General features: G+C 46.5%; 1 protein-coding gene across 8 annotated transcripts; it reads left to right on the forward strand.

Annotated features, from left to right (window-relative positions):
- Window positions 1–90,372: 90,372 nt before the first annotated feature.
- LOC147122761 (tryptophan 2,3-dioxygenase-like) lies at window positions 90,373–240,797 on the forward strand. 8 transcript variants are annotated; one of them, XR_015081564.1, is made up of 13 exons: window positions 90,385–90,493; window positions 111,675–111,774; window positions 125,733–125,823; window positions 125,957–126,027; window positions 128,918–129,045; window positions 141,054–141,297; window positions 162,639–162,746; window positions 163,177–163,288; window positions 211,855–211,912; window positions 212,957–213,036; window positions 213,129–213,219; window positions 233,746–233,983; window positions 240,172–240,797. XR_015081564.1 is itself a non-coding variant. In XM_086010339.1 (12 exons), the coding sequence occupies exons 1-12, from the start codon at window positions 90,459–90,461 to the stop codon at window positions 233,852–233,854; spliced, it is 1,227 nt and encodes a 408-aa protein (XP_085866465.1). In that variant the 5' UTR covers window positions 90,385–90,458; the 3' UTR covers window positions 233,855–235,297. The 8 variants fall into 8 exon arrangements, 6 of the variants coding, with proteins under 6 accessions (XP_085866511.1, XP_085866500.1, XP_085866465.1 ...); XR_015081565.1 differs by having other exon boundaries at window positions 240,175–240,797; XM_086010339.1 differs by lacking the exon at window positions 240,172–240,797 and having other exon boundaries at window positions 233,746–235,297.
- Window positions 240,798–257,699: the final 16,902 nt, after the last annotated feature.

The raw sequence follows: 257,699 nt of genomic DNA on the forward strand, positions 1-257,699 counted from the left end.
CCTTATGCAATAAAATTTCATTTCGTTTTCATCAAACTTGGTCTACAAGAGTTTTCTTTACATTGTAGTTCCTGCCCCAAAGTCCAGAGTATGGAATCTAAGGGACGAATGGGTCGAACCAATGAAGGTTTTACTGTGCAAGAGAGAGAGGCCTCTGGAGAGAGAAACCTCTGCGATCTAAAACCCCTTAGAGAAAATGGCGACCACGACAGGACTCTGGCAGCAGGATTGCAATGTAGTAGATCCATGTTTGAATGGTCAAAATGCAATGGATGAGAGGATAGTGGATTAAGTCTTTGGCAAGGTAAATCTCACTAAACAGTGGATTTCCGATCTCTTGCTGGATGGGCGTCCAGTGGACGCAGACATCAGGTGGACAGAGAGCAAAGAGCATGAGAAGTCAGTGGAGAAGGCAGTGTGGCTGATGTGTTACAAGAAGCAGGTCCAGATCTTGGACCGGGTCGTTGCAGCACAGGCAGCCAAGATCACAACCCAGGCAGCAGAGATAGAGGAAAAGGCCATGGGAGGGGAAAAACTCATCACAGCGCTTCACGCGCTGAATCAGGAATGCCAAGTGGTAGCTAGTCAACATCAGGCTAGGATAGAGTACCTGGAGTGCCAGGTTACTGAGGCAAAGATTAATGAAACAAGGATACGGGAGAGAAACGCCCGCCTCGCACAACAGCTAAGAACGCAGGAGGAGAGAGTAGTGGAGGTTAAGGCAGCTTACAAGCTAGCCCTCGAGCACGGGTGTGAGAGCACAGACCACGGCCCCTGCCAAAAGACCATAGAGGACCTAAGAACGGCCCTGGTTAAGGTGAAAGGCATGGTGTGTCTCGTCAGCCCGAAAGCTAGTCACATGGACTTTTTAAAGGAATCAAAACAGCCGATTCCAGCTGAGGTAATTGTGGTACCAGCCACCGAGCCCTCAGCACCGCCGAGCTATAGTGAGACTTGGCCGGAAAAGGAAGGGGTAGTGAAAGAGGAGGTAGCCAAGGTGGAGTGTGAGGAAGAACCACTGGTAGCAAAGCCGAGAGCGGCACCAATGTGTCCCGCTCGGCACCAGAGGTTCGGTCCCAACGCTGCCGATGGCGGTATCGGACCCCACCAGAACCAGCTCGTGGTGCCCTACGTTGGCCCGCAATTAAGGTCCATGGTGAGCCACCTCACACGACTCACCGTAAAAGGAGATCCCTCGATTCATTTCAGGGAGATAGAGGAAACAGCAGCCATCAATGACTGTGATGATCAGGAACAGGTGAAACTGTTGCTTTTCTCCCTGGATTGCACAATACTTCAGTGCCTCTCAGAGGATAGTAAGGGGGGACGCAAAGGGTATACGGATCTCAGGGAGGAAGTTTTAGAAGTAATGGGAGTGGACGACAGTAGTCCATTCGACCGTGTGGAAGGGACCGTGCAGTTATCTGGAGAACCCCCATGGGTTTTTGCAGAAAGGCTGTGGCCAGTGTATCGATGCAGCTGTCTGGGTATGCTTGAATGGGCTGCAATGAGCGACGAACAGCGGGTTCATTGGCTCCATTGCTTGGTTACCAACAGCTTGCCAGAGATACGGGCCCTAGCCAGATCTTGGTTTGATCCCCAAGGTCCCGGTGTCACGGAGGAGACGGTGCTCCATCAGCTCAATGTTGCGTACAAGAATTGTAGAGGTCAGGAAACACCTCCCCAGAAGGGAAAGGTGCGTGAGGCAAAACCCGCAGCCCCAAGCAAGCAGGAGTGGCGTCAGGAGGGGAATCGCCCTGTCCAAGCCAAGCTCAATTGCTACGGGTGTGGGAAGGATGGACATTGGCGCAAGGACTGTAGAAATCCGTGGAAGGATAATAAAGGGAGATTTCCCGCAGCCCAAGCCCAAGCCCAGACCGCGAAATTACTGATCATACCTTTTACATTCATATCCAAGTCATTAATATAGACCACAAACAGCAAGGGACCCAGCACCGATCCCTGTGGTACCCCACTGGCCACAGGCTTCCAGTCACAAAAACAACCTTCGACCATCACCCTCTGCCTTCTGCCACTAAGCCAGCTTTTTATCCAACGTGCCAAGGCACCCTGGATTCCATGGGCTCTTACCTTCTTGACCAGTCTCCTGTGCGGGACTTTATCGAAGGCCTTACTGAAATCCATGTAAACCACATCCACTGCGTTGCCCTCATCCACACACCTAGTCACCCCCTCAAAAAATTCAATCAAATTAGTCAGACATGATCTTCCCTTGACAAAGCCATGTTGACTATCCCTGATTAATCCTTGCCTCTCCAAGTGGAGACTGATTTTGTCCCTCAGAATTTTTTCCAATAATTTTCCCACCACTGATGTTAGGCTCACTGGCCTGTAGTTCCCCGGTTTTTCCCTACTCCCCTTCTTGAATAATGGAACTACAATGGAATTTAACCCGGAAAAGTGCGAGGTGATGCGCTTTGGGGGGACTAACAAGGCAAGGGAATACACAATGAATGGTAAGACCCTAGGCAAGATGGAGGGTCAGAGGGATCTGGGTGTGCAAGTACACAGATCCCTGAAGGCGGCGGAACAGGTGGATAAGGTGGTAAAAAAGGCATATGGGATACTTGCCTTCATTAGCCGAGGCATAGAATATAAGAGCAAGGAGGTTATGATGGAGCTGTATAAAACACTGGTTAGGCCACAGCTGGAATACTGTGTGCAGTTCTGGTCGCCACACTACAGGAAGGATGTGAACGCTTTGGAGAGGGTGCAGAGGAGATTCACCAGGATGCTACCAGGGCTGGAACGCTTCAGCTATGAAGAGAGACTGGGCAGATTGGGTTTGTTTTCCTTGGAGCAGAGGAGGCTGAGGGGAGACATGATTGAGGTGTACAAAATTATGAGTGGCATAGATAGGATTGATACTAAGGAGCTTTTTCCCTTAGTAGAAGGGTCAATAACTAGGGGGCATAGATTCAAGGTAAAGGGCGGGAGGTTTAGAGGGGATTTGAGAAAGAACTTTTTCACCCAGAGGGTGGTTGGAGTCTGGAACTCACTGCCCGAAAGGGTTGTGGAGGCTGGAACCCTCACAACATTCAAGAAGCATTTGGATGAGCACTTGAAATGCCATAGCATACAAGGCTACGGACCAAATGCTGGAATATGGGATTAGATTAGACAGGGCGTGATGGCCGGCGCGGACACGATGGGCCGAAGGGCCTCTATCCGTGCTGTATAACTCTATGACTCTATGACTATGACTCTATGACTCTATGACCGCCGCCCCAGCACCAGCCAAAACCCAAGCTGTGGCTCCTGCCCCAGCATAAGGAGCTGGTGCAGTTATGGATCCCGCTGCGATTGAATTAATCATAGGGACCATGCGGTCTCTGATGATTTCGCAGGGGAAGATAGCCGTCACCACTGGTCTTGTCGTTCCCGAAACCGCGACCGCTGTGCACAAATGACTAGAGCCAACACAGCCTGTCGACCTGTGTCCCCCAGAAAAACACGCACAGGAAGAGACCTCCTGTAAAATAGAGGAATACCTGCAGTGCCAGGTTGGGGAGGCTAAGTTAGTTGAGCAGGCTTTAAGGGAGGAGAACGCTAGGTTAACAGCGAGGGCTGGCAGTTTAGAGGGTCAGCTAAGGGCTTGTAAATGGTTTCACATCAATCAGTGCAAACTGTTTAAACTGTGTGCAAGAGCATCAGCAACCGAAGCCAGGTCTGAGGATAAAGATCCTCAGCCTGAGGCGTGCGATGAGTCACAGACCACACAAGCTGGCGTTGTAGCCTGCTTGGAAGGAGAAGCTGTCCCGCCCACCTGGGGGGAGGCTTCCCCTATGGCCTGGGACTCGGGCGAGGAGGGGCCCGAACAACAAGGTCCCGCCCTCGACTCGAGCGTGGGGGAGGTAGAAATTGGGGGTGGAGATCCTCCACCTGTAGGGACAGGTGAGGAGGAGTCGTCTGCCACAGACCCAAATCCCAAAGGGGCGGAGCCTGAGGGGAGGGAGCCGAAGCCCACAGTCATGGAAGAGCCACGGGCTGTGAGAGCTAAAGTCCCACCCGAAGGTCCACTCGCCAAGGGAGCCTGCCCGAATCCCAAAGGGGTGGAGCCTGAGGGGAGGGAGCCGAAGCCCACAGTCACGGAAGAGGCATGGGCTGTGAGAGCTAAGTTCCCACCCGAAGGTTCACTCGCTAAGGGAGCCACGCCCAAAGTACCTTTTCGCAAGTCGACTCAAACGCCTCAGCCAGTAAAACCCTGGCCCGAGTCCACCGCTCCCAGTAAACACCGACCTGAGAAATCCTTGACAAAACGCAGTCCCCGATTAATAGCAAAAGGCTGCGGGGAACCCAAGCCACAGGTCACTGCAGCCCCGTCACAGGGAGCGGCGAGCTACAGTCCAATCAGGGATTAGGCAAGCCACCCGGGGACGGGCGGCGCTGTACATAAGTTAAGTTTAAGTTTAAGGTGTGTAAATATTAAAATGATTAGAGTTTAAGTAGTTTTAAATCTGCCCAGTATGTGTATAGTTTTGGGTCGAGGTCGAAAGACCCGGTCGTGCCTTCACCTAAGCCAGAATCTCTTGGGAGCCTGGCTATATTGTGTGATTTGTTGCAGGAACCAGGAGAAAGATGAGAGGGATCCTCGTCGCGTTCATGACGATCGGGTGGAGCTGGGCCTATCGGGGCCGCACTAAGGACTCCACCATTTACGGGTGCTCTGGCAACAGAGGCCCCATCGCGACTGATGGAACCGGCCCACGGGACGCTGAAGAGACTGCCACGTACTTCCATGAAGGAAGATGGCCAGACTGGCTGGGGTCGAACTCTACTGAATACTCCAGCCAGATGGGTTTTGCGTACAGAGAGACATCGCTGATGTGCCCCAGGGTGCGGATCATTGCACCCAGAATAAGCGTCACCGTAGGAAGGAGGATTTGCCTGGAGTGCAATGGACAGGTACCTTTGGATCGTTGGTGGTGGCTGCGCAAGTTGAGCAGCACCATGAAGAACTCCACTGTGGAGTGGGAGAGACTGGGTAACAACACCCATCGGACGATTACGGGAACTCATGGGGGGTTGAGTGTCTGTTGGGACAAATGGTGGGAACCAGATGAGGGGATCTACATCTGTATGTGGGGTTCAGAACGCGCTTGCCCCACAGGCGTCTCCATCTTTTTCCAAAGGCAGTGGCAGGATGCTGGACAAGGAATGAGGTGCGACGTCAGCACACGGGCGTGCGGAGTCCCATACTCTCAGGTCCCAGTAAACGCCACTGAGCTCATCACCCGACCCCGCAAGACCCTGCCCACAATTCCAGTAGCTAAAGCCCTCAAGGAAGGGTGCCCCACCACGACAAAGGGACCCGGGAACGGATTGGTATTGGTACCCACAGGTCAGGTACTGTACCAAGGGGTGCACTATGTGGTGGCTTCGGTGATTTTAAACCTCACCAAGCTACGATTGCCAGAGTGGTGCCCCAGGGAAACGGAGCAATTATACCAGGTCCTGTTATCAAACATGTTTAAACAGTTTTACGAATTTGACTTTGCTGATGTCGACAGAGCCGAATTGTACACCACACCACATGAGGTCTTGGACAGAAAAGGGAGACAAAGAAGGGGTGCAGTAAATGATATTTTCACAGCTCTTAATACAGGAACTTCCGTCATCAACACACTGGATGACGTGGAGCTGCAAACCCAGATCAATGGTTTGAAAACACAGTTGAGAAAGATACTGACTGATGAGAATAAGGTAGTGGGTTCTGAGTTACATGAGGACCAGGGCATGACACTACACTTAAAAGAAATAATAGCTGAGCTGGAGAAACGCGCCAGCATGGTAAATGCTCTCATCAGGGAGGATCGGAATGCGTCCAATCAGGCGGCGCAGAACGAAGCTTGTGTGCTATATGGGCCGTGGTTACCGGGCGAGGGCCGCAGTAATCTGGAGGATTTATAAAATGGTTTAGTCCCCTCCTGGATCAGCAACAAGCACCTCGCAGCCCTCCACCCTTTTGAGAAAACATTGAGTCTGTGCCAGCTCAGACTAGCTTCAGAGGCCTACCCAGTCTGTGGAAGTACAGTTCCTCACTTAGACACAAAATGGCTTCCTAGGCATAGAATAAAAACTCAAATGGCCGACAGCATGATTCACTAATCAGTTTCAAGGGGATGAGACAATTTAGGAATGCTACATACGTACTCCTTATCTGTGACAAGCTTAACAAGGAGCCTAGTTTACCAAACAAATAGCCAAGGACAGGATAAGGTAAACATCGGCCCACAGGCTCAGTTGGTACAGTGGGAGAACAGAAGGATCCCATAATAAAGGATTAATTAATCATATCTCAAGGTATTTCTGTTCATTATTCTAACAAAGCCTGGAATACGTTGTTCCAATAATTCACAAGGTCTGTGCCTTTGTAATCAGGTATGATTCAATACTATGTCATGTGGCATAGAAAGCCTGTTTTGTTTCTGTACTGTATAAATATGTTACAAATTCTGTATTACTTTTAAGAGGTCTGATGTAGCCTTTGACTACACCACCCTTCCCTTGCAAGCAAATAAAGCCTGTCTTTGACGATACTTTGTGTTTAAGAGTCTTACTCGGGAGTCGAGACTTCGACAGTATTACCTGGAGGTTCCACCGAGATCGCTTGCTGCCTTTCGGTAAGTCACGGACAAGGACATCGTGAATCTCTAATGACAGATCCTGACTGGCCACAGTGATGTTTTATCACATAAAAGGATTTCTCATTAAATATTGAATTGGTGTGGTCTGTTTCTTCCGAGGGGAGGACTGCGATCAAGTTAAGACTCGTGTTTCAGACTTTAGTTGAATCCTGTAACTTTTGCTTCTTTTATTGTTGACCACTGAAAAGGGGAGAATACTGACAACTCAAGTCTTTAAAAAAAAAAGTATCGAGCAAAGAAGGCAAGAGGAAAGTCGACAGGGCTGAGTCCCAGACAGATAAGGTACCAAGTTAAAACTGCAGTATCAAGGGTGGGTCCCTTGAGCCGGGGTGAGAGACCCACGGCAGAAAGTATCATTTGAGGATTGTCACTGTGTTTTAATGACCTGTATTACCAGGCTCGGGACTATTCTCCGTTGAGATGCCTTCTACGAGGGTTCAAGCCCCTCGCATTAAAGCATAAGGATTTTATATGAATATAGAGGTTAAGAATTATCGCAACCATTGTTTTACATTTTGTTTGTTGATTGTTGACAACGTTAAGACAGAAGACTCTCACATAAAGTATAAGTTAAATGTTAAGGACTCAGCTTGTAGTGGCGTACAACGCAAACTGAGAATTGACTATTTGTTTAGTTTAGAGTATATGATAAATGTCTGAATATTTGGTCTGTTTGCCTGTTTGGGCGGCTGCATTACTTGTCATTTCTTTGACTGTTGTTATTACTTGTTATTTTTCATCACTTGTGGTCCTTTGGACAGTCAGTAATAGTCGTAAGGGGGTAAGGGGTGAAACTGGTGATCTAGAAGAAGAGAGCCTAGTTTAAAAAAAAAACATACAAACTAAGACGGGAGCTGCACAGAGCAAGATCCCAGAAAAAAAAGGAACTCCCGCTTCTTATGTCTTTACCTACTATGGTCAGATATCCATAAATGATTTACCTAAGTGGGCTAGATGGACCAAGAAAGACAGACACCCTTTCCCCGTGGATGGTACATTTAATCTAGATAGAATCACATGTCTAGAAAACTGCCTAGCAGGCAGAGACCCACGTAGAAGGGGTGCAAAATCAGTAAATTGGTCTGCCTTCTCAGATTGGAAAAGGGAAGCAGAAAAACGTAAGGAACGCAGCATATTCACAGAATCACAGAATCACAGAAACCCCACAGTGCAGATAGAGGCCATTTCGGCCCATCGAGCCTGCACCGACACATATCCCACCCGATCCCCGTAACCCCTACATCAACACATATCCCACCCTATCCCCGTAACCCCACGTATTTAATCCCCCTAACACTAAGGGTCAATTTATCATAGCCAATCAACCTAACCCGCACATCTTTGGACTGTGGGAGGAAACCGGAGCACCCGGAGGAAACCCACGCAAACACGGGGAGAATGTGCAAACTCCACACAGACAGTCACCCGAGGCCAGATTCGAACCCGGGTCCCTGGCGCTGTGAGGCAACAGTGCTAACCACTATGCCACCGTGCTGCCCTTAGCTAGTAAAATTGAGAACAAAAATAAGAAAAGAGATCTAATGAATAAATTGATTAAACAAGAAAAGGTTATGCTAATGCCTTTAAGACAAAACCCGAAGCCTACCGCTCCTCCCTGTGAATATCCTCCCATGCCCACGACTCATTCCAGTGATGACGAGGATCAGGGATGGTTCAGAAGGCCAGCCCCGCCTCCTGAATACGAAGTGCAACAACAAGGCGCAGCGGGTGGTGACTCACCCGACCCCAGTGCTGTAAGTCAGGAGAATATAATCAACACTAGATAAGATAATTGAGACAACTCAGAAAAGGGATGAAGACGTTGAGGATTATATAGAAAGAATGGAAGCAGTTATGGGACAGCATTCAGGTATGACAAAAGAAAATGACCAAATCCCTTTAATTAACGCCCTTGTAAACGGCCTCAGAACAGAACTTAAGGAACCATTTACTTTATTTTGCCTTGACTGGAGACATAAAACCATTCCTGAATTGACACAAATCTTGAAAGGAATACAGGAAAGGAATAAAGATCAAAAGAGTAAAGTTTCCTTGTTAATGGAGCAAGCAGCTTCTCCAGCCCCGACCGCCCAGAATACTATTTACTACCAGGGTCAAAACAGGGGACGAGGTAGAGGGTATAACAGAGGCGGATTTAAAGGAAATAGTAGAGGAGGGACTGGCAGAGGCCAGTGGAACGGAAGAGGCGCAAACTCTCCGTGTTTTAACTGTGGTCAGATCGGACACTGGCAGTCCAATTGCCCGTTCCCCAAACAGCAAAATCAAGGCTGGGGAAGTGCCCCAGTAAATACAAATACCCAAGCCCAGGTTCACACTCGTCCACAAGCAGGCTTTACAACAGGGGATCCTTGGGGAGGTCAGATTATGGAAGGACAATTCGGACCCCCAGGACAAAATTATTCAGTATGACACGGAGAAACGGCCCCGAACAATACCCACACTCTCCAATTACCACTAGTATCGCTAAATTCTAGAGATGAGCCATATCTATCCATAAATATGCAAGGCAAGAAAGTCCCTTTTCTCGTCGACACAGGAGCCACAACCTCACTATTGACAAAACAATACACTACAGGAATTCCATGCACTGACAAGGATGTTACCTGCATAGGACTTTCTGGTGTCTCACAGACTCTGACATGGTCACAACCGTTACAAATACGAGCAGATAATTTTTCTGGCTAACATGCTTTTTTATCAGACGACGCCACCATGAACCTTTTAGGGAGAGACTTGTTGTGCAAAATGCAGGCAACAATAATTTGTTCAGAAAAGGGACTGCAGATACACGTTCCGACCGATAGATGTACTATGTGCCTTTTACAAGAATGCTCCCCTCCCATTGTCTACCAGTGGACAAATGAAAACCAAGAAATAAGCCATAAACTAATGATAATTGTAGGAGCACTACACTGTGCCTCAAGAACAGTCTCAGAGTACCAGAAGGATTTGAAATTAGACAGCTGGCACATGAATCTGCATTGCACTGCCTTTTATGAAGGCACGGGAAAAGACACGACTATAAAAGATGTGGGTGGGATGTGTGTCGGTGCAGGCTCGATGGGCCGAAATGGCCTCTATCTGCACTGTAGATTCTGTGATTCTGTGAAAAGACAGTTACTCAATTGGATCCCGTTGCATGCGGCCTGCCTGGATGCCTGCCAATTCTAGCTGCTGCCTATTACGCTGTACAACAGGCTCAAGGCATCACGCTTAATCACCGAACCGTTTTGTTTGTACCACATTCAGTGGAAGTACTGTTATCAAAATACGCCACTCAGCATCTAACATCAGCCCGTAGCAGCAAATATGAGGTTGAACTGTTATCCAACTCCAATCTCCTAATTCAAAGATGTTCAGTTTTGAATCCAGCCACGCTGCTACCAACAGAAGAGAACGGAATCCCACACTGCTGTGAGACGGTTACCCAGTTAGCTACCAAGGCCCGAACAGATCTGTCTGAAACTCCTATTCCTAATAGTGACTTGGTATTCTACGTAGATGGATCGGCCCTTAGGGATGACAAGGGATCACCTAGGGCTGGGTATGCCGTTTCAGATGATCATTCAGTTATGGAAGCGCTCTCACTACCTCAGTCATTTTCAGCGCAACAAGCAGAACTTTTCGCTCTTACCAGAGCTTGTATATTGGCTACTGATCAAACTGTTAACATTTATACCGACTCCAGGTATGATTTTGGAGTTGCTCACGATTATGGACAGATCTGGAAATTAAGGGGGTTTCTAACTTCCTCAGGATCAACTATTGAGAATGCTGAGCAAATCAATAATCTTTTAAAGGCTCTAGTGTGCCCCACTAAGATTTCAGTTATTAAATGTTAGGCTCATACAGACAGTCAGGATCAGATATCCTTGGGTAACGAGCGATCAGATAGAGCTGCTAAATCAGCCGCTCTGTCAGATACAGGGCCACAGGTCTCAGCCTTTGTTTTGCGTCAACAAAAATCAGATAATGACCCACCTTCTATTTATGATGTTTTAGCCTTTCAGTCACAGGCTAACCCGGACGAAGTGTTAGCTTGGGCAAGGGATTCTTGCTTTAAAACGCCTGAAGGGGTATGAGTTCACCATGACGGCCGCATGGTGGCGCCTAAATCTCTACTCCCATGGATTGCCCGATGCGTTCATGTGTTCACGCATGCGGGCAAAGGGGGGATGGCAGACTATATTAATCAAACATGGTATGCACCAGGTATTTCGGCAATTGCAAAACAAATCAGTGAAAGGTGCACCACATGCCAGGAAATGAATCCAGGTAAAACAGAGAAAGTACAGCCTGCCTCCCACCCGAATCCATCAGGCCCTTTTGTAAATTTGCAAATGGATTTTATTGAATTACCTCCATGTTTAGGATTTAAGTATGTGTTAGTAATTATAGATATGTTTTCAATATGGGTCGAAGCTTTCCCATGTAAAAAGAATGATGCTGTAACAGTAGCAAAGTGCTTGTTAAAAGAAATCATACCAAGGTTTGGAATACCTATGCAGCTTTCAAGCGACAGAGGATCGCACTTCACTGGAGCAATTATAAAAGAACTATGTAAAGCTTTGCAGATTAACCAGCATTTTCACTGCAGTTATCATCCACAATCCGCAGGACTGGTGGAAAGACATAATGGAGTGCTGAAGAATAAACTTTCTAAACTTTGCAATGAAACTGGACTTAAATGGGTCGAACTATTACCCTTAGCATTGATGATAATGCGAGCAGCAACTAACAGGACAAATGGACTGTCTCCACATGAGATTGTTATGGGACGACCCCTAAGACTGCCATTTTCGGCACCATTTACGGTGAAACAAATGGACATTCATAAAATGGACGAGGCTATGCTAAACTATTGCATCGCATTAACTAAATGTATCTCCAGCTTTCACCAACAGGTAAAGGAAGCTCAAACGAGTCCAGCAGAGGGAAAGTGCCACGACTTGGAACCTGGAGATGACGTCTACGTGAAGGTTTTAAAAAGGAAGAACGGTCTGCAACCACGCTTCGAAGGACCATATCAAGTGCTCCTGACTACAAACACAGCCGTAAAAGTCAAGGAAAGATCTTCCTGGATTCACGCATCCCACTGCAAGAAGGCACCGAATAGAGACAATTGAATTTTGAAAGACTCTAACAATGAAGACGTTACTTATATTTTGTATACTAATCGGACTACTGAGTCTAATATGCCAAGGAGATGGGGAAAGATCCCAAAAGAAACGAGAATTACACGTGAATACTTGTTTGTACATGTCTTACGAATATGCTAGATGCAGTAAGTCAGTATGAAAACCCAAAGAACCAAGGCTGGGCTGACTGGATATTGGGAGGATGGCTGGGATCAGTAGGACAAATATTATTGCATGGACTGGTAGTAGTAATAGCCCTGATTGTATGCATTGCTCTGTTTGTCACAACGATTAAGTGTTGTTGCAATAGGTTAGGCAAGGCAGTCTTGCCTGCAATGAATATGATGATACAGAGAGAAGTAAAGTCAGTAGAGGAGAAGAATGGTCCCCTAGATGAGGAACTGAGACGATTGAATAAAATACAATTATAAGGATTAGAAGACTTAGACAAAATATATACATATATATTCCACATGCTCTCCTCTTTCTGTAAAACATATTTTTCTACTCAAATGAGAAATGCAGGCTAATATAAGCTGCAGGGAAATTAGAACACTGCAGGCTAACATAAGCTGCAGAACTATACAAAGACATAAACCTGAAATCAAATCAAACATAATTAAACCCTACAAGAACACACGCCCAAACACTAAGAATAGACCGAGAAGAAAGACGATCTTAGACAAGGTCAACCATCAATACAGGTAAATCCCGGGGATGGTTCAAAACGGCAAAGAAGTCGGTATCCTTGGCTAAAATCTAAATTTGGTATGAAGACCAATAGGAAGAGGTTAATTTCAGTTATGTTGTCCTAGTAAGGACAAAAGGGAAGAATATGGAAGTACAGTTTCTCACTTAGACACAAAATGGCTTCCTAGGCATAGAATAAAAACTCAAATGGCCGACAGCATGATTCACTAATCAGTTTCAAGGGGATGAGACAATTTAGGAATGCTACATACGTACTCCTTATCTGTGGCAAGCTTAACAAGGAGCCTCGTTTACCAAACAAATAGCCAAGGACAGGATAAGGTAAACATCGGCCCACAGGCTCAGTTGGTGCAGTGGGAGAACAGAAGGATCCCATAATAAAGGATTAATCATATCTCAAGATATTTCTGTTCGTTATTCTAACGAAGCCTGGAATACGTTGTTCCAATAATTCACAAGGTCTGTGCCTTTGTAATCAGGTATGATTCAATACTATGTCATGTGGCATAGAAAGCCTGTTTTGTTTCTGTACTGTATAAATATGTTACAAATTCTGTATTACTTTTAAGAGGTCTGATGTAGCCTTTGACTACACCACCCTTCCCTTGCAAGCAAATAAAGCCTGTCTTTGACGATACTTTGTGTTTAAGAGTCTTACTCGGGAGTCGCGACTTCGACAAGTCCCAGTGGACTGTGGACGGTCTAATCACACCATTATGGGTATAGTGGTAAGAATGCCGGTGATGGGAAAGACAGCAAAACCCGCCCCGGTATACAGGGTGGAGAACATTGGAGTCATTCAGGGGGGTGCGCACATTCACTACACAGGGGTCCCACCTTACATCATTCGATGGGAGCATGCAATGATGGGTACCGACCTCTCGGGGTGCCGGAGCCGGGGAGCACACATCATCCTGTTTCCCCAGCACTTGAATGCCCATTTAAAACCACAGTGCTGGTTCAGAACTGCTGGCGCGAAGCCTATAAATTGCACAATGGAGGCAATGGCACAAGGCCATGTGCCCCTGCAGGTGGCATATATAGGAGGTGGGACATACTGTGTCACCACTGCAGCGCCCCACTACCAGCATGGGCAGCACAGTTGGTGTCCGGTTAGTGACAGCAGATTCTGTTTCAAGCCCAGGGCAGAAGGTCAAGTGGCCCAAGAGCGAATTGTCCCCATTCCTGAACCTTCCACTGTTCACATAACTGTGAAAGAGAATTTCACCAATCGCTAGCGATTCGTTACACATTCTTGATATATCATTCCCCCTCTCCCTGAACACCTCACCAAGATATTAAAAGCTGTTGTTGTTTCACAGAAACACTTCTACACACTGGAGCAGAAGACTTTAGAGATGGGGCAGACATATTGGACTTAGTGACCCCACCGTGGTGGGACCTGTTCACTAATATGGAAGTCCCTTCCTGGATTAGGGTAGCCTCCCACATTCTTGTAGTGTGCCAGGTTATCATTGTAGTTTATTTACTGTTTGTACACTGTAAAAGGGTCAAACATTCGCAAAAGTATGAGAATAGAGGGGAATGGAGGGAGCATTATGTGCGGGTAGAAGAAGAGACACCCATTTAAATTTTGCTGCTTTGTATAAAAATAAAACTTTCCCTCCCTCCTCTGTATTATTTTGATATGTATTCACGTGCATTGTGATTTTCGTGTGTATTTTATTTTATGATTGAAGTCTTATTAGATGTGATGTTATTATTAGAAGGTAATGTGTATGCACTAGATGACGTAGGGGTATAAGGACCCCCTCCATGCCTGGAAGTAAGTTGTTAGATTTTTAACTCCAAGGTGTTGCCATCTGTAGATGCTCAATGTACACTAGATTTTTCTGAAATGGGAAATGCATATGTCGTGGGGTCATAGATAGGTAAATACTGGGGATGGTTAGATTGTGGAAAGTCAGAAAATTTGCTCACCCAGAATTATGATACTTCAAGCAAGTTACAGTATCATCAGGGGGGAGTATAGGATTCACAAAATTGGACTTTGGATTAATAAGGGTCAAATGGCAGAAGAGGTCATGATTTTAAAGGCTGTTTTAAAAGAAGCCCAGAAAAAGGGGCATACAAAATGGCCACCATACCACGTGTCCGGCTTATTGGGACATTTTAAAATGGTTCCTGCGAAACCTCAGACAGCTTTGTGGATTCAACCCACAGTAAGTTCTGGAAGCCGTTTTCTGAGAGAACGAAACCAGTCCCACACATATACATATGGATTAGATGCAGATCCAGTCAAGATCGGCCTGGAGACAGAGGCCATCTAAATGTTGACCCAGACAAAAGGGGACAATTTCATATTCATGAGAACAGCACCAAGGACTAGATAACGAGATCAGCAGGACATTAAAAACAATGAAGGTCATTCCAGACCAGAGATGGGCCTTTACCGGCCATCTAAAACATTTTAAAATATAATAACTACCCCGCTGTGCTCCCAGCCCGCCAAAAGTTAAACAAAGACTAACCTGATTTTGGGTGGAAAGTGGAGGCTCCTGAAGAAAAAGTATAATTGGAGGAGTTGGAGTTGGATGCGGACACACACGACCGAGTGGCAGTGGAACAAGAGGAGTTGGTTTGGGAGAAGATCAATGAACTCCTCTCCACCATCGGAGGAGGAAGAGGAATTAAGCCAACATCAAGAAGGTCGTTCGAAGCCGGCGTCCCGCCCCGGGGAAAAACATCGGGAGATCATCGACCATCCCCGGGCCATTGCCGAAACGAGAGGCCATCGAGCCAACTTGGGAGAAGAGACAAAAAAAAAAACCCCGAGAGAAGAAACCTTCCAGCCACTCCGGCTCGGGAAGAGATGAAAATTAAACTGAAAAAACCTATATGAAGACCAGTCCAAGGCTCCTCTGACCAGGGCCAAGCCGACGATCCTCGACCCCGCCGACATCCAGGCCCGCCGGTGTCCAGCCACCCCGACCCCCACCTCAGGAGAGAGGTGTGGCGCAGCTCACAGGGGTTCCACGATCCACGAGGAGACGGGGCGCCTGAAGGGATCAAAACACAGACTGGTTCAAAACCTTGCACTTGGATTGGTGAGCATGTTTCTGGCCCTTCACAATCAGATCTAGATAGGTTTAAGGGGTGGATTTAAGGGTACAATTAATATGAGTTGTTGTCCCTCGATGTTCCGTGTGTTTCCTTATTTCATGATGATCTTTGTAGAGTATAGGATGCCTGTATTCGCCTTAGTTAGTATTGTGTCGTTATGATTTGTTTGTGTTTTTCCCTCCCATGTACTCTCTTATCTGCTTGCATTTGATTTAATTTTCCTTATGCAATAACATTTCATTCCGTTTTCATCAAACTTGGTCTACAAGAGTTTTCTCTACATTGTAGTTCCTGCCCCAAAGTCCAGAGTATAGAATCTAAGGGGCGAGTGGGTCGAATCACTCAAGGTTTTACTGTGCAAGAGAGAGAGGCCTCTAGAGAGAGAAACCTCTGCGATCTAAAACCCCTTACAAAATGATACTGGGTGGCCTGCTGGTGGCGCTGTCCAGGGAGAGTATAAATACTCAGGAATGGGCTCAGCTTGCTCAGGACATTCTTTAACAGGAACTAGTGAAGGACACAACTAGATCTCCATGTTGAAAACCAGTTGATTAAAGCATTGTTTAATACTTAGACCAAGTGCCTAGTAGTTTTCTCATGTCAAGGAGCTTAGGAAATGATATACTCACAGGAATAAACACAGGGACATCATTCATTAATGCCCTAGATATACAAGGAGTCCAAAGTAGTGTGGAATGGCTACAAGGGGAAATATAACAGATTTCTGAGAAGGAAACAGTTTTGGTTCAACAAGGATCAGAGTTAGGAGGACACACGATAAGAAAATTACTCGAGGGAATCAAGATTATAGAGGACCAAGCTAGCGTTATCAACAAACTAAACCATAGAAATGAGGAACAGGCAAAAGACGGGGTAGAGAGGGGCTTATGTCATGCCTATGGCCAATGGATCACCGGACAGTTAAAATATAATCTGGCACAGATACATCAAGACGAGTTACCAGACTGGATTAACAGCACGCAGCTCCATGGCATGAGCCAGAATCCAGGCCCTCTGAGTGTTTGCACCCTGAAAGGGATGACCAGAGTATATCCGGTGATACAAAAATGTAAAGCAGAAGTGACAGCAATGATAGGCATGGTACTCCTGATACCAGTGGTGGGACTAGACACAACTCCATACCCAAAGATAGGCATAGTGAGGGGTGAGACATACATCCAATACTATCTAATTGATACCTATGCCATCAGAAAGAATGGTGCTATGAGAGGAGTCTCCCTAAATGGATGCCACGGGAAAGGCACGCTTACTATATGCCCCCATCCGGTATGAGAAGGCCCTAAGGATGAGTGCGGCTATAATAAGACAGAGGGGTGTGTGTTGGAATTATCACATGTTGATCACCATCACACCCGCTCGGGATATTGAGGCGAAGGGGAGTATTGTATAGCCACCACAGAGACTGAGTGCCAATATAGTAAATTTGTATGTGCAATCACAATGCCTAACTTCTGCTTGACGCCAACGATCCCTGTGACAATTGGACACACCAGATTGGTGTATGTACATTCAAGGGAGGAGATAAAACTAAATGTGCCAGATAGTCTAAAGGACGAGTTGGTTAATTATGAAGATCCGATGGCGGCCCCAAAACCCTGCCTGCAAGAGGATCTGCAAGAAATGAAAGAGGATTTAAGTAAGATGGTGAAACAATACATAGCGATGCAAAGGAATCTTGGGGAATTAGAAAGGGACATAGAGGTAGAGCTACAAGAAGTCCCATGGTATGAGAAGCTATGGGATATGGGAATGAATGTCAACATAAACCCATGGATCCGCATCATTTCTTATATATTAGTGATAGTACAGTTAGTCATGGCTAAAGGATGGGGATAGCAGCATGCTTGTAAAAGGAAATGGACCAAACAAAGAGCGAAAGCGATTCAGAAAGAGCTGGAAAATACAAGTTTGCTCTAGACATGATGGGTAAGTAGGGCCTCCCAAACCAGCGCCTGATCACTGCATGGGGCAGGAGGCACAGCGATGCTTATACATGTGGTTTAACTTGGGCAGGGGCCAAGTACCAAAAGGGGGGATTGAAGTGTGGAAAGAGTTAAACTGACATCGCTGGCAGTTTCACTGAAGGTGTAAGGGAGACAGGGACTAACATGAAAGACCACATCCATAAAGATGCGGTCAAAGATAGCTGACCTTTGGAGAGATATAAAACAATTAAATGGAGACAGGATGTCCAGCATTTCAACTGCCCGTAAGAACTTTATTACCTAGGTCACATTCCAAGGTATCTTTTATTTAGCATTCAGCAGTTTGAGTGATTGATTGAGGAGGCAGCTTATACATGTTTATATTGGCCCAGAAATTCGGGTCGGGGGCTTCCCGCGGGTGTAAGCCCCCGACCTACACTTACCTTGCACACCGGCAGTTGAGCTCTGGGCTCCCGTGGAATTCCTCTCCGGGGCCTGGCCCAGGTGCCGGCGCGCTGTGCTTGCGTGTCCCAGGGGCGTAGTTAGTGCGAGGCGTCCCCTGGGATCACGTGAGCCATGGGCAGCCAATCGGAGCAGGGAATGCTCCATTCATAAGTCTGACAGGAAGACCTGTCAGACTTATGAATACTACCGGCCCCAGAATAGCATTAAACCTTCAAATAAATGTTTTAAAAAATCACACTTGTTAAATAAACTATAAATTACATTAAATAACTATTTTAAACACTAATTTAAATTTTTGAAACAAATAATTTTATATTATAATGGGCCTAAAAATAAACTTACCTTGCTTTAAAGTATTTAAAACTAATAAACCTGTGAAAAAAATGTTTTAATTTTAATTAATTGACCACTTACCTTGCAAAAAGCAGGCCTTACGCCTGCTTTTTAAATATGTAACTTCTGGAGACTTAACCTCACGTGAAAACCTGTAAAAAAAAACTAAGTTCAAAGCGCACGCGCAGACTCCCCTGCGCGCGCCTTCGAACTCTGAACATCTTCGTTCAGAGGAATGGAAGTGCCGGCTTTCCCGCGCATGCGTAGTGCATGCAGGAAACCGTCACTTCCAATCGGCCTACGGGTGAGTACCCCATGCGTACTCACCCGGGGCGGGCCGAATTTCTGGGCCATTAAGATTCGTAACCAATCCGTGAAGGTGCATGCAGGCCAAGATCCAATCAGGTGGCAGGAATGAATTTAACATGAGGTGGTCATGCTTATTGTAATGCATAAAAATGTAGTGTTTTCTGTAACAATTTGGAAAAGTCTGGCTAAGACAAAGCAGGCTGTTTCCCCACCGGTGCAATAAAGACAACTTGACTATCGATCTAAAACCTTGTGTCGAGTGTTGGTTTAAAATACTCCACAACACCATGTTACTTTACTACCCTTTGTGTGAAGAAGTGCTTCCTGACATTACTCCTAAATGGCCCAGCTCTATTTTTAAGGTTAGGCTCCATTGTTTTAGACTCCGCCACCAGAGGAAATAGCTTCTCTCTATCTAACCTACCAAATCATGTAATCATCTTAAACTCCTCAATTGGATCACTCCTTAATCCTCTATACTCAAGGGAATACAAGCCTAGTCTATGCAACCTGTCCTCATAATTTAGCTTTTTTAGCCCCAGTATCATTCTGGTGAATCTGCGTTGCACCCTGTCCAAGGCCAATATGTCCTTCCTGAGGTGCGGTGCCCAAAATTGAACACAATACTCTAAATAGGATATAGCCAGAACTTTATATAATTGTAACATAACTTTGTATTCAGCCCCCTTGAGATAGAGGCCACATTCCATTAGCCTTTTTAATTATTTTTTATACTTGTCCAATGCTTCTGTGATTTCTGTACTTGGACCCCTAAATCTCTCTGCACATCCACAGTTCCTAACTTCTCGCCGTTTAGAAAATACTCTGATCTATTTTTCTTGGGTCCAAAATGGATGACATCACACTTCCCCACGTTGAATTTCATCCCTACTCTCTGTCTCCTACATCATAACCAATTTCCTATCCATGTCAATTGATCACCTCCAATTCCACGTGTTTTCATTTTTGTTAACAATCTTTTATGTGGAACCTTGTCGAATGCTTTCTGGAAGACCATTAGGCATCATTTGCTGACTGAAAGAAGTGTTAGCATCATTGGCCAAATCCTAACTGAGATTGTTAATCATGAGTCAGCGATATGTGTGTGATATCACCGTATGCCAAAACCTAGACTATTTTCTGCTCAGCCAGAGCAGTTGCACTGAGATAGTGGGGATGGCCTGAAACCTGAAAGTGATACTGACTGGTTATAACGATGAGTGGTAATTTTATAGCACATTTTAATGCCATGACAAAGTTTCCAAACAAATCTAGCAATGTGAAAAAATATGTTAACCATCAAACAATAATGCTGAAAATACCAATATGATGTCGGATGAATTTTCTCAGACCTCCTCCCTCTCAGCTACCATAACTACCATGGAAGTTTGACAGAAACCCTGTTTAAATGTGTGAACACAGTTTCTACAGAGGTTACAGTGGTGCAGCAGCAGAAGCTTTAAGGACTTTCATCCCCACGGTGTTATATTAAGCACCTTAAAACAGTTTACTACGTTAAAGGTGCTATATAAATGCAAGTTGTTGTTGTTGCTATATGATTGAATCTGAAACTATATGTATCAAATTCAAAATATTGCAGATGTTGGAAACCTGAAATAAAAACAAAAAAATGTTGGAAACACTCAACATGTCAGGCAGCTTCTGTGGAGAGAGAAATGGAGTTAACGTTTCAGGTCGATGACCTTTCATCAGAGTTATATATCAAGTTATATATATCAACATGTCTGTGGTGAATTGTCTTCAGTGCTCTTGGTTATTGTTCCTTTATTAAGTCAACAAAGACTTGCAATTCCTTGTTGCTCTCCTGTCCTTCAAATGTTTACTTTTATTTTACTTTCCCCAACCACATCTTCAGTAAATCATCACTCAGTCCAAAGACCCACTTTGCAATATATTTCCTGCACTTGTACTGGTGGAGTCCTGCATGGATGTGCCAAATTCTCTGTGTACAGTTAGAGTTCCTCTGCACTGAATACTATTAATTCAGCGAGAAATAGAAGTCCCAGTGGCCCCTCCCTTCATTCTATCTGACCATTCTTTTCTTTAATCTTTGCCACAGGAATGGCATTTAATTTAGGAGACACATTCAAAACACGGCCTTCGCCATCTTTGCCGCCAACTCTACTGCAGGAATGCTGGACACAGAGGCTGCATGTTAGGCCCTTGAGTCCAGCCTTCAGAGCTTGGCGGAAGGAACACTGGAGCCAAACCGGATGAGGGGCCTGTGCATGTGCTCTCAGAGCATGTTCCAACATTAAAATTCGAAATTTAAATCTTTCACATTTTGTTTGCACAAGCATTAAGCTGGCTGCCTCTTTCCCCTGTGTACGGCCCCGGTGCCTGCTGCAGCATGTTCTGGTCAGACTGTCAGTAAACCTGTGTCTCATATGGCAATGACCCTGGGGTTGGAAATATGGCTGACGTCAGTGGAGGAGTCAGTAATGCCCACCTGCCTCGCTTCTGCCAGTGCACTAACCCAGGCCTCTTCCTCCAGATCTGATATAGAGTAAAACACTTTTTGATTTGATTGTTCAGTTGCAGAATGCTGCACAAATTCTTCATCAATGATTTTAACAATGGCTTAGCAAGCAAAAAATGCCTTTTTTCAGAAATGGTTGCTAATCTGTTTCAGTTCACTTGTCGAGGGATATAAAATCTCACATCAACATTAAACGGGCGCAGAGTCAATGGGCCAAATGGCCTCCTTCTGTGCTGTACTGTTCTATGATTCTATGAGAAACACCAATATTTTATCTGTTAGTGCTGTCAACCAATATTGCAGCAATCTTTTTCTTACACCTACTTTTTTGTTAAAATTATGAAACAAAAGAAAACATGACCATTGGCATTTTATTATTTTTATCTTGTATTTATGACTAATTTGCAAGTCTTTTCAATGAAGGTGAATAATATTTTACAGAAGTCACGTTACATGATCAAGTTCACTAAAGAACACTCCAAAGGGCAGAAAAATTGAAAATCCATGTTTGCACAATGACAGTCTTTTGCAACTGAAGGTCATCTAGATTGGTTGCAGTATTGAACAAATATTTACATGCAAAGCTCGGAACAGTACAATTAAGAAGTTATGGTGTCACATAGAAAATACAAAAATCTCCATTTCTAAAGCACTTCTCACATAAAATAAAACATCCCAGAGCAGTTTTCACTGTGGTGAAGTAGGATACTGAGCAGGGGAAAAAAAGGAAATATTTAAGGGGCATAGGCTCAAGGTACAGTCAAAGAGGAGCAATGTTCAGGAGCAATGTTCCCTCTTAATTTAAGGGGTTGCGCAGCTCATTCACAGATGCATGAAGCTTCACATTGAAAAAACTGGTCCCAGGATGCATGGAATTGACAGGCACGGCCGCGCACTTAATAGGGAACGTTGTTTTGGAGTTTCTTGAAGGAAGTGAATGAGGTAGGAAGGCAGAGTGATTTTGGCAGTTACAGAGTCTTCTTCTTCTTATCGTGTCCACGGACAGTCTATACATAGCCCAGCCAGAACTGGACACATTTTTGCGCCTTGTTGTTGGATTCGGCAAGATCTGCAACAGTGCAGGGTTCCTCTAACGATGGGCATTGCAGGAGATGTTGCATAGTCTGTGCCTCAGTTCCACATTCACAAGTTGTCGGGCTGGTTGAATATCCCCATTTGCTTAGTGACACCTTTGAGCAACCTACACTGGTCCTAAGTCTGTTAAGGCACTTCCAGTACCTTCACTTACCAACCAAGTGGTAGCCATTTTCTACCCCACTTCCATTCAGAAATCAGTAGAGGGAAGATGGAACCGACATCTTGTCTAAGCTGCTTTGCATTGTGCTCCTTACTCACGTCCAATGCTCTCCTGCTTTCCAGTGTTTAACAACTGGAAGATGTGGGAAAGCAATGGAGATGAGTAAGGTGCACAGTACAGAACTGCTCTAGAAAAGTGTTAATTCTAACTAAAGCTTTTTCTGAGCTGCTTTGTATTGTCCTCTTTATTTATCTCCATTGCTCTCCTATTTCTTGCAGTTGCTGAGGACATTAAAAATACTGATATAAAAGCAAAATACTGCGAATGCTGGAAATCTGAAATAAAAGCAGAAAATGCTGGAAATACTCAGCAGGTCAGGCAGCATCTGTGGAGAGAGAAACAGAGTTAACGTTTCAGGTCGATGACCCTTCGTCAGAACTGGAAAAAGCTGGCGATGGAACAGATTTTTAAGCACGTGTAGGGGCAGGGAAAGGGGGGAAGGGAGGAAAGAACAAAAGGGAAGGTCTGTAATAGGATGGAACAAGGAGAGATTAAGCGACAAAGGGGATGATGGTGCAAGGCAAAAGGAGATGGTAATGGGACAGGTTAAGAAACAAAAGATGAGCCATTGCGTGGGAAACTCGGAAGTAAGTTCAGCGTGTCTGTCAGTCGCATTTTAATGCAGCCACCGCATTATTATTTTATTCTGGTTTGGTGGCAGCGGACGCGATGAGGACCCGCATGATGCATTCTCAACTGGAGTACTTAAAGGGCCAATACAAAGATAGAATGTGGCTGATTTGGAAGCAAGAGAAGACGAACTGTGAGAATGGATTCAGGATGTTCAAAGGTTGCACCCCACTTGATGTGCTGCTAGGGGCTGTGAGGAGCTGGAGAGAGATACTCTTCCCTTGCAATGGGAGGAAGAAACCTGCTGCTGCCACTAAGAAGGCGTGGCTGGAGGAGGCTGAGGATGTCAGCAACAGAAGCATATGCCATGCTCCTGGATTCAGTGCAGGAAGCGCTTTAATGACTTAACCAGGTCAGCAAAGGTGAGTGCAGTTGCACATTCACCTACAACCCGCTGTGTGCATCAACCCCCCTCACTCTGCCTTGTCAAGTCTACTCCATCACATCACTCCTCAAACTCACTTATATTGCAAGCACATCCATACTTCTTCTATATTCACTTCCTCACATCCCCATCTATCCATCTACCACTGTCATGCACCCTCATCCTTATTCAATTTCATGCCTCTTCCTGATAGTCACCACCACCAAGTACACGCCATCCCTCAGGTGAACACATGTCATTACAGTCTCTCATAGGTCTGCTCTTTTCCCCATTGCAGGAGAAAAGAGTACAGAACATGGGGGAGAGGGAGAGAACCAGTGGTGGGCCTCCACAGCTCACACAGTTGACAACTGCAGAGGGTGAAGCTCTGGAAATCAATGGTAGCTCGGCATTCTTGACCATCGGAGACGGGGAGATAGGGACCTCCCAGCTACCTGGTGACAGAATGAAATATAATGCACACACATGTCATACAACAATCAGTCATGTTGACTTGATTTCAGCAAGGAGTGAAGTATGATCAATGTCATAATGAAAAGTTGCATCATCCTTACTTTGCCTTTTGTCTCCGACAAGGCAGTCACACAAGCAGCAGAAGTCCATGCACCAGAGGAGATGATTCGTTCTGAGGGTGCACTGTCACAGGACTCATGCTTACCATGTACCAACTCATATACTCGCACTTCCGTGGGACTAGTTAGACAGATAGTTAGATTGTCAGCTGGTGACTCACACTTCACAAGCGAGCAAGTGCAGACACTGGTGGCAGGGACAGCTGTGGAGAGTCTGATTTGGAGGGCGCAGCCCTCTCCAAGCTCTGATCAGCTGCACATAGATGGAAAGGATAATGGTTGACGAGCAGTAGAGAATGTGTCATGTGCTGATAGGCCTCCCACACACACTGTCCATGATTGCGGAGAGAGTCATAGAATCATAGAAAGTTACAGTATGGAAGGAGGCCTTTTCGGCCCATCATGTCCATGCCGGCCAACAAAGAGCTATCCAGCTGTAGGGGTCGCAAAATCCCCTCCATCCCCAAAGATCGGGAAATATTAATCCACATCGTGGACGAAGACCTATGTGATTTAAATTGTCTCTGGGTTGGACAATGTTTTAAAACATACCCAGAACCGTAAAAGGCTGCGTTAAAAAGCTCGTAAGCTATGCAGCACTTGGACACTGGAATCAAAGAACTTTGTGAAAATCACACACTTTAAGATTGTACATTTTATTAAAAGATGTACTCTTGAGTTTTGGACTATTAAAAATGGCTGAACAGACCTCATGGAAACAGAATTTAAAAGGACAGACAGGCTGTTAGCATATGAAACAGACAGGCTGTTAGCATATGAAAAAGCTCAGCGCTGCCCTGTAGTGGGTTTGAATGGAGCCTGAGCTGTCAGTCACCCTGTGGTATTGGGTGGGTCCAGTAACCTACAAGCTGTTTGTTTACACTGGGGAGTAGCCCGTTTGAATCAGCCAATCATCGGACAGCAAGCACACTGGGTTGTTTACACACATCCACTCACTGAAATTGACTCTAAGATCAAGTGCTTGAAACTGCCAGCATGAACAAAGGGACTTTGTTTGCTAAGCACTCAAGACTGTCAATCAATTGCGGTTCCAGATGACCACAGGACAATGCTTTGTTTACAAAGCAATTGAATGCTATTAGCATTTGTTTGTATATCAAGTGGACACATCCAAACTGAGGAGGAACCATTTAAATGAATGGGAGAACACATTCAAACCACTGCAGCTTTATTCAAAAGCCATCACAGAAATTGGACACATTTAAACTGCAACTTTATCCAAACCCATCCCAGACAAGTGGACAGTTTGGATCTCTTTTGTTTTAGCCCAGAAACATCAGATCTGGGCGGGCCCCCAAAAAAGGGGTATAAAAGGTAGCTTCCCAGAAGCATCTCTCTCTCCTCTTTTACTTCTTGGACTGCAGGTGAGCAAGGCTTCTGACCCACGAGCAAGACAATCTAGTGAGAAGTAAAGGGGTGGTAATTTAAGAGAAATGTTGCTAAGATTGTAAGATTAACATTGTAGCCACTTATCCCTCATTTTTGCCATCTGCCTTCCCCTGTTAAGCAATTTTACCATGATTACTTTGATCGTGTGGTGTAGTTTCTTTAGTCTTAATAAAATTTGACTTTCTTGCATCCAGACCGTTTGTCCGTTTTTAATATATCATTAATTATAAATTCCTCCAGTCAGAACTGGAAGGAGGGTTTAGCGATTCGAAACCACTGATTGGAATTGGTCACAGTGCAGTGGCAAGGCTGCCTGACCAGGTAAATTACCGTAAACCAGGTAAAGGATGCCCCCATATACAGCGTGATCCCACTTCCCAGCTCTTGGTCCGTAGCCCTGCAGGTTATAGCATCCCAAGTGCACATCCAAGTACTTTTTAAATGTGGTTAGGGTTCCTGCCTCTACCACCCTTTCAGGCAGTGAGTTCCAGACCCCCACAACCCTCTGGGTGAAGAAATTTCCCCTCAAATCCCCTCTAAACCTTCCACCAATTACTTTAAATCTATGCCCCCTGGTTTTTGACACCTCTGCTAAGGGAAATAGGTCCTTTCTATCCACTTTATCTATGCCCCTCATAATTTTATACACCTCAATAAGGTCTCCCCTCAGCCTCCTCTGTTCCAAGGAAAACAGACCGAACTGATTTAGTCTTTCCTCATAGCTAAGACTCTCTACTCCTGGCAACATCCTTGTAAATCTCCTCTGTACCCTCTCTAGTGCAATCACATCTTTTCTGTAGTGTGGTGACCAGAACTGCACGCAGTACTCTAGCTGAGGCCTAACTAGTGTTTTATACAGTTGAAGCATAACCCCCCTGCTCTTGTATTCTATGCCACGGCTAATAAAGGCACGCATTCTGTATGCCTTCTTAATCACCTTATCTACCTGGCCTGCTACCTTCAGGGATCTGTGGACATGCACTCCAAGGTCCCTTTGTTCCTTTACACTACTCAGTGTCCTACCATTTAACGTGTATTCCCTTTCCTTGTTAGCCCTTCCCAAATGCATTACCTCACACTTCTCCGGATTGAATTCCATTTGCCACTGTTCTGCCCACCTGACCAATTTATTGATATCTTCCTGCAGTCTACAGCTTCCTTCTTCAGTATCAGCCACACAGCCGATTTTAGGAACATCAATGGAGAGGTTGGTTGGTTGCAGGACTGCTTTGTGTCAGTGGCATTGGAGAGGGGGGAGAGAAAGAATGGAGGAGTCCACGTCAAGCATGAGTGGGATGATGCCGCAGGGCATTGTGACAATGTCTTCTTGCATGGATAGAATGGACAACTTTGTGGAATGTTAAACACGGTGATCAAATGAGTCCATGCATGCCTTGACCACGGCTGTGCAGACTCAAGATGCCAACATGTCTGCCACCTTAAATCGGATTACAGGTACCTTAGCCTTGAACTTAGAGGGCCACACTGATCTGCACAATGCTGCTCTCCAGCAGAGTGGTAGGAGTGAATTGCGGCTGGGCCATCAAAGGGATGATGGCAAAAGGGGACATGGAAGTGGAGACTCCACTCAAAGTGCTTTCACTTCCCACCCTTTCACACCCCTCAGTCAGTACCCAACAAGGTGCCTCATGTCCCAATGGCTGAGTCTGCCCCTGCACAGATGCAGGTGGAGCAGTCTTTGCAGGACCCTCACAGGCTCCAAAACCCAGAGGTTGTCCACCAAGAGCATCTCAGCAGTCAGAGCAGGGATCTGAGCAGCCTGCCTCTACCTCTGCTGAAGCCACAGGGGTAGGAAGAGTAAAGCTTTTTAGTTGCACAAGAGTATGTACATGGGTGCATGAGAAAATGCTATGTTGTGAAGTTTCCATTCTTTAGTAGAATCACATAAATTTTATTAGTTTGCACCACTTTCCCATCTTGCCCATTCTTGGTTGCTGGGTGGCAAGTCGCTTTTTAGCTTGCTTGGTGGTGAATGGGAAGACATGAATTGACGGGGACCAATGACGGGATGTTCAAGAGGTGGTTGGTTGTTTGCAGGGCTGCTTTGTGTCAGTGGCATTGGAGAGGGGGGAGAGAAAGAGTGGTTCAATGGTGCAACCTAAATGAACTGTGCATTAATAGGGGCATTCCTGCCATCCTGGCAGCAGGTGATGCATTGCCCTCATCACCTTCCTCCTCCTCATCTTCCTCGTCTTTATCCTCCTCTCGGAATCGTCCGAAGCAGATCTGAGCTCTGCATCTTGTTCCTCCTGCAGGTCCAAACCTCGCTGCTGCGCAATGTTGTGCACAGCACAGCACATCATGACTATTCTGGACACCCCGGCTGGCGCGTACTGAAGGACACCTCCAGATCTGTTGAGGCACCTGAAGTGCATCTGTGGAAGCCAGCCAGAGATGCAAACCTGACCGCCCGCTCATTCTGACTGGTGTCATCGCAGGCGAAGTTGACATAATTGCCGACCCTGGCAAACAAGCCATCAGTCACCTGTCTTATGCATTTGTGTGCCGCCAACTAGAAGATCCTGAATATGTTTTCGGCAGAGCCCTGGAAGGATCCAGAGGCAAAAAAGTTCAAGGCGCTAGTCACTTTGATAGCCACTGGTAACGTGTGGCCACCAGTTACAGCAAGGGGCATTGTGACAAATGGTTGTCAACCTGAAATATTAACTCTGTTTCTCTCTCCACAGATGCTGCCTGACATGCTGAGTATTTCCAGCATTTTCTGCTTTTATTCCAGCAGGGAGCAGGTCTTCATCTAGTAGGCTACAGATGTCTGCCACCGCCTAACGTGACAACCTCAACCCCCGGAAGCACTGCGTTTCTGACATGTCTAGGAAACTCAGCCTCTACTTGTGAACCCTGAGTTGCAGGTAGTGCCTCTGCTGCTCTCTCTGCTGCTCCCCTCTCTGATGTCCAGCTACAGGTCTTTCAACAGTAGGCTGCTGCTGTTGCTGGTGTTGGTGCTGGTCATAATGCTCCTCGTCCGAGGTCCAATCTAAAGCAGCCAAGGGGCCACGCATCCTGATGTGATTCAGAAAACCTCCAAAGTGTAGAAAGTACTGTGAACAAACCCTTTCCCACAAGCAGGTAAGAAAACAGCTATAATCAGGCCTATGTAACTTGAGTTTTCCCTATGTCCATTCATGAGTGTATTTTGGCTGCTGCTCCGGACCCGAGCCCTTCACTTCTGTTTCTACTTCTTTCTCCATTTTTTTTACTTCTATTCTCTTTACTCCTCCAAGACCCCTCGCTCCTGTCGTCATACCTCCTTTCATTTTGCCCCTCTTGGGTACTCTGCCCTCATAAATCTCTACCCCAACCCTTCAGTCACCTTGACTTTCCTACTCTCCTCCTGCTGTCTCAGGCTTGATTCCCTCTTAGATAAGCCTAAGCTTCCCTCTGTGCCTCTCTTGGCATCCCACAAAGGACCTACTGAGGCATTAGTCACTGCCTCCTTATGAGCGACAGCCCCAACTGCCCCATTCGCCTCTCTCATCGACATTCCAGCCAATCTCCTCCCCGTCCAACTCACCCCTCCCACTGCTGCATCTGTGGACTTTGCCAGCAGATTAGTTATCACTGCCCCTCTCCGTATCTCCCTTCAGAGTGTCCGTTCACTTGTGAACAAGGCCCGTGCCAGCCATGAGCATATTGTGGATGATTGCATCGACATCATGGCCTTGATGGAAATCTGGCTGAGGGGTGATGACACCTTGTCCCTAAATGAAGCCTCCCAACCTGGTTATAAGTTTGACCACTTGCCCCGCCCAGAGTGTGGTGGTGGGGGTGTGGCTCTTATCACCAAATCACAGATTGGTCTGTCCCCTACTCCTCTGGCACCTTCTACTCCTTTGAGCATCTCACCTTTTTCCACCCATCTCACCTCGTATTTAAAATTCTCTTTCTATACCGCCCACCAATTTTTTTTAAAATTCGCTTATGGGTGTCGCTGGCAAGGCCAGCATTTATTGCACGTCCCTAGTTGTCCTTGAGAAGGTGGTAATGAGCTGCCTTCTTGAACTGCTGCAGTCCGTGTGGTGAAAGTTCTACCACAGTGCTGTTAGGTAGGGAGTTCCAGGATTTTGACCCAGCGACGATGAAGGATCAGCGATATACTTCTAAATCAGGATGGTGTGTGACTTGGAGGGGAACTTGGAGGTGGTGGTGATCCCATGCGCCTGCTGCCCTTGTCCTTCTAGGTGGAAAAGGTCACGGGTTTGGGAGGTGCTGCCGAAGAAGCCTTGATGAGTTGCTGCAGTGCATCTTGTAGATGGTACACACTGCAGCCACGGTACGCTGGTGGTGGAGGGAGTGATGTGGTGGTGGTGGTGGTGGATGTGGTGCCAATCAAACTGGCTGCTTTGTCCTGGATGGTATCAAGCTTCTTGAATGTTGTTGCAGCTGCACTCGTCCAGGCAAGTGGAGAGGATTCCATCACACTTCTTACTTGTGCCTTGTAGATGGTGGAAAGGCTTTGGGGAGTCAGGAGGTGAGACACTCGCATCAGAATACCCAGCCTCTGGCCTGCTCTATTTGCCACAGTATTTATGTGGCTGGTCCAGTTAAGTTTCTGGTCAATGGTGACCCCCAGGATGTTGGTGGTGGGTATTCGGCAATGGTAATGCTGTTGAATGTCAAGGGGAGGTGGTTAGACTCTCATTTGTTGGAGATAGTCATTGCCTGGCACTTCTGTGGCACGAATGTTACCTGCCACTTATCAGCCCAAGCCTGAACGTCATCCAGGTCTTGTTGCATGCGGGCATGGACTGCTTCATTATCTGAAGAGTTGTGAATGGCGCTGAATACTGTGCTGTCATCAGCGAACATTCCCATTTCTGACCTTATGTTGGAGGGAAGGTCATTGATGAAGCAGCTGAAGATGGTTGGGCCTAGGACACTGCCCTGAGGAGCTCCTGCAGTGATGTCCTGGGGCTGTGATGATTGACCTTCAATCACCACAACCATCTTCCTTTGTGCTAGGTATGGCTCCAGCCAGTGGAGTGTTTTCCCCCTGATTCCCATTGACTTCAATTTTACTAGGTCTCTTTGATGCCACACTCGGTCAAATGCTGCATTGATGTCAAGGGCAGTCACTCCCACCTCACCTCTGGAATTCAGCTCCTTTGTCCATGTTAGGACCAAGGCTGTAATGAGGTCTGGAGTCGAGTGGTCTTGACGGAACCCAAACTGGGCATCAGTGAGCAGATTATTGGTGAGTAAGTGCCACTTGATAGCACTGTTGATGACACCTTCCATCACTTTGCTGATGGTTGAGAGTAGACTGAAGGGGCGGTAATTGGTCGGGTTGGATTTGTCCTGCTTTTTGTGGACAGGTTATACCTGGGCAGTTTTCCACATTGTCGGATAAATGCCAGTGTTGTAGCTGCACTGGAACAGCTTGGCTAGAGGCGCGGCTAGTTCTGAAGCACAAGTCTTCAGCATGATAGCCGGGATGTTGTCGGGACCCATAGCCTTTGCTGTATCCAGTGCGCTCAGCCGTTTCTTGATATCACATGGAGTGAATCAAATTGGCTGAAGACTGGCTTCTGTGATGGTGGGGACCTTAGGAGTAGGCCAATATGGATCGTCCACTTGGCACTTCTAGCTGAAGATGGTTGCAAACGCTTCAGCCTTGTCGTTTGCACTCACGTGTTGGGCTCCACCATCATTGAGGATGGGGATTTTCACGGAGCCTCCTCCTCCTGTTAGTTGTTTAATGGTCCAGCACCATTCACGACTGGATGTGGCAGGACTGCAGAGCTTTGATCTGATCCGTTGATTGTGGGATCGCTTAGCCCTGTCTATAGCAGGTTGCTTCTGCTTTTTAGCAGTCATATAGTCCTGTGTTGCAGATTCCCCAGGTTGGCACCTCATTTATAGGTACGCCTGGTGCTGCTCCCTGCATGCTCTTCTACAGTTCTTATTGAACCAGGTTTGGTCCCCTGGCTTGATGGTAATGGTAGAGTGAGGGATATGCCAGGCCATGAGGTTACAGATTGTGGTGGAATATAATTCTGCTGCTGCTGATGGCCCACAGCGCCTCATGGATGCCCAGTTTTGTGCTGCTAGATCTGTTCTGAATCTATCCCATTTAGCACGGTGGTAGTGCCACACAACAGGATGGGAGGGTGTCCTCAGTGTGAAGACTGGATTTTGTCTCCACAATGACTGTGCGGTGGTCACTGCTACCAATGCTATCATGGACAGATGCATCTGCGACAGGTAGATTGGTAAGGATGAGGTCAAGTCAGTTTTTCCCTCATGTTGGTTCTCTCACCACCTGTCGCAGGCCTAGACTGGCAGTTATGTGCTTCAGGACTCGACCAGCTCGGTCAGTAGTGGTGCTACCGAGCCACTCTTGGTGATGGACATCGAAGTCCCCCACCCAGAGTACATTCTGTGCCCTTGCTACTCTCAGTGCTTCTTCCAAGTGGCATTCAACATGGAGGAGTACTGATTCATCAGCTGAGGGAGGGCCGTAGGTGGTAATCAGCAGGAGGTTTTCTTGCCCATGCTTGACCTGAAGCCATGAGATTTCATGGGGTCCGGAGTCAATGTTGAGGACTCCCAGGGCCACTCCTTCCCAACTGTATACCACAGTGCCACCACCCCTGGTGGGTCTGTCCTGCCAGTGGGACAGGACATACCCAGGGATGGTGATGGAGGAGTTTGGGACATTGATTGAAAGGTACGATTCTGTGAGTATGACTATGTCAGGTTGTTGCTTGACTAGTCTGTGGGACAGCTCTCCCAATTTTGGCACAAATCCTCAGATGTTGGTGAGGAGGACTTTGCAGGGTTGACTGGGCTGGGTGTGCCATTGCCATGTCCGTAGCTCATGCCGAGGTCAATGCCGGGTGGTCCGTCCGGTTTAATTCTTATTATTGTGTTTCGTAGCGGACATAGAGTCATAGAGTCATAGAGTTATACAGCACGGATAGAGGCCCTTCGGTCCATCGTGTCCATGCCGGCCATCAAGCCCTGTCTAATCTAATCCCATATTCCAGCATTTGGTCCGTAGCCTTGTATGCTATGGCATTTCAAGTGCTCATCCAAATGCTTCTTAAATGTTGTGAGGGTTCCTGCCTCCACAACCCTTTCAGGCAGTGAGTTCCAGACTCCAACCAGAAAAAGTTCTTTCTCAAATCCCCTCTAAACCTCCCGCCCTTTACCTTGAATCTATGCCCCCTAGTTATTGACCCTTCTACTAAGGGAAAAAGCTCCTCAGTATCCATCCTACCTATGCCCCTCATAATTTTGTACACCTCAATCATGTCCCCCCTCAGCCTCCTCTGCTCCAAGGAAAACAAACCCAATCTGCCCAGTCTCTCTTCATAGCTGAAGCGCTCCAGCCCTGGTAACATCCTGGTGAATCTCCTCTGCACCCTCTCCAAAGCGTTCACATCCTTCCTGTAGTGTGGCGACCAGAACTGCACACAGTATTCCAGCTGTGGCCTAACCAGTGTTTTATACAGCTCCATCATAGCCTCCTTGCTCTTATATTCTATGCCTCGGCTAATGAAGGCAAGTATCCCATATGCCTTTTTTACCACCTTATCCACCTGTTCCGCCGCCTTCAGGGATCTGTGTACTTGCACACCCAGATCCCTCTGACCCTCCGTCTTGCCTAGGGTCTTACCATTCATTGTGTATTCCCTTGCCTTGTTAGTCCCCCCAAAGTGCATCACCTCGCACTTTTCCGGGTTAAATTCCATTTGCCACTGTTCCGCCCATCTGACCAACCCATCTATATCGTCCTGCAGACTGAGGCTACCCTCCTCGCTATTTACCACCCTACCAATTTTTGTATCATCCGCGAACTTACTGGTCATACCTTTTACATTTATATCCAAGTCATTAATGTAGACCACAAACAGCAAGGGACCCAGCACCGATCCCTGTGGTACCCCACTGGCCACAGGCTTCCAGTCACAAAAACAACCTTCGACCATCACCCTCTGCCTTCTGCCACTAAGCCAGTTTTGTATCCAATGTGCCAAGGCACCCTGGATTCCATGGGCTCTTACCTTCTTGACCAGTCTCCTGTGCGGGACTTTATCGAAGGCCTTACTGAAATCCATGTATACCACATCCTCTGCGTTACCCGCATCCACACACCTAGTCACCCCCTCAAAAAATTACAGTTACAACTGAGTGACTTGCTAGGCCATTTCAGAGGGCAGTTGAGAGTCAACCACATTTTTGTGGGTCTGGAGTCCCATATAGGCCAGACCAGGTAAGGACGGCAGATTTCCTTCCCTAAAGGACATTAGTGAACAAGATGGGTTTTTACAACAGTCCGATAGTTTAATGGTCACCATTACTGATACTAGCTTTTTATTGCAGATTTATTTAATTAGCTGAATTTAAATTGCCCAGCTGCTGTGATGGGATTTAAACTCATGTCTCGGGATCATTAGTCCAGACCTCTGGATTACTAGCCCAGTGACATTTGTAGGGGTCGCAAAATCCCATCAGCCCCCGAAGATTGGGAAATATTAATCCACATCGTGGACGAAGACTTGTGTGATTTAAATTATCTCTGGGTTGGACAATGTTTTAAAACATACCCAGAACCGCAAAAGGCTGCGTTAAAAAGCTCGTAAGCTAGGCGGCACTTGGACACTGGAATCAAAGAACTTTGTGAAAATCGCACACTTTAAGATTGTACTTATGCGTGCTCCTACATAGTGGTTCCCCTGTGGCTTCAGCAGATGTGGAGGCCCCTTGCTGACTTTCCTGCTGCTCCTGTCTCGACACCTTTGGCGGGCGTCCTTGGGGTGGTGAGCCTATGAGGGCTCACCAGCAGTCTGCTGCTCCTGCGGCTGTGCAGAGGTTGAGACGCCTATCTCACTTGGGTGTGGACTCCGGCGGGGCTCTGACTGAGCGCTCTGCAGTGGCATGGAAGTGTGAGCGCGTGGAGAGGAGCCCCATTTCCTTGAGGTGTGCCAACAGCCTCCCTCTCATGGATCAGGTCCCCCTCAGTGCCTTCAAGTGGCTGGAGAGTACCTTGCTGCACATCAGGGGGGCCATGGGGACCCATATCTGCACTGGAAGTCCAACTCAGAAGGACTTCCATGAAGGTCTGGTTTCTGTGTTCAATAGATGCCCATCACTCCGCAAGGGATGTCATTCTATTTTGAACACTCACCATGTTTTCCATACCCTGGCGACTAAGCTCCTCCATGGCCGTAGCCCTCCTCTCCTCGACCGTAGCCCTCCTCTCCTCGGCCGTAGCCCTCCTCTCCTCTGCCGTAGCCATCCTCTCCTCTACGGTAGCCAGCCTTACCACGGAGGTAGCCATCCTTTCCGTGGTGATGCGTTCATGCGCCAATGACTCCACTAAGGCTCTGCTCATGGTCGCTATGGACTCCTCCATTCAGGCCACACTCGCAGCGACCCTGGAAACAAAACCTGCCAGAGACTCCTGCATTTGTGTATAGAGATCCATCACCTCTTCTCTTGCGGATGAACCCAGAGGCAGAGGGTCGACATGCAGCTGAGCTGAGCTGGCAGAGTCCTGCACCCTCCAACGAGGACACTCCAATGCTGTCCCTGTCTCCACAATCTGCTGATGCTCACTTGTGAGCTGTGAAACACCAGGTAACAACACTACTCTATGTCCCGAAGGTCCCCCCGAGGTGTGAGTGTCTGCGCTGGTGTTGGGTGCGCTTACTTCTGCTGAAGCTGCGCCCTCAGACGTTGGAGCTTCCTCTGAGGAGTATGGCTGCTCAGCTTCTTCCTCCTCCACAGTGGGGACGGGGGCTCTGGATGGTCCTGTGGGGGAGTAAAGGAAAGAGTTAGAGATGTAATGCCAAGGTTACATGCACATTGGATTTTGCAGATGTTCATAAGTCCAAATGATGTAGCTTCAGAATCATAACAGCGACTCATGCTATGTCAATGAGAGAGATGGAAAACTATTCTGTCACCAGCTTGCGGGACTGCTCCTGTCTCTCCTTCCCCAACTTCCGCAGCCACATCAGCCCCGACAATTTCCAGCACTCCTTCCTCCCAGGGGGTCAGGTGGGCTAATGAGGGCGGCCCTCCTCCTGTCCTGGCTCGCTCTCTCCTGTTGTGCGCTCTCTTTTCCTGCAATGAGGGAGACAAGTGGAGTTTGAGTGAGAATGAAGGAGTGAGTGTAGAGATTGCATAGCATAGATACTTAGAGGGAGGTAAAGATGGTGTGAGGCTGCAAGACCAAGGGCCCTCCCTGTGTGTTGTCAGTTGTGTTCAAAGCATCAGAGTGAGAGGGAGTGTGAGGGCTGCATGGTGGAATAGTTATGCGAATGTGAGCATAGAGAGAGGGTGCATGGATGTGACTGTGAAGTGGGATGTGGAGGAAGAGAATGCTAAAGCTGAGTGCTGGTGGGGAAAGTCAATGGGGATCAGTTTGAGGGTGATGGAAACTTCATACTTACTTTTCCTCTACGGTGAAGGTAATGGAATCATTTCCGACACTGTATCCAGGTTCTTCTGATGACTCCCAGCGATTTGACATCTGCTGACACCTGCATCCATGCAGCCTTGGCCTCAGTGGGAGGCCTCTTCCTCCCTGACCTAGGGAAGAGAACCCCCCTTGTAGGGGGTTGCGGGTGTGGCGCATGCGCCCAGTCAGTTATGCCCCTGACTGTTGGTGAGCGGTTCGAATCGCTCCCACGCCCCGGGTTCTAGACACCGGACTTAGGCACAGTCGGCGATACAGATAGACTCGAGTCGACAGGTGGTTTGGATGTAAGAAAACCAAGATTTTATTAAAACAGAAATTAAAACAGTCTTATGAGAAAATTACCAGTATAAAATACAGGCCAATACAAAATACTTATATACTTATACAGGGAATGGGGAACACACGGCACATCGAGGGAAAAACAATTACTTTAGCAATCCCCTTAATCCTTATCCCACCCCTACACCTAACTAGATTAAGCAATGAGGGGCCAGAATTCATGCTCACCAATCCAAAGCAAAGCCAACTGTTAACGAGAAGCAGGTTTTGAGGTTTGGTTTTCTGTCCTCTTAGGTACCCCGTCGCCACGTGGTCTTCAGGGGCGCGGTGCTGAAGCTGCTGCTGCGACACACCTTCTTGTCCTCCACTGCTGTCGTCGACTCGTCGCGATGGGTTCTCCTCTTCTTCTCCCTCGGGCGGTCGCCGGCGGTAACGTTACGTCAATGAGATGATTAGCAGTTTTTTTTACTGCTTAGATTTTACTACCCATCCTTCGAACGCCAACATATTCATCATGGCGTGGGCACCTGCATTTATTCGTAATGTTCAACGAGAGGCTTGTCCCCAAGCACCAACTTAGTTGCAGGGTTCGCCCAACCAACTTCGTCTCACTGTCCTCAGATACTTTCTTCCCCGAGCGACAGCTTATAACTCGATGCTCGGGTTTTTAATTAATACGTCTTCACACACACAGACACACACAGAAACCCCACAGTGCAGATAGAGGCCATTTCGGACCATCGAGCCTGCACCGACACATGTCCCACCCGATCCCCGTAACCCCACGTATTTAATCCCCCTAACACTAAGGGTCAATTTATCATAGCCAATCAACCTAACCCGCACATCTTTGGACTGTGGGAGGAAACCGGAGCACCCGGAGGAAACCCACGCAAACACGGGGAGAATGTGCAAACTCCACACAGACAGTTACCCGAGGCCGGATTCGAACCCGGGTCCCTGGCGCTGTGAGGCAACAGTGCTAACCACTATGCCACCGTGCTGCCCTTCTCTGCTCTTTGTCGGGTCTGCCTTACTCTTCGTCTCGATTTGTCTCATCTCGTTCGGTTACTATCCAAGCCCTGGGCTGCCCACTCAGTTTCGTCTCGCCCCTCTTTGCGGCGTGGGTGTCCTGGATGACTGGGGGCTCGGGTCTCGTTCCCCTCCCCTGCAATTGGTATGGTGTCCTTAGTTGTTGAAACTCTGCTACGGGGAGCGAGGAGAGAACCCGCCACGAGGCCAGGGCACGAGTGCGAGCGGCGCCAGCCCCAAGCCCGAAAAGAGTCGAGAGACCAGAGCCAAGAGCCAAGAGAGCAGAGCGAGATTGCTACCCAGGGCCTGCAGTTATACTCCTCTCGATAGCCCCTTATCTGCGCGCCAAATCAGGTTAGTTCATTGTTTTAATTTAGACGGGCTGTTTTAAATGATTATAGTAATCTAAGTTAACTGGATTTAGATGGCCGTTTATCGCACCTAATGGCCTGATGTCCGGACTGTATTGTTATTAATGCATTCTAATCGGCCTGGCCAGCCTTGATGGCTTCCATAAGCTGTTTCTGATTATTTATACAACAACTTGATGGCCTCAGTATAGGCCTAACTGGTTTTGATCTGTCTACGATCTGGCTTAATGCATATTCAATGTTTGCTGTCTGTTTTCCAAAACACAAAGTCCTATTTTACAGAAACTGCATTTTTGGTTTCGATTTCCCCAAAAGCTGCTTGTGCTGCCACAGAGTCCAAGCTTTTAAAAATCTTGCAGGCTTTTGGACACGAGGTACGGATGCCATCTTTGGGTACCCTTTTTAAAAATGTCCATGCAGGGTCCCCCTTATTAATAACCTTGGGGGAATGTGGGAATTTTGCGAATCTTACACCCTGTGGGCCCTAACCCCATCCAATAATGCCTGCAGTGAAGCCTCGTCGAATTTGGAGGCAGCTCAGGGTCTGGCACTGGCCAAAGCTGCTGTAGGCTCCTCTGCCATCCTGTATGGTTCATTTGGATGCCTGCAGAGGAAGCAATGCTTGCTGTGGACCTTAAAAGCACGACGAATGATGACATCATACTGTGCGACTTTCTGACTGGAAATAGTCAATTAGCAAGGGTTCCCACACGCTGGAAATGAATTGGCCAATTCAGGGAAAATTGCATCAATCTGGCAGACCCATTTAGATTCGTGTGGGAACCCCGACATTCGGGGAGCCCGACAATTCCCCACAACTGCAGGAAAATTGCACCCTAAGGGATTGCACCAGGGTGATTAGTTAATAGTATAATTGTAAATATGAATCTTGTGATTATTGAAAAATGTAATAATTGTGTTTGGAATCTTTTGTGCTGTGTCTCATTTCAGCTTTGTGCCCAGGAGAGCGATGTGATATTCCGTGACACTGGGATGGTATGATGGGGATGTGGTGTGCCATGGTGACCTTGACTGCCACTGGAAGAACAGTGTTCTCCCTGCTCTCAGGCTGCAGGTCTGGTTGCAGGAGATGGCAGAGTTCTGTGACCACATACTTGCTGATGTGTAGCCTCCTAAGACACTGCTCCTGGCTTAATTGAAGGTAGGAGATATGCTGTTAGAAGAACCTAGGTGGGTAAGGTCTCCTGTGGAGAGCCCTCATGCTCCTCCTCCTCCTGCCTTTGCGTGCAGGTTCCCGCCTTCCTCGCTGCCTCCGCTCCCTCTGCTGTAGATCCGGGAGGGCGAGGTAGACTGCCAGTACAGCCCCTATTCTGCCCTTGCAGCGCGTTTCTATGCAGAGCTAGACAGGTAGCTAACAACTTGATATCTTCCCATAAAAATCACAAGGCTTGACTTTTCTTGTAAACTTTACTGAAAGATTCTTATTGTGAAATTGAAATACAATACAGAAATGGAACCACACATTAGTATACAAGCAGATAACTGATATGCATACACAAATTTAGGTACGCCTGAGCAACACAGTACATTTGGCATGTAACTTACCAAAACACGTGGAAACACAGCTTACTGTGAATATACATTTAGCAAACTGAAAGGCATTCTCTTTAAATTAGCCCTGTACATAGTGCATCAAAATACAGCTACAAGTTAACCAGCTAGACAGAGAGCGAGCACTTCATGGCTAGCTGTGTAAGTTTGCTTACAGAGAAAAGTTACAAACTAAACATTTTCTGCAAAATATAGTGTACACTAATCATCTATAACATTCTCAAGTACTTACAGACAAATAGTGTCCAAGGCTGGAGCGTGACAAGAATATAACTTCCCAGACCATGTGTGGCTGCAGGTCTGTGATATACAGTAGTTTACTTTACTGCACTTTACTGCACTTTACTGCACTTTACTGTGCTGTACTGCACTTGCTAGGTACCAAATATCCACTAGGTGGCGGCACACAATGGAAATCGACCCAAATTACTCAAATCCCTGAATTAACTGGAAAACTAACATAAATTCCTAAAGAAAGGCAGCACACTCCCCGCTTGGTACAATTTCATTGTACCACTACAGATACAAAATAAACCTAAAGAAAACGACCTTTGGCTGCAAACATACTCCGAATCCTTTCTCTAGGTTTCTTCAGAAAGGAGGACTATGATCTCTGAGACTGGCCTCAGAAACACTTTGACAGTACCCTCCTTGACAATCTTCACCTCCACCTTGCGGACCCTCTTGTCCCTGCTCGGCAGAGTTTTGACAACCAGTCCCACTGGCCATTCATTTCTGTGTGCTTGGCTGTCTTTCAGCAAGACAACATCTGCCACTTTGACATTTGTAAGAAGTCACACGACACCAGGTTATAGTCCAACAGCTTTATTTGAAATCACAAGCTTTCGGAGCGCTGCTCCTTCTTCAGGTGAAGTGGAGAAATGCATAAAGACACAGCTTATATAGTCAGAGAATCATGTCAGATGTTTACAGGTAACCTTTCCAACTGCCATTTATCACACCTCGGCAGAGAGATAATCACAGCAGTCAAAGGTGTGAATGGTGTCCAAACAGGTCAGTCAGGGAAACATTACATCAAAGAACAATGAGGTGGGGTCACAAGGGGTCAAATATTGCAGATGCTGGGGTCTGTATGAAAAACAAAAAAACAGACAAAAAACATTTTTTTTGGCTGGAAATCACAGCAGGTCCGGCCGCATCTGTGTAGAGAGAACAAGCCAATGTCGACTCGAGTCTGGATGACCCTGCATCAGGTGGGGTTACATGTAGCGTGACATGAACCCAAGATCTCGGTTAAGGCCGTCCTCATGGGTGCGGAACTTGGCTATCAGTTTCTGCTCGACGATTTTGCGTTGTCGTGTGTCTCGAAGGCCACCTTGGAGAATGCTTACCCGAAGATCGGAGGCTGAATGTCCTTGACTGCTGAAGTGTTCCCCGACTGGGAGGGAACACTCCTGCCTGGTGATTGTTGCGCGGTGTCCGTTCATCCGTTGTCGCAGTGTCTGCATGGTCTCGCCGATGTACCATGCTCCGGGGCATCCTTTCCTGCAACGTATGAGGTAGACAACGTTGGCCGAGTCACATGAGTATGTACCATGTACCTGGTGGGTGGTGTCCTCACGTGTGATGATGGTATCTGTGTTGATGATCTGGCATGTCTTGCAGAGGTTGCTATGGCAGGGTTGTGTCGTGTCGTGGTCGCGAGACCATGCAGACACTGCGACAACGGATGAACGGACACCGCGCAACAATCACCAGGCAGGAGTGTTCCCTCCCAGTCAGGGAACACTTCAGCAGTCAAGGACATTCAGCCTCCGATCTTCGGGTAAGCATTCTCCAAGGTGGCCTTCGAGACACACGACAACGCAAAATCGTCGAGCAGAAACTGATAGCCAAGTTCCGCACCCATGAGGACGGCCTTAACCGAGATCTTGGGTTCATGTCACGCTACATGTAACCCCACCTGATGCAGGGTCATCCAGACTCGAGTCGACATTGGCTTGTTCTCTCTTCACAGATGCGGCCGGACCTGCTGTGATTTCCAGCCAAAAAAAATGTTTTTTGTCTGTTTTTTTGTTTTTCATACAGACCCCAGCATCTGCAATATTTGACCCCTTGTGACCCCACCTCATTGTTCTTTGATGTAATGTTTCCCTGACTGACCTGTTTGGACACCATTCACACCTTTGACTGCTGTGATTATCTCTCTGCCGAGGTGTGATAAATGGCAGTTGGAAAGGTTACCTGTAAACATCTGACATGATTCTCTGACTATATAAGCTGTGTCTTTATGCATTTCTCCACTTCACCTGAAGAAGGAGCAGCGCTCCGAAAGCTTGTGATTTCAAATAAAGCTGTTGGACTATAACCTGGTGTCATGTGACTTCTTACATTTGTCCACCCCAGTCCAACTCCGGCATCTCCACACTTTGACATTTGGCTTGTCTTCTGTCCATTTCCTACGGCTCTGTAGGGTGGACAAATACTCTTCTCTCCATCTCTTCCAAAAAGTGTCTGCAAGACACTGGACTTGCTTCCACTGCTTCCCGTGCAGCTCAGCCATGTCAAAGTTTCCAGAAGGGGCTGAAATAGCATTCATCTTTTGAGTCAGGAGCATCGCTGGGGTGAGGACTGCAGGCATGTCTGGGTCGGTGGACACCGGCACCAGGGGTCTTGCATTCATGATTGCCATGACTTCAGCCATGAGAATGCTCAAGACGTTGTGTGTGAGATGAGTGGGTCCCGTCCGAAGCAGCATAGCATCCAGAATATGCCTGGCAACACCTGTGAGCCTCTCCCATGAACCACCCATGTGGGATGAATGCGGGGGGTTAAACACCCACGTGCATCCTTTCTTTTGGAGGTAGCTTCTTACCGCTGTATCATCCGTGTGGATGTCCAACTCCTTACAGGCACCCACGAAGTTAGTCCCTTTGTCGGAGCGGAGAAGTTTGGCTGGACCACGGATTGAGAAAAGCCTCCTCAGGGCACTGATGGTTAGGAAAGCTTTGTCATCCATGGGTAGTGTTGGTTTGTCATCATCCTTGGACCTTTCAAACACTGAGCATCCTAGGCTGTCTATGCTCACAGTGAGGCCTGCCTCTTCCTCACAGGCAGAGGAGGTTGACCTATGATGCTGCGTCATGCCATCGTAGTCTTCCTTTACCTGGATCCTGTTTGGGCATGGGCTGAGAAAGGATGTGCAACCGTTGTGCAACAAGTTTGCTTTATATACGTTGACATCCGTTGGTTTGTGGACTGTTCCCAGGCAAACTCCACCCACGAGGACCCATCCCAGGTCAAGCCGCTGTGCATAAGGAGCATTGTGGGGCCCGTTGATTTGCTCACGCACCTTGTGCTCCCTTAAGATGTCTCTTCCCAAAAGCAGGAGGATTGGAGCGTCCAGGTCCACAGCTGGAATCTTGTTTGCAACTGGCTGTAGGTGGGGCTGATGGCGTGCGACCTCTGGGGAGGGAATTTCCGTCCTATCATCTGGCATCATGTCACACTCAATTAAGGTGGGGAGGGGAAGCTGTAGTTTCCCATCCATGGACTCAATCATGAAGTTGCCAACTCTCCTACCCGTAGTCTCTGTTGTCCCTGAACAGGTTTTCAGCGTGTACGGAGCTGCGCTGGCCTTGACTTCAAAGAGATTGAAGAATTCTGTCTTTGCTAGAGACTTGTTACTTTGCTCATCAAGCACTGCGTACATCTTGATTGCCTTCTCCTTTCTCCCTGCAGGATATGCTTTAACCAAGCAGATTTTGGAGCATGAGCGTGGGCTGCTTGCATTTCCACAAACCTCTGTACACTTGGAGGTGGCTGAAGAAGATGCGCTTTCGCTTTGCTCCCCGCTATCCTCTTTGTCAACCGCAGCACTCTCGGTGGTCGAAGGAGGAGGACCTGGATGCAGGGCTGCGATGTGTTTTTCACTGTTGCACTCGAAGCACTTGATTGTCGCCTTGCAGTCTTTTGCCATGTGCATAGTCGACCCACAACACCTGAAGCAGATGCGATTCTCTTTCAGGTATGATTTGCGCTCATCAATAGGCTTGCCTCTAAAGCTTTGACACTTTTTGAGTGGGTGGGGCTTCTTGTGTATTGGACACTGACGATCTGGGTCATCCACTTTATTCCCAGCAGAACTGGATTGGTTGACTGAGGGTTCGGCTGGAACGTCTGTTTTGTGCACGCTCACAGAGGCTTTGTTGCTGTACCTTGTGGGTTTCTCTGTTCTCGAAGGAGCGTGACTGCTGGAGGTGGAGAAAGCGAAACTTGGATCATTCCTCACCTTTGCCTGTTGTTGGACGAACCTGGAGAAGAGAGAGAAGGGAGGAAATGCTACTCCATAGTCCTCCTTGTACTTGGATCCCTTATCTATCCATTTCTCTTGAAGGTTGTAGGGGAGCTTTTCCACTATTGGGTTTACCCCACGAGCTGTATCCAAATACGAGAGGCCTGTCAAGTAACCTTCTCCCTTAGCACGCTCCAGTTCGAGGAGAATGTCACCCAGTTCTCGAAGCTCGACATTATCTTTGTTGGTTAGCTTCAGAAAGTCCTCAATCTTCTTAAGCAGTGCGTGTTCAATGACTTCTGGTGTCCCATAACAATCTTTGAGACGTTGCCAAACCAGGTTGAGGCCTGCTGTGGGATTGCGGACGTGCGCTGAGCGAATTCTCCTCGCCTGTTCTGACGACTCAGCTCCGAGCCACTTTGTCATCAAATCTAGTTCTTCTCTGGCTGACAGATTCAAGTCCTTGGTGGTACTCAGGAAGGATGCTTTCCATGACCAATAATTTTCAGGACAGTCATCAAATTCTAGAAGACCTGAACTTAACAATTCTCAGCGGATGAGGTACCTAGCGAGGTCTTGTGCACCTTGTGGCTCGGGTGAGGACTGCTTGGCTGGATTGGCCGAGTGCTGTGGAGGTCTCTGCAGGTAAGTCTTACTTATTTCTTCGCTTTTAAGCTCAGTGTCTCCGAAAACAGGCTGTTTGTTACTGTGGTGAGTAGCTGGTTCTGCGTCGAGATACCTGGATGTTTCCTTGAAGAACAATTTGGAGTGTTGTTGGACATACTCACTTGTACGTTGCACTGGACTGAGGGGCTGTTCTGGAACATATGGTTCATGGCTGTGCTCCCCGCCTTCATTCTCCTCACCTTCTTCATAAGCTGCAGCTTCAGCTTCAGCGGCAGCGGCAGCTCTCTGGCTTTGGAGAATGTGGAGACTGGCGTCGAGGTCAGCTCTCTGCTTCATCACACTAGCTTCTTTTTCAGTGAAGGACAATTTAGCCTGGGCAGCTTTTGCCTTGGCATGTGCTTTGGCGGCTGCAGAAGCTGTCGATGATGACGGTCTGCTGGACTGCCGAGATGATCTAGAGGATGCTTTAGAGGACTGTGACTTGGCATCATTTGCTCGAAGAGGCTCATGCTTCTCGGTTGGCTGGTCGACGTCCTCTATGGTATATTGTCTTCCTGAGCGTAGACTCATGGTAGCTGAGTGGTATCTTCTTGTGCTTGAGCCTGCTGTGCTGTTGTCTTTTCACTATTCTGCCCTTGCAGCGCATTCCTATGCAGAGCTAGACAGGTAGCTAACAACTTGATATCTTCCCATAAAAATCTCAAGGCTTGACTTTTCTTGTAAACTTTACTGAAAGATTCGTATTGTGAAATTGAAATACAATACAGAAATGGAAGCACACATTAGTATACAAGCACATGACTGATATGCATACACAAATTTAGGTACGCCTGAGCAACACAGTACATTTGGTATGTAACTTACCAAAACACGTGGAAACACAGCTTACTGTGAATATACATTTAGCAAACTGAAAGGCATTCTCTTTAAATTAGCTCTGTACATAGTGCATCAAAATACAGCTACAAGTTAACCAGCTAGACAGAGAGCGAGCACTTCACGGCTAGCTGTGTAAGTTTGCTTACAGAGAAAAGTTACAAACTAAACATTTTCTGCAAAATATAGTGTACATTAATCATCTATAACATTCTCAAGTACTTACAGACAAATAGTGTCCAAGGCTGGAGTGTGACAAGAATATAACTTCCCAGACCATGTGTGGCTGCAGGTCTGTGATATACAGTAGTTTACTTTACTGTACTTTACTGTGCTTTACTGCACTTTACTGCGCTTTACTGCACTTTACTGTGCTTTACCGCACTTGCTAGGTACCAAATATCCACTAGGTGGTGGCACACAATGGAAATCGACCCAAATTACTCAAACCCCTGAATTAACTGGAAAACTAACATAAATTCCTAAAGAAAGGCAGCACAGCCCCCATGACTGTAAGCAAGTGTTGTGAGCAGAAGACTTTAAAAAATAATGAGGGACTTCTGCACTTGAAGCAACAGTCCCTGTTACCAAAAGCCATGACATAACTAAAAAGAGCTGCTTCAGTTGCAGGAAGTAGCAAACAGCCACTGAAAATGAACCATGTCAGGTGCAACTGATTGGTGATGGTGCCTTTAAATATCACTGCTGCAGCCTGCTTCCTGCTGGTAGACGCCAGCTCTCCCTGTCGTTGTTCTGCGCTGACGGTATGTACAATGATTAAATGCAATGTTGGAGATCAAGCTTCAAGTGAGTGTTACACACTCACTGACATCACAATCTCTTTCATTTAAATCTCCCTGGCACTAGTTTTTACCGGCAGCGTTGCCAGCAGCTCCAAAATAGCCTGTGCTGATGAATCTGCCACCAGCTGGCGGGTAAAGGCTTCAATGTCTCCCCACATGTTTCTGCAAATATCCAAACAATATATGGAATTCAAATAAAGTACTGGTTGGCTATAAAAATAGACACTGGACACAGAAGTGATAAATATAACTTTCTAAACAAGCATTCACAGAGGTAAAAAAATATTGGGCCACACCTTGCTCTGAAAATAATGGTATGTTAACGACTAAACTTAGAAAGGCACAGCTTAATCAAGGGTAGTCAGCATGGATTTGTAAAGGGAAGGTCATGTTTGACTAATTTGATTGAATTTTTTGAGGAGGTAACGAGGAGGGTCGATGAGGATAGCGTGTTTGATGCAGTCTACTTGGATTTTAGCAAGGCATTTGACAAGGTCCCACATGGCAGACTGGTCAGAAAAATAAAAGCCCATGGGATCCAAGGGAAAGTGACAAGTTGGAACCAAAATTGGCTCAGTGGCAGGAAGCAAAACGTAATGATCGATGGTTGTTTTTTTGACTGGAAGGCTGTTTCCAGTGGGGTTCTGCAGGGCTCAGTACTAGGGCCCTTGCTTTAGACTTCAACCTAGTGGGTATGATTAAGAAGTTTGCAGACGATCCAAAAATTGGTATGTGGTTGATAGTGAGGAAGAACGCAAGAAGAAATCAATGGATTGGTCAGGTGGGCAGAAAAGTGACAAATGGAATTCAATCCAGAGAAGTGTGAGGCAATGCATTTGAAGAGGGCTAACAAGGCAAGGGAATACACAATAAATGGTAGGATACAGAGAAGTGTAGAGGAACAGAGGGATCTTGGAGTGAACTGTACAAAACACTAGTTAGACCACAGCTGGAGTACTGCATACAGTTCTGGTTGCCACATTACAGGAAAAATGGTATAGAGGAGATTTACGAGGATGTTGCCAGGACTGGAGAATTTTACCTATGAGGAAAGATTCGATGGGCTGGGGTTGTTTTCTTTGGAACAGAGGAAGCTGAGGGGAGACAAGATTGAGGTGTATAAAATTATGAGGGGCTTAGATGGAGTGGATAGGAAGGATGTATTTCCCTTAGCAGAGAGGTCGATAACTAGGGGGCATAGATTTAAAGTAATTGGTAGAAGGATTAGAGGCGAGTTGAGGAGAACTTTTTTTTACCCAGAGGGTGGTGGGGGACTGGAACACACTGCCTGAAAGGGTGGTAGAGGCAGAAATGTTCACAAATTTAAAAAGTACTTGAATATGCACTTGAAGTGCCGTAACCTACAAGGCTATGGACCAAGAGCTGGAAAGTGGGATTAAGCTGGATAGTTCTTTTTTGGCCGGCACAGACACAATGGACCAAATGGCTTCCTTCTGTGCCCTAAATTTCTATGACTCACCCTGTTATTAATGCAAAAATTGGCCAGCAAGCTCAGGAGGTTAAGAGATACACCATGATTTGTGAATCTCCAGAACTTGCTCGTTAATTTACGCTGCTGCACTGTTTTCTTCACACAAACGGCATCTCACCTTTAGCCTCCCCATTATTTATAAGAACTTGCTGGATTTGCACATTAATTGTCCAAATTTTTTCAAGCTGAAGGGTGCAGGAAAAAATTGAACTGCGTACACCACAAGATGCCCCCACTTCAGCAAGGTTTGGCCCAAAATTTTCGCACACAAAATATTCACATAATGTGTGCTTGACTTCACTGTGATCAATTTTTTACATGTTACAAGAACAAACTGCATTGAGGTATCGGCCCAATAATTCGGGTCTCCACGGGTGAGTACGCATGGGGTACTCACCTGTAGGCTCGATGGAAGTGCCGGTTTCCTGCATGCATTGCGCATGCATGGGAAACCGGCACTTCCGTTCCTCTGAATGAAGAGGTTCAGAGGTCGAACACGTGCGCGGGGGAGGCTGCGCGTGCGCATCAAACTTAGTTTTTTTTTACAGATTTCTCGGGGAACGTAAGCCTGCAGAATTTAGAAATGTAAAAAACAGGCATAAGGCCTGCTTTTACGAGGTAAGTGGTGAATTAATAAAAATTAAAACATTTTTTCCACAGGTTTATTATTTTTAAATACTTTAAAGCAAGGTAAGTTCATTTTTAGCCCCGTTAGAATATAAAATTATTTTTTTCAAAAATTTAAATTATTGTTTAAAATAGTTTTCATGTAATTTATAGTTTATTTAAAAAATGTGATTTAAAAAAAAAATTATTTGAAGGTTTAGTGCTATTTTGGGGCCATAGTATTTATAAGTCTTGACAGCACTTCCTGTCAGACTTATGAATGGAGCATTCCCTGCTCCGATTGGCTGCCCATGGCCCACGTGATCCCAGGGGACGCATCAAACTAACTGCGCCCCTGGGATACGCAAGCACTGCGTGCTGGCAGCTGGACCAGGCCCCGGATCGGAATTCCACGGGAGCCCACAGCACAACGGCCGGCGTGCAAGATAAGTGCAGATCGGGGGCTTGCACCTGCGAGAAACCCCTGACCCGAATTTCTGTTACCTTTAACTACTAAACATCCCAAGGTGCTAAACAGAGGAGAAATGGACACTGAGCCGTAGTAGAAGAGTGAAGAGAGTAGAAGAGTGAGGAGAGATGACGGAACGCATAGTCAAAGTGATAGGTTTTAAGGAAGCGTCTAAATCTGGAGAGAGCAGTAGCCAGGTTGAGAATGGAGGGAGCTCCAGAGAACTAGGTTGAAGGCAGCACTACTGATAGTGGAGCAGAGATTGGCAGATGCACAGAAGGTCAGTGTTAAAGATTGAAGGATATGGGCTGAAAGAGTGAGATTTGTAATTGAGGACAGTCCAAAGATGTGCGGGTTAGGATGATTGACTATGATAAATTGACCCTTAGTGTTAGGGGGATTAAATACGTGGGGTTACGGGGATAGGGTGGGATATGTGTTGGTGTAGGGGTTACGGGGATCGGGTGGGATATGTGTCGGTGCAGGCTCGATGGGCCGAAATGGCCTCTATCTGCACTGTGGGGTTTCTGTGATTCTGTGATTCTGTGAAATATGCAAGTGAAGAGTTTTAGACAAGTTGGAATTTAGTGAGCAAGTTAAATGGGAAAACTGCTTGCTGGATCTAACCTAGTTATCTAATAATATGCATTAATACAAGATGATTGGATGTGACGAGACACAATCTACATACGTACAGAATATTCTCTGGCACGGAGCACCCTTTTATCTCGTTGGTCTTTGAAACCCTATTTTCATGAGTGTTCCCAAATTTCACACTGCTTCATGCAACAGATAAATAGTTTATTCCAGTTTTCTCCTTGTGTGAGAATGGGGTATGGAAGGGCTAGAACCTGGTCTCTCAAGCTATTGTGGCCCTCGAAATTGAACTACAGAACTCAGAAAAGGCTCCATGAAAAGTGCTCCTATTGACTGGTAGGGCACTTGTTTGTCTGGAACCCAGATACTATGTGCATTTTCACTGGGTAAAAGTTGTTGGCATCTATATCTGTAAATAAGCATGTAAAGGACAAACAAATAACAATATAGATAAATGTGAGGTGGTGCATTTTGGTAGGAGGAATAAGGAAGCCACATAGTCCTCGGATAATAAGAATCTAAATGGGATAGAGGTGCAAAGGGATCTAGGGGTACAGATCCCAAAATCATTAAATGTTGCAACGCAGGTTAGCAAAGCATTGGGTTTCATCCCAAAACAAGCGCTCTACTCGGAGCTCCGACACGGCAAGAGAGCCCCAGGTGGGCAGAGGAAACGCTTCAAGGACACCCTCAAAGCCTCCTTGAAAAAGTGTAACATCCCCACCAACACCTGGCCCAAGACCACACAAAGTGGAGGAGAAGCATCCGGGAAGGTGCCGAACACCTCAAGTCTCTTCGCCGGGAGCAAGTGGAAGCCAAGCGCAGGCAGCGCAAGGAGCGCACGTCAACCCAAGCACCTCACCCACCTGCCCCTTCAACCACTGTCTGCCCCACATGTGACAGAGATTGTAGGTCCCGCATTGGACTCATCAGTCACCTGAGAACTCATTTTTAATGTGGAAGCAAGTCATCCTCGGTTCCGAGGGACTGCCTAAGAGAGAGAGAGAGAAAGAGGGTTTCACTTATAGAGGAATTGAATTCAAAAGCAGAGAAGTTATGTTAAACTTTGTTAGGCTACACTAGAAGTACTCTGCACAGTTCTGGTCTCCATATTACAAAAAGGATATAGAAGTACCAATGAAAGTACAAAAAAAAGTTACAAAAATGATACCAGAACTGAGCAGGTATAACTATCAGGAAAGACTGAATAAGCTGGGGCTTTTTTCTCTAGAAAAGAGAAGCTTGATAGATGTCTTTAAATGTATGAAGGGGTTTGATAAGGTTGACGTAGAGAAGATATTTTCATTTGTGAGGGAATCCAAAGCTAGGGGCCATAAATATAAAATAGTCATTTATAAATCCACTAAGGAATTCAGGAGAAACTTCTTTACTCAGAGTGGTGAGAATGTGGAACTCGCTACCACACAGAGTAACTGAGGCAAATAGTATAGATACATTTGAGGGGAAGCTAGATAAGTACGAGAGAGAAAGGAATAGAAAGATATGTTGATAGGGTGAGATGAAGTAAGGTGGGAGGAGTCTCATGTAGAGCATAACGCCAGCACAGACCTGTTGGCCGAAAGATCTGTTTCTGTGCTGTAAAATTCTATGTAATATATCAGTGATGTCTTCATTGTGATCTAAAATTGTAATGGTCTCCAGCATCGACTCAGTGGTGGACACATCCAAGAAGTCATGATATTCAGTTTATGCAACTATACTTGGAGTCTGTATGGGTTTTTGATGTACCTGTAGTAACACTGGGGCTGAATCTGGTGGTTACGCCATGATCGTGGCCACTGCACCTCCAGTGCCAGAGTTTGAAGAGTCAGTGGGAGGGCATCTAACTGGCATTGAACAGGCAGGTGCAAGCGCCACTCTCCACTCATTTCCGGTATCCCCCTGCCCATGGTGGCAGGAAACTCCAGGGCCGCCAACACTTAAAAAAAAAAATTGTAGCTTTCTTCATGGGTCCAGGATGCTGGGCTCCACCAGTGAGGTACACATCCACCTATGTGGAGGCCGCTATGCCTCACCATTGTATTCCACTGATTAGCTAGGTCCCGACTGAGCCATCATCCCAGCTTCAGAGGTTCCGCCTCTTACAAGGCAATGAGAAAAGTCCCAGAAAGGACGGAGACCAGGTGCAACTAGTTCTCCATTTTCCGGGGATGGGAAACTTACCGGTCTGTTATCATTGCAGGTGACTGGTAGAATCCCTGAAGAATTTCAGCTGCAATATTTCAGAAGACAAAGAACAACTTACGTTACTACTTTGGCACAACAAATTGGGAATAATACAGGGCATTAAGATAAGGGCTTGTTGCATACATATAATAAATCATGATTTAATGAATTTTATAGTAATATACATTGTATTCATAATTACAAATGACTTGGAAATCCCTCTATGACTTTTCAGATTTTGTAACAGCCTTAGAGGAGGAGATAGTGCCTGTGACAAAAACAGAATTTTTTATTGTATTTATTTTATATGATTTTAGGTAATTACTGTAGATCTAAAACAAACACTTTCAACCAGCTGTGTAATAAAAACAAATATTGCTGGACATACTCTGCAGGTCAGGCAACATCTGTGGAGAGAAACAGAGTTAACGTTTCAGGTTGATGTCCTTTCTTCAGAACTGGAAAAAGTTAGAGATGTAACAGTTTTTAAGCAAGTGCAGGGGCAGGGAAAGGGGGAGGGGAGGAAAGAACAAAAGGGAATGTCTGTGATAGGATGGAAGACAAGATAGATTAAATGACAAAAGGGATGATGGCGCAAGGTGAAAGGAGTTGGTAATGGGACAAGTGTGTCTTTGTATTTGCATTAGATTTTCATTTTTCAGTAACCCCAAATTAGTATGTTAGCCAGTACATGTGGCTAGCTTTATTGGAATTTCAATGGTGAACTTATTCAGTGTGAACATCTTTCCTAAATTGATTTTTGTTACTAGTTCAATCAATGCCAAAATGCAACTCCATTACATGGGACCATTAGTATTGTTAATTTGGGAACTTACCTTACTGATAGTAGTTTGAAAATATAATTTCCCCTGGTGTTAGCAGACTAGCTAAAGAAGTGTGAACACCACCAAAAGGTGACACATCTCTTGGGCTATTAACATATTATTGACTGAATCTATGTGGATCTTGTTTATTAAAGATAATCTTCAAAGAGACTGCTTCTACATCTACATTCTTATAGTCTGTGGACTTTCTCGTGGTCTTCAGCTTTCTCTTTACCACATCTGTAATACATACAAGGAGCGATAGTGGGTCATAAAAAATAGTTCTTATGGCCCCAAAAATATCTTTTCACTGCGGTGGCACTGATAGGGCAGGATATCTGCCTGTGGGTGAATTGCACCACTGAACCCACCAGAATTTGGGGGCCAGCTCATTTAAATATTGAATGGTAGATCAGGACTGCAACTCCCATGTAACTCGGGAATGAATCATTGGGCGGTGGGAGGGGATGGGGCAAAAAATACCTGCTGCTGCAGGCATTAAAAGCATTAAGGTATTAGCAGCTTCCTGGAAGTGCAGCAGATAAGTGGTGTGTTTTCTCCTTCAACTTTTCTCAGATTGTTCAGCCAAAGTGATTTTTTTTAACCTAGGTATTCCTTTGTGATTTCTCAAGACTTCATCATGATTTCAGTGTCACACACTGGTGGTTCACAGGGAAAAGGCTTCAGATAAGTGGTGGCCATTGAGGCAAGCACAGAATTTCTCAGATGCTGGCCTACAGATCCCTCTAGATGAAACCTTCCAGAGGACAGATCACCTGCTGGGCTCACAGGGAAGGAGGTCACTGAAGGCAGTCACCAGAGCCGTGCGGAGGGATGTGTTAGTGATGCAGCGTGTCATCTCCCTCACCCCAAGAGCAGTGGAACCATGCTGCAAAAATGTTAATGACAAGATGAGGGCAAGCAAGGTAAGAAACCTGTGACTTTCTTTTTATCACTTTGGTACAAAGGGTCCCTCGCCACTAATCATCCTCACATATTAAATGGGATGGCAAGTCATCAGTCACAGTGCACCGTAGTTCAATGGCTCTCTAACTCTTCCACCCGAAACCTGTGTTGGAAACTCCCTTGTTTTTGTATTAACTAGTAGCTTTTCTAGTAGGACCTTAAACCTTATCATATTATGGTCACTACTCCAAGGTGTTCATATACATTTAACTGATCTATTTCATTACTCATAACTAGATCTAGCATTGCCTCTCTCCTTGTAGCCATATAAACATACTGTTTGTAGAAGGAGTCCTGCACATTTCTTACATGCTGCCCCTTACAACACAATCCTCCCATATTTCAGGGTCCTTCTAGCACTTGTCTTTCTGGTTAAATCAACTGTCTGCTGCCACCTGAGAGAATCCCATTAGGTGTCTATTTTCACCAACTGATGTTAGTATTTTCCAGGAGAAACTGGCACACAATGCATGAGAAAGGCGGGTGGTGAGACTACCGACATTAAGAAGTTGATAGATATTGAGGAATATTAAGCAGCATTGGCAGTCAGCGATGGGAAAGCTGCCACCTGCCATTGAGTGGGTGCCAATTGGTATCTATTCATGCTGGAGCAATTTCAAAGGACTAGGCTGCCATAGAACTCCAGAGCTGTCTATATCTCGCCACCCTCTCTAGATGCTGCATAACAACTTGCCTAATATCCGCTTCTTCCACAGGTCCCACAGAGCAATGGGGACTGAGGATGATGACCAGGAAAATGATGATGATGATGAAGAGGAGATGGAAGGAAGTCCTTACAAGGATGATGATGGTGATGACCCAATGTACCACTGGCTTCCTAGAATGGGTAAGAGACGAGTAGGTGCAATATTAGGGAGGGAATACATGCTATAGAGAGAACTGATGTACACATAGGAAGCGGTTCAGAAAGAGTCAATTTGGTTAGAGCTTAGAGATAAAAAAAGATTGTTACAGAAATGGGGTTGTACTACATATCAACAACTTGCAATTATAGAGCGTCTTCAACATAGTAAAACATCCCAAGGCGCTTCACAGGAGCATTATCAAACAAAATTTGACACCGAACCACATAAGGAAATATTAGGGAAGATGACCAAATGCTTGGTCAAAGAGGGAGGTTTTATGGAGCATCATAACAGAGGAAGGAGAGGTGGAGAGGTGGAGAGGGTTAGGAAGGGAATTCCAGTGCTTAGGGCCTAGGCAGCTGAAGGCATGGCTGGCAATGATGGAGTGATTTAAATCGGGGATGTGCAAGAGACCAGAATTGGAGGAGTGCAGGTATCTCGGAGGGCTGTAGGGCTGGAGGAGGTTAGAGATAGGAAGGGGCGAGGCCATGGAGGGATATGAAAACAAGGATGAGAATTTAAAAATTGAGACATTGCTCAACTGTGAACCAATGTAGGTCAACAAGCACAGGGGCAATGGGTGAACAAGAGGTGTGAGTTAACATACAAGCAGCTTTGGATTTTTGGATGAGCAGAAGTTTATGTAGGGTGGAAGATGGGAGGCCAGACTGGAGAGTATTGGAATTATCAAGTCTAGAGGTAAGGAAGGCCTGGATGAGGGTTTCAGCAGCAGATAAGCTGAGGCAGGGTCAAAGTTGGGCAATGTTATGGAGGTGGAAGTGGGCAGTCTTGCTGATGGAGTGACTATGTGGTCAGAAGTTGATCTCAGGGTCAAACACAACACCAAGGTTGCAAACGGTCTGGCTCAGCTTCAGAGAGTTGCCAGGGAAACAGATGGAAACGGTGGTCAGGGAACGGAGTTTGTGGTGGGAACCAAAGGCAGTGGCTTCAGTCTTACCAATATTTAGTTGGAGGAAATTTCTTCTCATCCAATGCTAGGTGTCGGACAAGCGGTGTGACAAATCAAAGGCAGTGGAGGGGTCAAGAAAGGGGGTGGTGAGATAGAGCTGAGTGTCATCAGCATACATGTGGAACCTAATGTTGTGTTTTTGGATGATGTCGCCGAGGGGCAGCATGTAGATGAGAAATAGGAGGGGCCAAGGATACATACTTGAGGAACTCCGGAGGTAAAGAAAGGGATAAGGAAAGTAAGGAGGGAGTATGAGGAGAGAATCTATAAAATATATTAGAAAATATATCATTAAAAAGAGAATTGTTAACTATGAGGTGGGTCCCCAGAGAGGAGAAGATAGTGGGGGGAAAATTCAGTTGTTTGTGCCTCCCCTTAGCGCCTTAAGAGGGCGCTAATGGGGCGCAAAGTAATTAGTGCCCAGGCGCGGTGATGTTTGCGCCGCTCGCGAAATTAACTAGACAATTTGCGGCGGCGGTAAACACTATCACCACAGTCTCCTGCGCCGGCAGATTGAGACGTCAGTCGAGTGTGCAACGCCCTGTTAGCACCCCGGACCAGAAATTGAGTGGCGCCCCCTGCCTTACCGCCTGCCACTAGCAACGACAGGTTGAGGGGAGCGTTATACTGTCAGAAAGGGACCAGGGGAGCGCTATTTAAAGGCGACCGCTTCCTGCCTTTTTTTGTTGGTGACATAAGAACATAAGAAGTAGGAGCAGGAGTAGGCCATACGGCCCCTCGGGCCTGCTCCGTCATTCAATAGGATCATGACTGATCTGAACCTAGACTCACGTCCACTTCCCTGACCGCTCCCCGTAACCCCTAATTCCCTTATCAGCTAGGAAACTGTCTATCTCCGTTTTAAATTTATTTAATGTCGCAGCTTCCACAGCTTTCTGAGGTAGCAAATTCCATAGATTTACTACCCTCTGAGTGAAGAAGTTTCTCCTCATCTCAGTTTTGAAACGGCAGCCCCTTATTCTAAGATTATAACCCCTAGTTCTAGTCTCACCCATCAGTGGAAACATCCTCCCCGCATCCACCCGATCAAGCTCCCTCACAATCTTATATGTTTCGATAAGATCGCCTCTCATTCTTCTGAATTCCAATGAGTAGAGGCCCAAACTACTCAACCTTTCCTCATAAGTCAACCCCCTCATCTCTGGAATCAACCGAGTGAACCTTCTCCGAACTGCCTCGAGAGCAAGTATAACTTTTCTTAAATGTGGAAACCAAAACTGTACGCAATATTCCAGGTGTGGCCTCACCAGTACCCTGTATAACTGAAGCAAGACTTCCCTGCTTTTATACTCCATCCCCCTTGCAATAAAAGCCAAGATTCCATTGGCCTTCCTGATCACCTGCTGTACCTGCATACTAACCTTCTGTGTTTCATGCACCAGGACCCCCAGATCCCTTTGTATTGTAGCATTTTGCAGTTTCTCGCCATTTAGATAATAACTTGCTCTTTGATTTTTTCTGCCAAATTGCATAACCTCACACTTTCCAACATTATACTCCATCTGCCAAACTTCTGCCCACTCACCTAGCCTGTCTATGTCCTTTTGCAGGTTTTTTATGTCCTCCTCACTCACTGCTTTCCCTCCCATCTTTGTATCGTCGGCAAACTTAGATACGTTGCACTTGGTCCCCTCGTCCAAATCTTTAATATAGATTGTAAAGAGTTGGGGTCCCAGCACTGACCCCTGCGGAACACCACTAGTCACTGATTGCCAACCCGAGAATGAACCATTTATCCCAACTCTCTATTTTCTGTTAGATAGCCAATCTTCCACCCATGCTAGTATATTACCCCCAATCCCGTGATTTTTTTTCTTGTGCAGTAATCTTTTGTGTGGCACCTTGTCAAATGCCTTTTGGAAGTCCAAATACACCACATCCACTGGTTCCCCTTTATCCACCCTGTTTGTTACATCCTCAAAGAATTCGAGCAAATTTGTCAAACATGACTTCCCCTTCATAAAACCATACTGACTCTGTCCGATTAAATTATACTTATCCAAATGTCCTGTTACTGCTTCCTTAATAATGGACTCTTAACATTTTACCAACTACAGATGTTAGGCTAACTGGTTTATAGTTTCCAGTCTTTTGTCTACCTCCCTTTTTAAATAAGGGCGTTACATTAGCAGTTTTCCAATCTGCTGGGACCTTTCCTGAATCCAGGGAGTTTTGGAGAATTACCACCGCTACTTCTCTCAAGACCCTAGGATGTAAGCCATCAGGTCCAGGGGATTTATCCGCCTTATGTCCCATTATCTTACCGAGTACCATCTCTTTAGTGATTTTAATCGTGTTTAGATCCTCCCCCCTATAGCCCCCTGTTTGTCTAGTGTTGGGATATTTTTAGTGTCCTCTACTGTAAAGACTGATACAAAATATTTGTTCAGCGTTTCTGCCAACTCCATGTTCCCCACCACTAATTTCCCGGTCTCGTCCTCTAAGGGACCAACATTCACTTGAGCCACCCTTTTTCTTTTTATATAACTGTAGAAACTTTTGCTATATCTTTTTATATTTTTTGCTAGTTTACCTTCATAATCTATCTTCCCTTTCTTAATTAATCTTTTAGTTATTCTTTGCTGGCTTTTAAATGCTTCCCAAACTTCTATCCTCCCACTGGATTTGGCTACTTTATATGCCCTTGTTTTCAGTCGGATACTATCCTTTATTACTTTACTTAGCCACGGATGGCTGTCTTTTCTTTTACGTCCCTTTTTCCTCAGTGGAATATATTTTTCTTGAAAGTTGCAAAATATCTCCTTGAATGTACACCACTGCTCATGTACCGTCTTACACCTTAATCTATTTCCCCAGTCCACTTTAGTCAACTCTGCTCTCATACCTTCATAGTCTCCTTTATTTAAGCTTAGTATGCTGGTTTGAGATCCAACTCTCTCACCCGCCAACTGAATTTGGAATTCAACCATGTTATGGTCACTCATTCCAAGGGGATCCTTTACTAGGACATTTTTTATTAATCCTGTCTCATTACACAGGACCAGATCTAAGATTGCCTGCCCCCTGATTGGTTCAGTAACATACTGCTCAAGGAACCTATCCCTAATGCACTCTATGAACTCTTCCTCAAGGCTGCCCTGCCCAATTTGATTTGTCCAGTCAATATGAAAGTTAAAATCTCCCATGATTATAGCTGTTCCCTTATTACAAGCCCCAACTATTTCCTGATTTATACTCCGACCAATAGAGTTGCAACTGTTAGGAGGCCTATAGACTACGCCCACTAGTGACTTTTTCCCCTTATTATTCCTTATCTCCACCCAAACTGTTTCACTATCCTGATCCTTTGACCCAATATAATTTCTCACGATTGCAGTGATTCCATCCTTTATTAACACAGCCACCCCACCTCCCTTACCTTCCTGTCTGTCCTTCCTAATAGTCAAATACCCCTGGATGTTTAGTTCCCAGTCATGGTCACCCTGCAGCCATGTCTCCGTAATAGCCACCAGATCATACCCATGTGTAGTTATTTGTACCGTCAACTCGTCTATTTTGTTAAGAATGCTATGTGCATTCAGATAAAGAACTTTTAAATATGTTTTGTGACAATTTATTCCTGCTTTTACCCCCTTTACTACTTTACCTTTATCTTTATATATTCTGTCCCTTCCTGACACGCTCTGGTTTTTAATTCCCACACTGCTACCTTGCTCTATTGCCTTCTCCGCTGACATTTTTATTTTTCGCTCTCTTGAAACCTCCCCCCCACTAATTAGATTAAAGCCCTCTCTACAGCCCTAGTTATTCAATTCACCAGGATTCTAGTCCCAGCACTGGCCAAGTGAAGTCCGTCCCAATGGAACAGCTCTCTCCTGTCCCAGTACTGGTGCCAGTGTCCCAAGAAGCAAAACCCATTTCTCCCACACCAGTCTTTGAGCCATGCATTTAATTCTCTGATTTTATTTACCCTAGCCAAATTTGCTCATGGCCCAGGTAGTAATCCAGAGATTATTACCCTTGTGGTTCTGCTTTTTAATTTGGCCCCTAGCTGCTCATACTCCCTCAGCAGAACCTCTTTCCTTGTCCTATCTATGTTGTTGGTACCAACATTGACCATGACAACTGGATCCTCCCCCTCCCACTCCAAGTTTCTCTCCAGCCCAGAGGAGATGTCCTTAACCCTGGCACGGGGCAGGCAACACAACCTTCAGGACTCTCGCTCTCAGCTGCAAAAAACCCTATCTATCCCCCTAATGATGCTATCCCCTACCACTACAACATTTCTTTTTACTCCCCCCACTTGAATGGCCCCTCATTCCACGGTGCTGTGGCCAGGTTGCTCATCCTCCCTGCAGTCCCTGTTCCCATCCTCACAGGGAGTAAGAGCCTCGAACTTGTTGGACAAGAGCAAGGGCTGCGGCTCCTCCAACACTACCTCCTGGATCCCCGTACCTGCCTCACTCATAGTCACACCCTCCTGTCCCTGACCACGGACTACATCTGAATTAGTTAATCTAATTGGTGTGACTACTTCCTGGAACACAGAGTCTAGGTAACTCTCCCCCTCCCTGATGTGTCGCAGTGTCTGAAGCTCGGATTCCAGCTCATCAACACGGAGCCGGAGTTCCTCGAGCATCCAGCACTTGCTGCACGTGTGATCACTGTGAACATCAATGGTGTCCACCAGCTCCCACGTATTGCAGCAGTAACACATCACCTGCTCTCCCATTCTATGTAATTAATTAAATTTATTATTATTATTTTTAAATACCCTCTGCCCCGATTCTAGATGAGGAATATCACACCTCTATTTAATTGAACTTACCAACTTATAAAGGCTTGAAAGGGAAGGAAAATTACTCACCAACCAGCCAATCACCTACCAGCTTGCTGTGATGTCACTTTTGAATTCTGACCTCCCCTTGGAATGTTGCCTGTGGAGCCTGTTTAGGCTGCCTCGCCTCACCACTGCTGCTCCTGGCTGCCTCGACTGGGCCTCGCCTCGCTGCTCCGCCTCTGCATTGTCTGCTAATCCTGAGGCTGGCAGGAAAAACAAGGCAGAAACAAAACAAAAACAGCACCTAACACCCCACTCACCCTAACTCTCTCACTCACCCAAACTCTCAATGGCACTCTCTGCTACTCACAAATTTTTGCACCACGCATTCTGAGAGAGAGAGAGAGACTTCTGGAGAGATTCAATGCTGTGCGAAGGAGTTTTGGGTACTGAGCAGCACTTTGCAGGTTGATTTTGATTTGATCTTCCTTGCATCGATTTAGAAGAGACTGTGGGGGTTGCACCCTGAGCTCTTTCCCTGGGTCTCTCCATTGTTCTTTCCAGCAGATTTGATGTACAGGTCTCTCTGGGCCGCCGAGATTCAAGGCTGTAATGAGTAGGGTGTGGATGGAGTGCAAGATCGACCCTCCCCTTTAAGAACTGGCCAGCACCAATGAGTCTGTGTTCCATTGCTGGCTGACATCACATGGGCTTCAACAGCGCGCTGAGGTAGCGCCTCGCTCCTTGGCGTTAGCGCCTTAAGAGAGGTGTGTAGCACCTGATTTAGCACTCCAATCACCTGCAGGGGCGATAGAAGCCAAGTTTGCAGTCAGAGGCGATAATTAGCGCCAGGTGCTAAACATTGCGCCCAGCCGATAATTGCGCCCCAAATGTGGTGATACCGAATTTCTCCCCCAGTGAGTTAGTGGAGGATAAGCAAAAAGTGGTGGGGATATTTAACAAGTGCTTTGCATCATTGTTTACAAAAGTGAAGGATATTGTGGTAGAAGTAAATCCTGAATTGATTAAATGCAAGTTGAGATGTTATAATTTTTTTAAGTATTAGAGAAGTTAGTCAGTTAAGCTAGAAGAGGTCACAGTGCTGGGACCTGACTGAAAATATCCAACAATCCTGAGGGTAATGGGGGAAGAAATATCAGAAATCCTAGTGGTTATGGCCCCGATAATAACGCAGAGATGAATCTGAGCAGGCGGGGAGGGTGATAGCGGGCACGAAACACAGAAGATCGTGGGATGCATGCAAGGGAGAGGGAGAAGGAGTGTGTGCAGCTGACATCTGTAGAGGACGAGGCCATGGGCATAAGCAACATATTAGCATCCCTGACCATCGGATATGCATGGTGACAGCATTAAATATCTCCGCCCACATCTCAAAGAAGACTAAGTCCTGTTGACTTGATTTCAGCACTGAATGAAATCTGATCATGCTAAATTTCAACATTTTTACATTCTCATGACTAAATCACATCCATTTCTTCTCTCCTCCAGAGCCATCATATGAAGGACTACAGCCCATGGCCCTTCCGTATGATGTTTCCTTAGAGGAACTGATTCCTTCTGAGGGTGCACCATCACAGGACACATGCGAACCAGGCACCAGTGCAGATATGTGATCTTCTGTGGGTCCTGTTAGAGAATTAGGTGGGTTCTCCTCTGGTGAATCAAGTGAGCACGAGAAAATAGTGGAGTCAGGGACAGCTGTGGAAAGTCCGCGTTGGAGGACGCAGCCCTCTACAAGCTCTGCTCAGCTGGACAGAAATGCTGATTCCCGGGGCTATAAATGAAAAGGAAAATGATAGTGGGTAATTAGCAAATGTGAGATACTGGCAGTCCTGTCAGGCACACTGTCTACAATAGCACAGAGGATGGAGGAGTCCAACTCAAGCATTTGTGGATTGAAGCCTCAGGCCAGTGTGAGGATGTCTTCCATAGATAGAGCCGTCTCCTACTTGGAACTTCAATCGTGGCACTCTAATCAGTCCCTGCAGTCTCTGACCATGACAAGCTATGGATGCCAACATTTCTGCCACCTTAAACAGGATGACAGATAACTTAGCCGTGCCCTTACAAGGCGTCACTGATCTGCTCCCAGCTGCTCTCCCGCAGAGAGGTAGGAGTGATGTGCGGCTGTCCTAGGAGCGAGATGATGGTGCAATGGGACATGGAACTGGGAACTCCACTCAGAGTTTCCACATCTCAGAACATAGGAACAGGAGGAGGCCATTGACCCATATAACTTAATTCCTTTGGTTAACAAAAAGCTATGAATCTCAAATTTAAAATTAACAATTAATCTAGCATCAATTGCTGTTTGCGGAAGAGAGTTCCAAACTTCTATCATCCTTTGTGTGTAGAAGTGTTTACTAATTTCACTCCTGAAAGGTCTGGCTCTAATTTTTAAACTAATGCCCCCTAGTCCTAGAATCCCCAACCAGCTGAAATAGTTTCTCTCTATCTACCTATATGTTCCCCTTAATATCTTGAAAACTTTGATCAGATCACCCCTTAACCTTCTAAATTCTAGAGAATACAACCCTAATTTGTTTAATCTCTCCTCATAATCCAACCCTTGAAGTCCAGGTACCATTCTGGTAAACCTACGCTGTACTCCCTCCAGGGCCAATATATCCTTCCTACGGTGTGGTGCCCAGAACTGCTCACAGTACTCCAGGTGTGGTCTAACCAGGATGTTTTGTATAGAGGCAGCATAACCTGTACCCCCTTGTATTCTAGTCCTCTAGGTATAAAGTCCAGCATTCCATTAGCCTTTTTGATTATATTCTGTACCTGTTCATGACATTTTAATGATCTATGTACCTGGACCCCCCAAGTCTCTTTGGACCTCCACTGTTTTAGCTTTTCACCATTTAGAAAGTAACCTGTTCTATCCTTTTTACATTTGCCTACATTGAAATCCATTTGCCACAATTTTGCCCATTCACTTAATCTGTCGATATCCGTTTGTAATTTTATGCTTGCATCTACACTGCCTACAATGCTACCTATCTTTGTGTCATTGGCAAATTTGGATATATGACTTTCTATGCCATCAGCGAAGTCGTTAATAAACACTGTGAATAATTGAGGCCCCAACACAGATCCCTGCAGGACACCACTAGTCATAACCTGCCAATTTGAGTACTTACCCATTATCCCTACTGCCTGTCTCCTGCCGCTCAGCCAATTTCCTAATCAGGTGAATTATTTGCCCTCAACTCCAGGGGCTTCTAGCTTAGTTAACAGTCTCGTATGTGGGACTTTATCAAATGCCTTCTGGAAGTCCATATAAATAACATCCATAGACATTCCCCTATCCTTACTTTAGTCACCTCCTCAAAAACTTCAATCAGCTTTGTCAGGCATTACCTTCATTTCACAAATCCATGCTGGCTCTCTCTGATCAACTGAAAATTTTCGAGGTGTTCAGTCAACCTATCCTTAAATACAGTCTCTAGCAATTTCCCGACAACAGATGTTTGGCTAACTGGTCTATAACTCCTTGGTTTCCCTCTCTCGCCATTCTTAAATAACGGAGTGACATGCGCAATTTTCCAATCTAAAGGAACGGTTCCTGAAACGAGAGAACTTTGGAAGATTATAGTTAGGGCATCTGCAATGTACTCACCTACTTCCTTTAAAACCTTGGGATAGTAACCATCCTGTCCTGGGGATTTGTCACTCGTTAGTGCCATTATTTTCTTCATTACTGTTATTTTGCTTATGTTAATTTTATTGAGTCCCTGTCCCTGATTCAATATTAGTTTCTTGGGATTTCTGGCATGCCATCTTCTTCCTCTACTGTAAATACTGACACAAAGTAATTAATCAACATGTCTACCATTTCCTTATTATTATTGACAATATCGCCGCTTTCAGTTTTTAAGGGGCCAACATTGCTCCTGACTACCCGCTTTTTGTAAAAATTCTTTGTGTTGATTTTGATATCCCTTGCAAGTTTCTTTTCATACTCCCTTTATGTAGATTCTACTGTCTGTTTTGTGACCCATTACTGTTCTTTGTATCTCTCCCATTCGCCAGGATCTATGCTATTTTTTGCATTTTTGTATGTGTTTTCTTTTAGTTTGATGTTGTCCCTTCCCTCGTTAGTGGTCCATGGCTGGGTTTTTTGGCAAGTAGAGCTCTTGCCCCTCAGTGGTATAAACTGGTTCTGTATCACATTAAATTATTTTTTGAAAATCTCCCACTGATCTTCTGTTGGTTTACCCATTAACAGATTTACCCAGTTTACTGTGGACAGTCTCTCACATCCCATTGAAATCGGCCTTACCCAAATCTAGAATCTGAGTACAGGAAACTCTTTGGTATCTGGCACCAACGGGCCCGGCGTGTTGCCGGTTGATCAAAAATTCCACATGATGGAGAGGGCTATCTACCGAGGCTATTTTTAACAAAGAAAAATAAAAAAAACAAGAAATGTGCAGTATACAGTAATTGGGTACTCACCGACAGAATGTTGTGTTAAATGGATGGTGGAAGATACTTGATTAAGTACAGTACTGCCAGTTGAGGGTAATGCAATGCAATGACTACCAGCAGCATGGGAGACACACAGTACCCCTGTAAAATGGTGGATCAGAAGAGACTACCGGCAGCGCGGGAGAGTCAGACTCCTGTTACGGGGTATTGAGGTGTTCCGACTTCCGACAGTGCCAAGAAGCCGAGTAGTGGCAGTTTGGAGAACTACCCCCACTGACTAACTCAGCCACCGCAGGAGACTCAGACTCGGACTCGGCAACATTGCCGGTTATTGAGGGGTTGTTTTCGGAGTGAGAATTTTGCCGGTTAATAGAGAATTATGGATATTTAGGTGTCGATTAAACGAGAGTTTCCTGTAACTGTTTCATGTTTCTCCCTTTCAAATGCTATGTTGAACTCAATCATGTTATGATCGTTATTGGATAAAAATTCATGCACAGTTAGGCTGTTAACTAAATCGGGCTCATTACTCATATTTAATATGGCTTTCCCCTTGTTGCCTCTAGGACATATTATTGAAGAAAACTATCCCGGACACACTCAAGAAATTCACTACCTTTCTGACGGGTGCTAGTCTGCTTATCCCAATCTATATGAAAGTTAAAATCTCCCATTAAAACCATTCTGCCTTTACTACATGCTTATCGAATTTCTGCATTTATACAATTTAGCACTTCACAGCTGCTACACAACTCCCACTACAGTCTTACATCCTTTCCTATTTCTTAATTCAACCCATAAAGTCTCCACTGCCTGCTCACCTCTCATTATATCTTCTCTTATCATTGAAGTGATTTCATCCTTAATCACAAAGGCTACTCCTCCCCCTCTGCCGCTTTCCCTGTCTTTCCTGTAGACCTTATAACCTGGTATATTTAGTTCCCAGTCCTGACCGTCTTGCAGCCATGTTTCAGCAATGGCTACCATGTCATACACTCCAATTTGAATATGTGCCTGCAGTTCATTCAATTTATTTCTTATTCTCAGCCATTACTCCCCCCTCAGTCAGTACCCAACATGCTGCCTCCTCTCCTGATGGCCAAGTCTACACCTGCACAAGTACAGATGGAGCAGTGTTTGGCGGGGCCCTCACTGGCTCCAACACCCAAAGGTCATTGGTCATGAGCACCTCAGAAATCAGAGCTGGGATAGTTAATTTGGTCCGGTGTGAATGATTAACTGAACCTTCAAACTATTAGAGTATCCCTGGCATCCCAAGCAGCAATGTGAGTGGCTGGTTGGGCATTGGAAGCCCCACCTCCATTTTCTTCCTCATCCTCCTCTCCATTGGAATTCTCATCAGATGAAGAGTGCTGATTGACTTTTCCTTCTGCACCTCTAGTCCTCACTGCTGCTCTATGTTGTGCAGTGTGCAGCACACCATGATTATCCTGGAGACCCTCGCTAGTGAGTGCTGAAGGGCACCTCCAGACCTGTCCAGGGACCTGAAGCGCATCTTGAGCATGCCGATGGCTTGTTGGAAGGGGAGGGTGAACAGCCAGTTGTCGTGGTGCATATAGGTACCAACAATATAGGTAAAAACTGGGATGAGGTCCTTAAAGCTGAATATAGGGAGTTAGGAGGTAAATTAAAAAATAGGACCTCAAAGGTAGTAATCTCAGGATAGCTACCAGTGCCACATGATAGTCAGAGTAGAAATAGATGGATACTTCAGATGAATACATGGCTAGAGGGATGGTGCAAGGGAGAGGGATTCAAAATTCCTGGGACAATGGAACCAGTTCTGGGGGGGGTGGGACCAGTACAAAATGGACAGTTTGCACCTGGGCAGGACTGGGACTGATGTCCTAGGGGGCGTGTTTGCTAGTGCTGTGAGGGAGGGTTTAAGCTAAAATGGCAGGGGTTTGGAAACCTGTGCAGGGAGACAGAGGAAAGGGAAACAAGGATAGAAGCAAAAGACAGGAAGGAGAAAAGCAAAAGTGGCAGGCAGAGTAATCAAGGGTTTAAATGAAACATGGCCACAGTAAATAATAATTCTTAAAGGTCTAAGAGTGTTAAAAAAACAAGCCTGAAGGCTTTGTGTCTTAATGCGAGGAGCATTCGTAATAAGGTGGATGAATTAGCTGTGCAAATAGATGTAAACGGATATGATATGATTTGGATTATGGAAACATGGCTCCAGGGTGACCAGGGCTGGGAACTCAACATCCATGGGTATTTAATATTCAGGAAAGACAGGCAAAAAGGAAAAGGAGGTGGGGTAGCATTGCTGGTTAAAGAGGAGATTAACACAATTGTAAGGAAGGAAGGTAGAATCTGTATGGGTAGAATTGAGAAATACCAAGGGACAGAAAATGTTAGTGGGAGTTGTTTACAGATATCAAAACAGTAATGCGGAGGTTGGTGATGGCATTAAACCGGAAATTAGAGACATGTGCAATAAGGGCACCGCAGTTATCATGGGCAACTTTAATCTACATATAGATTGGGCTAACCAAATTAGTAACAATACTGTGGAGGAGGAATTCCTGGAGTGTATACGGGATGGTTTCCTGGACCAATATGTCGAGGAACCAACTAGAGATCAGGCCATCTTAGATTGGGTATTATGTAATGAGAAAGGAATCATTAATAATCTTGTTGTTCGAGGCCCCTTGTGGTGTAGCGATCATAATATGATAGAATTCTTCATTAAGATGGAGAGTGAAGTATTTGGCTCAGAGACTAGGGTCCTGAATTTAAATAAAGGAAACTACGATGATATGAGGCATGAGTTGGGTAGGATTAATTGGGGAATGTTACTCAAAGGATTGACGGTGGATAGGCAATGGCAAACAGTAAAGATCGCATGGATGAACTACAGAATTTGTTCATCCCTGTTTGGCATAAAAATAAAACAAAAAAGGTGAATCAACTGTGGCTAACAAGAGAAATTAGGGATAGCATAAGATCCAAGGAGAGGACATATAAATGGGCCAGAAAAAGCAGCAAACCTGAGGATTGGGAGCAGTTTAGGATTCAACAAAGGAGGACAAAGGGATTAATTAAGAGGGGGATAATAGAGTATGAGAGTAAGCTTTCAGGGAACATAAAAACTGACTGTAAAATCTTCTATAGATATGTGAAGAGAAAATGATTGGTGAAGTCAAGCGTAGGTCCCTTGCAGTCAGAATCAGGGGAATTTATAATGGGGAACAAAGAAATGGTAGACCAATTAAATACATACTTTGGTTCTGTCTTCACAAAGGAGAACACAAATAACCTCCCAGACATGTCGGGAAACATAGGGTCTAATGAGAGGGAGGAACTGAAAGAAATCAGTATTTGTACGGAAATGGTGTTAGGGAAATTGTTGGGATTGAAGGCTGATAAGTCCCCAGGGCCTGATAATCTACATCCTAGGGTATGCAAGGTAGTGGCCCTAGAAATAGTCGATGCATTGCTGGTCATCTTCCAAAATTCTATCGACTCTGGAACAGTTCCCATGGATTGAAGGGTAGCTAATGTTACCCCACTATTCAAAAAAGGTGGTAAAGAGACATCGGTAGTGGGGAAAATGCTAGAGTCCATTATAAATGATGTAATAGCAGAATACTTGGAATACAGTGACAGGATTGGACAAAGTCAACATGGATTTACAAAAGGTAAATCGTGCTTGACTAATCTACTGGAATTTTTTGAGGATGTAACTGGTAAAATAGATAATGCAGATCCAGTGGATGTGGTGTATTTGGACTTTCAGTAGGCTTTCGATAAGGTCCCGCATAAGAGATTTGCATGTAAAGTTAAGGCACATGGGATTGGGAGCAAGGTACTGACTTGGATAGAGAACTGGTTGGCAGACAGGAAGCAAAGAGTTGGAATAAATGGGTCTTTTTCCGAGTGGCAGGCAGTAACTAGTGGGGTACCGCAGGGATCGGTCCTAGGACCCCCGCTATTCACAATATATATTAACTAGCTGGAGTGCCCGGCGGTGCCGAGGGAACTCAAGAACCCTGTGGCATGTTTATAAAACTGTTTTTTAAACTGTTGGGATTGAAGAACTCTTCCTAAGCACCCAGGAGTGATATTACATTATTCACAAACTTTCAGTGTATGAGTTGAATAGGGAAATAAAAGATTCTATCTGAGGCATTTAGAGGTCAGTTTAAAAATCAACAGTGAACATTTATTCCAATAATGTAGAACAATAGAACATTTGACAATATGCTGGAGTTACAACCAAAGACTGAGTGAATACTCCCCCTGGTAAAGGTTTGCAAACCCAATAGGGTTGGTATTGTACAGAGTGATTTTGTAATCTTGTAGTAGGTATGCAGCCTCTCAGATCTTGAAGAGTGCTGTTGAGTGCGTCAAGTGCCCTCTTGTGGGCCTTTGCACACTCATCCCACACAATGAGTTTAGACTTTTGAAGCAGCTCAGCAACAGCTGTTCCTTTGGTAATGTGACACACTGGGTGTTGTTGTCTTGTCAGATCCAGAGGGAGAGCAAAGGTTGAGTGGGCAGTGCGACCTCCTTGGAGAAGAGTTGCAGCGATTCCTGATGAGGCAACAGCCAGTGCAATGAATCTCTTAGAGTGAAGGATGGCCACAAAGAGATTTCGTAGCCTTTTGGGGGAGTAAGACAGAGCAGCTTCTGTCATCGTTGCATGCCAATGAATGTCATCCTGAATGAGTCCGCTCCTGCGGCAAGCTTTTATAAAGGAGGCACAGAGATGGCCAGTGAGAGTTTTGAGGTAATTAAATGATGTTGGGCCAGCAACCTCATGGAGGAGTAGACGAAGGTGAAAGCACTCTGCATTATTGGAGAGCCCGTTGATAGACAACTTTTTCTGTTTTTCCTGAGGGTGTTAAAATAAACAGATTCCTTGATGCACCAACTCTTGAACATGCCACATACAACTGGCCATGTGAAAAACAGGGCGTGAGTAAGTTGATGCCAGCAACCTTCAAAGTCTGCCCCTGTGCTTTGTTGATTGACATTGCAAAAGAAATTGTCACAGGAAACTGTTGCCATTTGAATTGAAATGGCAAGTCAGTTGGTATCATTGGAATTCGAGGAATGACAACATCCTCCCCTCTGGCGCAGCCTGAGGTGATGGTAGCCTCAATGAGATTTGGCATGAGCTTTTTGACTGCCAGTCTGGTTGCATTGCACAACTTTGGTGGATATATGTTTCTTAGGAGCATGATGGGTGTGCCTTCCTTCAGTACCAGTTTGTGAGGAGGCGTTCCTGAAGGCTGCATTGAGTTGAGGAACTCAGTGGGGTAGTGTACCGCATCAGCACTGTCACAAACAATATCAACGCTTTTATAAATTTGCTCTTGGCCAGGGAATTTTTGAAGAAGGAGCATGTTTATGTTTTTGACAGTATCATTCCTGGGTGCAAGTGTTGACCGTTCACACAGCCACTTGGGATCTTTGAAGTGATTGAAGAGGTCTGGATACACCTGTGAGATCAACTCATCAACTGTTCTGACTTGAGTGCCAAAGCCTGGAGGAATTGTGATTTGACCACTGCTGTCAATTGGCAAGTTTCCTTCTCCCAATTGTAGCAAAAGTTGCGCAAAGGATTCTGTCATCTCGTCCCCATGCATATGAACATGCATGTTTGTGGTCAAATGGACTGTTTGCACATTTGGCCACAGATGGGATGCCTTGAGACATGCATTGAGTTCATCTGCTGGAGTTCCTCTGGGGACAACTGGCAGGATTTGGCGGAAATCACCTGCCAGCAACAGGGTGGTGCCACCCATCAGCCTATTGTTGCCTCTCAGATCTTGAAGATTTCTGTCGAGTGCTTCAAGTGCCCTCTTGTGGGCCATTGTACACTCATCCCACACAATGAGTCTACACTTTTGAAGCAACTCAGCAGCACCAGTTCCTTTGCTAATGTTACACACTGGGTGTTCTTGTGTTGTCAGATCCAGAGGGAGAGCAAAGGTTGAGTGTGTAGTGTATGTAACCTGTACCACCTTAAGAGGATACCTTAAGGTGATGGACTACTTTTTGATGGCTCCTGTACATTGTAGTACCGGTGGTGACCACACCGGTATATAAACCCTGTGGAGCAAAGTGTATTCTAGTTCAGCCCTGACCCTCAATTACTAAAGACCTGTTTAATTATTTCTGTAGTCTGTGTCCGGTTATTCAGCATAACTACATTTGGAAACACAGACTCAACAGTGGTGACGAGTCTGATCTTACCTAGCGGCAGTTGCATCAAAGGAAGCTTCGCCTCTGAAACGGGCGTCGATCAAGGACATCCACCCTCAACATCCTGCTGGGCACTGCATAGCACGGGAGGCAATCGGGAACCCGGGTTGGTTTCTGGCCACGAAGTCAAACATCAGTGAACATCCCTTCGACGACAGCGGCGGGTAAGCCCGATCGAGCGACACGGGGGGGAAGTCAGCCGAGTTGTCAGTAAGAGAAGGGGAGGGAAACGACGAAAAGGGCAGAGAACACGACCGCAGCCGGTGTCAGGGGCCGGACTGCAATCGGGGCAGAGACGCGCAGCAGCCAGAAAAGCGTTTATGTCCACAAGGACCGCTGGGAGGCGAGAATGGCAACAGCGCGGTAATCGCCATTTTGAGTCGGCGGGGGAAGAAGAGAAGCGCGGGAAAAGCCGCCAAGCGCGGGAAGCCGCCATTTTGAAAAAAAATAAAATAAAATAATAATCATATCCGAAGGAAAGGAAACTCAACAAGGATGCCAAAAACGGGTAACATCACTGCTTTTGATAGCGATGTGGAAGATTGGGCCACTTATGTGGAACGCGTCGAAGTTTACTGTACAACGAATGAGGTACCGGAGGATATAAAAGCACTAACCCTATTAAACTCAATGGGTGCGAAGACGTATGGGTTATTAAGGAACCTTGTAACACCAGATAAACCGGTAGGAAAGGGTTTCGCGGATATTGTTACTATCCTGCAAGAGCATTTAAACCCGACGCCGCTGCTGATAGCGGAACGATTTAAATTCTACAAAAGAATTCAACTTAAAGATGAAAGCAACGCTGAATTCTTAATCGAACTGCGCAAGTTATCAAAGTACTGTCAGTTCGGTACAGGACTAGCAGACGCACTGAGAGATAAGTTTGTGTGTGGGCTCCTAAGGGAAGGAACCCAGAAGCGACTGCTAGAGGAAAAGGACCTTACGCTGGACAAAGCTTTCAGCATTGCAGCATCGCACGAGGCAGCAGCACGAGGCGCTGCAGAGATACAGCAAAGGCCATTGGAATTCAGCACCAATGAAATGGCATTGGGCGCAGTAAAGTGCTATCGTTGCGGAAGGACAACGCATGACCAGAACCAGTGCTGGTTCAAAGATAAAGAATGCAGGCAATGTGGCAAACTTGGTCACATAGCGAGAGTATGCCGGTCAGGAAAGAAGACCAGCAGCAAAAAGTTGCCGCAGGAGAAGTACAAAAAACTACACAAGGTGACAGAGAACAGTTCGGATGAACAGAAGATGGATTCAGACTCCAGCAGTAAGGAACTGGGTTGTCTAAAAATACATAATGTGGGTAACACAGCAGACCACCAAACTATCTGGGTCATGCTTCGGATAGCAGGAGTCCAAGTGAAGATGGAACTGGACACTGGATCGGCATTGACGGTCATGAATAAGCAAGATTACAAAAGGTTATTCTCGCACATTCCCCTGAGGGATACGGAGATTGTATTGAAAACATACACGGGGCAAATAGTATACCCCATCGGAAAGATAAAAGTAAATGTGGTCTACAATGGTAAAGAAAGTCAGGAAATGGACTTGTATGTATTACCTGATGGAGGTCCGCCACTACTGGGACGGGAATGGATCCGGAGAATAAATGTGAACTGGCATTCCATACAAGCACTGACTGTAGATTCCTGTAAAGAGGACGACATCAAACCTAAACGACTGTCCAAAATATTGCTACCTGGACGACATTCTGATTACAGGAGATGATGATAAGGATTACCTCGCGAATTTGGAGCAGGTGCTCACCAGATTGAAAGAATATGGGCTCAGAGTTAATCGCCAGAAATGTGAGTTCTTTCAAAAGCGAAGAGGCACCAGCGGTTGACCCTGTCGAGATATTTCACTCGACCATCATCGAATGCTTACCAGTCACCAATGGGGGTATTGAGAGAGAGACCCGAAACGACCCGACACTGTCTCGGGTCTACAATTTGACAGTGAAGGGATGGCCAGCACATGGCGACCCACTGTTACCAGCATTCTCAGCCAGACGAGAACAGCTGTCCGTCTGTCAAGGAACATTGATGTATGGAACAAGGGTGATTATTCCTCCTAAATTAAGGGAGAGAGTTCTGAAGGAATTGCATGAAGGTCATCTGGGGGGAGTCAAGATGAAAAGCCTTGCTAGGGCTTATGTGTGGTGGCCAGGTATCGACAAACAAATAGAGGATCTGACTAAAAGCTGCTCAGGGTGCCAAAAAGTTCAAAACGCACCTCCAATTGCACCACTGCATCCGTGGGAATGGCCTTCAACCCCATGGCAACGTGTGCATATCGACTTTGCAGGTCCATTCATGGATTCCATGTTTTTGATAGCAGTAGACGCACATTCTAAATGGCCAGAAGTGATTAAGATGTCGACCACTACCTCTGAAAAGACGATTGCAGTTCTAAGAACCATATTTGCAAGGAATGGGTTGCCGGAACAAATATGTTCAGACAACGGACCACAGTTCGTGTCAGAAGAATTCCAGAAATTCAAGAAAAAGAATGGGGTGAAACACTATACATCTGCCCCATATCATCCGGCTACAAATGGGTTGGCCGAGAGATTTGTACAAACGTTCAAAAAGGCGATAAAGGCCATGAGCGAAGACCATATTCCACTACAACACAAGGTGGACAATTTCCTGATGGCATGTCGAAACGCCACGCATGCAGTGACAAATCAAAGCCCTGCCATAATGTTCTATAACAGGAGGTTGCGGTCCCGGTTGGATTTGTTAAAACCCAATGTGCGTAGGGAAGTCGAAAACAAGCAATTCCAGCACGTAAATAACAAGGCCACTCGGAGTTTCGAAATAGGACAACCAGTGTTAGCCAGGGACTATAGGAATGATAAATGGCAATCCGGAACAATTCGTGCCCGACAAGGACCCTTGATGTACACGGTAGACGTTGGAGAGAACGTAATACGACGTCATGCTGACCAGCTTGTGGAATCGAGAACAAGAGTCGACCCCATGTCTACGGCAGAGACACCAGTTGAAGAAGTTATTGAGCCTGTAGCATCTACCTCAGACTCGAACGTACATGATGATGTTCAATCCATAGGAGATCAAATGGATGAGTCACCCCAGCAACGAGAACCAGAGACCCCTAAAAGGCGTTATCCGGCCCGGATCAGGAGGCCTCCTCAGAGACTGAATCTTTGAACAGTTTTGTGTGAAAGTTGTATATATGTTATCCATGTAATGTTTAAATTGGGGTGTACGCTGTTAAGCTAAAAGGGGAGGAATTGTAGTGTATGTAACCTGTACCACCTTAAGAGGATACCTTAAGGTGATGGACTACTTTTTGATGGCTCCTGTACATTGTAGTACCGGTGGTGACCACACCGGTATATAAACCCTGTGGTGCAAAGTGTATTCCAGTTCAGCCCTGACCCTCAATTACTAAAGACCTGTTTAATTATTCCTGTAGTCTGTGTCCAGTTATTCAGCATAACTACATTTGGAAACATAGACTCAACAGAGTGGGCAGTGCGACCTTCTTGGAGAAGAGTTGCAGCGATTCCTGATGAGGCAACAGCCAGTGCAATGTATCCCTTAGAGCGAACCATGCCCAGTAAAAGATTGATCAGGAATGTCTTTCCTGTTCCACCAGGTGCATCGAGGAAGATAATGCCACCTGCATTGTTTTCCACCATATCCACAACCAACCTGTATATCTCTTTCTGGTCTGGTACCAATTTAGGTTCAGTGAGGGTGACAAAGGAGGTCAGTTCCTCAACATTGTAGGTGGTTTCCCTGAGGACCTCTCTGCTGAGACCTCGAGAATCATTCCTATTGGGAGATGGAAGGTTCAACTTAGTCAGAGACTTGCCAGCCAATGCCAAAGTCTTGCCCTCCAGAAGGATCAATACCTGATTGTACATTGCATCAGTGAAGTTCAGCGTCATTGTGGGGTTGGCTGTCCTGAGTTGGTGTAAGATGTCTTCTGTGAGGCTGCCTTTGTGATCTTCCCACAACTGCATCGGGTTGGAAGGGCTGCAGAGGGCAATTATAATGGCAAAGAGATTTTGTAGCCTATTGGGGGAGTAAGACAGAGCAGCTTCTGTCATCGTCGCATGCCAATGAATGTCATCCTCAATGAGTCCTCTCCTGCGGTAAGCTTCTTGAAAGGAGTCACAGAGATGGCCAGTGACAGTCTTGAGGTCATTAAATGATGTTGGCCCAGCAACGTCATGGAGGAGTAGACAAAGGTGAAAGCACTCTGTGTTGTTTGGATGGACCGTGTAGACTCTGCCAAGTGCATCTGATGAGTACGCCCCTGTATGACCAGGAACTTCCTTCTGACCTGGTCCAGGGCGCCGAGCCTGCCATGTCTTGTTTGGCTGCCAGGTGTAGTACTTGGGCACCTGATGATACAAAAGTGTCTTGGCAAAGTCATTCGTTTGGCACAACTCAAAGAATGCTGTAAGTTTTGTCTTTGGAGGTTCTTCAGCACGTTGGCTGGCATTTCCTGGTCGGAATAAAACCCTTTGTCCATTTTGCAAGTGAACATCCAATTTAGTGACAGTGGGGTAACGGTTGTGGATGTCAAATCCAAAAGTTCGCCAGGCTGCCTCATTGCTGCAGACGTAACAGCCCATCAGATGTGTGGTGATCTCATCATTTTGATTCTGCTGTCCAGCCGGTTGAAGATCAAAGACAGCTTGGCCACTGCCCTTATGGATGTACTTGCACAGATATTTGATAGACTTAACTGAGTGGCAGTACTCCACATTGATGTGACATTTGAAGAGCCTGGATAGGAGTGGACAGAAAGGAACAATCCAACGGTTGTCAACTTCCAATGTCTGTCTTTGCTGTGTTGTCTGATTTGACGGACCAGGTTGACTTGAGTCGCTAGATTTTTGAGTTTGCATTCTTATCTCAGTGCTGAAACCCCCACCCTCTTTGCCCCTTCTCCTTTACAAAGGATAGCCATCATCCCCATGCTGAGTTTCTTCGCGGAGTGGCTTTGGGTACCCTTTTGTACATGCATTGTTTTTCATGCAGGGAGAAGAAGGGTTGTGTCACCCACGAGGACCATGAATCATATCTTTTACAACAACATCAAAGAGGATTGGATCCTAGTCCTTATCGGGTAGCTCTGCAGAGATGAAGGAATCAACTTGATTGGGGTGAATCTTTGCCTGAAGCCAGAGTAAAAGATGAACATGAGGAAGTCCTCTCTTCTGCCACTCAATGCTGTACATGTAGCAATGGTGTGCACTAAAAAGTTTGCCCACAGTCAGGAGTTTGAGCAGTTTTTTAACTTTGAGGTTGAAGACCCGTGCCATGAGCTCATGTCTTTCAGTACCAGCTTTGGGTGGGAACTCCTGCCATTGGGGATTGCAAGTCATGGTGATGAAGAGGTCAGGTCTGCCATAGTTTCTGACATAGGTCATGGCATCTTGCATGTGCTCATGCATGTACCTAGGACCTCCAACGAAGGTGGATGGTAGGATGACCAGTTGACCAATGTCCTCAGTGTTGCCATCATTGGCCACAGCATCTTGTAAGTGTATATAGTCTGTGACTCTCAAATGATTTTGGTTATTCCGGAACCAATGAAGCCGCTCTCCTATTTTTGCATACATGTCAGTGAGGAACTGGTGGAGAAGTCGTCCACACTGAAGCAGGTGGTTTGAAGCAATTTGTCGTTCCATCAGCCTGTATGAATAGAATTCCATGGCAGAAACCATCTTTTGCCTTTGGGCTGTAGGTGGCACACCAGTTTCGGGGTCAACATGTGGGATCTTGTTATAGGCATCGTATCCATCTTCCCCATGGCAAAACAAAAGCGGGTTTTGCAGAGGATCATATGACCTGTGAAGCTCAGAAATTCTTTTAAGTGGACCACCTCTCATATGCAACACAATGTCCCGTTGTTCAAATTCTTGGCCCACAATGACAATGGCTACTTCATTGGTGGTCGGAGCATTGAAGCGTCGTTCATGTTCACCTGCAGGAGTCTTGTCAGCTTTGATGACAACTTTGAGGTCTTCATTTGTTGTTTTTTCAATGGCTGTTTTGAAACTCTTAACATATGGGTTTTGCTGATGAAGCATGTCCTGTAACCGAAGCAAAGTTTCAAGCTTGATTTGGTGTCATTGTGCGGGGTAAACAGCAGCTTCCCTGCGGCGATTGGCTTGCTCTTCGTCATCACCCAAGAAGTAGATTTGGAGAAACTGAGGTCTTTCGTTTGGTAGAGGAAGCAGGGAGTCAGCTGTATGGTACACCTGTCCATGAACTTTAAAAGTTGGGCAAAATCCTGATTCATGCACTCTGTTTGCACCAAAAGAGGTCATTGCAAAGCAGTTGTTGTACTTTCTGATGTGAGTGAGAAAATGTCTTGAAGCTGGAGTTCGGCCCAACAGAAGTAAGTGTAGGGGTTCAGGTGGAGCTGTTAGTGTTGGAAGTTTAACCTTTCCTCCATTGCAGCATATCCCAGCAATTTCCCCTTCCCACTTCAGAGCGCCACAGTGAGGGCAAATGACGGTCATCTTGCCAATGATGACTGTGGGGTCTGCTTCATAATTGATGGTGGGTGTATAGGAGAAGGCTGCTCCGAGCCAATGACTCCAAATGTCAGCTCTGGCAATGCCCCTGCGTCTATTGGCGGCCTGGCAACGTGCCCGAGTCTGGTCAGGAGTCTCTGAGGCTCTGGCTTGGGTATGTCTCGCCTGGTCAGCAGCTTGACGTCCCTGAGTCTGGTCAGGAGTCTCTGAGGCTCTGGCTTGGGCATGTCTTGCCTGCTCAGCAGCTTGACGTGCCTGAGTTTGGTCAGTAGTCTCTGAGGCTCTGGCTTGGGTATGTCTCGCCTGGTCAGCAGCTTGACATGCCTGAGTTTGGTCAGGAGTCTCTGAGGCTCTGGCTTGGGTATGTCTCGCCTGGTCAGCAGCTTGACGTGCCTGAGTCTGGTTTGAAGTCTCTGAGGCTCTCGAATGGGCATGTCTCGCCTGCTCAGCAGCTTGACGTGCCTGAGTTTGGTCAGTAGTCTCTGAGGCTCTGGCTTGGGTATGTCTCGCCTGGTCAGCAACTTGACATGTCTGAGTCTGGTCAGGAGTCTCTGAGGCTCTGGCTTGGGCATGTCTCACCTGCTCAGCAGCTTGACATGCCTGAGTCTGGTCAGGAGTCTCTGAAGCTCTCACTTGGGCATGTCTTGCCTGCTCAGCAGCTTGACGTGCCTGAGTTTGGTCAGTAGTCTCTGAGGCTTTGGCTTGGGTATGTCTCGCCTGGTCAGCAGCTTGACGTGCCTGAGTCTGGTCAGGAGTCTCTGAGGCTCTGGCTTGGGTATGTCTTGTCTGGTCAGCAGCTTGACATGCCTGAGTCTGGTCAGGAGTCTCTGAGGCTCTGCGAGCCTTTTTTCGGTATGCAACAGAAGTGCTGCGTCCAACTCTGCTATGTTTTCTTGGGGGCATGCTGTTATGAAAAAAGAAAAAATAATTTTTCATACATATAAATGAGTTTGTCTGTCTGTCTGTCTGTGTGGGAAGGAGAGAGAGAGAGAGGGAAGGAGAGAGAGAGAGGGGGGAAAGGAGAGAGAGAGAGAGGGAAGGAGAGAGAGACAGAGAGAGAGAGGGAAGGAGAGAGAGAGAGGGAAGGAGAGAGAGAGAGAGAGAGGGAAGGAGAGAGAGAGAAGGAAGGAGGGAGAGAGAGGGAAGGAGAGAGAGAGAGGGAAGGAGAGAGAGAGAGGGGGAAGGAGAGAGAGAGAGAGGGGGAAGGAGAGAGCGAGGGAGAGAGAGAGAGAGAGGGAAGGAGAGAGAGAAAGGCAAAAGGGGTGGGGGAAAGGGGTGGGGGGGAAGGGGTGTTGGGGGGAAAGGTGGTGTTTGGGGGGAAGGGGTGTTGGGGGAGGAAAGGGGGTGTGGGGAAATGGGTGGAGGAAGGGGGTGGGGGAAGGGGGTGGGGGGAAAGGGGGTGGGGGGGAAAGGGGGTGGGGGGGAAAGGGGGGTCAGGGGGAACGGGGGTGGGAGGGAAAGGGGGTGGGGGGAAAGGGGGTGGGGGGAAATGGGGCGGAAGGGGGTGGGGGGAATGGGGGGAAGGGGGTGGTGGGGGGAAAGGGGGGGAGAAAGTGGGGGAGGAAGGGGGTGGTGGGGGGGAAAGGGGGGGGGGAGGAAATGGGGGTGTGGGGCCTTGTTGACCCGGAGCCCTGCTCGCTTTCGGTCAGGCTCTCGGGCCGCGCGGTTGATGCCGCGGGGAAGGCCGTGCGTGGTGGCTCCCGCTCCGGACCATCGCAGTGGCTTGCCTGCGGCCTAGCCGAGGGAGGGAAAGCCCGAGTCCCCGGCCCACGGCCGCAAACGGAGCCGAGCCCCGGGACCGGGCCGAGGGGGAGAAAGGCCGAGTCCCCGGCACGCAGCCGATTCTTCTCCCTGTCTGGGCCGGGAGCCTGGGACTGGAGTTGTGCTGCCGGCGGTTGGAGAAGCCTAGGCCCCGGGGCCTCGGGCCCCCGCACTGACATAGCCCAGCCGAGCCCAGCGCCCCGGGCAGCCCGCGCTCCGCAGGCGCCGCTCGGCCGCAGGCCACAAAGCACCGAGGGATACGAAAATGGCGGGAAGGAGAAGCCTACTCTTGGAAGGTGAGCCACCGCCGCTCGTTCTCCATCTGTCTGTTTGTCTGTCGGCCATCTTTGTCAGGGTTTTTTTTGTGATCAGGCTGCTCTTTGTAGATTGTGGCCTAGAAATTCAGTGGCCTGCGCCACCAGTTTGCGCCCAAAGAGGGCACTCAGTGGCTTTAGCGCCACTGGCCACACCTACCGTGATATTTAGCGGGGCGCTAATGGCGGCGTTAGCCTGTTGCGCTGCGCCACCACCGATGACGTCATCGGTGTGCGCAGCGCCCCGCTCCCGCCCCAATGACCATATTTGGTCGCGTCCGCCTCTTCAGCGCCGGCCGCAAATAGCGACCGGTTCAAAGGTGGAGGTGTGGCCAGCCGCTTTTTCGGCGGCCGCCTGCCAGCACCTCCGTCCCCGGCCTCCTAAACCCCGGCTGTTTCCCGAGAGCCCGGCACTTCTCCTTGGTGCCGGGCTCATTTGCCGGCACTCGCGAGCGGGGATCGCGCTGTTGCAGGCACCTCCCCCTTAACAGTGGGAGGAAGGCCTGCAGTACCGCGACGTGCCGTGCCGCAGCGTGTGGAGCTGCGGCCCTTAGCGCGCCGATATTCAGTTTCAGCGCCCCAAGCGGGGCGCGGGAAGCCTCGATTAGCGGCCCGCTTCCATTCGGGGCGCAGAAACTGAATATCCGGATGGCGCAAGTGGCTCCGCTCGCAGCGGTAATTCCGGCGCCCAGGCAAGCTTGGCGCCCCAAACGGCGCCCAACTGAAATTTTAGCCCTGTGTGTTTTAAAGGGAATTGATTTCGGGATGTTCTACCTTTTAATACCTTGAAACATGAAACTTAAAGCACTTATAAAACATTTTTGGTCAAAGCCTTGTATAACATACACTTTACAACCTCATCAATTTTTATTAAAAAAGGGGGTCCTCACCTTTCACTGTGCTCTATCACAAACAACAATGGCCGCAGCTTGCTTTTCAGTTTGAAGGATTAGGCCCCGCCCACACCCCCGTGACGCAGCGTGCTCCCCCCATAGGATTGGTCAACCTTCACGTCACTCAACGCTAATGAGCAGTAGGATTGGTCAACCGCTAATGAGCAGATTTTGTTCTTTTTTTGAACATTTTTTGTATACTGTCCGAACAATTTTTGTCTGGTCAAAAAGTAAATATGCCTATGACACTCCCCTAATCATAACCTTTCTTTTGATATAACATATGTGTAGGTACGCTCTATAACTTTTGAGTGTATAGCAGACAGACAGACATACAGACAGACATACAGACATACAGACAGACATGCAGACAGACATACAGATGGACGGATCCTTTTATATATATAGATGATCTAGATGAGGGAGCTAGATGTAATATCTCCAAGTTTGCAGACGACACAAGGCTGGGTGGGCGTGTGTGCTGTGAGGAGGATGCCGAGAAACTCCAGTATGATTTGGACAGGTTGGGTGATTGGGCAGATGCATGGCAGATGCAGTATAATGTGGATAAATGCAAGGTTATCCACTTTGGTGGCAAAAACAGGAAGGCAGATTATTATCTGAATGGCAATAGATTGGGAGAAGGGAAGTGCAACGAGACCTGGGTGTCCTTGTGCACCAGTTGCTGAAAGTAAGCATGCAGGTGCAGCAGGTGGTTAAGAAGTCAAATGGTATGTTGGCCTTCGTAGCGAGAGGGTTCGAGTACAGGAACACAGATGTCTTGCTGCAGTTGTACAGGGCCTTGGTGAGACCACACCTTGAGTATTGTGTGCAGTTTTGCTCGCCTTATCTGAGGAAGGATGTTCTTGCCATGGAGGGAGTGCAGCGAAGATTCACCAGACTGATACCTGGGATGGCAGGAATGACGTATGAGGAGAGATGGGGTCGATTGGGCTTATACTCGCTGGAGTTTAGAAGAATGAGAGGGGATCTCATTGAAACTTATAAAATTCTAACAGGACTAGGCAGACTAGAAGCAGGAAGAATGTTCCCGATGGCCGGGGAATCCCGAACCAGGGGTCACAGTCTAAGGATAAGGGGTAAGCCATTTAGGACAGAGATGAGGAGCAATTTCTTCACCCAGAGAGTGGTGAACCTGTGGAATTCTCTACCACAGAAGGCAGTTGAGGCCAATTCATTAAATATATTCAAGAAGGAGTTAGATATATTTCTTAAAGCTAAAGGGATCAAGGGATATGGGGAGAAGGCAGGGACAGGGTACTGAATTTGGATGATCAGCCATGATCTCATTGAATGGTGGAGCAGGCTCGAGGGGCCGAATGGCCTACTCCTGCTCCTATCTTCTATGTTTCTATGTTTCTATGTGGAGACCCCTTGCTCACTTTCCTGCTGCTCCTGTCTCGACACCTTTGACGGGCCTCCTCTGGGGTTGCAAACCTGTGAGGGCTCGGCAACAGTCTGCTGCTCCTGCGGCTGTGCAGGGGTTGAGATGCCAATATCAGTTGGGTGGGGACTCTGGTGGGTCTCTGACTGAGGGCTTTGCAGTGGCATGGTTGTGTGAGCGCTTGGATGCACTTCAGGGAGGCCATGAGGACCCGTTTCTATACTGGAAGTCCTACTCCCGAGGACTTAAATGAATGTCTGGTTTGTATGCTCAATAGCTGACCATTGCTCCTCAAGAGATTTCAGTCTATTGTGAACAATGACCATGTTTTCACGACCTTGACGACTAAGCTCCTCCATGGCCGTAGCCATCCTTTCCTCTACAGTAGCCATCCTTTCCACGGAGGTTGTTTGCGATGGGCTGCTCCATTCGCTCCACACTCACAGCGACTCTGAAGACAAAATCTGCCAGAGACTCCTGCACCTGTTCCTGGAGTTCCAGCACCGCTGTACTTCTGGATGGACCCGGAGGCCCAGGTTCGGCATGCAGCAGAGCCGAGCTGGGAGCATCCTGCGCCCTCCGACGAGAACACTCCACTGCTGTCCCTGTCTGCACCATCTGCTGATGCTCACTTGTGAGCTGTGATACACCAAGTGCCAACACTACTCTATGTCCCGAAGGTCCCACCGAGGTGTGAGTGTCTACGCTGGTGATGTGTGCGTTTAATTCTGCTGACGCAGCACCCTCAGAGGTTGCAGCTTCCTCTGAGAAGTCTGGAAGCTCAGGCTTTTCCTCCTGGACAGTGGGAACGGGGGGCTGTCGATGGTCCTGTGGGGGAGTAAAGGAAAGAGTTAGAGATGTGAGGTCAAGGTTGCATGCACATTGAATAGTGCAGATGATCATAAGTCAATCTGTTAGAGCATCAGATTCATTATGAGTGACTCATACAATGTCAATGAGAGAGATGCCAAACTATTCTGTCACCCGCTTGCTGTGATGCGCCTGCCTGTCCCTTCCCCACTTGGGAATAGCCCTCGATCCCGGCAATTTCCAGGGCCGCCTCCTCCGAAGTGGTGAGCTGGGCTACTGAGGGTGGCCCTCCTCCTGTCCTTGCTCTTTCCCTCTTATTGTGGGCTCTCGTTTCCTGTAATGAGAGACACAAGTGGAGTTTGAGTGAGAATGAAGAAGTGAGTGTAGAGATTCCATAGCATAGATGCTTAGGAGACAAAGGGCCCTCCCTGTGTGTTGTAAGTTGTCATTGCATCACAGTGATAGAGAGTGTGAGGGCTGCATGGTCGAATAGTTAAGTGAATGTGACCATAGAGAGAGAGGGAATATGTGAGGGTGCAGGGATGTAAGTGTCAAGTGGGATGTGGAGGAAAAGGTTGGCAAAGCAGAGTGCTGGTGAGGAGAGGCAATGAGGATCAGATTGAGGGTGAAGGGAAAGTCATACTCACTTTTCCAGTGCACAGAAGGTCATGAAACCTCTTCCTGCACTGCAACCATAGAGATGGCATTGACCTCCCTGGCCGCTTGCAGCCACACAGCTTTAGTTTGTTGTGGTGGCTTTTTTCTCCCTGAGGAAGGGAAGAGCACCTCCTTATTAGATCTTGCTCCCTCCACCAGAGATTGGAGGGAGGGCTCGTTAAATCAAGGTGCACACTTTTGCTTGCCATGGTCGGTAAATGAAGTCTTTCATACAATGTCCAAAGCATTTCCAGTCTCCATAAGAAGCAAGGCTGTTTGCAGGCTTTAAATCCAGCAGCACTGATGATGTCATCAGAGGCGACTTTCAGGATGGAAAGACTAATTGGGCCAGGGGTTCCCACACACTGGAAATCAATTGCCCAATTAGGGGAAAATCGCACTTTTTCCCCACATCACACTGGAGTCGGGTTCAGGACTCTAAAAACACCTGACACGCCCCAGCCTGCCCACACTGGCAAAATCGAGCCCCAAGAGTCTGCAAAGGGATATAGATAGGTTAAGTGAGTGGGCAAAAACTTGGCAAATGGAATATAATGTGGGAAAATGTGAGGTTATCCACCTTGGTAGGAAGAATAGAAAAGAAAAATATTATTTAAATGGAGAGAGACTACAGAATGCTGGGGTACAGAGGGATATGGGTGTTCTTGTGCACAAAATGTTAGCATGCAGGTACAGCAAGTAATTAGGAAGGCAAATGGAATGTTGGCCTTTATTGCAAGGGGGATGGAGTATAAAAGTAGGGAAGTCTTGCTACAACTGTACAGGGCGTTGGTGAGACCACACCTAGAGTACTGCGTACAGTTTTGGTCTCCTTATTTAACGAGGGATATACTTGCATTGGAGGCTGTTCAGAGAAGGTTCACTAGGTTGATTCCTGGGATGAAGGGGTTGTCTTAGTTGAGCAAGTTGGGCCTGTACTCAATGGAGTTTAGAAGAATGAGAGGTGATCTTATTGAAACATAAAAGATTCTGAGGAGGCTTGAGAGGGTAGATGCTGAGAGGATGTTTCCCCTCGTGGGGGAATCTAGAACTAATTAGTTTCAGAATAAGAGGATGCCCATTTAAGATGGAGATGAGGAGGAATTTCATCTCTCAGAGGGTCGTGAATCTTTGGAATTCTGAGTCATTGAATATCTTCAAGGTTGAGATAGACAGATTTTTGAGCTACAGGGGAGCCAAGGGTTATGGGAACAGGCTGTTGGAGTTGAGGCCAAGACCAGTGTTGTATCCGTGTGTTGATGGAGACACGGAATGCAGGAGTTGGTTTAACAGGTGTTTACTGAACAAAGTCTGGAGGTGAACTAAAAGATACAAGACGCATTACAGGCTTATATACCCGAGTCGTCACTACCGGTATTACAGTACACAGGGGCTCTTAAAGGTACATACACTACAATTCCTCCCCTTTTAGATAATTAGCACATAACATTATAAGTAATCATTAATTAACATGTTTACAAGAACAATAATCTACACATTTGCTGCAGTTAATCAATTATAAGTCAGTCTCTCTGGAGGCTTCCTGACTCGGTCCGGATAACGCCTCGGTGGTGTAGTAGTTTTCGGTGGTGTAGTAGGTCCTTTTGGCAAGGTCAATTCGGCTTGAATGCCAGTGTTGGGTTCATCTGGTTCCAGTATCACCGGATCGGAGATAGATACTATGGGTATCTCTGCTTCATCATTAGGCGTATAGAGTTGTGGTGTAGGTTGTCCCTTTTCGGATGACTCTATGATCTGGTCAGCATGGCGCCTTATTATGCTTTCTCCAATGTCCACGGTATACATCAGCGGTCCTAGTCGTGTGCAAATAGTTCCAGGCTGCTATTTCTCGGTACGGTAGTCCCGGGCCAAAACTTGTTGACCTATCTGGAAGGTTCTAGTTGGCCTTTCATTCATGCCTTGAAATTGCCGGTTCTCTACGTCCCTTCTGATGTTTAGCTTGATCAAATCCAGCCGGCATCTTAGTCTTCTATTGAAAAACATCATGGCGGGAGTTTGGTTTGTAACCACATGTGTTGCATTCCTGTACGCAAACAAGAAGTTATCTACCTTATGCTGTAGATTTATGTCTTCATTACCCATGGCCTTTATGGCCTTCTTGAAGGTCTGGACAAACCTTTCAGCTAATCCATTGGTGACGGGATGGTATGGGGCGGACGTGTAGTGCTTAACCCCATTGTTTTTTAAGAACTTCCTGAATTCTTCGGACACAAATTGCAGTCCATTATCAGAACAGATCTGTTCCGGCAGCCCATTCCTGGCAAATATGGTCCTTAATACTGTGATGGTTTTTTCCGTGGTGGTGGAGGACATCTTTATTACCTCCGGCCACTTGGAGTGTGCATCAACTGCGATTAAGAACACTGAGTCCATAAATGGACCAGCAAAGTCGATATGTACCCTTTGCCATGGAGATGAGGGCCACTCCCATGGATGTAGAGGGGCTTGTGGTGGGGCGTTTTGGACCTTCTGGCATCCTAGACAGCTCTTGGTCATTTCTTTGATGTCTCCATCGATACCTGGCCACCACACAAACGCTCTGGCTAGGTTCTTCATTTTCACTCCACCCAGATGCCCCTCGTGAAGCTCCTTTAGCACTTTATCCTGGAGTTTGGGTGGAATCACCACTCTGGATCCACACATCAAGGTTCCTCGGCACACTGACAGCTGTTCTCTTCTTTGCGAGAATGCTGGCAACAGTGGTTCGCCATGTGCTGGCCATCCCTTCACCGTTAAATCGTAGACTTGTGAGAGAGTTGGGTCATTTCTCGTTTCCTTTTCAATGGTAGAATTTGTTACTGGTAGACATTCCACTATGGTTGAGTGGAACATCTCCACTGGGTCCACTGTAGGTGCCTCTTCTACCGTTGGCAACGGTAGGCGCGATAAACCATCAGCATTCCCATGCTGTTTTGATCCTTTGTATTCTATGTCATATTGGTGTGCCCCTAGGAAAAGGGACCACCTCTGTAGCCTTTGCGCTGTCATAATGGGAACGCCCTTTTTAGGGTTGAATATGGAGACGAGGGGTTGATGGTCAGTCAACAAGGTAAATTTTTGTCTGTGTAGGTAATGGTTGAATTTCTTCACTCCCCACACCAGGCTGAGTGCTTCCCTGTCGATCTGGGCATAGTTACGCTCAGCTGAGTTCAATGAGCGTGACGCAAAAGCTATCGGCCGCTCCGAGCCATCAGGGAATCTCTGCGATAATACCGCTCCTACGCCGTAAGGGCATGCATCGCACGCCAGTCTGATTGGCAGTGATGGGTTGTAATGAGCCAACACTTCCTTGGACGTGATCAAGCCTTTGCATTTATGGAAGGCACGTTTACAGTCTTCGCTCCATTTCCAAATAACTCCCGTTTGTAGCAGTGCGTTAAGAGGGTGCAGAGCAGTTGACAAGTTCGGTAAAAATTTATGATAGTAATTTATCAATCCCAGGAACGACCTTAATTGTGAGACATTTTCAGGTGCTGGGGCTTTTATGACCGCTTCAATTTTTTCAGGTGACTTATGCAACCCTTCTTCGTTAATTATATGGCCACAATATGATATTTGTTTCTGGAAAAATTCGCACTTGGGGCGATTTGCTCGTAGGCCCCGTTCTCTCAGCCTAGTGAGCACCTGCTCCAAATTGGCAAGGTGCTCATTGTCGTTTTCTCCTGTTACAAGGATGTCGTCTAGGTAGCATTGAGTCCCCGGAATCCCTTGCAGGACTTGCTTCATAGCGCTTTGCAGATAGCTGGAGCTGATGCTACTCCGAAAACCAGTCGATTGTACTGGTACAGGCCTTTGTGTGTGTTTATCGTGAGATACTTTTTAGAGGCCTCCTCAACCTCCAACTGTAGATAAGCCTGTGCCAAGTCAATTTTGGTGAAACGTTTCCCTCCGGATAGTGAGGTGAAAATATCTTCTATCCTCGGAAGAGGATACTGTACCGTGTGAAGGACCGGGTTTACAGTCACCTTGAAGTCCCCACAGATGCAAATTTTTCTCTGTTCTTCAGATTTATCATTATTCAACGTTTTCTTCATGACCGAGACGATGGGTGTTGCCCACTCGCTCCAATCTACCTTGGATAACACGCCTGCCTTTTCCAAATTCTCCAGCTCTGCCTCGACTGCTGGACGAATTGCGTATGGCACCGGCCTTGCCTTAAAAAACTTGGGAATTGCCACATCTTCTACTTTTATTGAGGCGGTGACGCCTTTCAAGGTTCCTAGTTCCTGTTGAAACACTTCTTTGGCGTTGGCCAAGATGTCTTTTAATCGTTCAGGTGTGACATCATCATCATTTTTTTTCTTACTGGTCACCGTCAGTGCCTGAATGGAGTGCCAGTCTAACCGTATCTTCCTGATCCATTCACATCCCAACAGCGGTGGACCACCATCTTGCAGAACGTATAAATACAACTTCTGTATTTCCTTGCCGTTGTATACAACAGGCACCCTTATTTTCCCTCTGGGGCATACTTTCTGCCCCGTATATGTCTTCAAGATAATGGATGTGTCTTTCAAAGGTATATGCGGAAATAGCCGCTCGTAATCCCGTTGACTTATGACGGTCAGAGCTGATCCTGTATCTAGCTCCATTTTAACTGGGGACCCCGCTATCGTGAGGGTAACCCAAATGGTCTGGTAATCTTCTTTGGCAATTACATTATCTAATTTGAGACAGCTTAGTCTCTTGTTTCTGGAGTCGCTATCGCTCTTCTGGTCTTCGGAGCTACTGTTCATCATCATTTGTACCTTTCTGTACTTTTCCTTATTGATTTTTTTTCTGTCAGTGGATTTTTTGTTTCCAGATCAGCATACACGTGCAATGTGTCCCATCTTTCCGCATTGCCTGCATGCTTTGTCCTTGAACCAGCAGTCCCTCTGGTCATGGGTGGATCTGCCGCAGCGATAACATCTCTCGAAACCCCGGGTCATTTCATGGGTGCCGAAGTCCTGTGGCTTTTGCTGTATCTCTGCAGCTCCTCTTGCTGCTGCTTTGTATGATACAGCCACACTGAAAGCCTTGTCCAGTGTCAAATCTTTCTCAGAAAGTAGCCTTTTCTGTGTTCCTTCACTTAGGAGACCGCAGATGAATTTGTCGCGTAGAGAATCTGCCAGTCCTGCCCCGAATTGGCAGTGCTTTGACAGCTTTCTTAATTCGGTGAGGTAATCAGCGTTACTGTCATTCTTGTGCTGATTCCTCCTGAAGAATTTGAATCGTTCCGCTATCAGCAGCGGTGTTGGGTTTAAGTGCTCCTGTAGGGTATCAACAATCTCCTTAAAATTCTTGTCCATCGGTTTGGCTGGAGTGATTAAGTTTCTTAACAGCCCGTATGTCCTTGCGCCCATCAGATTTAGAAGTACCGATGCCTTTTTATCATCCTCTGCTTCATTCGCTGTGCAATATACCTCCACTCTTTCCACATATGTGGTCCAATCCTCTATATCACTATCGAAAGCAGTAATATTGCCAGTCTTAGGCATCCTGAAAATCAAAAATGGCACCTCCCGCGCTTTCCTTTCTTCCCTGCCGAGAAAAAATGGCGCCTCCCGCGCTTTCCTGCCGCTGCCACTGCTGACAAACTGTTCTCCGCGGTTTTTATTTACACAGATATTTTTAATAGTTGGAGACTCGTTCCCGCCGGACTCTCTGGGACTTTTCCCTCCCTCTGCTTGGTCCAAATGCCGACCTGCTTTGCAGCGCCGGCCGTCTCCCGAGTGCTCCACCTTCCGACTCTGTTTGCCTTCGCCTTCCGACTCGCTGCTCGGCCCCGCTGCAGAGCCACCCGATCGAGCCCCAGCCCGCCGCCCAGGAAGGATTAGTGCAGTACCTGCCACCAGCCCGGCTAGCTGGTGAACTCACAGTTCTTTTTTCTTCGACCTTCGTCTGAGGAATCGATCTCCTTGAGGTGCTGCCGAATTGCAGGTAAGTCCGTTTCCAATTCGTCGCCACTGTTGTATCCGTGTGTTAATGGAGACACGGAATGCAGGAGTTGGTTTAACAGGTGTTTACTGAACAAAGTCTGGAGGTGAACTAAAAGATACAAGACGCTATACAGGCTTATATACCCGAGTGGTCACTACCGGTATTACAGTACACAGGGGCTCTTAAAGGTACAGACACTACAACCAGATCAGCCATGATCTTATTGAATGGCGGAGCAGGCTCAAGGGGCCGAATGGCCTACTCCTGCCCCTATTTCTTATGTACTTATGTTCCTCCACCTCCCTTCCACTATTAGATGGTCTGTAGACTAGCCCCATTAGTGTGTTTGATCTTTTATTGGGCAGTATTTTGTGACCCTTACCGGTGCGTATGAGGTATGCACGTGCCCGTAGGGGCCATGCAAGCTTCGGATTTAGGCATGCGAAGCGCATGCGCTAAAACCCGGCATTTGCAATCAGATCCTCCGCATCCCCAGGGGATGGGCATCTGTGGGTGGCGAGTTGCGCCATTTGCACAACTTCCGCCCGCTGAGAGCCTATCAAATTCTTATGCCTGGTAAAAGCTGGCATAAGGCTTGCTTTTACCAGCATAAGTGTTTTAAAAAATAGAAAAATAAAATGTTATCACTCATTCATAAATTAAAAATACTCTTCAATAAGGTAAGTTTACTTTTAGCCCCGTAAAAACATTTTTTTTTCCAAAAAATTAATTTTTTGTTTAAAATATTTAATGAAATGGCATTTTAATTAATTTTAAATATTTAATTTTTTAAAATGTATTTCATGTGTTGGTGTATTTTTTAACTGATCCCCATTCATACTTATGACAGTTCCGTACACACAGAACTCCAATAAGTATGAATGGGAATTCCCTTCTTTTATTGGTTAAGTCGGCCCACATGATCCCATGGGGCGCCTATGAACCACCTGCGCCCCTGGGATACGTGGGGCTCTGCCCGCGCGGACCCGGAGAGGCCCAGGACCGTGAGTTTCCATATCTCCCGGGCCACCAAGTATTTTCATAGATATTTTACAGGTCGGAGGCATCCGCCCGCGGGAAGCCTCCGATCGCAAATGTTGGCCGATTGTCTTTTATCTCTATCCACATGGATTCTATATCTGTCTTGCTGATAGCTGGTCACTTTTTTCTACTGCCATTATGTTATCCCTAATAAGTACAGCTACTCCACCTCCCCTTTGTCTCTATCTCTTCTAAAAACGTCATACCCTGCAATGTTTAATTCCCAGTCCTGATTATTCTGTAGCCATATCTCAGGAACACCTATCCCTCTGTGGCAGAGGTGTACCTAAGATCCAAACGTTAAGGCGATGTTTTAGCCAATTTTAATGGTAAAGCGTATTTGCGGGTCCAGCACAAAACAACCAGCTGATGATAATGCACGGATTCGTTTGGAATTACATAATGCGCACCGATATTTGTAATCTTTATTTTTGTTAATTGCGTCTGATATCAAATCAACTTACTCTCCATATATTATCGTGCGGGTTATAAATCAGATTAACGATTTTTTTTAAATAAAGGAGCAATATGTTTTGTTGCTATATAGATGTAGATTTGTACAGTAAGTCTCGCCAGTGTCAGGGAGCAGAGGGCTGATCCTGCGGGCTTCTCGGGGTGTGTGTTAAAGTGTCTGTCAATAATTACATTTACGTGGACTGATCTGGACGCTGACTGAAGTTTGTGTAAGTTATTTTTCTCTTAATATTTGCGTAGCAAATGTTACCTCCTTACACACACCGCAGTTCTACCGTTGATTGGTCGGGACCGATAGGGGAACTCATTTTAAAGGGGAAAAGAGGGTAATTTGCGTCCAATTCGTAGAAAAACGCAGCAAAGAACAAGAGGAATTGAGCGTTGGACGGGGCGAGCGCGCACAATCATGAGTGGGTGTCCATTCCGAGGGAGTAAATCACAGTAAGTTTTACTTCACGTTTTAGCATATGAGATTTTAATTCAAAAGGGCTTTAAAATTTTTACGTTAGATTTTAAGTGCTATATTTATCGGTAATTGCGCACCTCTGGCTCTAAATGTCGAGGTTACAGGCACATTTTGTGAGGGAAAATAGAAGGTAGAAATAAATAGTCGTTAACTGATTCGACCTGACTCGGTGGTTATTATTGTTTTTAAATGAAAGGGGAAGTGTTGGACAGCTGTAATTGTCATGCTGACATACACACGCCATGTGAACTACAGTTCAAAAATAATTGATTGTGAAGAGCATTGTAAGACAGTTGCTGTAAAAAGGCAATATATAATTACAAACACTAATGAATCAGTAATGTCTTAGTGTAATTTGTCATAGCATTTTAGCGTTGTATGAGGACAGATGAAAGGTTTGCCCAACATTTCATAATTAACTTAGTGCCCTAAGTGCCAAGATATATTAAGCACAATAGTAACCGCCTTAATCAGAATGTAGGTGAATTTAGTCTCAATCTAAAACATGACAATCCAAATGAAATAATTTTATTCAGAGACATTTAAGATCATGAGGATGGAAGGCAGGAAGGTCTGACCAGAGCTTTATACTATTGTGATGATTCGTGTTATACTAACTGTTAGATCCGTGTATCTTAATGTTGTGTCCTTCAATAATCAGACAACAGACTGCAGGGAATGATTCAACAGGTGTTTACTGAATCAGGGTTACTCTAGAACGAACTATACAGATCACTACTCAGGGTTTATATACCGGTGCAGTCACTGCCGGTACTACAGTATACAGGAGCTGTAAAAAGTAGTTCTCCCCTTAAAGGTACATACATTACAATTCCTCCCCTTTTAGATTAACAGTACCATAACACTCATTTAACAATTAACACTTTTAACATGCAACATTAGCTGAAAATAGTCTATTTATAAATTCAGTCTTTGGGGAGGCCTCCTGATCCTTTCTGGATAGCGCCTTTCCCGAGTGTCTTGCTCTTGGTGCGGAGGCGATTCTGGCCCCCTGTCGTCGGTTGGTTCATCAGCTTCCGATGCTACTGTTTCTGGGGTAGATGCTACCTGTACGTCAGGTTCATCACCAGGTACGTATGGGCGAGGCATGGGGTTGACTTGTTCCTGTGACTCTAGGATCTGGTCAGCATGGCATCTCACGATGCTCTCCCCAACGTCCACTGTGTACATTAGTGGGCCCTGCCGTGTGCATATCGTTCCTGGCTGCCATTTTTCTGTTCGGTAGTCCCGGGCCAAGACTGGTTGCCCTACGTTGAAGCTCCTTGTTGGCTTCTCATGGATGTGCTGGAATTGCTTACTCTCAACATCTCTTCGTACGTTTGGTCTGAGCAAATCCAGGCGAGATCTTAACCTTCGGTTAAAGAACATCATGGCTGGGTTCTGGTTGGTGACTGCATGTGTCGCATTCCGGTAGGCGAACAGGAAATTGTCCACCTTGTGCTGCAGCGGAATGTTGTCATTGTACATAGCCTTTATTGCCTTCTTAAAGGTTTGTACGAACCTCTCAGCCAATCCATTTGTGGCTGGATGATACGGGGCGGATGTGTAATGCCTTACCCCATTCCTTTTCATAAATCTTTAAAACTCTTCGGACACAAACTGTGGTCCGTTATCAGAGCAAATCTGCTCTGGCAAGCCGTTCCTGGCAAAAATGGTCCGTAGGACTGCAATAGTTTTCTCCGTGGTGGTGGAGGACATTTTGATCACCTCAGGCCATTTCGAGTGCGCATCCACGGCTATTAAAAACATTGAGTCCATGAATGGACCAGCAAAATCAATATGCACCCATTGCCATGGAGATGAGGGCCACTCCCATGGGTGTAGAGGGGCATGTGGTGGTGCATTTTGGACCTTCTGGCATCCTGAGCAGCTCTTGGTCAGGTCCTCGATTTGCTGATCGATCCCCGGCCACCACACATAAGCCCTAGCAAGGCTTTTCATTTTCACCCCTCCCAGATGACCTTCGTGAAGCTCATTGAGCACTCTCTCCCTTAACTTGGGTGGACTTACCACTCGGGATCCACACATCAAGGTCCCCTGGCATACTGACAGCTGTTCTCTTCTGGATGAGAATGCTGGTAACAGTGAGTCGCCATGTGCTGGCCATCCCTTCACCATCAAATCATATACCCGAGACAGTGTTGGGTCATTTTGGGTCTCCTTCTTTATACCAGCGTTAGTTACTGGCAAGCATTCAATTATAGTCGAATGAAATATTTCGACAGGATCCACTGCTGGTGCTTCCTCCGCAGTAGGCAGTGGCAGGCGTGGTAGCCCATCAGCGTTTCCATGCTGTTTCGTGCCCTTATGCTCGATTTCATATTGGTGCACCCCTTCAAAAAGGGACCATCTTTGTAGCCGTTGCGCAGTCATCACCGGAACGCCCTTCTTTGGATTAAAGATGGAGACAAGTGGTTGGTGGTCAGTCAGCAAGGTGAACTTCTGCCCGTGCAGATAGTGATTGAACTTTTTCACTCCCCACACTAGGCTGAGGGCCTCCCTGTCAATCTGGGCGTAGTTACGCTCGGCTGAGGTTAGTGATTGTGACGCAAAGGCTATTGGCCTCTCTGAGCCGTCCGAGAATTTGTGCGACAGCACCGCTCCAATGCCGTAGGGTAACGCATCACATGCCAACCAAATTGGTAATGCCGGGTTGTAATGGGCCAATACCTCTTTCGATGTAATTAGTGTTTTGCTCTTCTGGAAAGCTCGTCTACATTCGTCACTCCACTTCCATGGCACCCCAGTTTGCAGTAGGGTGTTCAGTGGGTGTAGTACTGTAGACAAATTTGGCAAGAACTTATGGTAGTAGTTTACCAGCCCGAGGAACGACCTCAGTTGTGACACATTTTCCGGTGCTGGAGCCCTGACTACTGCCTCAATCTTCTCTGGGGACTTATGTAACCCCTCTTTATCGGTAACGTGGCCACAATACGAGATCTGTTTTCTAAAAAACTCGCATTTGGGGCGGTTAACTCGGAGCCCATATTCCTGCAAACTAGTGAGCACCTGCTCCAGGTTGGCAAGGTGATCACTGTCATTTTCGCCCGTGACCAGGATGTCGTCCAAATAAAACTGGGTCCCTGGGATCCCTTGCAGGACTTGTTCCATTGCCCTCTGCCAAATAGCCGGAGCTGATGCTACTCCGAATACCAGCCGGTTGTATTGGTAGAGACCTTTATGGGTGTTGACTGTGAGATATTTTTTTGATGCTTCTTCTACCTCCATTTGCAGATACGCCTGGGCCAGATCAATCTTAGTGAAGCATTTCCCTCCAGATAGCGAGGCGAAAATATCTTCAATCCGCGGAAGTGGATATTGTACGGTGTGAAGGACCGGGTTCACTGTTACCTTACAGTCCCCACAGATGCGAACCTTCCTTGGTTCCCCAGGCGTGCTGCTCAATGACTTTTTCATCACAGGGATGATGGGTGTAGCCCACTCGCTCCAGTCTACCTTGGACAGTACACCTGAGCGTTCCAGACTCTCCAGCTCTGCTTCGACGGCTGGGCGGATCGCATAAGATACCGGTGTGGCCTTAAAAAATTTTGGGCTTGCGTTTTCTTCAATTTTAATCATCGCTGTCATGCCTTTTAGTGTTCCGAGTCCTTGCTGGAACACTTCTTTCACGTCAGTTAGGATCTTTGACAGTCGCCCAGGTGTGACGTCATCATCCTTTTTGTCAGCCACAGTCAGTGCCTGTATGGAATGCCAATCTAGCTGTATCTTCCGGATCCATTCATGTCCTAGTAGTGGTGGTCCTCCATCTGGCAATACATATAGGTCCATTTTTGGTGTTTCCTTGCCGTTATATATAACGTTCATCCTTATTTTTCCTTTGGGCTAGACTTTTTGCCCCGTGTACGTCTTCAAGACAATCTTTGTATCTCTCAAGGGTATATGTGAGAATAGCCGCTTATAGTCCCTTCGGTTTATGACTGTTAGGGCTGATCCTGTGTCCAATTCCATTTTCACTTGGACTCCTGCTATCTTGAGCGTGACCCAGATAGTTTGGTGATCCTCCATTTTGATCACATTATGTAGTTTCAGACAACCCAGCTCCTTGCTTCCGGAGTCTGTATCACTCTTCTGTTTGTCTGAACTACTCTCCGTCACCTTATGTACCTTCTTGTACTTCTCCTGTGGAGATTTCTTGCTGCTGGTTTCCTTTCCCGACCTGCAGACTCTTGTTATGTGTCCTACTTTTCCACACTCTCTGCACACTTTGTCCTTGAACCAGCAATCATTATGGTCGTGTGTTGTTCTGCCGCAGCGATAGCACTTCACTGTTCCGTATGACATTTCATTTGTGCCATATTCTTGCGGTCTCCGTTGTATCTCTGCAGCGCCCCGTGCTGCTGCTTCGTGTGATACTGCAATGCTGAAAGCCTTTTCCAGCTTAAGATCCTTTTCTGATAGAAGCTGTTTCTGGGTTCCTTCACTTTGAAGCCCACACACAAACTTGTCCCTTAAAGTATCTGCTAGTCCCGTTCCAAACTGGCAGTGTTTCAATAGCTTGCACAGTTCTGTTAAATACTCAGCATTACTTTCATCTTTATGCTGGTTCCTTTTGTGAAACTTAAATCTTTCTGCTATCAGCAGCGGTGTGGGGTTTAAGTGGTCCTGTAGGATTGACACTATGTTTTCAAAATCCTTTTCTACTGGCTTCTCTGGGGTTACTAGGTTTCGTATTAAGCCATACGTTTTTGCACCCATTGAATTCAACAATACCAGCGCTTTCTTGTCATCTGGCACTTCATTCGCCTTGCAGTATACTTCTATGCGTTCGACATATGTCGTCCAATCTTCGACTTCATTGTCGAGTGCTGTGATACTGCCACTCTTCGGCATTTTTGGGTGTGGTTAGACTGGCTTAAAATGGCGTCTCCCGCGCTTTCCTTTCTTCCCCGCTGCGGCTTAAAATGACGTCTCCCGCGCTTTCCTTTCTTCCCTGCTGCGGCTTAAAATGGCGCCTCCCGCGCTGCTGCCAACGCTGCTCTCGGCGGTCCTCATGGCAAATGGCAGCGCCTCGCGTTTTCCTGCGCGCCTCTCTCCCCCATTGACGCTGCTCGGCCCTTGAACACCGGCTGCGCTCTGCTATCTCTCGTCTCTCTCCCCCATTGACGCTGCTCGGCCCTTGAACAATGGCTGCGCTCTGCTCTCTCTCGTCTCTCTCCCCCATTGACGCCGCTCGGTCCTGAACACCGGCTGCGCCCTGTGCGCTCTGCCCTCTCTCTCTCCCCCATCGATGCTGCTCGGCCTTTTTCTGTGCCACTCAGTCGGGCCCTAGCCCATCGCTGTCCGGGAAGGGTCTGCGCAGTACCTTTTGCCAGCCCGTTTCGCTGGACCACCGTGAGTGGAAAGCCAAGTCTGGCTCTCGACAGCCTCCACTGCGATGCTCAGATCTCCGCTGGATGACTGGGCGGTTGCCCGTGGTCGACGCCCGTGCTTCTGGACTCAACCTTCTTCCACTGTTCTCCAGGAGCGAATCCCTGGGAGGTGATGCAGAGTTGCAGGTAGGTTCGAACTTGCTCATCGCCACTGTTAGATCCGTGTATGATGTTGTGTCCTTCAATAATCAAGACAACAGACTGCAGGGAATGATTCAACAGGTTTTTACTGAATGAGGGTTACTCTAGAACTAATTGTACAGATCACTACTCAGGGTTTATATACAGGTGTGGTCACTGCCGGTACTACAGTATACAGGAGCTGTAAAAAGTAGTTCTCCCCTTAAAGGTACATACATTGCACTAAAAGTACAAGATAGACTCCACCATTCAATTAGATCATGGCTAATCTGCACATCAACTCCACTTTCCTGCCTTTGCTCCATATCTCTTCATACCCTTACCCAATATGTTAACCATATCCAAATATATTAAACTGCTGTGATCATCAGTCAAGCTAGAAGGATAGTAATGATGTGAAACATACCACTGCACTGTTAAATCAATAGTAATATCACACAAACCCTATCAGGCAATTAGATCCCCCAACCACCTGTTTAAACCTTTGAGCTTCAGCATTATAGTGCTGCAGGAAGAAGAAAGTGCCAGGAATATTACTTGGCCTCACAATAGCATTGACTCATCAAAATACATTTACAAAATATGACCAACTATCATCAAAGAAATTACAGATTTGAGAATGTTTTCCTATTTATATTGCTGTCTTCCCATCTTATCATATTTTCTGCCTCAGGGAATAAGCTAAAAAACAAGTAACAAGTTTTGCCCATTAGTTTGAGGATCTGATCAGTAAAGCTTTACAGATCCATCTGCTGATTGCTTGAAACAAAAAAAAAGCCAAATCATTAAATCATGAAACTGCTCTTCATCTAGTCAGAGATGAATTTTGACTGAACTGGTCTCGATTCCGAAAATGTTCGGTCCTTTATTGCTGACTTCAGTGTGACCTGTAGTCAGCTGGAAAATGTGGCTCTGCCAGCTTTACATCACGTTCCCCAGATACCAGTCTGAGACTGAGAGCTGCAGTACAATGCTCAATAGTTGCAGAAACATTGCATTGAAATGATGTGTTTTACTGTCTCCCTTAACTCCTGCTTGATGTCCAATCCACCTTGAAAAATGCTTTTGGAAGTTTTGGTATGTTAAAAGCACTAAATAAGTACAAATTCATGTTGAATGTACCAAAACATTTCCAAATGCTTTTTCATGAAGACTGTATCCAGGCACATTGCTACGTGTTCACATAACCGCTGAATGTGTGTGTACACATAAACATACTTGTGGCAGAAATCTACTTTTTGTTCTTAATCATAGAACCATAGAAAAATTACAACACAGAAAGAGGGCATTCGGCCCCTCGTGTCCGTGCCGGTCAGAAAAGAGCTACCCAGCTGCATCCCACCTTCCAGCTCTTGGTTCAATAGCCCTGTAGGTTACAGCTCTTCAAGTGCATATCCAATTATGTGATGAGGGTTTCTGTCCCTAGCACCCTTTCGAGCAGTGAGTTCCAGATCCCCACCACCCTCTGGGTGAATTTTTTTTCCCTCATCTCCCCTCTAATCCTTCTACCAAATACTTTAAATCTATACCCACAGGTTCTTGACCCCTCTGCTAAGAGAAATAGGTTCTTCCTGTCCACTCTATCTAGGCCCCTCATAATTTTATACAACCCCAGCCTATCCAATCTTTCCTCATAACTAAAGTTTTCCAGTCCTGGCAACATCCTCGTAAATCTCCTCTGCACCCTCTCCAGTGCAATCACATCCTTCCTGTAATGTGGCGACCAGAACTGCATGCAGTGCTCAAGTTGTGGCCTAACCAGTGTTGTATACAATTCTAGTATAACTTCCCTGCTCTTATATTCTATGCATCAGCTAATAAAGGAAAGCATTCCATATGCCTTTTTAACTACTTTATCGACCTGTCCTGCTACCTTTAAGGATCTGTGGACATACTGTTCCTCCACACCTCTCAGTATCCTCCCATTAATTGTGTATTCCCTTGCCTTGTTGCCCCTCCCCAAATGTATTACCTCACACTTTTCCGGATTGAATTCCATTTGCCACTTTTCTGCCCGACCGACCAGTTTATCAATATCTTCCTGCAGTCGAAAGCTTTCCTCCTCACTGTCACTAGCGGTTTTAGCAGGCTTAAAAGTGGATAAATCCCCAGGCCCGGACGAGATGTATCCCAGGCTGCTGTGTGAGGCAAAGGAGGAGCTTGCAGGGGCTCTGACACAAATTTTCAAAACCTCTCTGGCCACAGGGGATGTGCCAGAGGACTGGAGAACAGCTAACGTAGTACCATTATTCAAGAAGGGTAGTAGGGATAAACCAGGGAATTACAGGCCAGTGAGCCTAACATCAGTGGTAGGGAAACTATTGGAAAAAATTCTGAGGGACAGAATTAGTCTCCACTTGGAGAGGCAAGGATTAATCAGGGATAGTCAGCATAGCTTTGTCAAGGGAAGATCATGTCTGACCAATTTGATTGAATTTTTTGAGGGGGTGACTAGGTGTGTGGATGAGGGTAGTGCAGTGGATGTGGTATACATGGATTTCAGTAAGGCTTTCGATAAGTCCCGCACAGGAGACTGGTCAAGAAGGTAAGAGCCCATGGGATCCAGGGTGCCTTGGCACATTGGATCCAAAACTGGCTTAGTGGTAGAAGGCAGAGGGTGATGGTCGAAGGTTGTTTTTGTGACTGGAAGCCTGTGTCCAGTGGGGTACCACAGGGATCGGTGCTGGGTCCCTTGCTGTTTGTGGTCTACATTAATGATTTGGATGTGTGTGATGAAATATTCCATTCATCACTGCCTGTGACTGTGGTTGGTTTCAGGTTTCCCCTCACCATTGTATTGCCTGTGACTGTGGTTGGTTTCAGGTTTCTCCTCACCATTGTATTGTATATTGGAATGTATGGAATGTGTTGTGTGTAGGGCTCCGCCCATACCTGGCCTCTATGTAAGCCAGCTCAGTCTGGCCTCATATCCAGTACTGCAGAGCTCCAGATGGAAGATACCTCTCTCCACTGCGTGTTATCTTCTAAGTTAATAAAAGCCTTGTTTTGTTCCGCTAACATCGAGTCTCGGGATTATTGAGGCACATCAATGTGAATGTAAATGGTATGATCAGTAAGTTCGCAGATGACACGAAAATTGGTGGGGTGGTAAATAGCGAGGAGGGTAGCCTCAGTCTGCAGGATGATATAGATGGGTTGGTCAGATGGGCGGAACAGTGGCTAATGGAATTTAACCCTGAAAAGTGTGAGGTGATGCATTTTGGAGGGACTAACAAGGTATGGGAATACACAATGAATGGTAAGACCCTAGGAAAGACAGAGGATCAGAGGGACCTTGGTGTGCATGTACATAGATCCCTGAAGGCAGCAGAACAGGTGGATAAGGTGGTTAAAAAGGCATATGGGATACTTGCCTTCATTAGCCGAGGCATAGAATATAAGAGCAGGGAGGTTATGATGGAGCTGTACAAAATGCTGGTTAGGCCACAGCTGGAATACTGTGTGCAGTTCTGGTCGCCACACTATAGGAAGGATGTGATTGCTTTGGAGAGGGTGCAGAGGAGATTCACCAGGATGTTACCTGGGCTGGAGTGCTTCAGCTATGAAGAAAGACTGGACAGGCTGGGGTTGTTTTCCTTGGAGCAGAGAAGGCTGAGGGGGGACCTGATTGAGGTATACAAAATTATGAGGGGCTTAGATAGGGTCGATAGAAAGGAACTTTTTCCCTTAGTAGAGGGGTCAAAAACAAGGGGGCATAGATTCAAGGTAAGGGGCAGGAGGTTTAGAGGGGATTTGAGGAAGAACTTTTTCACCCAGAGCATGGTTGGAATCTGGAACTCACTGCCTGAAAGGGTGGTAGAGGCAGGAACCCTCACAACATTCAAGAAGCATTTGGATGAGCACTTGAAATGCCATAGCATACAAGGCTATGGACCAAATGCTGGAAAATGGGATTAGATTAGACAGGGCTTGATGGCCGGCGTGGACGCGATGGGTCGAAGGGCCTCTTTCTGTGCTGTATAACTCTATGACTCTATGACTCAACCACACAGCCAATTTTTGTATCATCTGCAAATTTCTTTATCATGCCCCCTACATTTAAGTCTAAAACATTAATATATACTACAAAAAGTAAGGGACTGAGCACTGAGCCCTGTGGAACCCCACTGCAAACAGCCTTCCAGTCACAAAACTCCCTTCAACCATTACCCTTTGCCACTGAGCCAATTTTGAATCTAATTTGCCACTCTCCCTTGGATCCCATGGGCTTTTACTTTTTTGATCAAACTGCCATGTGGGACCTTGTCAAAAGCCTTGCTAAAATCCATGTAGACTACATCAAATACACTGCCCTCATCAACCCTCCTTGTTACCTCCTCAAAGAATTCAATCAAGTTAGTCAGACATGACCTTCCCTTAACAAAAGCGTACTGACTGTCCTTGATTAATCTGTGTCTTTCTAAATGAAGGTTTATTCTGTCCCTCAGAATTGATTCCAGTAATTTGCCCACCACCGAGGTTAAACTAACTGGCCTGTAATTGCTCGATTTATCCCTTCCTCCCTTTTTAAACAATGGTACAACGTTAGCAGTTAATATTCTTGTGGCATAATTAATTTATTGTTTTAAATCTCATTTATTTATGCTTGGGGCTAAAGCCATCATCTTGAGCATTGGCACAAATCGGATCAGTTCCATCTTCCTCCACAGCCCCAGCTGTCTCAGACTTAACCACGGTTTGCTATCTTGACATCCTGTTTGGCCCTGAGCTGAGTACCTACCTCTGGCGTAAGATACTGATCTGCATATTTAAGCAGCATCCTGCCTGTTTAAAGCCTGCAGACTGCTCGCCCATTTACATTGCATCAGGCAGGCATTGGGCATTAGTGATTGGCCGAGGTGCGATCTGATTTTCAGTTGCTGGCCACCCATCTTTTAAGTTACCTTAAAGGCACTATATAAATACAAGATTTGGTTATTCATTAATTTACTGTTTATGGAACTCTGTTGTGTGCAAAGTGGCTGCTGTGTTTGCCACCGTACTGTAATAATAGTGGCTGTACTTCAGAAGTTAAAGCACTTTGGAACATTGGATGTAATTAGATGCTGTATAAATAAAAGTTTTTTCTTTCTAAATTCAAAATTAATTAACAAACTGTAAACTTTAATACAGAAGCTGTAACTGTAAATTCTAACACTGCCACTGGAAATTTCCCTCTCCACCATCATAACTTTGCCGGAAGTGCAGCAGAACCCCCTGATTTTAACTCCAGGTGGATTCCGCGCTCTGGCCTGAGTTAAAATTACAGTTGGGTCTCAATAATGTCATTGAGCCGTAACATGCAGACATAAAGAAGGACCCTGTTGGCTCCAGGCATGTGTCCTTGCTGCCGGCTCAGGAGAGCAGGTTAAAATTGCAGATGTTGTGGTGATGTCGGCTTTCGAACAGGTACGAGCCAGGGAGATTTTAACTGCCCACTGCCAGGTTTCTGCTGAGCGAGTTGGGATAAAATCGGCCGCCGGAAATGGGGTTTCCACCACACTTTCAGTAGGTAGGGCAGGAACAGCTTAGATGAAATTGCCAGCCCATGTTACAGGATTAGATTGCATCTACAGAGCCAAAACAAGGTAACACTGTGGGGTACCTTCTGACTAGAATGTACTGCCAGAGTTAGTGATTAAAGCAGAGATCAACTTTTAAAAATAGGTTTGATAGTTGGTTGCAGTAAAGGAAGATAAAGGGATATGGGAATAGGGTGGGCGTACTGGTTTAGGACTGCTGTTTGTATGGAGGATAAACACCAACAGATTGGTTGGCCCAAGCTGCCTGTTTCCATGTTGTAATTTCTATGTACCATTACTGTCTGATTGCTAAAGTTATATTAATCACTAACTCTGCAAGTAGCTGCCATAGCCTCACAACACAGTGTAAAAAAAGGCTATCCGGCTCTGTTCTAAATCTTATACAATAGCATACCCCATTACACAATAGAATACCCCATTATACAGTAGAATAATACATTACATAATAGAAGAACAACAAAAATAAATTGCATTTATATAGCATCTTTAACATAGTAAAACATCCCAAGTTGCTATACTAAACCACAAGAAGAGATATTTGGACAAATAACCAGAACCTTGGTCAAAGATGTCGGACGGATCTTTAGCTTGGAGTCAGGTTGCGTTCGTGTGGGCCGCATAGCGGGTCGGGAACCCAAAGATGCGAACAGCGTGTTCTGAAGTTCTGAAGTGCAACTTTTACTTAATGGTCCCAATTAAAGTAGTCACGTGCATTTCTTGGCCCAATTAAATGGAGCGGGCCTGATGACGTCATTGATGACTCATTTCCAGCACGGATATTTAAAGCAGCCTTGCACACATTTCATTTGAAGGTTGATGTAGGAATTAATAAGTTGGTATCCAGAGGTCTGAGTAGCATCATAAAACTGATAAAAGTGTGGATCATGGAGACAAGGCAGAGGGCTGCACCAAGATTCAATGCTGCCTCCCTCAATGTTCTGGTGCAGTCAGTAAGAGCACACAAGGAGGTCCTCTTCCCTGGTGATAGACGCAAAATACCACCTAAAGACACAACAAGGGCATGGTTGGAGATCGCAGAGGACCTCAGCAGCAGGGATGTGGTGAGGAGGATGTGGATCCAGTGCCTCAGAAGATTCAATGATCTCATGAGGTCAGGAAAGGTGAGTGCAATGCCACATTCACCTACATCCTGATATGCCTGTCAACACATCCCCATCATTCTGCTTTCCCAAGCCTACACCTACACATCATTCCTCACACCAACCTACCTTACAGGTCCACCTATCCCTTTCTGTCTACATATTTACATCCCCATCTGACTAACTACCACTGACACTCACCCTCGTCCTAATGCAATCATAGCAAGTAGCACCACAGAAGGAGGCCATTTGGCAATGTCATGTCACTCCAGTCTTCACTCAGTTGACTCCAGCAGAGGAGGAGGCCCTGGAGATCTCTGGAGTTGCAGAACTGCTGGCGGTAGGAGATGGAGAGAGGGGGACATCCCAGCAACCTGGTGACAGAATTACATCTCATACAGACACATGGCATACAGCAGTCACTCACACAGTGAAATGCCATCATGTGCATAATGGTAACATTACCCATTCTTAATATAACACTTCTAATTAATCTCTTTACTCTCCCACAGTTCCATCAAGTGTCCCCACCCAATGTCCAGCCGGAGGAGGAAGACGACTGACCCAAGCGCACCCAGCACCAGTGCAGATACGCACACCTCTGTGGGTTCTGTGCGAGATAGAGTAGTGTTGTCACCCGGTGTCTCACACTTCACAAGTGAGCAACAGCAGATGGTGTTGACAGGGACAGCAGTGGAGAGTCCTTGCTGGAGGGCGCAGGATGCTCCAAGCTCTGCTGAGGTGTTGCAGCTGCTGAACCTCGGGGGCCATCGAGAAAGAGGGTGATCCTGGAGGGGCAGCAACAATTGCACGAGGCTCTGGCAGCTTTTGCAGCCACGATGTATGCAACTGTACAGAGAATGGAGGAGTCCACCTCCTACATGAGCACCACCATATCGCAAGCGATGGTGACGATGTGCTGTTCCAGGGAAAGGATGGCCACCTGCATGGAGCAGCAAATGCGCCAGTACAACGAGAATATACTTGCTGTGGACAACAGATGGCAGACGCTCATTTACCTCATCTCGAGGAGGGGTATAAACGTAGACTTGGGCCTTCATCGCCCCACTGCTGTGCAGCAAGGTGCTCTCCATCTCCTTGCTAGCAGGGAAGTGCTGGTGGCCTATGAGAGGGATGATGGTGAGAGGGGACATGGAAGTGGGGGCTCTGCTCAAAGCATTCCCACAACTCCTCCATTGCCTCCCCCTCAGTCAGAGTCCAACATGCTGCCTTGGATCCTGATGGCCGAGTTTGCTCCTGCACAGTTGCAGGAGGAGCAGTCTTAGGCGGGGCCCTCACAGGCTCCAAAACCCAGAAGATGTCCGCCAAAAGTGTTGAAGCATTCACAGCAGGAAAGTGAGCAGCCTGCCTCTACCTCTGCTGAAGCCACAGGGGTTGCACCTCATAGAAGCACCAGGAAAATAAAAAATACACAATCCTAGATGAACAAGGGTGTATGAACAAACATTATTGATAAGTTTCAGTTATATTTATGACACTGATGAATTTATTTCTTTGCACCACTTTTTGGTCTTGTCCATTTTTGCCTGCTACCTGGGAAGTGGCCTCGTCACATGAAGTGAATGGTGAGACATTACTTAACATTGAGCAATGGGGGTTTGAGTGAGAGGAATGGCTTGGTCATTGTAGGCCTGCTTTATGGTGCTATTGGGAGGGGGAAACTTAGTATAACATGTGGCAGCCATGTGGGTGAATGGAGTAAGTTAAGTAAATCTGGCCATTAGGAGGCCATCCCGGCCTCAACGTGTGCCGCTGCTGGTGCCACCACCACCTCAGGTTCCTCCTTCTCTTCCTTGTCTTCCACCTCTTCCTCCTCTTCCACCTCTTCTCCTCCTCTGAAGAGGCTGTGCACTCAGAGCCTTGCTCCTCCTGCAGCTCCAATCCTCGCTGCTGCGTTACGTTGGGCAGTGTGCAGCAAACAACAATGATTCTGGAGACCCTGGCTGGTGCATACTGAAGGGTTCCTCCAGATCTGTCAAGGCAACTGAAACGCATCTTCAGCATGCTTATTGTCTGCTCTATGACACATCTGGTGGACATGTGGCTCTCATTAAAACACTCCCGGGCCTCAGTACTTGGCATGAGCCACATCTTCAGTGGATAGCCCTTGTCTCCAAGCCGGTAAGCCTGTTTGGAGGTGCAAAGTGCTGAGGGAGGATGGACTGCCGCAGCACAAAAGAGTCATGACAGCTGCCAGGGAATCTGGCACACAGACACATGATGATCTTTTTATGGTTGCAAATGAGCTGCACATTGAGGGAGTGGAAGCCCTTGTGGTTCACAAACACTCCTGAGTGATGTGGGGGTGCCTTGATGGCCACATGTGTGCAGTCGATGACACCCTGTACCTGTGGGAAGCCAGCCAGAGTCACAAAACCAAGCGCTCACTCAGTAATACTGGCTTCATCTGTGGCAAAGTTGACATAATTGGCTGACTTGTCAAACATGGCATTGGTTACCTGGGTGATGCATCTGTGGGTGGCCGACTGCAAATGTCTGCTGCAGATCCCTGGAAGGAGCCTGAGGTGAAGAAGTTGAGGGCGGTGGTGACTTTGACAGCCACAGTAAGGCACGTCCACCGGGTCCTCTGGGCAGCAGGTCTTGTTCCAGCAAGCTACAAATGTCTGTGAAAAAGCTGGCCACACCTAGAGTACTGCATGCAGTTCTGGTCACCACATTATAGGAAAGATGTGATTGCACTAGAGAGGCTACAGAGGAGATTTACACGGATGTTGCCGGGAGTAGAGAAACTTAGCTATGAGGAAAGACTGGATAGGCTGGATCTGTTTTCCTTGGAACAGAGGAGGCTGAGGGGAGACCTTATTGAGGTGTATAAAATTATGAGGAGCATAGATAAAGTGGATAGAAAGGATCTATTTCCCTTAGCAGAGGGGCCAAAAACCAGGGGGCACAGATTTAAAGTAACTGGTGGAAGGTTTAGAGGGGATTTGAGGAGAAATTTCTTTACCCAGAGGGTTGTGGGAGTCTGGAACTCACTGCCTGAAAGGATGGTAGAGGCAGGAACCCTAACCACATTTAAAAAGTACTTGGATGTGCACTTGGGATGCTCTAACCTGCAGGGCTACGGACCAAGAGCTGGGAAGTGGGATTAGGCTGGATAGCTCTTTGTTGGCTGGCGCGGACATGATGGGCTGAAATGGCTTCCTTCATGCTGTAACTTTCTATGATTCTGTGATAGACCGAGCCTCCTGAAGCACAGCTGCTCAGTCATGTCCAGGAAGCTCATCCTCTGCCTGTATACCCTATGTTGGGGGTATTGCCTCCGGCACACTGCAGCCCTGTGGTTCCCGCCTCTCTTCTGTGGAGCATCAGGTCATTGAGGAGAAGGCTGCTGGTGTGGTTGCTGCAGCTGCTGATGTGGTTGGTGCTGTTGGTGCTGGGGCTCATCTTGGTCTGATTCTGAGGTCCAAGGTGAGACAGCTTAAGGTACCTGATGTAATAGCTGATGTAATAGATGGCAGCGTCAGCGGCGGTGGTGGGAAACGTGAGCGGCGAGGCTTTAAAAGGCCCCCAGAGAACAGGTAGGCCCCACAGCGTACTAATCTCCAATCTCAGAGAGGGAGAGAAGTAAAAAGTAAGCGAAGTGTGACATCACCAGAAAGCAGGTAAGTGATTGGTTAGTGAGTATTTCTTTCTTTTTTAAACTTTAACTCTGTGGTTTATAGTTTCTAGGGTCTCTGTGGTGTAGCGGGGACTGTTGGTAAACCAGGGCCCTAAAATATCTCATTTATCTGTAGTGTAATTGGTGGGATTGATTTGATTTAATTTAATTTCAATTAATTAAAGGGTAAGTCATGGCAGGACAGCCCGGTGCCGTGGTATGCTCCTCCTGCACTATGTGGGAACTCAGGGACACTTCCTGTGTCCCTGACAACTACATGTGCAGGAAGTGTGTCCAGCTGCAGCTACTGGCAGACCGCATTGCGGTGCTGGAGCAGCGATTGAATACATACTGGACCATTCGCGATGCTCAGGACGTCGTGGATAGCACATTTAATCAGTTGGTCACACCGCAGATAAAGGTGGCACAGGCAGAAAGGGAACGGGTGACCAACAGGCAGCGTACGAGGCACAGGCAGGTAGTGCAGGGGTCCCCTGTGGCCATCCCCCTCTCAAACAGATATACAGCTTTGGATACTGATGGGGGGGATGGCTTACCAGAGGAAGGCAGCAGCAGCCAACTTCCTGGCACCAGGGGTGGCTCTGCTGCACAGGACGGGAGGAAAAAGAGGGGGAGAGCTAATGTAATAGGGGATTCTACTGTAAGGGGAATAGATAGGCTTTTCTGCGGCCTCAAACAAGACTCCAGGATGTGCGTTGCCTCCTTGGTGCAAGGGTCAAGGATGTCTCGGAGCGGCTGCAGGGCATTCTGGAGGGGGAGGGTGAACAACCAGTTGTCGTGGTGCATATAGGTGCCAACAATATAGGTAAAAAATGGGATGAGGTCCTAAAAGCTGAATATAGGGAGTTAGGAGGTAAATTAAAAAACAGGACCTCAAAGGTAGTAATCTCAGGATTGCTACCAGTGCCACGTGCTAGTCAGAGTAGAAATAGAAGGATATTTCAGATGAATACGTGGCTAGAGGAATGGTGCCAGGGGGAGGGAGTCAAATTCCTGGGACATTGGAACCGGTTCTGGGGGAGGTGGGACCAGTTCAAACCGGACGGTTTGCACCTGGGCAGGGCCAGGACCGATGTCCTAGGGGAAGTGTTTGCTAGTGCTCTGGGGGAGGGTTTAAACCGAAATGGCAGGGGGTTGGGAACCTGAGCGGGGAAACAGAGGAAAGGGAAGCAAGGATAAAAGCAAAAGACAGGAAGGAGAAAAACAAAAGTGACAGGCAGAGAAATCAAGGGTTTAAATCAAACATGGCCACAGTAAATAATAATTCTAAAAGATCTAAGAGCGTTAAAAAAACAAGCCTGAAGGCTTTGTGTCTTAATGCGAGGAGCATTCATAATAAGGTGGATGAATTAGCTGCACAAATAGAGGTAAACCAATATGATATGATTGGGATTATGGAAACATGGCTCCAGGGTGGCCAAGGCTGGGAACTCAACATCCAGGGGTATTCAATATTCAGGAAAGATAGGCAGAAAGGAAAAGGAGGTGGGGTAGCATTGCTGGTTAAAGAGGGGATTAACACAATTGAAAGGAAGGATATTAGCTCTGATGATGTGGAATCTGTATGGGTAGAACTGAGAAATACCAAGGGGCAGAAAACGTTAGTGGGAGTGGTATATAGACCTCCAAACAGTAATGCGGAGGTCGGGGATGGCACTAAATGGGAAATTAGAGAAGTGAACAATAAGGGCACAGCAGTTATCATGGGTGACTTTAATCTACATATAGATTGGGCTAACCAAATTAGTAACAATACTGTAGAGGAGGAATTCCTGGAGTGTATACGGGATGGTTTCCTGGATCAATATGTTGAGGAACCAACTAGAGATCAGGCCATCTTAGACTAGGTATTATGTAACGAGAAAGGATTAATTAGCAATCATGTTGTGCGAGGCCCCTTGGGTCGGAACAATCATAATACGATAGAATTCTTCATTAAGATGGAGAGTGAAATAGTTGACTCAGAGACTAGGGTCCTGAATTTAAATAAAGGAGACTACGATGGTATGAGGTGCGAGTTGGGTAGGATTGATTGGGGAATGTCACTCAAAGGGTTGACGGTAGAAGGGGAATGGCAAACATTCGAAGATTGCATGGATGAACTACAGAATTTGTTCATCCCAGTTTGGCAGAAAAATAAAACAAAAAAGGTGAATCAACTGTGGCTAACAAGAGAAATTAGGGATAGCATAAGGTCCAAGGAGAGGGCATATAAATTGGCCAGAAAAAGCAGTAAACCTGAGGATTGGGAGCAGTTTAGGATCCAACAAAGGAGGACAAAGGGATTAATTAAGAGGGGGAAAATAGAGTATGAGAGTAAGCTTGCAGGGAACATAAAAACTGACTGTAAAAGCTTTTATAGATATGTGAAGAGAAAAAGATCAGTGAAGTCAAGCGTAGGTCCCTTGCGGTCAGAAGCAGGGGAATTTATAATGGGGAACAAAGAAATGGAGACCAAATAAATACATACTTTGGTTCTGTCTTCACAAAGGAGGACACAAATATCCTCCCAAAGATGTCGGGGAACATAGGGTCTAATGAAAGGGAGGAACTGATAGAAATCAGTATTTGAAGGGAAATGGTGTTAGGGAAATTGATGGGATTGAGGGCCGATAAATCCCCAGGGCCTGATAATCTACATCCTAGGGTACTTAAGGAAGTGGCCCTAGAAATAGTAGATGCATTGCTGGTCATCTTCCAAAATTCGATAGACTCTGGAACAGTACCAATGGATTGGCGGGTAGCTAATGTTACCCCACTGTTCAAAAAGGGTGGTAGAGAGAAAATGGGGAATTACAGACCGGTAAGCCTCACATTGGTAGTGGGGAAAATGCTGGAGTCCATTATAAAGGATGTAATAGCAGAGCACTTGGAAAAAAGTGACCGGATCGGACAAAGTCAACATGGCTTTAGAAAAGGTTGACTAATCCACTGGAATTTTTTGAGGATGTAACTAGTAAAATAGATAAGGGAGAACCAGTGGTTGTGGTGTATTTGGCTTTTCAAAAGGCTTTCGATAAGGTCCCGCGTAAGAGATTAGCGTGTAAAATTAAGGCACATGGGATTGGGGGCATGGTATTGACTTGGATAGAGAACTGGTTGGCAGACAGAAAGCAAAGAGTTGGAATAAACGGGTCTTTTTCCGAGTGGCAGGCAGTGACTAGTGGGGTACCGCAGGGATCGGTCCTTGGACCCCAGCTATTCACAATATATATTAATGATCTGGACGAGGGAACTAGATGTAATATCTCCAAGTTTGCAGACGGCACAAAGCTGGGTGGGCGTGTGTGCTGTGAGGAGGATGCCGAGAAACTCCAGTATGATTTGGACAGGTTGGGTGATTGGGCAGAAGCCTGGCAGATGCAATATAACGTGGATAAGTGCGAAGTTATCCACTTTGGTGTCAAAAACAGGAAGGCAAATTATTATCTGAATGGCAATAGATTGGGAGAAGGGGAAGTGCAACGAGACCTGGGCGTCCTTGTGCACCAGTCGCTGAAAGTAAGCATTCAGGTGCAGCAGGTGGTTAAGAAGGCAAATGGTATGTTGGCCTTCGTAGCAAGAGGGTTTGAGTACAGGATCAAGGATGTCTTGCTGCAGTTGTACAGGGCCTTGGTGAGACCACATCTGGAGTATTGTGTGCAGTTTTGGTCGCCTTATCTGAGGAAGGATGTTCTTGCCATGGAAGGAGTGCAGTGAAGATTCACCAGGCTGATACCTGGGATGGCAGGAATGACGTATGAGGAGAGATTGGGTCGATTGGGCTTGTACTCGCTGGAGTTTAGAAGAATGAGAGGGGATCTCATCGAAACCTATAAAATTCTAACTGGACTATACAGACTAGATGCTGGAAGGATGTTCCCGATGGTCGGGGAGTCCAGAACCAGGGGTCACAGTCTAAGGATAAGGGGTAAGCCATTTAGGACAGAGATGAGGAGGAATTTCTTCACCCAGAGAGTGGAGAACCTATGGAATTCTCTGCCAAAGAAGGCCGTAGAGGCCAATTCATTAAATATATTCAAGAAGGAGTTGGATATATTTCTTAAGGCTAAAGGGATCAAGGGATATGGAGAGAAGGCAGGAACAGGGTACTGAATTTGGATGATCAGCCATGATCTCATTGAATGGCGGAGCAGGCTCAAGGTGCCGAATGGCCTACTCCTGCTCCTATCTTCTATGTTTCTATGTAAAGTGGTGATCAGAGGCACAATCCCTCAATGTTGTGATAGTGACTAGCAGTGTGGTGAGAGTGGCTTCCGAGGTTGCAGGAATGACCTGCAAACTGCTGACACCCAAACCTGTGGCCAAAATGGAGTCAGCAAGAGCCTTTCCATTCGGCAAGTAATCAGGTGTAATGTGGGAGAATTTATGTGTTTTTTCCAGTTGTCAGTTAATGCTCTCGCAGAATGGCCTTCACAGGCGAGGTTCCCGAGGTGCATGAATCCCGTGCGCAACAAGTTAAAGCCAAAACCTGAGGTTAAAAAGGCAGATAAGGGTCTCTCAACAAGCAGTTAAGTACTTCATGAGGTCGCCCGCCTCTCCCGAACATGTCCATGGTGCGCTGGGAAACGCATCAGAGTTAAATGCGGAAGTAGGCGGGATGACGGCGGGTTCCCAACGCACGGCAATTTTTACTGCTGACACGTCCCCTAAACCCGTACGCTCGGGATTGTGAAAATTCTGTCCATAGTTTTTAAGGAGCGTCTTTAACGAGGAGAGAGACATAGAAAGGCAGAGAGGTTTAGGGTGGCAATTCCAGAGCTTAGGACCCAGGCAGCTGAAGGTGTAGCCACCAACGGTGGAGAGATTACAAACAGGACGCACAAGAGACCAGAATTGGAGGAGAGTAGAGATTCCGGAGGGCCGTAGGGATGGAGGAGGTTACATTGATAGGGAGGGGCGAGGCCATGGAGGGATTTGAAAACAAGGATGAGAATTTTAAAATTGAGGCGTTGCCGGACCGGTAGATAATGTACGTCAGCGAGCACAGGGGCGATGGGTTAATGGGACTTGGTGCAAGTTAGGACACGGGCAGCAGAGTTTTAGATGAGCTCAAGTTTGCGGAGGGTGCAAGGTGGGGTGCCGGCCAGGAGAGCTTTTGAATAGTTGAGTCTAGAGGTAACAGCCATGGATGAGGATTTCAGCAGCAGATGAGCTGGGGCAGGTGCGGAGTTGAGCGATGATATGGAGGTGGAAGTAGGCAGTCTTGGTGATGGAGGGGATATGTGGCCGGAAGCTCAGCTCAGGGGTATACCACATTATAAAGTAACTTGTAACTGGTGGCAACTTTCTTTCAGACATCCATTTCCTTCAGACCTGCAGGAAAACTGTGACACATCACAAGATGGAACAAACAAAGCCAGTAGAGGTGAAATGCTATATGGGGACTATCTGCAGGTATGTTTAAGGATTCTGTTGCAATGTTATCCCTTAGTCAATCGTCCCTTATTAACTTCAAACAAATTATCTGTGCTTGTGTGTGTTTTTGTAAAAGTGCATGTGTGCAGCTAATGAACTCTACAGGATTGCACCCTCCCTCACAATTTCTGAAACAAGTCATGTTTTAGAGCAAGTTAAAAATATCCTAGCACGTCTTACTAGGAAATAATATTTTTAATTTAACTACTTTTATTTTTGTCACTGATTTGTAAAATTCATAATTTACTTTTTGTAGTAATCAAATGAGAAAAAGAATGTTTGCCAAATTACTTAAATTTCATAATTTAACGAGTTGATGTCTGTGGCAGTGCACATAGAGGGGTAGATCAATACTTTGTGCAATATTGTAAAGTGGCTGATAGCGAATTGGGAGCCTCTTTTACATTTTTATGTCCATTGACATCAATGAAAATCAGAAGAGATGTAAAATGACCTGATGTAAGTGATGCAATATCAACCGTTTTACACTATTGAACAAAGTCAAGCCCTACACCAGAGAGTCAAGACCAAGGCTGAAATTTTCACAGGTAAGAATTACCTAGGATTACCAAGGATATATGGCACAGAAACAGGCCTTTCAGCCCAACCAGTCCATGCCGGCATTTATGCTCCACAAGAGCCTCCTCCCGTCTTTCCTCACCTAAACCTATCGGCATAACCCTCTATTCCCTTCTCCCTCAGATGCTTGTCTAGCCTCGCCTTAAATGCATCTATATTATTCGCTTCAACCACTCCCTGTGGTAGCGAGTTCCACATTCTCACCACTCTCTGGGTAAAGAAGTTTCTTCTGAATTCCCTATTGGATTTCTTGGTGACTATCGTATATTGATGGCCTCTAGTTATGCTCTTCCCCACAAGTGGAAACATTCTCTCTGTATCTACTCTATCAAAACCTTTCATAATTTTAAAGACCTCTATTCGGTCACCCCTCAGCCTTCTGTTAACAAGAGAAAAGAGACCCAGCCTGTTCATCCTTTCCTGATATGTATACCCTCGCATTTCTGGTATCAGCCTTGTAAATCTTCTCTGCACCCTCTCCAGTGCCTCTATATCCTTTTTATAATATGGCGACCAGAACTGTACGCAGTACTCTAAGTGTGGTCTAGTCAAGGTTCAATACAGGTTTAGCATAACTTCCCTACTTTTCAATTATATCCCTCTAGAAATAAACCCTAGTGCTTGGATTGATTTTTTTTATGGGGTGAACTGGAGGCATGGGGGGAAGTGAAAGTTGTAGAAATGTAAAACCCGACCCCAACCCGCCCACTTTCACCTTTCACTCGGGCAGAAGGCGGGTGCAGGCTGCCAACCCACTGTCAGGAGGCGGGTTGGCAATTTATATGTTATAATGAGGCCTGATGTCACTGCAGGCGGCCGGGGATCGCTGGGCTCGGGATTCGCAGTGGCTGTAACGAGGCGGCCTCAGCCTCGGCGAGCAATTCTTGTGGGCTGGGAGGAGCAGGAGTGCTTCCTCCCAGCCCGGCAAGCACCCCCACTATCAGCCTGCCCCTCCCCGGGGTCAGGATTCGGACCTCCCCCCAGTGATCGGACACCCGGGGAACGGGACTCAGCCTTGGGGTCAGGGATCTGACCACCCCCCAGCATCGCGACTAAGCCCCGGGCTGGGGATCGGACCCCAGCCCCCAGGGATTGGACTGGACTCCCCCCCACCCCCACGGAGCTTGGAAACAACCCCCCCCCCCCGGGAACGGGACTCAGCCCCGGGGTCGGGGATCTGACCACCCCTGGGATCGGACCCCACCCCCCAGGGATTGGACTCCCCCCTCAACCCCCCCCCGGGTTTGAAACAACCCCCCCGCTCAGGGATCGGACTCCAGCCCCTAAGATTGGACCCCCTTAGAACCCCCCCACCAACACCATCCTGGGCCCAGCACCTATCTGGTCCTGTGGTCTCCTGATCCACATTCCCTGCCCAACTGGAAGCCAGCCTGTCAATCAGGTTGACTTTCGAGTGGGGAACCTGCCCTTTACATCATGCGCGTCATGTGGGCGGGACCCGGGAAAACCCAGCCCCAGGTGTAGCCTTTACATAGTATAAACTGGTATTTACAGCACAGAAACAGGCAATTCAGCCCAACGGGTCCATGCCAGTGTTTGTGCTCCACACGAGCCTCCCTGCCACACCCTTTTTCATCTAACCTCATCAACATATCCTTCTATTCCTTTCTCCTTCATGTGTTTATCCAGCTTCCCCTTAAATGCATCTATGCTATTCACCTCAACTACTCCCTGTTGTAGCGAGTTGCACATTCTGACCACAACTGAGTAAAGATGTTTCTCCTGAATTCCCTATTTGATTTATTTGTGACTATCTTATATTTATGGCCCCTAGTTCTGGTTTCGCCCACAAGTGGAAACATCTTCTCTACATCTACCCTATCAAACCCTTTCATAATTTTAAAGACCTCTGGCAGGTTATCCCTCAGCCTTTTCTTTTCTAGAGAAAAGAGCCCCAGCCTGTTCAACCTTTTCTCATATGTATAACCTCTCAGTTATGGTATAATTCTAGTTCATCATTTTTGCACATTTCCCAGTTCCTCTATCCTTTTTGTAATATGTTCACAGTACTCTAAGTGTGTTCTAAACAAGGTTCTATACAAGTTTAACATGACTTCCCTGCATTTCAATTCGCCTAGAAATGAACCCCAGTGCTTTGTTTGCTTTTTTTATGTAAGAAGTCACACAACACCAGGTTATAGTCCAAGGCCTAGAAATTCAGTTGGGCGCGCCAGCCGTTAGTGCCTTAGGAGGAGTAGATCTTGAGCGCTAGGCGCTTAGCGCCCGGGCGCAGCGCGATCTGCGCCTCGCCCCAACTTCAGTAGACATTTAGCGCCGGCGCAAAGTCTTAGCGCGTGCCCTGCTGCGCGCGCAAATCATGACGTCATTTCGTCGTGCAACGCCCTTTGTGCGCCCGGAACCGGAACTTCACTCGCGCCGCCCCATTGTGCGCCGGGCGGCCCAAACGACTGTGAAGTGGAATGGTACACAGCCGAGGCGGGCCGCGGGGAGCGCAAATTAAAGGGCACTCCTGCAGTAGAAAAGGCAGTCGTTTTGCAACACTTTGTGAGAGACAAAGATGGAGATGGAGATGATGATGATGGAGGAGGAGGAGGAGGAGGTGATGGTGAGAAGCCCTCCCCAACAACACACATACAGCAGTCTCGGCCTTTCAAAAAACCAAATCCACCCTCCCCCTTTAAGAGCTCACCGGAGCCAGAGTGTCTGCTGTCAATCAGCAGCTCGCCGCACCTGCCCTGCGCCCACCTTCCGGTGTTAGCGCCCGGGCCGCCGGCTTAGCGCCTAAAGAGAGCCATGCATCACCAGTTTTAGCGCTCGAGCAAACTCTTAGGGCGAAGCTAATGAATATCGGGGAAGTGGCCTCGAATTTGCGCCGGGCGCAAACTTTAGCGGCCGCCCGACTTTACCGCCCCAAAAGTGGCTATAATGAATTTCTAGGCCCAACAGTTTTATTTGAAATCACAAGCTTTCGGAGCGCTGCTCCTTCGTCAGGTGAAGTGGAGAGATGCATAAAGACACAGCTTATATAGTCAGAGAATAATGCCAGATGATTACAGGTAATCTTTCTAACTGCTAGTCAGGAGTGTTCCCTCCCAGTCGGGGAACACTTCAGCAGTCAAGGACATTCAGCCTCCGATCTTCGGGTAAGCATTCTCCAAGGCGGCCTTCGAGACACACGACAACGCAAATTCGTAGAGCAGAAACTGATAGCCAAGTTCCGCACTCATGAGGACGGCCTCAACCGGGATCTTGGGTTCATGTCACGTTACATGTAACCCCACCTGACGTAGGGTCATCCAGACTCGAGTCGTCGTTGGCTTGTTCTCTCTACACAGATGCGGCCGGTCCTGCTGTGATTTCCAGCAAAAAAAATGTTTTTTTGTCTGTTTTTTGTTTTTCATACAGACCCCAGCATCTGCAACATTTGACCCCTTGTGACCCCACCTCATTGTTCTTTGATGTAATGTTTTCCTGACTGACCTGTTTGGATACCATTCACACCTTTGATTGCTGTGATTATCTCTCTGCCGAGGTGTGATAAATGGCAGTTAGAAAGATTACCTGTAATCACCTGACATTACTCTCTGACTATATAAGCTGTGTCTTTATGCATCTCTCCACTTCACCTGACGAAGGAGCAGCGCTCCGAAGGCTTGTCATTTCAAATAAAACTGTTGGACTATAACCTGGTGTTGTGTGACTTCTTACATTTGTCCACCCCAGTCCAACACCAGCATCTCCATACCATGCTTTTTTTATGGCCTTATTAACCTACATCGCTACTTTTAGTGATTTGTGTATCTGTACTTGACACATCCCTCTGCTCCTCTACCCCATTTAGACAATTATTTTCCAAGGATTATGTGGCCTCCTTATTCATCCTACCAAAGCGTACTACCTCATACTGATCTAGATTGAAGTTCATTTGCCATTTACACACCAATTCTGAAAGTTTATTAATGTCTTCCTGTATTTTGTCGTAGTCCTCCTTTGTATTAACTATTTCCCCGCGCCCCCCCCCCCTCCACCACCCCAGTTTGGTGTCATCCACAAATTTTGTAGTTGTACTTCCGATTCGCGAGACTAAATCATTTATGTAAATGATGAACAACTGTGGTCACAGCACTGATCCCCATGGAACACCACTTCCCACCTTCCACCAGTCTGAGTAACTACCTTAAACCCCTAGGCCTAGAAATTTGGTGGGCTGCGCCACCAGTTAGCACGTAAAGAGGGCACTCAGTGGCTTTAGCGCCACTGGCCACGCCTCCCGCGAAATTTAGTGGGGCGCTAATGGCGGCGTTAGCCTGTAGCGCTGCGCCGCCACCGATGACATCATCAGTGTGCGCAGCGCCCCGCTACCGCCCCAAACGCGATATTGGGTCACGCCCCCCCCCCCCGTAGTGCCGGTTGCAAATCGCGACCGGTTCAGGGGGGCCTACCTGTGGCGGTAGTGGCGCAAATTAAAGGGGAGGTGTGGGGCGGCCATTTTTTTCGGTGGCCGCCTGCCAGCACCTCCTCGCGCCGCCCTCCCCGGCCTCCTGAGCCCCCCCGGGCAGTGCCGGCTGTGTCCCGAGAGCCCGGCACCTCTCCTCGGTGCTGGGTTCTTTTGCCGGCACTCGCGATCGGAGATCGCACTGGTGCAGGCCCCTCCCCTTTAAGAAGGGGAGGAAGGCCTGCAGTACCGCAGTGTGCCGTGCCGCAGCGTGTGGCATTGCAGCATGTTGCGCTGCGATATTCAGTTTCAGCGCCCCAAGACGGACGTAGGGCGCCTCGAGCCGCGCCCCGCTTCCGTTTGGGCGCTCAAACTGAATAGCCCACTGGCGCTCCTGGCTCCTTCCGGGGCGGGACTTCGGGCGCCCAGACGAGCTTGGCACCGCCACCGAATTTTTAGGCCCTACTCTCTGTTCTCTGTTTGGAGCCATCTTGCTATCCATTCTGCTACTTGTCCCCTGACTCCACATGTTCTGACCTTAGTCATGAGTCTACTACCTTATTGAAGGCCTTTTGAAAGTCTAAATTACGGCTACTGCATTACCTTTATCTGCTCTTTCTGTTACTTCTTCAAAGAATTCAGTAAGGTTGGTCAAGCACGGCCTTTCGTTTTGGAATCCGTGCTGACTATTCTTCATTATATTTTCAGTTTATCGATTTTTTTAATTGCATCTTTTAGTAAGGATTCCATTATCTTTCCTACCGCTGACGTTAAGCTAATTGGTCTGTAGATCTCTGGACTTGTTCTATCTCCCTTTTTAAATATAGGAATCACATTAGCTGTCTGCCAGTCCTCTGGCACTATTCCCTTTTCTACTAAATTGTTATATATATGTCATAATGCCTCTGTTATCTCTTCCCTAACTTCTTTTTAATATACATGGAATGTAGGCTTAGAGAGTGGGGCACAATGGCACCACTACATACAAACATAATTCAGTACTAAAATTCACATTTAATTTACCCAGCAAGACTTGATAATCACACTGGTTATAACTCAGGTGACAAAGTAAAATATATACAGGAATAAAGACATACAAAAACTTTTTAAAAATATATAAAAATCACACGAATTGAGAACATTGACTTTATTCCTTATATAGCTCGACACATCATGAGGGAGCGGGTGGGAAGCAGCAGCAAGAAGACGCCAAAGAAAAAAAGACTTGCATTTCTATAGCGCCTTTCATGACCACCGGCCTTCCCAAAGCACTTTGCAGCCAATGACGTACTTTTAAAGTGTAGTCACTGTTGTAATATAGGAAACATGGCAGCCAATTTGTGCACAGCAAGCTCCCACAAACAGCAATGTGATAATGACCAGATAATCTGTTTTTGTTATGTTGATTGAGGGATAAATATTGGCCAGGACACCGGGGATAACTCCCTTACTCTTCTTCGAAATAGTGCTGTGGGATCTTTTACGTCCACATGAGAGGTTTAATGTCTCATCTGAAAGACGGCACCTCCGACAGTGCAGCACTCCCTCAGCACTGCACTGGAGTGTCAGCCTAGATTTTTGTGCTCGAGACTGTGGTTGTAGGGTTAGGGTTAGTGGGTAGGGAAGCAGCAGCAAGAAGACACCAAAAGAAAGAAAAATCTTCTGACTCCAAGGCAAGGGTGCTACTAACATGGCTGACATGCGAAAAAGCACAATAATAGCCCGGATTTTGTGGTCAGTGGCAAACGAACAGCGCTCACCGTTCATTACACTTACACTTGCCCACAGGCTTTCTGTGGCTTTTACACAGCGATTTGTGATTATCATGCAGTCAAATCAGCACAGTGCCCTTTTCAGGGGATCTGGGATTATGTGAACAGGGAAAGCGACAGTGTGTCTCTTCCATAAATCAGTTTGAGGAATCCTTACTGAGACAGGCAGGTCCTGATATTGACTGGGCTGGGTTGTGGAAGCGGGGGAAGGGGAGGGGATTCGGTCAGCCCCACACGCTGTGGAGTTTTAACTCCACAACGTGCCTCTTTTTTTCTACAGTATCCCTGCCTGGAAGTCAGCCTGATTGACAGGCTTGGATCCCTGTCGGGCACGGTGCAATCTGGAGCAGGCCGCAGCTGCAGGAGCAGGTAAGGAACCTACTGCTGCATGGATGAACTACAGAATTTGTTCATCCCAGTTTAGCAGAAAAATAAAACAAAAAAGGTGACTCAACCATGGCTAACAAGGGAAATTAGGGATAGCATAAGATCCAAGGAGAGGACATATAAATTGGCCAGAAAAAGCAGTAAACCTGAGGATTGGGAGCAGTTTAGGATTCAACAAAGGAGGACAAATGGATTAATTAAGAAAGGGAAAATAGAATATGAGAGTAAGCTTGCAGGAAACATAAAAACTGACTGTAAAAGCTTTTATAGATATGTGAAGTGAAAAAGATTGGTGAAGTCAAGCGTAGGTCCCTTGCAGTCAGAATCAGGGGCATTTATAATGGGGAACAAAGAAATGGCAGACCAATTAAATACATATTTTGGTTCTGTCTTCACAAACGAGGACACAAATAACCTCCCAGAGATGTCGGGGAATATAGGGTCTGATGAAAGGGAGGAACTGATAGAAATCAGTATTTGTAGGAAAATGGTGTTAGGGAAATTGATGGGATTGAAGGCCGATAAATACCAGGGCCTGATAATCTACATCCTAGGGTACTTAAGGAAGTGGTCCTAGAAATAGTTCATGTTTTGCTGATCATCTTCCAGCATTCGATGGTTCTGGAAGAGTACCCATGGATTGGAGGGTAGCTAATGTTACCCCACTATTCAAAATAGGTGGTAGAGAGAAAACGGGGAATTACAGACCGGTAAGCCTGACATCGGTAGTGGGGAAAATGCTAGCGTCCATTATAAAAGATGTAATAGCAGAGCACTTGGAAAACAGCGACAGGATCAGACAAAGTCAACATGGATTTACAAAAGGTAAATCGTGCTTGACTAATCTACTGGAATTTTTTGAGGATGTAACTGGTAAAATTGATAAAGGAGAACCAGTGGACGTGATGTATTTGGACTTTCAGAAGGCTTTCGATAAGGTCCCGCATAAGAGATTAGCATGTAAATTTAAGGCACATGGGATTGGGGGCAAGGTATTGACTTGGATAGAGAACTGGTTGGCAGACAGAAAGCAAAGAGTTGGAATAAACGGGTCTTTTTCCGAGTGGCAGGCAGTGACTAGTGGGGTACCGCAGGGATCGGTGCTAGGACCCCAGCTATTCACAATACATATTAATGATCTAGACAAGGGAACTAGATGTAATATCTCCAAATTTGCAGACGACACAAAGCTGGGTGGGCGTGTGTGCTGTGAGGAGAATGCCGAGAAACTACAAGATGATTTGGACAGGTTGGGTGATTGGGCAAAAGCATGGCAGATGCAATATAACGTGGATAAATGTGAGGTTATCCACTTTGGTGGCAAAAACAGGAAGGCAGATTATTATCTGAAAGGCAATAGATTGGGAGAAGGGGAAGTGCAACGAGACCTGGGTGTCCTTGTGCACCAGTCACTGAAGGTAAGCATGCATGTGCAGCAGTCGGTTTAGAAGGCAAATGGTATGTTGGCCTTCGTAGCGAGAGGGTTTGAGTACAGGAACAAGGATGTCTTGCTACAGTTGTACAGGGCCTTGGTGAGACCACATCTTGAGTATTGTGTGCAGTTTTGGTCACCTTATCTGAGGAAGGATGTTCTTGCCATGGAAGGAGTTCAGCGAAGATTCACCAGGCTGATACCTGGGATGGCAGGAATGACGTATGAGGAGAGATTGGGATGATTGGGCTTGTACTCGCTGGAGTTTAGAAGAATGAGAGGGGATCTCATTGAAACTTATAAAATTCTGACAGGACTGGATAGACTAGATGCAGGAAGGATGTTCCCGATAGTGGGGGAGTCCAGAACCAGAGGTCACAGTCTAAGGATAAGGGGTAGGCCATTTAGGACAGAAATGAGGAGGAATTTCTTCACCCAGAGAGTTGTGAACCTGTGGCATTCTCTACCACAGAAGGCAGTAGAGGCCAATACATTAAATATATTCAAGAAGGAGTTGGATATATTTCTTAAGGCTGTTTTGATTTCTTTTTGTGGGTTCAATAACGACTCATTTATGAAAGAGAATGAGTTTTAATCTAAAGTATATTCAACTCTTTATACAGCCTTTTACAGGACACACCATGCTGTGATGCATCTAGAATCAAACTGAAAGTAAAACTGTCAGCCTGCTTGTCTGTGTCACATGACCTCTGCTGCTCAGGCACAAGCAATCAAAAACACAGACAAATATGCTGTAAGGCATAAGTAATCAAACACAGACAAATATCATCACTATTTGCTGATATCATTACATCTCCCTTTCTTAAAACAAAAGTATTTTACTTTTAACTAACAACATTTAATGAACTTACATTATCATTATCATGATCAAGGTTTTTTACCCTTGCTTTGTGTGTTCACATGAAATATGTCAATACGCTAGAACTTGAAGAAAGAATAAGATAACATTACTTCCTTCTATAACAATAGTCCTTAAATTTGCTCAATGAGTCTCTCAGGAGGCTTTACGTATCTTGAGGATTTTCTGATTGATTGTCCTTGAATCTGAGTTGTTGCCTCAGATGATTGGTTCTCAGCTGTGTGATCAGGTTGTTCTTTGAACTTCCTCACTTTCTCCCCCTCTTTTGTTTTCAGGAGGTTCTCCGGGATGGGTAGGTTTGACCTTAGCCGACGTCCCATCAGGAGTTGGGCTGGTGACATACCACACTCGAGCGGCATTGTGCGGTATACAAGCATGCTCTGGTCGAAGTCAGTTCCACTGTCTTTTGCCTTGTACTTCAGTCTTTTCACTGTGTTTGCGGGCTCTCCTGGGTCAACAGCTCTGGACAACGTGTCTGCTGTATACATCAGCTTACCCGGTGTGTACGCAACATTCAGTTCATCATAGACTGTCTCTCTTTCACTTTCCACAACGAGGACTCTCTTTACCAGGTTCAGTCTCTCACAGGCTTTTAAACCTAGTATGGCTTGCACATCCTTTGGCACCACGATTAATGCTAGCGTGTGCTCTCTGTCCTTGTGTGTTACTTTGACAATGCATTTTCCTTTCACTGGTATATCAGTACCTGAGTATCCGGTCACTTTCACTTGTATTCCATGTAACTTTGGTCTGGGTCTAATTCTCTTAAAATCGGTCTCTGATATCACATTAACTTATGCTCCAGTATCCAATTTAAATGGAATGTGTATGTCATTCACTTTTAGTGTCAACATCCAGTCTCTTTCTTCTTTTTTGTTTTCAGACACAACATCTACATTGAATTCCTGTATCTTGCTTTCATCTACTGTATGGACCTTGCTTTGTTGCGCTTGGTTCTTACAGCAACGGGCATAATGGTTGTTTTTGTTGCATCTATTGCATGTTTTACCATATGCTGGACAATTTCTTGGTGGATGCTGTGTACTGCATTGACTACATGACTTCCGATTGTCCCTTTCATTTTCGTTTGCTGGCCACGTCTCTTTTTTCACATTGGCGCTCTCTTTGTTAAACGGTTTGTATCCGTTCTTTCTCACTGCATCCACGTTGCAGCTACTGTCACTGAACAGCTCCTTTGCCTGCAACTTCACAGTCTCTGTAGCCCTACACAATGCTATGGCTTTTCCCAGGTCTAGATCTTGCTCTCTTAGCAGCCTTTCCCTTAGACCATTATCTGGAATACCACACACCAGTCTGTCTTTTATCAGCGAGTCTGTGAGTCCCCCAAATTCACACGATTTGCTCCGGTTTCTCAGTTCAGTCACATACTGATCAATAGTCTCGCCGATTTTCTGTACACATGTGAAAAATTTGTGCCTCTCAAAGGTCACGTTGCGTTTAGGTATGCAGTAGGCCTCAAACTGTTCCATTATTTTATCTAGCTTCATTTTGTCTCCATCAACAGCAAATATGAAATTATTATATACCTCCAGCGCTGCATCACCCACGACATGTAAGAACACGGGCGATTTTTGTTTATCACTTTTCTCGTCAGCTCCGATTGCCGCTAAATACAACTCTAAACGTTGTTTGAACCTTCTCCAATTTTCAGCCACATTACCTGTCAATTGAAGCGTCGCCGGTGGGAGTAAACCTTCCATTTTTTCACTTCGTTAGCTATTCTCTAATGGTAAGCAACGATGTTCTCTTCTGGCTTGCTAATATGTGGAGAGCTGATTTCGCTTACTTGCCACAACTGCTTTCACTGTCCCATCAAGTTGCTAACTTCAGATTTTTTCTCTTTCAGCCACTTCTGACATCATGTTTTGATTTCTTTTTGGGTTCAATAAAGACTCATTTCTGAAAGAGAATGTTGTTTTAATCTAAAGTATATTCAACTCTTTATACAGCCTTTTACAGGACACACCATGCTGTGATGCATCTAGAATCAAACTGAAAGTAAAACTGTCAGCCTGCTTGTCTGTGTCACATGACCTCTGCTGCTCAGGCACAAGCAATCAAAAACACAGACAAATATGCTGTAAGGTATAAGTAATCAAACACAGACAAATATCATCACTATTTGCTGATATCATTACAAAGGCTAAAGGGATCAAGGTGTATGGGGAGAAAGCAGGGACCGGGTACTGAACTTGGATGATCAGCCATGATCGCATTGAATGGCGGAGCTGGCTCAAGGGGCCGAATGGCCTACTCCTGCTCCTATCTTCTATGTTTCTATTAGTGGAAGCATGGGGAGGGGTCCGATCCCAGGGGGAGGTCTGATCTCCGACTCTGGGAGAAAGGTTCGATACCCGGCCCTGGGGAGAGGGGGGGGGGGGGCGGATCCTGACTTTGGATGTGAGGGTCCGACACCTGGCCCTGAGGGTGGAGGGGGGGAGGTCTCCAATCCCATGGGGATGTCTGATCTCTGACTCCGGGAGAGGGGTCCGATACCCGGTCCTGGGGGGAGAGGTCCGATCCCTGGGGGATGACCAATCTCCGACTCCGGGGGAGGGGTCCGATCCCCAATGCTGGGGGTTTCTGAAGGGAATGAAGAAGGTTTGCTTGGTTGGCTGGGGTGAAGCACTCCTGCTCCTCCTGGCCCACAAGCAGTGATGTAAATAAACTTAACTTTTCCCCGAAGCTGTCCTCACCTCCCTTGAGCTACCAGGTTTCCCAAGGCCTGGCCAGCCAGGGCTAAATCTGAAAGACAGTTTGAATGTGAGGCTCCCAGCCTCATTATAATGTTTAAATGGCCAACCCACCCCCTGTCTCACCTCCATTAAACCCGGAAGTGGGTGGGCTAGGGTTGGGTTTGAGCTTTTAAAAATTTTCACATCTCACCCGACCCAAACCCACCCATTATTGGGGATTAAAATTACCTCCACAGAGTCTAAACCAGGAAGTGTAAGCTAGAATATTTAATTCAATGTAAAGAATTATGTACAGTAATCGAAATAATGAGAGCGGAAGAAAGATGGGATTAAGAGAGATAAAAAAGGCAGAAAGAAAAAGTTTAAAAAAAAGTTTTCTTTTAACTTTCCCATTTTTAAAAATCTCCAACAGTAATTAAAATTTGAAGGAATGAAACTTCACACTTGTAAAGGTTAATTTTTAGTACCAGAGAAGTTGTTTGCAATATTTAAGACTTATCACACCGTTAAAAATTCACTTACACTTGAATGCACCAGACCTAACCTTTTCTGGCAGGTTTAGTGGGTAGCTGGTAGGTAAGTACAGCAACCTCACACCCTTCATGTGTTTTAATGCTGAGTTTCTCGGCGAGGTACTGTTATGGCGAAGCTTGTGGAGGAGCAGGGCAACTCGGACAGCAATGTCCTGATCTCCTCGTTTAACTGCGGATATGCGAACGCTGAAATTTGCTGTCCGATTTATTCCTTAACAACAGTTAGCGCTGATGGCCTCACCATTATTCTTACAGCAAAATCTGGGCTGGTGTAATCTCCCCATTAACTGCCAGCCACCATTTTCACAACACAAAACTTTAAACACAGGAAACAATCTTCACAAACATCAGAGACAGGGCAACAAAAAAAAATATTTATATGCTTGGCATTAAAATTAAATTCTCATTTATCCAGCCTAGCCACCACAACTTCATAAATTGTACCAGGTATAAATTGGGCCATTAAAAAAAGCAGAACATTAAAAATAAGGTTTATTTTTAATGTTTTTATCTACTCAGAGTGGGTGCTGGGAAGTCAAAGGCCACCCTCTCACCCTCAGCCAGTTTCCCTCCTCCTCTGTGCTTCACCTCTGACCTTACCCTCCTATCAGTTTCTCTCAAAAAGACTTTGCTTTCGAAGCTCAACTTGATCTTTTAAAAAATCAAATTAGAGTGAGGGAAAGAAACTGCCTGTCTCTTGCTCTCTCCCTCTGTCCCATTGGTGTTAGAAATTAGAACCCTTTTCCCACAGCTTTAAGCCATTAGCATTGATCTTTTTTGTCAACAAAGCATAGTTGAGGTAATTAGCTACTTTCAAAATTCAACTGGTTTTGTTTGAAAATTGTGGTAACATTAAGTGAAGAAAGACACTGACCTTGAATTTCCACAGGGCTTCCCCAAATTCCCACTGTAACTTGGGCAGAAGATCAGCAGACACCCCGGAGAACCAGCATGAACAGTCACTTCGCTGGGGCTTCCACTGAAATTAGGGAATCCCCACAGAAATTCTACCTAACTCTCTCTCAGCACCCTCTTTCTTTCTGTCTGACTCCAGCTTCTCTTTTTCTCCTTCAGTTTAATATACCTGCTAAAGTTTATAGAGCACAAAACAAAAGCTACAGCAGGTATGAAATCAGAACACTTGTTATTTTTCACTCTCGCACACACACACAACCTCTCTTTTGTGCTGAAGTTTAAACTTTATGTTTTCTTTTATAAAGTTGGATAAAATAATAAATGCACAAGAACTACAAAGTGAGAAGAAGGGGAATAAAATACATGATGAACACCTTTTTATTGTAACCCACCAAGGTGAGGTGCTAACATTACTATATTAATAATAGAAAATAAGTTGACATTTGCAAATTATTCACAGAATAATTTGGCATTAATTTAATAAATTATTAGTAATTTTAATTTTTTTTTTTACATATATAAATTGCAGCTTATGAATTGTGGTTCAAGCAGATTCTTTGGGAATTGGATTCAGTTCGTGAAATATTTCAGAATGGTCAGGTGAGTATTCTACATTGGTACCCTGTAATTCATTTCTGTAAATCTGACAGTTGGTGGAGGAGGGCACTGCTTCTGTAAAACAGTGGGGTGAATTTTAACCACAGTTTCTGCTGGGCAGGTAAACTGCTTAAATCCACTAGGGAGCAGGGGTGTGGGACTAATTGGATAGCTCTTTCAAAGAGCAGGCACAGGCATGATGGGCCAAATAGCCTCCTGTATGCTGTATGACTCTATGATTCTATGATGTCCCGCCGTTTCTGATTTTTACCGGCCCTTCTGATCAAATAGCTAAGCAACCCACCCGAAGCCGGTCGGGTTCTTCTTTAACTGTGCACGTCGATGTCCAATGATGTCATCGGTCTCCAATTGTAATTTTAACTTCAGCCTGAGCACTGAAATGAAGTGCTGGGGTTTTCCTGCCAGGTGTAGGCCTGTTAGAAGAGGATAGAAGCTGAGAGGCCATTCAAGGTAAGCTTTTTACTATCATTTGCGGGGCTAGTAAGAGTGCTCCTCCAGGCCTACCTGAGTGCCAGCAGGCGGCCAAGGTCACATGATTTTGCAGCGGCTGACAACTGCTTCCCATCCCCTTTCCATTCTACCAATTTATTCATCATGTATTGCGCAATGCAAAAAAAAAAACATTCCTTGTAATCATTAAGCAGGCTTCAACATAACTGATGTACCATAGTAAATAATTTTGTAAGGGACTGATTGAATATTGAATATTTAGGAATGATCTGCTACTGCAAGGTCTCTGACTCTGTCTCTGCCTATGTCTGTTTGCCTCAATATGAGCAGCTGGAGATTTTAACTCACCTGACGTTGCCAGGAAGCATAGCTGAGGCCAGGACAGTGAACTCGTTTAAGAATCTTCTAGATAAAGTAAAGGGAAGATGATAAGGTGGATAGTTTGGCAGTAGGAGATTAAATAGACTGAAGGGAATTCTTCATTCTTACCTATCTTGTGAACTTATATCAAGGAAGCTTAAATAAAAGTGTTGGACTATTCTTTTGGTTTTACACATGGAATTTCCGCTGGTGTTCTTCCGCTCTCCCACCATGAGTTCAGTGGGAGATCAGCGGAACCCTCGGAGAAGCAATGTAAAAGGCTGAAAATGGCCAATAACTTACTTCAAAATTTTGATTAACATGGCCATGAATAAATTTATCAATAACATGCAGCAGGGGAGATGCCAGTTGGCCACCCACAGCCCAAGGTTACACATGCAAGGAAGCTTGGGAAAACATTGCATTGTTGCTTGAGTGAGAGCTGGGAAAATATCACGATCAATTAAAGATTTTAAAGAAAACAGTGCGAAACATGCAGGCAGGTGTGGAAACATAATGAGCCAAGAACCAGATCAAAGATCAGAGTTTCGGGAACAGTGCTGAAAGCACGTCTGAGACTCCTCAGAGGAGAGTTGCTGTTGAAGCTTTGGATGATTTAAATTTTTATGTTTTAAAAAAAATAAATTGTGGAGTTTTTTATTGTGCTTATTATGTTATAAATTTTCTTTCTGGGATATATGTTTGGGGTGGGTGAAGAATCAACATGGCCGTTCAAATGAGTTTGAGTTTTTTTTGTTCCTTGTTTTACGTATCTCAAATTCACTAAAAAGCTAGATACATTTTCTTGTTTTATTTCCTATTTCGTTATATCAGCTTACCTGTTGTGTTCTCCTGGTGCCTGTTTTTTATTGTTAGGAAAGAGCACATGAAAGTGTTTGCTTTCTCATGGGTATGGTAGCCAATGGTTAATTCACTAAATAGGCAGTCCAGAATTACAAATTCAAGCACTGAAAGTTGTGAAATTGAATTCAATAAATCTGGCTATTTGTGAGCTATCACCAGAAAATGACTATGAAAGCTACTGGATTGTCTGGGAAATCTTACTGTCCTTCAGGGAAAGGAATCTCCTACCCCTGGATCAGTATAATTGCTACAAATCATCTAAGAGCCACTACCACAATGTACTGTCTGTGTGTGCCACTCTCCACTAGGAGCATGGAATTGGCTCTAGAATTCCAGTCTGATGTGAAAACAGGTTTTAAAAATGCTCAGATGTCCGGGTACTTAATAAACAAAGCTTATAGAAGATCAAAAATAACACACAGATCTCTTGGGCATTTAATAAGCTTAGTACTGAGCCTTTTTAATAGCCATGGCATAGAATACAAGAGCAGGGGGGTTATGCTTCAACTGTATAAAACACTAGTTAGGCCTCAGCTAGAGTACTGCTTGCAGTTCTGGTCACCACATTACAGGAAAGATGTGATTGCACTAGAGAGGGTACAGAGGAGATTTACAAGGATGTTGCCTGGAGTAGAGAATCTTAGCTATGAGGAAAGACTGGATAGGCTGGGTCTGTTTTCCTTGGAACAGAGGAGGCTGAGGGGAGACCTTATTGAGGTGTATAAAATTATGAGGAGCATAGATAAAGTGGAGGGGTCAAAAACCAGGGGGCACAGATTAAAAGTAATTGGTGGAAGGTTTAGAGGGGATTTGAGGGGAAATGTCTTCACCCAGAGGGTTGTGGGGGTCTGGAACTCACTGCCTGAAAGGGTGGTAGAGGCAGAAACCCTAACCACATTTCAAAAGTACTTGGATGTGCACTTGGGATGCTCTAACCTGCAGGGCTACGGACCAAGAGCTGGGAAGTGGGATTAGGCTGGATAGCTCTTTGTTGGCCGTCACAGACACGATGGGCCGAAATGGCCTCCTTCCGTGCTGTAACTTTCTATGATTCTATGTTTTTATTTGTTCTTGACATCTGGGATATTGGGGTAAGGCAGTATTTAGACCACCCCAAGTTGCCCTGAGGGGATGAAGTTTTACCTTTTCTGTAGAATTTAATATTGACTTGTAATCCATGAAAAAAAATGTGTTCCAGGTGAGAGATGAGAGGAATATGTTGAAAGTGGTCTCAAGAATCCATCGAATTGCGATGATCCTTAAACTCCTGGTGGATCAGTTTGCAGTCCTGGAGACAATGACAGCACTGGACTTCTTTGATTTCAGGTAGCAAAGATCTACAGTTAACAGCCTGAAATGAACAGAGGGCAATTAATGTATCTGACTTCACAGGAACAAATCCTTATTGTCCAGCATTTTGAGCAGTCCTTTACATAGAAACATAGAAACATAGAAGATAGTAGCAGGCAGCACGGTGGCATAGTGGTTAGCACTGTTGCCTCACAGCACCAGAGACCCGGGTTCGAATCCAGCCTCGGGCGACTGTCTGTGTGGAGTTTGCACATTCTCCCCGTGTTTGCGTGGGTTTTCTCCGGGTGCTCCGGTTTCCTCCCACAGTCCAAAGATGTGCGGGTTAGGTTGATTGGCTATGATAAATTGACCCTTAGTGTTAGGGGGATTAAATACGTGGGGTTACAGGGGTAGGGTGGGATATGTGTTGGTGTTGGTGTAGGGGTTACGGGGATTGGGTGGGCTGTGTGTCGGTGCAGGCTCGATGGGCCGAAATGGCCTCTATCTGCACTGTGGGATTTCTGTGATTCTGTGATTCTGTGAGTAGGCCATTCAGCCCCTCGAGCCTGCTCTGCCATTCAATGCGATCATGGCTGATCATCCAAATTCAGTACCCGGTCCCTGCTTTCTCCCCATATCCCTTGAACCCCTTAGACTTAAGAAATATATCTAACTCCTTCTTGAATATATTTAATGAATTGGCCTCAACTGTCTTCTGTGGTAGAGAATTCCACAGGGTCACCACTCACTGGGTGAAGAAATTCCTACTCATCTCTGTCCTAAATGGCTTACCCCTTATCCTTAGACTGTGACCTCTGGTTGTGGACTCCCCCGCCATCAGGAACATCCTTCCTGCATATAGTCTGTCTAGTCCTGTTAGAATTTTATAAGCTTCAATGAGATCCCCTCTCATTCTTCTAAACTCTAGTGAATATAAGCCTAATCGACCCAATCTCTCTTCATACGTCATTCCTGCCATCCCAGGTATCAGCCTGGTGAATCTTCGCTGAACTCCCTCCATGGCAAGAACATCCTTCCTCAGATAAGGCGACCAAAACTGCAAACAATACTCAAGGTGTGGTCTCACCAAGGCCCTGTACAACTGCAGTAAGACATCCTTGCTCCTGTACTCGAATCCTCTCACTATGAAGGCCAACATACCATTTGCCTTCTTAACCGCCTGCTGCACCTACATGCTTAACTTCAGCGACCTGTGCACAAGGACACCCAGGTCTCATTGCACTTCCCCTTTCCCCAATCTATTGCCATTCAGATAATGATCTGTCTTCCTGTTTTTGCCACCAAAGTGGATAACTTCGCATTTATCCACATTATACTGCATCTGCCAGTCATCTGCCCAATCGCCTAACCTGTCCAAATCGTACTGGAGTTTCTTTGCATCCGCCTCACAGCACACATGCCCACCCAGCTTTGTGTCGTCTGCAAACTTGGAGATATTACATCTAGTTCCCTCGTCTAGATCATTAATATATATTGTGAATAACTGGGAGTTTCTAGTACCAATCCCTGCGGTACCCCACTAGTCGCTGCCTTCCACTCGGATAAAGACCCGTTTATTCCAACACCTTGCTTCCTGTCTGCCTACCAGTTTTCTATTCAAGTCAGTACCTTACCCCCAATCCCATGTGCTTTAACTTTGCATGCTAGTCTCTTATGCGGGACCTTATCGAAAGCCTTCTGAAAGTCCAAGTACACCACATCCACTGGTTCTCCCTTATCTATTCTACCAGTTACATCCTCAAAAAATTCCAGTAGATTAGTCAAGCATGATTTACCTTTTGTAAATCCATGTTGACTTTGTCCGATCCTGTCACTGTTTTCCAAGTGCTCTGCTATTACATATTTATAATGGACTCTAGCATTTCCCCCACTCCCAATGTCAGGCTTACCGGTCTATAATTCCCCATTTTTTCTCCACCACCTTTTTTAAATAGTGGGGTTACATTAGCTACCTTCCAATCCATGGGAACTATTCCAGAGTCGATCGAATTTTGGAAGATGACCAGTAATGCATCTACTATTTCTAGGGCCACTTCCTTAAGTACCCTAGGATGTAGATTATCAGGCCCTGGGGATTTATCGGCCTTCAATCCTGTCAATTTCCCTAACACCATTTCCCTACAAATACTGATTTCATTCAGTTCCTCCCTATGTTCCCCGACATTTCTGGGAGTTTTTTTGTGTCCTCCTTTTTGAAGACAGAACCAAAGTATGTAATTAATTGGTCTGCCATGTCTTTGTTCCCCATTATAAATTCCCCTGATTCTGACTGCAAGGGACCTGCGCTTGACTTTACCAATCTTTTTCTCTTCACATATCTATAGAAGCTTTTACAGTCAGTTTTTATGTTCCCTGCAAGCTTCCTCTCATATTCTATGTCCCCCCTCTTAATTAATCCCTTTGTCCTCCTTTGCTGAATCCTAAACTGCTTCCAATCCTCAGTTTTGCTGCTTATTCTGGCCAATTTATATGTCCTCTCCTTGGATCTTATGCTATCCCTAATTTCCCTTGTTAGCCAATGTTGAATCACCATTTTTGTTTTATTTTTATGCCAAACAAGGATGAACAAATTCTGTAGTTCATCCATGCGATCTTTAAATGTTTTCCATTGCCTATTCACCGTCAACCCTTTAAGTAACATTCCCCAATCCATCCTAACCATCTCGCGCCTAATACCATCGTAGTTTCCTTTATTTAAATGCAGTACCCAAGTCTCTGAATCAACTACTTCACTCTCCATCTTAATGAACAATTCTTACATATTATGATCGCTCCTCCCCAAGGGGCCTCGCACAACAACATTGCTAATTAATCCTTTCCTATTACATAATACCCAGTCTAAGATGGCCTGATCTCTAGTTGGTTCCTCGACATATTGGTCCAGGGAACCATCCCGTGTACACTCTAGGAATTCCTCTTCCACAGTATTGTTACTAATTTGGTTAGACCAATCTATATGTAGATTAAGGTCACCCATTATAACTGCTGTGCCCTTATTGCAGCCATCTCTAATTTCCCGTTTAATACCATCCCCAACCTCAGCATTACTGTTTGGGGGTCTGTATACAACTCCCACTAACGTTTTCTGCCCCTTGGTATTTCTCAGCTCTACCCGTACAGATTCCACATCATCAGGGCTAATATCCTTCTTTACTATTGTGTTAATCTCCTCTTTAGGCAGCAATACTACCCCACCTCCTTTTCCTTTTCGCCTATCTTTCCTGAATATTGAATACCCCTGGATGTTGAATTCCCAGCCTTGGTCACCCTGGAGCCATGTCTCTGTAATCCCAATTATATCATATCCGTTTACATTTGCGCTGCTAATTCATCCACCTTATTACGAATGCTCCTCTCATTAAGACACAAAGCCTTCAGGCATGTTCTTTTAACACTCTTAGACCTTTTAGAATTATTATTTACTGTGGCCATGTTTGATTTAAACCCTTGATTTCTCTGACTGCCACTTTTGCTTTTCCCCTTCCTGTCTTTTGCTTCTATCCTTGCTTCCCTTTCCTCTGTCTCCGTGCACAGGTTCCCAACCCCCTGCCATTTTTGTTTAATCCCTCCCCAACAGCACTAGCAAACACTCCCCCTAGGACAATGGTCCCGTCCCGGTCCCACCCAGGTGCAAACCGTCCAGTTTGTACTGGTCCCACCTCCCCCAGAACCGGTTCCAATGTCCCAGGAATTTGAATCCCTCCCCCTTGCACCATTCTTCTAGCCACGTATTCAGCTGAAATATCCTTCTATTTCTACTCTGACTAACATGTGGCACTGGTAGCAATCCTGAGATTACTACCTTTGAGGTCCTATTTTTTAATTTACCACCTAACTGCCTATATTCAGCTTTTAGGACCTCATCCCGTTTTTTTCCTATATTGTTGTTACCTATATGAACCACGACAACTGGCTGTTCACCCTCCCCCTCCAGAATGCCCTGCAGCTGCTCTGAGACATCCTTGACCCTTGCACCAGGGAGGCAACATACCATCCTGGAGCCTCATTTGTGGTTGCAGAAACGCCTATCTATTCCCCTTACAATAGAATCCCCTATCACTATAGCTCTCCCACTCTTTTTCTTCCTGTCCCATGCAGCAGAACCACCCATGGTGCCAGGAAGTTGGTTGCTGCTGCGTTCCCCCAATAAGCCATCCTCCCTAACAATATCCAAAGTGGTATATCTGATTGAGAGGGGGATGGCCTCAGGGGACCCCTGCATTACCTGCCTGCTCCAACTTCTATGCCTGGCAGTCACCCATTCCCTTCCTGCCTGTGCAGCCTTTACCTGCGGTGTGACCAACTGATTAAACATGATATCCACGACGTCCTCAGCATCATGAATGCTCCAGTATGTATCCATTCGCAGCTCCAGTGCCACAATGCGGTCTGCCAGTAGCTGCAACTGGATACGCTTCCTGCACACATGGTCGTCAGGGACACAGGAAGTGTCCCTGATTTCCTACATATTGCAGGAGGAGCATGCCATGGGGCCGAGCTTTGCTGCCATGACTTACCCTTTAATTAATTTAAATTAAATCAATACCACCAATTATACTACAATTAAATGATATACTCAAGGGCCCTTGCTTCCTCACACTCCCTGCTACACAACAGAGACCTTAGAAACTATAACCACAAAATTAAATACTTTTAAACTTTATAAACTAAGGGCTAGATTTTCAGTATAGACAGTTTTGGGGCGCTAACCTTAGCGCCCGCCCGAAGTTAGCGCCCGCCCCAAAGTAGCGCCCCGTTGCCGGAAATTCAGTGGCTTCGCCCTAAGAGGTTGGTGGAGCGCTAAAAGAGGCGTTCCACTACTATCTTTAGGCGCTAAGCCGGCGGTGCAGAACGCAGCGCCCGAGCTCGGGCGCAGCGCACGGCAGACACTCTGGTGCCAGTGAGCTCTTAAAGGGGAAGGGTGCATGTGTTTTTTTTCGGAGGAGGAGGAGGAGGAGGAGGAGGAGGAGGAGGTGGTGGTGGTGGTGGTGGTGGTGGTGGGGTTGGGGGTGGTGGCTGGAAACATAAATACACCGTTCACAACAACACACTGGATCCTTCCACACAACACATGCAGACTGCCGTTTATAGTGCAGGAGGAGTGCCCTTTAATTTGCGCTCCCCAGGGTGTGTAGCGTTCCATTTTACAAACGCTCTGGACGCCAGCCGCACAATGGGGCGGTCCGACTGAAGTTTGGATTCGGGGCGGCCAAAGGGCGTTGCACGAGGATGTGACGTCATTTTCTGCGCGCGCATCCGGGCGGCCGCTAAACTTTGCGCCGGCGCTAACGGGCAACTTAATTTGGGGCGGGGCGCAAACTGCGCTGCGCCCGGGCGCTACACGAATAGCGCCCGAAAATCACTTCTCTTAAGGCGCTAACTGCTGGCGCAAGCAACTGAAAATCTAGCCCTAAGAACCTTAACTGTCAAACTATAGAGTAGTATAAGTACTCACCCAACAAGCCGCTTCCTCCTGCCCGCGTCACGTTTTGAATCGTGACGTGGCTCTGGAACGTCGCCGCCGGTCTGCGAGATTGGTAAGCCTCTGTAAAAAAGCCCGCAAAAGTGAGTTTAAATACTCACTGAACTTCTGCTCTCACCGCTCCCGACAATGGCCTGTGAAAAAAAGCCCGCAAAAGTGAGTTTAAATACTCACTGAACCTCCGCTCTCACCGCTCCCGACAATGGCCTGTGAAAAAAAGCCCATGAAAGTGAGTTTAAATACTCACTGACCCTCCGCTCTTACCGCTCCCGACAATGGCCTATCTTTACAATAGGTATAATCTCACTCACTCAAATTCCACACACATATATCTGCTGTAATAAAGATTTCTGCCTTAGAGAGGCTGGAGTTACAGCCTCAAATCTCCAGGGTTTCATCAGTACACTACACATAAGGATGGATTTTCCTGACCTTTGCCTCCAGGAACGATCATGTTCCTTAGGTGCAATGACCAGGTAAAAGGGGTGGATCGCCAGGAATTCTGGGGCTTTCCTGAGGAACAAAGTTTGGCCTGTGCCTGCAGCAGCTGCAAACCAGTCAGATGCAGGCTAATGAGGTGGGAGGGGGTGATGTGGCTTACTCCCCGGCCCATTATTTATGCCACCAAGTCATGTAAATGCCTGTAACAGGAGGTCCTGATGATCCTGGGTCTGCTGCTCCTGTCTAACATCATGTAACAAAATTAATAGATCTTGATGTGGAGATGCCGGTGTTGGACTGGGGTGGACAATTGTGAGAAGTCACACAACACCAGGTTATAGTCCAACAGCTTTATTTGAAATCACAAGCTTTCAGAGCGCTGCTCCTTCATCAGGTGAAGTGCTCTGAAAGCTTGTGATTTCAAATAAAGCTGTTGGACTATAGCCTGGCGTTGTGTGATAGATCTTGACATTGACTAATGCTTTGTGCATAGATTGAACTTGTCAAGACAGGAGAAGTTTAGCAACTACTTATGGAAACTTCTGTCTGGTATAAAACAGCAATGGGGTAAAGGTTTTTACTGGTTGCTATGTAAAGTGACATTGTAACTGAAGATTCTTAAGGATAAGTGCCCACACATGGGGGCAGTAGTTGGTGGAGATTTCTGAAGGCTCAAAAATGTTTCAGCTTATGCAAAATATATATTTTGGGAAAGAAATGATGAGCGAGAACAAAAGGATCAGAAATCCCCAACATGGAAGTATGAAGCAGAGTGTGTGGGCAATTGGTGGAGTGGACATACTGCTACATGAGGACTGTTGTCCAGTTTGGCACTCCAGGGATCTTTGCAAGAGGATGTCCCTGCCCATATCTGCAGGATGTGGTGTACAGTTTAAAAGGTATAGGAGAAGACCAAACACTTTAATGAATCTGGCAAGAAAAGAGTACCAAACACGACCATTTACCTGTAGATGGCCCAGGATTCCATGCTTCAAACTGTTGCGCTTCAACCTGTTCCACAATTACTACTGACCCAAGCCAAGCCTTCAACCTATTCCACAATTATTACTGACCGATGCCAAGCCTTCAACCTGTTCCACAATTACTACTGACCCAAGCCAAGCCTTCAAACTGTTCCACAATTACTACTGACCCATGCCAAGCCTTCAACCTGTTCCACAATTACTACTGACCCAAGCCAAGCCTTCAACCTGTTCCACAATTACTACTGACCCATGCCAAGCCTTCAACCTGTTCCACAATTACGACTGACCCATGCCAAGCCTTCCACCTGTTCCACAATTATTACTGACCCAAGCCAAACCTTCAACCTGTTCCACAATTACTACTGACCCAAGCCAAGCCTTCAACCTGTTCCACAATTACTACTGACCCATGCCAAGCCTTCAACCTGTTCCACAATTATTACTGACCCAAGCCAAGCCTTCAACCTGTTCCACAATTACTATTGACCCATGCGAAGCCTTCAACCTGTTCCACAATTACGACTGACCCATGCCAAGCCTTCTACCTGTTCCACAATTATTACCGACCCAAGCCAAGCCTTCAACCTGTTCCACAATTACTACTGACCCATGCCAAGCCTTCTACCTATTCCACAATTATTACTGACCCATGCCAAGCCTTCAACCTGTTCCACAATTACTACTGACCCATGCCAAGCCTTCAACCTGTTCCACAATTACTACTGACCCATGCCAAGCCTTCTACCTATTCCACAATTATTACTGACCCAAGCCAAGCCTTCAACCTGTTCCACAATTACTACTGACCCAAGCCAAGCCTTCAGCCTGTTCCACAATTACTACTGACCCATGCCAAGCCTTCAACCTGTTCCACAATTATTACTGACCCAAGCCAAGCCTTCAACCTGTTCCACAATTACTACTGACCCATGCGAAGCCTTCAACCTGTTCCACAATTACTACTGACCCATGCCAAGCCTTCAACATGCTCCACAATTACTACTGACCCATGCCAAGCCTTCATACAACTTTACAGCTCTGTCATTTTATTTCATGCATACCCACACCTCAGCATTCAAATGAAACATAAAACTGAAAACCTTGCCATGCTCAAATCTTCTATGGGCTTCACACATCAAACCAATGTAACACAAACATGGTGGGGGAGAAATTGGCTAACCCCCGAAAATGGGCGTGGGGATTAACCTGTGCCCATTCATTGTGTTGCAGGCAGCATGGTTAAGAAGTAAATTAAAAAATATGAAAGCTGAAAAAATAAAGCTGTATTGATCATAAAAATTACTTCTGAAATGAGTAATTCTTGAATGTATATAACGTGGGAGATTTCTACCCCCTTTTTTCTCTCCTGTTGTCTTACTAGGCTGTACATGTTCTGTTAATGAGAAGATAGACAGGAGTTCATTCTCAGTCATCACTCTTCAACCCATTTTGTGTTATTTAATAATAACTACCAACAACTCTCTCTCCTCTCTTGCTGCAATTATACAGGGCTTTGTTGAGACCACACCTGGAATACTGTGTGCAGTTTTGGTCTCCTTACCTAATGAAGGATATACTTGCCTTAGAGGGGGTGAAACAAAGGTTCACTAGATCGATTCCTAGGCTGGGAGGGCTGTCCTATAAGGAGAGATTGAGTAGATTGGGCTTATATTCTCTGGAGTTTAAAAGAAGGTGATCTCATTGAAACATATAAGCCTAGAAATTCAGTTGGGCGCCGTTTGGGGCGCCAAGCTCGCCTGGGCACCGGAATTACCGCTGCGAGCGGAGCCACTTGCGCCATCCCGATATTCAGTTTCAGTGCCCCAAACGGAAGCGGGCCGCTACTCGAGGCTCCCCGCGCCGCGCTAAGGGCCACAGCACCACACGCTGCGGCACGGCACGCTGCGGTACTGCAGGCCTTCCTCCCACTGTTAAGGGGGAGGTGCCTGCAACAGCGCAATCCCCGCTCGCGAGTGCCGGCAAATGAGCCCGGCACCAAGGAGAAGTGCCGGGCTCTCGGGGGTTTAGGAGGCCGGGGACGGAGGTGCTGGCAGGCGGCCGCCCCGCACCTCCACCTTAACTAGCGCCACTACCGCCACAGGTAGGCCCTGTGAACCGGTCGCGATTTGCGACCGGCGTTAAAGAGGCGGGCGCGACCAAATATGGTGATCGGTGCGGGAGCGGGGCGCTGCGCACACCGATGACGTCATCGGTGGCGGCGCAGCGCTACAGGCTAACGCCGCCATTAGCGCCCCGCTAAATATCGCGGGAGGTGTGGCCAGTGGCGCTAAAGCCACTAAGTGCCCTCTTTGGGCGCTAACTGGTGGCGCAGCCCACTGAATTTCTAGGCCATAAAATTCTTAGAGGGCTTGACAGGGTAGATATTGAGAGGATGTTTCCCCTGGCTGGAGAGTCTAGAACCAGGGGTCATAGTCTCAGGATAAAAGTTGGCCATTTAAGACTGAGATGAGGAGAAATTTCTTCACTCAGAGGGTTGTGAATCTTTGGAAATCTCTACCCCGGAGGCTCAGTCGTTGAATATATTCAAGGCTGAGATCGATAGATTCTTGGGCACTATGGGAATCAAGGGATATGGGGATCAGGCGGGAAAGTGGAGTTGATGTAGAAGATCAGCCATGAGCTTAATGAATGGTGGAGCAGGCTCAAGGGGCTGTATGGCCTACTCCTGCTCTTATTTCTTATGTTCTTATGTTCTAATCTTTCCTCCTTCTATGGACACTACCCAATGCTAATTTGCTTTTTTTAAATTATTTGTTCGCAGGATGTGGGTGATGCTGGCAAGATGATATTTATTGTCTATCCCTAATTGATCAGAGTAGGTGGTGGTGGGCCTTCTTAATAGCAATTGATTTTACAACTCTTCTTCTTTTGTATAGTAGTAGCAAAGCAAATCAAATGTCAATATCTAAGTCAGATATCCAGGCCAAAGTTTACAACTGAGAAGCTTGTTAAACCATTTCAGAAGGCATTAATAAACCATGTAATGTGTTATAAATTCTAGATCTGCACTAGGTATCCTATGATATGGAGAGTACCTTTATAGCCCAATATCTAGCCATATGATAGCATGACCCAGTGGTGTACAATTAAACCCTTCATTGTGTGTACTGGATGGGCGAATCTTACAGATGCCCCACTGGCAATTTTCCTATTGTCCAGAAGGTGACTGATAAATACACAGACAAAGCCAATTGTAAGTCAACACGCTGGTTTATTTTATCTATATATATAAATCGGTACTTCTGTCTGTCTGTCTGTCTGTCTGTCTGTCTGTCATTCTGTCATTCTGTCATTCTGTCTGTCATTGCCTGTGCGTCTGTCGGGCTATGTGCTCGAAAGTTACAGGGCGTACCTACGCGCGCGTTACCTCCAAAGAAAGCTTACGCTTCCGAGACGGTTTTAAGCGTATTTACGTTTCGGCCGGGCTAAAATCCCGCCCGCGGTATCCCAAAAACCTTCAACGTTCCGCTCATTAGCATGTCATTATCCGCTCATTAGCGACAGAGTGACCTCGAGCTCGACCAATCGTACGCCGGGTTGCTGGCATGTGCCGCCGGGCCAATCGGTGCGTGTGTGGCCGGGCCTTATCGTTCTGAACCGAGGTGAGTCGCCGCCATCTTGATTCCAAACTTTTCCTTTCTTTTTCCCGCTTTCTGCGTCTTAAAAAAAAAACGTTGCTTTTAAAACACATATTGTTTTTTTAAAAAATGATTTAGAAAGTAATTAACTAATCTAATCTCATTAATTTTCCTACCTTTCCCCATTTTTCCAGGTAGGCCGAAAAGCCTCGGCGTCTCCTCCGCACCCACGCCCGAGCTAGGCACCGCCCGGCCCCACTCGAAGGCTGGAGGGCTGAGCCTCAGCCCAGCGCCGCTAGGGTGCGCGCGCAGCAGGAGCTGAGACGCGCGTCTCTCTCTGGCTTGGCCGGGGGACGGGGCTTGCTGAGCGTCAAGCGTTACCCTGGCAACCCCGGCCGGCCGTCTCGCACAGCCGCAATCGGCGGTCTTCACCTCGGGGGGGGGGGGGCCGCGACCCTCCGGGGGGAGGGGCCGCGACCCTCCGGGGGGGGCCGCGACCCTCGGGGGTGGCCGCGACCCTCGGGGGGGGGGCCGCGCGCGCAGCAGGAGCAGCTGAGACGCGGCGTCTCTCTCTCCCTGGCTCGGCCCGGGGGCGGGGCTTGGTCAGCATCACGGTTACCCTGGCAACCGGGCCCGCCGGCCGAGCCAGAGAGAGACGCCGCATCTCAGTTCCTGCTGCGCGCGCAATCGGCGGTCTTCACCTCGGGGGGGTGGGGGGCGCGACCCTCGGGGGGGGCCGCGACCCTCGGGGGGGGCGCGACCCTCGGGGGGGGGCCACGACCCTCGGGGGGGGCCGCGACCCTCGGGGGGGGCGAGGCCGCGACCCTCGGGGGGGCCCCCGCCCTCCCTCCCCTCCCTCCCCCCCGCCCTCCCTTCCCCCCCGCCCTCCCTTCCCACCCCCTTTTTCCCCCCCCGCCCTCCCTTCCCTCCGCCCTCCCTTCCCCCCGCCCCCCCTCCCCCCCACCCTCCCCTCCCCCCCTTTTTCCCCCCCTCCCTTCCCCCCTCCCTTCCCCCCCCGCCCTCCCTTCCCCCCCTCCCTTCCCCCCTCCCTTCCCCCCCCGCCCTCCCCCTCCCCTCCCCCCCTCCCCCTCCTCCCCTCCCCCCCTCCCCTCCCCCCTCCCCTCCCCCCTCCCCTCCCCCTCCCCTCCCCCCTCCCCTCCCCCTCCCCTCCCCTCCCCTCGACCCCGCCCTCCCTTCCCTGCCCCCCCTCCTCCCCTCCCCCCTCCCCTCCCCCTCCCCTCCCCTCCCCTCCCCCTCCCCTCCCATCCCCCCCTCCCCTCCCTCTCTTCCCCCCAGTCGCTCTCTCTCTTCCCCCCAGTCGCTCTCTCTCTTCCCCCCAGTCGCTCTCTCTCTTCCCCCCCAGTCGCTCTCTCTCTCTCTTCCAACAACAACATGCCCTCGAAAAAGCCTCGGCACCGCCGGGCACTTCAGCTAGTATATAAATATATGAACAAACAATGCAGTTTTCAGTGAATTTCATGCTATTTATAATGCTTTTTTTAACCATTTTTAAAGGAATTATTTAGTGCCTGCATCTGGATTTCAGAGCCTGCAATTTCGCCTCCTGGAGAATAAGATTGGAGTTCCAGAGAGTCTGCGAGTTCCTTACAACAGAAAGCACTATAGGGACAACTTCATAGGGAAGGACAATGAGCGACTGCTTCGATCTGAGCTGGAGCCGACACTCTTACAACTGGTCGAGGTACTCAACATTGCGATTCAGACAATACTCAATGATGTTACAGATTTTCTCAGCAAGGTGACAGATGAGATAAATGATATATCAACAAGCACTAAAGGTTGGAATTGGAGAGCCTCTCTGATATTCTGCGTCAGCCACATAAATATATTACAGTGAGGAGCATGTTCCCTTCAGTGATGGAGTCTGAAACAATTTATGTTGTATTGGTGTCTTGTGTATAAGGCAGGTGTTATATTGAAGGGGCATTATTTTCTCTTCTCAATACTCCTTCACTAGTGCATTCATTTAATTACATTAGTCAGCAACGTTTTAGTAGCAGTCACTAGAGCAGAATCATCAATAGCATAGGGAGCAAAATGCTACCAAAAGTTTTGAAGAAAAATTGTAGTTCAATTTTAAAAGCAGGAAAAGAAAGAACTTACATTTGTATAGTGCCTTTCACAACCTCCGGATGTCCCAATGTCCCATAGAATCATAGAAAGTTACAGCACAGAAGGAGGCCATTGAGCCCGTCGTGCCAGTGCTGGCTCTTTGAAAGAGCAGTCATGCTTAGTTCCACACCCCGACTTTTTGTCCATAACTCTGTAAGTTCGACGCTCTGAGTGAAAACATTTCTCCTCATCTCTCCTCTAGATCTTTCGCCAATGATTTTGAATCTATGACCTCTGGTTATTGACCCACTCGCCAGAGGGAATAGTTTTTCTCTATCTACTCTATCAAAATCTCTCATCATCTTGAAAACCAATATTAGGTCATCTTTTAACCTTCTCTGTTCCAAGGAGAACAGTCCTAACTTTTCCAACCTTTCCTTATAACTGAAATCTCTCATCCATAGTAACATTGTGGAAAACCTCCTCTGTACCCTTTCTCATGCCTTTACATCTTCCTGAAGTGTGGTGCCCAGAATTGGCCACACTATTCCAGTTGAGGCCTACCCAGTGATTTATAAAGTTGCAGCATGAGCTCTTTGATTTTATATTCTATGGTCTAGAATTTTGTGGCTGCCACGAGAGTTGCCGGTGTTACTGTGGCCTCGGGTTAATGGCTGCTAAAAGTGGTTGCAGTGGTAAGAGAGAAAAATTTGCACTGGGGATGAAAGATTTTTAGCCCAGCGCTAACTCACCATGTAATGCCCTCCTGGTGGCATTAGTGCAGGCATTGGTAGTGAAATTTGCATCCAGAAGCGGCGTTCCATCTTCCAACAGCCTCTGGAAGTGAGGCAAGGAGTTTGCTTGGCATTCTGGGACATTAAAAGGGCAATGTGCCTGAACTCAAAATAAAAATGAAGTAAAACATTTTAGTTTGCAGCCCTTACTGCCTTAAAAAAAAAAAAATGACGTTAAAAAGAAATCCCAAATGGGAGTCTTCAGCTTTTAAAGCTGAATTCCCTTCTGCACCTCAAAAGATGGGAAAAATGCTTCAGCACTAACACAAATGACTCAGCAAGCCAGGGAAGGGGCATCTAGGGTCTCGCATGCAGCACTCCAGCTTTGTGCAGGGACTCAACACTGTAAGACTGGCCCTCTACCCACAGGGGCCAGGAGGCTCTCCAGAAAGAATGATGTGGGACCACATCACCGAGGCAGTCACTGCCAGCAGTGTCACCCCCACCACCTGGCTCCAGTGCCTGAAGAAGCTTCATGACCTCAGACCACTGGTGAAGGTCAGTGAATGCATCTTCAAAAGCTATCTCCTACCAACTGAATCACTAGCCTCACACATTGTTCAATGCACAAGCCCCACCCCCAATCACTCACCTACCAACAATCTGTACCAATCACGAGGCACATCTCCCATTCCTAGCCTCATCTCACCCCTTTGGAGGAGACAGTGCAGGCCATTCTTGGCAGGGGCATGGCTGAGCCGTTGGCCAGTGGCAGGGCTGAAAGGATACAAGATGCTGGCATCCTCATACGTTATCCTCCTTCTGGCATGCACCTCTTGCTTTCCCATCCTCCCCTTACCACAACTCCACCCTTGTGCCTTCCTCATTTCTCACACCCAAGAAATGCAGCCTGCCAGCCAGTGGTTGACTAAGAAGAGGGAGAGGAGAGTGAAGAAGAAAAAGAAGAAACCCCATCACTCGATTTCGCACACCCAGCTTCCAGCTCCTGAAGGTCGCCCAGCAAGGCTATTTGCAGTGTCCCCCACTGAAAGTCAGCAGCCTTCCACCAGCCATGCTGCAGCTACTGGAATGGCATGATGTGACATCGGTAGGATAGGCAAAGGCTCACACAAGACAGACACAAAGAGAATGCATGAGGGTGATCAGTTGATTTCTTGATGTCATATTGAATGGGTAGATGTATAAAGTTGGATTGGAAAGTTTGCTTTGTGGTGGCTTTTATTTCAGCATTGTGGCCAAGAGGACACTGTGATGGTCAGTAACAGAGGGAAGGTGAGGTGTGGGACTAATGTTCAAAGGAAAATTGGGGTTGTGGTCACTGGGACCACAGATGGATGATTCCATACCGGATATCCTGGCCAGAAAGGGGCTGTCTGGGTTGCCTCCTTCCTTCTGCTTCCTCCTCTTCTGCTTCCTCCTCTTCTGCATCTTCCTTTTCCCTCTGTGAGCGGATGCTGTCAATCTGAAATGACAGCATAAAATGCTGGAAATACTCAGCAGGTCAGGCAGCATCTCAACCTGAGAAGTGAACTCTGTTTCTCTCTCTCCACGGATGTTGCCTGACCTGCTAAGTATTTGCAGCATTTTCAATCTTCTCAGAGGCCTTCCTTTACCATCTGAGGCATTGCAAGCATCCAGCAGCACTCCCTACACACTTAAATAATTTTTAACATGTATTGCAGCAAGCCACCATGTCAATAAAATCAAAAAAATCCAGTCCAAAAGCATAAATGCAGACTTACCTGAAAAATGTGTGTCTCCATTTAAGAGGTCCTGACATGTTCAAGGTCGCCGAGGTGACGTTAAGTTGTCGTTGTCAGGCCTCAGAAAATGGCAGGTGCCACAGCACCTGCCACCAGCTGGCGAAAGAGCGGCGGCCGCCCTCTTTTCGCTACATCTTGACGGTAATGGGGGGGGGGGGCGCAAAACCCCGAATTTTTAGCCCTATGCCTCTATTTATAAACCCAAATAACCTATATGCTTTTTAAACCACCTGATCAACTTGCCCTGCCACCTTTAAGGATTTGTGTATACGGACACCAAGCTCATCTACACTTTTCAAAATCCTGCCATTTATAGTACACTGTCTTTCAATATTCGTCCTCCCAAAATACATCACTTCTCACTTCTCCACATTGAACTCATGTGCAATGCTTCTGCCCATTTCACCATCCTGTCTATGTCATCCTGAAGCCTACAAGTCGGACGGTTTACACCTGAACCAGAGGGGGACCAATATCCTTGCGGGGAGGTTTGCTAGCACTGCTGGGGGGGGTTTAAACTAACTTGGCAGGGGGATGGGATACAGAGTGGAGCTATAGTAGGGGGTGATTTACAGCCAAATACGGAGGAAAAAACAAGTCAGCTGGGAAGGCAGAGCAAATATGTGAAGGCAAAAGGGAACATGGCAAGGCTGGAAGGCATTTATTTTAATGCAAGGAGTCTTGCAAACAAGGTGGAAGAACTGAAGTTGTTGTTGAACACATGGGAGTACGATATTGTTGCTATCACGGAGACATGGTTGAGGGAGGGGCAGGACTGGCAGCTCAATATTCCGGGGTATAGAATCTTCAGGTGAGACAGAGGGGGGTGTAAAAGGGGAGGGGGTGTTGCAATATTAATTAAGGAGTCAATTACTGCTGTAAGGAGGGATGATATATTAGCGGGTTCCTCTAATGAGGCCATATGGGTAGAACTTAAAAACAAAAAGGGGGCAAGCACTTTGCTGGGAGTGTACTATAGGCCCCCAAACAGTCAGGGGGAGATAGAGGAACAGGTATGTAGGCAAATCTCAGAGAAGTGCGAAAATAATAGGGTAATAATAGTGGGGGATTTCAACTTCCCCAATATTAATTGGGATAGTCAGAGTGTGAAAGGCTTAGAGGGTGCAGAATTCTTAAAGTGCATCCAGGAGAGCTTTTTGAGCCAACATGTAGAAAGTCCTACAAGAGAGGGGGCGGTACTGGACCTAATTCTAGGGAATGTAGCCGGGCAAGTGGTGGAAGTGTCAGTAGGAGAGCATTTTGGCGACAGTGACCATAATTCGGTGAGATTTAAGGTGGTCATGGAAAAAGACAAAGACGGCCCGGAAATAAGGGTTCTAAATTGGGGGAAGGCCGATTTTAATATGCTAAGGCAGGATCTGGCCAAAGTGGACTGGGAGCAGCTACTTATAGGAAAATCCACATCAAAACAGTGGGAGACTTTCAGAAGGGAAATAGAGAGAGTACAACGCCAACATGTTCCTGTAAAGGTCAAGGGTGGGACCAACAAGCAAAGGGAACCTTGGATGACAAGGGATATACAAAAATGCATTAGGAAAAAAGGGGGGGCTTTTGGCAGTTACAAAAGACTAAAGACGGAGGAAGCCCTAGAGGAGTATAAAAAGTGCAGGGGCATACTTAAAAAAGAAATTAGGAGGGCGAGAAGGGGCCATGAAATAACACTGGCGAGCAAAATAAAGGAAAATCCTAAGATGTTTTATAAGTATATTAAGGGCAAGAGGATAACCAGGGAAAGGGTAGGGCCCATTAGGGACCAAAGTGGCAATCTGTGTGTAGAGCCAGATGATGTAGGCGGGGTTTTAAATGAATTTTTTGCATCTGTGTTCACTATGGAGAAAGACGATGTAGACATAGAAATCGGGCAAGGGGACTGTGACATACTTGAACATATTAGCATCGAGAGGGAGGAGGTACTAGCGGTTTTGCAGGCCAAAAAGTGGATAAATCCACAGGCCCGGACGAGATGTATCCCAGGCTGTTGTATGAGGCAAAGGAGGAGATTGCAGGGGCTCTGACACAAATTTTCAGAACCTCTCTGGCCACAGGGGATGTACCAGAGGACTGGAGAACAGCTAACGTAGTACCATTATACAAGAAGGGTAGCAGGGATAAACCAGGGAATTACAGGCCAGTGAGCCTAACATCTGTGGTAGGGAAATTATTGGAAAAAATTCTGAGGGACAAAATTAGTCTCCACTTGGAGAGGCAAGGATTTATCGGGGATAGTCAGCATGGCTTTGTCAAGGGTAAATCATGTCTGACAAATCTGATTGAATTTTTCGAGGGGGTGACTAGGTGTGTGGATGAGGGAAATGCTGTGGATGTGGTTTACATGGACTTCAGCAAAGCTTTTGACAAAGTCTCGCATAGGAGACTGGTCAAGAAGGTAAGAGCCCATGGGATCCAGGGTGCCTTGGCGCGTTGGATCCTAAACTGGCTGAGTGGCAGGAGGCAGAGGGTGATGGTCGAAGGTTGCTTTTGTGACTGGAAGCCTGTGTCCAGTGGGGTACCTCAGGGATCGGTGCTAGGTCCCTTGCTGTTTGTGATCTACATAAATGATTTGGATGAGAATGTAAAAGGTATGATCAGTAAGTTCGCGGATGACACGAAAATTGGTGGGGTGGTAAATTCCGAGGAGGAAAGCCTCAGGCTACAGGACGATATAAACGGGTTGGTCAGATGGGCGGAAAAGTGGCAAATGGAATTTAACCCTGAAAAGTGCGAGGTGATGCATTTTGGACGGACAAATAAGGCAAGGGAATACACAATGAGTGGTAGGACCCTAGGAAGTACAGAGGGTCAGAGGGACCTTGGTGTACATGTACATAGATCCCTGAAGGCAGCGGAACAGGTAGATAAGGTGGTTAAAAAGGCATATGGGATACTTGCCTTCATTAGCCGAGGCATAGAATATAAGAGCAGGGAGGTTATGATGGAGTTGTACAAAACGCTGGTGAGGCCACAGCTGGAGTACTGTGTGCAGTTCTGGTCGCCTCACTATAGGAAGGATGTGATTGCTTTGGAGAGGGTGCAGAGAAGATTCACCAGGATGTTACCTGGGATGGAGCGCCTCAGCTATGAAGAAAGACTAAACAGGCTGGGGTTGTTTTCCTTGGAGCAAAGAAGGCTGAGGGGGGACCTGATTGAGGTGTACAAAATGATGAGGGGCATAGATAGGGTAGATAAAGAGGAACTTTTCCCCTTAGTAGGGGGGTCAATAACAAGGGGGCATAGATTCAGGGTAAGGGGCAGGAGATTTAGAGGGGATTTGAGGAGGAACTTTTTCACCCAGAGGGTGGTTGGAATCTGGAACTCACCGCCTGAAAGGGTGGTAGAGGCAGGAACCCTCACAACATTCAAGAAGCATTTGGATGAGCACTTGAAATGCCACTGCATCCAAGGCTATGGACCAAATGCTGGAAAATGGGATTAGACTGGACAGGGATTGATGGACGGCGCAGACACGATGGGCCGAAGGGCCTCTTTCTGTGCTGTATAACTCTATGGGCTAGAAATTCAGTAGGCGTTGCGCCCAGTTTTCGCCCAAAGAGGGCTTTTGCGCCACTTTATGAGGTTGCGCCGATATTCAGCGCTGCGGTAATGGCGGCGTTAGCCAGTAGCGCTGCGCCGCCGCCGATGACGTCATCGGTGTGCGCAGTGCCCCGCTACCGCCCTGATACCAGCCTGACCGCCATATTGAGTAGCGGCCGCCTCTTCCGTAGCGGCCGCAAACAACGTTCAGAGACCGGGGACGTACTGCAGCCTTAGTGGGGCGAGTTAAGGTGGAGGTGCGGCCGGCCGCTTTTTCGGCGGCCGCCTGCCCGCACCTCCTTCCCCAGCCTCCTCCACCCCCCCCCCGCGGCATTACCGGCTGTTTTCCGGGAGCCCGGCACTTCTCCGTGGTGCCGGGCTCATTTGCCGGCACTAGCGAGCGGCGATCTCGCTGTTGCAGGCACCTCCCCCTTAAGAGAGGGAGGAAGGCCTGCAGTACCGCAGCCTGCCGCTCCGCAGCGGGTGGCGCTACGGCAACTAGTGCGCCGAAATTCAGTTTCAGCGCCCCAAGCGGGGGCGGCCACACCCTTGAACAGCGGCCGTCTTCGACTTGGGGCACTGAAACTGAATATCCGACGGGCGCGAGTGGCTCCGTGCCCAGCGGTAACTTCTGGGCGCAAGCGAGCTGGCGGGGCCTAACTAAATTTCTGGCCCTATGACTCTATGGGCTAGAAATTCAGTAGGCGTTGTGCCCAGTTTTCGCCCAAAGTGGGCTTTTGCACCACTTGATGAGGTTGCACCGATATTCAGCACTGCGGTAATGGCGGCGTTAGCCAGTAGCGCTGCGCCACCGCCGATGATGTCATCGGCGTGCGCAGTGCCCCGCTACCGCCCCGATACCAGCCCGACCACCATATTGAGTAGCGGCCGCCTCTTCCGTAGCGGCCGCAAACAACGTTCAGAGACCGGGGCAGTACTGCAGCCTTAGTGGGGCGAGTTAAGGTGGAGGTGCGGCCGGCCGCTTTTTCGGCGGCCGCCTGCCCGCACCTCCTTCCCCGGCCTTCTCCACCGCCCCCCCCCCGCGGCATTGCCGGCTGTTTTCCGGGAGCCCGGCACTTCTCCGTGGTGCCGGGCTCATTTGCCGGCACTAGCGAGCGGCGATCTCGCTGTTGCAGGCACCTCCCCCTTAAGAGAGGGAGGAAGGCCTGCAGTACCGCAGCCTGCCGCTCCGCAGCGGGTGGCGCTGCGGCAACTAGCGCGCCGAAATTCAGTTTTAGCGCCCCAAGCGGGGGCGGCCACACCCTTGAACAGCGGCCGTCTTCGACTTGGGGCGCTGAAACTGAATATCCGACGGGCGCGAGTGGCTCTGCGCCCAGCGGTAACCTCTGGGCGGAAGCGAGCTGGCGAGGCCTAACTAAATTTCTGGCCCTATGACTCTATCTTCATCACTATCTACTACTTTGCCAAGTTTTGTATCATCTGCAAACTTTATAATGCTGCGCCCTACACCCAAGTCTAGGTCATTTATAAAAGTTGTTAAGAGTAATGGACCTAAAACTGACCCTTGGGGAACACCACTGCAAACCACCACCCAGTCTGAAAAACATCCATCCACCACCACCCTCTGCTTCCTGTTACTGAGCCAATTCTGTATCCATACCACCATTTTCCCCTTAATTCCATGGGTTTCCATCTTTTTAACAAACCTCCTGTGTGGCACTTTGTCGAATGTCTTCTGAAAGTCCATAAATACAACATAAACTGCATTACCTTGATCAAGCTTCTCTGTTACATCATCAAAGAATTCAATCCAACTTAGTCAGGCATGATTTGCCTTTAACAAAGCCTTGATTAACCCATAACATTGTGAATGGAAATTTATTTTGTCCTTGATAATGGTTTCCAATAACTTCCCCACCACCGATGTTAGGCTGACTGGCCTGTAGTTTCCTGGTTTATCCCTCTCCCCTTTCTTGAATAGTGGGAAAACATGAGCAACCCCCTAGTCCTCCGGCACTACTCCTGTATCCAATGTGGATTAAAAGATTGTGACCAATGCCTCTGATATTTCTACCTTTGCTTTTTTCAGTAACCTAGGATGCATTCTGTGGTGTATGTGCCTTTAAGAGCAATTATGGTGTATGTGCCTTTAAGAGCCCCAGGTGTGCGTAATGCCGGTAATTGCCACTTGGGCTATATAAGCCTGTGTATTGTGTATATCCTTTAGAACCCCCCCCCCCAGACTTGCTTAGTAAATACCTATGAACCAACTCCTGTCTTCAGTGTCTTTATCTACACACGGACACTACAGTGGCGACGAAGTGGAAACGGACTTACCTGCAATTCGGCAGCACCTCAAGGACATCGATTCCTCCAGCGTCCAGAAGACTCAAGGAAGTAAGAGAAACTGTGGTTTCACCAGCTGGTCAAGCTGGTGACAGGTACTGCGCTAATCCTTCCTGGGCGTCAGGCTGGAGCTCCAGCGGCGGGCTCTACAGCTGAGACAGGCCGCGAAATCGGAGGCAAGCAATAACGGACTGGGAGGGTGCACTCGAGAGACGGCCGGCGCGGCAAGCAGGTCAGCGTTTAGACCTCCGTCGGGAACGAGTCTCCAACAGTGAATAAACGGAAACCACAGTAAAACAGCATTGTTATCGGTAGCAGCGGCGGGAAAGCGCGGGAAGCGCCATATCGTTGCTACAGAAAAAAAAAAAGCGCGGGAAGCGCCATATCTTTTCTGAAATGCCTAAATCTGGTAATATTGAGGCTTTTGATGGCGAAATAGAAGATTGGACCACATACGTGGAAAGAGTAGAGGTTTATTGCACTGCAAATGGAATAACAGATGAAAAAAAAGCTTCAATACTTCTGAACTTAATGGGCGCGAAGACATACGGGCTGTTACGAAATTTAATCACTCCAGCCAAACCAAAGGACAAGACTTTTAAAGAAATTGTTGATACCCTGCAGGAGCATTTAAACCCAACACCGCTGCTGATAGCGGAATGATTCAAGTTCTTCAAGAGAAATCAACACAAGAATGAAAGTAACGCTGATTACCTAACCGAATTAAGAAAGCTATCAAAGTACTGCCAATTCGGAGCAGGACTATCGGATTATCTTCGAGACAAATTTGTTTGCGGTCTCTTAAGTGAAGGAACACAAAAAAGACTGCTTTCTGAAAAAGATTTAACATTGGACAAAGCTTTCAGTATGGCTGTATCATACGAAGCAGCAGCAAAAGGAGCTGCAGAGATACAACAAGAGACACAGGACTTCGGCACCCATAAAATGACACAGGAGTTCGGAAGATGTTATCGCTGCAGCAGATCCACCCATAACCAGAGGGACTGCTGGTTCAAGGGCAAAGCATGCAGGCAATGTGGTAAGATTGGACACATTGCACGGGTATGCCAATCTGGACAAAATAAATCCACTGACAGAAAACAAAAAATTAATAAAGAAAAGTACAGGAAGGTACAAATGATGACGGACAATAGCTCCGAAGACCAGAATAGCGATAGCGACTCCGGAAACAAGAGACTAAGCTGTCTCAAATTACAAAATGTACTTGCCAAAGAGGATTACCAAACCATTTGGGTTACCCTCACAATAGCAGGGTCCCCAGTTAAAATGGGACTAGATACAGGATCAGCTCTAACCGTAATAAATCGACGAGATTACGAGAGGCTATTTTCGCATATACCTCTAAAAGACACATCCATTATCTTAAAAACATATACGGGGCAGAAAGTCTACCCCAAAGGAAAAATAAGGGTGCCTGTGGTATACAACAGCAAAGAAATACAAAAGTTGTATTTATACATTCTACAAGATGGTGGTCCACCGTTGTTGGGACGTGAATGGATAAGGAAGATACGTTTAGACTGGCACCCCATTCAGGCACTGACGGTGACCAGTAAGGAAAAAAACAATGATGACATCATACCTGAACGATTAAAAGACATCTTGGCCAACGCCAAAGAAGTGTTTCAAGAGAAACTAGGAACCTTGAAAGGCATCACCGCCTCAATAAAAGTGGAAGATACAGCAATTCAAAAATTTTTTAAGGCAAGACCGGTGCCATACGCAATACGTCCGGCAGTCGAGGCAGAGCTGAAGAATTTGGAAAAGGCAGGCGTATTATCCAAAATAGATTGGAGCGAATGGGCAACACCCATCGTTCCAGTCATGAAAAAAACATTGAAAAATAACTGAGGAACAGAAAAAAATTCGCATCTGTGGGGGATTTAAGGTGACTGTAAACCCGGTCCTTCACACGGTACAGTATCCTCTTCCGAGGATAGAAGATATTTTCGCCTCACTATCCGGAGGGAAACGTTTCACAAAAATTGACTTGGCACAGGCATATCTACAGATGGAGGTTGAGGAGACCTCTAAAAAGTATCTCACAATAAACACACACAAAGGCCTGTACCAGTACAATCGACTGGTTTTTGGAATAGCATCAGCTCCAGCTATCTGGCAAAGAGCTATGGAGCAAGTCCTGCAAGGGATTCCGGGGACTCAATGCTACCTAGACGACATCCCTATAACAGGAGAAAACGACAATGAGCACCTTGCCAATTTGGAGCAGGTGCTCACTAGGCTGAAAGAACGGGGCCTACGAGCAAATCACCCCAAGTGCGAATTTTTCCAAAATCAGATATCATATTGTGGCCACATAATTAATAAGGAAGGGTTGCATAAGTCACCTGAAAAAATTGAAGCAGTTATAAAAGCCCCAGCACCTGAAAATGTTTCACAATTAAGGTAATTCCTGGGATTAATAAATTACTATCATAAATTTTTACCGAACTTATCAACTATTCTACACCCTCTTAATGATCTTCTACAGACAGGAGCGATTTGGAAATGGAACGAAGACTGTAAACGTGCCTTCCATAAATGTAAAGACTTAATCACATCCGAGAAAATTTTGGCTCATTACAACCCATCACTACCAATCAGACTGGCGTGCGATGCATCCCCTTACGACATAGGAGCGGTATTGTCCCATAGATTCCCTGATGGCTCGGAACGGCCGATAGCTTTTGCGTCACGCTCATTGAACTCAGCTGAGCGTAACTATGCCCAGATAGACAGGGAAGCACTCAGCCTGGTATGGGGAGTGAAGAAATTCAACCATTACCTACACGGACAAAAATTTACCTTGCTGACTGACCATCAACCCCTCATCTCCATATTCAACCCTAAAAAAGGTGTCCCCATTATGACGGCACAAAGACTACAGAGGTGGTCCCTTTTTCTAGGGGCACACCAATACAACATTGAATACAAAGGGTCAAAACAGCATGGGAATGCTGACGGTTTATCATGCCTACCATTGCCAACGATAGAAGAGGCACCTACAGTAGACCCAGTAGAGATATTTCACTCTACCATAGTGGAATGTCTACCGGTGACAAATTCTGCCATTGAAAGGGAGACAAGAAATGACCCTACTCTCTCACGGGTCTACGATTTAACAGTGAAGGGATGGCTAGCACATGGCGAACCACTGTTGCCAGCATTCTCGCAAAGAAGAGAACAGCTGTCAGTGTGCCGAGGAACCTTGATGTGTGGATCCAGAGTGGTGATTCCACCCAAACTCCAGGATAAAGTGCTAAAGGAGCTTCACGAGGGGCATCTGGGTGGAGTGAAAATGAAGAACCTAGCTAGGGCGTTTGTATGGTGGCCAGGTATCGATGGAGACATCGAAGACATGACCAAGAGCTGCCTAGGATGCCAGAAGGTCCAAAATGCTCCGCCACAGGCCCCTCTACATCCATGGGAGTGGCCCTCATCTCCCTGGCAAAGGGTGCACATCGACTTTGCTGGTCCATTTATGGACTCAATGTTCTTAATCGCAGTTGATGCACACTCCAAGTGGCCGGAGGTAATAAAGATGTCCTCCACCACCACGGAAAAAACCATCACAGTATTAAGGACCATATTTGCCAGGAATGGGCTGCCGGAGCAGATATGTTCTGATAATGGACCGCAATTTGTGTCCGAAGAATTCAGAAAGTTCTTAAAGAACAATGGGGTAAAGCACTACACGTCCGCCCCATACCATCCCGCCACCAATGGATTGGCTGAAAGGTTTGTCCAGACCTTCAAGAAGGCCATCAAGGCCATGGGTAATGAAGACATAAAACTTCAGCACAAGGTGGATAACTTCTTATTTGCATATAGGAATGCAACGCATATGGTTACTGACCAAACTCCCGCCATGATGTTCTACAATAGAAACCTAAGATGCCGGCTGGATTTGGTCAAGCCCAACATCCGAAGGGACGTGGAGAACCGGCAGTTTCAGGGCATGAATGAAAGGCCAACTAGGGCCTTCCAGATAGGCCAACCGGTTTTGGCCCGGGACTACCGTACCGAGAAATGGCAGCCTGGAACTATCTGCACATGATTAGGACCACTGATGTATACCGTGGACATCGGAGACAGCATAATAAGGCACCATGCTGACCAAATCATCAAGTCATCCGAAAAGGGACAACCTACACCACCACTCTATACATCTAACGATGAAGTATTGATACCCATATCTACCTCCGATCCGGTGATACTGGAGCCCGATGAACCCGACACTGGCCTTCAAGCCGAATCAGCCTTGCCAGAAGAACCTACTACACCACCAGAAACTACTACACCCCCGAGGCGTTATCCGGACCGAGTCAGGAAGCCTCCTGAGAGACTAACTTATAATTAATTAATACAGCAATGTATATTATTTTGCATATAACATGTAATTAATAATTACTTAAAATATGATGTACTAGTTAGCTAGAAGGGAGGAATTGTGGTGTATGTGCCTTTAAGAGCCCCAGGTGTGCGTAATGCCGGTAATTGCCACTTGGGCTATATAAGCCTGTGTATTGTGTATATCCTTTAGAAACCCCCCCGCCCCCAGACTTGCTTAGTAAATACCTATGAACCAACTCCTGTCTTCAGTGTCTTTATCTACACACGGACACTACACATTCCATCCGGACTAGGTGACTTACCAACTTTCAGTAATGCTAATCTTTTTGTATATCATCTCTATTTATCACTTCATAGCCAATGAAGTACTGTACATTTGAAATGTTGCTGGTGTTGTAATATAAGAAACGCGGCACCCAATTTGCGCACAGCAAGGTCCCACAAGCAGCATTGTGATAATGACTGGATTATCTGTTTTAGCAATGTTGGTGAGTGGTAAATATTGGCCAGGACACCAGGAATGTCTCCCCTGCTATTCCTCGAAAAGTGCAATGGGATCTTTTATATCCACTTGACAGGGCAGACGGAGCCTCGATTTAATATCTCATGTGAAAGATGGCGGGGTCGATTTTCCCACAGGTGCGGGGAATTGTCGGGTTCCCCGAATGTCGGGGTTCCCACACGAACGTAAATGGGTCTGCCAGATTGATGCAATTTTCCCTCAATTGGCCAATTCATTTCCAGCATGTGGGAACCCTTGCTAATTGACTATTTCCAGTCAGAAAGCCCCACAGTATGATGTCATCATTCGTGGTGCTTTTAAAGTCTATAACAAGCATTGCAACCTCTGCAGGCTTCCATACGAACCACACAGGATGGTAGAGGAGCCTGCAGCAGCTGTGGCCAGTGCCAGACCCCGAGCTGGCAGCAAATTCGACGAGGCTTCACTGCAGGCATTATTAGATGGGGTGAGGGCCCACAGGGAGGTCCTCTTCCCTAGGTCAGGGAGGAAGAGGCCTCCCACTGAGACCAAGGCTGCATGGATGCAGGTGGCAGCAGATGTCAACTCGCTGGGAGTCACCAGAAGAACCTGGATACAGTGTCGGAAGCGATTCCATGACCTTCACCGTACAGGAAAAGTATGAAGTTTCCATCACCCTCAAACTGATCCCCATTGCCTTTCCCCACCAGCACTCAGCTTTAACACTCTCTTCCTCCACATCCCACTTCACAGTCACATCCATGCACCCTTACCCATTCCCTCTCTATGCTCACGCTCACATAACTATTCCACCATGCAGCCCTCACACTCCCTCTCACTCTGATGCTTTGAGCACAACTGACAACACACAGGGAGGGCCCTTGGTCTTGCAGCCTCACACGATCTTTGTCTCCTTCTAAGTATCTATGCTATGCAATCTCTACACTCACTCCTTCATTCTCACTCAAACTCCACTTGTCTCCCTCATTGCAGGAAAAGAGAGCTCACAACAACAGAGAGCGAGCTAGGACTGGAGGAGGGCCACCCTCAATAGCCCACTTGACCCCCTGGGAGGAAGGAGTCCTGGAAATTGTCGGGGCTAATGTGGCTGCGGAAGCTGGGGAAGGAGAGACAGGGGCAGGCCCGCAAGCTGGTGACAGAATAGTTTTCCATCTCTCTCATTGGCATAGCATGAGTCACTGTTATGATTCTGAAGCTACATCATTTGGACTTATGAACATCTGCAAAATCCAATGTGTATGTAACCTTGGCATCACATCTCTACCTCTTTCCTTTACTCCCCCACAGGACCATCCGAAGCCCCCGTCCCCACTGCGGAGGAGGAAGAGGCTGAGCAGCCAGCTGCCTCAGAGGAAGCTCCCACCTCTGAGGTGCAGCGCCAGCAGAATTCACCGCACCCAGCACCAGCGCAGACACTCACACCTCGGTGGGACCTTTGCGAGATAGCGTAGTTTTGTCACCTGGTGTATCACAGCTCACAAGTGAGCATCAGCAGATGGTGGAGACAGGGACAGTAGTGGAGAGTTCTCGTCGGAGGGCGCAGGACTCTGCCGGCTCAGCTCAGCTGCATGTCGACCCTCTGCCTCTGGGTCCATCCGCAAGAGAAGAGGTGATGGATCTCCATGCACAGATGCAGGAGTCTCTAGCAGGTTTTGTCTCCAGTGTCACTGTGAGTGTGGAGCGAATGGAGGAGTCCATAGCGAACATGAGCAGAGCCTTTGTGGAGTCATTGGCGCATGAACGCATCACCACGGAAAGGATGGCAACCTCCGCAGAAAGGATGGCTACAGTAGAGGAGAGGATGGCTACGGCCATGGAGGAGCTAAGTCGCCAGAGTGTTGAAAACATGGTGGGTGTTCAGAATAGACTGACATCTCTGGAGGAGCGATGGTCAGCTATTGAGCAGAGAAACCAGACCTTCATGGCAGGCCCTCTGAGTAGGACTGCCATTGTAGAAATGGGTCCCCATGGCCCCCCTGATGTGCAACAAGCTGCTCTCAAGCCACTTGCAGGCACTGAGGGGGACCTGACCCATGAGAGGGAGGTTGGTTGCAGACCTCAAGGAAGTGGGTGCTCCTCTCCAAGCACTCACACTTCCATGCCACTGCAGAGCCCTCATTCAGAGCCCCGCCGGAGTACACACCCAACGGAGATAGAGGTCTCAACCCCTGCACAGCCGCAGGAGCAGCAGACTGCTGGCAAGCCCTCCAGGCTCGCCACCCCAGAGGACGCCTGCCAAAGGTGTCGAGACAGGAGCAGCAGGAAAGTGAGCAAGGGGTCGCCACATCTGCTGAAGCCACAGCGGAACCACTATGTAGGAGCACGCGTAAGAGAAAAATAAAGCACCACTAATCACAAGGATAGTCACTTGGGTGAAATGTTGTGTTTATTTTAAAAACGTCATCAGTTGGTTAATGTAAATAAAATTTCAGATGGCAACTTCTGCAGTTGTGGCGTATGTCATTTCGCAATTGGGGCTGGAGGTCCTCTAATGCCAAGAGGGGAAGGAAAAAAAGGCCTCCCATGCTTCTGGTAGGTGCCTCAGTTGAGGAAGCGCTGAGTGAGGGTGGCAAGAGGGGCTTCCCACGAGCTCACACTGGAGAAGTGTGTGAGGCTCCAACCTTCCATAGCTGTGCTTAAGCCTTGAACAATTTGCCCCAAGCCTGAAACAACAAGGTCCTACAACCTACAAATGTTATCGGATTAAATCTCTTCTTTCCTGATTGACCTGCAGCTGAAAGTAAGCAAGCCGACATTGTTCACGCCAGGTTTCATCAGCGGGGTTCCCACCAGGCGTGTTTAGTGTGGGAAAAGGCTGAAAATAGCAAGGACCCCTTAAAATGGCATTAAAGATGCCAATTATTGGTGATTAGGCTCCCGACAACCAGTCCCGCCAGATGCGGGCGGGACTGATTCAGGTCGGATTGAAACTCGGGCGGGGCGGGGAATCAGGCGGGGGGGGGGGGTGCGTGGTCGCGACCCCCTATTTTTGTGATTTTTTTTTTCCTCCCCCACACGCCTGAATCCCCGCCCGACGGCTCCCGGAAAATTGATCCCAGCATCTCTAACACAGAAAAACCTCACAGTACAGATAGAGGCCATTTCTGCCCATCAAGCCTGCACCGACACATATCCCACCCGATCCCCGTAACCCCTACACCAACACATATCCCACCCTATCCCCGCGTATTTAATCCCCCTAACACTAAGGGTCAATTTTTATCATGGCCAATCAACCTAACCCCGCACATCTTTGGACTGTGGGAGGAAACCGGAGCACCCGGAGAAAACCCACGCAAACACAGGGAGAATGTGCAAACTCCACACAAACAGTCACCCGAGGCCGGATTCGAACCCGGGTCCCTGGTGCTGTGAGGCAACAGTGCTAACCACTATGCCACCGTGCTACCACAGTACAGCACTCCCTCAGTTCTACATTAATTTAATTACTTCAGGCGGAGATTTTTAGTTGCAGTCACTGGAGAGGAATTGTTAATAGAATAGGGAACAAAATGCTACAAAAACAACAACTTGCATTTATACAGCGCCTTTATTTTAAAGAAGATTGACTAAAATAATATCATGAGTGAGAGGTTCTAGTTATGGAGAAGGCTTGAAAAGTTGCACCTTTTTCACTGGGACATAGAGGTTACAGGCAAACCTAAAGAGCTTTCATTATTAGTAAAGTGACTTAGAGAATAACTAGTGAAAGATTGTTTCCAATATTTATGGGGAAGCGGGGTGGGGATGGTGTGTGGTGGTGCGCAGTTTTGCATTCAGGAAACCTGGAGGAACTGGTTTCCCTCAGCTCCAGACTGGCAGGTCCTGATTAACATTTTCTGTCTCGGTTTCCCTCCGCAGCTGGCCAGATTAAAAGGCTATCGGGCGCACAGGTCTTGCCGGGGGGCGGGGGGTGAACAGGGGCTGGAAAGGGGGTAGATCGAAAAGGCTGGTGGGACGGGGGAAGATTGAAAATCCTGGGGTGGGGCAGTGATCGGAGGCTGGAGAGGTGGGAGATCGGAAGGGTTGGGGGGAGATTAGAATGGCTGTTGGGGATGGGGGGGTGGCGGGGGCGGGGGCGGGTGGTGGGCGAGATCGGAAAGGCCAGGGGAGATCGGAAAGGCCAATCAGAGATCGGAAAGGCCAGGTGGAGATCGAAAAGGCCAGGTGGAGATCGGAAAGGCAAGGTGGAGATCGGAAAGGCCAGGTGGAGATCGGAAAGGCCAGGTGGAGATCAGAAAGGCCAGGTGGAGATCGAAAAGGCCAGGTGGAGATCGGAAAGGCAAGGTGGAGATCGGAAAGGCCAGGTGGAGATCGGAAAGGCCAGGTGGAGATCAGAAAGGCCAGGTGGAGATCGGAAAGGCCAGGTGGAGATGGGGAAAGCTAGGGGGAGATTGGCTGTGTCAGGGAGGGGTGATTGGATGGGTCAGAGTGAGGTCGGAGGCTCCAGGCGGGGATCGCAAATATTGGATGGAGGGATTGGAAAGAGGGGTGCCGCGGGGGGGTCATTGGGAGATGGTGGCTCAGGGGGACATCATGGCTTGGGGTGGGTGGGGGTCCAAGTGTTGGGGGGGAGCAGTTGGACGATCACAGAAGTGGTTTGCTGGCAGCTTGGTGGGCCGGGGGAAAGCACTCTTGCTCGTCCTGGTCCCCAAGCATTGCTGGAAAGGCACTGATCTGCTGTATCCAACAGTCCTCACCTTCCTTTACCTGCCGGGTTTCCCAAGACCCGGGAAACCTGGTGCGACAGTGTAAAATTTAAAATGGAGGCAAAATCTGAGGCACGCAGCCTCATTAAACTATTTAACTGAGCCACCCTCCTCCTGTGAGCGGGTTGGTTGCCTGCCCCCCCGTCCCACCTCCGTTAAAACCAGAAGTGGGTGGGTTTGAGGCGGGTTGGTTTTGGATTTGTGGTTTGTAACATTGCATTAGACCCAAACCCACCTGTTTTGGGGGGTTAAACTTCCCCCCAATTGTTTCCATTGGTTGGTAAATTAATAGCAAGGAGGCTTAACATCTCTAAACCCTTTGCTAACTTGCTCAGCTCGCCACAAACCATTGAAAGTATTATAAGTCCACATTCTCACTGGCACAAGATCCCAGCAATCCCATCACTACTTCCCCTCAATGCTCCACTTAATCTCTGTGTCGGCAAGAGCAGGCAGGTTTGAGTTGGAATCATGCTCAAGCCTGGGTTAAATTGCAATTGGTTTCCACTGATGTAATAGGAACGTAATTTTTATAAATTCAGAAAGCTCCTGCCAGTTTCTAGCAGGCACCTCAGCCATCTTACTAAGGCTGAACATTTTAACACAGTGAGCAGTTAAAATGGTGGCCAGAGCATTTACAGTGGGAAACTAAGAAATTTACAGCATAGAAGGAGGCCATTCGGCCCATCTTGTCCATGCCGGCCGACAAAGAGCTATCCACCCTAATCCCATTTTCCAGCTCTTGGTCCATAGCCTTGTAGGTTACGGCACTTCAAGTGCATATCCAAGTACTTTTTAAATGTGATGAGGGTCTCTGCCTCTACCATCCTTTCAGGCAGTGAGTTCCAGACCCCCACCACCCTCTGGGTGAAGAAATTTCTCCTTAAATCCCCTCTAAATTTATGACCAATTACTTTAAATCTATGCCCCCTGGTTATTGATCTCTCTGCTAAGGGAAATAGGTCCTACCGATCCACTCTATCTAGGCCCCTCATAATTTTATACACCTCAATTAGGTCTCCCCTCAGCCTCCTCTGTTCCAAAGAAAACAACCCCAGCCTCTCCAATCTTTCCTCATAGCTAAAATTCCCCAGTCCTGGCAGCATCCTCGTAAATCTCCTCTGTACCCTCACTAGTGCAATCACATCCTTCCTGTAATGTGGTGACCAGAACTGTACGTAAATCTCCTCTGTACCCTCACTAGTGCGATCACCTCCTTCCTGTAATGTGGTGACCAGAACTGTACGTAAATCTCCTCTGTACCCTCACTAGTGCAATCACATCTTCCCTGTAATGTGGTGACCAGAACTGTACGTAAATCTCCTCTGTACCCTCTCTAGTGCAATCACATCTTCCCTGTAATGTGGTGACCAGAACTGTACGTAAATCTCCTCTGTACCCTCACTAGTGCAATCACATCTTCCCTGTAATGTGGTGACCAGAACTGCATGCAGTATTCTAACTGCGGCCTAACTAGTGTTTTATACAGTTCAAGCATAACCTCCCTGCTCTTATACTCAATGCCTCGGCTAATAAAGGCAAGTATCCCATATGCCTTCTTAACCACCTTATCTACCTGTCCTACTCCCTTCAGGGATCTGTGGACATGCACTCCAAGGTCGCTCTGTTCCTCTAAACTTCTCAGTGTCCTACCATTTATAGTGTATTTCCTTGCCTCGTTAGCCCTCCACAAATGCATTACCTTGCACTTGTCCGGATTGAATTCCATTTGCCACTGTTCTGCCCACCTGACCAGGCCATTGTTATCTTCCTGCAGTCTGCAACTTAACAGAGCAGTAAGTCATAGCATGCAATTTAAAAGGCCCCACCATCTGGTGGGTGGGGTGTGTTAAAATTAACCCCACTGTAATTCGTCCTCAATGTAAAGCACTTTGAAACATCTTCCTATATGTGATGAGCAAGGTACAAACCATGACTATAATTTATATTAACTAACATTTCATTTCACCATTTGCCTTGGTAAAGTTTTTAGAATGTAATAATAGAAGCACAACTTTAACGGGTTTGTTTGGTCGGTAAAACAAAGCACTAATGTTCAAGACTTATCTGAATGTTAAGCAACAAAAGTTGATAATGGTCCAAGGTTGAAGTCCATGCAGTAAGTTAACAAGTTCATATGACAACTTTTACTGATTTTTTCCTGTAAAAACAATAGCACTGAAGTTGTGATACGTTTAAAGAAAGATTTGTATTTATATAGCACCTTTCATGACCTCAGGGTGTCCCAAAGCACTTTACAGCCAATGAAGCGCAGTCACTGTTGTAATGTAGAAAACGCAGCAGCCAATTTGCACACAGCAAGCTCCCACAGCCAATGAAGTAATTTTTTGAGGTGTAGTCACTGTTGTAATGTAGGAAACACAGCTGCCAATTTGTGCACAGCAAGCTCCCACAAACAGCAATGTAATAATGACCAGATAATCTGTTTTAGTTATGTTGATTGAGGGATAAATATTGGCCAGGACACTGGGTATAACTCCCCTGCTCTTCTTTAAAATAGTGCCATGGGATCTTTTACATCCACCTGAGAGAGCAGAAGGGGCCTCGGTTTAAATTCTTATCTAAACGACTGCACTCCCTCAGTACTGCACTGGAGTATCAGCCTAGATTTATGTGCTCAAGTCGCATGGGGTGGGACTTGAACCCACAACCTTCTGACTCAGAGGCAAAACTGCTACCAACTGAGCCACAGCTGACCCATTTTGTTCATTATTCATTACTCCAGAGGGTAGGAGAGAGTCACCCCTTACTCCCGGGGGCGGGTGAGAAGGGCTCATTAATCTTTAGTGCTGAGGGTGGGAGAGGGAAGTCACTCAAGTAGCTGTACTTTTCCTGCTTTTTTCCAGTTCTGACAAAAGATCATCAACCTGAAACGTTAACTCTGTCTCTCTCTCCATGGATGCTGCCCTGACCCGCTCAGTTTTTCCAGCGTTTTCTGTTGTTATTTCGAATTTCCAGCATCCGCAGTATTTTGCTATCGTATTGCTGTACTTATTTTCAATCATGATTACATTTTAATATTTTATCTTTGATTTTTTTTGAAGAAATGGCTGGAGAGAACCCCTGGACTTGAACCTGATGGATTTAATTTCTGGGGCAAACTGAAAATCAACATTGAAAGAGGACTGAGGGAAGAATTTGCAGATATCCAGGTAGCCATCATCATCAAATTGAACCCAGCATAGGACAGCAATGTATATTTTTGTACTTGTCGATAAAGCAAAGTGCATATTGTTTAACATTTCTTGGAAAAGCATTCTGTATAGATGAACACAAATGAACACAAATGTACACTGACATACAATTGAAACTGTGTAAAGGGGTTAATACATTCTTAATACTAATAAAAGGGAATTTGTGATAGGATAAATATGGAATATGGTGAGTAATTGCACTAAAAAATCAGATTAAAGTTTAACAGTCTTTTGTGGTACTATGATTTTATATGAAGTGTCCTGCATAGGAAACTATGCAGTAAAATTATATTTGCAGATATTAGAAGAGAAATCCATTTTAAAAAGTATAAAGCATATTCAATCTTCAAATGGTAAACTACTATACAATCATTTTGTTTTACAAAAGTCCAAGCCTGCATTTGAGGATAAAGAAGACATGCTGTGGGAATTTAACAAACGAAAGGAAGTACTCACATCACTGTTCGATGAAAAACGTCATGAGCATCTGTTGAGTAAAGGTAGGGATACAAATTGTATAGTAAAAAAGCAGACTTTTCTGTTTCTAATAAAGCCCACCAAAATAATGGGAAAACATTACAACTGAAAAGACTGGGAATATTTAGGAATATAATTTCAGTGGGGGCTTTGTGATCTCCTGCCATAGGGGTGATTTTAATGCTACCCTCCTGGTGGAAGCTGGGCAGTTAAAATCCCCCACGCCAGTTACCTACCCTGGAGTCACCAGGAGCTGATCTACCGGTATTTTCACTGTAGGTGGCAAGAACACCCGTCCAAAGCTGGCAGGGTTCCGACCTCAATTTCCCGCCAGACCTACACAACAGAAAACTGGATCGGGCCAGAAGAGGCCTGAAAAAGTAATTTAATGTTTCTTTTAAGTTTACTTGTCAGGCCAAGAGGAGCAGTAGTGCTCCTCTGGACTCCACAAGCAAATTTTAGGCCTCCTCTGTTGCGAACAACAACAACAACAACAACTTGTATTTATATAGCGCCTTTAACGTAGAAAAACGTCCCAAGGCGCTGCAAAGGCTATTTTAAGACAACAAATTTGACACCGATCCACATAAGGATAAATTAGGGCCGATGACCAAACGCTAAGGAGCATCTTAAAGGAGGAAAGAGAGGTAGCGGGGCGGTGAGGTTTAGGGAGGGAATTCCAACGCTTAGGGCCTAGGCAACAGAAGGCACGACCACCAATGGTTGAGCGATTATAATCAGGGATGCTCAAGAGGGCAGAATTAGAGGAGCGCAGATATCTCAGGGGGATTGTGGGGCTGAAGGAGATTACAAAGATGGAAGGGGCAAGGCCATGGAGGGATTTGAAAACAAGGATGAGAATTTTGAAATCGAGGCACTGCTTAACCGGGAGCCAATGTAGGTCAGTGAGCACAGGGGTGATTGGTGAACAGGGGTGATTGGTGAACAGGACTTGGTGCGGATTAGGAAATGGGCAGCCGAGTTTTGGATGACCTCAAGTTTACGTAGGGTGGAATGTGGGAGGCCAGCCAGGACTGCATTAAAGCAGCGGATGAACTGAGGCAAGGGAGGAGACGGGTGATGTTATGGAGGTGGAAGTAGGCGGTCTTTGTTATGCTGCGGATATGTGGTCGGAAGCTCATGTCAGGGTCAAATATGACACCAAGGTTGTGAACAGTGTGGTCCAGCCTCAGACAGATGTTAGTGAGAGGGATGGAGTCAGTGGCTAGGGAATGCAGTTTGTGGTGGGGACCGAAAACAATGGGTTTAGTCTTCGCAATATTTAATTGGAGAAAATTTTGGTTCATCCAGAACGGTCCAGTATGTCAGACAAGCAGTCTGACAACATAGACACCGTTGATTGAATTTTTCGAGGGGGTGACTAGGTGTGTGGATGAGGGTAATACAGTTGATGTAGTCTACATGGACTTCAGTAAGACTTTTGACAAAGTCCCGCATGGGAGACTGGTCAATTTGGCACATTAGATCCAAAATTGGCATAGTGGCAGGAGGCAGAAGGTGATGGTCGAAGGTTGTTTTTGTGACTGGAAGCCTGTGTCCAGTGGTGTACCGCAGGGATCGGTGCTGGGTCCTTTGCTGTTTGTAGTGTACATTAATGATTTAGATGTGAATGTAGGAGGTATGACCAGTAAGTTCGCAGATGACGCAAAAATTGGTGGAGTGGTAAATAGCGAGGAGGGACGCCTTAGGCTACAGGATGATATAGATGGGTTGGTCAGATAGGCAGAACAGTGGCAAATGGAATTTAACCCTGAAAAGTGTGAGGTGATGCATTTTGGGAGGACTAACAAGGCAAAGGAATACACAATGAATGGTAGGACCCTAGGAAAGACAGAGGATCAGAGGGACCTTGGTGTGCATGTACATAGATCCCTGAAGGCAGCAGGACAGGTAGATAAGGTGGTTAAAAAGGCATATGGGATACTTGCCTTCATTAACTGAGGCATAGAATATAAGAGCAGGGAGGTTATGATGGAGCTGTACAAAACGCTAGTTAGGCCACAGCTGGAATACTGTGTGCAGTTCTGGTCACTTGGAAGGATGTGATTGTATTGGAGAGGGTGCAGAGGAGATTCGCCAGGATGTTACCTGGGCTGGAGCACTTCAGCTATGAAGAGAGACTGGACAGGCTGGGGTTGTTTTCCTTAGAGCAGAGCAGGCTGAGGGGGGGCCTGATTGAGGTGTACAAAATTATATGGGGCATAGATAGGGTAGATAGAAAGGAACTTTTCCCCTTAGTAGAGGGGTCAATAAGCAGGGGGCATAGTTTCAAAGTAAGGGGCAGGAGGTTTAGAGGGGATTTGAGGAAAACCTTTTTCACCCAGAGGGTGTTTGGAATCTGGAACTCACTGCCTGAAAGGGTGGTAGAGGCAGGAACCCTCACAACATTCAAGAAGCATTTAGATGAGCACTTGAAACGCCATAGCATACAAGGCTACAGACCAAGTGCTGGAAAATGGGATTAGAATAGACAGGGCTTGATGGCTGGCGCAGACACGATGGGCCGAAGGGCCTCTTTCTGTGCTGTAAAACTCTATTGGATTTTCATTGAGGAGGCGGGTAGGAGGCGGGACTACAACTTTCGGGGTTGTAGTTCCGCCTCCATCGAGTTCTAGCCAACCCACGCGATTTTGACTTGATTGACCTTGTTGAGCCCACCCAGCGGGCTCAGCAGGCCAATTAAGGGCCACCCGGCAACAAGTGACATCACAGACAGACATTTCATCTGTAAAGAGCTTTTGACAGAAGAAATATCAGCGTTTCACAGCTGTTTGAAGCTGTCAAACACTGACAATCTGTACTCCAGGTTAATTCCTTCCTCGCAGGATGATTTAGAGATCTCCCCGGAACAGAAAGCTGAATGCTGCAATTTTTGACAGATCATGGCCATTCTGCTTTCTGTGCCGGTGAGATAAGGGACTCCCGAGACCTGAAGGAAAGAAAGCTGTAAAGGTAAGTAAAACTTCTTTAAACACTTTACTCACACCAAACACACTTACCTCTTCACTCATGCACCCATCACTCACCTGAACACCGGACATCTCGAACCCTCCAAGCCCTTCATCCCGACGGCCCACCTCACTAACTTGGCGTGGTTTCGAGCCGTCGGGAATCCCACATTTCACCAATGGAAATAGGGATTAGGCTAAAATTGGCAGTAATCCCCTTCCCGCCTCGGGGAGGCGGGTCCCAGTGCGGGTCGGGTACGCGCCTCCTTTGAAACTGGCATGGAGGCGGGTTGGGGCGGGATGCATTCGTGCCCCCGATTTCAGGATTTTAACCCCCCACATGCCTCCAACCCCGCCTCCACGGCCCAATGAAAATCCTGCCCTATGACTCTATGACCGTGGAGGGGTCGAGAGAAGAGGTAGTGAGGTAGAGCTGGGTGTCGTCAGCGTACATGTGGAAACTGACACTGTGTTTTCGGATGATGTCGCCAAGGGGCAACATGTAGATGAGAAATCGAAGGGGGACAAGGATCGATCCTTGGGGGACACCAGAGGTAACAATGCGGGAGCGGGAAGCGAAGCCGTTGCAGGTGATTCTCTGGTTACAATTAGATAGATAAAAATGGAACCAGGCGAGTACAATCCCACCCAGCTGGATGACGGTGGAGAGGCATTGGAGAAGGATGGAGTGGTCAACCGTGTCAGAGGCTGCAGACAAGTCAAGAAGGACTATCCCCCAGAACTGATCGTGGGGACCACCATGGGACGGCCTGGTAATTTCTGCTGTGGACCTTCCTGCTCCTGAGGTTGGCGTCCGGGCCATGTGGTACCTCCCGCCGACTTCCCACCCCGAATGGGGTAAACTACCCCAGGCCTCATTTTTGCTGCGGTGGGTTGAGTTTTGAATTGACATCAAAACCAAACCAGCAAATCTGTCCCCTCAGTTAAATCGGGGCCCATTCTTCTAGGGTTTCAGCCAATCTGCTATCGAAGGTATGGCACGCAATTGGGAGAGACCCTTGGAAATTACGGGTGTTTTAAGTGGAAACCCTTTGCCCGAACTCAGAAAAAGCTCGGAAAGCTTCTTTGTGGGGCTGAGCAATGTAAACAGTGGAAGTAAAGATCTCAAGTACAAAATTATTAACTGTTACATACAGATGGGTAATGTATTTTTACAGAGAATTAAAACAAACTGGGAACAGGTGAAATGTGCAAGATGGTACACAAAGGTCATCTCAGTCAAGCTGTGAAAAGGCAATGGGAAGACAAAGGATGAGTAAAGCAACTCCAAAATAGATGGTACACAATGGAATTTTTTATTCATTCGTACGTGAGATGTGGGCATCACTGGCAAGGCCAGCATTTACTGCCCATCCTTAATTACCCTTGAGAAGGTGGTGGTGAGCCGTCTTCTTGACCCGCTGCAGTCTGTGTGGTGCAGGTACTCCTATACTGGTGTTAGGCAGGGAGTTCCAGGATTTTGACCAAGCGATGATGAAGGAATGATCATATATTTCCAAGTCAGGATAGTGAGTGACTTGGAGGGCAACTTGGAGGTGGTTGTGTTCCCATGTGCCTACTGCTCTTGTCCTTCTAGGCGGTGGAGGTCGAGGGTTTGGGAGGTGCTGTCGAAGAAGCCTTGGCGAGTTGCTGCAGTGCATCTTGTAGATGGTACACATTGTAGCCACGGTGTGCCGGTGATGTAGGGAGTGAATGATTAAGGCAATGGATGGCGTGCCAATCAAGTGGGCTGCTTTGTCCTGGATGGTGTCGAGCTTCTTGAATGTTGTTGGAGCTGCATTCATCCAGGCAAGTGGAGAGTATTCCATCACACTCCTGACTTGTGCCTTGTAGATGTGGAAAGGCATTGGGAAGTCAGGAGGTGAGACACTCGCTGCAGAATACCTAACCTCTGATCTGCTCTTGTAGCCACAGTATTTATGTGGCTGGTCCAGTTAAGTTTCTGGTCAATGTTGAATCCCCCTTTATCACAGAATCACAGAAACCCCACAATGCAGATAGAGGCCATTTCGGCCCATCGAGCCTGCACCGACACATATCCCACCCAATCCCCGTAACCCCTACACCAACACATATCCCCATTTAATCCCCCTAACACTAAGGGTCAATTTATCATAGCCAATCAACCTAACCCGCACATCTTTGGACTGTGGGAGGAAACCGGAGCACCCGGAGGAAACCCACGCAAACACGGGGAGAATGCTTTAGGGTGTTGATGGTGGGGGATTCGGCAATGGTAATGCTGATGAATGTCAAACGGCAGTGTTTAGACTCTCTCTTGTCAAAGATGGTCATTGCCTGGCACTTGTGTGGCACGAATGTTACTTGCCAGTTATCAGCCCAAGCCTGAATATCATTGAGGTCTTGCTGCATGTGGGCATGGACTGCTTCATTATATGAGGAGTTGTGAATGGAACTGAACACTATGCAATCATCAGCAAATATCCCCACTTCTAACCTTATGATGGAGTGTCATAGAGTTTTACAGCACGGAAAGAGGCCCTTCGGCCCATCGTGTCTGCGCCGTCCATCAATCCCTGTCCAGTCTAATCCCACTTTCCAGCATTTGGCCCATAGCCTTGTATGCAATGGCATTTCAAGTGCTCATCCAAATGCTTCTTGAATGTTGTGAGGGTTCCTGCCTCTACCACCCTTTCAGGCAGTGAGTTCCAGATTCCAACCACCCTCTGGGTGAAAAAGTTCCTCCTCAAATCCCCTCTAAATCTCCTGCCCCTTAACCTGAATCTATGCCCCCTTGTTATTGACCCCCCTACTAAGGGGAAAAGTTCCTCTTTATCCACCCTATCAATGCCCCTCATCATTTTGTACACCTCAATCAGGTCCCCCCTCAGCCTTCTTTGCTCCAAGGAAAACAACCCCAGCCTGTTTAGCCTTTCTTCATAGCTGAGGCGCTCCATCCCAGGTAACATCCTGGTGAATCTTCTCTGCACCCTCTCCAAAGCAATCACATCCTTTCTATAGTGAGGCAACCAGAACTGCACACAGTACTCCAGCTGTGGCCTCACCAGCGTTTTGTACAGCTCCATCATAACCTTCCTGCTCTTATATTCTATGCCTCGGCTAATGAAGGCAAGTATCCCATATGCCTTTTTAACCACCTTATCTACCTGTTCCGCTGCCTTCAGGGATCTATGTACATGTACACCAAGGTCCCTCTGACCCTCTGTACTTCCTAGGGTCCTACCACTCATTGTGTATTCCCTTGCCTTATTTGTCCGTCCAAAATGCATCACCTCACACTTTTCAGGGTTAAATTCCATTTGCCACTTTTCCGCCCATCTGACCAACCCGTTTATATCGTCCTGTAGCCTGAGGCTTTCCTCCTCGCAATTTACCACCCCACCAATTTTCGTGTCATCTGCGAACTTACTGATCATACCTTTTACATTCTCATCCAAATCATTTATGTAGATCACAAACAGCAAGGGACCTAGCACCGATCCCCGAGGTACCCCACTGGACACAGGCTTCCAGTCACAAAAGCAACCTTCAACCATCACCCTCTGCCTCCTGCCACTCAGCCAGTTTAGGATCCAACGCGCCAAGGCACCCTGGATCCCATGGGCTCTTACCTTCTTGACCAGTCTCCTATGCGGGACTTTGTCAAAAGCTTTACTGAAGTCCATGTAAACCACATCCACAGCATTTCCCTCATCCACACACCTAGTCACCCCCTCGAAAAATTCAATCAGATTGGTCAGACATGATTTACCCTTGACAAAGCCATGCTGACTATCCCCGATTAATCCTTGCCTCTCCAAGTGGTGACTAATTTTGTCCCTCAGAATTTTTTCCAATAATTTCCCCACCACAGATGTTAGGCTCACTGGCCTGTAATTCCCTGGTTTATCCCTGCTACCCTTCTTGAATAATGGTACTACGTTAGCTGTTCTCCAGTCCTCTGGTACATCCCCTGTGGCCAGAGAGGTTCTGAAAATTTGTGTCAGAGCCCCTGCAATCTCCTCCTTTGCCTCATACAACAGCCTGGGATACATCTCGTCCGGGCCTGGGGATTTATCCACTTTTTGGCCTGCTAAAACCGCTAGTACCTCCTCCCTCTCGATGCTAATATGTTCAAGTATGTCACAGTCCCCTTGCCCGATTTCTATGTCTACATCGTCTTTCTCCATAGTGAACACAGATGCAAAAAATTCATTTAAAACCCCGCCTACATCATCTGTCTCTACACACAGATTGCCACTTTGGTCCCTAATGGGCCCAACCCTTTCCCTGGTTATCCTCTTGCCCTTAATATACTTATAAAACATCTTAGGATTTTCCTTTATTTTGCTCGCCAGTGTTATTTCATGGCCCCTCCTTGCCCTCCTAATTTCTCTTTTAAGTATGCCCCTGCACTTTTTATACTCCTCTCGGGCTTCCTCCGTCTTTAGTGGTGGTCATTGATGAAGCAGCTGAAGATGTTTGGGCCTAGGACACATCCCTGAGGAACTCCTGCAGTGATGACCTGGGGCTGAGATGATTGGCCTCCAACAAGCACAATCATCTTCCTTTGTGCTAGGTATGACTCCTGCCAGTGGAGAATTTTCCCTCTGATTCCTATTGACTTCAATTTTACTAGGGCTCCTTGATGCCACACTCCATCAAATGCTGCTTTGATGTCAAGGGCAGTCACTCTCACCTCACCTCTGGAATTTAGCTCCATTTTCCATGTTTGCACCAAGGCTGCAAAGAGGCCTGGATCCAAGTGGCCCTGGCAGAACCCAAACTGAGAATTGGTGAACAGGTTATTGGTGAGTAAGTGCCGCTTGATAGCACTTTCGATGACACCTTCCATCACTTTGCTGATGATTGAGAGTAGACCGATGTCAGTAATTGGCCGGATTGGATTTGTCCTGCTTTTTGTGGACAGGACATACATGGGCAATTTTCCACATTGTCGGGTAGATGCCAGTGTTATAGCTGTACTGGAACAGCTTGGCTAGAGATGTGGCTAGTTCTGGAGCACAAGTCTTCAGCACAACAGCCGTGATGTTGTCGGGGCCCACAGCCTTTACTGCATCCAGTGCACTCAGCCGTTTCTTTATATCATGTGGAGTGAATCGAATTGGCTGAAGACTGGCTTCTGTGATGATGGGGACCTCAGGAGGAGGCCGATATGGATCTTCCACTCAGCATTTCTGGCTGAAGATAGTTGCAAACGCTTCAGCCTTGTCCTTTGCACTCACATGTTGGGCTTTGCCTTCATTGAGCATGGAGGGGTGTTCAAGGAGCCTCCTCCTCCCATTAGTTATTTAATGGTCCACCACCATTCACGACTGAATGTGGCAGAACTGCATAGGAGAAACCAGCAAGGAAATGGGGAATTGCATCTAAGTTTGGAAAATGGAGGCATGCAGAGGAAGATGAGATACTGGGGTTAATATTTAACCTTCCCGTCTAGACAATAACCTGGTGGAGTGGATTGCCCGCCCATTGTAGAACTGCCTGATTCATTGGAACAAAAATCAGGCGGTTTCTATAAAGGCCAGAAGATGTGCTCTGCCAGACTAGGTTGCAAAAAAGTGAAAATGACCCCCCATTGAGGTTGACGTTCTTGATGAGCTGTTTTGGAACTGTATGATAGGCCTGAGAGGGAAAGATTAGAACAACAATGGGAGTGAGAGTTTATGTGGTGAGTCACTGGGAGAAAGAAACTAAAGAGTAGGGTCAACTTGATCCAGAAACTTGCTGGATCCACATGGGGAGCAGACGCTCAAATCCTCCGTACAGCAGCACTCACAATGGTGTACTCTACAGCGGAGTACTGCTCTCCGGCATGGCTATCGAGTCCGCATATCAAATCCGTTGCTGTCCAGCTGAATTCTACTATGAGCATTATCACCGGTATGCTTTTATCGAAACCAACACCTTGGCTGCCCGTGCTTGTAAACATCGCACCACCACACACCTACGCCGCGAATATGCAGTCTCCAGAGAATGCAACCGCTACACCAGCAAAGACAGCTGATCCGGGCCGATGGCAAAATGCTTGGATGAGCTGACATACGAAATGGATTCCTTATAGAGGACCCCACAGTACAACCTGAAGGATCATACCTTCCTCGCAAACAGTGGACAACCATCAACTGCCTCAGAACTGCTCATGATAGATGCCGCCACCTTCTCCATAGATGGAAGATTAAAGCATCCCCATCATGCACCTGTGGAGCTCCTAATCAGACCCTGGAGCACATCATTGAGCACTGCTCTCAGAGGAAATTTGCAGGCAGCCTACAAGATAGCCACGGTGTTACACTGGAAGCTTTGGCCTGGACATCTGACTTAGATATTGACATTTGATTTGCTTTGCTACTACCGTACGAAAGAAGAAGATTGGGAGGTCAGGATTATGCTTGCAGCTAAAACAGAGATTTTCAGCAAAGCAGTTACTTTGGAGCCAGCTGTAAGAGTTGCATAATGCAACATTGCAAAATATGTTTTCCTCCCAACTCTGGCCTCTTGTGTATCCCCCACCATTTGAGGCTGTGCCTTTAGACATCTGGGCCCTAAACTTTGGATTTCCCTCCCTAATTGTTCCTGCTTCTCTACACCTTTCCCCTCTAAGATGCTTCTAAAAGCCTACCTCTTTGACCAAGCTTTTAGTTGACTCAGTGTAAATTTTTGTCTGATGATACTGCAGTGAAGCATCTTAGGATGTTTTACTGTGTTAGAGATACTATCTAAATGCAAGTTGTTGTTGCTGTAAACAAGACTGCTGCTTAATGAAAGCATGTGAAGCTGAACCAGATTGGGGATCATTTCCTGTTAAGTTGTACATGCAAAGCATACTGGGATAAACTTTAATTTCCTTTTATATATTAAAGTAGACTAAGTCTGTAGGTGGTTTCCCTTTCATCTCCAATGTATTGTTTGGGGAAAAACTGCTCTGGTTATTGTATGTTATATGTCCCAGCATCGAAGCTTTGACCACGCTCGCCAGCTCCGATGGCCGGATCACATCGTCCACATGCCCGAAATGAGACTCCCAAAACAAGCGCTCTACTCGGAGCTCCGGCACAGCAAGAGAGCCCCAGGTGGGCAGAGGAAACGCTTCAAGGGCACCCTCAAAGCCTCCTTGAAAAAGTGCAACATCCCCACTGGCACCTGGGAACCCCTGACCCAAGACGGCACAAACTGGAGGAGAAGCACCTGAGAAGGCGCTGAACGCCTTGAGTCTCTTCGCCGGGAGCAAGTGGAAGCCAAGCGCAAGCTGCGCAAGGAGCGCACGTTAACCCAAGCACCCCACCCACCCACCCCTTCAACCACCATCTGCCCCACCTGTGACAGAGACAGTAGGTCCTGCATTGGACTCATCAGTCACCTGAGAACTCATTTTTTAATGTGGAAGCAAGTCATGCTCGGTTCCGAGGGATTGTCTAAGAAGAAGAAGAAGTACTTATAAACATTTTTAAGAGTCTGTCATATACAAAGACTAAAGCAATTTTTCCCCAAATACTTGGAGAAAAGTTTACTTAATTTAGCTTTGGTTCTGCTGGCAAAACTAAAGGATTTTGAGCATGAAATTAACTGGGGTGAGATTCCTTTAAAAAATTGTGGTGGAGAGGGGTAGAATACCCTGCCCAGAATATATGCATTTCCTCATAAACCTTACCTGGGCCCTAGGGACTATGTGAGCCAATCACCATTTCAAACAGGTTCATTAATAAACAAAACATCTGAAGTAACTTCTCATTACAGCCTTGGTCCAAACATGGACAAAAGAGCTGAATTCTAGAGGGAGTTGAGAATGACTGCCATGACATCAAGGCAGCATTTGACCAAGTGTGGCATCAATGAGCCCTAGTAAAATTTAAGTCAATGGGAATCAGATGGAAAACTCTCCATTATCTGGAGTCATACCTAGCACAAAGGATGATGGTTGTAGTTTTTGGAGGTCAATCATCTTAGCCCCAGGACATCGCTGCAGGAGTTCCTCAGGGAAGTGTCCTAGGCCCAACCATTTTCAGCTGCATTATCAATGATCTACCCTCCAAAGTAAGATCAGAAGTGGGGATGTTCGCTGATAATTGCACAGTGTTCAATTCCATTCGCAACTCTTCAGAAAATGAAGCAGTCCGTGCCCAAATGCAGCAAGACCTGAACGACATTCACGCTTGGGCTGATAAGTGGCAAGTAATATTCGCACCACACAAGTACCAGCCAATGACTATCTCCAACAAGAGACAGTCTAAACACCGCCCCTTGACATTCAACGGGATTTCCATCGCCGAATCCCCCACCATCAACACCCTGGGGGTCACCATTGACCAGAAACTTAACTGGACTAGCCACATAAATACTGTGGCTACAAGAGCAGGTCAGAGGCTGGGTATTCAGTGTTGTGTGACTCACCTCCTGACAAATGTTCCCTGTATTTTTGGGGGGGCCGCACGGCCCCATTAACGGATTGCAGGGCCCATTCAAAAGTTGGTGCATGCACATCTCATTCAATGTCAAAGCCGGCTCACCAGCTGCGTGGGACCCCTAGAGCGCTGCCGTTAAAGGGAACATTGCTCCTGACTCCCCAAAGCCTTTCCACCATCTACAAGGCACAAGTAAGGAGTGTGATGGAATATTCTCCACTTGCCTGGATGAGTGCAGCTCCAACAACACTCAAGAAGCACGACACCATCCAGGACAAAGCAGCCCACTTGATCGGCACCCCATCCAGTTGTACAAGGTATTGGTGAGACCGCACCTGGAATACTGCGTACAGTTTTGGTGTCCATACTTAAGAAAGGACATACTTGCTCTCGAGTCAGTACAAAGAAGGTTCACTCGGTTAATCCCGGGGATGAGTGGATGGACATATGAGGAGAGGTTGAGTAGATTGGGACTCTACTCATTGGAGTTCAGAAGAATGAGAGGCGATCTTATTGAAACATATAAGATTGTGAAGGGGTTGGATCGGGTGGATGCGGGGAGGATGTTCCCGATGATGGGTGAAACTAGAACTAGGGGGCATAGTCTTAGAATAAGGGGCTGCTCTTTCAAAACTGAGATGAGGAGGAACTACTTCACTCAGAGGGTGGTAGGTCCATGGAATATGCTGCCCCAAAAAGCTGTAGAAGCTACATCATTACATAAATTTAAAACAGAAATAGACAGTTTCCTAGAAGTAAAGGGAATTAAGGGTTATGGGGAGCGGGCAGGAATTTGGACATGAGTCTAGGTTCGGATCGGTCATGGCCCTGTGGGTAGCGGAGCAGGCCCAGGTGCCATGTAGCCTGATCCTGCTCCTATTTCGTGTGTCTAATTCTGTTAGATTCAGGGGATGGTTCTGTGATAGTGGATTGGCAGTTAGGATCAGATCAGCCATGATCTTATTGAATGGCGGAGCAGGCTCGAGGGGCCGATTGGCCTACTCCTGCTCCTATTTCTTATGTTCTTAAACATTCACTCCCTCCACCACATGTGCTCCGTGGCTGCAGTGTGTATCATCTACAAGATGAACTACAGCAACTCGCCAAGGCTTCTTCGACAGCACCTCCCAAACCCGCGACCTCTGCCACCTTGAAGGACAAGGGCAGCAGGCGTATGGGAACACCAGCACCTCCACGTTCCCCTCCAAATCACACACCATCCTGACTTGGAAATATATTGCCTTTCCTTCATCGTCGATGGATCAAAATACTGTAACTCCCTCTCTAACAGCACTGTGGGAGTACCTTTACCTCATGGATTGCAGCGGTTCAAGAAGGTGGCTCACCACCACCTTCTCAAGGGCAATTAGGGATGGGCAATAAATGCAGGTTTAGCCACCGATGCCCACATCCCATGAATGAATAAATTAAAGTTGTATTATAGTTTGACTGACAGTGGCTTATTCCTTACAAAATATCCCCACCTTCAATTTCTAGCAAACCTAATCTGGGTTAAAGGCATGTTTAATATTTTCTTTGACTGAATAGAGGTTTGGTTTGACAGTAGGAAAGGTTTCTTAGGCTCTGAAATTCCTGGAGTCAGGGAAACCAGAAAAGGAGATTTCTGCCCCGAGGGAACCAAGAACTTTGGATGGAACACGGTTCCACTGCGATTTTGCCTTGTATTTTCAGGAGAACCATTTTCCAGTGAGGTGGATCTTCCAACCACATCGTCCACGTCAGGGGGTGGTGCCTAGCGAGTAACCAGGTTGTTCCAAGAATTTCAGTCTGTGCGCTCATAGCTGGTATGAGTTCTGTGAGGCTCCATCTCTCGCCAGCTAAAAATTCCCTCCTGGCTCCATTGGTAATCGAAGAATTTATAAATACTTCCTTGGGCCCTTCCCAGGTCTCCTTTCCCACCCTTGGAGAGGCATGTTGCTACTCCAATTTTCTAGGCTGAAGTCATGGCGAATAACTACTGGTGTAGATGTACTCAACCCATCTCATCCCTGCAGATTACCCTATCCAGTGGCTCAGTGGGTAGCACACTCGCCTCTGAGTCAGAAGATTCAAGTCCCACTCCAGGGACTTGAGCACATAAAGCTAGGCTGACACTCCAGTGCAGTGCTGAGGGATTGCTGCACTGTCGGAGGTGCTGTCTTTCGGATGAGACGGTAAACCAAGGCTCTGTCTGCTCTCTCAGGTGGACGTAAAAGATCCCATGGCACTATTTCGAAGAAGAGTAGGGGAGTTATCCCCAGTGTCCTGGACAATATTTATCCCTCAACCAACATAACAAAAATAGATTATCTGGTCATTATCACATTGCTGTTTGTGGGACCTTGCTGTGCGCAAATGGGCTGCCGCATTTCCCACATTACAACAGTGACTCCACTTCAAAAGTACTTCATTGGCTGTAAAGCGCTTTGAGACGTCCGGTGGTCGTGAAAAGCGCTATAAAAATGCAAGTCTTTCTCTCTTTTAATAATTGAGAAGGACATAAATTAGGATTAGGGAGTAGGGTCTGATCTGTCCAGTGATTACAGGAGTTTTTGGGGCCATACTTTTTTCTTTATTTCTTTACACTATACTACCTCTCTGAGTTTACTTCTGAGGGGGAAACTCTCAATGCTGCAGGAGCTACAACAAAACTTGTCTAGGATCTGATCATGTGATTACTGATTGAATTTCTGGTCCTTTGATCTTTCAGCAAATATTCACAACAGAAGGTCAGTAAACAATTAGGATCTAACCAGCAGTAGTGTTATAGCTGAGAGTGCTAAACTGAGAGGGACATTTCAGTAGTAAATCCCTTCATAAACTGATTGGACAGGCAGTGCTATCTTTGCTATAAGTATTTTTAAATGAGCCTGTAATATATTCTTGGAGAAGTAAAAGACTAAATTCAACATAATATAACAGTTTATAATAAATAATATAATGTCTTTAAAATTAATGTCTCAAAGCACTTCACCTAATGAATTACTTTTTTGAAATGCTGTTACTGTTCTTGCATAGAACAACTTAAGCCGTAATGTCAATGGTATTATCATTATATAAACAAACATGCAAGTCTATCACAATCCGTGCAACAGAGATCATTTTATAGATCTTCTAATATTCAGTCTGTAACACCAAAATTGCCTATTTGAAACTCTTTAACAGTAGCTGTGTTAAAGGTGGTGATGTATTACAGTTCAAATTGATCACTTTGCCTCGAAACAGAAATCTCAGTTTTGGAAAGCAAATTCCTAAGAAAGTATTAGAAGTGATTCCATGATCTGATGTTTCCAATGGAGAGCAGTGTACACAGGGAGTGCATTTCAGGAAATCGCAGAAACGCAGCTAATGATTTTTTTGTATACTTAATTATAATGGACAGCGAGTCACGGCAGTGCTCCTGTGAATTCCTGAGATGCACTCCCTGTGATCACCACTCTCTGTGAGAGCATCGGATCGTGGAACCACCCCTGTGGTACATTAACATTTAAACACTTGACATGAGATAGAAACCAGAAAGAGTCACTTTTCCCGAATTGCAAAGATCCGTGAGTTCAATTTTTCTTGTGACCAAAATCCTTAATGGAGTTGGCTGCAGACCCATCACTTCATTGCTACCCATTAATGAATGACCGCGGTCAAAAGTCATCAATGGATGGCATCTGCAGACAATGCAGTAAGAGCTATTATTCAGTAGTTTTCATGAAGCACAGCATGTGAATATTTATGAAAATGGACAGAAGTATTTCAGAATGTTTAAAATGTAGCCCAGCTCAATGTTAGAACAGACCAAATATTGGTAGCATTTCAGTTTACCATGGGTTAATCATTGATCGTTCACTACAGGAGTGACCTTGAATATATATGAATATTCTCAACCTTTGACTTCAGGTATTATGACATGTTCTCTGTCACTTCTCTAAATTGAGCAGATTATTAACTCTGAACTGTACTCCAGCATTTCATCTGTGTCTGCATGCATTGTAACCCTTTACCAGCAAAAGTCAAATCAAGTTTAAAATGGATAGCTAATCACTAGTTTTAGCTATGTAGAATCCTGGCACCAACTTAGGGCCATGCTTTCCTGTAATGGCTAATTTTAGTGAAATGAAAACTTAAGTAAAATGTGGTGTAATGTTAGCAGAACAGTTATTTGTTCATTTTGAGCTTTGCTCTGAGGATTCCTTCACCTGCAAAAATAAATTAAGAAAAATCAACGAGAGGTGGGAAGAAACTGATTTCTGTTTGTTAACATCATTAATGATGAGCTTCTACAGCATTCTGCAGCTACACAGTCAATCAGAAACTGAGGCCCTGAAAATCTATTGGCCCTTCTGGTGGACTTCTGCTTGGGGCTTCCAGTGTCCCAGCCCGGCAGAAGAGTCGCGGCTTGGTACACAGGGTGAAAGGAGAACACACTGCCTGTTGAAGGGGCACAAGTGGGCCCAGTCTTGTGTCATAGAATCATATAGCACAGAAGGAAGCCATTCTGCCTATTGTACCTGTGCCGGCTCTTTCAAAGAGCTAACCAATTAGTCCCACTGCCCTGCTCTTAGCCCTGCAGTTTTTCCCATTCAAGTATCTATCCAATTTCCTTTTGAAAGTTACTATTGAATCTGCTTCCACTACCCTTACAGGCAGTGCATTCCAGATCATACACAGCATCAACCACACTACCCTTATCAACCCTCTCCATTACATCATCAAAGAATTTAATCAACTTTGTCAGACATGGTTTGCCTTTAACAAATCCGTGCTGACGATCATTTATTAACCCTTTTTTCGAAACATTTTGTCCCGATTTACGATCTCTAGAAGTTTCCCCACCACCGATGTTAGGCTGACAGGCCTGTAGTTACTGGGTTTATCCCTCTCCCCTTTTATGAGCAGGAGTGTAACATTTGCAGTTCTCCAGTCCTCTTGCACCACTCCCATATCTAAAGACGATTGAAAGATTGTGGCCAGAGCCTTTGCTAATTCCACCCTTACTTCCCTCAGCAACCTAGGATGCAACCCATCTGGACCAGATGACGTTTCTACTTTGAGTGCTGCCAACTGTTTTAGTATCTCCCCTTTATCTATTTTTATCCTATCCAATTTCTCTACTACTTCCTATATTGTAACATTGGCAGCATCCTCTTCTTTAGTGAAGACAGATGAAAAGTATTCATTTAGTACCTTAGCCATGCCCTCTACCTCCATAAGAAGATCTATGTTTTGGTCCCTAATCAGGCCCTCCCTTAGAAACATAGAAACATAGAAGATAGGAGCAGGAGTAGGCCATTCGGTCCCTCAAGCCTGTTCTGCCATTTAATGAGATCATGGCTGATCATCCAAATTCAGTACCCATATCCCTTGATCCCTTTAGCCTTAAGAAATATATCTAACTCCTTCTTGAATATATTTAATAAGCTGGCCTCAACTGCCTTCTGTGGTAGAGAATTCCAGAGGTTCACCACTCTCTGGGTGAAGAAATTCATCCTCATCTCAGTCCTGAATGGCTTACCCCTTATCCTTAGACTGTGACCCCTGGTTTTGGACTCCCTGCCATCGGGAAAATCCTTCTTGCATCTAGTCTGTCTAGTCCTGTTAGAATTGTATAAGTTGCAATGAGATCCCCTCTCATTCTTCTAAACTCTAGTGAATATAAGCCTAATCGACCCAATCTCTCTTCATACGTCATTCCTGCCATCCCAGGTATCAGTCTGGTGGATCTTCACTGCACTTCCTCCATGGCAAGAACATCCTTCCTCAGATAAGGCGACCAAAACTGCACACAATACTCAAGGTGTGGTCTCACCAAGGCCCTGTACAACTGCAGCAAGACATCCTTTCTCCTGTACTCGAATCCTCTCACTATGAAGGCCAACATACCATTTGCCTTCTTAACCGCCTGCTGCACCTGCATGCTTACCTTCAGCGACTGGTGCACAAGGACACCCAGATCTCGTTGCACTTCCCCTTTTCCCAATCTATTACCATTCAGATAATAATCTGTCTTCCAGTTTTTGCCACCGAAGTGGTTAACTTCGCATTTATCCACATTATACTGCATTTGCCATGCATCTGCCCAATCACCCAACCTGTCCAAATCGTACTGGAGTTTCTCTGCATCTTCCTCACAGCACACAGGCCCACCCAGCTTTGTGTCGTCTGCAAACTTGGAGATATTACATCTAGTTCCCTCGTCTAGATCATTAATATATATTGTGAATAGCTGGGGTCCTAGCACCGATCCCTGCGGTACCCCACTAGTCACTGCCTGCCACTTGGAAAAGGACCCGTTTATTCCAACTCTTTGCTTCCTGTCTGCCAACCAGTTCTCTATCCAAGTCAGTACCTTACCCGCAATCCCATGTGCATTAACTTTGCACGCCAATCTCTCATGCAGGACCTTATCGAAAGCCTTCTGAAAGTCCAAATACACCACATCCACTGGTTCTCCCTTATCAATTCTACCAGTTACATCCTCAAAAAATGCCAGTAGATTAGTCAAGCATGATTTACCTTTTGTAAATCCATGTTGACTTTGTCCGATCCTGTCACTGTTTTCCAAGTGCTCTGCTATTACATCTTTTATAATGGACTCTAGCATTTTCTCCACTACCGATGTCAGGCTTACCGGTCTATAATTCCCCATTTTCTCTCTACCACCTTTTTTAAATAGTGGGGTAACATTAGCTACCCTACAATCCATGGGATCAATTCCAGAGTCTATAGAATTTTGGAAGATGACCAGCAATGCATCTACTATTTCTAGGGCCACTTCCTTAAGTACTCTCGGATGTAGATTATCAGGCCCCGGGGATTTATCGGCCTTCAATGCCGTCAATTTCCCTAACACCGTTTCCCTACAAATACTGATCTCAGTCAATTCCTCCCTCTCATTAGACCCTATGTTCCCCAAAATCTCTGGAAGGCTATTTGTGTCCTCCTTTGTGCAGACAGAACCAAAATATTTATTTAATTGTTCAGCCATTTCTTTGTTCCCCATTATAAATTCCCCAGATTCTGACTGCAAGGGACCTACGCTTGACTTCACCAATCTTTTTGTCTTCACATATCTATAGAAGCTTTTACAGTCAGTTTTTATGTTCCCTGCAAGCTTACTCTCATAATCTATTTCCCCCCTCTTAATTAATCCCTTTGTCCTCCTTTGCTGAATCCTAAACTGCTCCCAATCCTCAGTTTTGCTGCTTTTTCTGGCCAATTTATATGTCCTCTCCTTGGATCTTATGCTATCCCTAATTTCCCTTGTTAGCCACGGTTGAGTCACCTTTATGTTTTATTTTTATGCAAAACAGGGATGAACAAATTCTGTAGTTCATCTATGTGATCTTTAAATGTTTGCCATTGCCTATCCACCGTCAACCCTTTAAGTAACATTCCCCAATCCATCCTAGCCAACTCATGTCTCATACCATCATAGTTTCCTTTATTTAAATTCAGGACCCTAGTCTCTGAGTCAACTACTTCACTCTCCATATTAACGAAGAATTCCTACATATTATGATCGCTCCTCCCCAAGGGGCCTCGCACAACAACATTGCTAATTAATCCTTTCTCATTACATAATACCTAGTCTAAGATGGCCTGATCTCTAGTTGGTTCCTCGACATATTGGTCCAGGAAACCATCCCGCATGCACTCTAGGAATTCCTCCTCCACAGTATTGTTACTAATTTGGTTAGTCCAATCTATATGTAGATTAAAGTCACCCATGATAACTGCTGTGCCCTTAATGCACGTGTTTCTAATTTCCCGTTTAATGCCATCCCCAACCTCAGCATTACTGTTTGGGGGTCTGTATACAACTCCCACTAACGTTTTCTGCCCCATGGTATTTCTCAGCTCTACCCATACAGCTTCCACATCATCAGAGCTAATATCCTTCCTTACTATTGTGTTAATCTCCTCTTTAACCAGCAATGCTACCTCACCTCCTTTTCCTTTTTGCCTGTCCTTCCTGACTATTGAATACCCCTGGATGTTGAATTCCCAGCCTTGGTCACCCTGGAGCCTTGCCTCCATAATTCAAATTACATCATATCCATTTACCTCTATTTGCGCAGCTAATTCATCCACCTTATTACGAATGCTCCTCGCATTAAGACACAAAGCCTTCAGGCTTGTTTTGTTAACACTCTTAGGCCTAGAAATTGGGTTGGTAGCGCCAGCGCTGAGCGCCTAAAGAGACCTAGAATTGGGGTGATGCCCTATGTTGGGGCGGGCGCTATGAAGATAGCGACAACTCAGATATTGACTATACATTTAGCGCCTGCGCTAAGTGTTTGTGCATGCCCGCGAGCGCAAGCAGTTCATGACGTCATTTCAGTGTGCAACGCCTTCTAGGAGCACCTGAGCGCATATTGGGTGGCGCCCGGAGCCTTAGCGCCCAGCGCTATTAGTGACAGTTCGAGGGAGGGCTAACAGGCCCTTCTCGGAGTAGGGGGGCGCTATTTAAAGGGGACAGCTTTAGTGCAGATTCTTCTGCCACTTGGCCTGCTCATTGCGATCGTTGCCAGAGAGAGTTGGCAAGCTAATGTGGAGTGGAGTTCTGGGAATGTAGCTTTACAGTACTTGGGTCCTTCAAACCTGTCCAAAGCACTTGCAGCACTACACCTAAAAGCCTTTTGACCAACTGGCATCGGAATGAGAGCTTGTTTGGAGGGCGACGGCCTCATCGCCCAACACTGTGAAGGGGCAGAGGGAAGGCGGGAGAGAGGGCAGGGATTGGCCAGAAGGAGGAGGGCCAATGGAGGTTGGCCAATCCGACGGGAAGCTGCGAAGGTCTTTAGGCAGCAGGTGACAAGCCTTGACATGTCGGAGGAGCAGTGTTTGGGAAGGCTCCAATTCTGGAGGGACATTGTTACTGATCTGTGCCACCTGTTTGGTCATGATCTGCAGCCACGTGAACGGTGCAGAACCTCTCTGTCCGTGATGGCTAAACTGACTGATGGCCTCCATTTTTATGCCAACGGATCCTTTCAGTCAGCCATTGGGGACATTGCGACTGTCGCTCAGGTTGCAGTCCACTGTTGCTTCCGGCAAGTTACAGAAGCCCTTTATAGGCGAAGGCGTCAATTCATTACCTTCCCTCGGACCCTGCACAAGCAGGCGGAGGGCGCGCAGGGTGTCGCTTCTATTGCAGACTTCCCCATAGTGCAGGGGGCGAGTGACAGCACACACTTGGCTTTGAGGGCGCCATGCCATCATCCTTAGGACTTCCGCAACCGCAAGGGGTTGCACTCCCTCAACATGCAGCTGGTCTGTGACCACTGCCAAATCATCATGGCAGTCACCGCGCATTTCCCAGGGTGCAGCCACGATGCCTTTATCCTGCGGCTGACCTCAGTTTGTAACCTTTTTGAGGGCTGCCTCGAAGACGAGGCTGGCTTACTGGGGACAAGGGCTATCCTCTCTGGCCATGGCTGATGACAACACTCCGTGTGGCCGACACCCCAGCAGAAGAGCTGATCAGCAGCGGCCATCAGGCGACCAGGCACAGTAAACAGCACACTATTGGTGTTGTCAAAAAGCGTCTCCAATGTCTGGAAGATTCGGGGGGATCCCTGCAGTACTCGCCGCAGCAAGTGGGACACATCGTCGTCGTCTGCTGCATGCTCCACAACTTGGCGATTCGACGCACGCAGCCAATTCCAGCTGTCCCTCAACGACCAGCAGAGCAGGCGGAGGAGGAGGAGCATGAGGATGAGGAGGAGGAGGAGGAGGAAGAGCAGGCAGAGGAGGAGGCGGAGGAGGAGGAGGAGGAGGAAGAGCAGGCGGAGGAGGAGGAGGAGGAGGAGGCGGAGGAGGAGGAGGAGGAGGCAGAGCAGGTGGAGGAGGAGTATGAGGATGAGGAGGAGGAGGAGGAGGAGGAAGAGCAGGCGGAGGAGGAGGAGGAGGAGGATGATGAGGAGGAGGAGGCAGAGGAGGAGGAAGAGGAGGAGGAAGATGGAAGGGCTGCTGAAAGTGGAAGGGCCATACGTCAGAGGCTCATCTGGACTCGTGTCGAGACCCCTGTGGCGGAATGATGAGAGTCTTAACTCGTGCGCACTTTAGATGTTTGAGGGCCTCTGAATGCCAGCATCACTGAAACTAGTCACATGCACCATGCCACATTGAAACTTCTGTTTATTGGCACAAAAGTCTTTCATTACAGCTAAACAACGTAATGTCAACAGAAACCATAACTTTCAAAATAACTGTGAACTGTTCGGCAAAGCCGCAAAACTCAACAAACCTTCTGCAAATATAACAACAGGTGAGGGTGTCCTTGCATTTGGACAAACAAACATCTCAGCACCTCACTCTACAACTGGCCCCTTGAGGGAGAACGACTTCTCTTTCGCGCCCGGCCCCTTCCCTCCCTGCTGCTCCGACGTAATTGGACCCCAGTGGCGGCCTCAAGGTTGGGGGATGCCTGCTGACTGTCTGGAAGCGCAGAAGCCCCTGAGGGACGGCCTGGCTGACCTCTGGGCTTGAAGGGTGCGGACGCAGGATGCTTGATGGGACCATGGCTGGAAGCAGTGTGGCCTGCAGGTGGTGGCAGCTGCAATGCAGGCGTCCCAGCGCTGGCATGTGCAGTGGTCTCCTGCTGAGAGAGGACACCTGCACCATGGTCGGATGACACACTGGCTATCTGAGGGGAGCGGGTCGGCTCTACCGCCACAATCGCATGCTCCACTGATTGCTGGCCTTGTATGGGACTGGAAGGGCCCGGGGTGATCCTAACTGATGCAGAGAGGGTGGCTACAGTGAGAGATCACGTTGCGTCAATCTGGCTGTGGAGGAGCCCAGCAAGTGACTGCGTGGCAACAGTGAGGACCTGTGTGCCAGGTGCCAGTGCTTCGGAGAAGGCCTGGACAGTTCTTCCCATTGCTTCAGACAAGCCAGGTGCCGACCGCTCCACTGCCTCGGACAAGCCCTGCACAGACCTTTCCAGGGATTGTCCGAAGCCCTGAACAGTCCTTTCCATAGCCGACTCAAAGCCATGGACAGTCCTTCCATTGTTGCCCCGAAGCCCTGGATAGACCTGTCCATTGATGCCCCGAACACCTGCAGAGTCCTGTCCATTGTTGCCCCAAAGCCCTGGAGAGTCCTCTCCATTGTTGCCCCGAAGTCCAACATACTCTTAGCCAATTAATCTATTGACTCAGGCATCTTCTCCACTGCAGCCATCAGCTCCGTGTGTCTGACCCGGGCCTGTTTGCTCATCTCAGCCAGGCGACGGACCTCATCTGCACTCTGTGCAGCAGTCATCACGACCTGCCTTGCCCTCCAGGGAGACGGTGGCCGATCTTGCCTATCCCCCGTGCGTTGCTGCATGCCGCTTGGTCCGGCAACTGGTTCATCCTCAGAGCCCCCCCCACTCCCCTCCAGGGGACTACTATCCCCAGTCTGTAGATGTGTCAGCTCCCCGGATTCTGCAACGGCTGGTCCGGATTCCTCCTGGTCCTCGCCTCCGGTGGCACTGGCACTGGCAGCTTCAGCGCGTTGAGCCCAAGTTGGTGCTGCTCATCTGAAAGTGGGAGGTGGAAGAGTGGCTTTAGCAAAAGGACAGGTTTGCTGAAAGGCATGCCAGATTGCGGCAAGGCTCTGACATGGCTGCACACTGAGGATGCAAGCTGGCGGGGGGACCAAGTGGAAGGCAACAGGTGAAAAAGGTGAGAGTCTTACCCTCGCTGTCGGTAATGGGGTCGGCAGATGCAGTGGTCACAGGACCAGACAGATGTCCTCCAAGTATCTGGTGCACTCTCTCCTCCAGATCCGTCAGAGTGACCACTTGTGGAGGTCCGCCACCGGTTCGACGCTGCTCCTTTCGGATCATGGCCAGTTTGGACTGCAGGGGAAAGAAGGGGAAGTTCTGTAACATGAGGCCTTGAGAGATCATCGCATGCCCCCCATGGTGCAAGAGCCCTTACATGAGGCCTTGAGAGATCATCGCATGCCCCCCATGGTGCAAGAGCCCTTACATGAGGCCTTGAGAGATCATCGTATGCCCCCCATGGTGCAAGAGCCCTTTTATGAGGCCTTGAGACATCTGTCCATGTGTGTGCCCAGAAAGGGCCATGGGTGCATGCTGACAGATGGCCATTGGGGCATCATTGCAGCAGGGTGCCCAAAGTCAGCTGCAGATGGAGGGAATCAGAAGATTGCTAAACCATCACTCACCCTAATGATCCGTGTGAGGTCATTGAATTTCTTCCTGCACTGAACAGGGGCCCTGGTCGCCATGCTGCTGGAGTTGACCCTCACAGCAACCTCCCTCCAAGATCATCGGTAAGCCTTCTGATTCAGCCTCTTGCCATTATCCGGATACAGGACCTCTCGACGGCGCTCAACTGCAGCCACCAAGTGGTCCAGAGCCTCAGTGCTGAAGCGCTCTGCTCTCTGTCTAACCTTCTCCATGCTGAACAACTTTGTACCGCCAGACAAGGGCGAGCGCCGAATCTGAGGCCTACAGGGCATTGGGTGTTGAAGCTCAGGCTGACTGACCCACCCCTTTAAGAGCCGGCCGGCGCCTGGAGGTCTCGTGGTTTCCCATAATTGAGATCACCTGCGCTGCGCCCGTCCGCATCGATATTGAGTAGCGCCTGAACTTTTGCGCCTTAAGAGCACCGTGCAACGGCTGAATTAGCGCCTCAAGACCCTTTGGGGGCGATGCAAACCAATATCTCGCCAGGCAGCGATAACTTTCGTCTGGCTATAAACTTAGCGCTTCGCCAGTTCTAACGCCTCAAGCGAGGCTATACCCAATTTCTAGGCCACAGTCCTTTTAGAATTATTATTTAATGTAGCCCTGTTTGATTTACACGCTTGATTTCTCTGCCTTCCACTTTTGCTTTTCTCCTTCCTGTCTTTTGTTTCTATCCTTACTTCCCTTTCCTCTGTCTCCCTGCACAGGTTCCCAACCCCCTGCCATTTTAATTTATACCCTCCCCAATAACACTCGCAAACACTCCCCCTAGGACATTGGTCCTGGTCCCGACTAGGTGCAAACTGTCCAGTTTGTACTGGTCCCACCTCCCCAGAACCAGTTCCAATGTCCCAGGAATTTGAATCCCTCCCCCTTGCACCATTCTTCTAGCCACGTATTCATCTGAAATATCCATCTATTTCTACTCTGACTAGCGCGTAGCACCGGTAGCAATCCTGAGATTACTACCTTTGAGGTCCTATTTTTTAATTTACCTCCTAACTCCCTATATTCAGCTTTTAGGACTTCATCCCATTTTTTACCTATAACGTTGGTGTCTATATGCACCACGACAAATGGTTGTTCACCCTCCCCCTACAGAATGCCCTGCAGCCACCCCAAGTCATCCTTGACCCTTGCACCAGGGAGGCAATATACCATCCTGGAGCCTTGTTTGCGGTCGCAGAAACGTCTATCTATTCACCTTACAATAGAATCCCCTATCACTATAGCTCTCCCAGTCTTTTTCCTCCCGTCCTGTGCAGCAAAACCACCCATAGTGCCAGGAAGTTGGCTGCTGCTGCCTTCCCCCGATAAGCCATCTCGCTCAGCAATATCCGAAGTGATATATCTGTTTGAGAGGGGGATGGCCACAGGGGACCCCTGCACTACCTACCTGCGCCTACTACTCTGCCTGGTGGTCACCCATTCCCTTCCTGCCTGTGCAGCCTTTACCTACGGTGTGACCAACTCCCTAAACGTGCTATCCACGATGTCCTCAGCATCGCAAATGCTCCCATATGTATCCATTCATAGCTCCAGTGCCGCAATGTGGTCTGTCAGTAGCTGCAGCTGGATACACTTCCTACACATATGGTCATCAGGGACACAGGAAGTTTCTCTGATTTCCCACATAGCACAGGAGGAGCATGCCACGGGGCTGAGCTGTCCTGCCATGACTTACCCTTTAATTAATTTAAATTAATTTAAATCAAATCAATACCACTTATTACACTACAGTTAAATGATATACTCAAGGGCCCTTGGTTACTAGCACTCCCAGATACACAACAGAGACCTTAGAAACTATAACCACAAAAATTAAGACCTTCTAAATTTTATAAACTATTAACCTTAACTGTCAAACTATAGAGTAGTATAAATACTCACCTGGCCGTACTTACCCAATCAGCTGCTTCCTCTTGCCCGCGTCACTTTTTGAATCATGACGTTGCTCCGGAATGCCGCCACCGGTCTGTGAGATTGGTAAGCCTCTGTAAAAAAGCCCACAAAAGTGAGTTTAAGTACTCACTGTACCGTCGCTCTCTGCTCCTCCCGACACTGGCCTTCTTTTGACTATCCTTTCCCTATTCGTGCCTATTTGCCAGACCAAGGGCTGAATTTTGCTGGCGCTCAGAGGACGGGTTTGGAGGCGGGTCCACTGTCAAAATCAAAAAGATTGACAACTGTGCGGTATCCCGCTCTGAACCCGCCTCCTTGTCAGTTTCCCAGGTGTTGGTTCTGTCTGCGCTTTGCAGACACGGCACTAAGGGGTGGGTCATTCAATTGTGCTTATTAGGAGGGTGTTTAAAGTAATTAAATCCCCATTTTCCCAGTTCCAAAGCATTTTGCCAAATTTTCCATGAGGTTCCCGTCACTCGGGGATCACGCCAGGAAAGTATGTCGGGTTCTGAACAACTCCCCATTTCTTTCAATAGGTGACTGCTGCAAAAGTGGTTTAAAACCTGCCATTTACAGCTGGTCACTTTCCAATCTCAGAAGCTTCAGCCTTCTGTATTTAGAACCAACACGAGCATCACCAGGCACATCAGCAGCACCAACAACAACATCAACCTTCTCCACAATCAACTGATGCAGCACAGGACAGAGGGCATCAGCACCTGACCACATTGCTGCCCGGGATGCCAGTGATGGGCTCACCATGTCCAGATTAGCTTCACTGAACACTGTATCCCCTGGCTGCCACATAATGCGCCAGGTTGGCACCACCCCACACCAACACCATAAAGCATCCCTACAATGTCCAAGCCATTCCTTTCACACTCGTCACCATTGGTGGGGGGGGGGGGAACACACACATTATGTCTCACTATTCACTGCAAATCACCAAGACACTTTCAAAGGTGCACACAAATCTGTCCAAGAACGCAAAGTGTTAAAAATAAAGATTTCAATGTTTGACAGCACATTACCAGAAACTTCACATAAACATTGCCAAGTGCCTACCCTTATGTGTCGTTAGTTGGTATGCTTGCAGTAGGATGAGAGTGAGTGTGAGGGGTGGCTAGTGAGATGGGAAGTGATAATGTAGATAGAGAGGGATGGGTGGAGGTGCAAGGTAAGTTGGTGTGAGTAAAGATGTGCAGGAGCAGGGTAGGGAAGGCAGAGTGATGGGGATGTGATGAGTGGCACAGCAGGATGAGGCTGAGTGTAGCATGGCACTAACATTTTGTGATCCACTGAGATCATTGAAAGTTTTGTGCCACTGCAGCCTGGGCCTCCTGATGACATCCCTGCTTATGTCCTCCTGTGCAATGTGCAACCAAGCTGTTTTGGTCTCCTGGGGAGGTCTCTTTCGCCCATTGGAAGGGAAGAGAACCACCCTGCGTGCTGTGACTCCCCCCATAAGCAGATGAAGGGAGTCATGGGAGAGCCTGGGTGCAGCCGTGCACCTCTGTGCAGTGTCTTTCAGTGTTTGCAGCACCTCAATGCTGTAGAACACTGACAGCACAACTGTCAAAATCAATTTGGGCATGGCCCCTTTAAGGAAACCGGCTGATGACACATCATCAGACCCGCTTCCTGTTAATTGGCCGGGAACTTCACAGGGCAGGCTTAACAAGGCCCGTCATCGGAATATCTTGTTGGAGGCCGGGATCGACACAGATGTGGGGTCCCCACATGCCACTGTCGGCGCCCGCCCCGGACCCACCGAGGTTGGAAAAATCCAGCCCCAAATTTCTGATTGGTCCCCTTGGAGGACAAGACACACCCAACAGTTTGACTGGAATGTGTAATTAGATCCTGTCTGTCTGAGTAATCAAGATCTTTGCAATGTGTAATGTGAAGCAATCATTGTGACAGCCCTGTTCCAGAGCTCACACTTCTAACACTACTGCTTTCAGAGAAGAGATAGGGCTCACCCTCCCAGGTTAGGAGCACTCACAGCGCTCACACTGCCGAGTTCAGAGAGGAATGGGTGAGGCCATGGATGGATTTCAACATGAGGATGAGAATTTTAAAATCAAGGTGTTGGTGGACCATGAGGCCATCAATGTTCCCGTTAATTTCAAATTACTGCCTGAATGGCCTGCGCGGGACCTGCATATCATGATCCAGGCCTAACAGAGGACGGGAGAACGTGATCCATCTTTCCATCTAGATCATGTTCTTGCTTTCATCTCCCCCCCACCACTGCTTTTGGCCTGGATCACGTTCTTCCCCCTGCCCCACTGGTCTCACCGTGCTCCCCCACAACAAGTTCCTGACCTCCACCCCACCCCACCCCCGAGCTTCTGACCTTCTCTCCCTGAGTTGCTGACCTCCCCCCCCAAACAGGTTCCTGACCTTCTCCGCCCTCCACATCCCCCCAAGTTCCTGACCTTCTTCCCCCCCTCATGCCCCACCTTGTTCCTGATCTACTTCCCCCTCCCCAAGTTCCTGACGCCCTCCACCCCTTAAGTTCCTGACCTCCCCACCCCTGAGTTCCTGACTGCCTCCCCCCGCCCCGAGTTCCTGAACTTCTCCCCTCCCTGCGAGATTCTGTCTCCCCTCTCCAAACTCTTCTCTCCCCCCCATCCAATTCCCTGACCTTCTCAACAGGGAGCTGAGGAAAGTGTGCCGGTGGAGGCCGCAGGCTGCAGCCACCGCAATGTTGGGTGCGCATGCGTGGTTCTGGTGGGGGAGGGGATTCTTTAATTCTGAATGAAGGGGCCATGCGGGGGGAAACAGCACCAACCTGATTGGAGACATCAGCGGTGGCAGAACATAAAACAGCGGCGGAAACAGCACTGACCTGATTGGAGACACCAGCGACAGCGGAACCGTCAATGATTTTGAAAAAAAAACGGAGGGAGACTTCACAGGACAGCAGGTAGTTGATTGGTTGGACAATGCTCATCCCAGGAAATAAGCTAGTGAACCTTCATTGCACCACCTCTAGGGCAAATATATACATCATTAAATAAGGATACCAGAAGGAGCAGACCTGGAGGGAGCACAGCAAGAACGGAGCAGTGAAAAGGAGCGGTAGCAACTTAACAGGCATTTTTTCGAAAAAGTGACGTCAGAGTAAAAAAAGTGATGTCGGCACAAGGGAAGGAGCTGATTGGTGAGTAACTGGTGAGTGTATTTCTTTTTAAGTTTATAAGTTTATTTCTGCTAATTTAGTTGATAACCTGATAATCTACATCCTATGGTACTTAAGGAAGTGGCCCTAGAAATAATAGATGCATTGCGGGTCATCTTCCAAAATTCGATAGACTCTGGAACAGTACCCATGGATTGGTGGGTAGCTAATGTTACCCCACTGTTCAAAAAGGGTGGTAGAGAGAAAACGGGGAATTACAGACCGGTAAGCCTGACATCGGTAGTGGGGAAAATGCTAGAGTCCATTATAAAGGATGTAATAGCAGAACACTTGGAAAAAAGTGACAGGATCGGACAAAGTTAACATGGATTTACAAAAGGTAAAAAGACTAATCTACTGGAATTTTTTGAAGATGTAACTGGTAAAATAGATAAGGGAGAACCAGTGGATGTGGTGTATTTGGATTTTCAAAAGGCTTTCGATAAGGTCCCGCATAAGAGATTAGCGTGTAAAATTAAGTCACATGGGATTGGGGGCAAGGTATTGACTTGGATAGAGAACTGGTTGGCAGACAGAAAGCGAAGAGTTGGAATAAACGGCTCTTTTTCCGAGTGGCAGGCAGTGACTAGTGGGGTACCGCAGGGGTCGGTCCTTGGACCCCAGCTATTCACAATATATTTTAATGATCTGGATGAGGGAACTAGATGTAATATCTCCAAGTTTGCAGACGACACAAAGCTGGGTGGGCGTGTGTGCTGTGAGGAGGATACCGAGAAACTCCAGTATGATTTGGACAGGTTGGGTGATTGGGCAGAAGCATGGCAGGTGCAATATAACGTGCATAAATGCGAGGTTATTCACTTTGGTGGCAAAAACAGGAAGGCAGATTATTATCTGAATGGCAATAGATTGGGAGAAGGGGAAGTGCAACGAGACGTGGGCGTCCTTGTGCACCAGTCGCTGAAAGTAAGCATGCAGGTGAAGCAGGCGGTTAAGAAGGCAAATGGTATGTTGGCCTTTGTAGCGAAAGGGTTTGAGTACAGGAACAAGGATGTCTTGCTGCAGTTGTACAGGGCCTTGGTGAGACCACATCTGGAGTATTGTGTGCAGTTTTGGTTGCCATATCTGAGGAAGGATGTTCTTGCCATGGAGGGTGTGCAGCGAAGATTCACCAGGCTGATACCTGGGATGGCAGGAATGACATATGAAGAGAGATTGGGTCGATTGGGCTTGTACTCGCTGGAGTTTAGAAGAATGAGAGGGGATCTCATCGAAACTTATAAAATTCTAACAGGACTGGACAGACAAGATGCCGGAAGGACGTTCCCAATGGTTGGGGAGTCCAGAACCAGGGGTCACAGTCTAAGGATAAGGGGTAAGCCATTTAGGACAGAGATGAGGAGGAATTTCTTCACCCAGAGAGTGGTGAACCTATGGAATTCTCTACCACAGAAGGCAGTAGAGGCCAATTCATTAAATATATTCAAGAAGGAGTTGGATATATTTCTTAAGGCTAGGGGGATCAAGGGATATGGAGAGAAGGCAGGAACATGGTACTGAATTTGGATGATCAGCCATGATCTCATTGAATGGCGGAGCAGGCTCGAGGGGCCGAATGGCCTACTTCTGCTACTATCTTCTATGTTTCTATGTTTCTATGTAACCTATTAAATAGAGGGAAAGAACTGATTGTTGAGTAGCTGGGGAGTGTTTTTTGTTAAGTTTTAAGTTTATTTCTGTTGGGTTAGTTCTTAGTCTATTAAATAGAGCCATGCCAGGGCAGCTCAGTCCCGTGGAGTGCACATCCTGTGCCATGTGGGAAGTCCTGGATGCTTCACGTAGCCTGGATGACCACATGTGTGGGAAGTATTGCCAGCTACAGCAAATCGAGCTCCGGGTTTCGGAGCTTGAGTGGCGGTTGGAGTCACTGCGGTGCATCAGCGAGGCTGAGAGTTACATGGATAGCATGTTTCTAGAGGTGGTCACCCTGCAGCTTAAGAGTATGCAGCCAGAGAGGGAATGGGTGACCGCCAGACAGAAGAGGAGGACCAGGCAGGTAGTGCAGGAGTCCCCGGAGTGCATCGCGCTCTCCAACCAGTATTCTGTTCTGAGTACTGGTGAGGGCAATGGTTCCTCTGGGGAGTGCAGCCAGAGTCAAGTCCACGGCACCACGGGTGGCTCAGCTGCACAGGGAGGGGGTGGGGGCGGCAGGGGGAAAGAGTGGATGAACAATAGTGGAGGGATTTCAATAGTTAGGGAAGCAGACATGCATTTCTGCGGCTGTAGACATGACTCCAGGATGGTATGTTGCCTCCCTGGTGCCAGGGTCAAGGATGTCACTGAGCAGCTGCAGGACACTCTGAGGGAAGAGGGTGAACAGCCAGAGGTCGTTGTCCATATCGGTACCAATGACATAGGCAGAAAGAGGGATGCGGTCCTGCAGGCAGATTTTAGGGAGCAAGGAGAGAGATTAAAAAGCAGGACCTCAAAGGTAGTAATCTCCGGATTACTCCCAGTGCCACATGCTAGGGATTACAGGAATAGGAGGATAGAACAGATGAATTCTGGAGAGATGGTGCAGGAGAGAGGGGTTTAGATTCCTGAGGCATTGGGATTGTTTTTGGGGAAGGTGGGACCTGTACAAGTCAGACGGGTTGCACCTCACACAAGACGAGACCAATATTCTCACGGGGAGGTTTCTTAGCGCTGTTGGAGAGGATTTAAACTAGCTTGACAGGGGAATGGGCACCAGCATGTAAGAATAGAAAAGAGGAATAAGGTGCATAAAAGAGTGAGTGTGTCTTATAGTACTAGAGAAGACAGTACTAGAGGTAGTAGTAGTGCCATATTAGTTAGGAACTGACTAAGAAAGACTACAAAAAATTCAAAACTGGATTTAGAATGCATGTACGTAAACGCACAAAGTGTGGTGAATAAGGTTGGTGAGCTACAAGCACAATTAGCTGCGTGGCAATATGATGTTGTGGCAATAACAGAAACGTAGCTTAAAAATGGTGAGGACTGGGCACTTAATATTCAAGGGTACAAGGAGTTCAGAAAAGATCGGGAAGGAAGACATTGTAGTGTTGGAAAGGGAGGATGTTCTTGAGGGGACAAGGACAGAATCCATTTGGTTAGAGTTGAGGAGCAAAAAGGGTATGAGCACGCTATTGGGGGTATTCCATAGGCCTCCAAATAGTGAGAGGGAGGCAGAGGAGCAAATCTGCAGGGGAATCGCAGAGATATGCAAGAGCTATAAAGTGGTGATATTGGGGGACTTTAATTACCCAAATATCGATTGGGATGATGCTAGGGTAAAGGGAAAGGAGAGGGAGAAATTTCTGAAATGTGTTCAGGAGAATTTCCTTGACCAATATGTTCTTGGCCCAACTAGGAAGGAGGCATTGCTGGATCTGGTGCTGGGGAATGAGGTGGGCCAGGTCGACCAAGTGTCTGTGGGAAAACACTTGGGTACAAGTGACCATCGTATCATAAGATTTAGATTAGCAATGGAGAGGAGCAAGGAACAATCTAGAGTGTAACTTCTAAACTGGAATAGGGCTAACTTCAATGGGATGTGAAAGGATCTAGCCAGGATAAAATGGAATCAAAGACTGACAGGAAAAACTGTAAGCGAACAATGGATGATCTTTAAGGAGGAGATGGCTAGGTACATTCCAACAAGAGGGAAGGGTAAGGGAACAAGCAAGGGCTCCTTGGATGATGAGGGAGATAGTGAAGATGATGAAACAAAAAAAGAGGGTGTATGATGCATGTCAGGTGAATTCTTCAAGGGAGAACCAGACCAAATACAATAAGTTGAGAGGGGATGTGAAGATGAAAATAAGATTGGCAAAGAGAGAATATGAGAGGAGGATTTCGTGAAACTCCAGTACGATTTGGACAGGTTGGGTGATTGGGCAGAAACATGGCAAATGCACTACAATGTGGATAAATGTGAGGTTATCCACTTTGGTGGCAAAAACAGGAAGGCAGATTATTATTTGAATGGCAATAGATTGGGAGAAGGCGAAGTGCAAAGAGACCTGGGTGTTCTTGTGCACCAGTCGCTGAAGGTAAGCATGCAGGTGCAGCAGGCGGTTAAGAAGGCAAATGGTATGTTGGCCTTCGTAGCAAGAGTACAGGAACAAGGATGTCTTGCTGCAGTTGTACAGGGCCTTGGTGAGACCGCACCTTGAGTATTGTGTGCAGTTTTGGTCGCCTTACCTGAGGAAGGATGTTCTTGCCATGGAAGGAGTGCAGCGAAGATTCACCAGGCTGATACCTGGGATGGCAGGAATGACGTACGAGGAGAGATTGTGTCGATTGGGCTTGTACTCACTGGAGTTTAGAAGATTGAGAGGGGATCTCATCGAAACCTATAAAATTCTGTCAGGCCTGGACAGACTAGATGCAGGAAGGATGTTCCCGATGGCCGGGGAGTCCAGAACTAGGGGTCATATTCTAAGGATAAGGGGTAAGCCATTTAGGACTGAGATGAGGAGGAATTTCTTCACCCAGAGAGTGGTGAACCTGTGGAATTCTCTGCCACAGAGGGCGGTGGAGGCCAGTTCATTAAATATATTCAAGAAGGAGTTGGATATATTTCTTAAGGCTAAAGGGATCAAGGGATATGGGGAGAAGGCAGGGACAGGGAACTGAATTTGGATGATCAGCCATGATCTCATTGAATGGCGGAGCAGGCTCGAGGGGCCGAATGGCCTACTCCTGCTCCTATCTTCTATGTTTCTATGTTTCTATGAGAGTAGAATAACAGCTAACATAAAAGGGAACCCAAAAATCTTCCACCGGCATGTAAACAATAAGCGGGTAGTAAGAGGCAGGGTGGAGCGTATAAGAAGGTGATATATGCTTACATCGGTGTTTACTAAGGAGGTGGATGCTGACAAAATATCGGTGGATGTGGAAAAGGTAGAAGCAATGGAAGGGGTGAAAATTGATAGACAGGATGTACTAGAAAGTCTGGGTATGCTTAGAGTGGATAAGTCGCCTGGTCCAGATGGCTTGCATCCCAGGTTGCTAAGGGAATTAGGAGAGGAGATAGTGGAAGGGCTTGCCATAATTTTCCAATCTTCCCTAGATGCAGGGGAGGTGCCTGAGGATTGGAAAGTGGCAAATGTGACATCATTGTTCAAGAAAGGGTATAAGGACAAACATAGTAACTACAGACCGGTCAGTTTAAAATCAGTGGTGGGTAAAGTTTTAGAATCAATAATCAAGGAAAAAATTAACAGGCACTTGGAGAGGTTTATGCTAATTAACATAGAAACATCGAAGATAGGAGCAGGAGTAGGCCATTCGGCCCCTCCAGCCTGCTCCGCCATTCAGTGCGATCATGGCTGATCATCCAAGTTCAGTACCTGCTTTCTCCCCATAACCCTTTGATCCCTTTAGCCTTAAGAAATATATCCAACTCCTTCTTGAATATATTTAATGAATTGGCCTCTACTCCCTTCTGTGGTAGAGAATTCCACAGGTTCACCATTCTCTGGGTGAAGAAATTCCTCCTCATTTCTGTCCTAAAAGGCCTACTACCCCTTATCCTTAGACTGTGACCCCTGGTTCTGGATTCCCCGACCATCGGGAACATCCTCCCTGCATCTAGTCTGTCCAGTCCTGCCAGAATTTTACAAGTTTCAAGGAGATCCCCTCTCATTCTTCTAAACTCCAGCGAGTATAAGCCCAATCGACCCAATCTCTCCTCATACGTCATTCCTGCCATCCCAGGTATCAGCCTGGTGAATCGTCGCTGAACTCCTTCCATGGCAAGAATATCCTTCCTCAGATAAGGTGACCAAAACCGCACACAATACTCAAGATGTGGTCTCACCAAGGCCCTGTACAACTGCAGCAAGACATCCTTGTTCTTGCACTCAAACCCTTTCGCTATGAAGGCCAACATACCATTTGCCTGCTGTACCTGCATGCTTACCTTCAGCGACTGGTGCACAAGGACACACAGGTCTCGTTGCACTTCCCCTTCTCCCAATCTATTGCCATTCAGATAATAATCTGTACGATAGCAAATAATCTGCCTTCCTGTTTTTGACACCAAAGTGGATAACCTCACATTTATCCACGTTATATTGCATCTGCCATGCTTCTGCCCAATCACCCAACCTGTCCAAATCATCCTGTAGTTTCTCGGCATCCTCCTCACAGCACACACGCCCACCCAGCTTTGTGTTGTCTGCAAACTTGGAGATATTACATCCAGTTCCCTCATCCAGATCATCATTAATATATATTGTGAATAGCTCGGTCCAAGGACCGATCCCTGCGGTACCCCACTAGTCACTGCCTGCCACTTGGAAAAAGACCCGTTTATTCCAACTCTTTGCTTTCTATCTGCCAACTAGTTCTCTATCCAAGTCAATACCTTGCCCCCAATCCCATGTGCCTTAACTTTACATGCTAATCTCTTATGTGGGACCTTATCGAAAGTCTTCTGAAAGTCCAAATACACCACATCCACTGGTTCTCCCTTATCTATTTTACTAGTTACATCCTCAAAAAATTCCAGTAGATTAGTCAAGCACGATTTACCTTTTGTAAATCCCTGTTGACTTTGCCCGATCCTGTCACTGTTTTCCAAGTGCTCTGCTATTACATCTTTTATAATGGACTCTAGCATTTTCCCCACTACCGATGTCAGGCTTACCGGCCTGTAATTCCCCATTTTCTCTCTACCACCTTTTTTGAATAGTGGGGTAACATTAGCTACCCTCCAATCCATGGGTACTGTTCCAGTTTCCATCGAATGTTGGAAGATGATCAGCAATGCATCTACTATTTCTAAGGAGTGCTAAGATGGATTTGTAAAAGGCAGATCATGTTTGACTAATGTAATTGAATTTTTTGATGAAGTAACCGAGATGTTTGATGAAGGGAATGCAATGGATGTTGTCTACATGGATTTTCAGAAGGTGTTTAACAAAGTACCACAGAGAAGTCTGATTAACAAAATTGAGGATCATGGAATAGGTGGGTCAGTGGCAGCTTGGATAAGGAATTGGCTTAAGGACAGAAAACAGTGAGTTGTGGTAAATGGCTGTTTTTCAGACTGGAGGATGGTAGACAGTGGTGTTCCCCAAGGGTCAATGCTGGGGCGACTGCTTTTTTTGATATATATAAATGACCTGGATATTGGAATACAGAGTGGAATTTCTAAATTTGCCGATGACACCAAACTTGGGGGTGTGGCAAACAGTGATAATGGCCCAGAAATTCAGGTCTCCACGGGTGAGTACGCACGGGGTACTCACCCATAGGCCCAATGGAAGTGCCGGTTTCCTGCATGCACTGCGCATGCGCGGGAAACCGGCATTTCCGTTCCACTGAACGAAGGGGTTCAGAGGTCGAACGCGTGCGCAGGAGGGGCTGCGCGTGCGCATCGAACTTCAGTCTTTTTTACAGGTTTTCCCGGGAACATAAGCCTGCAGAATTTAAAACATTTTTTCCACAGGTTTATTATTTTTAAATACTTTAAAGCAAGGTAAGTTTATTTTTAGCCCCGTTAGAAAATAAAATTATTTTTTTCAAAAATTTAGATTATTGTTTAAAATAGTTATTTCATGTAATTTATAGTTTATTTAAAAATGTGATGTTTTTTAAAAATTTATTTGAAGATTTAGTGCTATTTTGGGGCCGTAGTATTTATAAGTCTTGACAGCACTTCCTGTCAGACTTGTGAATGGAGCATTCCCTGCTCCGATTGGCTCCCCATGGCCCACGTGATCCCAGGGGACACATCGAACTAACTGCGCCCCTGGTATACGCAAGCACTGTGCGCCGGCAGCTGGACCAGGCCCCGGATCGGAATTCCACGGGGGCCCGCAGCTCAACGGATGGCGCGCAAGGTAAGTGCAGATCGCGGGCTTGCACCCGCGGGAAGCCCCCGACCTGAATTTCTGGACCCTTGATACCAATTGACTGCAACAGGACATAGAAAGGTTAGCAGAATGGGCAAACAAGTGGCAGATGGAATTTAATACAGAGAAGTGTGAGGTGATGCATTTTGGCAGAAAGAACAGAGAGAGGCAATATATACTTAATGGCACAGTTTTAAAGAGTGTGCAGGGACAGAGGGATCTGGGAGTTAATGTGCATAGGTGGTTAGACATATTGAGAGAGTGGTTAACAAAGCATATGGGATCTTGGCGTCATAAATAGAGGTATTGAGTACAAAAGTAGAGAAGTTATGCTGAACCTTTATAAAGTGCTGGTTAGGCCACAACTGGAGTATTGCGTCCAGTTCTGGTCATCACACTTTAGGAAGGATGTGGAGGCCCTTGAGAGGGTGCAGATGAGATTTACCAGAATGGTTCTGGGGATGGGGGATCTTAGCTACAAGGACAGGTTGGAGAAACTGGATTTGTTTTCATTAGAGCAAAGGAGGTTGCGGAGTGATTTGATAGAGGTGTACAAGATTATGATAGGCTAATCATAGGGTTTGGATAGGCTAGACAGGGAAAGGCTATTCCCACTAGTTGATGGTACAACGACTGGGGGACACAGATTTAAGCTTTTGGGCAAGAGATACAGGGGGAACGTGAGGAAAAACTTTTTTACGCAACGAGTGGTGAGGACCTGGAACTCGCTGCCGGTGGAATTGGTGGAAGCAGAGACATCAATGTTTTCAGGAGGAGACTGGATAGGCACTTGAGGGAAATAAATTTGCAGGGATACGGGAATAGAGCGGGGGAATGTGACTGACTGGATTGCTCTACAGAGAGCTGGCACGGACTCGATGGGCCAAAAGGCCATCTTCTTTGCCGTTATGACTCTTTGTCTCTATGTGTATGTGGTAGGTGTGTGTGGGGTGTGGGTGTGTGGGTGCGTGTGTGTGTGGGGTGTGTGTGTGGGGTGTGGGTGTGGGGTGTGGGTGTGTGGGTGCGTGTGTGTGTGGGGTGTGTGTGTGGGGTGTGGGTGTGGGGTGTGGGTGTGTGGGTGCGTGTGTGTGTGGGGTGTGTGTGTGGGGTACATGTGTGTGTGTCTGTCTGTGCTAGTTTGCCAGAAGCATCTTCTTTCCTTTAAATACACAAATTGAAGTGGTATCTTACAATGAAATGGAATACTTTATACTTGAGTTGAATGCAAAATTATCCCTTTAATAGGACATCTTACTTTTAGGTTCAAAACAATCTAAAAATACATTTGTTCAAGTATATTAACTTGTTGTGGTTCAAACACATTGGCGTGGGCTAAAATAGTACCAGTAAATCCATTTCCATTGTAAGTATCATGCTTAATATTCAGTTTAATGACTAAGATTTATCAGTAACACCATGATCTAGAAGTTTAATTTGGAATAATAACAATACACCTATTCATAACTGTAATGAAATCTAACCATATTTAGTGTAGTTGGTATATATCAACTACGTTGCATCTCAGATATAATTGAATGTAATTATAACACTACCAAATGGCCAAATTGTAGGAAAATGTGTAATGTGATAATCTGTAGAGGTTCATCGATCAGTTGAAGGACTCACTGATCTTTTCTAATCAAATAATCTTTTATTTCATCTTCACAAACTGTTCCGCTGCTCTACATTTTTGCCATTTTTTTGTTGTGGATTATATCAGTATTGTCAAGCTCACAAAAAAACACACCATTATAATACCAACACCAGACAAGTCCGTTATTTAAATAATTCACGCAAGACAACATTTCTAGGCTCAAACTTAGACTCCAGCAGGCTCCTGCCGGCTCAGGCTTCAGCATTTTTCATCAGGTTCAGGCTCCAGCAGGCTCGCTCAGGCTCAGACTTCAGCATTCTTCATCAGGTTCAGGCTCCAGCAGGCTTGCTCAGGCTCAGACTTCAGCATTTTTCATCAGGTTCAGGCTCCAGCAGGCTTGCTCAGGCTCAGACTTCAGCATTTTTCATCAGGTTCAGGCTTCAGCAGGCTTGCTCAGGCTCAGGCTCCAGGCTCAGCAATGTGCTTCATGCAGGCCCCATTTCCGGCTTCCTCATCTATCATACTGTGCAGAATTGAGATCTGTGGCTAGTTGTCTAGAATTGCTGTTGGTATGTAAGAAGAAAGAAATAAAGGCTTGCATTTATATAGAGCCTTTCACGATCTCAGATGTCCCAACAACAATGGCATTTATTAAGACACTTCACAGAAGCGTTATCAAAAATAATTTGACACCGAGTCCCATAAGGAGATATTAAAACAGATGAGGTAGGTTTTAAGGAGCGTCTTAAAGGAGGAGAGAGAGGTAGAGAGGCAGAGAGGTTTAAGGAGGGAATTCCAGAGCTTATGGCCTAGGCAGCTGAAGACACGGCCACCAATGGGGGAGCGATTAAAATCAGGAATACACAAGAGGTGAAAATTGGAGGAGCGTGGAGATCTCGGAGGGTTGTAGGGCTGGAGGAGGTTACAGAGATAGGGAGGGGCCAGACCATGGAGGGATTTGGAAACAAGGATGAGAATTTAAAAATTGAGGCGGGAGCCAATGTAGATCAGCGAGCACAGAAGTGATGGGCGAACGGGACTTGGTGCGCGTTAGTATACGGGCAGCAGAGTTTTGGATGAACTCAAGTTTATAGAGGGAGGAAGATGGAAGTTTGGACCAGGGAGCAGCGAGGCGAAGAGCGCGGTATAAAAACCGGCGCGACCAGCGAGGCCCAACCAGTTTGGACCAGGGAGCAGCAAGGCGAAGAGCGCGGTATAAAAACCGGCGCGACCAGCGAGGCCCGACCAGTTTGGACCAGGGAGCAGCGAGGCGAAGAGCGCGGTATAAAAACCGGCGTGACCAGCGAGGCCCGACCAGTTCGGACCAGGGAGCAGCGAGGCGAGGAGCGCGGTATAAAAACCGGCGCGACCAGCGAGGCCCAACCAGTTCGGACCAGGGAGCAGCGAGGCGAGGAGCGCGGTATAAAAACTGGCGCGACCAGCGAGGCCCGACCAGGTCGGACCAGGGAGCAGCGAGGTGAAGAGCGCGGTATAAAAACCGGCGCGACCAGCGAGGCCCAACCAGTTCGGACCAGGGAGCAGCGAGGCGAGGAGCGCGGTATAAAAACCGGCGCGACCAGCGAGGCCTGACCAGTTCGGACCAGGGAGCAGCGAGGCGAGGAGCGCAGTATAAAAACTGGCGCGACCAGCGAGGCCCGACCAGTTCGGACCAGGGAGCAGCGAGGCGAGGAGCACGGTATAAAAACCGGCGCGACCAGCGAGGCCTGACCAGTTCGGACCAGGGAGCAACGAGGCTTGCCAACTCAGCAGCGGGGAGAGAGGTAAAAAGTAATCAGAGTGTGACGTCACCAGGGAGCAGGTAAGTGATTGGTTGGTGAGTATTTCTCTTTTTAAACTTTAACTCTGTGGTTTATAGTTGCTAAGGTCTTTCTGGTGCAGCAGGGACTGTTGGTAAACCATACAAGTGCCTTAGAGTTTATCTTTAATTGGTGGTAGTGAATTAATTTAAATTAATTAAAGGGTAAGTCATGTCAGGACAGCCCAGCCCCGTGTTATGCTCCTCTTGCTCTATGTGGGAATTCAGGGACACTGCCTGTGTCCCTGATGACAATGTGTGCCAGAAATGCATCCAGCTGCAGCTTCTAGCAGACCGCATTGCAGCGCTGCAGCTGCGAATGGATGGGCTTTGGAGCATTCACGATGCTGGGAGGGTCGTGGAAAACACGTTTACTGAGTTGGTCACACCGCAGGTAAGGGCTGCACAGGTAGAAGGGAAATGGGTGACCATCAGGCAGAGCAGTAGAGGCAGGCAGGTAGTGCAGGGGACCCCTGTGGCCATCCCCCTCTCAAACAGGTATACCAATTTGGATACTGTTGAGGGGGATGACTTACCAGAGGAAGGTAGCAGCAGCCAACTTCCTGGCACCAGGGGTGCTTCTGCTGCTCAGGAAGGGAGGAAAAAGAGTGGGAGAGCAATAGTGGTAGGGGGTTCTATCGTAAGGGGAACATATAGGCGTTTCTGTGGCCATAGACGTGACTCCAGGATGGTTTGTTGCCTCCCTGGTGCCAGGGTCAAGGATGTCACTGAATGGCTGCAGGGCATTCTGAAGGGGGAGGGTGAACAGTCAGAGGTCGTGGTTCACATTGGGACCAATGACATGGGTAGGAAGAGGGATGAGGTCCTGCAGCAAGAATTTAGGGAGCTAGGTAGCAGATTAAAGAGCAGGACCTCAAAGGTTGTAATCTCTGGATTACTCCCGGTGCCACGTGCTAGTGAGTATAGGAATAGGAGGATAGAGCAGATGAATGCGTGGCTAAAGAGTTGGTGCAGGAGGGAGGGCTTTAGTTTCCTGGATTACTGGGCCTGCTTCTGGGGAAGGTGGGACTTGTACAAGTTGGACGGGTTGCACCTGAACCAGAACGGGACAAATATCCTTGCAGGGAGGTTTGCTAGCAATGTTCGGGGGGATTTAAACTAAAATGGCAGGGGGTTGGGAACCTGAGCAGGGAGACAGCGGAAAGGGAAACAGGGATAAAAGCAAAAGATAGGAAGGAGAAAAACAAAAGTGGCACTCAGAGAAATCAACGGTTTAAATCAAACGTGGCCACAGTAAATAATAATTCTAATAGGTCTAAGAGCGTTAAAAAAACAAGCCTGAAGGCTTTGTGTCATAATGCGAGGAGCATTTGTAATAAGGTGGAAGAATTGGCTGCGCAAATAGAGGTAAACGAATATGATTTGGTTGGGATTACGGAAACGTGGCTCAAGGATGGCCAAGACTGGGAACTCAACATCCAGGGGTATTCGATATTCAGGAAAGATAGGCAAAAAGGAAAGGGAGGTGGGGTAGCATTACTGGTTAAAGAAGGGATTAATACAATTGTAATTAAGGATATTAGCTCTGATGATGTGGAATCTGTATGGGTAGAATTGAGAAATACTAAGGGGAAAAAAACATTAGTGGGAGTGGTATATAGACCTCCCAACAGTAAGGCGGAGGTTGGGGATGGCATTAAAAGGGAAATTAAAGAAGCATGCAATAAGGGCACAGCAGTCATCATGGGTGACTTGAATCTACATATAGATTGGGCCAACCAAATTAGTAACAATACTGTGGAGGAGGAATTCCTGGAATGTTTACGGGATGGTTTCCTGGAGCAATATGTCAAGGAACCAACCAGAGATCAGGCCATCTTAGACTGGGTATTATGTAACGAGAAAGGATTAATTAGCAATCTTGTTGTACGAGGCCCCTTGGGTCGGAGCGATCATAATATGATCGAATTCTTCATTAAGACGGAGAATGAAGTAGTTGACTCAGAGACTAGGGTCCTCAATTTAAATAAAGGAAACTACGATGGTCTGAGGAGTGAGTTGGGTAGGATTGATTGGGGAATGGCACTCAAAGTGTTGACGGTGGATAGGCATTTGCAAACACTCAAAGACCGAATGGATGAGCTACAGAATTTGTTCATCCCAGTTTGGCATAAAAATAAAACAAAAAGGTGACTAAACCGTGGCTAACAAGGGAAATTAGGGATAGCATAAGATCCAAGGAGAGGACATATAAATTGGCCAGAAAAAGCAATAATCCTGAGGATTGGGAGCAGTTTAGGATTCAACAAAGGAGGACAAAGGGATTAATTAAGAAAGGGAAAATAGAATATGAGAGTAAGCTTCAGGGAACATAAAAACTGACTGTAAAAGCTTTTATAGATATGTGAAGAGAAAAAGATTGGTGAAGTCAAGCGTAGTCAGTCAGAATCAGGGGAATTTATAATGGGAAACAAAGAAATGGCAGACCAACTAAATTCATACTTTGGTTCTGTCTTCACAAAGGAGGACACAAATAACCTCCCAGAGATGCCGGGGAACATAGGGTCTGATGAAAGTGTGGAACTGAAAGTAAGCAGTATTTGTAGGGAAATGGTGTTAGGAAAATTGATGGGACTGAAGGCCGATAAATCCCCAGGGCCTGATAATCTACATCCCAGGGTACTTAAGGAAGTGGCCCTAGAAATAGTAGATGCATTGCTGGTCATCTTCCAGAACTCGATAGACTCTGGAACAGTACCCATGGATTGGAGGGTAGCTAATGTTACCCCACTATTCAAAAAAGGTGGTAGAGAAAAAGCGGGGAATTATAAACCGGTAAGCCTGACATCGGTAGTGGGGAAAATGCTAGAGTCTATTATAAAAGATGTAATAGCAGAGCACTTGGAAAGCAGTGACAGGATCGGACAAAGTCAACATGGATTTACAAAAGGTAAATCATGCTTGACTAATCTACTGGAATTTTTTGAGGATGTAACTGGTAAAATAGATAAGGGAGAACCAATGGATGTGGTGTATTTGGACTTTCAGAATTCTTTCGATAAGGTCCCACATAAGAGATTAGCGTGCAAAATTAAGGCACATGGGATTGGGGGCAAGGTATTGACTTGGATAGAGAACTGGTTGGCGGCCAGAAAGCAAAGAGTTGGAATAAACGGGTCGTTTTCCGAGTGCCAGGCAGTGACTAGTGGGGTACCGCAGGGATCGGTCCTAGGACCCCAGCTGTTCACAATATATATTAATGATCTGGACGAGGGAATTGGATGTAATATCTCCAAATTTGCAGACGACACAAAGCTGGGTGGGAGGGTAAGCTGTCAGGAGGATGTCGTGAAACTCCAGTACGATTTGGACAGGTTGGGTGATTGGGCAGAAACATGGCAAATGCACTATAATGTGGATAAATGTGAGGTTATCCACTTTGTTGGCAAAAACAGGAAGGCAGATTATTAATTGAATGACAATAGATTGGGAGAAGGGGAAGTGCAAAGAGACCTGGGTATTATTGTGCACCAGTCGCTGAAGGTAAGCATGCAGGTGCAGCAGGCGGTTAAGAAGGCAAATGGTATGTTGGCCTTCGTAGCAAGAGGGTTCGAGTACAGGAACAAGGATGTTTTGCTACAGTTGTACAGGGCTTTGGTGAGACCGCACCTTGAGTATTGTGTGCAGTTTTGGTCGCCTTACCTGAGGAAGGATGTTCTTGCCATGGAAGGAATGCAGCGAAGATTCACCAGGCTGATACCTGGGATGGCAGGAATGGCGTATGAGGAGAGATTGTGTCGATTGGGCTTATACTCACTGGAGTTTAGAAGATTGAGAGGGGATCTCATCGAAACCTATAAAATTCTGTCAGGCCTGGACAGACTAGATGCAGGAAGGATGTTTCTGATGGCTGGGGAGTCCAGAACCAGGGGTCATAGTCTAAGGATAAGGGGTAATCCATTTAGGACTGAAATGAGGAGGAATTTCTTCACCCAGAGAGTGGTGAAGCTGTGGAATTCTCTGCCACAGAGGGCGGTGGAGGCCAGTTCATTAAATATATTCAAGAAAGAGTTGGATATATTTCTTAAGGCTAAAGGGATCAAGGGATATGGGGAGAAGGCAGGGACAGGGTACTGAATTTGGATGATCAGCCATGATCTCATTGAATGGCGGAGCAGGCTCGAAGGGCCGAATGGCCTACTCCTGCTCCTATCTTCTATGTTTCTATGTTTCTATGGGAGGCCGGCCAGGAGAGCATTGGAACAGTCTAGAGGTAACAAAGGCATGGATGAGGGTTTCAGCAGCAGATGAGCTGAGGCAGGGGTGGAGTCGGGCAATGTTACGGAGCTGGAAGTAGGCAGTCATGGTGATAGAATGGATATGTGGTCGGAAGCTCACCTCGGGTCAGATATACCACCAAGGTAGCAAGCAGTCTGGTTCATCCTCAGACAGTTGCAAGGAAGAGGGATGGAATCGGTGACTAGGGAACGGAGATTTTGGTGGGGACCCAAAGCGCTTTGCAGCCAATTAAGTAGTTTTTGAAGTGTAGTCATTGTTGTAATGTAGGAAAAGCAGCAGCCAATTTGCACACAGCAAGGTCCCACAAACAGCAATATGATAACGACCAGAGAAAGTGTTCTAGTAATGTTGGTTGAGAGATAAATATTGGTCAAGACACCAGGGAGAACTCCCCTGCTCTTCTTTGAATAGTGCCATGGGATCTTTTACGTTCACCTGAGAGAGTAGGTTTAACGTCTCATCCAAAAGACGGCATCTCCAAAAGTGCAGTGCTCTCTCAGTACTGCACTGGAATGTCAGCCTGTATTTTGTGCTCAAGTCTCTGGAGTGGGGCTTGAACCCACAACCTTTGGACTCAGAGGTGAGCTGTCACTGAGCCAGACTGGCACCTGAGTAGTCTTGAATCAGGAATAGCATAAAGCTTCCTGCCCCCAAAATTCACCCCCCATTATCAACCTCTGAAAAGTTGCTGGTTATTACTGAGCCACAGCTGTGTCATTCCAGGGTTAATTGTCAATTATTAAAAGTTTCTGAATGTAACAAAGCCTGCTGGTTTACACACAATTTTTCTGTTTTCAGTCTGTGGGCTAAAATATGGGATATATCTCCTGCACAGAGGACCAGACGTGAAAAGGAAAATCATTAATCCTCTTAATCAGCTGTGAACTGAAATTATGAGGCATTTAATTAGCGGAACTGGTAATGTGAAGGCAAACAAAGATGTTTGCTCCATAAAACTGCTGTAGAATTGAGCATTGCAGTGTGAGGGAAGGCAGGATTACAGGCCAAGTGCTGCAATGAGTCAGGGAAGGAGGCATATACTTTATAGGCCTGATAGCATCAACCTCCCCAGGTATCACCTGGGGCACTGTGTATGGGAGGAGGAGGATGAAAGCAAAGGCTGCACCAGTCAAAGCCACCACAGTACTGGATTAGTTGACTTACCTGCAGCAACCTCACAATATACAGCACAAGCAGGCCGAGAGCCACCTGAATCCTAGCAGATAAAACCCTGCAGCCAGCCAGTACACATAGTTCTTCCATCACGGTATCATTTAGAAGAAATAGTGGATTAGGTGTTAAATATAAAATACCAGCACAAACTCCCTACCTAACAGCATTGTAGGAGCACCTTCACCACATGGACTGTAACAGTTCAGGAAGAAGTCCCATAACCACCTTCTCGAGGGCAGCTATGGATGGGGATTAAATGCCAGCCTTGCCAGTAATGCCCTCACCCCGTGAATGAATATATTAAAAAATGAAGAGAAAGAAGGATGGCACAATGTACTGACATTATTCACACATCTCTCAATGTATTCAATAAATATTGTGCACTTCATGCATACATTGTGCTATGGCTATTCTTGTGATTGTGCAGAATAATGCAGTTTCATATCACAAGTAGGGTATTGATGATGGTAGAGGAAAGATTAATGACAATATTGCTACAAGTGCATTTGGTAAATGTGGAAGGAGGGTTACTTAAAGGGGCAGCTCATGCACTTAGCTAAATGTATATAGTACTGGCTTCTAGCACACTAATCTTCCAGGCTACACTGGTGTTTAAGGAGTTACTCCATCATTGTCACCTCTTTCCTCCTTCACTGGCACAGTTTCTGGATTTTTCCATAATTAGGCCTCTTTCAGAGCATGCAGCACACAAAGGTTGTTCTGGAGACTGGAGGGCAGGAGGCTGTATTGGAACACACCTCCTGAACTAACCAAATGTCCTGCTGCTGCTTTAGGATGTCAGTGGTGTGCTTAATAATCACCCTGGTGCTTTAGAGTCCTTGTGATATTTGTGCTCAAGTTTTATCTGTGGCTGTTGCTGAGGAGCCATTCTTCCACTTCAAATAGGGTTGTGCAGACGTTGGGCACAAAAGAAGTATTTTTTGAGAACTGCCAGATAAGTGTCATTGATCTGCATGTCTCTGTTCTGCTCTTTGCAAAGCAGCTAGACACTAGGGCCTAGAAATTCGGTGGGCTGCGCCACCAGTTAGCGCCTAAAGAGGGGACTCAGTGGCTTTAGCACCACTGGCCATGCCTCCCGCGATATGTCATCGGTGTGCGCAGCACCCCGCTCCCGCCCCGATCGCAATATTTGGTCACGCCCCCCCCTGTAGCGCCGGTCGCAAATCGCGACCGGTTCACGGGGCCTACCTGTGGTGGTAGTGGCGCAAATTAAGGTGGAGGTGCGGGGCGGCCATTTTTTTCAGTGGCCGCCTGCCAGCACCTCCTCGAGCCGCCGTCCCCGGCCTCCTGATCCCGCCCCCCCCCCCAGGCAGTGCCGGCTGTGTCCCGAGAGCCCGGCACTTCTCCTCGGTGCCGGGCACTTTTGCCGGCACTCGCGATCGGTCATCGCGCTGGTGCAGGCCCCTCCCCCTTAAGAAGGGGAGGAAGGCCTGTAGTACCGCAGTGCGCTGCGGCACATTGCGCTGCGATATTCAGTTTCAGCGCCCCAAGAGAGACGTGGGGCGCCTCGAGCAGCGCCCCGCGTCCCTCTTGGGGCGCTCCAACTGAATTTCCGGCGGGCGCAAGCGGCTCCGTTCGCAGCGTTAATTGTGGCGCCCAGGCGAGCTTGGCGCCCTGGGGCGCCACCGAATTTCTAGGCCAAGGAGCGCAGAACCCTCTTCTGTTCATGTAGGCGCAGCATTATGGACAGAGACCTGAATGGCAACAAGTGAACAATCAGTTACCCCTTTTACTTGGGGGAATTTCGCAATGAGATAGATGTGTAACCCTCTCATGTGCTACCGCTGCTCAGTGGTGAAGATTATGAAAGCAGTGAATCCTGGATGATACACCTTTGGTGCCACCTAACATTTCTGCCAGCTGTTTCCAGCTCTTCAGCCAAGTTGAGTGCTGGGAGAACACTAAATGCAATCCTCATTATGCTGTAAATACAAAGCAATGATGTCAGGAAAACCAAAGTAGTCTTCTCCGCAATCCCTAATGAAGAACAATTCATTTATAAAGTGTCTGTCACCGCTGCTCTTAGGGACCTCCCAGGCACCCACATGTTCATTGCACAAGTTAGGTCCTTTGTTTAGCTTTTGGATATTTGATGCTTTGTTTTCTGCAAAATAAGAACAAACAATAGACTGCAAAAAATATTAAAAGTGAATTAATTTTAAGTTCAATGATAGTGGTGTGTGTGTTTTATATGTTTTGGTGCCATGGTTTCTCCTTGTGTTTTGTAGACATCTTTGTGCTGCTTGTAAATGTACCTTACCACAAAGTGCTCCGCTAAAAGAGAGTAGCATCAGTGGAGGACTGTATAGCCAATGGGCCTGCTGTCCTTATCTGTTACTTAGCACGTGACAGATTTGCACCGGTCTCTCTTGTAGTTGCTGTGCCCTTAATGTTTTCAAAATTGGCACCAACTGTCATTTCTGCAATGCTACATGATAGCTTTGAACTGCTGGGAAGAAGATTGGCAAGCAGGCGTTCCTTTCTTTCTTGATGCTTAACACAATTGCTAGAATCTCAGATTGAATTGCCGAGGGCGGGGCAGATTTTAACTGTCAGTGGTATCAGCAGTAAACTGCTGGTTTCAGTCTCCCGCCCGCCTGCGGCAGTACGAGACCAGAACGGGCGGAAAGTGGACGGGAATCGATTGTTGGCCTTCAGAAAATTGTCTGGCAAATGTCTACCTGCCAGGACTCAGGTAAGTGTGGGGTAGGGATTCCAGGGGGCTCCTGGGCAGGGGAGGCTGACAATTTCCTTGTGAAGCCCGAAGGAGCAATGCTGCTCCTCATAGCCTCACAAAGCAAAGTAAAAAATATACCTGTCAGGCCGCTTCAGCTTCCCAATCCTCTTCACTTTGGGCTTCACCTTACGGGAAAATCTGTGGCTTCTCCGCTCAGGCTGAAGTTAAAATCTCTGTCATCATCGGGCTCTGATTAGCAAATCTGAATCAGGAACCCATTGGCTTTGAGTGGGAAGCCTCTGTTAAATTGAAAATGGCTGCTCTCCAGTGTGTAAATAACCTGGAGCATTTTAACTGTCCAACCACCCAGGTTTCTGCTTGGTGGGTAGGGTTAAAATCTACCACGCTGTTGTATTCACCATTTTCCCAACAGGTGTTTTAATTTCATTAATTTTTACAAATCTTATGTGCAGAGGTTGATCAGTAATCAGTCGACTTGAACATGGCTAACTATTGTACTTTATTCCCTTCAGGTGAACGGAGAGTATCATATAAGGCACTGCAGGGGGCTCTCATGATCTACTTTTACAGGTTAGTAAAATCAAAATAATACAGTGAAAGAGCTGAGTGGTATAGTGGACCAGCATGCTGTCCCTTTACCTTTGGGACCTGTGTTCAAATCCAATCCAGATTGATTCAACAAAAGGACTGATTCGCACTTCCAGCAGGTAATGGATGTAATATCACAGGTTTACATTTATGTTTACATTTCCCTCCACGAGCTACCTGTGTGTGCTGCTCACCTCAGGAAGGGCCGAAGCATGGAATTGGTCAGGTGACTTATTGTGAAATGAGTTTAAACATCCCGAATGAACACTGACTGCAACAAACTGCCCATAGTTCAGCATAAGTATGTAAGCATTGCTGGTGTGGAACATGGACATGCCACAGTGGTGCAGTAGGAGTGCCCATCTGCAACTGGGGTAAATGGCAAACAATAGGGGTTAAATTGTCCACTGGGGTTCTTCCCATGTCCCGCCGTAATTTCAGTGGAAACCCCCGTGAAATGGCATTATCGCCCATTTACGTTGTTTATCCAGGGTTTCCGGCAAAGTTACGGTGGGAGATTTGGAGAACCCCTGTAGAAAGGTTGCCCCTAGATGAGGTAGTAAAAGGCTTTACTTTGCCTATGGCCTTATGTTATCATGGAGATCAGGTATATCTTCATAGGTAGGAAAGGAACATTGAAGAGTGACTTACCTCCACCGACTGTCTGGTCTGATACCACCAGTTTTCCACCCTTGCCGAGGTTATAAGTTAACCCTGTATCTATTAAGGAAAATTGGATATTATAAGCAGTGGAAGATAGATGTCTATGTGGAGACAGTGGGGCAGTGAGATTCATTTGTGTCAAATGGCCCCCTTCTGTGCTGTAAATCTCAATAATTCTATATTTAGCTCAAGATTTTCATGCAGCTGTAATGGGGAGATGGAGGCAGGTTGTTTACCCATTCTTTTGTCCACAGATGGTGCATGGCCTCAGAAGACCGAAGGAGGATGGAGTGATTGAAATACCTTTAAAATGGAGATGAAACCATGGAAGATAATCAAAGTGTTTATGTTTATTATTTCCAGAGAAGAACCACGTTTCCAGGTGCCATTCCAGTTACTGAATTCACTCATGGATATTGATGCCCTCATGACTAAATGGAGATGTAAGTTATACTTCAAGCTTGACATATTTACATAAAACACATGCAAGCAAATTTTTTTTGTTGATTTGAGATCTTTTCCTATTTTCCACAAGACAACCATGTCTGTATGGTACAAAGGATGATTGGAAGTAAAGCTGGCACCGGTGGATCATCTGGCTATCAATATTTACGTTCTACTATGAGGTACGATAAAAGGACATCCATTTCTTCAGGTTTTCCACTGGTCTTCTGTCAAAGATGCGGTGGGAGATCGGGAGAACCCCTGCGGAAATTACTAGTGATTATTGGGTTTCAATTTATGCATTCCCTTGAATACGTAAGTAATACCTCCCTGGAACACAGAAATCTAGGCTGACACTCCAGTGCAGTACTGAGGGAGTGCTGCATTTGCTGTGGCTTGAGTCCAACTCCAGCGACTTGAGCACAAAAATCTAGGCTGACACTCCAGTGCTGCACTGGTGGAGGTGCCGTCTTTCAGATGAGACGTTAAACCGAGGCCCCGTCTGCTCTCTCAGGTGGACGTAAAATATCCCGTGGCACTATTTTGAAGAAGAGCAGGGGAGTTCTCCCCAGTGTCCTAGCCAATGGCCCAGAAATTCGGGTCAGGGGCTTCCCGCAAGTGTAAGCCCCTGACCTGCACTTACCTTGCGCGCCGGCACTTGAGCTGTAGGGTCCCGTGGAATTCCGCTCCGGGGCCTGGCTCAGCTGCCGGCGCGCTGTGCTTGCGTGTCCCAGGGGCGTAGTTAGTGCGATGCGTCCCCTGGGATCACATGAGCCATGGGCAGCCAATCGGAGGAGGGAAAAGCCCATTCATAAGATTGACAGGAAGACCTGTCAAAACTTATAAATACTACGGCCCCAAAATAGCAGTAAACCTTCAAATAATTTTTTTTTTAAATCACACTTTTTAAATAAACTATAAATTACATTAAATAACTATTTTAAACAATAATTTAAATTTTTGAAAAAAATAATTTTATATTCTATCGGGGCTAAAAATAAACTTACCTTGCTTTAAAGTATTTAAAAATAATAAACCTGTGGAAAAAATGTTTTAATTTTAATTAATTGACCACTTACCTTGTAAAAAGCAGGCCTTACGCCTGCTTTTTACATTTCTAAATACTGCAGGCTTACGATCCCAGGAAAACCTGCAAAAAAAACCTAAGTTCAAAGCGCACGCACAGCCTCTCCTGCGCATGCGTTCGACCTCTGAACCTCTTCATTCAGAGGATCGGAAGTGCCGGTTTCCTGCGCATGCGCAGTGCATGCAGAAAACCAGCACTTCCATTCAGCCTACGGGCGAGTACCCCGTGCGTACTCACCCATGGAGACCCGAATTTCTGGGCCAATATTTATCCCTCAACCAACATCACTAAAACAGATTATCTGGTCATTATCACATTGCTGTTTGTGGGACCTTGCTGTGCGCAAATTGGCTGCCGTGTTTCCTACATTGCAACAGTCACTACACTTCAAAAGTACTTAATTGACTGTAAAGCGCTTTGGGATGTCCAGTGGTCGTGAAAGGTGCTATATAATTGTAAGTCTTCTTTCTTTCTGAGCTTTCTCATTTCCAGAGCAAAAAATCCTACGGTTTTATCGAGACCTTAAGCATAGGCAGTTTTGCGGTCCTTATCTGGACTGCCTCAAAAGCCTGGATATCCTTACTGTAGTATTGCTGCCAGAATTGTTCAAAGTACTCAAGGTTTGGCCATACCAGTACTTTGTAGCCATTATTTTAACACCTGGGATTTGTACTCTATCCTTCCAGCTGTGCAATTAGCTTTTCTTACTGAAGCTGCACACTGCATTGTTGGTTTCACTGAGCTATCCACCAATGCTCCCTGGGTGAATTTTCACCTTCACTGCCAGGACGGTGATTGGTGGTTGCATTTCCCATTCTAGAACCCATCTGATGTTCATCCAATTGATTTCAGTAGGATGAAAACCTGGCATAACTGTCGGGCATTCAGCTCCATCAGATTGCTGCCCTGGCAATGAAGGTGAAAATGACCTCATTTATTGCCCTCTGCCAGTCTCATTATCTTGCATTTGTCCAGTTTTGACGAGTTGACGGTGCAAATAACTACACATGGGTATGATCTGGTGGCCATTACGGAAACATGGCTGCAAGATAATCATGACTGGGAACTAAACATACAAGGGTATTTGACAATTAGGAAGGACAGACAGACAGGAAGGAAAGGGAGGTGGGGTTGCTATGTTAATCAAGGATGGAATCACTGCAATAGTCAGAAATGATATTGGGTCAAAGGATCAGGATAGTGAAACAGTTTGGGTGGAGATAAGGAATAATAAGGGGAAAAAGTCACTAGTGGCCTCCTAACAGTTGCAACTCTGTTGGTCGGAGTATAAATCAGGAAATAGTTGGGGCTTGTAATAAGGGAACAGCTATAATCATGGGGGATTTTAACTTTCATATTGACTGGACTAATCAAATTGGGCATGGCAGCATTGAGGAAGAGTTCATAGAGTGTATTAGGGACGGGTTCCTTGAGCAGTATGTAACTGAACCAACCAGGGGGCAAGCAATCTTAGATCTGGTTCTGTGTAATGAGACAGGATTAATAAAAAATGTCCTAGTAAAGGTTCCCCTTGGAATGAATGACCATAATATGGTTGAATTCCAAATTCAGTTTGAGGGTGAGAGAGTTGGATCTCAAACCAGTGTACTAAGCTTAAATAAAGGAGACTATGAAGGTATGAGAGTAGAATTGACTAAAGTGGACTGGGAAAACAGATTAAAGTGTAAGACGGTACAAGAGCAGTGGTCTACATTCAAGGAGATATTTCACATCTTTCAAGATAAATATACTCCACTGAGGAAAAAGGGGAGTAAAAGAAAAGACAGCCATCCGTGGCTTAGTAAAGTAATAAAGGATAGTATTCGACTGAAAACAAGGGCATATAAATTAGCCAAATCTAGTGGGAGGATAGAAGATTGGGAAGCATTTAAAAGTCAGCAAACAATAACTAAAAGATTAATTAAGAAAGAAAAGAGAGATTATGAAAGTAAACTAGCAAAAAATATAAAAACAGATAGCAAGAGTTTCTACAGCTATATAAAAAGAAAAAGGGTGGCTAAAGTGAACGTTGGTCCCTTAGAGGATGGGACCGGGAAACTAGTGGTGGGGAACATGGAGGTGGCAAAGACGCTGAACAAATATTTTGTATCAGTCTTTACAGTAGAGGACACTAAAAATATCCCAACACTGGACAAACATGGGGCAATGGGGGGGGGGGAGGAGCTAAACACGATTAAAATCACTAAGGAGATGGTACTCAGTAAAATAATGGGGCATAAGGTGGATAAATCCCCCTGACCTGATGGCCTACATCCTAGGGTCTTGAGAGAAGTGGCGGTAGGGATTGTGGATGCATTGGTGATCATTTTCCAGAACTCCCTGGACTCAGGAAAGGTCCCGGCAGATTGGAAAACTGCTAATGTAACACCCTTATTTAAGAAGGGAAGTAGACAAAAAGCTGGAAACTATAGACCAGTTAGCCTAACATCTGTGGTTGGCAAAATGTTGGAATCCATTATTAAGGAAACAATAACAGAGCATTTGGATAAACATAATTTAATAGGACAGAGTCAGCATGGTTTTACGAAGGGAAAGTCATGTTTGACAAATTTGCTCGAATTCTTGGAGGATGTAACATACAGGGTGGATAAAGGGGAACCAGTGGATGTAGTGTATTTGGACTTCCAAAAGGCATTTGACAAGGTTCCACACAAAAGATTACTGATCAAGATAAAAAATCACGGGATTGGGGGTAATATACTGGCATGGGTGGAAGATTGGCTATCTAACAGAAAACAAAGAGTTGGGATAAATGGTTAGTTCTCGGGCTGGCGATCAGTAACTAGTGGTGTTCCGCAGGGGTCAGTGCTGGGACCCCAACTCTTTACAATCTATATTAACGATTTGGAGGAAGGGACCGAGTGCAACATATCCAAGTTTGCCGACGACACAAAGATGGGAGGGAAAGCAGTGAGTGAGGAGGACATAAAAAACCAGCAAAAGGACATAGACAGGCTAAGTGAGTGGGCAGAAATTTGGCAGATGCAATATAATGTTGGAAAGTGTGAGGTTATGCACTTTGGCACAAAAAAATCAAAGAGCAAGTTATTATCTAAATGGAGAGAAACTGCAAAGTGCTACAGTACAAAGGGATCTGGGGGTCCTGGTGCATGAAACACAAAAAGTTAGTATGCAGGTGCAGCAGGTGATCAGGAAGGCCAATGGAATCTTGGCTTTTATTGCAAGGGGGATGGAGTATAAAAACAGGGAAGTCTTGCTGCAGTTATACAGGGTATTGGTGAGGCCACACCTGGAATACTGCGTGCAGTTTTGGTTTCCATATTTAAGAAAAGATATACTTGATCTCGAGGCGGTTCAGAGAAGGTTCACTCGGTTGATACCAGAGATGAGGGGGTTGACGTATGAGGAAAGGTTGAGTAGGTTGGGACTCTACTCATTGGAGTTCAGAAGAATGAGAGGCGATCTTATCGAAACATATAAGATTGTGAGGGGGCTTGATCGGGTGGATGCGGTGAGGATGTTTCCACTGATGGGTGAGACTAGAACTAGGGGGCATAATCTTAGAATAAGGGGCTGCCCTTTCAAAACTGAGATGAGGAGAAACTTCTTCACTCAGAGGGTAGTAAATCTATGGAATTTGCTACCCCAGAGAGCTGTGGAAGCTGCAACATTAAATAAGTTTAAAATGGAGATAGACATTTTCCTAGCAGATAAGGGAATTAGGGGTTACGGGGAGAGGGCAGGGAAGTGGACGTGAGTCTAGATTCCGATCAGCCATGATCCTATTGAATGGCGGAGCAGGCCTGAGGGGCCGTATAGAAACATAGAAACATAGAGATAGGAACAGGAGTAGGCCATTCGGCCCTTCGAGCCTGCTCCGCCATTCAATGAGATCATGGCTGATCTTCGTCTGAGATCTTAGCTGATCTTACCAGTTCAGTACCCCGTCCCCGCCTTTTCTCCGTAACCCTTAATCCCCTTAGCCTTCAGAAATATATCCAATTCTCTCTTGAAAATATTTATTGAATTAGCCTTCACAGCCCTCTGTGGCAGGGAATTCCACAGGCTCACCACTCTTTGAGTGAAGAAATTCTTCCTCATCTCTGTTTTAAATTATTTGCCTGCTATTTTTAGACTGTGGCCCCTGGTTCTGTGCTCCCCTGCCATTGGAAACATTCTCTCTGAATTCAGCCTGTCCAGGCCTGCCATAATTTTATATGTTTCGATGAGATCCCCTCTCAATCTTCTAAACTCCAGTGAGTACAAGCCCAAACTATTCAATCTCTCCTCGTAGGTCATTCCTGCCATTCCAGGTATCAGCCTGGTGAATCGCCGCTGCACTCTTTCCATGGCAAGAACATCCTTCCGCAGATGGGGCGACCAAAACTGTACACAATACTCCAGATGCGGTCTCACCAGCACCTTGTACAGCTGTAGTAAGGTATCCCTATTCCTATACTCGAACCCCCTTGATATGAAGGCCAACATACCATTTGCCTTCTTAATCGCCTGTTGCACCTGCATGCTCTCCTTCAGTGACTGGTGCACAAGAACACCCAGGTCCCTCTGCACTTCCCCATCTTCCAATCTATTGCCATTTAGATAATAATCTACCCTCCTGTTTTTACCCCCAAAGTGGATAACCTCGCATTTATCCACATTATAGTGCATCTGCCACGTATCCGCCCATTCCCCCAACCTGTCCAAATCGCACTGTAGCCTCCTGACATCCTCATCAGAGCCCACCCCTCCTCCTAGCTTAGTGTCGTCAGCGAATTTGGAAATATTGCATCCAATTCCCTGATCCAGATCATTTATATATATTGTGAACAGCTGGGGTCCCAGGACAGATCCTTGCGGCACCCCGCTGGTCACTGCCTGCCACTCCGAAAACGAGCCGTTTATTCCAACTCTCTGTTTTCTATCCGCCAGCCAGTTCTCTATCCACGTTAATACATTGCCCCCAATCCCATGAGCCTTAATTTTGCATGATAATCTTTTGTGTGGAACCTTATCGAAGGCTTTCTGGAAGTCAAGGTACACCACATCCACTGGCTCTCCCCCATCTATTTTACCAGTTACTTCCTCAAAAAATTCCAGCAGATTAGTCAAACACGATTTACCCTTTGTAAATCCATGTTGACTCTGTCCGATCCTTTCCCCATTTGTCAAGTGCTCCGCTATTTTATCCTTAATAATGGACTCTAGCATTTTGCCCACAACCGATGTAAGGCTTACTGGTCTATAATTCCCTGCTTTCTCTCTACCCCCCTTTTTAAATATTGGGGTAACATTAGCTACCCTCCAATCCACGGGTACTGTTCCCGAGTCAATGGAGTTCCGGAAGATGATCCTTAGAGCATCTGCTATCTCCAGGGCCACCTCCTTAAGTACCCTAGGATGTCGTTTATCAGGCCCCGGGGATTTGTCAGCCTTCAGTCCCCTCAACTTACCCAACACCATATCCCTAGAGATACTAATTTCTGTCAGCTCCTCCCTCTCATTAGTCCCTATGTTTGCCGATATTCCTGGGAGGTTATTTGTGTCCTCCTTTGTGAATACAGAACCAAAGTATGAGTTTAATTGGTCTGCCATTTCCTTATTCTCCATTATATATTCTCCCGAATCGGACTGCAAGGGACCGACTTGGGATTTTACCAGTCTTTTCCTCCTGATATACCGATAAAAGCTTTTGCAGTCTGTCTTTATGTTTGCTGCAAGTTTACTTTCGTATTCTATTTTCCCCTTCCTGATTAATCCCTTTGTCCTCTTTTGCTGTATCCTGTACTGCCCCCAATCTTCCGGTCTGGTGCTTTTTTTTGCCAGTTGATATGCCCTTTTTTTTGATTTTATGCTGTCCCTAATTTCCCTCGTATGGCCTACTCCTGCTCCTATTTCTTATGTTCTTATGTTCTTATGTTCCACATTAAATGCCATTTGCTGATCAGCAGCCCACCTTCCCAACCTATCCAAATTTCTTTGTATTTAGTTTGCCTGATTGAAACCCTCCCAATTTGGTGTCATCTGCAAACTTAGATGTCTTTAAAAGGGCTGAATTTTGCCAGCCCTGGGGAGGCGGGTTTGGAGGCGGAACTGCCGGGAAAATGACAGAATTTGGGGGTGGGTGCCCAACCCTCCTCCATGCCATCTTGCCAGGAGGCGGGTAGCCGTCCTGCGCCAGGTCCCGTTTCCTTGGATGCAGGAAGGGGTTAAAGCCACAGGTAGTTAACAGGTAGAAAATAGGCTTATCACCATTTTGCCCACACAAGTGCGGGCTTCCCGAAGGCTCCGAAACCTGCCAGGGTCACCGAGGCGAGTAGTGGGTCTGCGGGGGTCGGAGGGGTCCAAAAGTGTGCTGTGGAGGTGAGTGATGGATGCAAGTGTGGAGAGGTGAGTATCTGAGGTAAGTGCAAAGTGTTAGAAAAAGTGTACTTACCCTTGTTTCTCCCTGCAGGCTTCAATCGGTGTGTATGCGGAGAGCCTCGCACCTCCGTGGTAGAGATGGCAGATGGTTGTTGCATTCTCCAATGCAGCAACCATTTAATTTCTACAAAAGAAGGAGGTTTGATGAGGTCTTGAATTCAAGACCTCATCAAACTTCAGAGAATGTCAGTGTTTGACAGCTTCACAGAGCTGTCAAACGATGAAAATTCATCTGTCAAAAATGTTTCTCTGTAACTGGCTTTCCCTTAATTGGCCTGCTAAGCCCACTGGGCGGGCTTAACAAGGTCAAGCGAGGGAAAATAGCATGGGTTGGCCAGAAGTTGATAGAGGCAGGACTGAAAACCGACAAGTGGGAGTCCCGCCTCCAAAAGCTCCCCATTGGCAAAATCTAGCCCTTTGTTTCTGTTTCCAGCTCAAAATCATGAATATACGCTTTAAACAGCAACAACTTCAGAAATTATTCCTGTGGCACCCCACCAGGGATCCCTTGCAGTGTTGATGCAGCTCCATTCACAGTCTCCCTTTGCTTTCTCTGGTTTAACTAAATTTTACTTCACTTGATAAGTTTGTCCCCCATTTCTTGCCTTCCTACCTTGTGAACTAATCACTTGTGTGGCATATCAAAAGCCTTGCTGAAATCTCAATATATCCCATCCACAGAACTTCCATTGTCGACAAGATCCATTATTCCCTTGAAGAGCTCCAATAAATGTGTTCAGCAAGGCCTCCCTTCCTGCTGACTCCCTCTTACGATTAAATACCTATCTAGGTGTTTCATTATTCCTTTTTCAGAATATCTACTAATGCTTTATCCACAAGAAGTCTTAGGCTCACTGGTATATATTTTGCTGGGCATTTTCTACATCCCTTTTTAAAGATTATCAGGTTAGTTGCTTTGAAATGCTGTGGTACAACATCCGTTTCTAAAGATTGTCTAAAGTTAAAGGCAAGGATGTGACTGATTTCATTAGCCATTTTTAAAGCCTTGTATGACATCCATCTGGGCTGATTGTATTGTCTTCCTTTAACTTCCTCAGCCTATCAGTGACACTCTATCTGAAATTCTAATCTATTTTTTAATACTTCTTCCATTCCCACCCCCCCCACCCCACTCTACTAAAAATTCAGCTTCCATGGTCACGCTTAATTTTACAAATGTTTCAGTCCACTTTACTGCCATAGATATATATTTTGGGATCACTGAGGTAGAATTTCTGGGTGGGTTCATTGAACTCGCGGCGTAACTTCGACTGAACAGCGGCGGAAACCTTGGAGGAGCAGCATAAATGGCATTTCTCCAGAGTTTCCTCCAAAGTTACAACAGGCGATTGGGAGAACCCTCGTAGAAATTCCAGGTGAATTCTTTTTGGCCCTTATCTGCGTCATTACTTCCATCGGTCTTCCCCCACTCCCCACCCCTCTTATGCTTTTTCTTAGCGATATGTTCTCTACTTTGTGTATGTACTTCTAAACATGATGAACTTTTTTCAGTGTTCTTCCCCTCTAACAGGCCAGATTTCCCAGCTTGCCCCTCAAAATCACCTTTCTAATGTTGAATGTTTCTGTTGTGTTTGTTCTCTTTTCCATCATAGGCCTAGCTCCACCATATTGTGATGATTGTTGCCAACGTGCCTCTGTTTCTGACCTGCTCTACCACCTTCTTATTGTCATGCTCCTGCTTGCTTTCATTCCTTGCCTAATTGGGGGTGAGTTCAGTGGAAAAAACCATTGGGTGGGGGGTAAATCAGGGCCAATTCACTATCGCCGGTTTTGCACGACTACCCAAGACCAATTTCACCCCCACTATTTCAAGTAGCAATCCAATGTTGTGTCCAGGGTCATCTTTTCACTGCTATTGTGGCCTTTATAGACTCTTGGTTAATTTTAGATTTTGATGAAATGACAACAAAGAAAATTGTTGTGCCTTTTAAAGTTCATATTATATCTGTATGTTGGGATCTTGTGAGTTTTGTTACGTCGATAGTAAAATCCAATAGATCTGAAACAACTCAGTGTGAACAACAACCGTAAGTTCTGTAATGTTTATACCTTTAAGGGGGGAACTATCTTTTACAGCGCATGTATACTGCAGTACCGGCAGTGGCCACACCTGTATATAGCACTGAGTAGTAATCTGTACAGATCAGCTCCACTGTGAGCCACGTTGAGTAAACACCTGTTGTACCGTTCTCCTGCAGTCTGTGTCTTATTATACACGGGCACAACATTGGCGACAAGGCAAGTTCGAACCTACCTGCAACTCTGCATCACCTCCCGGGGATTCGTTCCTGGAGATCAGTGGATTGGAGGTCAAGGCCAGAGACTTGGGCGTCGACCACGGGCAACCGCCCAGTCATCCAGCAGAGACTCGAGAATTGCGGGGGAGGCTGTCGAGAGCCAGGCTTGGCTTTCCAGTCGAGGTGGTCCAGCGAAACGGGCTGGCAACAGGTAGTGCGCAGACCCTTCCCGGACAGCGGCGGGCTAGAGCCCGACCGAGCGGCACAGCAAAGGGCTGAGCAGAGTCGACGGGGGAGAGAGAGAGAGAGAGAGGGCAGAGTGCACAGGGCGCAGCCAGTGTTCAGGGGCCGAGCAGCGTCGAAGAGAGGGAGAGAGAGATGCGCAGAAACCCGCAAGGCGCCGCCATTGCCATGAGGACCGCCGAGAGCGGCATTGGCAGAAGCGCAGGAGAAGCGCGCGAAACCTACAGGGCGCCGCCATTGCCATGAGAACCGCCGGGAGCGGCATTGGCAGCAGCGGGGGAGGAAGGAAAGCGCGGGAGACGCCATTTTAAGCCATTGGGAGACGCCATTTTAAACCACATCCAAAATGCCGAAGAGTGGCAGTATCACCGCATTTGACAATGAAGTCGAAGATTGGACTACATATGTCGAACGAATAGAGGTATACTGCAAGGCAAATGAGGTGTCAGATGACAAGAAAGCGTCGGTATTGTTAAATTTAATGGGTGCAAAGACGTATGGTTTATTGCAAAATCTAGTAACCCCAACGAAGCCAATGGAAAAGAGTTTTGAAGACATTGTAACAATACTACAGGAACATTTAAACCCCACACCGCTGCTGATAGCAGAAAGATTCAAGTTTCACAAACGGAACCAGCATAAGGATGAAAGCAATGCTGATTATTTAACAGAACTGCGCAAACTATCGAAACACTGCCAGTTTGGAGCGGGACAAGTTTGTGTGTGGGCTTCAAAGTGAAGGAACCCAGAAACGGCTTTTATCTGAAAAGGACCTTACGCTGGAAAAGGCTTTCAGCATTGCGGTATCATATGAAGCAGCAGCACGGGTCGCTGCAGAGATACAACAGAGACCACAAGAATATGGCACAAACTAAATGTCATATGGAACAGAGAAGTGCTATCGCTGCGGCAGAACAACACACGACCAGAATGATTGCTGGTTCAAAGACAAAGTGTGCAGACAGTGTGGAAAAGTAGGACACACAGCACGTCGGGAAAGAAAACCAGCAATAAGAAACCTACCAAAGAAAAGTACAAGAAGGTACATAAGATGACGGAGAATAGTTCAGATGAACAAAAGAGTGATAACGACTCCGAAAGCAGGGAACTGAATTGTCTGAAACTACATAATGTGATCACAATGGAGGATCACCGAACCACTTGAGTCACTCTCAAGATAGCAGGAGTCCAGGTAAAGATGGAATTGGACACAGGATCAAACCAACGGGACTACGAGCAGCTATTCTCACACATACCATTGAGAGACACAAAAATTATTTTGAAGACGTACACGAGGCAAAAAGTCTACCCAAAGGAAAAATAAGGGTGACCGTTATATATAACGGTAAGGAAACACCAAAACTAGACCTGTATGTATTGCAAGATGGAGGACCACCATTACTGGGGCGTGAATGGATCCGGAAAATACAACTGGATTGGCATTCCATACAGGCACTGACTGTGGCTGACAAAAAGGATGATGACGTCACACCTGGACGACTGTCAAAGATCCAAACTGACGCGAAGGAAATGTTCCAGCAAGGACTCGGAACACTAAAAGGCATGACAGCGACGATTAAAATTGAAGAAAACGCAAGCCCAAAATTTTTTAAGTCCAGACCGATACCTTATGCGATCCGCCCAGCCGTCGAAGCAGAGCTGGAGAGTCTGGAACGTTCAGGTGTACTGTCCAAGGTAGACTGGAGCGAGTGGGCTACACCCATCGTCCCTGTGATAAAAAAGTCATTGAGCAGCACGCCTGGGGAACCAAGGAAGCTTCGCATCTGTGGGGACTTTAAGGTAACAGTGAACCCGGTCCTTCACACCGTACAATATCCACTTCCGCGGATTGAAGATATTTTCGCCTCGCTATCTGGAGGGAAACGCTTCACTAAGATTGATCTGGCCCAGGCATATCTGCAAATGGAGGTAGAAGAAGCATCAAAAAAATACCTCACAATCAACACCCATAAAGGTCTCTACCAATAAAACCGGCTGGTATTCAGGGTAGCATCAGCTCCGGCTATTTGGCAGAGGGCAATGGAACAAGTCCTGCAAGGGATCCCAGGGACCCAGTGTTATTTGGACGACATCCTGGTCATGGGCGAAAATGACAGTGATCACCTTGCCAACCTGGAGCAGGTGCTCACTAGATTGCAGGAATATGGGCTCCGAGCTAACCGCCCCAAATGCGAGTTTTTTAGAAAACAGATCTCGTATTGTGGCCACATTATCGATAAAGAGGGGTTACATAAGTCCCCAGAGAAGATTGAGGCAGTAGTCAAGGCTCCAGCACCGGAAAATGTGTCACAACTGAGGTCGTTCCTCAGGCTGGTAAACTACTACCATAAGTTCTTGCCAAATTTGTCTACAGTACTACACCCACTGAACACCCTACTGCAAACTGGGGTGCCATGGAAGTGGAGTGACGAATGTAGACGAGCTTTCCAGAAGAGCAAAACACTAATCACATCAAAAGAGGTATTGGCCCATTACAACCCAGCATTACCAATTCGGTTGGCATGTGATGCGTCACCCTACGGCATTGGAGCGGTGCTGTCGCACAAATTCTCGGACGGCTCAGAGAGGCCAATAGCCTTTGCGTCACGATCACTAACCTCAGCCGAGCATAACTACGCCCAGATTGACAGAGAGGCCCTCAGCCTAGTGTGGGGAGTGAAAAAGTTCAATCACTATCTGCACGGGCAGAAATTTACCTTGCTGACTGATCACCAGCCTCTTGTCTCCATTTTTAATCCGAAGAAGGGCGTTCTGGTGATGACTGCGCAACGACTACAAAGATGGTCACTTTTTCTAGGGGCGCACCACTTTGAGATTGAATATAAGGGCACGAAACAGCATGGAAATGCTGATGGGCTATCACGCCTGCCACTGCCTACTGCGGAGGAAGCACCAGCAGTGGATCCTGTCGAAATATTCCATTCGACTATAGTTGAATACCTACCGGTAACTAAAGCTTGTATCGAAAAGGAAACCCGAAATGACCCGACACTGTCTCAGGTATATGATTTGACGGTGAAGGGATGGCCAGCACATGGCGACTCACTGTTGCCAGCATTCTCGACAAGGAGAGAACAGCTGTCAGTGTGCCGGGGGACCTTGATGTGTGGATCCCGAGTGGTAATTCCACCCAAGTTAAGGGATAGAGTGCTCAATGAGCTTCATGAGGGTCATCTGGGAGGGGTAAAAATGAAAAGCCTAGCCAGGGCTTATGTGTGGTGGCTGGGAATCGATAAACAAATCGAGGACCTGACCAAGAGCTTCTCAGGATGCCAGAAAGTCCAAAATGCACCACCACAGGCCCCTCTACACCCATGGGAGTGGCCCTGATCTCCATGGCAACGGGTGCATATTGATTTTGCTGGTCCATTCATGGACTCAATGTTTTTAATAGCCGTGGATGCGCGCTCGAAATGGCCTGAGGTCATCAAAATGTCCTCCACCACCACGGAAAAAACTACTGCAGTCCTACGGACCATTTTTGCCAGGAATGGCTTGCCAGAAGAGATTTGCTCCGACAACGGACCACAGCTTGTGTCCGAAGAGTTCCGGAGGTTCTTGAAAAAGAATGGGGTAAGGCATTACACATCCGCCCCGTATCATCCAGCCACAAATGGATTGGCTGAGAGGTTCATACAAACCTTTAAGAAGGCAATAAAAGCTATGTACAATGACAACATTCCGCTGCAGCACAAGGTGGACAATTTCCTGTTCGCCTACCGGAATGCGACACATGCAGTCACCAACCAGGCCCCAGCCATGATGTTCTTTAACCGAAGGTTAAGATCTCGCCTGGATTTGCTCAGACCAAACGTACGAAGAGATGTTGAGAGTAAGCAATTCCAGCACATCCATGAGAAGCCAACAAGGAGCTTCAATGTAGGGCAACCAGTCTTGGCCCGCGACTACCGAACAGAAAAATGGCAGCCAGGAATGATATGCACACGGCAGGGCCCACTAATGTACACAGTGGACGTTGGGGAGAGCATCATGAGATGCCATGCTGACCAGATCCTAGAGTCACAGGAACAAGTCAACCCCATGCCTCGCCCATACGTACCTGGTGATGAACCCAACATACAGGTCACATCTACCCCAGAAACAGTAGCATCGGAAGCTGATGAACCAACTGACGACAGGGGGCCAGAACCGCCTCCGCACCAAGAGCAAGACACTCGGGAAGGCACTATTCAGAAAGGATCAGGAAGCCTCCCCAAAGACTGAATATATAAATAGACTATTTTCAGCTAATGTTGCATGTTAAAAGTGTTAATTGTAATTAGTTTGATATTTAGTTGTTAAATGAGTGTTATGGTACTGTTAATCTAAAAGGGGAGGAATTGTAATGTATATACCTTTAAGGGGGGAACTATCTTTTACAGCACATGTATACTGCAGTACTGGCAGTGACCACACCTGTATATAGCACTGAGTAGTAATCTGTACAGATCAGTTCCAGTGTGAGCCACGTTGAGTAAACACCTGTTGTACCGTTCTCCTGCAGTCTGTGTCTTATTATACACGGACACAACAAGTTCCATTTTTATATTATTATTAATTGACATTCTATATGTTTGCAAATGGAGAATGAAGACTAAGTCCAGAATTTTGCCAGCGCTCAGAGTGTGGGTTTGGAGGTGGGTCCACTGTCAAAATCGCAAAGATTGACAGCGGGTAGGAAACCGGGGGAGTGGCAGGGGAGACAATTCTGGTAATTAAATGGCTTGTTAAGAGCCAATTTAAGAGTCTTTTGTGGCTTACTTGTAATTTTACCTTCTCCCCCACTGGTTACCCGCTGTTCGGGGAACACGCCAGCTCAACCTGACGTGTTTCTGGTCTGATGTTTGTGAAAAGCTGACAGCTGCAAAAGTGGTGTCAAGGATACCATGTTGCAGTTGGTGAGTTTCAGAGCAAGGAAAATGTTGGTTATTGCATTTTTAATACATATACAGATTTCTTTAGCTTACATGTTTTTAAATCCAACTATATGTCCAGTGCCACCTCATTGGGAGAACCACTCTGACCAGTGACAGATCACTTCTGTCATCTCACCTGCAGCTGCCATCTATTCCAACAACATCGGAGCCATTCAGACAATCAGACCTTGGTCCTCCGAATCCTTCCACAATCATCCCCAACACCAACATCACCAACCTTACCACCAACCTTCGCCGCCATCACCTGATGCTGCACTGGACACAGGGCATCAGCCCCTGAAAAATTGCTGGTCGGGAGGCCAGCGATGGCATCACCATGGCCAGACTTTCTTCACTTAATGCTGTAAACCCTGGCTGCCAGAAGATGCATCAGGTTAACACCATCCCACACCAGCACCGTGAAGCATCCCTTTAATGTCACAGAAATCACAGAAACCACACAGTGCAGATAGAGGCCATTTCGGCCCATCGAGCCTGCACCGACACATATCCCACACCCCTACACCAACACATATCCCACCCTATCCCCGTAACCCCACGTATTTAATCCCCCTAACACTAAGGGTCAATTTATCATAGCCAATCAACCTAACCCGCACATCTTTGGACTGTGGGAGGAAACCGGAGCACCCGGAGTAAACCCACGCAAACACGGGGAGAATGTGCAAACTCCACACAGACAGTCGCCCGAGGCTGGATTCGAACCCGGGTCCCTGCACACTCATCACCATAGCGGGACGGCGGGAGGGGGGAGTTATAGAGACATAGAAACATAGAAGATAGGAGCAGGCCATTCGGCCCCTCGAGCCTGTTCTGCCATTTAATGAGATCATGGCTGATCATCCAAATTCAGTGCCCTGTTCCTGCTTTCTCCCCATATCCCTTGATCCCTTTAGCCTCAAGAAATATATCTAACTCCTTCTTGAATATATTTAATGAATTGGCCTCAACTGCCTTCTGTTGTAGAGAATTCCACAGGTTCACCACTCTCTGGGTGAAGAAATTCCTCCTCATCTCAGTCCCAAATGGCTTACCCCTTATCTTTAGACTGTGACCCCTGGCTCTGGACTCCCCCGCCATCAGGAACATCCTTCCTGCACTAGTCTGTCCAGTCCTGTTAGAATTTTATAAGTTTCAATGAGATCCCCTCTCATTCTTCTGAACTCTAGCGAATATAAGCCTAATCGACCCAATCTCTCCTCATACGTCATTCCTGCCATCCCAAGTGTCAGTCTGGTGAATCTTCGCTGCACTCCCTCCATGGCAAGAACATCCTTCCTCAGATAAGGCGACCAAAACTGCAAACAATACTCAAGGTGTGGTCTCACCAAGGCCCTGTACAGCTGCAGCAAGACATCCTTGCTCCTGTACTCGAATCCTCTCGCTATGAAGGCCAACATACCATTTGCCTTCTTAACCGCCTGCTGCACCTGCATGCTTAACTTCAGCGACTGGTGCACAAGGACACCCAGGTCTTGTTGCACTTCTGCTCTTCCCAATCTATTGAAGTTCAGATAATAATCTGCCTTCCTGTTTTTGCCACCAAAGTGGATAATCTCGCATTTATCCACATTATACTGCATCTGGCATGCATCTGCCCAATCACCCAACCTGTCCAAATCATACTGGAATTTCTGTCGTCTGCAAACTTGGAGATCTTACATCTAGTTCCCTCATCTAGATCATTAATATATATTGTGAATAGCTGGGGTCCTAGCACCGATCCCTGCAGTACCCCACTAGTTACAGACTGCCACTCGGAAAAAGACCCATTTATTCCAACTCTTTGCTTCCTGTCTGCCAACCAGTTCTCTATCCAAGTTAGTACCTTACCCCCAAACCCATGTGCTTTAATTTTGCACGTCAATCTCTTATGTGGGACCTTATCGAAAGCCTTCTGAAAGACCAAATACACCACATCCACTGGTTCTCCCTTATCTATTCTACCAGTTACATCCTCAAAAAATTCCAGTAGATTAGTCAAGCATGATTTACCTTTTGTAAATGCCCGATCCTGTCACTGTTTTCCAAGTGCTCTGCTGTTACATCTTTTATAATGGACTCTAGCATTTTCCCCACTACCGATGTCAGGCTTACCGGTCTATATTTCCCCGTTTTCTCTCTACCACCTTTTTTAAATAGTGGGGTTACATTAGCTACCCTCCAATCCATGGGAACTGTTCCAGAGTCTATAGAAATTTGGAAGATGACCAGCAATGCATCTACTATTTCCAGGGCCACTTCCTTAAGTACCCTAGGATGTAGATTATCAGGCCCTGGGGATTTATCGGCCTTCAATCCCATCAATTTCCCTAACTCCATTTCCCTACAAATACTGATTTTATTCAATTCCTCCCTCTCATTAGACCCTATGTTCCCCGACATCTCTGGGAGGTTATTTGTGTCCTCCTTTGTGAAGACAGAACCAAAATATGTATTTAGTTGGTTAGCCATTTCTTTGTTCCCCATTATAAATTCCTGAACAATCACTGGAACTCAGTAAGGCACTTCGCAATGTGCGCTCAGATCTGTCCTATAAGGGGCACTTTTTGAAAAAGAGATTTCACTGTATGACAATACATTACCAGAAACTTCACATGGACATTGGTTAAACCTCTCAAGTGCCCACCCTTGTGTGTTGTTAGTTGGCCTGACCGCACCCCCTTGAGGTTTTTGGGACTCCCTGGTGCAATTAAATATTTTCTGGCAAAATTGAAATGAGCTGATGCTGAGGTTTCCAATGGGGTCAGTCAGGGCCATCGTATGGAATCCCCGCTCCACTGCACTTCCAGTGGCAGATTATGGGACTCAGAATTTCAGGACCACCTAATCTTCATCTGTGCACAGTCTTTTAACTCTATTTTGTTTAAGTGTTAGTTCCAGTTCAGTGACTGGAAACAATCTTAGAATCGTAATCCTTTACGTTTGTAAAGTATGTGACTTTAAATCAGTGTCACAACCTAAAAGGCACTGACTGATGTAGCATGAAATGATATAGACTTTGAATCCATAGACTTGAACTCTGCACTATGCAGTTAGCTGTTTTCATCAGTTGAGATGCTACAATTAGCTTAGACTAAGGGAAGGAAAAAAATCAACCATGGTGTTCACTGCTGACTGTTATCCAGTGACTCTTTCTGGAAAGCGCATGAATGTGGACATGGGATGGGCTCATCTATGATGCCCTCCAGAGTCAAATAGCCACATGCCACTCTCACTGTGTATGTTTAACAATGGAGTGGTAACAGAGACTGACCAGCACTTGTGGAAGAGTGCTCAGCAAGAGAAGCCAGCACCAGAAGAGGGAGGAAGTAAAATCGGTGACTTCCCCTCTGAAAAAACATTACTAACCTAAATTAAACTCTTAGACCGCGATCTTACCTCTGGAGACGTGCTGGAGGTGGGACGTCTGGTTTCCGGGTTTCAGTCCCGCCCCCAGTGACGTCTGACGAACCCACGCTATTTTCCCTTGAGGAAAGCCAGCGACAGATGACATCAGCGTATGACGTTTCATCTGTCGAAAACATTTTGACAGATGAATTGTCAGTGTTTGACAGGTTTGAGAAGCTGTCAAACACTGACAATCTCTGTTCTAAGGTGAGCCCTTGCACAGAAGGCACACCAAGACCTCTCTCCTCAGCAGAAAGCAGATGGCTGCTGCATCTGTGAATGCAGCAGCCATTCTGTCATCTCTGCTGTTGAGATGAGGCACCTTCGGATCCTCACAGGTTAAAGCCTGCAGGAAGCAGCAAAGCTAAGGAAACTTTTTCCAACACTTTACACTCACCTCACATACTTACCTTTCCCAATTGCACCCATCACTCACCTCTACAGCTGACATTTCGATCCCTCTCACCCCCGCTGACCCACTGGTTGCCTCGCTGACCCTGGTGAGGTTCGCAGCCATCGGGAAACCCGCACTTGCAGTCGTAAAATGTGGAAAAGCCTCAAAACTGCCTGTTAACTACCTGTTAACAGGCAGTTAATTGGCTCTAATCCCCTTCCTGCCTCAAGGAGACGGGTCCCTGCACGAGCCGGGGACCCGCCTCCTGGGAAGATGGTTCGGAGGTGGGTTGGAAGCGGGGTTGGGAGCAGCTCCCAACTTTTCCCATTTTGCCACTAGTCCCGCCTCCAAACCCGCCTCCTCAGGGCTGGCAAAATCCAGCCCTTAAAGACAAAAATTGTGTAGCTTTTTACCTATCCTAATATTTTTCAAAGTTTAGATTGTTGGTACTGGCCTGTTTTTCTCCATCTGCCAGCTCCCACCATCTATTTTAAAGTAGGACAACTTTGAAAAGAAGACAAATTGGCCTTTGAAAAATGGTACTATCGGCATTTTCTTCAGCCAATTAAACCCCAGAGGGCAGATATTGCTCTTGTTGGTATTGCTAGCGTTAACTTGCTGAGGTAGGATTTTCTGAGCTCCCCACTATGTTTCTGCCCGTGCTCGACACGGATGAGAAGGAAAATCACTGCCACCACTGCGGAGCCTGCTGGCCAAATCTGCCAGTGCCAAAAGAATGCTTTGAAAGTGTAAACTTCCTCTGCAGGCCTTTGTAATGCCAGGCCAGTGTTGTTAAGGCAGACAGAATTTGTGACAGTATGCACGCAGGACATTACAAACTGAAAATGTCACTGGGAATATATTTCAGTGGGGTTTCTCCTGCTTATCTGTTGTGACGTTACAAAAATTAACCCCCCACCCCCACTATTTCCAGTCAGTGGTGGAAGTAATGCTAAATCACTCTGGGGCAGAAATCATAGGGGATCTATTCGATCCTCACTCAACATCAGCCAACCAACCACAGCAACAGAAAATCAGCTGGAATACATAGGAAAATTCATAAAGGCTTAAGAGTCATTGTTTAACGACTGTTATGAAGCAATTTATTCCAGTAATCTGCTGTGGTTTTAATACACTGGTTTTAGCCAATGAATAAAACTTCAATATTTGTTCTTTTTCTTAATCCTCCATTTTAGTGACCGATACAAAGTGTTTGTTGACCTGTTCAACCTCGCAACCTTCTTGGTCCCAAGACATTGGATTCCAAAGCTGACATCATCAATTCACAAATTCCTATATACCGCAGAGTGTTGTGATAGCTCGTACTTCAGCAGTGAGGAATCAGATTAAAGTCAAGATCAACTCAATGTTTTACACTGAATATATTTTAGAAAGGAACGTACACAAAGGTTCAAAACTTTTTTTAAGCTTTTAAGGTTCCATTTATTTTTTAAAAAATCTTTCATTTGTACTTTATCCACTAAAACATTTTCAGTGAAAGATTTCGAGGTAGATCTTGACTTGTGCGATAATGTAAAACGGATGATACCGAGTCGGCAGCCCATTTTACATCTCTCACGATTTTTATTTCCATTGACTGTCGCATGTTATAATCTACCAGTTTCGCACCCAGATCAGTGCCAGTAGTCGTAACTGGTCCTGTAACAAGTTTTGCGAATGTGTGTGTGAGGTTATGTACATATAAACCTATTTATATAAAATATTGTAAAGAATATGTAAAACTATCTTCATTCTTTAATTGATGTAAACTGTTAAATTATGAGTTTATATTTCAAAAACGATAATTGATTTGAAAGGGCAACATTGCTTCTGAAAAGTAATGAACAAGCCTTTCAATGATAATGTGTTGTAAATATATACAATAATAATGTAACTCGTATCAAAAGGTGTTGCTTTTGCAAAATGCCATTCTAATTTAGTATTGTTCCATTCATTCTCCCCCTCTCCAAAAGGAAAATAACTAAGAAAACTAAAAAGCCAGCTCTGCCTGGCCATCTCCCTACCTGCTTTCAAAAACCTCCTGAAAGACCATTAGCTTGGATTGTGCTTTCAACCATTTGAACTCTTTTCCAATTCTCCTTGCTGCTTGATGTCCCCTTTTGTCCATCACCAAATAACAATGCTGAGACATCTTTGTAAGTGAGGAGGGCTACAGAATTGAAAATTGTTGGAACCAATTTAAAATCTGAAGTAGGTTGCAATGTTTAATTTAGTATTGCAAATCAAGTCATATAAATAAGACATTTTACATGAATTGAGGCATCCTGCTTGTGTTTACTAACTGTCAATATTATATTTACAGTGATCATTACTTCCATAAGTACAACATTTTTACAAATTTGAACACTATGCGGCCATTCTATAAACACAGATACTATTGCAAACTATCCTTACCCAATGCTGCTCACCTCTCTGGAAAGATGCCTTGTGTTGAAGGCAGGTTGTGCAGTAATAGCATGCTAATTGATGTTTTTATAGTCAACACAACAAGAGGTGTTCCTGCCTCCCAACAAAAACAGGGAAACCACTTTTAAATAATTTCTCTTTCTGGTCTGCCCTAAACAAATCACCAATCTTGCAGGTGTCACATCCTTCCACGAGTCCATGTTATCCCAAAGTGTAATTATGGAAAATTCTACTCGTTCCATCGATTTTTACCGAGTATGCTTCAAAAAAATTTGTAAAAGCATTAGAATGTATCCTTAAACCTTTAGTAAATGGCATTGAAATTACACAAAGTAACCCCCATTAACATAATTGACAAAATTACCTGATCAGGATCACTCCACTAACTCAAAGACCTGCTAAGTTTAAAATAGACCAGAAGCAACATGGTGATGCCAAAAGATCTAACGGGAAAGCTTTGTGCAAATCAAAACTACTTCACAAATGAGCTCGGGAATTTAGTACTATTGTCATTAATACTTAAAGAGTGGGATTCTCCTCTTTGGACTTCTGCCCATCCCTCAGACTCCGCCCCAACCCCGACCTATGTCTCTGGTCATTAAAGATTCCCGGTGGGCTCGTAGTAGGATTCCCACCATGATGAGGGAGACCGTCAATGCCTGGCTGCAGGACTGCCACTGCAGCACCAGTAGAGATGGCTGGGCGCTTAAAGGAGCCTCGAAGATCAACAGAGTTTGGACCTTGAAGGCTTCGGGTAAGAGTATGGGGGCAAAATTGGAGTGAGGGTAGGCCTCTACTAGGCCCTTTCCCTTCATCTCTTGTCCTTGGAGCCTTTAGCACTGCTACTCCAGGCCTAACATCACCTTCCACATGGCAGTCCCGGGAAGTAGTGGGAACTGGGATGGAAGGGAGGGTAATGGTATTTGCATGCAGTGGGTGGGGAAGGAAATAGAAATTAAATTAGCCTCTACACCACCCAAGGAATGGAAAAACAGTCATCCTTGCAGGATATTGGATTCAGCATTTGCAACAAAGTGGAAAGCATAAATCTGTAAATTGAACTACAGTACTCACATTCCTATTAAAACAAAAAAAGTAGTTTTGGTTGTCAGTTTGTTTGAAAATCAAATACCCATAAAAACAAAAATGTGTGGTAACTGCATTTCAGGTGGCCAATGTTACAATTTAATTTTGATCAATACCATGTGTGTGTTAGCAGTGTCTAAATAAACTAAAAATGTAAATGTTACAATAGCTCTCAATAAGTTACTGGGACAGGAAGGAGCTGTACCGATGGGATGGGCTCCACCGGAACTGGAATAGGACTTAGCAGAAAGAGTAAATAGGGGGGTGGCAAAGGCTTTAAACTAGTAAGACGGGGGGGGGAGATTTCTACAAGAAATGAAACACGCCTAAATATAAATGAAACAGGAAAGTTGAGCACAGGACAGACTAAACTGAGGGAGGACATAAATGGCCATGGAATAAATAAAGTTATAGAACAGCATTGTAAAAAGATAGTTAAAAAAAGTGAGAGGAACTGCTATTAAAATGAGTTAAACAGTCGCTACAGTAATGCACACAGTCTCCATAATAAATCATGGGAACTGGAGGCAATAAGACATTGCGAGGAACCTGATATAGTAGGGATTACGGTGACATGGCTATAGGACAAATCAAATTGGCAAGGGTAGTCTGGAGGATGAGTTCATAGAATGCATTCAAAACAGTTTCCTAGAACAATGCATCATGGGACCAACCAGGGAATAGGCTATTTTAGATTTTGTTTTAAGTAATGAGGCAGAGTTAATTAGTAATCTCATGGCATTAGTAATTTCATAGTAAAGGATTCTCTAGGGAAGAGTGATCATAATATAGAATTTCACGTTGAGGTTGAGAGTGACATTCTTCAGTACGAAACTAGTCTTAGGCCTAGAAATTTGTGTTGCCATGAACGTTGCTGATGTCACCGGCAACTGGAGTTAACAGCTGCTGAAAATGGGCGCAACGCTAAGGAGATTAAATTTGGCTGGTGGGCTGGAGATTGGTGGCGCAGTGCTAACCTTCCATGCACCACCTTCCTGGTGGCATTAGTGGAGTGCTCTGAGGTAAAGCTCCCATCCTGAAGTGCCTTTTGAGCTTCGCACAGACCCTGGGAGCGAGGCTGTGGAGCTCACAAGGAATTGTGAGCAATTAAACAGGCTATGAATTAAATGGGCAATGTGTTCAGAACTAATACAAATTAAAATACACTGGAAAAAATGCAGTTTTCAGCCCTTACTGCCTTTCAAAAAAAATTTACATTAAAAAGAAATCCCAAATGTGATTTGCTTAAAGCTGAATTCCCTTCCTAACCTCAAAAAATGAGAAAACTGCTTCAGCACTAACACAAATGCCTCAACAAGCCAGAGAAGGGACACCCATGGTCTCGCATGCAGCACTCCAGCTTTGTGCAGGGGGTCAACACTGAAAGAGCGGCCCTCTACCCACAGGCCAGGAGGCGCTCCTGAAAGAACGATGTGGGACTACATCACAAAGCCGTCACTGCCAGCAGTGTCAACCCCACCACCTCGCTCCAGTGCCCAAAGAAGCTTCATGACCTCAGACCACCGGTCAAGGTCAGTGAATGCATCTTCAAAAACCCTCTCCTACCAGCTGCACTAGCGTCACACACTGTTCAATGCACAACCCCCAATCACTTACAAAGCAACAATCTGCACCAATGATGAGGTAAACTTCCCATTCCTAGCCTCAGCTCACCCCCTTGGAGGAGACAGTGCAGGTCATTCTTGGCAGGGGCATGGTTGAGCCCTTGGCCAGTGGTGGGGCTGAAAGGATAAAAGATGCTGGTAGCCTCATACATTATCCTCCTTCTGGGATGCAGCTCTTGCTTTCCTGCCCTCCCCTCACCACAGCTTCACTTTTGTGCCTTCCTCATTTCACACACCCAAGAAATGCAGACTGCCCAGCCAATAGTTAACCAAGAAGAGGGAGAGGAGAGTGAAAAAGATGAAGAAGAAGACACACCATCAACTGATTTGACACACCTAGCCATGAGCTCCTCAAGGTCGACCAGCAAGGCCATTTGCAGTGTCCCCCATTGAAAGTTAGCAGCCTTCCACAAGCCATGGGGTAGCACTGCATGACATCAGTAGGAGAGGCAAAGGTACACACAAGACAGTCACTAAGAGAATGCATAAGGGTGATGACTTGATTTCTTGATGTGATATTGGATGGATAGATGTCTAAAATTGGATTAGTAAGTTTGCTTTGGGGTGACTTTTATTGCAGCATTGTGGCCAAGAGGATGCTGTGATGGTTAGTAACAGAGGGAAGGTAAGGTGTGGGACAAATGTGGAAAGGGGAATTGGGGTTGTGGTCACTGGTACCACAGGCAGATGATTCCATCTCGGATATCCTGGTCAAAACGGGGCTGTCTGGGTTGCATCCTTTCTTCGGCTTCCTCCTCTTCGGCTCTTCCTCTTCTGTGTCTTCCTCTTCCCTCCATGAGCAGATGCTATAAATCTGAAATGACATCATTAAATTCTGGAAATACTCAACAGGTCAGGCAACATCTAAACCTGAGACGTGAACTCTATTTCTCTCTCCACAGATGTTACCTAACCTGCAGCATTTTCTGCCTTCTCAGAGGCCATGTGAGGCCTTACAGGCATCCAGCAGCACACCCTACACATGTAAAAAAACTTTTAACATCTATTGCAGCAAGCCGCTACTTCAATAAAATCAAAAAATCCCAGTCCAAAGGCTTAAATCCCAACTCACCTGAAAGATATGTGTGACCCTTTAAGAGGTACTGACATTGCCACTGACAGAAACATAGAAACATAGAAGATAGGAGCAGGAGTAGGCCATTCGGCCGCTCAAGCCTACTCCGCCATTTAATGAGATCATGGATAATCATCCAAATTCAGTACCCTGTCCCTGCTTTCTCCCCATATCCGTTGATACTTTTAGCCTTAAGAAATATATCTAACTCCTTCTTGAATATATTTATTGAATTGGCCTCAACTGCCTTTTGTGGTAGAGAATTCCACAGGTTCACCACACTCTGGGTGAAGAAATTCCTCATCTCTGTCCTAAATGGCTTACCCCTTATCTTTAGACTGTGGCCCCTGGTTCTGGACTCCCCCATTATCGGGAACATCCTTCCTACAACTAATCTGTCTAGTCCTGTTAGAATTTTATAAGTTTCACTGAGATGCCCTCTCATTCTTCTAAACTCCAGCGAATATAAGCCCAATCGACCCAATCTCTCCACATACGCCATTCCTGCCATCCCAGGTATCAGTCTGGTGAATCTTCGCTGCACTCCCTCCATGGCAAGAACATCCTTCCTCAGATAAGGCGACCAAAACTGCACACAATACTCAAGGTGTGGTCTTACCAAGACCTTGTACAACTGCAGCAAGACACCTTTGCTCCTGTACTCGAATCCTCTCCCTATGAAGGCCAACATACCATTTGCCTTCTTAACTGCCTGCTGCACCTGCATGCTTACCTTCAGCGACTGGTGCACAAGGACACCCAGGTCTCGTTGCACTTCCCCTTCTCGCAATCTATTGCCGTTCAGATAATAATCTGCCTTCCTGTTTTTGCCACCTCACATTTATCCACATTATACTGCATCTGCCATGCATCTGCCCAATCACCCAACCTGTCCAAATCATACTGTAATTTGTCTTCATTTTCCTCATAGCACACACGCCCACCCAGCTTTGTGTTGTCTGCAAACTTGGAGATATTCCATCTATTTCCCTCGTCTAGATCATTAATATATATTGTGAATAGCTGGGGTCTTAGCACCGATCCCTGCGGTAAACCACTAGTCACTGCCTGCCACTCGGAAAAAGACCCGTTTATTCCAACTCTTCGCTTCCTGTCTGCCAACCAGTTCTCTATCCAAGTCAGTACCTTACCCCCAATCCCATGTGCTTTAACTTTACATGCTAATATCTTATGCGTGGCCTTATCGAAAGCCTTCTGAAAGTCCAAATACACCACATCCACTGGTTCTCCCTTATCTATTCTACCAGTTACCTCCTCAAAAAATTCCAGTAGATTAGTCAAGCATGATTTACCTTTTGTAAATCCATGTTGACGTTGTCCAATCCTGTCACTGTTTTCCAAGTACTCTGCTATTACATCTTTTATAATGGACTCTAGCATTTTCCCCACTACCGATGTCAGGCTTACCGGTCTATGATTCCCCGTTTTCACTCTACCACTTTTTTTGAATCGTGGGGTTACATTAGCTACCCTCCAATCCAACTGTTCCGGAGTCTATAGAATTTTGGCAGATGACCAGCATTGCATCTACTATTTCTAGGGCCACTTCCTTACGTTCCCTAAGATGTAGATTATCAGGCCCTGGGGATTTATCGGCCTTCAATCCCATCAATTTCCCTAACACCATTTCCCTACAAATACTGATTTCATTCAGTTCCTCCCTCTCATTAGACCTGATGTTCCCCGACATCTCTGGGAGGTTATTTGTGTCCTCCTTTGTTAAGACAGAACCTTTGTTTTATTGTTATGCCAAACAGGGATGAACAAATTCTGTAGTTCATCCATGCGATCTTTAAATGTTTGACATTGCCTATCCACCGTCAACCCTTTAAGTAACATTCCCCAATCCATCCTAGCCAACTCACGCCTCATACCATCGTAGTTTCCTTTATTTACATTCAGGACCCTAGTCTCTGAGTTAAATGCTTCACTCTCCATCTTAATGAAGAATTCTATCATATTATGATCACTCCTCCCCAAGGGGCCTTGCACAACAAGATTGCTAATTAATCCTTTCTCATTACATAATACCCAATCTAAGATGGCCTGATCTCTAGTTGGTTCCTCGACATATTGATCCAGGAAACCACCTATACATAAGAATATAAGAACATAAGAAATAGGAGCAGGAGTAGGCCAATCTTGTCTCCATTTTTAATCCGAAGAAGGGCGTTCCGGTGATGACTGTGCAATGACTACAAAGATGGTCCAGAAAAATGGCAGCCAGGAACGATATGCACACGGCAGGGCCCACTAATGCACACAGTGGATTTTGGGGAGAACATCGTGAGACACCATGCTGACCAGATCCTAGAGTTACAGGAACAAGTCAACCCCATGCCTCGCCCATACGTACCTGGTGAGGAACCCGACGTACAGGTCGCATCTACCCCAGAAACAGTAGCATCGGAAGCTGATGACCCAACCGACGACAGGGTGCCAGAATCACCTCCGCACCAAGAGCGAGACTCTCGGGAAAGGCGCTATCCAGAAATGATCAGGAAGCCTCCCCAAAGACTGAATATATAAATGGACTATTTTCAGCTAATGTTGTATGTTAAAAGTGTTAATTGTAATTAGTTTGATATTTAATTGTTAAATGAGTGTTATGGTACTGTTACTCTAAAAGGGGAGGAATTGTAATGTACATACCTTTAAGGGGGGAACTACTTTTTACAGCTCATGTATACTGTAGTACCGGCAGTGACCACACCTGTATATAGCACTGAGTAGTAATCTGTACAGTCAGTTCCAGAGTGAGCCACATTGAGTAAACTCCTGTTGTACCATTCTCCTGCAGTCTGTGTCTTACTACTGATGGACAGAACAACTTTTGCTTTTCCCCTTCCTGTCTTTTGCTTCTATCCTTGCTTCCCTTTCCTCTGTCTCCCTGCACAGGTTCCCAACCCCCTGCCATTTTAGTTTAAACCCTCCCCAACAGCACTTGCAAACACTCCCCTAGGACATTGGTCCCAGTCCTGCCCAGGTGCAAACCGTCCAGTTTGTACTGGTCCCACCTCCCCCAGAACCGTTTCCAATGTCCCAGAAATTTGAATCCCTCCCCCTTGCACCATTCCTCTAGTCATGTATTCGTCTGAAATATCTTTCTATTTCTACTCTGACTAGCACGTGGCACTGGTAGCAATCCTGAGACTACTACCTTTGAGGTCCTATTTTTTAATTTACCTCTAACTCCCTATATTCACCTTTTAGGACCTCATCCCAGTTTTTACCGATATCGTTGGTACCTATATGCACCACAACAACTGGCTGTTCACCCTTCCCCTCCAGAATGCCTGCTTTCAGGATCCAGCACTGAATTCAACACTAGGGTCGAAGTTTGGAGTGGCACACCGGTTGACGTCACCACGCCACCATTTTTTTCTAGGGCGCTGCCAGTTACTGGCAGTTCAAAGTGAAGTAGGAAAATAGTGACCACTGTGGGATCTGCCTCCAGCTGGCGAAAGAGCGGCGACTGCCATTTTTTCACCATTTCATGGTGCTACGGAATGGCGGTAATATATTAATTTCTAGCCCTTAAGCTTACATAGGAATGAGGGGCAAGTTGGCTCAGGTAGATTGTGAAATTAGATTAAATGGTAGGATGGTAGATAAGCAGTGGCAAACATTTAAAGAAAGATTCCAAAATTCTCAATGAATTTACATTCAATTGAGAAAAAAAATCTCTACAGGAAACATGATCCATCAGTGGCTAAATAAAGAAGTTAAGGAGAGTATTAGACTAAAAGAAGCAGTTTATAATGTTGTGAAGAAAAGTAGTAAGCCTGAGGATTGCAAGAGCTTTAAAAGCCAGCAAAGCATGAGCAAAAAATGGATAAAAAGGGAGAAAATAGGATATGGGAGTAAATTAGCAAGAAATATAAACACCGATTGTCAGAGCTTCTGCAAGTATGTAAAAAGGAAGAAAGTAGAAAAAGAAAGCACTGGTCCCTTAGAGCCTGAGACAGGAGAAATTATATTGGGGAACAAGGAAATGGTAGAGAATTTAAACAAATATCCGCGATTTTGCCGGTGCTCAGTGAGGCGGGTCAGAGGTTAAAGTGCTATTGATTGATGGCCGTTCCCGAACCCGCCATCATCCCACCTCCAAACAGCTGTCCCAAGTGTCAGGTCCCCGATTTGCGAATGGACCCGACACCTAGCGGCGGGAAATGGATTAAAGGCAACTACCTGCCTATTAACAAGAAAATGTCAGTAGTTTTCAGCCTGTTTTTGGATTTTCCCGCTTCTCGCTCAGGTTTTCCGTCATCCAGAAACCACGCCAGGTAAGTGTGGCATGTTGTGAGTCTGCTGTAATGTTTGTGAAAAGATGACAGCTGCCGAAATAGTGTGAAGGATGCAATGTTGAACATCGTGAGTTTCAGAGCAAAGAAAATGTTGGTTACTGCATTTTTAAAACATACACAGATTTCTTTAGTTTACAAGTTTTTAAATCCAACTATATGTCCAGTGCTACCTCATTGGGCGAACCTCTCTCACCAGTGACAGATCACTTCTGTCACCTCACCTACAGCTGCCATCTATTACAGCATATGGAGGGAGTCATTGGAGAGCTTACAAGTTTTTAAATCCAACGCTATGTCCATGGCTACCTCATTGGGAGAACCTCTCTCACCAGTGACAGATCGCTTCTGTCACCTCACCTGCAGCTGCCATCTATTACAGCATATGGAGGGAGTCATTGGAGAGCCTGGGTGCAAGAGTTCACCTTTGTACAGTGATTGTCAGTCTTTTCAGCACCTCAATGCTGTCAAACACTGAGAAATCAACTGTCAAAATAAAATTGCGTGTGGTCCCTTTAAGGAAACCGGCAGATGACGCGTCATCAAATGACATCATCAGACCCGCTTCCTGTTAATTGGTCGGTAAGCCTGCAGGGGCACAGATTTAAAGTAATTGGGGGAAGGGTTAGAGGGACTTTGAAGGGAAATGTCTTCACCCAGAGGGTTGTGGGGGTCTGGAACTCACTGCCTGAAAGGGTGGTAGAGGCAGGAACCCTGACCACATTTAAAAAGTACTTGGGATGCTCTAACCTGCAGGGCTATGGACCAAGAGCTGAGAAGTGAGATTAGGCTGGATAGCTCTTTATTGGCCGGCATGAATACGAGGGGCCAAAATGGTCTCTTTCCATAATGTAACTTTCTATGATTCAATGATTCTATGATTAACAAGGTCAATCAAGGGAAAATCACATCTGTGGAGCGGAGGCAGCTGGGGGCAGGTCCGGAACCCGGAAACCAGCTGTCGCACACCCATCCCGACACTGATCACAAAATTGCGGCCACTGTATCTATCTTCACAGTAGAAGACACAAAAAGCATACCAAAAGTAGTGGGGAACCAAGGGGCTAACGAGAGTCAGGAACTTAAAGTAATTAAGATCAGTAGAGAAAAAGTACTTGAGAAACTAATGGGACCAAAAGCTAACAAATCCCCTGGACCTGATGGCCTACATCCAAGGGATCTAAAAAAAGTGGCTGCAGAGATAGTGGATGTATTGGCTGTGATCTTCTAAAATTACCTAGATTCTGGAACTGTCCCAGCGGATTGGAAGGTAGGAAATGTAACCCTGCAATTCAAGAAAGGAGGTAGAGAGAAAACGGAGAACTACAGGACAGTTAGCCTGGCATCAGTCATCGGGAAAATGCTGGAATCCATTATTAAGGAAGTGGTAACAAAGCACTTAGCAAAACATGATTAGGCAGTGTCAACATGGTTTTATGAAAGGGAAATTGTGTTTGACAAATTTATTAGAGTTTTTGGAAGGTGTAACTAGAAGGGTAGATAAAGGGGAACCAGTAAATATAGTATAATTGCATTTACAAAAGGCTTTCAATAAGGTACCAAGTAAAAGTTTGTTACACAGGATAAGGGCTCATGGGGTTGGGGGTAATGTATTTGCATGGATAGAGGATTGGTTAACAGACAGAAAACAGAGTTGGGATAAACGGATCATTTTCAGGTTGGCAGGCTGTAAATAGTGGGGTGCCACATGGACGAGTGCTTGGGACTCGGCTATTTACAATCTATATCAATGACTTAGATGAAGGGACCAAATGTAATGTATTCATGTTTGTTGATGATACAAAGCTAGGTGGGAAAGTAAGCTGTGACGAGGACACAAAGGGATATAGACAGGTCGGCAATAAGGTGGCAGATGATGAGGTTATTCACTATGGCAGGAAGAGTAGGAAAACAATATATTTTAAATGGTGAGAAACTATTAAATGTTGGTGTTCAGAGAGACTTAGGTGTCCTCGTACAAGAAACACAGAGGGCTGAATTTTGCCAGTCATCAGAGGGCGGGTTTGGAGGTGGGTCCACTGTCAAAATTTAAAAGATTGACAGCGGGCCGGTATCCCGCTTTGAACCCGCCTCCTTGTTCGGCCTGCGCTTTGTAGACACGGCACTAAGCGGCGGGTCATTCAATTGTGCTTGTTAGGAGGGTGTTTAAAGTAATTAAATCCCCATTTTCCCAGTTCCAAAGCATTTTGCCAAATTTCCCACGGGGTTCCCGTCACTCGGGGATCACGCCAGGAAAGTATGTCGGGTTCTGAACAACTCTCCATTACTTTCAATAGGTGACTACTGCAAAAATGGTTTAAAACCTGCCATTTACAGCTGGTCACTTTCCAATCTCAGAAGCTTCAACCTTCAGTATTTAGAACCCACTTTTGTGCTTTATGCACTTTTGAAGTGTTTGGAGTATTCTCTCTATCCACTGTCACCTCCTTGGAACAACCTATCTCAACATGGAGATTATTTCTGTCATCTCAGCCTCACCTGCCATCTATTCCATCAGCATTGGTGCCCTTGAAAAAAATCTCACCTTGCTCCTCAGACTCCCAAAGCGATGAGCCCCAACACAAGCATCACTAGGCACATGAGCAACACCAGGCACACCAGCAGCACCAACAGCAGCACCAAACTTCTCCACAATCAACGACAGGTGATGATGCTCTGCACAGGACACAGGGCGTCATCACCTGTGCACATTGCTGCCTGGGATGCCAGCGATGGACTTACCATGTCCAGATTTGCTTCACTTAACACTGTACACCCTGGCTGCCACATGATGCACCAGATTGTCACCACCCTACACCAACACCATAAAGCATCCCTACAATGCCCAAGCCATTCCTTTCATAATCATCACCATTGCCATGGGTGGGTGGCGACATTATGTCTCACCATTTACTGCAACTCACTAAGACACTTCCAAAGGTGCACACAAATCTGTCCAAGAATGCAAAGTGTTGAAAATGTGCTACCAAACATTGAAATCTTTATTTACAGAAACTTCACATGAACATTGCCTACCCTTGTGTGTTGTCAGTTGGTATGCTTGCAGTAGGATGAGGGTGAGGAGTTGCTAGTGAGATGGGGAAGTGATATTGGGCCAGTAATCCCGGTCCCAACACGTGAGTACGGATGGGGTACTCACGCGTGGGCCCGTTGGAAGTGCTGGATTTCAGCATGCACAGCGCATGCGCGGGAAACTGGCATTTCCTCCAAGGGGTTCAGAGGTCCAACGCGTGCACGCAGGACTCTGTGCGCATGCGTTGAACTTCCTTCTTTTTGACAGGTTTGCCCGTGTGTAAGGGCCTGAACTTTTTAGACATATAAAAAGGAGGCGTAAGGACTTGATTCTTTAAGGTAAGTGGTCTATTATTTAAAATTATAACATTTTTTCCACAGCTTTATTGTTTTTAAAGACTTTACAGTAAGGTAAATTTATTTTTAGACCCGATTTCTTAAATTATTTTTTTCAAAAATTTGATTAATTGTTTAAAATAGTTTTTTTAAAGTTATTTATAGTTTATTTAATTATTGGGATGTTTTTAAAAATTTTATTTAAAGTTAAACTAGTCTTTTGGGCGCCCGTACTTTTCATGAGTTTGACAGTTCTTACTATCAAACTCATGAATGAAGATTCACCTCCCCTGATTGGCTGCACAGTGCTCACCTGATCCCAGCCGGCACATCGAACTAACTATGCCGCTGGATCAGGTAAGCACAGCGCGCCGACATCTGAACCGGGCCAGTGACAGGAATTCCAAGCAGGCCCAGGCTTCAGATGTCGGTGCGCCGGGTGAGTGCACATCGGGGGCTTGCACGCGCGGCAAGCCCCCGAACCTAATTTCTGGGCCAACGTAGATAGAGAGGGATGGGTGGCGTGCAAGGTAAGTTGGTGTGAATAAGGATGTGCAGGAGTAGGGTAGGGAAGGCAGAGTGACGGGATATGATGAGTGGCACAGCAAGATGAGGCTGAGTGTGGCATGGCAGTAACGTTTCATGATCTACTGAGATCATTGAAAGCTTTGCACTACTGCAGCCTGGTCCTCCTGATGACATCCCTGCTTGTGTCCTCCTGTGCAATGTGCAACCAGGCTGCATTGGTGTCCTGGGGAGGTTTCTTCCACCCATATGAATGAAAGAGAATCTCCCTGCGTGCTGTGACTCCCTCCATAAACAAATGGAGTAATGGGAGAGCCTGGGTGCAGCCGTGCAACTTTGTGCAGTGCTTGTCAGTGTTTGCAGCACCTTAATGCTGTAGAACACTGACAGCACAAATGTCAAAATAAATTTGGACATGGCCCTTTTAAGGAAACCGGCTGATGACACATCATCAAATGACATCATCAGACTCACTTCCTATTAATTGTCCGATAACCTCACAGGGCGGGCGGGCGGAATATCTTATTGGAGTCCGGGATCAAGACATATGCGAGGTCCACACATGTCATTGACATTGCCCTTCCCGGACCTGCCGACGTTGGAAAAATCTAACCCAGAGAGTTAACATGCAGGTATAGCAAGCAATTAGGAAGGCAAATGGCATGTTGGCCTTTATTGCAAGGGAGTTGGACTGTAAGAGTAAGGAAGTCTTGCTACAATTGTGCAGGGCTTTGGTGAGACCACACCTGGATTACTGTGCACAGTTTTGGTCTCCTTATCTAAGGAAGGATATAATTGCCTTAGAGAGTGTCAACACAGGTTCACTAGATTGATTCCTGGGTTGAGATGGTTGTCCTATGATGAGAGGTTGAGTAGATTGGTTGTATACGCTTCGGAGTTTAGAAGAATGAGAGGTGATCTCATTGAAACATATAAGATTCTGAGCGCGATAGACAGGATAGATGCTGAGATTGTTTACCTTGGCTGGAGAATCTAGAACTAAGGGGCATAGGGGGAAAAATTCAGTATCGCCCCGTTTGTGCCCAATGTTTAGCACCTGGCGCTAATTATCGCCTCCGACAGCAAATTTGGCTTTCATCGCCCCTGGAAGTGATTGGAGCGCTAAATCAGGCGCTTCACATCTGCCTTAAGGCGCAAAGGCCGAGGAGCGAGATGCTACCTCAGAGTGCTGGCGAAGCTCATGTGATGTCAGCCAGCAATGGAACACAGACACAATGACATCGGCCAGTTCTTAAAGGGGAGTTCTGACAAAAGGTCATCGACCTGAAACGTTAACTCTGTTTCTCTCTTCACAGATGCTGCTTGACCTGCTGAGTTTCTCCAGCATATTGTTTTTATCTTAAAGGGGAGGGTTGATTTTGCTCTCCATCCACATCCTGCTCATTAAAGCCTTGAATCTCGGCCTGGAGAGACCTGTATATCAAAGCTGCTGGAAAGAACAATGGAGAAACCCAGGGAACGAGCTCAGAGTGCAGCCCCCACAGTCTCTTCTACATCGATACAAGGAAGGGCAAATCAAAATGAACCTGCAAAGTGCTGCCCAGTACCGAAAACTCCTTCACACAGTGTTGAATCTCTCCAGAATTCTCTCTCTCTCTCAGAATGCGTGGTGCAAAAATGTCACCAACAAAAAAAGGCAGGAAGCGGTTGCCTTTAAATAGCACTCCCCCAGTCCCTTTCTGACTGCAAAATGCTCCCCTCAACCTGTCGTTGCTAGCGGCAGGCGGTAAGGCAGGGGTCACCACTCAATATCTGGTCCGGGGTGCTACCAGGGTGTTGCGCACTCGACTGACGCCACGATCTGCCGGCGCAGGAGATCGTGGCGGTAGTGTTTAGTGCTGCCACAAAATGTCTAGTTAATTTCGCGAGCGGCACAAACATTGCCACGCCCACATGCTAGTTGCTTTGCGCCCCATTAGCGCCCTCTTAAGGCGCTAACGGGAGGCGCAAACCAACTGATTTTTTCCCCCATAGTCTCAGGATACGTGGTCGGTCTTTTAAGACTGAGATGAGGAGAAATTTCTTCACTCAGAGAGTTGTGAATCTTTGGAATTCTCTGCCCCAAAGGGCTGTGGATGCTCAATCATTAAATATATTCAATGCTGAGATAGATAGATTTTTGGACTCTAGGAGAATCAAAGGATATGGAGATCGGGCAGGAAAGTGGAGTTGAGGTCGAAGATCAGCCATGATCTTATTGAATGGCGGAGCAGGCTCGAGGGACCACATGGTCTACTCCTGCTCTTAATTCTTATGTTCTTATGTTAAAAATCTGGACTGAAAATTAAACATTGCAGGGTATAACATATTTAAGAAAGATAGAGAGGGAAAAGGGGGAGGTGGAGCAGGGGCGGTTCTGGACTTAGTATTTGGGAATGTAGCTGGGCAGGTAGAAGGCGTATAAGTGGGGGACCCTTTTGGTGCTAGTGACCATAATTCTGTTAGGTTTAAGGTAATTATGGAAAAGGACAAGGATAGACCAGGAATAAAAATTCTAAATTGGGGAAATGCAAATTTTGCTAAGCTCAGAGGAGATTTAGCCATAGTGAACTGGAAACAGCTACTTGAAGGTAAATCAGTGGCAGAGCAGAGGGAGGCATTCAAGGAGGAGATCCGGAGGGTTCAGACCAAACATGTGCCCTTAAAGAGAAAAGGTGGGACTAACAAATCTAGAGCCCCCTGGATGTCTAGCGACATGCAGGATAGGATAAAGAAAAAAAGGGAGGCGTATGGCAGATACCGAGGGCTAAATACCCCAGAATCTTTAGAGGAGTACAGAAAGTGCAGGGGTGCAATTAAAAATGATATTAGGAAAGCAAAGAGCATGAAAAATTCTTTGCAAGTAAAGTCAAGGAAAACCCAAAGGTGTTTTATAAATATATTAAGAGTAAGAGGATAACTAAAGAAAGGGTAGGGCCTATTAGAGATCATGAGGGTAATCTGTGTGTGGAGGCAGGAGACGTCGGTAGGGTTTTTAATGAATACATTTGGGCTCGAAGTTCCAAGCCCCGTGGAGGCGGGTTTGGAGGCAGGAGTGGGGGGAAAATTGCAGAATCGGGGGGCACGAACCCTTCCCGCCCCCAACCCGCCTCCATGCCCGTTTCCCAGGAGGCAGGTACCCAACCTGTGCTGGGAGCTGCCTCCCAAGGCGGGAAGGGGATTAGTGCCAATTAACTGTCTGTTAACAGGTAGTGAACAGGCAGTTTTTGGCCTAATCCCTATTTTTAGCCCTGAAGTGTGGGCTGCCCGATGGCTCCAAACCATGCCAAGTTAGCGAGGCGGACCGTCGGGCTGAAGGGCTTGGAGGGTTCGAGTTGTCCAGTGTTCAGGTGAGTGATGGGTGCATGAATACAGAGGTAAGTGTGTTTGGTCTGTGCAAAGTGTTTAAATAAGTTTTACTTACCTTTACTTACTAATGCAGGCTTCCTTCCTTCAGGTCTCGGGAGTCCCTCATCTCACCGGCACAGAAAGCAGAATGGCCGTGAGCTGTCAAAAGTTGCAGCATTCTGCTTTCTGTTCTGGAGAGATTTCTAACTGAGTCTGTGGAGAAGGACTCAAGTTAGAAGTCAGATTGTCAGTGTTTGACAGTTTCACAGAGCTGTCAAGCGCTGATATTTCATCTGTCAAAAGTGCTTGACAGATGAAATGTCAATCCCTGACATCACCGGGTGTCCCTTAATTGGTTCAACAAGGTCAATCAAGGGAAAATCGCATGAGTTGGCCACAAATCGATGGAGGCGGGACTACAACCCAAAAAGTGGGAGTCCCACCTCCATCACATCCCCATTGACAAAATCCAGCCCTTTGTGTCTGTTTCACAAAGGAGAGGGGCGAAGCAGACATTGCTATCGGGGGGAGGAGTGTGAAATATTAGATGAAATAAACATAGTGAGAGAGGAAGTATTAAGGGATTTAGCAGCTTTAAAAGTGGATAAATCCCCAGGCCCAGATGAAATGTATCCCAGGCTGTTAAGTGAAGCAAAAGAGGAAATAGCAGGGGCCCTGACCATCATTTTTCAATCCTCTCTGGCTTCAGGTGTGGTGCCGGAGGACCGGACAAGGTGGTACCCTTGTTTAAAAAGGAGAAAAGGATAGACTGAGTAATTACAGACCAGTCAACCTAACCTCGGTGGTGGGAAAATTATTGGAAAGAATTCTGAAGGACAGGATAAATCATCATTTAGAAAGACACAGATTAATGAAGGATAGTCAGCACGGATTTGTTAAGGGAAGGTCATGTCTTACAACTAGATTGAATTTTTTGAGGAGGTAACAAGGAGGCTACATAAGAACATAAGAAATAGGAGCAGGAGTAGGCCAATCGGCCCCTCGAGCCTGCTCCGCCATTCAATAAGATCATGGCTGATCTGATCCTAACTGCCAATCCACTATCACAGAACCATCTCCTGCATCTAACAGAATTAGACACACGAAATAGGAGCAGGATCAGGCTACATGGCACCTGGGCCCGCTCCGCTACCCACAGGGCCATGACCGATCCGAACCTAGACTCATGTCCAAATTCCTGCCCGCTCCCCGTAACCCTTAATTCCCTTTACTTCTAGGAAACTGTCTATTTCTGTTTTAAATTTATGTAATGATGTAGCTTCTACAGTTTTTTGGGGCAGCATATTCCATGGACTTACCACCCTCTGAGTGAAGTAGTTCCTCCTCATCTCAGTTTTGAAAGGGCAGCCCCTTATTCTAAGACTATGCCCCCTAGTTCTAGTTTCACCCATCATCGGGAACATCTTCCCTGCATTCACCCGATCCAACCCCTTCACAATCTTATATGTTTCAATAAGATCGCCTCTCATTCTTCTGAACTCCAATGAGTAGAGTCCCAATCTACTCAACCTCTCCTCATATGTCCATCCCCTCATCCCCGGGATTAACCGAGTGAACCTTCTTTGCACTGACTCGAGAGCAAGTATGTCTTTTCTTAAGTATGGACACCAAAACTGTACGCAGTATTCCAGGTGCGGTCTCACCAATACCTTGTACAACTGAAGCAATACCTCCCTATTTTGATATTCTATCCCCCTAGCAATGAAAGCCAACATTCCATTGGCCTTCTTAATCACTTGCTGCACCTGCATACTAACCTTTTGAGTTTCGTGCACCAGGACCCCCAGATCCCTTTGTACTTCAGTACTTTTCAGTTTCTTGCCATTAAGATAATAACTTGCTCTACGATTTTTCCTGCCAAAGTGCATAACCTCACACTTTCCAGTATTGTATTCCATCTGCCAAATCTCTGCCCACTTACTTAGCCTGTCTATGTCCCCTTGAAGGTTTTTTATGTCCTCCTCACTCACTACTTTCCCCCCCATCTTAGTATCATCTGCAAACTTTGATATGTTACACTCGGTCCCCTCCTCCAAATCGTTAATATAGATTGTAAAGAGTTGGGGACCCAGCACTGACCCCTGCGGAACACCACTAGTTACTGATTGCCAGTCTGAGAATGAACCATTTATCCCAACTCTCTGCCTTCTGTTAGATAGCCAATCCTCTATCTATGCCAGAATATTACCCCCAATCCCGTGATTTTTTTATCTTAAGCAATAATCTTTTGTGTGGCACCTTGTCAAATGCCTTTTGGAAGTCTAAATACACTACGTCCACTGGTTCCCCTTTATCCACCCTATATGTTACTTCCTCAAAGAACTCCAGCAAATTTGTCAAACATGACTTCCCCTTCATAAAACCATGCTGACTTTGTCCTATTAAATTATGATTATCCAAATGTCCTGTTACTGTCTCCTTAATAATGGACTCCAAAATTTTACCTACCACAGATGTTAGGCTAACCGGTCTATAGTTTCCAGCCTTCTGTCCACTGCCCTTTTTAAATAAGGGTGTTACATTAGCAGTTTTCCAGTCTGCCGGGACCATTGCCGAGTCCAGGGAGTTTTGGAAAATTATTACCAATGCATCCACAATCCCTACCGCCACTTCCCTGAAGACCCTAGGATGTAAGCCATCAGGTCCAGGTGATTTATCCGCCTTGAGTCCCATTATTTTACCGAGTACCACTTCCTTAGTGATTTTGATCGTGTTTAGCTCCTCCCCCCCTTTAGCCCCCTGTTTGTCCAGTGTTGGGATATTCTTAGTGTCTTCTACTGTAAAGACTGATGTAAAATATTCATTCAGTGTTTTTGCCATCTCCATATTTCCCACCATTAATTTCCCGGTCTCATCCTCTAAGGGACCAACATTTACTTTAGCCACCCTTTTTCTTTTTATATAACTGGGACTAGGGACAGGGTCCTGGGACTAGGTACAGGGTCACTGGCAAGGCTTGGAAGCTAAGCAAAGCCAGGCCTAGTTAGTACCTCGAGGGGTGACCATCAGGGAAGACCAGGTGCAGAAGGTCACGGAAAGAGCCCCGAGGAGGGACGGTTGGAGAGAAGGTCACGGAAGGAGCCCCGGGAGGGGCAGCTGGTGAGTAGGCCTGGGCGTTGGGCTGAAGATTGTCGGACAGGAGGAATGGCGGAAATGGAATGGCGGCGCGCACAGACGCAGCGTCTTTGCTTCTCCCAGGACGGTGCTATTAATGTTAATGTTATTTGTGCTGGACTCATGGGAGCTTGCAAGGTCACATTTTGTTGTTCATGTACTTGTGCATTGTACAATGACAATAAAGTTGAATTATTACTATCTGTTTTTATATTTTTTGCTAATTTACTTTCATAATCTATCTTCCCTTTCTTAATCAATCTTTTTGTTATTTTTTGCTGTCTTTTAAAGTTTTCCCAATCCTCTATCCTCCCACTAGATTTGGCTACCTTATATGCCCTTGTTTTTAGTCGAATGCTATCCTTAATTTCTTTACTTAGCCACGGATGGCTGTCTTTTCTTTTACACCCTTTTCTTCTCAGTGGAATATATATTTTTTGGAAGTTGTAAAATAACTCCTTAAATGTACACCACTGATCATGTATCGTCTTACCCTTTAATCTATTTTCCCAATCCACTCTACTCAATTCCGCTCTCATACCTTCATACCAACTTGGAGTGGGAGGGGGAGGATCCAGTTGTCGTGGTCCATGTTGGTACCAACGACATAGATAGGACAAGGAAGGAGGTTCTGCTGAGGGAGTTTGAGCAGCTAGGGGCCAAATTAAAAAGCAGAACCACAAGGGTAATAATCTCTCGATTATTACCTGAGCCACGAGCGAATTTGGCCAGGACAAATAAAATTAGAGAGTTAAATGCGTGGCTCAAAGACTGGTGTGGGAGAAATGGGTTTTGCTTCCTGGGACACTGGCACCAGTACAGGGGCAGGAGGGAGCTGTTCCGTTGGGACGGGCTTCACTTGGCCAGTGCTGGGACTAGAGTCCGGGCGGATCATATAACTAGGGCTGTAGAGAGGGCTTTAAACTAACTAGTGGGGGGGAGGTTCCTAGAGAGCAAATAATACAAATGACAACAGAGAAGGTCATAGACTTAGGTAGCAGTGGGGAAATTAAAAACCAGAGCATGTCAGGAAGGGGCAGAAGGTATGGAGTAAAAGGTAAAGTAATAAAAAGGGCAAAAGCAGGAACTAAGTGTCACAAAACAGCTTTGAAAGTTCTCTATCTGAATGCACGTAGCATTCGTAACAAAATAGATGAGTTAATGGCACAAATTACTACATATGGGTATGATCTTGTGGCCATTACAGAAACATGGCTGCAGGGTGACAAAGCCTGGGAATTAAACATACCAGGTTAGTTAACGATCAGGAAGGACAGGCAGGAAGGAAGGGGAGGTGGGGTGGCTATGTTAATAAAGGAAGGAATCACTGTAATACAGAGAAATGATATTGGCTCAAAAGATCAGGACAATGAAACAGTTTGGGTGGAGGTAAGGAATAATAAGGGGAAAAAAACACTAGTGGGCATAGTCTATAGGCCTCCGAACTGTGGCAACTCTGTTGGACGGAGTATCAATCAGGAAATAGTTGAGGCTTGTAATAAGGGAACATCTATAATTATGGGGGATTTTAACTATCATATTAATTGGACAAATCAAATTGGGCAGGGCTGCCTTGAGGATGAGTTCATTGAGTGTATTAGGGATGGGTTTCTTGAGCAGTATGTAACTGAACCGACCAGGGGGCAGGCAACCTTAGATCTGGTCCTGTGTAACGAGACAGGATTAATTAAAAATGTCCTAGTAAAGGATCCCCTTGGAATGAGTGACCATAACATGGTTGAATTCCATATTCAATTAGAGGGTGAGAAGGTTGGATCTCAAACAAGCGTGCTAAGCTTGAATAACTGAGACTGATGATGAGGGTAGTGCATTTGTTGTAGTGTATATGGACTTTAGCAAGGCTTTTGATAAGGTTCCACATGGCAGACTGGTCACAAAGTTAAAAGCCCATGGAATCCAGGGCAAAGTGTCAAATTGGATTCAAAACTGGCTCGGAGGCAGGAAGCAAAGAGTAATGGTTGATGGGTATTTTTGTGATTGGAAGGCTGTTTCCAGTGGGGTTCCGCAGGGCTCAGTACTAGGTCCCTTGCTTTTTGTGCTAAATATCATTGATCTAGACTTGAATATAGGGGGTATGATTAAGAAGTTTGCAGATGATGCTAAAATCGGCTGTGTGGTTGATACTGAAGAAGGAAGCTGTAGACTGCAGGAAGATATCAATAATTTGGTCAGGTGGGCAGAACAGTGGCAAATGAAATTCAATCCGGAGAATTGTGAGGTAATGCATTTGGTGAGGGCTAACAAGCAAAGGGAATACACATTAAATGGTAGGACACTGAGTAGTGTAGAGTAACAAAGGGACCTTGGAGTGCATGTCCACAGATCCCTGAAGGCAGCAGGAGAAGTAGGTATGGTGGTTAAGAAAGCATACAGAATGCTTGCCTTTTGCCTTTATTAGCCGTGGCATAGAATACAAGAGCGGGGGGGGGGGGTTATGCTTCAACTGTATAAAACACTAGTTAAGCCTCAGCTAGAGCACTGCGTGCAGTTCTGGTCACCACATTACAGGAAAGATGTGATTGCACTAGAGAGGGTACAGAGGAGATTTACAAGGATGTTGCTGGGAGAATCTTAGCTATGAGGAAAAACTGGACAGGCTGGGTCTGTTTTCCTTGGAACAGAGGAGGCTGAGGGGAGACCTTATTGAGGTGTATAAAATTATGAGGGGCATAAAGTGGCTAGAAAGGACCTATTTCCCTTAGCAGAGGGGTCAAAAACCAGGGGGTACAGATTTAAAGTAATTGGGGGAAGGTTTAGAGGGAATTTGAGGGGAAATTTCTTCACCCAGAGGGTTGTGTGGGGTCTAGAATTCACTACCCGAAAGAGTGATAGAGGCAGGTACCCTAACCACCTTTAAAAAGTACTTGGATGTGCACTTGGGAAGCTCTAACCTGCAGGGATATGCACCAAGAGCTGTGAAGTGGGATTAGGCTGGATAGCTCTTTGTTGGCCGGCACAGACACGATGGGCTGAAATGGCCTCCTTCCGTGCTGCAACTTTCTATGATTCTATGATTCTACCTGTACTTATTAGAAATAACATAATGGCAATAGAAAAAATGTGACGCAGCTATCAGTAAGACAGAAATATAATCCATGTGTATAGAGATAAAAGATTATAAAATATCAATCACATTAATAGGTCTAGTCTACAGAGCACCTAATAGTTGAAGGGAGTTGGTGGAAGAAACATGTAAATAAATTAGGGGAATTCGTTAAAAAACAAAGAATAATAATCATGGGGGATTTCAACTGCCACAAAATTAGATGGCCGAAGAGGTAGGTAAAGAGGATGGGGGAATGGAGTTCCTACAGTGTGCGCAGCACTCCTCTCTGGCCCAGTATGTAAGAAACCCAACAAGGGAGGATCTGGTAATGGGGAATGAACCAGAGCAGATAAGAGAAGTAAAAGTTGTAGAAAATCTAGGCAATAGTGACCATAAAATAATATGCTTTAAGATAATAATTGAGAAGGGCATAAGTATGATGAAGACCATGGTAATAAATTACAGAAAAACAGTTATTGAGGGGCTGAGAGTAAAACTTGGGAAAATAAAATGGACAACAATATTGGCAAACAATGATGTAGAACAGCAATGGTATTCAACAGAGTCCAGGAAAAATATATTCTGTTAAAAAATAAGAACAAACTAAACACTAACGAGACACCATGGATGAATAAAGACATAAGGGAGAAAATTAGGATATGGAAAGATGCATAAACTAAGTACATGAACAGCAGGGGCGAGCATGGCAAGGGAGATTAGAAGAGAAGTCAAAAAAACAATTAGGAAGGCAAAGAGGAACTATGAAATTAAATTATCAAGGAACATAAAACAAAATAGTAAAATATTCTACAGGCACATAAATAAAAAAAGGAAAGTCGGGATGGGAATAGGGCCACTAAGGGATGGAGAGGATAAAATCACAGGCAGTGATGGTGAAATGGCAGAAATATTAAATAATTACTTTGCTTCAGTATTTACCAGGAAGACAGATCAGATGGACATGACATCAGGAGATGAGATTAAAAATGATATAGCTGCATTTAAAATAAAAAGAGGAGCAATATGAAATAAACTAATCAAACTCAAAGAGGATAAAACCCCTGGTCCGGACGGATTACATCCACGCATTTTAAAAGAATCTCGGGAAGAGATAGCAGAGGCACTATCACACATATTTCATAATTCGTTAGAAAAAGGTGTAGTGTCAGAGGACTGGCGGATAGATAACGTAATACCTATATTTAAGAAGGGAGATAAAACATGTCCAGGGAACTATAGACCAGTCAGCTTAACATCAGTGACAGGAAAATAATGGAATCCCTACTAAAGGAGAAATTAGAAAAATGTCTAGAAACCAAAAATATAATAATGAATAGTCAGCATGGATTTCAAAAGGGAAAGTCTTGCTTGACCAACATCACGGAATTCTTTGAAGAGGTAACAGAGAGGGTAGACAATGGTAATGCAGTAGATGTAATGTATCTAGATTTCAAAAGGCTTTTGATAAGGTGCCACATAATACAGTAAAGAATAAGGTCAGCGCATGTGGAGTCAGGGGACAACTAGCAGAATGGATAGCTAGCTGGCTTCAAGACAGAAAGCAAAGAGTAGGAATAAAGGGTAGCTATTCAGAGTGGCAGAAGGTAGAAAGTTGGGTCTCACATGGATCAATGCTGGGATCAATGTTGTTCACAATTTATATTGATGATTTAGACTTTAGAATCAAAAACACAATTTCTAAATTTGTGGATGAAATCAAATTGGGGGGATAGTCAATCCTGAGGAGGACTGCAACAAATTACAAGAAGACATTAATAAACGTGCAGAATGGGCATATAATTGGCAAATGAATTTGAACACAGTAAAGTGTGAGGTAGTACATCTTTGGTAAAAAAAAAAGGTCACATATTGCTTGAAAAATAAGAATATAAATGGGGTTGAGGAGCAAAGGGATCTCGGAGTACAAATACGCAGCACTAAAAGT

Source organism: Somniosus microcephalus, chromosome 2, assembly GCF_052327205.1.
Source record: "Somniosus microcephalus isolate GS21.2 chromosome 2, FLI_Smic_1.0, whole genome shotgun sequence".
Lineage (NCBI taxonomy): Eukaryota > Metazoa > Chordata > Chondrichthyes > Squaliformes > Somniosidae > Somniosus > Somniosus microcephalus.

Excerpts from the sequence above, each read along its gene's own strand:
- LOC147122761 (XM_086010329.1), top strand. The coding sequence starts at position 90,459 with ATGAGTGGGTGTCCATTCCGAGGGAGTAAATCACA. Across the intron at positions 126,028-128,917 it reads AAATATTTCAGAATGGTCAG|GTGAGAGATGAGAGGAATAT; the intron begins GTGAGTATTCTA and ends AATGTGTTCCAG. Across the intron at positions 213,220-232,968 it reads TATTTACGTTCTACTATGAG|TGACCGATACAAAGTGTTTG; the intron begins GTACGATAAAAG and ends CCTCCATTTTAG.